General features: G+C 35.8%; 3 protein-coding genes across 7 annotated transcripts; 2 read left to right on the forward strand and 1 right to left on the reverse strand.

Moving 5' to 3' along the window:
- Nucleotides 1-23,285: 23,285 nt before the first annotated feature.
- On the forward strand, nt 23,286-70,982 carry LOC128640735 (vitellogenin-A2). Its single transcript, XM_053693162.1, has 33 exons — nt 23,286-23,484; nt 42,763-42,914; nt 43,946-44,197; nt 45,013-45,174; nt 45,263-45,411; nt 48,961-49,111; nt 49,441-49,598; nt 50,369-50,534; nt 52,533-52,658; nt 53,035-53,253; nt 53,722-53,945; nt 54,477-54,672; nt 56,332-56,433; nt 56,522-56,641; nt 56,731-56,920; nt 57,000-57,093; nt 57,181-57,366; nt 57,634-57,781; nt 58,033-58,258; nt 58,349-58,521; nt 58,613-59,260; nt 59,551-59,601; nt 60,130-60,216; nt 60,300-60,512; nt 60,622-60,764; nt 61,240-61,378; nt 62,097-62,232; nt 62,322-62,508; nt 66,353-66,447; nt 66,545-66,642; nt 67,566-67,725; nt 68,375-68,536; nt 70,680-70,982. Exons 1-33 carry the CDS (start codon nt 23,286-23,288, stop codon nt 70,790-70,792), a joined length of 5,625 nt encoding a protein of 1,874 aa, XP_053549137.1. The 3' UTR covers nt 70,793-70,982.
- A 60,984-nt stretch (nt 70,983-131,966) lies between these two features.
- LOC128640824 (vitellogenin-A2) lies at nt 131,967-199,701 on the forward strand. 5 transcript variants are annotated; one of them, XR_008399396.1, is made up of 20 exons: nt 131,967-132,008; nt 136,513-136,533; nt 136,627-136,778; nt 141,562-141,813; nt 142,628-142,789; nt 142,876-143,024; nt 144,641-144,791; nt 147,532-147,633; nt 147,715-147,834; nt 147,924-148,014; nt 170,023-170,353; nt 170,490-170,568; nt 170,957-171,068; nt 171,156-171,257; nt 171,855-171,887; nt 177,752-177,874; nt 184,432-184,497; nt 185,039-185,092; nt 186,322-186,740; nt 189,944-190,452. XR_008399396.1 is itself a non-coding variant. In XM_053693248.1 (11 exons), exons 1-10 carry the CDS (start codon nt 131,969-131,971, stop codon nt 148,002-148,004), a joined length of 1,230 nt encoding a protein of 409 aa, XP_053549223.1. In that variant the 5' UTR covers nt 131,967-131,968; the 3' UTR covers nt 148,005-148,014; nt 199,614-199,701. The 5 variants fall into 5 exon arrangements, 2 of the variants coding, with proteins under 2 accessions (XP_053549223.1, XP_053549224.1); XR_008399397.1 differs by lacking the exon at nt 170,023-170,353 and having other exon boundaries at nt 189,944-190,450; XR_008399398.1 differs by lacking the exons at nt 170,023-170,353; nt 170,490-170,568; nt 170,957-171,068; nt 171,156-171,257; nt 171,855-171,887 and having other exon boundaries at nt 189,944-190,449.
- Nucleotides 197,622-232,439, reverse strand: LOC128640823 (vitellogenin-A2). The gene is made up of 35 exons (XM_053693247.1): nt 232,396-232,439; nt 232,282-232,302; nt 231,774-231,925; nt 230,677-230,928; nt 230,403-230,564; nt 230,168-230,316; nt 229,091-229,241; nt 227,956-228,113; nt 226,062-226,227; nt 225,137-225,262; nt 224,828-225,046; nt 224,248-224,471; nt 224,064-224,161; nt 223,073-223,197; nt 222,844-222,945; nt 221,909-222,028; nt 221,016-221,205; nt 220,162-220,255; nt 219,727-219,912; nt 216,118-216,265; nt 215,049-215,277; nt 214,785-214,960; nt 213,978-214,544; nt 213,652-213,699; nt 213,316-213,420; nt 212,398-212,610; nt 209,253-209,395; nt 206,891-207,029; nt 206,612-206,747; nt 205,622-205,808; nt 202,393-202,487; nt 200,449-200,546; nt 200,056-200,215; nt 199,622-199,783; nt 197,622-197,852 (listed from the first exon to the last, which is right to left on the reverse strand). The coding sequence occupies exons 1-35, from the start codon at nt 232,433-232,435 to the stop codon at nt 197,740-197,742; spliced, it is 5,454 nt and encodes a 1,817-aa protein (XP_053549222.1). The 5' UTR covers nt 232,436-232,439; the 3' UTR covers nt 197,622-197,739.
- Nucleotides 232,440-258,577: the final 26,138 nt, after the last annotated feature.

The raw sequence follows: 258,577 nt of genomic DNA on the forward strand, positions 1-258,577 counted from the left end.
CCCAGCCCCATCATGCACATATGAGACCCAGAGCAACCCCATTAGTCCAGAAGGATGGACAGTTCATAATTAGACCATATTGGTGTTTACCAGCCATCCACTTTCTCAAATGGTAATGTTTGTGTCCAATCTTTATTTTAAAGCAATTTAAAAGGAATTTCATGCCACTTTAAATTCACACATTGGTTGTTGAGAAAAGCCAGGTCAATAAAAATGTAAAAGGGCAATATAAAGATTATCAGTGGTAGATTTTCATGCAGAAATGAGGAAGTTGTTTAAAATTGTTTTAGATTTCATGACTTTACTGTCCCTTTAATAAACATACTGAACAAATCTATAACATAATATAACTAATAACCCATTAAGGGCCAGATTACAAGTAGAGCAATAAATACTGCTAGCATATAGGCACAAAGCAAGAACAAAATGCAACGTTTCAGGTTATTTACCCTTAATCATGCTTATACAGGACACCTTTATGTTGCTACTTATATACCATATCAATTAACCCTTCCAACATCATTTATATTAAACATCTATAGTACACATATTGTGCTGCCACCTAGTGGCTAATACACAGTATAAATTATAAAAACAATTTTAAATACAATTTTAAATTATCATCTGTGATATGATAAAATCATGCTGTATATTGCCTACTCAGAGATGGTTACATAATTCATCATATATATATACATTTTTCACAGGAATACTGACATATCGATTTCCCTGTTAATACCTCTGGGTGTTACTGTTTCCAATGTATGTATCCAAAAGGACTCCTTTCTAAAAAAGCAGTAGCTCCCTATTGCCCCCTCTTCTCAATGTACCTACGCTGTCAATAATTTGCCATCTCAACTGGGATATACTGTGACCAGCTTCCAGAAAATGGCAGGCCACTGGTGCCTTCATATCACCACATCTTATGTTAGGCCTGTGTTGGCTGAGTCTGTCTCTGATTTTCCTCACTGTCTCTCCCAATTAAATTTTTGAGCACGGGCATTTTATTAAATAAACCACATATGTGGATTCACATGTATAAAAAACGTTTATTTAAAACTTTTCCCTGTATGTGGATGTACAAACTCTTTACCCTTTATCACTGAGTTACAATTTAAACACAAGTAGGTACTATTGTTTTTGGAGGTGATGTAAGTTTGTTGTTTATTGTTGGCAGTCCCTATGTCATTTTTGACTACCAAGTCTTTATATTAGGGTCACGTCTATATGTCATAAGGGGATATTGCTGGAATGCTTTTATTTCCTTATTACATTTTTTTGCTTTTGTGGTTATATTGAGGGGTGTTTGCAGTGGCCCGCTACCACCTGCACCTGGTTCAGTGCTGTTTGTCTGTATTGTACTGTATTGTATTTTACTGCAAGACATACCTGCACTTACCTTGAGGATTAAAAAGCACTATGGAAAACAGTCATAAAACGGATAGCACTCAAATGTTTGCCTATACAGAGGTGGACACTGCCCGTATCACTACCTTGGTACGAGGGTCCAGGGACTTTCTAAAAGAGGTACCTGTGGAACGTAATAGACAAGAATATGAAAAGTTGAGAAAGAGACATATGATATGGGAGCTACACAATATAACTCTTGCTTAATATTATAGGATGAAAAGAATCCCCAGCGTCTGCGCATGAGTACCCGGCCAACATTGCTCAAAGATAATGCTAAATATTGTCAAAAATTTGAAGCAATTCTCAATAAGTGTTCCTATGACATCATCGTCCTAACAGTGGAAGCTCTGCAGAAAGAAATAGAGAAGCAGCTAGCTATAATCGATAAAAGCCAGGAGGAACTTAAACAAATGCTGTCAATTGAAGATTTTGGAAACAAAATTAAAGAAGTGGATGAAAAGGTTGCAGCTATTAAAAAAGAGCTGCAGGATCGTAAGAGGCAGAAGTTCCAAGGGGACGAATTGGATTATGCCCAAGGAAACGTCTACAAGTGGCATAATGAAACCAGGACCTGGCGGCGGGGGGATACTTACTAACCAACAAAAAAGATCTGGCCAAAACAACTTGGCACACCAGAAAGCCAGACAAGATCAGTGGAGTTCCATTAGCACCGACAGCTCTAGTGGATCAAGTTTTTTAGGATCCAGCAACGAGGGGAGAATGCCACAAAACACAAAGGAAGCCGCAAACAGAATTGGAGGGGCAGGACGCCCAAATCGTCCGAAGAGGGAGATGGCCCAGAAAAAATACCAAACGAAGAAGAATCAACAGTAATCAACATTTCGGCCTGCACCCTGACGGACAGTGAGTACCAGTTGCTGGACAAAGGACTTACGTTCTGTCCAGCTATGGATATAATTTTCTTTGAGATTAAAAAGGACATGTTCAGGTGTTTTAGGTCTTTGAAACTTAAAGCATTTTTTTCTGATGAAACGCATATGTTGAATGCAAATAAAGTTATAAGTAAAAGTGAAAAATTTACTTTAAATGCAGGGGGTCTTTACAAGAAGAGCAATTTTGTACCTCCATCTAACAATAATAGTGTGGAAACATACATGAGAATGGTTTCCAGTGATTTGGAAAATCTTAAATCAAAGACAAAAAAGAAGTCTTGGAAATGTAAACACAATATATCTAAGGAACAGACTCATGCAATTACCACACTATTAGATAATGATATCATTGTGGGGCGGGGGGGTGATAAGGGTGGAGCTACCATTGTCTTAGATAAAAACTATTATATTTAGGAAATTACATGTCAGTTACGAGACACTTATCAAATCCTCCCTCACAATCCTTTATTTAAAATTCAGAAGGAAATTAAGGGTATACTTGACAAAGCACTCAATAGGGACATTATTGACAAAAAACTTGCACAATATTTGTACATAGAATACCAAAGACACCCATAATATATATTGTACCAAAAGTAGACAAAGATTCTAATAGACCCCCGGGCCGCTCCATAGTTGCAGGAGTGGAATCAGTCTTTAGTAACATAGCAGTGTATTTAGAAAACATTTTACAACCAGAGGTAATGAGAGCAACCTCTTACATCAAATACACCAATGATTTCATAGAAAAACGTAAAAATCCACTGGATAACACAAAATATATCCTATACACGTTAGACATTAGTAGTTTATAAACGTCAATAAAACATTAGAGTGTTATAGGAGCTACTATGTCAACTATGGCAAAGAAAAGCATTTATAATGGAGCCCATTTACAATTTTTTGAGGAGCTATTGAGAATGGTTTTATATTGTAATTATTTTCTATTTGATGACCACAGGTATCTACAGTTGAAAGGAACTGTTATGGGGTCCCATCATACGTCAACATTTTCATGAGTTGCTTTGAAGACAAATTTATCTATGAGAATAGTTTATTCTTAAAATATGGAGCTGCCTGGTGCCGCTTCATAGATGATGTATTTGGCGTGTGGTGGGGACATTGGATTCCTTATAGCATTTGTAGACCAGCTCAATAAGGCGGTACAGGGTTTGAAATTTACTTTAAATTTTAATGAAACAAAGATAGCTTTCCTGGACACAGAGGTGTACAAGGATGTAACTATGGGCATTCTAAATATTGACATATACAGGAAGGTTACTGATAGAAATTCAATGTTGAACTATGGGAGTTTTCATCATGAGACACTTAGGAACTCTCTACCCCGAAGCCAAATGGAGAGGGTACAAAGAATAGTAAGTGAGAGTTCTTTGGTGGGTCAAAGATTAGATGAAATGGCTAATAGATTTATCCCAAGGGGTTATCCTCCTAAGTTTGTAGAGGCTGAAAAAATAAGGTTGTTGGTAATATGAATAAAGCACAGAAGCCTAAGGGGAAATATGATAGATTAGTATGTGTTACACAATATAACCCATAGAGTAAAGAAATATCTCAGATCATGAAAAAACATTGGCACATAGTACAAAAATGTAATAAGGAAGTGAAAACATTCCAGCAATACTCCCTTATGGCATATAGACGTGTCCCTAACATAAAAGACTTTGTCGTCAAAAATGACATAGGGACTGCCAAAAATAAACAACAAACTTACATCACCTCCAAAAACAATAGTACCTACTTGTGTTTAAACTGTGCTAGCTGTAACTCAGTGATAAAGGGTAAAGCGTTTGTACATTCATATACAGGGAAAAAGTTTATAATAAACAGTTTTTATATATGTGAATCCACATATGTGGTTTATTTAATAAAATGTCCATGCTCAAAAATTTACTTGGGAGAGACAGTGAGGAAAATCAGAGACAGATTTAGCCAACACAGGTCTAACATAAGATGTGGTGATATGAAGGCACCAGTGGCCTGTCATTTTCTTGAAGCTGGTCACAGTATATCCCAGTTGAGATGGCAAATTATTGATAGCGTAGGTACATTGAGAAGAGGTGGCAATAGGTAGCTACTGCTTTTTTAGGAAGGAGTCCTTTTGGATACATAAATTGGAAACAGTAACACCCAGACGTATTAACAGGGAAGATGATATGTCAGTATTCCTGTAAAAAATGTATAAATATGATGAATTATGTAACCATCTCTGAGTAGGCAATATACAGCATGATTTTATCATATCGCAGACAATAATTTAAAATTGTATTTAAAATTGTTTTTATAATTTATACTGTGTATTAGCCACTAGGTGGCAGCACACTATGTGTACTATAGCTGTTTAATATAAGTGATGTTGGAAGGGTTAGTGAATATGGTATATAAGTAGCAACATACAGGTGTCCTGGATTAGCATGATTAAGGGTGAATAACCCGAAATGTTGCATTTTGTTCTTGCTTTGTGCCTATATGCTTTTAATAAGCTAAGTATAAAGACAATAAAATACCTCATACATCTGGTGCTGTGGATTTTTGCTTTTATGCTGTTAGACACAGTATGAGAACCTTGCGCAGCGAAGGAGGTCAGTAGCGCAGCAATGGCAGCAAATGTTAAATATTTATGTATACGATTATATACATATATATTTATGTGTTAATATGAGTATATACACATATTAACATATAAATATATATGTATATAGTCGTATAGATATATATTTACAATTTGCTGCCATCGCTTCATGACTTAACCCCTTCGCTGTGCCAGTTCTCATGTCATGAGAGCCTATTGAAGTGCACTTTCATGAGTGCAATGCTTTTCAGCAATGCGAGTGAGAGCTCTTATTCGCATTGCTGTCAACTTTTAATACCAATGCACATTAGTGTGCGCTGGTATTACTCAGTGGATCGCAAATATCGCTTTTGCAATACTAATATTTAGCACTCCACTTGTAATCTGGCCCTTAATAACTTATAATTAGTTCCACCACCAGGTGGCAATATAGCTAAATCAATTATCTTGTATGAACAATCTGCATGTAAAACACTGGAAGTATCTTGCCACTGTTAAATCCTTGTTATACAGTTCTACATCATTAAAGGAACATGGAAGTCAAAGAAAAAAAAATAGTTTCCATAGATCATACAATTTTTTATAAAGTAGCCAATTAAAATATGCATTTTTCTCATGATATGCTTTGATAAAACCTAGCTACTTTCCATGACTGCAACCTAGTAATACTAAGGAGTGTGCACTAAATGGCATCAGTGTTTGCAGCAATGTTTGTAACAGTGCTTTCCTTACAGTGTTCACGATAGGTGCTTGTGAGCCTCTATGGGTATGTTCTTGTAGAAAAAAACAACTTTCTTCCAAAGCTACGAAGAGTAAAGAGGTAATTTAATGATATAATTAAATTGAACATTTCTCAGTTTACTGTTGCCTTCCATGTCCATCATGCTAGATCTAAATTATCTAGTTATTTTTCCTACATACTGTACAGTACAAAGGCTATACTCTAATAGGCAAATTCTAAAATGTGCATATCAATTAATGTCAACACTTTCTCCTGTTAAATGTTTTTCACATTTTCATCACCTACAAAGTTTTTTACCTATTGGATCCATATGTATAATTTCTCTTTGTTGTTAACCAATTACTTCTAGGGTCTTATATTTGATTAGACTCTAATAAAGCTGTACAGTTAAGGTTTCTTAGAAGGCTTTTTTTAGAATAATTTTACAAATAGTATGACATTTTAAAAGAATACTAAGTTGTAAAAACAATATTGTGTTTCGTTTTGCTGTACAGTTTTTCTAAAGCTATTTTTGTCAGATTGATCAAGAACCTTTAGTTTCTTATCTAATATTTCTTTCTCCGCATTCTCTAAAACAATTTATGCCATTGAATTAAATAAGTCTGTATTAGATTTAAATAAAATACTCATGTTACATCTTCACCAATCTTTTTTTTTAATTTTTATTAAATTTTACATTGTACAAAACGAGTAACAAACTGCACTAATATACAAGACTAGAGAAACTTCAACTTGTATACTGCACATCGATAAATCAGATATCTTACTCCAAAGATCTTACACAATTGTCATACTTAAAAATACAGTCATAATAAACAATTGCATTTAAAGAAGAGAATTTGCATCCAATTCTTGGCCCCATATAATCTGGGGCATCCTGCCATTAACTAAGTGTAAAATAATTTGTTTTTGAGCAGGGATCTCAAATATTTTAAAGTGCCATAAAACATGTTGAGATCTGTGCATATCCTAAAAGGGCTAAGTAAAAATAGTTGGCATAAAAAAATGTTTAAAAATTGCTGGCAAGTATTTTAAAATAATTTTCAAAAATAAGCAAAATTAGTTACATAGCTATGCTGTCTGGATTAGACTGATCCACCCCTCTTATTAGTGTTTAGCATCAGAAACACAGGCATTGTATTTCAACTGAGTTCACAGCAGCTTATTTGCTTCTAGGCATGCTCCAGCAGATAATGAGTGTTAACGCCTGCATTCTACCAAAGTAAAGGTGGATATAGATACAGTCATAAAAGGAATCATGTGGGTGGGGGGGAGTTAGAGCTGTAGAATTCAGAAACTTAAAAGAAAGGGTTAATAGCGAGGCACTGCAATATAAATTTGCAGGTAAAGTAATTAAAGTACATATTATTATATTTTGTCTCTATCCTAACTTGTTTTATGTCCCTTTAATAAAAGGGCCCCATATTCTTATTTTTTATCCGACAGAACATCAAAGATCTCAATAATTAGTTGTTCAATCAGAGCCAAGTGAATTACTTTAAAACTTGGGATTTTTTTTACAAGAGCCATTCTTTCAGATACATTTACTCATCATTACAATTACCATGGCCACAAAAATAGCCTTCTCCTTCGTATCTACCTTAGCATCTAGATATATGATGAAATATATGATGAAATCCAAAAGCTATTTTTTTGCCCAAAATTGCTTAATCCTGGGGCAATCCCAAAAATAATGTTTAAGTGATGGGTTATCTTTACTACATTTAATACATGTGTTTTCACAAACAGCCCATTTGCTAGCCTTCCTTGGGGTAACATAAAATCGATAGAGAATTTTTACTTGTGATTCTCTAAAATAAGAATCAAGTGTAACCTGCTGACTAAATCTCAAGCTTCTTGCAAATTCCGCTTCTCCCAAGAGCACATCAGCTTCTTTGTGTCAGCTCTTTGCATTTGAGTCCAACAGAGCTTTATAAATCTAAGACTTCCTCTCTAAAAAAAGCCTGAAGGATCTACTTAGACAATGTGGCTCCCATATCGATGGGTAATTTTTCAGCAAGCTTGGAATGTAATGAGATACTTGCAAGTATGAAAAGTAGTGATAGTCTGGTAAAGTAAATTTTGATTGAATCTCTACAAATAATTTAACAGCTTTATTCTTGTAATCCAATAATCCCCTATTCTTTTCAACTTTCGTTTTTCCCAAACTTTAAAATTCTGAGAATTTAATCCTGGAGAGAATTTACAATTCCCTGTAATTGGCAGATAGAGAATTGATGACTGGTTTCCAAAATCCTTTGTATCCTGCTCCAGGTTTTCAAAATGCCTTTTGTACATAATATTGTTCCTAATTTGTACTGGAATGCCTATTTAATCTAGGTGAAGTAAATATGATTTAGATAAAGGGGCCCTTGATGCCCCTGTTTCTGCGTGAGCCTGAAAACAGCAGTTAAGAAGCAGTGGTCTTAAGACTCCTTAACTGGTCCACCTGCTCTGAGGCTGTGGACATCAATGAACCCGATCCTATAAGATCAGGTTAATTGACACGCCCTGCTAGCAGCTGATTGGCCGCAAATCTTCAGGGGGCGGCATGGAACAAGCAGTTCACATGTCGGCATTCAGCAATGTCTGTCGGACATGATACGCTACAGCGTATCATGTCGGACAGACATTGATCATTTGGCCCCATATTATCCAGTTCCTCACTTTCTAATGAGTGTTCATGGAAATGTTCTAATTCTAGAGTCCAATCAATAACTACTTTTGCCAATGAAGCCAGGTTATAATAAGAAATATCTGGAACACCCAGACCACCCTTATCACTTGGTTGTTGAAGCTTTTTTAGGTTCATACATACTTTTTCCTACCCCAAAGGAAAGAATTAAACAATTTATTCAATTTCTCTATAACTTATTTGGGATCAGAATAAGTAACATATTCATGGGGTAAAGTAATTTTGGCAAATTCATCATCTTGATAAGATGGGCTTTACCTGACAGAGAGATAGGCAAACTACTCCACCAGTTGAGGTTTTGTTCAATATCTTTAAAAATCTGAGTATAATTTATTTTATACCACTAATTTGGGTTAGTGGAAATATTAATACCTAAATATGTAAAGTGATTTTTCACTTCAACAAAAGGAAGTTAATTAAGCTACTATCTCCCCCCTTATTCAATCACAACATTTCTGATTTAGTACTGTTAACCTTATAACCTGATAGGGAACCAAAATCCTTAATATTCTTCATAATTATATATAAATGTTTTTCTGGATCCTGTATAAACAACAGCTTATTGTCTGCAAAAATCGATAATTTATAATATTTTTCATTCAGGCTAATACCAGGGAATATCTTCCATAGTTCTATAGCTAGAGGCTCCAGAACTAAATGGAATAAGAGGGGTGATAGGGGCAACACAGACTCGTACCTTTTCCTAATTTAAACGGTGAAGATTCAATGCCATTAATCGAAAGATAAGCAAATGGAGCAAAGTATATTTTGTCAACAAAGTTAATAAAAGGTCCCTAAATATTGTACTGTACGAAACAAACCATTAAATGCGGCCATTCAACCCTATCAAAGGCCTTTTCTGTATCAAGGGCTAAAAGCGAATCGTTTGGTATATCCTGTTCTGGCCTCTTCTTTTTTTTCAGATTCAAAATTAATTAACAATGTTTAAAACTTTATGGACATTTCTTACTGAAGATCTTGCCTGGATGAAGCCTAAAGCAACAATTGCTTATTTATTGGACATCCCTAACCTAGGGGCGGAGTGGAGTGCCACAGCACTTTTAGCATCACAACATGTGCCGTTGACACGGTGCCAGCACCATTGCAAGGCTGCATGCTGTCTGTGAGTTACAGTATTACACAGTAACAAGGACTGGCTGCTGTTATCACATGCTGTTAAACATCGGGTGTTTACGGAACTTTCAGAATTCCTGGAAGACATTGCTGGATCAACGAGGCAAGTCCTGACAGAAGAGGGTTAAGTCTTGCAATTATCTTTTTCAATTGTGGGTCATCACCCAACAGTTAGCCCTGTGAAAGCCGATACGGGTGGAACTTACATCAACAAGTGGCTACATTCTTTAGGTCTGTGACCTTACCGGTTGCAATTTTCTGGATGAAGCCAGCTTGATCCCTATTACTTAAATTACGGAGGTATGTTTTTAGTCTATTTGCCCAAATGTTCACTAGAATCTTATAATCCTGGTTTAGGAGAGAAATAGGTCTATAAGATGGAATATTTAGAGGATCTTTACCCACTTTAGGAAAAACGATAATACAAGCAGCTGAAAACGTTTGAGAAATAATAACACTACCAAATAAATATGCATTATATAGCGCTATTAATATTTTAGCAGTTTGGGTTTGTAGCATTTTATTCCATTCCATAGGCATCCCATCTGGTCCTGCTGCTTTATCCATCGCCATCAAAGACATGGTTTTAATAACCTGCCTAACTTATATCTCTGTATTTAACTTTTCTCTTAGGAATAGTCATATTAGAAATAAATGACCTAATTTTACCCAAATTATAATTTGTTTCTGCTCCATATAAAGTTAAATAGTACCTTCTAAATTCTTTAACTATTTCTTGATTTTAATGCCTGCTGAGAATTAAGAAAAAAAATTTGTTTTGCCCTCTTTTGCATTTTTACCATATGGTAATCGCTCAGGGAAATTTTTAGCCAATATCTGTACAATTTACTTTGGAATGTTCTGTCATCTCTAACTACTTGTTGAGATAGGTATTAATCAATCTCTTTTTTATCAGAAAATATTTCCTCCAATATGGATAGGCCTTTTTGTTCCAGATAGTTATTATTGGATGCTATAAGCTTGACATTTAAGTATTTATATTGCTTTTGTAAAGATTTATTATAATTTGCTACATATGCAATTATATCTCCCCTAATAACTGTCTTACCTACTTCCCATAACGTTTGTACATCACATTCTTCTACATTATTATTTCTTTCATGTAATTGGCAAGAGTCAATGAGCTAGTGACGTATGGGATATACATTCCTACCAGGAGGGGCAAAGTTTCCCAAACCTCAAAATGCCTATAAATACACCCCTAACCACACCCACAATTCAGTTTTACAAACTTTGCCTCCCATGGAGGGGGTGAAGTAAGTTTGTGCTAGATTTCTACGTTGATATGCGCTTCGCAGCAGGCTGAAGCCCGGTTTTCCTCTCAGAGTGCAGTGAATGTCAGAGGGATGTGAAGAGAGTATTGCCTATTTGAATACCATGGTCTTCCTCTAGGGGATCTATTTCATAGGTTCTCTGTTATCAGTCGTAGAGATTTCTTCTCCTACCTCCCTTTTCAGATCGACGATATACTCATATACCATTACCTCTACTGATTCTCGTTTCAGTACTGGTTTGGCTATCTACTATATGTAGATGAGTGTCTTAGGGTAAGTAAGTCTTATTTTATTCATGACTCTCTAAGCTATGGTTGGGCACTTTATATGTAAAGTTCTAAATATATGTGTTAAACATATATTTGCCATGATTCAGGATAATCAGTATTCCTTCATTCAGACTGTCAGTTTCATTTTTTTGGGAAAATGCATATGAATTATATTTTTCTTACCTTAAAAATTTTCAATTTACTTTTTTTCTAAATTGCGGGCTGTTAGGCTCGCGGGTGCAGAAAATGCTTCAATTTATTGCGTAATTTTTGGCGCAAGACTTTTTTGGCGCAAAAATGTCATCATTTCCGGTGTCATAGTTGACGCCGGAAGTTTTCACGTGGTTGCGTCATTTTTGACGTATGTGTGTTGCAGACGGTTTTGGCGCCAAAAAATATGGGCGTCATTCTTGGCGCCAAAAAATGTGGGCGTTCTACTTGGTGCCAAAAATGTGGGCATCATACTTGGCGCCAGTTTTTTTCACATTATTTCAGTCTCACTTTTTAGTTGCTTCCGGTTTCTAGAGGCTTGTTTTGTTTTGCATTTTTTCCCATTCCTGAAACTGTCATTTAAGGAATTTGATAATTTTGCTTTATATGTTGGTTTTTCTATTACATATTGCAAGATGTCTCTACCTGACCCTGGATCAGAATCTACTTCTGGAAAGACGCTGCCTGATGTCGGTTCTACCAAAGCTAAGTGCATTTGTTGTAAACTTTTGGTAACTGTTCCTCCAGCTGTAGTTTGTGTTAGTTGTCATGATAAACTATCAAACACAGATAATATTTCCATTAGTAATAATCCATTACCTGTTGTTGTTCCTTCAACATCTAATGTTCAGGATGTTCCTGTTAATGTAAGAGAATTTGTTTCTAATTCTATTCAGAAGGCTCTGTCTGCTATTCCTCCTTCTAGTAAATGTAAGAGGTCTTTTAAAACTTCTCATATTTCAGATGAATTTTTAAATGACCGCCATCATTCTGACTTATCTATTTCTGATGAGGATCTATCTGGTTCAGAAGATTCTGCCTCAGATATTGACACTGATAAATCTTCATATTTATTTAAGATGGAGGTTATTCGTTCTTTACTTAAAGAAGTGTTGATTGCATTATATATGGAGGAGTCTAGTCCTCTTGATATTAAAACTAATAAGTGTTTAAATTCAGTTTTTAAACCTCATTGAGTTATTCCAGAAGTTTTTCCAGTTCCTGATGCTATTTCAGAAGTAATTTCTAGGGAATGGAATAGTCTGGGTACTTCATTTACTCCTTCTCCAAGGTTTAAGAAATTGTACCCTTTGCCATCTGATAGATTAGAGTTTTGGGAAAAAAATCCCCAAAGTTGATGGGGCTATCTCTACTCTTGCTAAACGTACTACTATTCCTATGGCAGATGGTACTTCTTTTAAGGATCCTTTAGATAGGAAGCTTGAATCCTTTCTAAGGAAGGCTTATTTATGTTCAGGTAATCTTCTCAGACCTGCTATTTCTTTGGCTGATGTTGCTGCAGCTTCCACCTTCTGGTTGGAGGCTTTAGTGCAACAAGTGTCAGACCATAATGCTTATAGCATTGTTAAACTTCTTCAACATGCTAATAACTTTGTTTGTGATGCCATTTTTGATATCATTAGAATTGATGTCAGGTATATGTCTTTAGCTATTTTAGCTAGAAGAGCTTTATGGCTTACGTCTTGGAATGCAGATATGACTTCTAAGTCAACGTTGCTTTCTCTTTCTTTCCAAGGTAATAAATTATTTGGTTCACAGTTGGATTCAATAATTTGAACTGTTACTGGGGGAAGGGAGCCTTTTTGCCTCAGGACAAAAAATCTAAAGGTAAATATAGGGCTGCTAATTGTTTTTGTTCCTTTCGTCAGAATAAGGAACAAAAGCCTGACCCTTCCCCTAAAGGGACAGTTTCCGTTTGTAAACCTTCTCCAGTCTGGAATAAATCCAAGCCTTTTAGAAAGTCAAAACCAGCTCCCAAATCCGCATGAAGGTTCCTTGATTCCTCAGACAAGGGTAACCTTTTTGGGTTTCCAAATAGATTCAGTGTCCATGACTTTGTCTCTAACAGAAAAGAGACGTCTGAAATTGGTTTCAGCTTGTCGAAACCTTCAGTCTCAATCATTCCCTTCGGTAGCTTTGTGCATGTAAATTCTAGGTCTCATGACTGCTGCATCGGACGCGATCCCTTATGCTTGTTTTCACATGAGACCTCTCCAGATTTGTATGCTGAACCAATGGTGCAGGGATTATACAAAGATATCACAATTAATATCCTTAAATCCCAATGTTCGATCTTCTCTGACTTGGTGGTTGGATCACCATCGTTTAATTCAAGGGGCCTCTTTTGTTCGTCCAACCTGGACTGTGATCTCAACAGATGCGAGTCTTACAGGTTGGGGAGCTGTATGGGGATCTCTGACAGCGCAGCCTGTTTGGGAATCTCAGGAGGCGAGATTACCAATCAACATTTTGGAACTCCGTGCGATTTTCAAAGCTCTTCAGTTCTGGCCTCTTCTGAAGAGAGAATCATTTATTTGTTTTCAGACAGACAATGTCACAACCATGGCCTATGTCAATCATCAAGGGGGGAATCACAGTCTTCTGGCTATGAAAGAAGTATCTAGGATACTTGTATGGGCGGAATCCAGCTCCTGTCTAATTTCTGCAGTTCACATCCCAGGTATAGACAATTGGGAAGCGGATTATCTCAGTCGCCAGACGTTGCATCCGGGCGAATGGTCTCTTCACCCAGAGGTATTTCTTCAGATTGTTCAAATCTGGGGACTTCCAGAAATAGATCTGATGGCTTCTCATCTAAACAAGAAACTTCCCAGGTATCTGTCGAGATCCAGGGATCCTCAGGCGGAAGCGGTGGACACGTTGTCACTTCCTTGGAATTATCAACCTGCTTATATCTTTCCGCCTCTAGTTCTTCTTCCAAAAGTGATTTCAAAAATCCTAATGGAGCGTTCGTTTGTACTACTGGTGGCTCCAGCATGGCCACACAGGTTTTGGTATGTGGATCTTGTTCGGATGGCCAGTTGCCAACCTTGGACACTTCCGTTAAGTCCAGACCTTCTATCTCAAGGCCCATTTTTCCATCAGGATCTCAAATCATTAAATTTGAAGGTATGGAGATTGAACACTTAATACTTAGTCATAGAGGTTGCTCTGATTCAGTGATTAATACTATGTTACAGGCTCATAAATCTGTGTCTAGAAAGATCTATTACCGAGTTTGGAAGACTTACATTTCTTGGTGTTCTCATAAATTCTCTTGGCATTCTTTTAGAATTCCTAGAAATTTACAGTTTCTTCAGGATGGTTTGGAAAAAGGTTTGTCTGCAAGTTCCTTGAAAGGACAAAGCTCTTTCTGTACTTTTTCACAGAAAGATTTCTAATCATCCTGATATTCATAGTTTTGTACAGGCTTTGTTCATATTAAGCCTGTCATTAAGTCAATTTCTCCTCCTTGGAGTCTTAATTTGGTTCTGAGGGCTTTACAGGCTCCTCCGTTTGAACCTATGCATTCTCTGGATATTAAATTACTTTCTTGGAAAGTTTTATTCCTTTTGGCCATCTCTTCTGCTAGAAGAGTTTCTGAGTTATCTGCTCTTTCTTGTGAATCTCCTTTTCTGATTTTTCATCAGGTTAAGGCGGTGTTGCGGACTTCATTTAAATTTTTACCTAATGTTGTGAATTCTAACAACATTAGTAGAGAAATTGTTGTCCCTTTTTTGTGTCCTAATCCTAAGAATTCTCTGGAGAGATCTTTACATTCTTTGGATGTAGTAAGAGCTTTGAAATATTATGTTGAAGCTACTAAAGATTTCAGGAAGACTTCTAGTCTATTTGTTATCTTTTCTGGTTCTAGGAAAGGTCAGAAGGCTTCTGCCATTTCTTTGGCATCTTGGTTAAAGTCTTTGATTTATCATGCTTATGTGGAGTCGGGTAAATCCCCGCCTCAAAGGATTACGGCTCATTCTACTACGTCAGTTTCTACTTCCTGGGCTTTTAAGAATGAAGCTTCTGTTGATCAGATTTGCAAAGCAACTTGGTCTTCTTTGCATACTTTTACAAAATTCTACAATTTTTATGTTTTTTCTTCTTCTGAAGCAGTTTTTGGTAGAATAGTACTTCAGGCAGTCTTCTGCTTATAATTTCAGTTTTTTTCATTATAAGATTAAAACTTTTTGATTTGGGTTGTGGATTATTTTTTCAGCGGAATTGGCTGTCTTTATTTTATCCCTCCCTCTCTAGTGACTCTTGCATGGAAGTTCCACATCTTGGGTATCTGCTATCCCATATGTCACTAGCTCATGGACTCTTGCCAATTACATGAAAGAAAACATAATTTATGTAAGAACTTACCTGATAAATTCATTTCTTTCATATTGGCAAGAGTCCATGAGGCCCACCCTTTTTGTGGTGGTTATGATTTTTTTGTATAAAGCACAATTATTCCAATATCTTGTTTGATGCTTTCGCTCCTTTCTTATCACCCCACTTCTTGGCTATTCATTAAACTGAATTGTGGGTGTGGTGAGGGGTGTATTTATAGGCCTTTTGAGGTTTGGGAAACTTTGCCCCTCCTGGTAGGAATGTATATCCCATACGTCACTAGCTCATGGACTCTTGTCAATATGAAAGAAATGAATTTATCAGGTTCTTACATAAATTATGTTTTTTTTTAAATATAATTCCAATTTTCCAACATAAACTCTTTAAATTTATCTGACCCATACAAAAATTTAGGGAATTTTAAATTTGGCAATTTTCTCTCAGTGTCGCCTAATTAGATTAATATCCTAACTGGTGCGTGATCTGATACTAAAAAATCTCCTACAGTAGCCTCTTTTAGACAATTTATCAGATTCTTTGATATTAAAAAGAAAATAATCCCTTGATGTTGGGTTTTTGTATCTTCAAGCGTCTATCAAGCCTAAGGATTCCATCAGGCCAGTAACTATTTTTTTTATCGAATTTAATCCAATCTTCTTTACTCGTCTTTTTTACATTAAAGGAGTGACAAACTCTGTCTATGTGGAAAACTGGAGTAAGATTAAAATTTCCACCAAGGATAAGCTGTGTGTCACTAAATTTGAAAATCAAAATTGAAGGAGAACAGCACACATGTTTGTCGGGCACGGAGTAAGATTTGCCAAATCTGGTGTACATGAGTAAGAACCTATTGTAGGTTCGAAACATTGTTCCTGTAAACTTTTGGACCCAACTAATGAAAATAAAGGTCTTTTAAACAAAGTTTTCTTCTGGTGGCTGGAGTGCTTTGGATGTATCACTAAATTTGGTCAATAATTGAATAATTTTTTTCCTGCTCTGTGGGACTCATTTGGACCATACATATTACATAAAGTAATTTATTCTTTATCATAATTTGTACCAAAAAAAATTAAATGACCTTGCGGGTCACTAATCACCTTTTTATCTGTTATCAAGTCTTTTATTAAATAAAATTGTCACACCTCTACTATTTTTTTATAAGATACAAATAAAACTTCCTTAGCCCATTCTCTCTTTAATTTCCAATGCTCAGCATTTAATAAATGTGTCTCCTGTAGAAACACAATATCTGGATTGTATAATTTTCTAAGATGATTTAAAACAACTTTTCTTTTAATGAGGGAATTGATGCCCCCTTACATTCCATGAGGAGATTTTCAGCATATAAGGAAAATTTAAATTTAAGGCTTATAACTAACCATTATTGCTTTAATTCCTAGGGAGAGTGGGGTGAGGAGGGAAGAATATAGGGGCATGAGAGAGAGAAAAAAGATGTACTATATAATCTATTCTATATACGTGTGATATGTGATTACCAAGGCCCTAAAGCTAATACTGTGGTAAAAAAAATGCAAAACACCCCTCCTAATGTTCTAAATGTTTTATTGAAGGCCAAAATGCAGATTATAAAACTAGTGATACACACACAAGAGTGTAGTATCTAAATCTCTCTCATAACTGCCTGTCCAAACCCCAAGTTGCCCTCCCTCCTTTTAGACTAGGCATACTAGCTAATATTTACAGAACCAGTGCCTGGAAAATTATAAGCTTCCACCATATTGTTAAAGATCTTGGTTTCATCTTGTAACACCAACTTGACCTTGCATATCAATTAATGTCAATACTTTCTCCTGTTAAAAGGTTTTCAAATTTTCATCACCTCCAAAGTTTTATACCTATTGGATCCACAAATATAATACCCTTTGTTGTTAACCAATTACTTCTATGGTCTTTCTTATATTTAATTAGACTCTAAGAAAGGTGTACAGTTAAAGGGACATGAATACCATTTTTTCCCATCTTTTATTTACAACTAATTCATGATACAAAAAAGAAACGTACATATTACAATGCGTCATTCCAGACCATAAATAAAAATAATAAACAAGAACAGAGAAAAACAAAGTTAGGGCCCATCCACTTAATACCTAAGTGAGCCAGGTAATTTTCTGTATCTGAATTGGGGATTTTCCAACCAATTTTAGATAATTATGCCCAAAACAAAATAAATAAAAAAAAAATTAAAAAAAAAGGGAAAAGGGGGAGAGGATGGAGGGAAAGAGAGAGGGAGAGACAAAATATTATAGAGGAGAACAAGTTACCATAGACCCAACCAAATCAGTGGGTCCTAAAGGGATATATTAAATGTTCAATTTCACTAGGAGTAAGGGCTTTTATAAATAGGGACCATTTAACAAAGAACCTCCTAATGTCCTGATCATTATCTTGGTTAGTGTCAAATTGTTCAAGGAAACATTGTTTCCTTAAGCAATTCTTAATTTCTAATATACTGGGAACTGTTCTTAATTTCCATTTTTTGAAGATTAAATATCTAGCAGCTAATATGGCCATGTTAATAATTTTAATATTGACCTGCTTATTCCCTATATTACAGGAGAGGAAAACTATACTTGCTGATGACAAAATCAGGCGGGGAGTATCAAGTATTTTATTAAGCCAAAATTGCAGTTTAAGCCAAAAATTCCTGATTTTGGGCAGGCCCATATCATGTGCAGAAGATCCACCGAAGAAAAAGAGCATTTCGAGCAAACAGTGAAACTAATGTTTCCAGACTTAAATCCCTTATCTGGGGTAAAATAAGACTTTTAAAGTAATTTCAGAAGAGATTCCCTCCAAGAGGAGGAAAGAGTTACCCGAGCAGTCTCTTGAATTGAAAAATAAGGTAATTTAGAATCCAAATCTTGCTTTATCATTGTAGCCCAATTAGTCTGTATCTTTTCAAGATTAATTGTGCCCCCATTAGACACCAAAGTGAAATAGCAAGGGATAATTAACATGTTCCCATTTTTAACTAAGACACGCCAATTCTCAATATTCCCCAGAGACCAATTCCAGCCATAGTCATTTGTAAGTTTGAGCACATAATGTCTCACCTGTAAATACGCAAAAAAGTTTTTATGTGGAAGATTAAATTCCGTTCTGAGAGAATTAAATGATTTAACACACCTTCTGTCAATTTCTAACATCTGATGTATACTACAAAGACCTGCGGATTTCCATCTTGAGAAGAGTGTTGAATGTAATCCTGCTTGGAACTGAGGATTTCCCGAAAATGGGATATATATTGAAACACGATGTTCTATGGCTAACGAGTTGCAAATCCTTTTCCAGGCCAGGATTGGGGTATATATAGATCTAATTTTTTTTTATTTCAGACGGAATAATGCTGATATCACAGTGGATAAGTGCTACTGAAGAGAAAGGGTACGTTATACTTTTTTCAAGATCATTGTTCGTAACATAGTCCAGAGAGAATAACCAATCAGTTACTATGCATGCTAATAAAACTTGATTGTAAACCCTAAGATCAGGAAGGGCTAAGACACCATACTTCAAGGGGAGCGAGAGTTTGTATAGGGAGATTCTAGACCTTCTATTTTGCCATATAAATGATCTCAGCAGGGAGTTAAAACAAGTAATATCTTTCCTCTTTAGGAACAAGGGGATATTTTGGAGGATGTAGAGTATTTTGGGAAGGAGAATCATCTTATAAGCAGCTATGCGCCCAGATAAAGAAAAAAGGTAAATTGTGCCAATTTTTAAGAGTATCTTTCATTTTATTTAAGATTGGGGTAATGTTAAGAGAATACTAGGCATCAGGATCCTAGGCCTTCTTCAAGACAATTTTCATAGTCTCAAGTAATGCAGAATACGACCTCCGCGTAAAGCTCCCAAAGAGACACGATCATATGAAACGTCGACACTATACCTATGTTACTATAATAATAAAGGCTATCTTTTGTATGAAGTCCTGTGAGTGCCCTCCATCTCTACTGACTACCTATGTATACTATTTGAGGATTGCACCCGGGCACTAGAAGCATCGATGTGGATGGAGTGCTAGGCCACCGGCTACTACATATATATATATATATATATATATATATATATATATATATATATATATATATATATATATATATATATATATATAATTAAATAGCTAGGTTAGATACAGTGTTATAGTAGGATATATCACTTTATAAAATTCATTAGGGAGTGCATCCGGACCTGGTGCTTTGTTATGGGACAAATTTTGAATTGCTTTAATCACTTCTGTCTCAGTTATGGGGGAGTAAAGATCTTCGAGTAGGGCAAATGTTAATGAGGGGAAAGAGATTTTACGCCAGAAGTCCTCGCGCTCCTGGTTGTTTGAGATTCTAGAAGAGTATAAATCAGTGTAATAGTTAGAAAAAGCTTGCAAAAGTTCTTCAGGCATTTTAAGAGTTTGACCTTCAACATATAGGGAATCTATCAGCTGAGAACCTTTATCGTAGTTAATATATTTTGCTAGAAGTTTACCTGTCTTGTTTCCATACCGGTACAATTTTGCTTGAAATCTAATATCCTTCTGTGCTGAATTGTATAATAAAAAAGAATATCTCTCTCCCAGCACAGAAGTATACTTAGCCCAGTTCCGTGGTGTTTTTTCAATTAGATAATGGCTATATGCATTTGAGACTGCCCGCAGTAGTTCTTTCTCCCTCCGCTTAAGTTTTTTAGACCTCAGAATACTATATGATAGTATTTCCCCCGTTAAGACTGCTTTAGCAATTTCCCAGAGTAGTGCAGGACGGGATATATATTCATGGTTAAAAGAAGCGAACTCCCTAAATTTAGCTTCCAGACAGTTATTAAATTTAAGATCAGCAGCTAGGAATGTGGGAAAAGAAAATCGATTGTTCGTTCATGTCGAGTCAGGGGACTGAAAATCAAGGCAAATAGGGGCATGATCCGAAATGCTAATGGGTAAGATTTGGGCTAGAACTTTTGATTTAAATAGCCTTTCATCCAGCAGAAATAGATCTATCCTTGAAAGTGACTTATGTGCTTTTGAGAGGCAAGTAAAATTGCGGGTATCAGGGTTTTGTGATCTCCATACATCGCATACTTTGAGATTGCTAAAGATCCTAGAGAAGAGTTTTGATTCTAAGTTGTCTCTTTTGTTTTTTTTTTGGGGACAGGATCCTGTCTTAGTCTATCTAAAGGATATTGTGGGGCCATGTTAAAATCACCTCTCATAATTTAGAAACCCTCTACACACGTCATGAGCCTAGCCTGTAATGTCTCCCAAAAAGATAGATTAAAAACATTAGGAGCGTATATGTTACCGAGCGTGTATAAAACATTGGCAATTTAAATTTTTAACATGAGAAATCTCCCCTCATGATCTGAATCAACATGCAGGATCTCATAATTAACCTTTTTCCCTATAAGGAAAGCCACCCCACATTTTCTCCTCATGCTGGGGAAGAAAATGACTTCTTTGACCCAAGAGGATTTAAGCTTAAGAACCTCATCAGCTTTCAGGTGGGTTTCTTGTAAAAAAGCAATGGAGTTGTTGATTTTCTTAAGATAAGATATTATTGTTTTTCTCTTAATAGGAGACGTGAGAGCTCCTATATTCCAAGAGGTGAATTTAACTCTAGCTGCCGTGGCCATCATTTAAGAAGAGGAAAAGACAAGAGAAAAGGGAGGAAAATAGGGAAAAAATAGGGGAGAGAGAAAAAAAAAAGAAAAAATGGAGGAGCTATACTTCTTGAGCCCTTCATTACCCTATGCTCAAAGGACCTATCCATAAGTAGGAACTGAGAAACAGATAATCAGCTATATCATCTTTTACATAGAATTATTCTAGAGGATAGGTCTTAACATAAAAACGTTCTGCCTCTGTGGCTGTATCAAAAAAATATGTGCTGTTATCTAACAGCTGCTTAAGTCTAGCTGTGTACAATATAGTTGCTCGGAGGCCGTGGCGTATAAATTTTGTGCATAATGGGGCTAAATCCCTTCTTCTTGCGACCGTTTCTGCCGCATAATCCTGAAATAGAAGGCTTTTAGCATCTCCCCTAAAAATTGGTTGATGTTTGCGAAAAAATTGTAATATTGTAATCTTATGTTGGTAGTTCAATATTTTAGCTATAATTGGTCTAGGCCTCATGTTAGCTTTAGCCGAGGCAGATGGTCCTATCCTGTGTGCCCTTTCTGTAACTATTTTACGATAGGCCTCCGGGATCTTTAAAAGCTGTGGAAGTGTGGCAGTAAGTAATTTGTGCAAATCCTCAAACTGTTTCTCTTCGGAGATCCCTATTGTTCTGAAATGATTTCTTCTGGTGCGATTCTCTAAGTCTTCTACTTTATTCTGCAGTTTAAGAAGAGCAATACTAGTGGCTTTGAGCTTCGCGTTCTGACCCAGAGAGATATCTTCAAGATCAGATATCCTTTGCTCTGCATTAGAGAACCTTCCAGCAAATTGTTTGATTTCTGCAGATAAGTAAACAATGTCTAATTTAATCTCATTTTTAAGAGTATCAAACTTTGGTGAGAGGGATTCAGAGATATTATGGACTAGAGACTGGATATCAAGAGGCTCTGATGGAATCACGATATTGAGAATAGGTGCCTGCACCTCTACCAAGGTTTCAAAAGTATTTTTGTTGCTCTTGTCTCTCTGTCTAGCCGCCATAACTGAAGGTGAGATTTTGGGGTGAGAGTGAAGAAATTTATCCATGTGCTATCGGCGGTGCGTGGTAATGCCAGTGCAAAGGGAAACAATGTGTGAAGTGATAAGAAAAAGAAAGAGCTCCACAAAGAAAAAGATAGTGAAGCCTGTGAGGAAAGAAGAAGAGGGATTAAGTGTCCCAGTGCAATAAAAAGTAAAATTAAGGAGAGGGCAATTAGCCCTCTTCAGAGAGTGTATAAGAAAAAGGTGATAATCTGTGAAGCGTGAATCATAAAATGTGAAGTGAAGAAGAAAAAGGGAATCAGCCCAAGGGAATAGATTCCCTGAGAAGAACAGTCATGGGGGGAGGCAGAAAAAAACAGTTAATTAAAGAAATCAAAGCTCTGTGTAGGTGATGGCGCCCAAATCAAAGTTAATAAAAAAATCAGCCAGAAGGTAACAAGCCTCTAGTTCAGCCCCAGTCCAATATTGGATTGTATGTTAACAATCAGAGAAATTCAAATTAGTTTAAAGGCTCCAGATCTCTAAGAAAAAGAAAAAGAGATTCAATTGTATAAACATCAGAACTGGTGTCTGTACAGATGACTATGAGGATAAGAGTATGAAATATACAACGTATAAGGCCCGTCAACAGCAATACAGTGAGTATAAATCTAGATATAAGATACAAATATAAAATGGCTAACAGAGAGGACCTTTAATATTTAACAAAATGTTGGCATATATAGCTAAATTAGGGTTAGATAAGAGAATTACTTAAAATAGGATTTTGGAAAAATGTACAGTTCTAGAGCATAAATCTTAGCTGCCTAATTCTGTACAAATCAAGAGGATACTTTACAGATATCATAGGAGCAAAAGACAGAGAGTTGAATTGTTCCAGGCATACTCTCAACAGTCCCATTAGAAGAATATAATCAATGTCCAAGGAAGCAATAAAGCAGACCAGTGATTAGCCGGTTTATAAAGTGATGCTATGCTCCTCAATTTTCTGCTTATCCCCACATCTCTCCTCTTGCCCCAGCCTTTTTGCCCCTTCCTCCAGATACTACCCAATTATTGGGTCATCCTGCCAGACTAATGCAAACATCAATTATGCTTTTTAATTTGAAAAAAATAGCTGGCATTTATCCACCACAGAATTCAACTGCTAGGAGGTAAAAAGAAGGAGCACTATTCCATGTAGTGGGTAAAAACACAAGTGGCTAGAGCAGGGAGGGGAGAGAAAGACGAATAAATCATGACCATAAGTTTCAAGGCAATATCATACCATAGCTTGGAATGTGCTGCAGAAGAAGTAGCCGATAAAGTGCAGAGGCAGCCCCCCTCACTCAGCACTGGTGGGAGGCTGAGAACCAGTGAGCAAATAGGAGAAATCAGTGCTGAAAAGATGCCGTGGACCAGACCCAGAGTGGGCCGGGAAGACAAGCCCCAGTCAGGTTGGAAGAGAACTTTCTCATTTGGAAGAGAATGACCAGGAAGCAGAAGCCGGCCTCACACAGCACCAGTGGGAGGGGGAAGCCGAGCCAGAACAAAGTAGTTCTCTGAGCCTTCTTTACCTCTATATCTCACCCCAGGCACTCGTGGTCAACCATCAGAAAGATGGACCAATCCCCACACCTCAGCGGCACTGCAAGAGAAGGAAACAACCGGTCGTCATCCAGGGCACTTCAGGATACACGCCTACGATAGGTAGCCTATACAGGGAGGTGAATAGACCCTCTGGGAATGGCAGCACAAACGTTTCAGCCCAATTGGGCCCCAAACCTCAGACAGATAGCCTCCTCATTCCATTCCCGCAGTAAAAGGGGTAATCAGACGAAGCAAGGAAGGTAAGCCCCCCTCATGCAGCACCCGTGGGAGGGGGGGGAGAGAGGGTGTGTTTATGCTGGTTATGTGATTAGGGATGACTTTTCAGTAAGAGAACAGCAGCTTTGGTAGCCAATAAGGTATACAATAGCTATAAGGAGAAGACAAGTCCTTTTAGTTACTGCGATATGCAGCTCAGTGCAATGTCGTGGCACTTTGTGAAGTTCCAGTAGCGATGTAGATTAAGCTAGGCAAGCCACCCTGAGTCTAAGGGTTTGGGCGAGGTTCATTTCACCAACTGCTTGCAAGGAAAAACAGAGCAGGTGTATCACGTGACCTCACACCCACGCTCTCCACCTCCGGAACTCCAAGAACCCATGAATACCATTTTAAACAACTTTCTGATTTACTTCTATTATCTAATTTGTTTCATTCTCTTGGTATCATTTGTTGAAGGAGCAGCAATGCACTAATGGTTTCTAACTGAACACATGGTTGAGCCAATCACAATCAATATATATATATATTCATCCACCAATAAACAGCTAGAACCTAGTTTCTCTGCTGCTCCTGAGCTTGCCTAGATAAACCTTTCAGCAAAGGATAACAAGAGAAGGAAGCAAATTAAATAATAGAAGTAAATTGGAAAGTTGCTTGAAATTGTATTCTCTATCTGAATCATGAAAGAAAAATTTTGGGTTTCATGTCCCTTTAAGGTTTCTTAGAAGGCTTTTCAGAATAATTTTACAAATAGTATGAAATTGTAAAAAATACATTACTAAGTTGTAAAAACCATATATTCTTTTGTTTTGTTCTACAGTTTTTCTAAAGCAATATTTTGGTCTTGTTAGTTTACTGTCAAGACCCTTTATTTTCTTCTCTAATATTTCTTTCTCCACATTTATTAAATTGAATTAAATAAATCTGTATTCAATTTAAATAAAATACTCATGTTACATCTTCACCAATCAGGAATACCTGTATTCTCTCTGCCCATACCTTTTATGTCACAAAAAAATCTTGAAAACAAAAATACTAGAATTAATTTCTGGGACACTCTGACCTGGTACATTTTGCCAAACACTAGCAGTATCATTAACCCCTATTTCTTGGACAACACTATCACACTATAATAAGACTAAAAACCTAAATAACAAGTGAGCATAAAATTCATTGACATATAGTAGAGTGATAATTAATGAATAGTGATTTGCTGGGGAAACACCTTAAAACTCTACAATAAAAAATTGTTTTGTAAATGCAATGATGTTTAGGACCAGGCTCTGTTGTTCTTTCTGCTGAATCAGAGGCGTAACTAGAAACCGGGCACAGGTGCAAGAATCCATAAAGCCCCCCAACACACACACACACACACACTAATTTCACACCAAAAAAAAAAAAAGAATACACTACAGATTTCACTATTTGAGAGAACTCTTATAAAAACAAAAAAACAACAGAAAACCAAGAGATGTAGCTACAATGAAAAGAAAAGTTTGAGAATACAAGTAAAATATCTCCTCCTTGTACTTGTACTGAAGCTGGTAAATATCAGCGATTTAAACAAACTAGGAAAATGTAACCAGGCTTGCAACTGCAATGCCTTATTTTATTTTATCATCTCACTCAAAAGCACCACAATGAGATACCACCATCACTGACACAAAGTCAAACAAGCAGGTCCATCACATATTCTTCAAATGCTCACCATATATTAGAGGCCGAGGGCACTAGGCAGAAACTCCAGACTGTGACTGTCCCACAATACACAGGATAGTTGTGAGCAATAACCTGTGAACAATGAAGACTTCATGATGCAGTTCTTCTGACCATTCAACAATGTCATTCATCCATCTCACAAATGGTTTGCTAAAAACTCATTTGTGTCAAATAAACGGAACAAAGTGCTCCCGAGGCAAAGAGAAGAACAGTGTTTATTAATGGCTCAGGAAATACAGCCTCTCACTAGCTCTTACAAAAATACTCACAGGAAGGAGGCTGTACCAGAACCTGCAAATATGTTTTTTTACCTTATATTTAGCAAAAATGCAGCAGGAAAAAATAAATGATTTTTTTTTCTTTAACTACAAATGCTGGAAATGAATTAGTAAATTAATTCTACTGCATTAGTTCAACATGTCTTTATGATAATCAGTAATACTTTCTCTACAGCCCTGTGTGGGGTCAAATAATTAAACATAACCCACCAGTTAATGGGACACATGTGTAATATAAAAAGCTAAATGAAGGTAAAGCAGCGTTGCAATATTAGTTTATTCTTTATTTTGCCCCCTTTTTTCTTTCTTGTAATTTAAATTTGTTATGAAACGTGTGGACTTTCAAGTCTGAAAAAAATTATGAGCAATATGACAGGCTTTATTAGCTTAACCCTGTCACATATCTTTATCTCATTTATCTTATTTTGTTAACGACAATTTTATTAACAAAATAACAGTGGCAAATCCTGTCTTTTCCAGGTGCAGGTTAGATTGGCTTTTCCATATAAGGAAAGTAGAGAGTGTAGTTTGACTGCTAACAAAATTATTGCAGCAAACAAGGTGTTAAGTAGTTCTAATATAGTTCAGAGTCTATATGTTAGTCTATTGGAAAACTTGCAGAAAACTACAATGGGGCCTATTTATTATGGTGCGAGCGGACATGATCCGATATTGCGTATCATGTCTGCTGCACATCGATAAATATCGACAGCATACGTTGTCAGCATTTATCATTGCACCAGCAGTTTTGGTGAACTGCTGGTGCAATGTTGCCCCCTGCAGATTCCTGGCCAATCGGTCGCTAGCAGGGGGTGTCAATCAACCCGATCGTATTCAGAGCAGACGGACAGGTTATGGAGCAGCGGCCTTTAGACCATTGCTTCATGACTTATGTTTTTGGTGAGTCTTTAGACTGCTGCTTCATAACTTCTGTTTCGGCCAATCGGCCACTAGCAGGGGGTGTCAATCAACCCGATCGTATTCAGAGCAGGCGGACAGGTTATGGAGCAGCGGCCTTTAGACCATTGCTTCATGACTTATGTTTTTGGTGAGCCTTTAGGCTCGCCGGAAACATGGGGCATCAAGCTCCAAACGGAGCTTGATAAATATGCTCCAATGTGTTTTCTGTCCCTTTAAGAGGCCAGTTTTCACCCAGCTAAGATCATCAAATGGACAACTCTCTCCACGTTGTATCATACTATCAGATGATCACGAGAGGTCCTGAGATATGGACAAATGTCACAGTTACCCAACCGGTGATGAACAAAATTACTGGACAGTTCTGGCACTCATTATATGTATAGCTCCCTTTATGACACTGATAGAGACCATTTTTCTCTGTAATGTACTTTAAGAAAGTACTGCAAGAAATTCTGGGTGGAGTTGAAAAAAAAAATTGTTCTACTAAAGCTTTTAACATACTGTATGTTCATTATTTTTTATTTATTTATTTTTTTTAACACTGGGCTAAAATTTGTGTACACACGAGCACACACCTTGTTGGGGAACTTTCCTGTTACAAAGTTTCTATTATTTCTATTCAATTTCTTAAAATTTTCATTTGCCACATAACTTATGTTATTTCCCTTTACATAAATCTGGAGAAAGGTGGATTTTCATTACTTTGCTTTGTATTTTATACTTAGATGTTAACACTTAGGGATAGCTTACAAGTGGACCACTATTTAGTGCTTTCAGTGGAGCACTCTACACCGCCAGAAATAACGTTTTTGCACACCTGAATTAGCACTGGTATTACAAGTTGAAAGAAATTTTTTTGCACGCACACTAAATAAAATACTTCAGATGTTGTGACCATGTTAACTTATTCTCCCCATAGACTTTAATGGAGTGCACTTTAAAGGGTTATCTTTTGTGCCAACTAGTTATCCAGACTTCTTTACCACTGAATGTGATTTACAATTTTTTTTAGAAGTCTGAGATTAAAGAGTTTCTTTAATAAACAAGAGTTTGAGAGCACTTATGAATCCTCTTGTACCACCCCCTTTCAGTTCCATGTGCAGCATATCAAACCCAAAAGTACCTTTAATCCCCCACAATCTAATGTGATGGTGGAAGCATATATAACACTGGTGAAACAATTAAATTATGTCACTAACTATGAGGTCATTAAATTGGATCCTACCTCTACATTGTTACTTACAGTTAAGAAATTAGTCTTTGAAGCATCAATGATGAATATCATCACTAATAAACAGGCTCAATTTCTAATTAATGAGAATCTGATTATTCCTGTGTTTTACGTATTACCTAACATGCACAAGGACATAGTTAACCACCCAGGATGATCGATAGTGGCAGGCGCAGACCAACCTTTGACTATTTTTTTGGATCATCTCACTAGACCATTAGAAAAGATATGTGGATTCTTATTTACAAGATACCACTGACTTCTTGGGGAGAATCTCAGCCTTGGTGATCCCTCCTGGTTGTACCCTCATGACAATGGACATTTTGAGTCTGTATACCTCGATACCTCATGATTTGGGCATAGAGGGTGTGGTTAACTATTAATTTAAAATATCTCTACTTTCTACTAAATATAATATACTAAATCTCTATGGTGGTACCACTAAAACCAACACAGATAAATTGTGAAATAAACTCTGAGAGGAGTCCTCCATTATTTGTCAAACAGTTTATTTAGGAATCAATATATGTTAATAATAAGATAAATATTTACAGGTATATATATATAAATCTATTTTAAAGATAAACAGTCCACATTTTAAGATACAGGGCAACTTTTCTAAACTAACCCCAATTGTGCTACACAGAATATTATCCCAGAAATACTTAGCCAGATTCTCTGTGTCCAACATCATCCATCTTTTAGCAGGAGCAGGATACAATAGAAGAGGCAGAGGCTCTGGTGTTACAGTATTTTATAACCCAATTCAAAAGGGAGTGGCTTATCAAATGCCACTCAAAAAGACCAATGGGAGTGTCTATAGTTCATAGAGAAAGGTGTACCTGGGGGAAGGGATCCCAATAACAGCTAAGTGAATATTCCAGTGATAAAATGTCACCACATTCCCTCACTTTTCTTCTCCTATGTTGCCCCGTTTTCTAGTTATACCCACTAGTACAGAAGAACACAGTGGGAGCGAAAACCTTACAGGAGAAATTCTCCCACTATCCCTTCGGAATCATTCCCTCAGCGATATGAGCTCTTCTGTACTTTCCTAGGACTGTCAATTCCTAATCTAACTTTATACAATTCATTAGAAAAAATGAATTTCAAATTATACATAGAAACACAAAATCCTATGCTAAACCCCATTAGCAACATTTAAAAAATGGTCTTAAATATTGGGAAAAGTTCATGTATGAGTGTGTGAGTGTGGGTACACTAGATGGGTATGTGTGTAGTAAAATCTTTATTAAGAAAGTGTGAATTGTGCCTGTAAAACAAAAGTTATAATGGTTCACTGAAGTCCTTTGTTTTCATCTTTTGGCATCTGGTCCTTGCTTTTGGCATCCGGTCCTTGCTTTTGCTTTACCAAATCTCTCTCTTTGAACCATTTTGTTTTTTTCAAGAGCCTCAAAGGAATGAAAAAAATATTAAAAACAGGCATATATTTACTTCACACTACAACACTCCATCTGCAGTAGAAACCACATTCACAGTTATTAACTTCAAGTTGGAAAGTGCCTCTGTTATTGCATCATCCCACTCGCACCCTTACTTAACTTATGTTGCTTGATTTATATGATTATTTACCCCTTTATGCTATATATATATATATATATATATATATATATATATATATATATATATATATATATATATATATATATATATATATATATATATATATTATTTTGGCCTAATGCACCATTTTACATCTCCATTGTGATACATTATACTTATTTAATTTGTCCAACCCCACCATCATAGCTTCATGGTAAGATCAGTCCTGAAGACACCTGAAAAACAACAATCTATAATATGTGTTATTGGGGAAAAACTGGAAGGAAAGGTGAGAAGCCTTCTATCTTCATTGGTTTTCTTCCTGCAAGATAAGACTTCAGACAGTTTACATAGAAATGGTATTGCATGTGGCCTCCCAAAACTAATCACAATGGAGGTATCTGTTATTGTTTTTTTAGAAAGAGAATGCATCAATTAACTATACATTCTTAATATTGGCATTTAAAACTTAATAATGAAAAACACTTAAAATTATTAATTGAACTTAAAACTAAAGTACACATTACACGATACAAATGTACTGCAAACAAATATGCTTATAAAAAAAAATGAATGATTTAATTTGAGCCCTCCAGCTCTGTCAGTTGCTTCTTTAGAAACCCAATTTGATCTCTCATGCTCCTGTTTTTTTGTTTGAGTTCCCAATAACTTAAGTTGGCCTTATTGTTTATCTCATTTGACCTCAGCCTCCAATTTTCTCCTCTGTTAATATCGCCATTTAAATTCCTGTCTCTCCAGTTTTCTGTATTTGATGCTCTACTATTCTGATATCCACAAACATTCCTTCTATTACCCCTCTCTGATTCCTGCCTGTGAATATTCAGATTCTCCATTGATTGTTTCACTGCAGAATTTGCCTTAATGGTGTATGGGTGATAATTCCACCACTTCTCAGCTCTAGTGAGCACCATATGTAGGTTTGTGGAGTTTGGATCATACAGCTTTACAAACTCCTGACATTTTCTGTGGAGAGCTTCAAGTACCCTCTGTATGTGAGCTGGTGACCCCCAGACCATTTGGGTCTGTGGCTGGCGCCGCACACACCAAAATAAAACTCTTTTTGCTACTTCAAATGGCCCATCTAGTGGTCTCATGGTAATTTCACTAATCTCTTTCTCTAGACTAGTAAAATTGAAAAAGGTTTTAGCTATCCTGCCAGCCTGATCACATATACTTGAATTAAATCCTAATAACCTGTTGGCATAGGGCCCCATGGCATCTTGAAGCAATTCGGTCCATTCCGGCATGCTCATACCTAATTTTATGGCTTTTTCAGTTCCCTTGTGAAACCAATGTGAAAAGTTATTAAAGCTGTTTGTGGGGATTGTGCCCCACCATTTCTTAAAAATGTCTTTATCTGCTACAGTCATTGGCCTAGTCTGATTTAAAAAACCTGTAGGAACTTTCAGGTTGTTAAAATTCTCAGAAATTATGACAGGGGCAATTGGAACAGAACTTGGGTTTTTAGTGGGGCCCATTTGCATTTTATCTTGTTTTACTAATTGTTTTGGCTCTTTCCTTTGTGGCAGTAAGTTATCACTATCTGCATTGTTCCCAGAAATATCACTAATTATTTTTTCTTTTTGTTCAATTTTCATCTGTAACTCAGTAATTTTGTTTGAGTATTCGTTACTGATGTGTTCTGTTAATTTTAATTTACGTTGTAATTTACTGATCTGTATGTTGTTAGTTAAAGCAGAAAGCTTAATACAATCTCTGTCAGTCTGTGTGTTATCTAACTTTAATTTAAGGTCTTTATTTTGCTCTGTAAGTTCTCCAATAATGTCCGTTAATCTCTTTATAGTTGAAATCACTGCCTGCGCTATCATACATTTTCTTTTATTATTATTCATCTTTTTAAGAGTTAATACCTGTGTTAGTATATCTAAAACACTTTCACACTTGTTGTTTTTAGCTTCTGGGATGAGGAATGGACCATTATATTTATGAATGTAATTGTTAAAGTAATCACAGATTTCCTGTGAAATATAGTTTTTTCCAGACATTTTTAACAGATAGCCGTTAGAACTAAAATAATAAAAAAAAAATTATATATATATATATATATATATATATATATATATATATATATATATATATATATATATATATATATATATATATATATATATATACTAGAATAGTGTGTCTCTCACAGCATAGTAGTTTTTTTTTTTTTTTAAATGTTAACACAGGATGTACAAGATACCATTGAGATGCTAATTTTACACAACAAAGGACATAGCAGTTAAGCCATGTAGAAGGGTAGTAATTAGATCTGTTTATAAGCAGGTCAGCATTCCAGCAGAGGTGGTAATATAGTTAAATTTAGTTTTTCTAACCACTGCTCATTATTCTTTATTTTAAATCTGGGGAACAGACTTAGAATAGTGTGTCTCTCACAGCGTAGTTTGCCAGACTATTTTAACTGCCCCAAATGCAAGGAATTATCATCTCTATAGGGCAATGAAACACACTAAACAGAAATTAAGCAGAACAAAATTAAAAAATTAAATATTGTTCTCTTTTAAAAGGTGTGAACCATCAATAATAATACTAACCTAAATAAAATAAATGAACAAAGCAAAGCAAGGAATCCTTTTTACTGATATTTTCCCAGCCGCCACATACATTATCCCTATGAACCCCTAATCTGCTGCCCCTAACATCGCCGAAACCTATATTATATTTATTAACCCCTAATCTGCCGCCCCTAACGTCGCTGCTACTATATTAAATGTATTAACCCCTAAACCTAAGTCTAACCCTAACCCTAACACCCCCTAACAAATCTATTTTTAATAAATCTAAATAAAATTTCTATAATTAAATAAATTATTCCTATTTAAAACTAAATGCTTACCTATAAAATAAAACCTAATATAGCTACAGTTTAGGATAGGGAATTTTATTATTTCGGGGGGCTTTTATATTTTATTAAGGGGCTTAGATTAGGTGTAATTAGATTAAACTTCTTGTAATATTTTTTTATTTTTTGTAATTTAGTGTTTGTTTTTTTTGTAATATAGTTTAGTTTATTTAATTATATTTTATTTTAGATAATTGTAGTTAATTTATTAGTGTAGTGTTAGGTGTATTTGTAACTTAGGTTAGGATTTATTTTACGGGTAATGTTGTAATTATTTTAACTTGGTAGCTATTAAATAGTTATTAACTATTTAATAGCTATTGTACCTAGTTAAAATAAATACAAAGTTGCCTGTAAAATAAATATAAATCCTAAAATAGCTTCAATGTAACTATTAGTTATATTGTAGCTATATTAGGGGTTATTTTATAAGTAAGTATTTAGTTTTAAATAGGATTAATTTATTTAATTGTAGTAATTTTATTTAGATTTATTTAAATTATATTTAAGTTAGGTCGTGTTAAAGTTAGACTTAGGTTTAGGGGTTAATAACTTTATTATAGTAGCAGCGACGTTGGGGGCGGTAGATTAGGGGTTAATAATTGTAGGTAAGTGGCGGCGATGTTAGGGAGAGCAGATTAGGGGTTAATAAAATTTATTATAGTGTTTGCGAGGCGGGTGTCCGGCGGTTTAGGAGTTAATACATTTATTATAGTGGCTGCGATGTCCGGTTGGCAGATTATGGGTTAATAAGTGTAGGTAGGTGGCGGCGACATTGGGGGGGGGGCAGATTAGGGGTTAATAAATATCATGTAGGTGCCGGCAATGTTAGGGGCAGCAGATTAGGGGTTCATAGGTATAATGTAGGTGGCGGCTATGTCCGGTCGGCAGATTAGGGGTTAAATAATTTTATTATAGTTTTTGCGATGTGTGGGGGCCTCGGATTAGGAGAGTGGTAATGTTTTATTGGTGCGCAAATAAGAAACCCCTTGCACAAACACCTATCTGCTCCCAAAAACAAATATACTCAAAGAAATAGAAAAAAAAGGTACAGTCTGGTGAAAGTGCACTAACAGCAACGGGGAAGTAAAATATGACTGGATGTTTTTACTGGTCAGAATTAATCACAGATTATATAAAAAATGTAGGAAAATATGGGTTACAAATATAAACATTTATTGTAATAAACACATATTCTTAATAGTGCAAATCTATGACCGGTCATAAAAAATGAAAAAAATCTTAAAAACTGTCCTAATAAAATCCTTATGGACTATAAAATTCACAAAACCATATATAAATGTATAAAATTCAGTGGGATGGGGCAATGGTTTCTAAACCCAGTGTAAAACTTCTTGCAGCACAAGGTAAACACAAATGTTTAATGGTGCACCACTCCTGGATATATTAAATGAGACTTTTCACCATTCCATGTAATAAAAAAAGATGATGTGCGTTATATATTGCACAGATATCCCAAAAGTCAAACTGTTGGTCAGAGGTGTCGATTATGTTATAGTTCGTTATACAATGCTGTCCCGTATAATAACTTGGAGTCCTTCTGGTGTATCTCTCATATGTCTACAAAGGATAACCTGTTTACCAAACGTGATAGCGTGTATTAATGGGCCGTGTATGTCTGCCGTACTATCGGGCTGCTACACCTCTAAGTGCCTACCTATTCGTTTGTGGGTATACCTCGTCCACTCACCGGATGGCACAAGTGTCTTTGCAGCTCCACAGATAGCCGGTGACGTCACACGCACGTCCGTTCCCTTCAGAAAGTAGATCCGTCCGGATTAAGGATCTTCAACTCTGCGCAGAGTATGCTGTATGCTATAGAAAAAAGTAGTGCCGATGGAATCCTTTGTAATCCTTAGTTTTTTTAGGTAGATAAGGTATAGCAAACTTCTGTATGTATCCGTGAAACAACCATCAACGCGTTTCACCACTTATCGTGGCTTTCTCAAGATGGTTTTAATGGACTTAGTGTTAACTATATAAATGTTGATAGCTTCTGATTGGTCTAGCAATCTAGCCTCTTTTTCAATAGTTCGTTGTTAAGATGGAATTGGTGAATTTTGTTAAGGTGGAAGATCTATGTCTTTATAATGCCCATCCGTATTTTGAATGTTTTAACTCCTATTCTAAAAGTATGAAACGCGACTTAAAAAAATGATGGTTATATAATTACATAAAATTTATTAAAACAAACAATTTGTAAAAGTGTATTAAATATAATCCTGCTAAAATAAACAATTTTAAAAAACCATAAAAATATAATAAAATGTATCCATTTAGATGGTTTACCTATTGTGTAGCATAATATCTAACATGGAATCGATAAGTGTTTTATTATATGGTACACTACTTAATGGATCAGTTTCGTGCAATAACATATCCCGATAAGTAGTATGCACAAGATTTTATGCATACATATATAAAATATATACATATAGAAAATATACACAAAATATATATAAGAGCATGTATTAAAAATTAAAAACAGCCAAGGTCTGTGAATTTCTGGATAGCAATATAAAAAATGGTTACATTTGGGGTATTATCCTTCAAAATAGGGCTGAATAAATATCTGATTGGTTATTACAAATGATACAAGATCTAACTGTGTGAATATCTAGAAGGACCTTGTTATGTTAACTCCTTTGGCTGGGATACTAGCTAATCTGTTATGGACAAGAATAGGGTATATCTATAAAAAACTATAAGACAGAATTAATTCCTATAATCAGGGCAGGGACACTGTCTGGTAAATAGTGTGAAGGATCAAAAATAAGACAACTGTATATAGGTTGTTAAATCGATATTAACCCTTTAACCGGGCATTATGTCCATATCTAGTGTGTCTGATTAGGTTCCAAAATAGATAAATATATAAATATTTAAATAAAATTATAAAAATATACAAAATATATTATATATTAGGTAAAAGAGATTTAAAAGAAATGTTTAATCTAGAATGAAGGGGTTGAGGTCCAATTCAGAATTTAAACCCTTGGGGTATAGTGTTTGTAATTCATATATAAGTTCGGCTTCTTTCCATAGGAGTAGGCATTCATAATCTCCACCCCGCCAGGGTTTCTTAATCTTACAAATACCCCAGTATTTAAGATATATGTTATTATTTTGATGCTTCAACCTGAAATGTTCATACAGTCTAGTATCTTGATCTCCTTTCTTTATTAGGTTAAGATGTTCCATGATCCTAGTTTGCAGGGTCCTGGTGGTCTCTCCTATGTATTGTTTACTACAGGAGCACTGAATGAGATATATGACCCCTTTATAGCTGCATCTAATAGTGTCCTTGATGTTATATTTTTTGCCTGTATTAGTAGAAGTGTACTCTTTACATTTGGTTCTGTGTTTGCAGGCTATACAGCTATAACAAGGATAATACCCTCTTAATGTATTCCCTGTCAGGTCTATAGTTCTAGTGTTAGACTGTTGGGCTTTCTTATTGAAATCACTAGGTGCTACTATGTTTTTAATGTAAGTTGCCTTTCGAAAAATATTTTGGGGGTGTTCAGAAATTATATCTCCAATGATTGGGTCAGATTTAATGAGGTGCCAATGTTTATTAACTATTTTCTTCAGAAGATTATGATGATAGCTAAAATTCGTTACCAGAGGATTTTTCTGGGTGTCTCTCGTTTCATTCTTAATTTTTGGCGTCTTGGATTGGAGATCTTGTCTCTCTACACTTCTTATTTCCGAGATGGTTCTTTCTAATATCTCTGAATCATAGCCCTTCTCTAAATATCTGCTTTCTAATACTTTCACTTGTTGGTTGTAATCAGAGATTTTCAAGCAATTTCTTCTAACTCTGAGAAATTGACCCTTGGGGATATTATCAATTCAACGTCTTAGATGGCAGCTGTGTGTGGGAATATAATTGTTGGCATCTATGGACTTAAAATGATTTTTGGTAGCTACTCAACCATTTTCTACATTAATGTCCAAATCGAGAAAGGTGATGAGTTGTTTACTGATGGTGTGTGTGAATTTTAAATTAACATCATTTTGATTCATTTCTTCCAAAAAAGATATTTAGCTCTCCTCACTCCCCTTCCACACTATTAAGATGTTGTCAATATATCTTTTGTATAGCACGAGGCTTGCTCCCAGCCTATGTCCCTGTAGGTAGTGGTATTCCCATTTACCCATAAACAGGTTGGCATAGCTGGGAGCAAACCTCGTGCCCATTGCAGTACCTTGAACCTGGAGGTACACATTCCCATTAAATGCAAATATATTATTTTTTAGGTATAAATTCAATACATTCTAGAATAAAGTTATTGTATCTCATTTGTGTTTCGTTCTCATTTTTTAAAAACCAATCTACTGCCGCTACCCCTTTATCGTGTTGGATACTAGTATATAAGGAGCTAACGTCGCTCGTTGCTAAAATATAGTCATCATGCCAATCTAAATCTTTTAGGAGATTCAATACTTCAGTGGTATCTTTTAAATATGACGGTAGTCTCTGTACATAACTTTGGAGTTGGGTATCTACAAATAAGGAAAGGTTGGAACAGATTGAAGAAATACCGGAAATAATTGGACATCCTGGCGGGTCAACAAGAGTTTTATGAATTTTGGGCAGAAAATAAAACATGGCCATTTTGGGATATTTCTGATGGATGAAATTAAATTCCTTACTATCGATTAACCCATTATCTTTAGCTTTTGCTAGCATGTCATATAACCTGTTGTTTATCTTATTTAGTGGGTTTAATTTCATTTTCTGGTAAGTTTCTACGTCATTTAATAATCGATTGGCTTCATTTATATATTTGGACGTTTCCATAATAACAAGGCCACTGCCCTTGTCCGCCGGTTTAATGGTTATGTCCTTGTTTTTTTGTAACTGTGTCAGTATTTCCCTTTCCTTCCTAGTCATATTGAACCTAATTTTACTATTATCATCTACCTTTAGTCTCTCTAATTCAGTTAAGACTGTCCTTTCGAAAACTTCTAAGTTGCTTCCTTTGCTTTGATATGGATAAAAGGAGGATTTTGGTTTAAGTGAAGTGTGTATTATATTCCTGCTATTGGGATATCTGTGCAATATATAATGCACATCATCTTTTTTTATTACATGGAATGGTGAAAAGTCTCATTTAATATATCCAGGAGTGGTGCACCATTAAACATTTGTGTTTATCTTGTGCTGCAAGAAGTTTTACACTGGGTTTAGAAACCATTGCCCCACCCGGCTGAATTTTATACATTTATATATGGTTTTGTGAATTTTATAGTCCATAAGGATTTTATTAGGACAGTTTTTAAGATTTTTTTCATTTTTTATGACCGGTCATAGATTTGCACTATTAGATTTGCACTATTAAGAATATGTGTTTATTTCAATAAATGTTTATATTTGTAACCCATATTTTCCTACATTTTTTATATATCTGTGATTAATTCTGACCAGTTAAAACATCCAGTCACATTTTACTTCCCCATTGTCTGTTAGCACTTTCACCAGACTTGGCCTCGGTTTAGGGGTTCATAGGTAGTTTATGGGTGTTAGTGTACTTTGTAGCACTGTAGTTAAGAGCTGTATGTTCCGGCGTTAGCCCATAAAACTCTTAACTACTGACTTTTATATGCGGTAGGAGTCTTCCAAGACTTGTAATACCAGCGTTAGCCAAATCCCATTAAAAAGATATAATACGCAATTAACGTAAGGGGATTTGCGGTATGGAAAAGTTGCGGAAAAAAAGTGAGCGGAACACCTGTACCTGCCATACTTGTAATACCAGCAGGTGTTAAAAAGCAACATTAGGACCCCTTAACGCTGCTTTTTAAAGCTAACACAGAACTCGTAATCTAGGCGTTTAATTTTTGACTATATCCACACCTTTATTTAAAAAGAATATTAAACACATTTTCTTTCTTCCATGACTCAGATAGAACATACAATTTTAGAAAACATTCTAATTTACTATTATAAGCAAACTATTTTTATTCTCTTGGTATCCTTTGTTGAAGGCACAATACTGGGAACTACCTGAATGCATCAGATGAGCCAATAACAAGAGGCATGTAGGTACCCAATCACTAGTTAGCTCCCAGTAGAACATTGTTGCTCTTGAGTCTACCTATGTATGTTTTTCAACAAAGAAGACCAAAAGAACAAAGCAAATTTGATAACAGAAGTAAAATGGAACTTTGTTTTAAATATCATGACTTTACTGTCTCTTTAATAATCACACTAAACAAATCTATACAATAATATAACGAATAACCCATTAAAGATTTAGCATATTTCAAACCCTATTTTTTTTCTAAATTAAATAAAAGTTTATAATTAGTTCCACCTCAAGGTGACAATAAAGCTAAATAAATTATTTTGTATGAACTATCTGCATGTAAAACACTGAAGTGTTTTTCCACTGTTAAATCCTTGTTATACAGTTCTACATCTTTAAAGGGACATGGGAGTCAAAGTAAAAAAATGGTTTCAATAGATCATACAATTTTTTTATAAAGTAGCCAAGTAAAATATACTTCTTTCTCATTATATGCTTTGTTAAAACCTAGCTACTTTACATGACTGCAACCTAGGAATACTCAAGAGTGTGCACTAAATGGCATCAGTGTTTGCAACAAAGAATGTAACAGTGCTTTACATACAGTGTTCAAGATAGGTTCTCATGAGCCTCTCTGGGTATGCTCTTATAGAAAAAAACAACTTTCTACTAAGGAAACAAAGAGTAAAGTGGGGATTTAATGATATAATCAAATTATAACATTTCTAAGATAACTGTTGTCTTCCATATCCATTTAAGTTAGTCTAGTCTAGTCATTTTTCCTACATACTGTACAGTACGAAGACAACACTCTAATAGGCAAATTCTAAAATTTGCATATCAATTAATGTCAGCACTTTCTCCTGTTAAAAGGTTTTACATTTTTTATCACCTCTAACATTTTACACCCATTGGATCCACATGTCCAATATCCCTTTGTTGTTAACCAATTGCGTCTAGGGTCTTTCTTATATATAATTAGACTCTAAGAAAGTTGTACAGTTAAGGTTTCTTAGAAGACTTTTCAATTTTTTTTTTACAAATAGTATGAAATTCTAAAATACTAAGTGTAAAAACAATATTTTCCTTTGTTTTGTTCTACAGTTTTTCTAAAGATATTTTTTGTCTTATTAGTTTACTCAAATCCCTTTATTTTCTTCTGTAATATTTCTTTCTCTGCATCTTAAACAATTTATGACATTTAATTAAATAAATCTGTATTAGATTTAAATAAAATACTCATATTACATCTTCACCAATTAGGAATACCTTTATTTTCTCTGCCCTAAGTCACCAAAAAATTCGGAATAGAAAAATTCTAGCCCACTTTAAAAAATCTAACACTTTTCGATCACGCGCTAACCTGCCATCATATTAAACCCAGAGGGCTATACCTGACAGGATTATTAATATTTCACATTTCAATGTTCTTCGCATACAGGAAAATGTTATTTTTATTTTAAAAAGATATATATATATATATATATATAAATAATATTTCTAAAATAAAATTTAATATTGTGTTTAATTGTGAACTTACTGTAAATATTTCACATTAAATATGTTTTTAATAATATAAATAAAAAAAGTATTTGTAAAGAATCTAGGAATGTAAAATCTGCGTAACACTTTGGGTTTTGCGCTTTAGGTCTAACGTGGAGTTGGGTTAGTAAAAAAGAGTGTCATTGAAATATTAAATATTAAAAAATAATTATTAATTTAATTATTAAAATGATTATAGATTCTGTAATATATATATATATATATATATATATATATATATATATATATATATATATATATATATATATGTATTTATATATATTCTCTGGATTATTTAGAATAGATTTAAGATAACTAACTCTTCATGTGTGCAAACCAGACACCACGTTAGACCTAAAGCGCAAAACCTGAAATGCATTACACATAGTTTACATTCCCATGTTCTTAAAATAGAATTTGTTTTAATTTGTATTTTTAAATATATATTTCTATAGGAAAAGATATACAGATATATATGTAGAATTATCTATTTAAAATAAAATAAAATTCCTGTATGTTAAAAATATTGGAATGTGATATTTTAATAACTTCTGTCGGTCTAGCATGTGAGCGATAAGTGTTAGTTTTATTTTCTTCAGCATTGTCCATTAAAATCTATGGGGAGAAAAAGTGTGGTTGCGATATCTGAGGTCCTTAAATTAGTGTGTGGTGGTATTTGCTTATGATATAATAACTTCTGTCAGCCTAACGTGTAAGCAATAAGTGTTAGTTTATTTTCTTCAGCGTTGTCCATTAAAATCTATGGGGAGAAAAAGTGTGGTTGCAATATCTGAGGTCCTTAAATTAGTGCATGGTGGGATTTGCTCGTGCGCAACACTTTTACTTTCAAGTAGTAATATGCGTGCTAACCCATGTGCGCAAAAAGATTACGTTTGAGCAAGAGTGCTAAATAGCACGCCACTTGTAATCTAGTCCTATATATTTTTTTATATTTTATTTTTACACTAATTTCCTTCAAATTTTTCTAGTCTGGGTATAGTGGAATTTATTTTTCAGTCCTCCATGTAAATTTATATCTTTCTACTTTATAATTAATTCAATTCTATATAATTTAATATTGTGCCAATGATTGTAGATTGAATTCACATTTATATAAGAATTTATCTATTCCAAATTGCAATGAGCACATAGTTATTGATTAGAAAAAAAATTTGTACGATATAAAATCATACAATAGGGTGCGCTATATTGATATACTATTGTGTGCAAAAAAATATATATATGTGGAGTGGATCGTGCAAAATAGTATAAAAAATCATTCAAAAAAGTATATAGGATGTCCTTTTTACAAGAGTGTACCTAAGGAACTGTATAGTTCAGAAAAAATAGATAAGTGACTTTACATAAACAATGACGTGTATTTCACAAAAACTTCAACTTCTAAAAAATGAACGATATAAGTCAAGCGATACAATGTTATTTCTATTGAAAATAGATAAAATAAAGTTAGGTGGAATAAAATCAAAAAATATAAAAAACAATACAAACGATTTCACATATAGTGCAGAGTCATTGATAGATAGATGCAATTGATGAAATCAATAATTCTGGAAGGCTGCACCACTCCAAACCGGTGGTAAGTCGGTAGAACTGGAAAATAGAGAGCAGAGAGAGAGAGCGCCTGATAGTGTAATATCGTCAAGGTCAAAACAAGGTACAGGTATAAAAAAATCTCTGCCAAATGGATACTCACAAAGAGCTTGGCACTCGCAAGTAGTGCATGTAGGCGGGCTGACCTTTATACAGTAGTCAGTACACTGAATCTATGATGGTCGTATCAGAGATCTGTAGTGATAGAAACAGAAAACACAGAGGACCAATGGTGCAATATCGTCTGGAAACGAAATGGACACAGCATAGGATACAGCAAGGTGTATACTCACAATGGAGTTGGCACTCCCAAGTAGTGCATTAAGACAGGCTGACCTTCATACAGCAGTCAGCGCGCTGATGGTTAATAGCTGTAGTTGGTGGCTGTAGCTGTTATCGATCTGGGCTTGTCCTCTGCTCACCGGCGTGTGTATTGAATATTCAGCTATAGCTGGGCTGTTTAGCTGTAGAAAGTGGATCTTTAAGGTATGGTGTGAATACACCCAAAATATGCACCTGCGGCACGTCACAGGCCTCAGGAGACACGGTGCATATCAAATAATAAGCCACTAAAAATGAGTGACTGAAAAATAATTGTAAAGGAAAATATATTTAAAATAAGGAAGTCAGCGAACAAACTGTTGAGTAAAAGTAATAAAAGGGGTTTTTATTTAAGAGCTATAACAACGCGTTTCTCAGCCGATAAAAGCTCACTGGCCGTTTCATCAGGTAAGTGTATAGGTATAGCGGGAAAACCACATTTAAAAATACATAGGACGGTCACGATTGGTTAAACATCCACCAATAGCTGACCCAACATATCGTTACATTTAAAATACAATATTTCGCTGACTTCTAAACAAAATCATTTCGTTACATATAATAAAAAAGGGAAAATTGTGTATACATAGAAACAATGTTGAAAAATGTGATTTAAAAGCCACGAACAAAAAACATTTTGTTCTTTAGCTGAATGTTGAGCAACTCGTTATTGTTCTGTTTTAGAGATAGTAAAAAATTGTAGGGACAAATGAGGCCACATAAACCATAATATGTAATAGCTGATTGATTAATACTATAATGTTAATATATTTTAGAGCCCGTTTTTAGCCAAAGCAAAACTATTGTATATAACTATGAGGCTGTTATTCTGAATGGACTTCCTGAAAATGGCTTGGCACGGTCTGGTATTAAAGTGAACTGCAAATTTGAGATCAAATCCTTTGCTCAGAGGATGTACCTTCTCAAGGTAAAAAATAAACATTTAAATGTTGATACTAAATATTGGATATTAATTGTACTTTTAACCAGAACTGGAATGGCTATTTTATTAATGAAGATTTCTGTTGAGGACCACTGGTCCGACTGGTAGTTTTTGGCTGTCCTCACCCATTTGCCATATAAGCTGTAGCTGCAAGAAAACCAGTCTTGCACATATTAAAATATGTCACTGGATACAAGTGGGACACAATGGCATAATAGCTAAGAAAATGTCCTCACTTTTTTACATTTTTTGTTTTCTATAAAATTTAAATGTGTCTCATATTCCAGTACATCGTACATGTTGTAAAATAGGTGTGTTACACCAATGAGGAACCTATGTCAGGTCAGGTCTCCTTGCCTGCACATTTTTTGCACTGCTATACTTTTCCAGGCAGGGGCTGGACCTGCCATAAGCCCTGCTTTGGGATCTAACATGTATTTGTTGCTGGCATTAACACATTTAATGTATGGTGTAGTTGTACTTTAAATTTCTACCCTGTAGATGGTATCTCTGTACGAGTTTTGTAACTAAATGTCTACTGTTTATCCTGCCCAAGATCTTATCCAGACAGAAATATATTAGCAAATATTTCCATTGATTCCATTGGTGAGAAACAATATCTCTAAATTCAATTATGAGATATATTCAGTGACAATCAAAAGTTGACAAAGTTTCCACCCATCTGTGCCCAGGCTTGACCAGCTGCCATGGTAGGTATTTAATTTGAGCCAGGCACACTGGCTGAAGTAATAAATATATATTCATAGGACAATAGAAATTTGTTTTTAAGAACTAGTACTAAAAATATTTCTAATAAAATAAATGCAATTATAAAATTCAAGATTGACTAGAATTTTATAGATCTTTCAGGGATTTAATATTTTTTATTGGGTATAATATGTTGCCTTCATTGTCTACAGAATCATTTTAGTAATAGTGTACATTGTATTATATATATCTAGCTAAATCCATCATCTTTTTGTGCACCTTCAAAGAAAAAATCTATTTTTTTTTAGATTCAATCTCCAGAAATAAAGGAGTACAATGGTGTGTGGCCAAAGGATCCATTTACGCGGTCATCCAAGTTGACAAAAATAATTGCTGATCAGCTTACAAAACCTGTAAAGTTTGAATACCACAATGGACGGGTTGGAAACATCTATGCCTCCGATGATGTTTCAGACACTGTTGTCAACATTTACAGAGGAATCTTGAACTTGTTCCAAATGACCATCAAAAAGACACAAAATGTTTATGACTTGCAAGAGGTTAGTTTTGTGTTTTATAATATATTGCTCCGTAAAATTATAATAATTGCTACAAATTTCATTGACTAAGGTTGGGCAAATGTTATGGTACATTAATTAAAAGTAATAAAAGCTGTCTGCAAATGTTAAATTGCTTGTCAAACATTCATTATTTGTTTTGCAAGCTAAAAAGTTCATATAAAATGTAGCATTAGATTATAGAATACAAATTCAATTGTTGATTGTCTTAAACGTCATGGAGAGAGAGTACAGGACTCAACGATATATGCAATAAGTATATGTTGCAATGTTATATTCAAATGTTGAATTTGAATATGCTGCTGTTACATTCAATATTCATATGCTGATGTGACAGAAACATTCAAATTTCAAAACATATGTCAAGAGGAATTAATGCTACAATTTGAGTGACACAATTTCAGCATTTGCTTTCTATACTGTTGACTTCTTAAAGAATGAAACTTATGTTAATATGTACAGGATGATTTAATTAGTTATTTTGTAGTATTTCTTAAACTCTACTTAAGTGGGTCTGTGATTTGCTGATGGATTTTACATGATACAGGGGTGGGGGGGTTAAGTAGCTTTTTAAGTTTGCCTTTTAAAAATCCACTTTTCATCAAATAATTGCTATTGAATTGTATTTTTTTTGTTATGCACTTGTTGATTTCTACTGTGTTTTTAGTCCTTTAAATTTAACTGTACTTTCATTGCACATATCTGTATTGTAGATCCATTTATTATTTTATTATCTTTTAAAAACAAACCTAACATTTCTCTGCTTACCTTTCTAATCATATATATTTGTGTCTTAGTCAAGCATTGGTGGGGTCTGCCACACCAGATATGTGGTTCAAGAGGACAGAAGAGGAGATCAAATCATTGTAGATAAGTCTACAGACCTGAACAACTGTCAAGACAAAGTATCTAAGAATGTCGGCATTGCCTTCTTGGAGTCCTGCATAGCTTGTAAACATGTACGTTCTGTTTATGTTTAGCTTTTATAGAGGAAATGGAAAATAACACATCACTTCAACTAAATACGTCTTATATATTTTAATTTAGCTGGGAAAAAATTTACGTGGAACAGCAACATACACCTACAAGTTGAAGAAGAGGGACCAAGGCGCTTTTATAATGGAAGTTTCAGCACGGCAGATATATCATTATTCTCCATTTGCTGAACTCAATGGTGCTGCTGTTATGGAAGCCAGGTTTGTATTTGTAATATTATGGCTTATTTTGTCATCTTATGTTGAAATTATATCCAAATACACACTTCACCTGTATTTTGTATTTGGTTGAGCTAAACTCATTTTTAGTAGACTGTCTTCTGGAGAATGTGATCTGTTAGATCAGTGTTTTTCAACTCCATTCTTCAAGTAACAAGCTGGGTTTTCATGAAATCTGAACTAGATAAAAGGTAAAATAATCTCCTGATGTGCAAGAGCAGGTTAGTAACCATGGTTACCGATCAAGTGATTATTTTACCTGTGCTCTCAGATTTCATGAAAAATTCTGCCTGTTAGTGGTACTTTGAGGACTGAATTTAAGCAACACTGTATTAGACCATGTCTATGTTTCTTCTTTGTTACAATGAAGTGATGATAAAAACATTTAAATTGATATAAAACGTTATCTGCTCATTATTTGATTAGACTGTACAATATTTTGAGCAAATTTTTTAAGAATTAGCACTTACATATCCTAAACCTATTTCAATTTTCTTTATCATTTTATACTTCCACCCATGTTGGAAGGCTGTTCAGTATAACTACCTGTATTCTCTATTGCACTTACCTAGATGATTTGTATACCATACACATTTATTGCCCAAATATCAATCACGTTTTCTGTAAAATAATGCTCTTTTTCACAATGGTTAGAAAATTGTAACCAAATTCTAAGGCTGTTATGTCTATGAAGTTGGGGTTAATCACATTTTACAGTAATTATGTTGTTATGGTAAACTAAAATATGTTTGTATTTTTTGGGCTAATCATTTAAGAATATTTTTTTTGGTGTTGTCAGTAACAAGGTTAACTCCATTATTCATAGTGTGAGTATTATATTTAGAGAAATTATAAAACCATTGTATATGATGTATATGTCTATCCAGCTATAACATGGTTGACATATTCACTAGTCTAAAAAAATAATATTTAAAAAAAAACAAGAAATCTCATTCAGTAAGAAATAAATATAATTGACCTAAGACGCATCCATTGTTTTCTTTATACATGATGTTAAAGGGACAGTCTACACTTTAGTCTTTCTTACCTTAGATTAAGCCACAAATAGCCTGCTCAAACCTTTCTATATCATGCAGCAGGAACAGTATAAAGTTATTTGAAAACAATATTGTTTCTAGCTCTTTTAACCCTTTAAGGACACAGCTTTCAGTTTGCTCAATTGTTTTATGACGGAAAAATTCTGTCATATGTCCTTAAGAGGTTAAATAGCTAGAAAACAAAAAACCTCAACAAGAGAGGGACTGTATACTGTTGTGCTGAATGAATACAGCTAAATTAGCAATTTGTGACAGAATCTAAAAGCAAGAAACATTTCATCTTAAATATACATAAAATTCACAGCAAAGTTAAAATATCTACATAGATGATATCTTAATTATCTGATGAGAAACTGAAAAATCCCTTGAAGATTTTGTTGTATCTATGAATAATAATAATCGCAACCTGAACTTTACTTGTGAAAAAAGCAAATCAAATATTCACCTTTTTAGATTTAGAAATATTTGTCCTAGATAAGAAATTAAATACCAAGACCCATTTTAAACAAGTGGACGCCAATAGCTAAATTCACAAAATGAGCTGTCACCTTCAAAGATGGAAAGAGAGAAAATTCCCAAGGAGCAATTCTTGAGAATTAAAACAAATTGCATCAATAATAAAGATTTTGAGAATCAATCTGAGTTATTGAAAAATAAATTTATAGAACGAGGGTACAATAAGAATAACATTAATGAAGTAAGAGAGTTAGTACGGAAAGTAGATAGAAAAATGCTAGAAGAAAAACCCAGTCAACATATAGGGGGATATTTATCAAAGCGTCAACTGAAAATAAGCTTGAATCCCACGTCGTATTTGTTGCAAAAATGATTCATCATAGTTATCAAAGTGTCAAGATCGTCAAATGTTGAAATGTTTGACAAAATATACGCTCCCGCAATCTCAATCTAACGCAGATCGATGCTTGCGTCATTACAGATGTTTCAAATTCACATTCGACTCTATTTGACCATTTTCCCAATTTATCAAACATTTAACAGGTACGCTCGCGTCTATTCCGACACAGCGTAACCAGTTTTCAATCCAGCTCCCTTGAGGCCGCTGATGCCATAGAAATCAATGGGAGTCTGTAAACAAAGAAAGCTTATGTTTGATGCTGCAAGAGAATTAAATATAATACATGATAAAAGTAAATTAAAAACTTTATTAAAATTGTATAAATCAAACAATATTATTGCTCCACATTTGGTGCACTAGTAGAAATAGGGATAAAAATGAAAAATACATTACTACTTATGGGTTATGTTACAACTTTGTCTCTCATTACAAAGCAAGGGGACAATATTATTTCTCCCAATTTTTTGAAAAGTTTTGCCCCAAAGTTGTCGCACTAATAGATATAGAGATAAAAATGAAATAAATACACAACATAATATAGCTAACTTCCTTTTTATTTTTTTGGAAAAATCTATTTGCACCATGTTTAAGACATGTAATACAAGTCCCACTCTCCACTTCGCACCAAATTTGATGCAACACTTTTCGCACCAATATTGACGCAAACTCCTAAACAACCCACACACTAAGTGAATTTTTCAATCAATTTTTATTGGAATATGCATAATTACATGATTTATGATATCAGCCAATCGGATTTAAATATACATTTTAAGCTAACTCACTCATCAGAACTTGTAAGTGCCATTTGTTACATTGTGTATTATACTTTGAAAGTATATATATGTGAAATTAGTATTAAAGATAAACATTGATGCTGACATTAGGACACACAGTGTAATATTTTAGACAATTATTTTAAAATTCGAATTGATGTTTGATTCAATAGCTGATAGCTTAAAGGGATAGTCCACCTAACATTAAACTGTCATGAATCAGATACAGCAGAAATTAAAATCACCTCTTTACTGTCATGCTATTTTCAGTGTATTTCTTCCTTCTCTTGAATTTATTTTTCAGTAAGAAATGTCATCTTATATGCCAGTCCATTTTATAACACCTGTGTAGGGGTGTGAGTATTATATTTAGAGAAATTATAAAACCATTGTATATGATGTATATGTCTATCCAGCTATAACATGGTTGACATATTCACTAGTCTAAAAAAATAATATTTAAAAAAAAACAAGAAATCTCATTCAGTAAGAAATAAATATAATTGACCTAAACTATATTTGCCTATTTAATGCATATTTAACTATCTATATGGCTATATCTATCTTTCTATCCATGTAGTTGGTGGAACATTCATTTTGAATGATAATTAGAAAAAAATAATAATACAGGTTCAGGAACCAGCCTATAGGCTTTGTCTGTATTATTTTATTTATTTATAAAATATTTTACAAGGAAGGATACATTGAGATTTCTCTTGTTTTCAATTATGTTTTGAATAATTATACTAAATGACTAGATGAGCATAATTTATAGAAAATAATTTGAATTACAGAATATGAATTAGCATATTTAATATTTGATATTCTTTCTACACCATAGACAAGTAATAACTTGGGCAGGAACCAAAGGTGGTCAGACGTATGCACCACAGATTCAGCTGCAGAACCGCGGTGGGCTTCATTATCAGGTGGCTTCTGAGGTGTACCAAATTCCTATCCATCTTATTAGAACCAAGAGCCCTGAAGGACAGGTACATAATAATTATTAAAATCATTAAACTAAACCACAAATCATAGCATTTCAAGATCTATTTGCTAAATAAAGCAACATAGTGTGAAGGTGAGACAGATACATTGCAATATAATTATCAAAAAAGCCCCTAAAAAATGTGTGTGATTTTTCACCATTCTGATGAGTTTTTGATCATCTTGACTTTAGTCTAACCAATTTCTTGCATGATTAAGAATCTCACACCAGTGTTAATTTTCCCCAGGTAATTCAGTGCTTTTTTAATTTCTATAAAATGATAAATGATTGGAATTTTGTATTTATGATTGTTTTTTATTGTCAATAAAATAGATAGAGGAAACTCTGCAACACCTTGTACAGAATAATCAACAGCAAGTGCACAATGATGCTCCAGCCAAATTTTTGGAACTTACTCAGCTTCTACGTTTATCATCTACTGAAGGCCTCCAGGGCATTTGGAAGCAGTATTCTGCTAGACCTCAGTACAGGTATGAACCAATCTGCTCAGAGATCCCATCTAGTGTAATCTTTTGTGCTGATCCCAAATTATGTTGCAAACGTTATAAAGTAGCCCATAATAGTTTGCACTGGAATTCCCTTTAGTGTCACATTTGAAATACATAGTTATGCAAACATATTTAATTAAACATTATCACTGCTACAACAATATCTCTTAACATGTAAGCAACCTGCTATTGATACAGCCAGAGGTCATGTGCATGTGCATAGGTAAGGAGCGTGTGCCAGTCATGTCACCAAATATGTCACCTCACCTGTCTCCTACTTTTGAAAGCTTCAAGCGCTCCCTAAAGACTTAGGGATTCATACAACCTACACTAACCTTTCTTAACTCCATTGCTATCCACTTGAACCCCTTAACATGTAAGCCTTTGAGCCCAGCTGTTTGTAGGTCAAGTTCATAAGAGCCGACTACAAAAGTGCAACTCTCGGCAGGGCCCTCTACCCATTTGATCCCTTAAATGGTATCTTGTATACCGCCTATGTTATAGTGGAATCTGTTGGCGCTCTACAAATATCTGATAATGATGACCTGCTGTACTCAAACCATGTGTAGGAAGAAAATAGCACTGAACAATGAATAATTTAGATTTGGGAATATAATTTTGTAGATATGATCATTAGAAATAAATAAGATTCATCCAGGATTTTTTATATATAAAATACTTTGATAATCACTTTTGAAGTTGAAGCCTATAATAAACCTGAATGATCATACTGAGCTTTATGTTTGATCCAGACGTTGGCTCTTGAATGCTATCCCTGTTGCTGGAACAATGGAATCCCTGAAGTTTATTAAGCAGAGTCTTCACAACCAGGACCTGAGCCCTCATGAAGCAGCAGTAACAATTACACTGGCAATGCAATTTGCAAGATCCAATCAACGTGCTTTCCAAGTTTCCGCTGTAAGTTATTTCAGATATAGATATATCTTTTATCCTACTTCTGGTATGTTGGTAATACCGTTAAAGGTAAAATCAAATGTAAACTTAAATGGATTGAATAGAGCATGAAATTTAAAACAACTTTCCCATTTACTTCTATTATTCATTTTGCTTAGTTCTCTTGGTCAACTTTGTTAAAGAGTAATCCCAGTTGATCTCAGGAGCGTGAAGGTGTCTTTAGTTATCTGGTAGCAGTGTTTGCAACAATGTTTATGGAAATGTTATATAGTGTTGCAAATACTGCTGCCATAGAATGATAAGGACACGTGCATGCTTCTAAGGTCCAATTAGCCAACCTAGGTTGGGTCTTTAAAGGGACATTAAAGTCAAAATTAAACTTTCATGTTTTAGATAGAGCATGCATTTTTAAACAACAACTTTCCAATTTACTTCTGTTATCAAATTTGCTTTGTTCTCTTGGCATCTTTTATTGAAGAGTAAAACTAGGTAGGCTCATAAGAGCTCAGGAGTGTGCACGTTTCTTTAGTACTCTATGGCAGCAGTGTTTTTCAAAATATATAACAAACCTACAAATAATGTTGCAAAACACTGCTGCCATAGATTACTAAAGACACGTGCACACTCCTGAGCTCTTATGAGCCTACCTAGTTTTACTCTTCTATAAAAGAGAAAAAAGTAAATTTAATAACAGATTAAAATTGGAAAGTTGTTAAAAAATTGCATGCTCCATACAAATCATGAAAGTTTAATTTTGACTTTACTGTCTCTTTAACATAGGATACCATAAGAGAACAAACCAAATTTGATAATATAATAGAAGTAAATTAGAAATTTGTTTAAAATTTTATTATGCTCTGTTTGAATTATTGTTTAATTTAAACTTTACTGTCCCTTTAATATAGCATAACTTATGTAATTAGTATTCAATCGGCTTTAAAATTAAACACATCAAATATAGATAAACAAAAGAATATAAACAAATACAAATATAAAAACAGTATTTTAATTATAACTGATTTGAAACAAATCCTTAAAGAGATAGTAAACCCAAATTTTTTTCTTTCATGATTCAGGTAGAGCATGCAATTTTAAGCAATTTTCTATTTACTCATATTATCAAATTTTCCTTGTTCTTTTGCTATCTTTATTTGAAAAGGCAGGAATGAAAGCTTTGGAGCCGGCCTATTTTTTGTTCAGTACCCTGGATAGGGCTTGCTGATTGGTGCTTGCATTTAGCCATCCAATCAAGAAGCGCAACCCAGGTTCTCAACCTAAAATGGGCCGGCTCCAAAGTTTTTATTCCTGCTTTTTCAAATAAAGATAGCAAGAGAACAAAGAAAAAATGATAATAGAAGTAAATTAGAAAGCGGCTTAAAATTGCATGCTCTATCTGAATCATGAACAAAAAATATTTGGTTTAGTATCCCTTTAATCATAGTAACATGAAAAATAGATTTTGAAGCCACTCTAGTTTGCTCATATTTATAATTCAAAGTATTTAGACAAGTATGAGAGTTTTAAAAAAAAAATATTTTAATTCTATATTTATTTAAAAAAGTAATTAATTGCATATATAATTGTACGTATATATGCAAATATATAAGATATTCCACACATCCAAAAATGGGTTCCATGTCATTAAGCAGCAAATTCTGCCATGGAGCCCTTTTGACTGCTGCTTCTTACTATTTCTGGCACCTTTGAGATGGTGGATAGAAATCACACCAAACATTTAATTTTGAGTGATCGACAGGCCCTTCTCTCACATGATTAGTCACACGAGAGAAGGGGGTTTCATTACCCACTCAGTTGAGTGTGTAAAGGTACATATGGGCAGCAGACATACAGTGTAAGTTGCCGATTCACTGTGAAACTGGGCGGACAAATTCTGAAGTTGGGAACCTCATCCACATCTGCTTTGTACGTGGGGCCCAATTTGTGCATTTACAAACATTTTCTTTGTAGAACATCTATTAACTATTTGTTTCGGTGTTGTAGGAATTAGTAAAAGATCCAAAGATACAGAAATATCGTCAAGTGTACAAAGCTGCAATCCTTGCTTATGGCTCCATGGTGAATAAGTACTGTGAACATCTGAGTGGCTGTCCAGAAGCAGCTTTAGAGGTGAGTATTTGTTAATGTTGTGTAACAAAGGCAAGGCCAATCCTAATAGTAATCCTGCTGTGCTTTCTAGAACACACATTTGACTGTTTTAACTGATTATAATTGAAAATTCTAATTACAGTGGCTAGCTAACAGAAGGATAATAATATGAATTTGTTGTGTTAGACTTGTGATAGTTATTAATTCCAGCTTAGGTATTTTTAATTTGTATAGAAAAATCATAAATTATTGTTACTCCCATTCACATAAAATGTTTTCATTAGGTTGAACCAGGCACATCTCCTCCCATTTTCTGCCCTACTGTTTGCATATTTTGGGAATCTGTGGATCAATGTTGTCCTCATTGGTTCTTATAGTTCATTCCATTCTATTTTAGCCCCTCCATGATTTAGTGGCTGAGGCCCACAGCAAGGCACATGAAGAGGATATCTCCCTGGCACTAAAGGCTTTGGGTAATGCAGGGCAACCTCAAAGTATCAAACAGATCCAGAAGTTCTTGCCCGGCTTTTCCTCCGCTGCTTCCCAGCTCCCAGTCAGAATTCAGACTGATGCTGTCATGGCTCTGAGAAACATTGCCCAACAAGACCAACGAAAAGTAAGTGATATTTATTTGTAAAGCAGTAACATTTTGTTCAGTGATGTTGCCATTGGAAAACTAGCAAAAATCAGATACAAAATGAGGAAAGGGTAGACGATCATTTGATATGGCTCCTCCTGTGTGACGGTGGTGTACAGGACTGGCGGGCTTTTCAGCTTACATGCTAAATGGAGAAATGAGGGGTTTATAAGATACGGAGAGGGATTTAAGTTGTGAAATTAGAGAACTTGGTTAGTGTATGTGGTATGTATTCCTTAACATTAGTGTTTTAGGCAACACATGAAGCTCTGAAAGTCTGGGGCAAGTGGGTCGAGGTATAGAATTCCAGAAAATAAGTGCAGTTATAGAAACTTCCTGTAGGTGGCAATGTGAGGAGGTAGTAAGAGAGGAGGAAAGAATCAAGTTTAATTAATTAAATATCCCCTATTAATATATTGGTGCAATGTTGTTTTCTTACTATCTTAGGTGCAAGAAATCCTACTCCAGGTCTTCATGAACCGCAATGCACGTACAGAAGTCCGACAGATGGCATGTTTGGCATTGTTTGAGACTAAGCCAGGTCTGGCTTTAGTAACAACCATTGCCAATGTGGTGGTAAAGGAGAGCAAAATAAATTTACAACTTGCAAGTTTTACATTCAACCAAATAAAGGCCTTGTCCAGGAGCAGAGTGCCACATCTTGAACCCCTGTGAGTACAAGAGTAACAATGGTTGTTTTTCATTCCAATCAGATTATACATATAATAATAAGAAATACTTATTGTTATAAACTTCCATATTTATGATATCCAAATGTAAGTAGGTGCATAAAAACATTCCTAGTTATCTTTACATGGTTTAAAATCTTTCATTTGGAGCCATTATGTTTTACTTCATGAAGATAAAAAATGTACTGAGTCATTTTATCCAGCCTTGTGTAAATATAATTTGCTAATTTAGCTCTCAGATACACTCTGAAGCTTTTCTATATTTTATTGATATATTTGATTCCTTAATGCCAGTGTGCATTTTTGAAATCTTTCTATGTAATGGACTGATCTACTTATATTTTGTCCTTTTTTATCCTTTTTATTTTTGTTGTGTGTTTGCTAATAGGATGTATTTGTATGTTAGTCATTATTTTATTCCTTGGCTGAGATATCATAGATGTTTATACAAATCATTACAAATAATCATTTCTTTACTGATCTGCTTAGTGGATCACGGTTCCTCATGTATAGTGCAGCATATTTGTTTTGCATTAATCTACTATATCTACTGTTTCATAAATATTTATGGTGTCTTCTCATAGATTCTCTAATGGCTGGTGCTGCTGCCAAAGTCTACATTATGAATAGTGCAAATACCATGTTCCCTGTGTTCATTCTCGCTAAAATCAGAACAAATGTTGCGGGAGGAGCAACTGATATCATAGAGGTAAATTCTAAATTGCCTTTGGGGCAAGGCCCAGGGTAATCTTCAAAATCAAATGTAACTACAGTATTTCTGTGCTGCTTTTCAGCCCCCCCCCCCACACACACACACATTGGAATGTGCATGAATTTAAAAGGGACATAATACCCAAATGTTTAAACACTTGAAAATGATGCAGCATAGCTGTAAAAAGCTGACTAGAAAATATCACCTGAACATCTTTATGTAAAAAAGAAAGATATTTTACCTCAAAAGTTCCTCAGTAGCCACATCCGATTGTAAAGGATTTCTAAGCAGCATATTTGTATGTCTGTCCTGGGACAGCTAAGGGGATGAGCCTCGTGCACTCTCATATTATTTCCCTATTCAGGCTAAAGGAAGCTTACTATGAATTCTCATGAGAGTTAGGTAAAATCTCATGAGATCACAGTAAAAGAGTTCATGACCTCAACACTGCTGATGCTGATTGGCTGCAGTTCATTTCTTCATATTTTTATTTTTTTTACCTGCAGCTGGGAGCAGCTGAGTATAACTTTTTACACAGAACTTACTCTGCTGAGCTGAGGAGATTGTGAGGTAAAATATCTTCCTTTTTTATATAGAGATGCTCAGGTGATATTTTCCTGTCAACTTTTTACAGTTATACTGCATCAGTTTCAAGTGATTTAGCATATGAGTATTATGCCCCTTTAAATAAACTCCCACTTCCATGAATAAGGACCAATATATGATGGTGTACATTATCAAAAATCTGACTGAATACAAAAACGAAATTTCAGTTGCCAAACTATGGAGCTTCTTTTTTTTATCACCAAGAGAGATTATTGACAAACTATAGAAAACACAATAATAAATTAGCACAAATTAGTTCTGCATTTATTCATGCCATTTAAACTTTTTTCATTTTTAGAATAAATAAATAAATAGAAAAATAATAAATCAAGAGAAAACTAGGAGCTAGCGAAGATAAAGAGGAAGAGAGAGAGAGAGGAAAAAAAAGTTGAAAATGAAAGCTTCCCATTGTTATTAGTAAAATGAGAGAAAAATAAATAAAAAGTGTACATTATATTTATGTAATTTAATCAAAGTTGGCATAAAACCCAATTAGTAGAAATGTGTGAAAAATAAATAAGTTTATTTATTAAATTATTTAATCAGGGAAAACATATAGAAAATAAAAGGGATTGAAGTTGGAGGTTAAAAAAACAACCTTAAATATTGTGATAACTCATTATAATTGGTGTGTTATGCAATTACACTCTTAGGGGCCGAATTATCAAGCTCCGAATAGACTTTGATGCCCCTGTTTCCACGCGAGCCTTCAGGCTCGCCGGAAACAGTAGTTATGAAGCAGTGGTCTTAAGACTGTTGCTCCATAACTTAACCACTGCCTCTGAGACTGCGGTCTTCAATCCGCCCGATCTTATACGATCGGGCTGATTGGCAGCCCCTGCTAGTGGCCGATTGGCTGTGAATCTTCCCGGGAGCATCATTGCACAAGCACTTCACCAGAACTGCTTGTGCAATGACAAATGTCGACAGCGTATGCTTTTGTCATTTATCGATGTGCGGCGGACATGATATGCTACAACATATCATGTCCGTCCGCACTTTAGCAAATCAGCCCCAATATATAAACATCATTACAATGTTTTTCTGTAGATTGGGATCAGAGGAGAAGGACTAGAGGAAATGCTCAGAAAACAGAACGTTCCCTTTTCGGAGTACCCAATGCGCAAGAAGATCATGCAGATTGTGAAAACAGTGAGAATTATGTTTTATACTTTTTTTTTCTCCCCATAGAATGTATCTTTAATGGTGTGAATAATCTTTTTTTTTTTTTTTTTAATAGCTATTGCGATTTAAATCACTGCCTTCCCAAGATCTTCTTATGTCTGGCTATATCAAGATATATGGTCAAGAACTTTCTTTCTCTAAAGTAAACAAAGAAGTCATTCAAACCATTATACAGGTATCCAGAAATACATGTCTACTTTGTCTAATTGTTGACATCACTGCAATTTTTTTTAGCTAAAATTTTTTTTTTTCTGTATGTTTTAGGCACTCAATGAGCCAGCTGAAAGACATACAGTTGTCAAGAATGTGATGAACAAGCTTCTTGGAGGGTTTGCTGGACAATGGGCCTATGCATTGCTTGCCACAGAAGTTCGACACATTGTTCCCACATCTGTTGGTTTTCCTGCAGAGTTTAGCTTATATACTTGTGGTGTTGTCCATGCAGCCATCTCAAGTAAGTCATGATGTTTAATATTTAGTGCCAATGTTCTTGTTAATTTCTCATGATGACTTATTAATGTACTTTTGTTCAGATGATGTAAAGGTTACTCCAACTCCATCTTCGGATTTTAGCGTTTCACAGCTCTTGGAATCTCAAGTGCAACTTCGTACTGATTTAAACCCAAGGTAGCAAAAGTCATATTTTTTTCATTATAGGAATTTTAGGAATGCATAATTTATTGTAAATCTAAATTATATTAATTTCTCTTGCAGTTTATTAGTGCATGCAGTGGCAACTATGGGAGTGAATACCCACTTGATTCAGAGTGGTCTTGAATTCCATGCCAGGCTACGTACAAACCTACCTGCAAAATTGTCTGCTCGTCTTGATATGAAAGAGAAAAATTTTAAAATTGAAACATCACCATGCCAGCAAGAAGATTACCTTGTTGTAGTAAGGTAATTTAAATTTAATCGACTACTCCAAATAACTATCAAACATTTCTTTCAATGACAGCAACATTTTCTTTATTAATGTCTAAGTAATTTAATTTTTATTATGGAAAGGCTAAGTGTAAAGAAATTTGGGTTTCCTTCACAGGAACATTTGTGCATAGCTAACTGTACTCTAGCTTTGAGCAGCACAATTATAGGTTTAAGTTACAATCAGGGAAATATAGAGATTTTTGTTTCTAAGGTTGTATTATATTTCAATATCTTCCTTAGGACTCAGGCATTTGCTTTCACAAGAAATGTGGAAGAACTAGACACAGCCAAAAAGACACCAATTTTGCCAAGAGGAGCAGAGCCAGACATTCAGAAGAAACACTTTGAGACAACAGGAAAAGCTTCAGCAGAAGGAGCTAGCATGATGGTAATGAACACAAAAAGTATATTATAAAATCAGTGTTTTAATGATTATACTTCATATCTATCTATCTATCTATCTATCTATCTATCTATCTATATCTATCTATCTATCTATCTATCTATATCTATCTATCTATATATCTATCATCTATCTATCTTTCTATCTATCTTTGTATTCTTATATGGGTCATAGAAATGGTCACACTTGCTTCTAGTTTATTTGTATAACATTTCTTTACTTGTTATCCTTTGTAGGATGTGTCCTCAGAAATTGTATCCAAGAAATATGCCTATTCTGCAGAAGTAGTACAACACCAGTCTTCACAAAGACGTATTGCATCATATCATTATTGTGTTAAAGCTAAAAATTTTGGCTTCCAAATATGCTTTGATGCTAAACAACAAAATGCTGCTTTTCTCAGAAATTCTCCTCTTTATCAGGCTGTTGGAGAACATGAATTCAAAGTCACAATGAAACCAGGTACAGTGCTACTCAACAGAAATTAAGTTGCTTGTCATAAATATATGAATCAAGAAGTTATGTAAGATTTTGATTGTGTATGTTACACAGCTCGCACTGATGCACCAATTGAAAAACTGCAGCTTGAAATCACAACTGGACCAAAAGCTGCTTCTAAGATCAATGCCCTGGTAAAAGTAGAAGAAAATGAAGATGAACAGCTTGAAGACTCAGAAGTCCAAATAAGACTGAAAAAGATTTTAGGATTAGATGATGAGTTTATGGTAAGTGAATTTGTGAACAGGTTGACTTTGGACCAATTGTTAACTTTTTGGAGAAGTATGTTTTTATATACTATTATTTCTATATATACAGTCCAGAAATGGAAGCTTACGTCAGAGGAAGAGACAAGACAGAAAACAACAAAACCAACAGCAAAAACATCATAATTCTAGACAGGTAGTTGATGAAATTGTAGAGGCTAAGAGACCTGGTCCATCGAGCAGCTCCAGCTCTTCTTCATCATCTTCACCCTCATCTTCTTCATCATCTTCTTCATCATCTTCTTCTTCATCATCTTCATCCTCTATGTCAAACCGGAGAGATAAGCAGAGAGGGAAACATGGTCATCAACAAAGAAGCTCAAGCAGTGAATCAAGCAGCAACCAGGAACAAAACAAAAATAACCAAAATCCTGGGCATAATAGAAGGGCCAAGAGTCAAAGCAGTAGTAGCAGTAGTGAAAGCAGCAGCAGTAGCAGCAGCAGTGGTAGCAGCAGCAGCAGCAGCAGCAATCGACAAGGACATAGACACAGAGGCAAACAGAGTAGCAGCAGCAGCAGCAGCAGCAGTAGCAGCAGCAGCAGCAGCAGCTCTGTTAGAGGCAGCAAACAAAGACACCAACAACAACACCATCAGCAGCAACCAAACAAAGGAAACAAACAAACAGGCAGCAGCAGCAGTAGTAGTAGCAGCAGCAGCAGCAGTTCAGAAAGCAGCAGTCAACAGCTGTCTAAGGACAGGGTGAGTTACACTCTATGATTACAACAATTTAATTAACAATAACTATATTTATGCAATAATCATCTATTGATTATTAAATAATTAACTAATAATTATGCAATTAACAATTATTAAATATTATTTATTAGAATACTTTGAAAGATTTGAAAGTGGTATCACCAGTATAATATTTTAACAAATAAAATCTTGGAGCCTAGAAGTTTATTCCTCATGCGTTTTGATAATGATGTAATTAAAACTGTTTCCATTATGTGTCTTATACAAATCTGGACTTTTTTTTTTTTTTGTAGAAGCATAGACAATTTTACAATCTTCGCTTCAATCCAGCAAACAGACAAAAAGTAAGTTTTTAAAAATATAATTCTGTTCTATGTCCTGGACACCTCAATCTACTATTTAAATTCCCATTTGGCAAATTATAATGTGTTACAATCAAGTTAAAGACTTTGTTATTTTTTATTCTGCATTTTGGTGTGGATTAAAATTAATTTAATGGATGCTAATTAGACAGTAACAACAAATTATCTTTGCATATACATATAACATAGGACTACACCTTTTAAATATTTCTGATGAACACTTGGGGGCTGATTTATCAAGCTCCATATGGAGTTTTGATGACCTTTTTTTCTAAAGACCGCTGCTCCATAACTTGTTCACCTGCTCTGAGGCTGTGGACAGAAATCAACCTGATCAAATACGATTGGGTTGATTGACACCCCCTGCTAGCGGCCGTATGCTGTCTGCATTTATCAATGTGCAGCAGACATGATACGCTACATCATATCATGTCCACTCGCACTTTCATAAATATACCCCTTGGAGTTGCAGTAATATTTTCTTAAAGTTTATTTTGATACCTTTTACAGAATACTGGTAAACAAGGTTCACAGTCTTCTTCATCATCATCTTCATCGTCATCTTCCAGCAGCAGAGCTTCCGCTGTACAACAGAGAGTAAGTATTATGACCTACAGTATAACACCACAGTCAAATGGTTATTTCACCTAAAACACCAGTAATCATTTTTATTTTTTTAGAGGAAATTCATGGGTGACAATAAACCCCCAGTTCTGGTTATCACGGCACGGGCTATAAGAACTGATAACAAAGAGCAAGGTTTCCAGATAATCACTTATGCAGATTACTCAAGCTCTAAGCCTCAAGTACAAGCCTTTATTGTGGATATCCAAAGAACAAGCAGATGGAGAGCTTGCTTTGATGGCATTGTTGTTAATCCTCATCAAGCTGAGGTAAATATAAAATACATACATATACATTTAGCATTGCCTAACTTACAAAAAACAACATAATACCATTTTTTGCAATACAACATTTTTTTTCTCTACTTTGCATTCATAGGCAAGTCTCAAATGGGGCCAGAACTGTCAAGACTACAAGATTAAACTGAAAGCACAAACCGGTCATTTTGGTAATCAGCCTGCAATGAAGATGACTGTGAACTGGCCTAAAATTCCATCAAAACTGAAATCATTTAGTCGAAAGTAAGTTTATATAAGCAGCATCCATTTTAGATTGTTATGGGTAATCTTAACCTGCCTATCTGACAATGGTCCTTTAAGGAACATAATGAGGAATATTCATGTACAGGTAGGCTTCTCTGCACATTTTTTTTCATGAGACTTGAACTGTTTTTCACAGCCCAGATCATAATGAATTTGCAAGGGAGCCTATTGGCTCTCTTCCTTGTTGAATGGCACACTTTCCTTAAAAAAATCAACTGTCAAAGAAAAACTTTGGTCTTTGACATGCAAACAACGGGTCCGTAAAGGAACTTTGCAGAATAAAATCACCTGTCAAGTTTTAATTTAAAATTATAATCAAACAGTGGAAATAGGATCCAGTGTCCTATATATTATGTTAAAATGTACCAAATACATTTTTGGGATACAATTGCTTGTTTTCAAGGGCTCATATTGATGGTTCATTCATGTATTAATTCATTCATTTAATTTTTAGAGTCTCCCAGTTTGTTCCCGGAGCTGCTTATATGCTTGGATTTTCCGAGAAGCTAAAGAAAAACTCTCAGCGTCAAGCAAAACTTGTTCTGTCCTTAAGTTCTCCTAGGACTCTTGATGTTCTTGTCCAAGTGCCTTGGGTAAATACATACTTTTATTTCACAATAAATAATGTTACTTAATACATCATCGATACCCAACCTTTTCAAATGAGGGACCATTTTCCAAATTTAGTAAATTATCTTAGGGATTCTTCAAAATTATATACTTCTGTATAAACAAGCTTCAACTGAGCAACTCACTAGTAAAATATCTTCCACAAATATGTAAGTAAACATGGATCCATTCATATATACATTAGATCCACACAGACAAGGCAGGAATTAAAAAGATGCATTGTGACTCCTGAACTTTATGTTGGATAATCCTGATATGCCTGTAATCTTTTACTGACACTATCTGCCTGTCTCCTAAACACCCATCATGATTTTTATGACACCCCTCCTCCCCCTGCATTCAGACCTCTGTAACACTTTCTGTCTTTTTAGCCTGTCTTTTAAGATATAATCTGTAAATTCTATCAAATTGGTCAGTATTGCTTCAGACTTGAAAAAGGAAGACACTCTTCTGAAAGCTTGTCATCTTATAAATGTATAGTTAGTCCAATAAAAAGTATCATTGTTCTACTCTTGTTATTTTAATATATATATATATATATATATATATATATATATATATATATATATATATATATATTATACACACACACAATTGAATTTATTTTTTATGGCATTCATCATAGTTTAGTTATTATAATATTTTTTTTTCACATGTGTTTACTACTTATTACAATTGCAGTTTACAATGTATTACCGAGGTATGAAAATCCCAGTGTCCATCCCTGTTGGTCATCATATGCAGCAAGAAGTCCTGCAAGCACCAACATGGAATATGTTCTCAGAAGCACCACGTGTAATTATGGAGTCTTTGCAAGGTAGAATAAGCAATGTTATAAATTCAACTACTTTCATACATAATATAACTAGATAACTTTACATATACATTATGTTTCCTACTTCCTAGGTCAATGTAAGGTCTCTCAAAGCCAAATCCAAACATTCAATGGGGTCAACTTAGCCTATGCTTCGCCTGAAAGATGTTCCCATGTTCTGGTGCAGGACTGCAGCCCTGAATTGAAATTTTTGGTGACAATGAAAAACTCAAAAGACTCCACTTTAAACAAAGACATAAATATTAATCTTGGCACTTAGTAAGTATAACAACTTCAGGTGGCTAATGATCACACTGTTACTAGCATCTGCTTCAGTATTTCTTGATTCTAAATAGTCTTCAGCAGCACATACACTCATCTAACACATTCTCCTAAAGCTTAGTAATAGTGACACAGTATGCTATATCAATATGGTATCAATACTTTTATTAATGATCCTTAAATCTGTATAAGTAAAATAACAAATGGCATTGCTCCATAATTAGAGATGCAGGTACCAGTGGAATTGGTTATTTGCCTCAATTTTAACACAGAATAAACACAGTGCTCTTGACCATGAGCTTCATTAATATTGTAGCTAGTAGCTAAAAAAAATGTTGAATTACAAATGGCTAAATTGTATTGCCTCATTGGATAGCACAACCACTAAACTCAACTGAGAAGAACAACAACAAAAATTACAAACATAAAATAGTATTTTTTTTAAACATATGCTATTTATACTGTCTATTTCTAAGACAATAGATAACATCAACATATTTTTTGAGAAAAAAGTAAAGGTATATTACTTCACAGCTGTACCTAACAATTGCAAATCAAAAATAAGGCTTTGTTATTAATATTCGACATTATTGGGCATTAAAACTGACAATTAACTCAATTGACTCTTGGGGTAAGATGATTTAAAACTTGCTGACACAGAGGGAAATCACAAACAATCTTTGAGATTATTTCGTTTAGACCTTATATTGTAAAGTAGGGGGTTTATTCTCTATCCTCTATGAATTTATGTTTCAGTCCCTGGATGTTTTCCTTAATAAATTCTTTAGGGAGCTTTTAGGTTGACTTGTCCATATGGAATCAAAATTTAAGCTCAATGCAAAGAAGATTTCTCCAATTATTTTTTTTTGCACCAGTCCCTAGTGATGGATATATTTAACAAACATTTAACAGTTATTTCACAGTGGACTCTTGTGGAAGCAAGCACTTCTGCATATTTTGATTACTGGGGCACCCAAAAATGGAGCCATAGCAGGTAATATTTTTTACCTTTAATAAAAGGGTACAAATTGGTGGCAAATATGAGTGGTAGAAATGAGTACCCTTTGGAACATTAGTTAGTATTTTTAATGCTGTTGATATCTCTTTAATATATATATATTCTATCAGAAGTATTTTCAATTAATTTAAAATATGTATTTTTTGGTATCTGACTCTCAATGAGTCAAGTGCGTGGATGCACTTAATGTGAACTTGGTTTTGAAAATAACAAATAATGCTTGGAGAGATCATTATGATATTTTCCTGTTGTTCATAAGGATAATATGTTAATAAAAGGTAAAATCGAATGAAACCATAGCCTCATATAACAAAACATGAAATGCATAGCTTAGTTTGTAGAAGTGAACTCAACATCATCTGAAAGATATGTGTTTGTTATATATCAGGTGTATGTTATTTGGGTAATTTATGTTATGTAGGCTTTTGTGGAGTGTATTTTTGGCTTTGATGATTGGAGAATGCATATATTCAGGGTGGGCACTGTTGAAAGAATACAAAAATATTTTTATAACTGGAACCCATACAGATATGTCCACTGCAAATTGTTGTTTCATATGCAACTTTTTATAAAGCAAAGGCTGAAAAAAATGTGAGAACTGAGGAACTATTCTGAAGATAGAAGCTACCGGAAAAAATAAATAGTTCTTTTGATAAAAAAAGATATTGAAGGAATTAGATTAAAATAGATAATGGGCCTTTTCATATTGCTGAACACAAAGCATTTCCCTTGTTTCATATTTTGGTATCTAAGGAACAGAGAAAGAAGTTTGAATTTAATAATCTAAATCACATCGAGCAGCATTTTGCTCCAACAATATTAAAGACTATCTTTCTATTAGTTTATAAACTTGAAGGAAATGGGCAAAATACGCCAACATACTGTCTAAAATATTTTTTTATAAGGAAACATCTCGTTGAGTTGTACCAATTGTCTTCAAGTCAGCTTCCATGAGTAAAGCTTCTGAGACATTTGGGTTTCTTATATTTATTTAAAAAAGAAACATTTACAGACTTGTTTCTGTAATGTGATATCCAACTGCTGATGTTTTGTGTCAGTTTCAGTGGAATACAATTCGGCAGTTGGTTCCGAACAAGGTATCAGAAGGCGTGGAATGCCCAAATATGTAGTGCCCCCTGGTATGGGAAGATTAGCAGCTTTAGCAAAGACGTCCTTGGCATCAGGTACATAGAGTAGTTGCCTTAGGAACTGGCAGGATTGGAAGTCTCGGTGCTTTATTTTGTTGTTGAGATACATACTTTGGGACAAGAAAGAACCTTAACATTTTTGTATTGTTTTTGCTTTGTAGTTTTACAGGGCAGTGTAGAAAAATAGAATGGCTTAATATCTTTGGTATTAAAGGTGAAAAAATGGGCGGACTATAGAAAAATAAACAGAAAAATGAAAAGTTGGTAAAATGTTTTTTAGTATATTATCTTGTGTGCACATTTTTGTGCTGAAAATTGTTTGTAGTTCAGATTATAAAGTTATTCTTTTCAATTACATTTTGGATGGCTTTTGCTCTAAAGACTTGGTAGTTGTGAGTTTCTGATTTCCATTAAACATGGTTTGCTTTTTGAGGAATCATGTCCTGTCTGAGAATTAGAAAAATTATACTTTTCATATGTCACTCCTAAAGGTATCATATGGAATGAGGCTCTTTGGTTGTCAGTATTTGAATTGTACTATGTTAATGTTTTAGATTTATATGGAACCACTTATTTGATCATTTATTTCTAAAGATATTTATTTAAAAATCTTACAGAATTGTAACCCAGTCTTCATAGGTCCGAAGTTGTATGGAGATCAATAGCAAACATGCTCATGCATTTAAACAGTCTATTGTCAGAAAAATTCTACTGACTAAAGTTAAGATATTAAGAAAATATATGGCTTCTATTTTCCTGTACTTTTTTTATAGGTCTTTTTTAGCTGCAGGATAGTGAGATACATAGACTAGTTCTTTGACAGTGCTTGTAATGCTGTATACTTGAAGACCATCAATGTGCAAGACAGTCCTACAAAAGCCAGAAAAGGGTCAAATTTTAAGTATGATCATTCTGGTTTACCAATTACACAAGGATAAAGATGATTGCTGTTAATCTGACCACATCTTCCACATTGCAAGTAGAACTTGTTTTATAAACCATAAAATGCATGGTTTACACACTCATGAACCTTTCTCTGTTCCTGACAAATTGGTAGATGTCTTTTCTTGAAAGGGACATAATTAAAAGCTTGTTTTTATTATATGATTTTAAATTGGGTGGTTTTATGTTATCTCTCTTCAATCTATATCTGGTCATATGGATCCATCCACTCCTCATATCTACTTAATAATATAAAATGTCTACTAACTGGGCTATGGATTTTTTGTCAAATCTTCATCAGTTGAGTGAAGATACCAGAATGACCAGATGCCAGGTAAGGGGACAAGGCAGGCACATAAACAAAAAAATGTTTAAAAAGTAAATAGACCAAAATTTGCCTTTAAGATGTCCTAAATTAGTAAACATTTTTGGTTCTGCAATTTCTAACAGGTAAGAAGACTAGGAGGGTAACTGTCTAGTTTGTTGTAAACTAATATTTTCTGAATGGTTAGTTTGCTCCGAATACACAGTAACCGTAGTGCCGTAAAATATCACCACAATTAATCTAACTACACCTATATCTTACCCTTTTTGGATTTTCAATATAACGGACTAGCAACAAAACACTAATCAACATTATATATAGTTGACTTATGTAAATATATCTTTTATATATCTATATCTGGTTTTAATTCCTCAATACTGATATATATATTTGTTTATGTCTATGTAGTGACATCGACTTATATTATGTAGAGAACAATCTGAAAATGAAAATAAATGGTGTAGAGTTATCTGAAGAAAACCTTCCATATAGATCACATGCTGGTAAGAATCCAAAGAACATTAAACAGTTTAAGCATTTAAAAGAATTATCCTAAGGATATGTAATTAGAGATAAAATATGATCTTTATCTGTTTTCAGATCCATCTGTCCTGATTCTTAAGGAGGAAACTGGTGTGTCTGTATTAGCCCCAGAATATGGTATTGAAGCTCTTCATTATGATGGTGAAAATATCAAGGTAATTGTTTATAACATAAAAGTCCAAGCATCATATTTTTTATTATGTAAAATATACTTCATTAGATGAATATTTTGTACAGGAAGATTTTCTGCAATGATAAAGGATCTTTAATAAAATGAATGATGTCTGTAGATATCTATTCTGAGTATGTTACACAGCTTATAGCTTGCTTTAGTTTGAACTAGATTTTGTTTTAGAAACAAAGACACACATCCTTTAAAGTGATAATGGAACATGTATTTGCTCATTGGTGTACAACATCACAGCAGCATAAGTTTCAAGATCCAAGATCCTGATTGGGCAATAAGTCTCATTAAGGGATGAGTTATGTTAAAGTTCTAAATTATGTATGTCCTGTGGCATCCAATAAAATAAATTTTACTTAGAATTGGTATGTTTTCTAATTGTCCTAAGTCAGCTATAACATGGATTTGGACGCACATAACTTCCAGAAAACCCATCTAGTTTTCCCATACACATATCAATAGTGTAAGCATGATTAATTGGACAGACTTCATACATAGTGCAGGATTATTATTATTATTTTCAATTAATTTATTGTATTTGTTACTACTTTATCTCATGGAATGCATCAGCTAACATTTCTGTAAAAAGGTGCCATAGAGAATTAGTCCATCACACCCTACCCATCAACTTTATATCACATTATAGCTTTTACTAAATGTAATTTTTCCATTAACTTCAATATTTCCATATACAGTATATATATATACATTAAAAATGACATCATGAAAAAGTCTTACTTATTCATATCTGGAAAGAAAATATGTATTAAACACAAGAGGTCAAGATAATTATGACCTTAAATTTGTCAATTATTGTAAAACTATCCTTTTCACATCCTTAATTCTAGACTTATGACATTTAAAATTCATCAAGCAATTTTTGTAAATATATAGGTAAGAACTGCTATTTGGATGAAAGCCAAGACCTGTGGATTGTGTGGTCGCCATGATGATGAAAATGAACAGGAGTTCCAGACACCAGATGGTTATGTTGCCAAAGATGTTGTGAGCTTTGGTCATTCATGGATTCTGAATTCAGAAAGATGCTCTGAAGGTATATAACGTATATGTACTGCTGCAAAATATATCTGTAATATCTATCGATCTAATAAAATATTTAATTATATATATATAAACAAATTTAAAAAAATGAATCCACCCTCCCAGAGCCCGCAACCTGGGTGCAAAAATGAATTAAGTATGTAAACAGAATGACACACTTACAAGGATTTTAGATAAAAAGTGTCACAGTATTTATTGACGTTTCAGGGATCTTATGTCCTTAAGGAATATCTATATTGTCTTTTGAAATGCTAGAACTGTTAAATAGTATTTTCTAAACATATGCTATATATAATTTCTATTTCTAAGACAATAGATAACACCAACCTATTTTTAACAAAACAGTAATGGTATATTACTTCACAGGTGTACCTACCAATTGCAAATAAAATACAAAAATGTTATTTTAATAATAAATAACCACAACCTAGGATATAGTAGAATCTCTTGAACTTGGATAAAGCAACAATGAGAAATTCACTTGGTGAAATAAATCTGTTTAATTTAGTTTTTTATTTGTTTCATTTACTGAAAAAAATAATATATAGAAGGATAACTGCATGAAACATTCTTACATTTTAGAGTTTTAAATTAATGATAACATGTAATATTCACATACAAATTATTACATTGTTTTGTAGACTGCAAAGTTAAGCACTCTCTGGTGAAATTTGACAAACCAGTAGGACTTGATGGAGAAAATGCAAAATGTTATTCTGTTCGTCCAGTTTTACAATGTCTCAAGGGATGCTCCCCAGTTAAGACTGCAGAGGTCACTACTGGTTTCCACTGTCTTCCTTCTGGTAAGTTTAAAGCTGCATTAATTCCCTAGACAAATATATTTATGTTGTTACATAGTATTGTAGTTCAACAACTTGTTTATGCATCCTTTTTCTGCCACATTATGTCTTGCTTTATCCCTGGTAGCCAAATGGTTAAATATGGCTAAATTAGAAAGTGAGAAAGTTACATTTAGTGGGAACATGTTGCATTGCATGAAGATATAATGGTCTATATGTATTTCCTTTCAATATAATAAAAAAAAAAGAATGATTCAATGAAATCCAAGCAGTATAATATATTTACATGTTGCATGTTTAATTTAGACAATATTAATAGATTCTGTTATTAAAAAAAATAGTTTTACTCAGGTGAGGGCTAAAATTATTTTACCAAAAAAGTATAGATCTAATTCCAGGTGAAACATAATATATCTACAAAAAGTTCCATACATTTTATCTATTTTTTTTTTAGCCATAATCCACCTTTCTTAAATATTTATAAAATGCTACAAAAACAAAAGTTATACACAATAAGAATAACTCTAGGATTATGACGTTTTTCATGTGACAACCAAAACAAGTAAACAACTTTGAAATAAAAAATCTTGGTTAGATAATGTTAACAGAGCACAATGCATAGTGAAATACCCTAATAAGATAAATAAATAAAACCATTAGTCCATTTGCAGTTAATCTTGAGTTGATTCTTGTACTTAAAATGTTGTGTTCTTCATTAAAGGGACATTCCGGTCAAAATGTAAATGCACATTAATTAATTACATGTGTGAATAGAGACATATTTGCAATATACATGAATTGGCAAAATTGCTTCCATTAAAAGTGATAACTATTTTAATGACAACATTTTTTTCTTTACACGTGCATGTGAAGCATAGCTAGATATTCTCAGTGCACTAGCATTTTAAATGCTGCAGTTCCTCAGAGCGCCAGTGGGGGCTCGTATTATATCAGCAATTAACAAATGAAACTCCAAAAGAAAGGGTGCTCCAGCCTTTGCCGTTTAAAGTAAAATGGCCTTTATTGTGCCATGATCCACAAAACAAACAACATTTCAGACCTACATTAGGTCCTTAGTCATGTCTATATCTTTTGTACCTGCATTTTTGTATATATGATGGTTGCTATTCTGCTACTAGGATTATTTCTGGATTCTGTCTTATCATGATTGTTTTTGATAATGTAAATGTAGCTTCTCATTTTTTAATTATATGTATAGGGACTGTATGTATATGTTTTAATTGTGCCTTTTTGAAATTTTGTCAATACACATTATACGCAGTGCTTGCTTAAGATAAGAAATACCATCTTTGAATGTTATAAAAATTGTCAGCATTAGATGGCGCTGTTGTACAATTAATGTGCAGTTGATTTGCACCAGTGTAATTGCTTTACACCTGTTAACTTGTATAAAGGCAGTCTCTCTGCATACACAGATAGCCATGACTAAGGACCTAATGTAGGTCTGAAACGTTGTTTGTTTTGTGGACCATGGCACAATAAAGGTAATTTTACTTTAAACGGCAAAGGCTGGCGCACCCTTTGTTTTGGAGTTTGATTTGATGTGGATGAGGTGGCTGCTTCCTGGCTCCTGTGCCTATTTGTTTTGGCTGCTGTTCCCTACCTTTTCCTTGTTTAAGCAATTAACAAATGGAGTAATTATCCGATAGTACAAGCACCTTAGGCTCTCTGAGCAAGTGCAGCATTTAAAATGCTTTTGCAGGGTGCATACTTAACCCTTTCATGACAGGGTCATAATGTCTACATTGGAAAAAACTTTCCGATGTAGACAAATTGAAATACCGCGATTGTGCACGCGATCGCGATATTTCAATTATGGGATCTGGTCAAGGGGGCATCCCTATGATGCTAGGCACGCCCTCCAGACTGCGATCACATCCAGGTAGCTCCGTGGGCTTCAGGACAACCAAACAGCTATGACGTTGTATTTCGTCCTAACGGCGCTAAAGCCCAGCACTGTTTGGACGGAATACAATGTCATAACGGCGGTAAAAGGTTAAATACACTGCTAAAACTGAAATACATCCATGTGGATTACAATTTTGGCTGGACTATCCCTTTACTAAGCAAGAGATTTATGGTCATTTTGGATTATTTGTGGATTAACGTAACTTCTCTCTTGCAGAAGCAACTCTTGACCTGGCTGATGAGCAAATTCACCTGGATAAATCTGAAGATTTCTCTGATAAGATTCAAGCTCACACAGCCTGTTCATGTGAATCATCCCCATGTGCATAAAAGACAATGCATTTTATTCTTTCTCAGGAAGACTGCATAGATTATATTGTAATTTTCTAAATACAGGGAAGCTGTTAATACATAATCTGTGTACGTGCGTGATTTTTATTTGAGGAATTATCAAAAAACCCAACAATCTATATGTTGTAATATATTGCATTCCAAATAAATATTTGCATTTGAAAAAGAATTTTACAGATTCAGTATTCATTCTAAATTCATACATTTCTTGGTGCATTGTCTACATCATGTTTAACCACAAACATAAAAGAAGTTTATTTTAGTGATCACATCCAACATGCAATAATTAATACCGTATTAATAATAATATTGTCTATAGAAACTACACTTTCATAGGGACATATTGAGAATAAAAAACAATAAATACAATGTATGCATATGCACATGATTTATACACCTACCTACTATGTAAGTCCCAGGAATACCTTTATTACAGCTGAATTCCACTTCACAGACCAGACCACAGATCAGATATTTACCCCTGTTTAATTCACCACCTTATGACAGCTATATGCAATATCAATCCTTAGACCAGATGCATACAGTTCCTAATGCCAGACATATGTCAGTGTCACACCTCAGACCAGTGCATGGCCCTGCACTGCAGCGTTTAATTCTACTTAAATAGCTGCATCACACAGGATATATGTGCCCTGCAGCCCCATTATGCTAGTGTATGCCAATATCATATACATTGGAACAAATGACTGTCCCTGCAGTTCAATTATGCTCACATAAGACTCAGCAGCAGCCTCTAGGGATCAAATTATGCTCACACATGGCCCCAGATCATTCACCTGCAGCCCTACAATGCCTGTATTATTGCCTAAAAGAGTCCTGCAGCCCCAGTAAGCCCACATCTAAAAAAGAACAGCATCTACAACCCCGCTATGTACTTATCAGACCTTTAGAGCTGCCATCCGATGCCCCCAATATGTCCATAAGATCACAATCCCCTACAGTTTTGTTATGTCCATGTTAGATTCCAGAGCAGAATGCAGAAGTTCTATATGGTCTAAATAAGACCACTCAGTAGCCTCCTGTGGCCCCATTATGTTCATGCCAAGCTTCAGGATAAAAGACTGCAGCTGTAATATGTACATACCGAGCTTCATCAAAACTCCCAACAGCTGTATTAAGTAAATACCAATCTTCAACAAATCTCCTTGCAGCCATATTATGTATATACCAAGCTTCAGCAAATCCCCTTGCAGACATATTATGTATATACCAAGCTTCAGCAAATCCCCTTGCAGCCATATTATGTACATACCAGGCTTCAGCAAATCCCCTTGCAGCCATATTATGTACATACCAAGCTTCAGCAAATCCATCTGCAGCCATATTATGTACATAACTAGCTTCAGCAAATCCCCTTGCAGCCATATTATGTACATACCAAGCTTCAGCAAATCCCCTTGCAGACATATTATACATACAAAGCTTCAGCAAATCCCCTTGCAGCCATATTATGTACATACCAAGCTTCAGCAAATCCCCTTGCAGCCATATTATGTACATACCAAACTTCCGCAAATCCCCTTGCAGCCATATTATGTACATACCAAGCTTCAGCAAAGCCATCTGCAGCCATATTATGTACATACCAAGCTTCAGCAAATCCCCTTGCAGCCATATTATGTACATACCAAGCTTCAGCAAAGCCATCTGCAGCCATATTATGTACATACCAAGCTTCAACAAAGCCATCTGCAGCCATATTATGTATAGTGATGTCCCGAACTGTTCGCCCGCGAACGGTTCACAGCAAACATAGCTTGTTCGCGTTCGCGTTTGTGGGCGAACACATGGCGATGTTCGATCCGCCCCTATGTGTCATCATTGTGGAAACTTTGACCCTTTATGTCACAGCCGCCTGACACATTAGAGCCAATCAACATCAGACACTCTCTCACAGACCCTCCCAGCTACTCGGAATCCACCATTTTAGACTCATAACGACCTTGCTTTCTAAATGAGAGGACGTGTTGTGTTTTTGCTCCTGACATTAATCGTAAAAACATAGCTAGGCTAGTGTATTTACAGTCCAGAAGGACTCCACTCATCTCTGCTGCAAGCACAGCACCCCAAAAATCCCTTTTTAGGGCTATATTTTGTGCGTTTTTTTTTTTCCGTTTTTTTTTTATTAGCATTTGCTTGGCTTTCAGGCTGTGTGTTTAAGGCTCACAGCATATGCTGTGACTACTGCCACCACTGATATCTCCCTAACAACATTAGTTTAAATTTAACTAACCAAAAAATTTAATTATTTTTCTAGTGTAATTTTCAGGCCAGTGTCACACAGCATATACTCTGGTTCATTGCTCTGTGCCAGCCAGCAGCCACCAGTGTTAATATCCGTTTATAACAATAAATTTAAAAAAAAAAAAAATATTTTGCTAGTGTAATCTAATTACATTTACTATCAGGCCTGTGTCTGTCAGGCTCACTCAGCATTAATATACCTCATTTTTTTTCAGTCTTTTGGTTAATTGGTCTGTGCCAGACAGCCACCCAGCACTCATAACTATTCTTCTTCACCTTAATTTTAATATAAAAAAAAAGTTTAAATTTGTTTGCTAGTGTAATCTAATATAATTTTCTATCCGGCCTGTGTGTTTTGCTGACATACAGAGCCTACTGTGTTTACTTGCTGCCCTCCCTAGTCTATGAGCCATGACTCATATGTGTTTAACCTTTTTTTAATTCCCCCCCCCAAAAAATAATTTAAATAATTTTTCTAGTGTAATCTAATAGTATTTTCTATCAGGCGTGTGTGTATCTGACTTACAGAGCCTACTGTTTTTAATAGCTGCCCTTCCAAGGCTATCAGCCACGACTCATATGTATGTGCTTAACCTTTTTCTTTAAATTGCCAAAAAAAGTATTTAAATCATTATGCTAGTGTAATCTAATTGTATTTTCTATCAGGCCTGTGTCTAACTGTCTATCTGACTTACACAGCATACTGTTGTTAATTGCTGCCCTACGTAGCAGCCAGCCAGTGCGACCACTCATAGAGTCATATGTGCATTGCACTTCTTAACATAATTTTAATATTAAAATCTAAAATTTTAAAATATTTTGCTAGTGTAATCTAACTTAATTTTCTATCAGGCCTGTGTTTTTGTCACTTACACAGCATACTGTGTTAAATTGCTGCCCTACCTACCATCCACGACTCATATCTGCCAGCCTGTGTGCCAGGCCCAACTAGTCAATTAGTGGCACCAATCACAATTCTTGTAACAGTATATAAAAAAATAAAAATCATAATTTTTTGGACTCAAATATTCAGTCTCCTAGTGCCATTGAATTGCATTTACCTCCTGCCTGCCACTGCCAGCCTTTTGTGCCAGGCCGTCTAGCCAACTATTTACACCAATCATAATTGTTGTCACAGACAGTATAGTTACTAATTAAAATTAAAAAAATTTTGATTGTTGATCTTAATCCTCAGTTTGCTTGTGCCCTAGAATTGCACTTTTCTACTGCCTTCCAAGCCTGTGTGCCAGGCCTACTTGAAAAATATTTACACCAATCATATTTGTTGTGACAGTATTCTTAATAATTAAAAATTAAAATTGTTGGTAATAGTTGTTGTGAATCCTCAGTTTGCTGGTGCCAGTGAATAGCACTTTCCTGCTGCCTTGCAGCCTGCTGTGTGCCCGCCCCACCTAGCCAATTATTGCCAGCAATCATATTTCTTTTAACAGTATTGCAAAAATTGTCAATCATCACTGTTTTGACTGTCAGTAATCAGTCTCCTAGTGTCCTTGAATTGCATTTACCTCCTGCCTGCCAGCCTTTTGTGCCAGGCCGTCTTGCCAACTATTTACACCAATCATAATTGTTGTCACAGTATAGTTACTAATTAAAATTAAAAAATTCTTGATTGTTGATGATCTTAATCCTCAGTTTGCTCGTGCCCTAGAATTGCACTTTTTTACTTCCTTGCAAGACTGTGTGCCAGGCCTACTTGAAAAATATTTACACCAATCATATTTGTTGTGACAGTATTCTTAATAATTAAAAATTTAAATTTTTGGTAATAGTTGTTGTGAATCCTCAGTTTGCTGGTGCCATTGAATCATACTTTCCTCGTGCCTTGCAGCCTGCTGTGAGCCAGGCCCACCTAGCCATTTGTTGCCAGCAATCATATTTCTTTTAACAGTATTGCGAAAATTGTCAATAATCACTGTTTTGACTGTCAGTAATCAGTCTCCTAGTGTCCTTGAATTGCATCTACCTCCTGCCTGCCAGCCTTTTGTGCCAGGCCGTCTTGCCAACTATTTACACCAATCGTAATTTTTTGTCTCAGTATAGTTACTAATTAAAATTAAAAAATTATTGATTGTTGATGATCTTAATCCTCAGTTTGCTCGTGCCCTAGAATTGCACTTTTCTACAGCCTTCCAAGCCTGTGTGCCAGGCCTACTTTAAAAATATTTACACCAATCATAGTTGTTGTGACAGTATTCTTAATAATTAAAAATTAAAAATTTTGGTAATAGTTGTTGTGAATCCTCAGTTTGCTGGTGCCATTGAATAGCACTTTCCTCCTGCCTTGCAGCCTGCTGTGAGCCAGGCCCACCTAGCCAATTGTTGCCAGCAATCATATTTCTTGTAACAGCATTGCAAAAATTGTCAATCATCACTGTTTTGACTGTCAGTAATCAGTCTCCTAGTGTCCTTTAATTGCATCTACCTCCTGCCTGCCAGCCTTTTGTGCCAGGCCGTCTTGCCAACTATTTACACCAATCGTAATTTTTTGTCTCAGTATAGTTACTAATTAAAATTAAAAAATTATTGATTGTTGATGATCTTAATCCTCAGTTTGCTCGTGCCCTAGAATTGCACTTTTCTACAGCCTTCCAAGCCTGTGTGCCAGGCCTACTTTAAAAATATTTACACCAATCATAGTTGTTGTGACAGTATTCTTAATAATTAAAAATTAAAATTTTTGGTAATAGTTGTTGTGAATCCTCAGTTTGCTGGTGCCATTGAATAGCACTTTCCTCCTGCCTTGCAGCCTGCTGTGAGCCAGGCCCACCTAGCCAATTGTTGCCAGCAATCATATTTCTTGTAACAGCATTGCAAAAATTGTCAATCATCACTGTTTTGACTGTCAGTAATCAGTCTCCTAGTGTCCTTTAATTGCATCTACCTCCTGCCTGCCAGCCTTTTGTGCCAGGCCGTCTTGCCAACTATTTACACCAATCATAATTTTTTGTCACAGTATAGTTACTAATAAAAATTAAAAAATTCTTGATTGTTGATGATCTTAATCCTCAGTTTGATCGTGCCCTAGAATTGCACTTTTCTACAGCCTTCCAAGCCTGTGTGCCAGGCCTACTTGAAAAATATTTACACCAATTATATTTGTTGTGACAGTATTCTTAATAATTAAAAATTAAAATTTTTGGTAATAGTTGTTGTGAATCCTCAGTTTGCTGGTGCCATTGAATAGCACTTTCCTCCTGCCTTGCAGCCTGCTTTGAGCCAGGCCCACCTAGCCAATTGTTGCCAGCAATCATATTTCTTGTAATAGTATTGCAAAAATTGTCAATCATCACTGTTTTGACTGTCAGTAATCAGTCTCCTAGTGTCCTTGAATTGCATCTACCTCCTGCCTGCCAGCCTTTTGTGCCAGGCCGTCTTGCCAACTATTTACACCAATCATAATTTTTGGTCACAGTATAGTTACTAATTAAAATTAAAAAATTCTTGATTGTTGATGATCTTAATCCTCACTTTGCTCGTGCCCTAGAATTGCACTTTTCTACTGCCTTCCAAGCCTGTGTGCCAGGCCTACTTGAAAAATATTTACACCAATCATATTTGTTGTCACAGTATTCTTAGTAATTAAAAATTAAAATTTTTGTTAATAGTTTTTGTGAATCCTCAGTTTGCCATATGTCCTCTTTCATGCTGTTGTTTCAGTTGAGGCTCTGGGAGCCTCTTATAAAAAAGCCTAAGGATAAAGAAGTGTGCTGGGTGTCCAATCAATGTTTTTTTTATTTCACAGTTGCAAAAAAATTATCTATGGCTTTGTAAAATCTATGCCTTACCTGTCATCTATTGTTCAAAAGGATGCCATATGTCCTCTTTCCTGCTGTTGTTTTTGTTGGGGGTCCGGAGCACTATTCTAAAAAGGCCGAAGGAGAACGACCTGTACTGTACTTGGTGTCCAATCATGTTTTTGTTTTCAATTTAACGGTTCATAATAAATATCGCCGTGTAACTAAAATCAATGCCATACCTGTACTCTGTTGTTCAAAAGGATGGCATATGTGGTGTTTCATTCTGTTGTGGTTGTTGAGGGTCGTGGCCGTGGGACAGCGTATAAAACAGCTGAAGGAGAACAACCTGTACAGCCTTGCTCCTCTTTTTAGGCAGGCCAGCTCTTTGCATACATGCCCACAGACTCTGTAACACATGCCTCTTTTAGGGAGAGGTGCAGCCATAATGCAGGGTCAGAACCTCTGCCTGCAACTGTTATACTCGATTTTGCGAAAGGAAGTAACCTTACCATGGTTCCCTGCACGCACATATTGTTGTTATATTTTGGTGAGGGTAATCATGATGGCCATGTAGACCACCACCACTGAGAGTCCTGGAAGTAACAGGGATTAGATGAAAGAGCTAAGCATAGTAGAACTTGAAACAACAGAGTTAGCCATGGGTGTTAGTGCAAAACCGCTTGGCTTTTTTTTTGGCTTTGGGTGCGGCTATTCATGCAGGCCATATAGAGCTGCCATCATTCGGTGTCGTATCAGCTATTAAACTAATAAGAACAGTACTACCCAAATACAGTCAATGAAGGGCCTTAGGAAGACTGAGCCAAGGTTGGATTGTAGTATTTGGTTAGGCTAATCATGATGGCCATGTAGACCACCACCGAGAGTCCTGGAAGTAACAGGGATGATAAGATGAAAGTGCTAAGAATAGTACTACTTGAAACAACAGAGTTAGCCATGGGTGTTAATCCAAGACCGCTTGGATTTATTTTTGTATTGGGTGCGGCTAATCATGCAGGCCATATAGAGCTGCCACCATTCAGTGTTGTATCAGCTATAAAAATAATAAGAACTGTACTATCAAAATACAGACAATGAAGGGCCTATGAAGACTGAGCAAAGGTTGGATTGTAGTATTTTGTTCGGCTAATCATGATGGCCATGTAGACCACCCGTAACAGGGATGAAAGTGCTATGAATAGTACTAATTGAAACAACCGAGTTAGCCATGGGTGTTAGTCTAAGACCACTCTGCTTTTTTTGGGTTTGGGTGCAGCTAATCATGAAGGCCAGATAGACCTGCCACCATTTGGTGTTGTAACAGGTATTAAACTGCAAAGAACAGTACTACTTAACACAACCTACTTACCATGGGTCCCAGGGCATATGTTTGGTTATTATATTTTGCAAGGGTAATCATGCAGGCCATATAGACCTCCACCGATAGGGTGAGTATGAGTAACAGCTATTAAAATGTGAAGGACATTACTAATTAACACAACATAGTTACCATGGGTCGCAGACCAAGAGCAGATGTCTTATTATATTTTGTATGGGTAATCATCCAGGCCGTATAGACCTCACCAAATAGGGGGAGTTACAGAGATTAAAGTGCTAAGAATGGTAGTACTTAAAACACAACCTAGTTAAAATAGGTACCAGACCGCATGTCTTATTATTATATTTTTTCAGGGTAATCAGGCAGGCCATATAGAACACCCCCGATAGGGGGGGGGGAGTACAGGGATTAAAGTGCTAAGAAAAGTACTAATTAACACAAGCTAGTTGGGTCCAAGAACGCATGTTTAATTATTAGACTTTATTAGGGTAATTATATATCTAACAAATCTATCTATTTCTCTTCTATCGATTCTATCTAACTATCAATCTATGTATATCTATCTATCCTATCTATCAATCTATCTTCTGTCCGGGATGTTTTGAGACAGCCACTTTGGGAATGTTAGTTGATTTAGGCCCATTATGGCTTAAAAGCAGACTCTGCATAAACTATGTAATTTTCCATGGGAGTTTTGCCAGGGATCCCCCTCCAGCATGCGACAGTCCAGGTGTTAGTACCCTTGAAACAACTTTTCCATCACTATTGTAACCAGAAAGAGTCCTTGTAGGTTTTAAAGTTCACCTGCCTATTGAATTCAATGGCGGTTCGCGCGGTTCGCGCGTTCGCGAACAATACCGGAAAATTTTAGGTTAGCGACATCAATAATTATGTATATACTAAGCTTCGGCAAATCCCCTTGCAGCCATATTATGTATATACTAAGCTTCAGCAAATCCCCTTGCAGCCATATTATGTACATACCAAACTTCAGCAAATCCCCTTGCAGCCATATTATGTACATACCAAGCTTCAACAAAGCCATCTACAGCTATATTATGTACATACCAAGCTTCAACAAAACCATCTGCAGCTATATTATGTACATACCAAACTTTAACAAAGCCATCTGCAGCTATATTATGTACATACCAAACTTCAACAAAGCCATCTGCAGCTATATTATGTACATACCAAGCTTCAACAGTCATCTGCAGCTATATTATGTACATACCAAGCTTCAGCAAAGCCATCTGCAGCTTTATTATGTACATACCAAGCTTCAGCAAATCCCCTTGCAGCCATATTATGTACATACCAAGCTTCAACAAAGCCATCTGCAGCCATATTATGTACATACCAAGCTTCAACAAAGCCATCTGCAGCCATATTATGTACATACCAAACTTCAACAAAGCCATCTGCATCTATATTATGTACATACCAAGCTTTAACAAAGCCATCTGCAGCTATATTATGTACATTACAAGCTTCAACAAAGCCATCTGCAGCTATATTATGTACTTACCAAACTTCAACAAAGCCATCTGCAGCTATATTATGTACATACCAAGCTTTAACAAAGCCATCTGCAGCTATATTATGTACATACCAAGCTTCAACAAAGCCATCTGCAGCTATATTATGTACATACCAAGCTTCAACAAAGCCATCTGCAGCCATTTTATGTACATACCAAGCTTCAACAAAGCCATCTGCAGCCATATTATGTACATACCAAGCTTCAGCAAAGCCATCTGCAGCCATATTATGTACATACCAAGCTTCAACAAAGCCATCTCCAGCCATATTATATACATACCAAGCTTCAACAAAGCCATCTGCAGCCATATTATGTACATACCAAGCTTCAGCAAAGCCATCTGCAGCCATATTATGTACATACCAAGCTTCAGCAAATCCCCTTGCAGCCATATTATGTACATACCAAACTTCAACAAAGCCATCTGCAGCCATATTATGTACATACCAAACTTCAACAAAGCCATCTGCAGCCATTTTATGTACAAACCAAGCTTCAACAAAGCCATCTGCAGCCATATTATGTGCATACCAAGCTTCAGCAAAGCCATCTGCATCCATATTATGTACATACCAAGCTTCAACAAAGCCATCTGCAGTCATATTTTGTACATATCAAACTTCAGTAAAGCCCCCTGCAGCTATATTATGTACATATCAAACTTCAGTAAAGCTCCCTGCAGCCATATACTGTACAAACCAAGCTTCAGCAAAGCCCCCTGCAGCCATATAATGTACAAACCAAGTTTCAGCAAAGCCTGCGGCAGCTATATTGTGTACGTATCAAGATTCAGCCTACCCCTAGAGCCCTATTTTGTACATGCTAATCTTAAGCAAATCCAGGTGCAGCCACTTTATGCCCACATTTGACACCAGAGCACTCCTGTGTACTTTCCTTGTACTTCCATGAGACCCCTCCCCAGCCCCATCATGCACATATGAGACCCAGAGCAACCCCATTAGTCCAGAAGGATGGACAGTTCATAATTAGACCATATTGGTGTTTACCTGCCATCCACTTTCTCAAATGGTAATGTTTGTGTCCAATCTGTATTTTAAAGCAATTTAAAAGGAATTTCATGCCATTTTAAATGTATACATTGGTTGTTGAGAAAAGCCAGGTCAATAAAAATGAAAAAGGGCAATATAAAGATTATCAGTGGTAGATTTTCATGCAGAAATGAGGAAGTTGTTTAAAATTGTTTTAGATTTCATGACTTTACTGTCCCTTTAATAAACATACTGAACAAATCTATAACATAATATAACTAATAACCCATTAAGGGCCAGATTACAAGTAGAGCAATAAATACTGCTAGCATATAGGCACAAAGCAAGAACAAAATGCAACGTTTCGGGTTATTTACCCTTAATCATGCTTATACAGGACACCTTTATGTTGCTACTTATATACCATATCAATTAACCCTTCCAACATCATTTATATTAAACATCTATAGTACACATATTGTGCTGCCACCTAGTGGCTAATACACAGTATAAATTATAAAAACAATTTTAAATACAATTTTAAATTATCATCTGTGATATGATAAAATCATGCTGTATATTGCCTACTCAGAGATGGTTACATAATTCATCATATATATATACATTTTTCACAGGAATACTGACATATCGATTTCCCTGTTAATACCTCTGGGTGTTACTGTTTCCAATGTATGTATCCAAAAGGACTCCTTTCTAAAAAAGCAGTAGCTCCCTATTGCCCCCTCTTCTCAATGTACCTACGCTGTCAATAATTTGCCATCTCAACTGGGATATACTGTGACCAGCTTCCAGAAAATGGCAGGCCACTGGTGCCTTCATATCACCACATCTTATGTTAGGCCTGTGTTGGCTGAGTCTGTCTCTGATTTTCCTCACTGTCTCTCCCAATTAAATTTTTGAGCACGGGCATTTTATTAAATAAACCACATATGTGGATTCACATGTATAAAAAACGTTTATTTAAAACTTTTCCCTGTATGTGGATGTACAATCTCTTTACCCTTTATCACTGAGTTACAGCTAGCACAATTTAAACACAAGTAGGTACTATTGTTTTTGGAGGTGATGTAAGTTTGTTGTTTATTGTTGGCAGTCCCTATGTCATTTTTGACTACCAAGTCTTTTATATTAGGGTCACGTCTATATGTCATAAGGGGATATTGCTGGAATGCTTTTATTTCCTTATTACATTTTTTTGCTTTTGTGGTTATATTGAGGGGTGTTTGCAGTGGCCCGCTACCACCTGCACCTGGTTCAGTGCTGTTTGTCTGTATTGTACTGTATTGTATTTTACTGCAAGACATACCTGCACTTACCTTGAGGATTAAAAAGCACTATGGAAAACAGTCATAAAACGGATAGCACTCAAATGTTTGCCTATACAGAGGTGGACACTGCCCGTATCACTACCTTGGTACGAGGGTCCAGGGACTTTCTAAAAGAGGTACCTGTGGAACGTAATAGACAAGAATATTAAAAGTTGAGAAAGAGACATATGATATGGGAGCTACACAATATAACTCTTGCTTAATATTATAGGATGAAAAGAATCCCCAGCATCTGCGCATGAGTACCCGGCCAACATTGCTCAAAGATAATGCTAAATATTGTCAAAAATTTGAAGCAATTCTCAATAAGTGTTCCTATGACATCATCGTCCTAACAGTGGAAGCGCTGCAGAAAGAAATAGAGAAGCAGCTAGCTATAATCGATAAAAGCCAGGAGGAACTTAAACAAATGCTGTCAATTGAAGATTTTGGAAACAAAATTAAAGAAGTGGATGAAAAGGTTGCAGCTATTAAAAAAGAGCTGCAGGATCGTAAAAGGCAGAAGTTCCAAGGGGACGAATTGGATTATGCCCAAGGAAACGTCTACAAGTGGCGTAATGAAACTAGGACCTGGCAGCGGGGGGATACTTACTAACCAACAAAAAAGATCTGGCCGAAACAACTTGGCACACCAGTAAGCCAGACAAGATCAGTGGAGTTCCATTATCACCGACAGCTCTAGTGGATCAAGTTTTTTAGGATCCAGCAACGAGGGGAGAATGCCACAAAACACAAAGGAAGCCGCAAACAGAATTGGAGGGGCAGGACACCCAAATCGACCGAAGAGGGAGATGGCCCAGAAAAAATACCAAACGAAGAAGAATCAACAGTAATCAACATTTCGGCCTGCACCCTGACGGACAGTGAGTACCAGTTGCTGGACAAAGGACTTACGTTCTGTCCAGCTATGGATATAATTTTCTTTGAGATTAAAAAGGACATGTTCAGGTGTTTTAGGTCATTGAAACTTAAAGCATTTTTTTCTGATGAAACGCATATGTTGAATGCAAATAAAGTTATAAGTAAAAGTGAAAAATTTACTTTAAATGCAGGGGGTCTTTACAAGAAGAGCAATTTTGTACCTCCATCTAACAATAATAGTGTGGAAACATACATGAGAATGGTTTCCAGTGATTTGGAAAATCTTAAATCAAAGACAAAAAAGAAGTCTTGGAAATGTAAACACAATATATCTAAGGAACAGACTCATGCAATTACCACACAATTAGATAATGATATCATTGTGGGGCGGGGGGGGGTGATAAGGGTGGAGCTACCATTGTCTTAGATAAAAACTATAATATTTAGGAAATTACATGTCAGTTACGAGACACTTATCAAATCCTCCCTCACAATCCTTTATTTAAAATTCAGAAGGAAATTAAGGGTATACTTGACAAAGCACTCAATAGGGACATTATTGACAAAAAACTTGCACAGTATTTGTACATAGAATACCAAAGACACCCATAATATATATTGTACCAAAAGTAGACAAAGATTCTAATAGACCCCCGGGCCGCTCCATAGTTGCAGGAGTGGAATCAGTCTTTAGTAACATAGCAGTGTATTTAGAAAACATTTTACAACCAGAGGTAATGAGAGCAACCTCTTACATCAAATACACCAATGATTTCATAGAAAAACATAAAAATCCACTGGATAACACAAAATATATCCTATACACGTTAGACATTAGTAGTTTATAAACGTCAATAAAACATTAGAGTGGTATAGGAGCTACTATGTCAACTATGGCAAAGAAAAGCGTTTATAATGGAGCCCATTTACAATTTTTTGAGGAGCTATTGAGAATGGTTTTATATTGTAATTATTTTCTATTTGATGACCACAGGTATCTACAGTTGAAAGGAACTGTTATGGGGTCCCATCATACGTCAACATTTTCATGAGTTGCTTTGAAGACAAATTTATCTATGAGAATAGTTTATTCTTAAAATATGGAGCTGCCTGGTGCCGCTTCATAGATGATGTATTTGGCGTGTGGTGGGGACATTGGATTCCTTATAGCATTTGTAGACCAGCTCAATGAGGCGGTACAGGGTTTGAAATTTACTTTAAATTTTAATGAAACAAAGATAGCTTTCCTGGACACAGAGGTGTACAAGGATGTAACTATGGGCATTCTAAATATTGACATATACAGGAAGGTTACTGATAGAAATTCAATGTTGAACTATGGGAGTTTTCATCATGAGACACTTAGGAACTCTCTACCCCGAAGCCAAATGGAGAGGGTACAAAGAATAGTAAGTGAGAGTTCTTTGGTGGGTCAAAGATTAGATGAAATGGCTAATAAATTTATCCCAAGGGGTTATCCTCCTAAGTTTGTAGAGGCTGAAAAAATAAGGTTGTTGGTAATATGAATAAAGCACAGAAGCCTAAGGGGAAATATGATAGATTAGTATGTGTTACACAATATAACCCATAGAGTAAAGAAATATCTCAGATCATGAAAAAACATTGGCACATAGTACAAAAATGTAATAAGGAAGTGAAAACATTCCAGCAATACTCCCTTATGGCATATAGACGTGTCCCTAACATAAAAGACTTGGTCGTCAAAAATGACATAGGGACTGCCAAAAATAAACAACAAACTTACATCACCTCCAAAAACAATAGTACCTACTTGTGTTTAAACTGTGCTAGCTGTAACTCAGTGATAAAGGGTAAAGCGTTTGTACATTCACATACAGGGAAAAAGTTTATAATAAACAGTTTTTATACATGTGAATCCATATATGTGGTTTATTTAATAAAATGCCCATGCTCAAAAATTTACTTGGGAGAGACAGTGAGGAAAATCAGAGACAGATTTAGCCAACACAGGTCTAACATAAGATGTGGTGATATGAAGGCACCAGTGGCCTGTCATTTTCTTGAAGCTGGTCACAGTATATCCCAGTTGAGATGGCAAATTATTGATAGCGTAGGTACATTGAGAAGAGGTGGCAATAGGTAGCTACTGCTTTTTTAGGAAGGAGTCCTTTTTAATACATAAATTGGAAACAGTAACACCCAGACGTATTAACAGGGAAGATGATATGTCAGTATTCCTGTAAAAAATGTATAAATATGATGAATTATGTAACCATCTCTGAGTAGGCAATATACAGCATGATTTTATCATATCGCAGACAATAATTTAAAATTGTATTTAAAATAGTTTTTATAATTTATACTGTGTACTATAGCTGATTAATATAAGTGATGTTGGAAGGGTTAGTGAATATGGTATATATGTAGCAACATACAGGTGTCCTGTATTAGCATGATTAAGGGTGAATAACCCAAAATGTTGCATTTTGTTCTTGCTGTGTGCCTATATGCTTTTAATAAGCTAAGTATAAAGACAATAAAATACCTCATACATCTGGTGCTGTGGATTTTTGCTTTTATGCTGTTAGACACAGTATGAGAACCTTGCGCAGCGAAGGAGGTCAGTAGCACAGCAATGGCAGCAAATGTTAAATATTTATGTATACAATTATATACATATATATTTATGTGTTAATATGAGTATATACACATATTAACATATAAATATATATGTATATAGTCGTATAGATATATATTTACAATTTGCTGCCATCGCTTCATGACTTAACCCCTTCGCTGTGCTAGTTCTCATGTCATGAGAACCTATTGAAGTGCACTTTCATGAGTGCAATGCTTTTCAGCAATGCGAGTGAGAGCTCTTATTCGCATTGCTGTCAACTTTTAATACCAACGCACATTAGTGTGCGCTGGTATTACTCAGTGGATCGCAAATATCGCTTTTGCAATACTAATATTTAGCACTCCATTTGTAATCTGGCCCTTAATAACTTATAATTAGTTCCACCACCAGGTGGCAATATAGCTAAATCAATTATCTTGTATGAACAATCTGCATGTAAAACACTGGAAGTATCTTGCCACTGTTAAATCCTTGTTATACAGTTCTACATCATTAAAGGAACATGGAAGTCAAAGAAAAAAAAATAGTTTCCATAGATCATACAATTTTTTATAAAGTAGCCAATTAAAATATGCATTTTTCTCATGATATGCTTTGATAAAACCTAGCTACTTTCCATGACTGCAACCTAGTAATACTGAGGAGTGTGCACTAAATGGCATCAGTGTTTGCAACAATGTTTGTAACAGTGCTTTCCTTACAGTGTTCAAGATATGTGCTTGTGAGCCTCTATGGGTATGTTCTTGTAGAAAAAAACAACTTTCTTCCAAAGCTACGAAGAGTAAAGAGGTAATTTAATGATATAATTAAATTGAACATTTCTCAGTTTACTGTTGCCTTCCATGTCCATCATGCTAGATCTAAATTATCTAGTTATTTTTCCTACATACTGTACAGTACAAAGGCTATACTCTAATAGGCAAATTCTAAAATGTGCATATCAATTAATGTCAACACTTTCTCCTGTTAAATGGTTTTCAAATTTTCATCACCTACAAAGTTTTTTACCTATTGGATCCATATGTATAATTTCTCTTTGTTGTTAACCAATTACTTCTAGGGTCTTATATTTGATTAGACTCTAATAAAGCTGTACAGTTAAGGTTTCTTAGAAGGCTTTTTTTAGAATAATTTTACAAATAGTATGACATTTTAAAAGAATACTAAGTTGTAAAAACAATATTGTGTTTCGTTTTGCTCTACAGTTTTTCTAAAGCTATTTTTGTCAGATTGATCAAGAACCTTTAGTTTCTTATCTAATATTTCTTTCTCCGCATTCTCTAAAACAATTTATGCCATTGAATTAAATAAGTCTGTATTAGATTTAAATAAAATACTCATGTTACATCTTCACCAATCATTTTTTTTAATTTTTATTAAATTTTACATTGTACAAAACGAGTAACAAACTGCACTAATATACAAGACTACAGAAACTTCAACTTGTATACTGCACATCGATAAATCAGATATCTTACTCCAAAGATCTTACACAATTGTCATACTTAAAAATACAGTCATAATAAACAATTGCATTTAAAGAAGAGAATTTGCATCCAATTCTTGGCCCCATATGATCTGGGGCATCCTGCCATTAACTAAGTGTAAAATAATTTGTTTTTGAGCAGGGATCTCAAATATTTTAAAGTGCCATAAAACATGTTGAGATCTGTGCATATCCTAAAAGGGCTAAGTAAAAATAGTTTGCACAAAAAAATGTTTAAAAATTGCTGGCAAGTATTTTAAAATAATTTTCAAAAATAAGCAAAATTAGTTACATAGCTATGCTGTCTGGATTAGACTGATCCACCCCCCTTATCAGTGTTTAGCATCAGAAACACAGGCATTGTATTTCAACTGAGTTCACAGCAGCTTATTTGCTTCTAGGCATACTCCAGCAGATAATGAGTGTTAACGCCTGCATTCTACCAAAGTAAAGGTGGATATAGATACAGTCATAAAAGGAATCATGTGGGTGGGGGGGAGTTAGAGCTGTAGAATTCAGAAACTTAAAAGAAAGGGTTAATAGCGAGGCACTGCAATATAAATTTGCAGGTAAAGTAATTAAAGTACATATTATTATATTTTGTCTCTATCCTAACTTGTTTTATGTCCCTTTAATAAAAGGGCCCCATATTCTTCTTTTTTATCCGACAGAACATCAAAGATCTCAATAATTAGTTGTTCAATCAGAGCCAAGTGAATTACTTTAAAACTTGGGATTTTTTTACAAGAGCCATTCTTTCAGATACATTTCCTCATCATTACAATTACCATGGCCACAAAAATAGCCTTCTCCTTCGTATCTACCTTAGCATCTAGATATATGATGAAATATATGATGAAATCCAAAAGCTATTTTTTTGCCCAAAATTGCTTAATCCTGGGGCAATCCCAAAAATAATGTTTAAGTGATGGGTTATCTTTACTACATTTAATACATGTGTTTTCACAAACAGCCCATTTGCTAGCCTTCCTTGGGGTAACATAAAATCGATAGAGAATTTTTACTTGTGATTCTCTAAAATAAGAATCAAGTGTAACCTGCTGACTAAATCTCAAGCTTCTTGCAAATTCCGCTTCTCCCAAGAGCACATCAGCTTCTTTGTGTCAGCTCTTTGCATTTGAGTCCAACAGAGCTTTATAAATCTAAGACTTCCCCTCTAAAAAAAGCCTGAAGGATCTACTTAGACAATGTGGCTCCCATATCGATGGGTAATTTTTCAGCAAGCTTGGAATGTAATGAGATACTTGCAAGTATGAAAAGTAGTGATAGTCTGGTAATGTAAATTTTGATTGAATCTCTACAAATAATTTAACATCTTTATTCTTGTAATGCAATAATCCCCTATTCTTTTCAACTTTCGTTTTTCCCAAACTTTAAAATTCTGAGAATTTAATCCTGGAGAGAATTTACAATTCCCTGTAATTGGCAGATAGAGAATTGATGACTGGTTTCCAAAATCCTTTGTATCCTGCTCCAGGTTTTCAAAATGCCTTTTGTACATAATATTGTTCCTAATTTGTACTGGAATGCCTATTTAATCTAGGTGAAGTAAATATGATTTAGATATAGGGGCCCTTGATGCCCCTGTTTCTGCGTGAGCCTGAAGGCTCGCTGAAAACAGCAGTTAAGAAGCAGTGGTCTTAAGACCGCTGCTCCTTAACTGGTCCACCTGCTCTGAGGCTGTGGACATCAATGAACCCGATCCTATAAGATCAGGTTAATTGACACGCCCTGCTAGCAGCTGATTGGCCGCAAATCTTCAGGGGGCGGCATGGAACAAGCAGTTCACATGTCGGCATTCAGCAATGTCTGTCGGACATGATACGCTACAGTGTATCATGTCGGACAGACATTGATCATTTGGCCCCATATTATCCAGTTCCTCACTTTCTAATGAGTGTTCATGGAAATGTTCTAATTCTAGAGTCCAATCAATAACTACTTTTGCCAATGAAGCCAGGTTATAATAAGAAATATCTGGAACACCCAGACCACCCTTATCACTTGGTTGTTGAAGCTTTTTTAGGTTCATACATACTTTTTCCTACCCCAAAGGAAAGAATTAAACAATTTATTCAATTTCTCTATAACTTATTTGGGATCAGAATAAGTAACATATTCATTGGGTAAAGTAATTTTGTCAAATTCATCATCTTGATAAGATGGGCTTTACCTGACAGAGAGATAGGCAAACTACTCCACCAGTTGAGGTTTTGTTCAATATCTTTAAAAATCTGAGTATAATTTATTTTATACCACTAATTTGGGTTAGTGGAAATATTAATACCTAAATATGTAAAGTGATTTTTCACTTCAACAAAAGGAAGTTAATTAAGCTACTATCTCCCCCCTTATTCAATCACAACATTTCTGATTTAGTACTGTTAACCTTATAACCTGATAGGGAACCAAAATCCTTAATATTCTTCATAATTATATATAAATGTTTTTCTGGATCCTGTATAAACAACAGCTTATTGTCTGCAAAAATCGATAATTTATAATATTTTTCATTCAGGCTAATACCAGGGAATATCTTCCATAGTTCTATAGCTAGAGGCTCCAGAACTAAATGGAATAAGAGGGGTGATAGGGGCAACACAGACTCGTACCTTTTCCTAATTTAAACGGTGAATATGCAATGCCATTAATCGAAAGATAAGCAAATGGAGCAAAGTATATTTTGTCAACAAAGTTAATAAAAGGTCCCTAAATATTGTACTGTACAAAACAAACCATTAAATGCGGCCATTCAACCCTATCAAGGGCCTTTTCTGTATCAAGGGCTAAAAGCGAATAGTTTGGTATATCCTGTTCTGGCCTCTTCTTCTTTTTCAGATTCAAAATTAATTAACAATGTTTAAAACTTTATGGACATTTCTTACTGAAAATCGTGCCTGGATGAAGCCTAAAGCAACAATTGCTTATTTATTGGACATCCCTAACCTAGGGGCGGAGTGGAGTGCCACAGCACTTTTAGCATCACAACATGTGCCGTTGACACGGTGCCAGCACCATTGCAAGGCTGCATGCTGTCTGTGAGTCACAGTATTACACAGTAACAAGGACTGGCTGCTGTTATCACATGCTGTTAAACATCGGGTGTTTACGGAACTTTCAGAATTCCTGGAAGACATTGCTGGATCAGCGAGGCAAGTCCTGACAGAAGAGGGTTAAGTCTTGCAATTATCTTTTTCAATTGTGGGTCATCACCCAACAGTTAGCCCTGTGAAAGCCGATACGGGTGGAACTTACATCAACAAGTGGCTACATTCTTTAGGTCTGTGACCTTACCGGTTGCAATTTTCTGGATGAAGCCAGCTTGATCCCTATTACTTAAATTACGGAGGTATGTTTTTAGTCTATTTGCCCAAATTTTCACTAGAATCTTATAATCCTGGTTTAGGAGAGAAATAGGTCTATAAGATGGAATATTTAGAGGATCTTTACCCACTTTAGGAAAAACGATAATACAAGCAGCTGAAAACGTTTGAGAAATAATAACACTACCAAATAAATATGCATTATATAGCTCTATTAATATTTTAGCAGTTTGGGTTTGTAGCATTTTATTCCATTCCATAGGCATCCCATCTGGTCCTGCTGCTTTTTCCATCGCCATCAAAGACATGGTTTTAATAACCTGCCTAACTTATATCTCTGTATTTAACTTTTCTCTTAGGAATAGTCATATTAGAAATAAATGACCTAATTTTACCCAAATTATAATTTGTTTCTGCTCCATATAAAGTTAAATAGTACCTTCTAAATTCTTTAACTATTTCTTGATTTTAATGCCTGCTGAGAATTAAGAAAAAAAAATTGTTTTGCCCTCTTTTGCATTTTTACCATATGGTAATCGCTCAGGGAAATTTTTAGCCAATATCTGTACAATTTACCTTGGAATGTTCTGTCATCTCTAACTACTTGTTGAGATAGGTATTAATCAATCTCTTTTTTATCAGAAAATATTTCCTCCAATATAGGCCTTTTTGTTCCAGATAGTTATTATTGGATGCTATAAGCTTGACATTTAAGTATTTATATTGCTTTTGTAAAGATTTATTATAATTTGCTACATATGCAATTATATCTCCCCTAATAACTGTCTTACCTACTTCCCATAACGTTTGTACATCACATTCTTCTACATTATTATTTCTTTCATGTAATTGGCAAGAGTCAATGAGCTAGTGACATATGGGATATACATTCCTACCAGGAGGGGCAAAGTTTCCCAAACCTCAAAATGCCTATAAATACACCCCTAACCACACCCACAATTCAGTTTTACAAACTTTGCCTCCCATGGAGGTGGTGAAGTAAGTTTGTGCTAGATTTCTACGTTGATATGCGCTTCGCAGCAGGCTGAAGCCCGGTTTTCCTCTCAGAGTGCAGTGAATGTCAGAGGGATGTGAAGAGAGTATTGCCTATTTGAATACCATGGTCTTCCTCTAGGGCAGTGATTTTTAACCTTTTTTTTGCAGTGGCACACTTTTTTACATTAAAAAATCCTGTGGCACACCACCATCCCAAATTTAAAAAAAAAAATCACACATTGTAGCCTAATACAGCATATATATATACACATACACACAAACACACACATACTGTATGTATTGTGCTGTTATGCCATGTCTCCTACAAACTACCCCTGTACTGGGAGTAAAAAACAAGCAAAGTTTAAAAAATGTCACACTGTTGTCAGTCTGCCGTGGCACACCTGAGGATCTCTCACGGCACACTAGTGTGCCACGGCACACTGGTTGAAAAACACTGCTCTAGGGGATCTATTTCATAGGTTCTCTGTTATCAGTCGTAGAGATTTCTTCTCCTACCTCCCTTTTCAGATCGACGATATACTCATATACCATTACCTCTACTGATTCTCGTTTCAGTACTGGTTTGGCTATCTACTATATGTAGATGAGTGTCTTAGGGTAAGTAAGTCTTATTTTATTCATGACACTCTAAGCTATGGTTGGGCACTTTATATGTAAAGTTCTAAATATATGTGTTAAACATATATTTGCCATGATTCAGGATAATCAGTATTCCTTCATTCAGACTGTCGGTTTCATTTTTTGGGGAAAATGCATATGAATTATATTTTTCTTACCTTAAAAATTTTCAATTTACTTTTTTTCTAAATTGCGGGCTGTTAGGCTCGCGGGTGCAGAAAATGCTTCAATTTATTGCGTAATTTTTGGCGCAAGACTTTTTTTCACGTGGTTGCGTCATTTTTGACGTATGTGTGTTGCAGACGGTTTTGGCGCCAAAAAATATGGGCGTCATTCTTGGCGCCAAAAAATGTGGGCGTTCTACTTGGCGCCAAAAATGTGGGCATCATACTTGGCGCCAGTTTTTTTCACATTATTTCAGTCTCACTTTTTAGTTGCTTTCGGTTTCTAGAGGCTTGTTTTGTTTTGCATTTTTTCCCATTCCTGAAACTGTCATTTAAGGAATTTGATAATTTTGCTTTATATGTTGGTTTTTCTATTACATATTGCAAGATGTCTCTACCTGACCCTGGATCAGAATCTACTTCTGGAAAGATGCTGCCTGATGTCGGTTCTACCAAAGCTAAGTGTATTTGTTGTAAACTTTTGGTAACTGTTCCTCCAGCTGTAGTTTGTGTTAGTTGTCATGATAAACTATCAAACGCAGATAATATTTCCATTAGTAATAATCCATTACCTGTTGTTGTTCCTTCAACATCTAATGTTCAGGATGTTCCTGTTAATGTAAGAGAATTTGTTTCTAATTCTATTCAGAAGGCTCTGTCTGTTATTCCTCCTTCTAGTAAACGTAAGAGGTCTTTTAAAACTTCTCATATTTCAGATGAATTTTTAAATGACTGCCCTCATTCTGACTTATCTATTTCTGATGAGGATCTATCTGGTTCAGAAGATTCTGCCTCAGATATTGACACTGATAAATCTTCATATTTATTTAAGATGGAGGTTATTCGTTCTTTACTTAAAGAAGTGTTGATTGCATTATATATGGAGGAGTCTAGTCCTCTTGATATTAAAACTAATAAGCATTTAAATTCAGTTTTTAAACCTCATTGAGTTATTCCAGAAGTTTTTCCAGTTCCTGATGCTATTTCAGAAGTAATTTCTAGGGAATGGAATAGTCTGGGTACTTCATTTACTCCTTCTCCAAGGTTTAAGAAATTGTACCCTTTGCCATCTGATAGATTAGAGTTTTGGGAAAAAAATCCCCAAAGTTGATGGGGCTATCTCTACTCTTGCTAAACGTACTACTATTCCTACGGCAGATGGTACTTCTTTTAAGGATCCTTTAGATAGGAAGCTTGAATCCTTTCTAAGGAAGGCTTATTTATGTTCAGGTAATCTTCTCAGACCTGCTATTTCTTTGGCTGATGTTGCTGCAGCTTCCACCTTCTGGTTGGAGGCTTTAGTGCAACAAGTGTCAGACCATAATGCTTATAGCATTGTTAAACTTCTTCAACATGCTAATAACTTTGTTTGTGATGCTATTTTTGATATCATTAGAATTGATGTCATTTATATGTCTTTAGCTATTTTAGCTAAAAGAGCTTTATGGCTTACGTCTTGGAATGCAGATATGACTTCTAAGTCAACGTTGCTTTCTCTTTCTTTGCAAGGTAATAAATTATTTGGTTCACAGTTGGATTCAATAATTTCAACTGTTACTGGGGGAAGGGAGCCTTTTTGCCTCAGGACAAAAAATCTAAAGGTAAATATAGGGCTGCTAATTGTTTTTGTTCCTTTCGTCAGAATAAGGAACAAAAGCCTGACCCTTCCCCTAAAGGGACAGTTTCCGTTTGTAAACCTTCTCCAGTCTGGAATAAATCCAAGCCTTTTAGAAAGTCAAAACCAGCTCCCAAATCCGCATGAAGGTGCGGCCCTCATTCCAGCACAGCTGGTAGGGGGCAGGTTACGATTTTTCCAAGATGTTTGGATCAATTCGATTCAAAGTCTTTGGATTCAGAACATTGTTTCCCAAGGGTACAGAATAGGTTTCAAGGTAAGACCGCCTGTGAGAAGATTTTTTCTCTCACGCATTCCAGTAAACCCAGTAAAGGCTCAGGCGTTTCTGGAATGTGTTTCAGACCTAGAGTCGGCTGGGGTAATTGTGCCAGTTCCAGTTCTGGAACGGGGTCTGGGGTTTTATTCAAATCTGTTCATTGTACCAAAGAAGAAGAATTCCTTCAGACCAGTTCTGGATCTAAAAATATTGAATCGTTATGTAAGGATACAAACTTTCAAAATGGTGACTATAAGGACTATTCTGCCTTTTGTTCAGCATGGGCATTATATGTCTACAATAGACTTACAGGATGCATATCTTCATATTCCAATCCATCCAGATAAGTTTCAGTTTCTGAGATTCTCTTTTCTAGACAAGCATTACCAGTTTGTTGCTCTTCCGTTTGACCTAGCAACAGCTCCAAGGATCTTTTCAAAGGTTCTGGGTGCCCTTCTCTCTGTAATCAGAGAACAGGGTATTGCGGTATTTCCTTATTTGGACGATATCTTGGTACTTGCTCAGTCTTTACATTCTGCAGAATCTCACACGAATCAACTTGTGTTGTTTCTTCAAAGACATGGTTGGAGGATCAATTTACCAAAGAGTTCCTTGATTCCTCAGACAAGGGTAACCTTTTTGGGTTTCCAAATAGATTCAGTGTCCATGACTTTGTCTCTAACAGAAAAGAGACGTCTGAAATTGGTTTCAGCTTGTGGAAACCTTCAGTCTCAATCATTCCCTTCGGTAGCTTTGTGCATGTAAATTCTAGGTCTCATGACTGCTGCATCAGACGCGATCCCTTATGCTCGTTTTCACATGAGACCTCTCCAGATTTGTATGCTGAACCAATGGTGCAGGGATTATACAAAGATATCACAATTAATATCCTTAAATCCCAGTGTTCGATCTTCTCTTACTTGGTGGTTGGATCACCATCGTTTAATTCAAGGGGCTTCTTTTGTTCGTCCAACCTGGACTGTGATCTCAACAGATGCGAGTCTTTCAGGTTGGGGAGCTGTATGGGGATCTCTGACAGCGCAGCCTGTTTGGGAATCTCAGGAGGCGAGATTACCAATCAACATTTTGGAACTCTGTGCGATTTTCAGAGCTCTTCAGTTCTGGCCTCTTCTGAAGAGAGAATCATTTATTTGTTTTCAGACAGACAATGTCACAATCATGGCATATGTCAATCATCAAGGGGGGAATCACAGTCTTCTGGCTATGAAAGAAGTATCTAGGATACTTGTATGGGCGGAATCCAGCTCCTGTCTAATTTCTGCGGTTCACATCCCAGGTATAGACAATTGGGAAGCGGATTATCTCAGTCGCCAGACGTTACATCCGGGCGAATGGTCTCTTCACCCAGAGGTATTTCTTCAGATTGTTCAAATCTGGGGACTTCCAGAAATAGATCTGATGGCTTCTCATCTAAACAAGAAACTTCCCAGGTATCTGTCCAGATCCAGGGATCCTCAGGCGGAAGCGGTGGACACGTTGTCACTTCCTTGGAATTATCAACCTGCTTATATCTTTCCGCCTCTAGTTCTTCTTCCAAAAGTGATTTCCAAAATCCTAATGGAGCGTTCGTTTGTACTACTGGTGGCTCCAGCATGGCCACACAGGTTTTGGTATGTGGATCTCGTTCGGATGGCCAGTTGCCAACCTTGGACACTTCCATTAAGTCCAGACCTTCTATCTCAAGGCCCATTTTTCCATCAGGATCTCAAATCATTAAATTTGAAGGTATGGAGATTGAACACTTAATACTTAGTCATAGAGGTTGCTCTGATTCAGTGATTAATACTATGTTACAGGCTCATAAATCTGTGTCTAGAAAGATCTATTACCGAGTTTGGAAGACTTACATTTCTTGGTGTTCTTCTCATAAATTCTCTTGGCATTCTTTTAGAATTCCTAGAAATTTACAGTTTCTTCAGGATGGTTTGGAAAAAGGTTTGTCTGCAAGTTCCTTGAAAGGACAAAGCTCTTTCTGTACTTTTTCACAGAAAGATTTCTAATCATCCTGATATTCATTGTTTTGTACAGGCTTTGTTTGTATTAAGCCTGTCATTAAGTCAATTTCTCCTCCTTGGAGTCTTAATTTGGTTCTGAGGGCTTTACAGGCTCCTCCGTTTGAACCTATGCATTCTCTGGATATTAAATTACTTTCTTGGAAAGTTTTATTCCTTTTGGCCATCTCTTCTGCTAGAAGAGTTTCTGAGTTATCTGCTCTTTCTTGTGAATCTCCTTTTCTGATTTTTGATCAGGTTAAGGCGGTGTTGCGGACTTCATTTAAATTTTTACCTAATGTTGTGAATTCTAACAACATTAGTAGAGAAATTGTTGTCCCTTCTTTGTGTCCTAATCCTAAGAATTCTCTGGAGAGATCTTTACATTCTTTGGATGTAGTAAGAGCTTTGAAATATTATGTTGAAGCTACTAAAGATTTCAGGAAGACTTCTAGTCTATTTGTTATCTTTTCTGGTTCTAGGAAAGGTCAGAAGGCTTCTGCCATTTCTTTGGCATCTTGGTTAAAGTCTTTGATTTATCATGCTTATGTGGAGTGGGGTAAATCCCCGCCTCAAAGGATTACGGCTCATTCTACTAGGTCAGTTTCTACTTCCTGGGCTTTTAAGAATGAAGCTTCTGTTGATCAGATTTGCAAAGCAACTTGGTCTTCTTTGCATACTTTTACTAAATTCTACAATTTTTATGTTTTTTCTTCTTCTGAAGCAGTTTTTGGTAGAATAGTACTTCAGGCAGTCTTCTTTCAATTATACAACAATTTGGATCCTTTTTTCAGCCGAATTGGCTGTCTTTATTTTATCCCTCCCTCTCTAGTGACTCTTGCATGGAAGTTCCACATCTTGGGTATCTGCTATCCCATATGTCACTAGCTCATGGACTCTTGCCAATTACATGAAAGAAAACATAATTTATGTAAGAACTTACCTGATAAATTCATTTCTTTCATATTGGCAAGAGTCCATGAGGCCCACCCTTTTTGTGGTGGTTATGATTTTTTTGTATAAAGCACAATTATTCCAATATCTTGTTTGATGCTTTCGCTCCGTTCTTATCACCCCACTTCTTGGCTATTCATTAAACTGAATTGTGGGTGTGGTGAGGGGTGTATTTATAGGCCTTTTGAGGTTTGGGAAACTTTGCCCCTCCTGGTAGGAATGTATATCCCATACGTCACTAGCTCATGGACTCTTGTCAATATGAAAGAAATGAATTTATCAGGTTCTTACATAAATTATGTTTTTTTTTAAATATAATTCCAATTTTCCAACATAAACTCTTTAAATTTATCTGACCCATACAAAAATTTAGGGAATTTTAAATTTGGCAATTTTCTCTCAGTGTCGCCTAATTAGATTAATATCCTAACTGGTGCGTGATCTGATACTAAAAAATCTCCTACAGTAGCCTCTTTTAGACAATTTATCAGATTCTTTGATATTAAAAAGAAAATAATCCCTTGATGTTGGGTTTTTGTATCTTCAAGCGTCTATCAAGCCTAAGGATTCCATCATGCCAGTAACTATTTTTTTTATTGAATTTAATCCAATCTTCTTTACTCGTCTTTTTTACATTAAAGGAGTGACAAACTCTGTCTATGTGGAAAACTGGAGTAAGATTAAAATTTCCACCAAGGATAAGCTGTGTGTCACTAAATTTGAAAATCAAAATCGAAGGAGAACAGCACACCTGTTTGTCGGGCACGGAGTAAGATTTGCCAAATCTGGTGTACATGAGTAAGAACCTATTGTAGGTTCGAAACATTGTTCCTGTAAACTTTTGGACCCAACTAATGAAAATAAAGGTCTTTTAAACAAAGTTTTCTTCTGGTGGCTGGAGTGCTTTGGATGTATCACTAAATTTGGTCAATAATTGAATATTTTTTTTTCTGCTCTGTTGGACTCATTTGGACCATACATATTACATAAAGTAATTTATTCTTTATCATAATTTGTACCAAAAAAAATTAAATGACCTTGCGGGTCACTAATCACCTTTTTTATCTGTTATCAAGTCTTTTATTAAATAAAATTGTCACACCTCTACTATTTTTTTATAAGATACAAATAAAACTTCCTTAGCCCATTCTCTCTTTAATTTCCGATGCTCAGCATTTAATAAATGTGTCTCCTGTAGAAACACAATATCTGGATTGTATAATTTTCTAAGATGATTTAAAACAACTTTTCTTTTAATGAGGTCATTCCAGACCATAAATAAAAATAATAAACAAGAACAGAGAAAAACAAAGTTAGGGCCCATCCACTTAATACCAAAGTGAGCCAGGTAATTTTCTGTACCTGAATTGGGGATTTTCCAACCAATTTTAGATAATTATGCCCAAAACAAAATAAATAAAAAAAAAATAAAAAAAAGGGAAAAGGGGGAGAGGGTGGAGGGAAAGAGAGAGGGAGAGACAAAATATTATAGAGGAGAACAAGTTACCATATACCCAACCAAATCAGTGGGTCCTAAAGGGATATATTAAATGTTCAATTTCACTAGGAGTAAGGGCTTTTATAAATAGGGACCATTTAACAAAGAACCTCCTAATGTCCTGATCATTATCTTGGTTAGTGTCAAATTGTTCAAGGAAACATTGTTTCCTTAAGCAATTCTTAATTTCTAATATACTGGGAACTGTTCTTAATTTCCATTTTTTGAAGATTAAATATCTAGCAGCTAATATGGCCATGTTAATAATTTTAGTATTGACCTGCTTATTCCCTATATTACAGGAGAGGAAAACTATACTTGCTGATGACAAAATCAGGCGGGGAGTATCAAGTATTTTATTAAGCCAAAATTGCAGTTTAAGCCAAAAATTCCTGATTTTGGGCAGGCCCATATCATGTGCAGAAGATCCGCCGAAGAAAAAGAGCATTTCGAGCAAACAGTGAAACTAATGTTTCCAGACTTAAATCCCTTATCTGGGGTAAAATAAGACTTTTAAAGTAATTTCAGAAGAGATTCCCTCCAAGAGGAGGAAAGAGTTACCCGAGCAGTCTCTTGAATTGAAAAATAAGGTAATTTAGAATCCAAATCTTGCTTTATCATTGTAGCCCAATTAGTCTGGATCTTTTCAAGATTAATTGTGCCCCCATTAGACACCAAAGTGAAATAGCAAGGGATAATTAACATGTTCCCATTTTTAACTAAGACACGCCAATTCTCAATATTCCCCAGAGACCAATTCCAGCCATAGTCATTTGTAAGTTTGAGCACATAATGTCTCACCTGTAAATACACAAAAAAGTTTTTATGTGGAAGATTAAATTCCGTTCTGAGAGAATTAAATGATTTAACACACCTTCTGTCAATTTCTAACATCTGATGTATACTACAAAGACCTGCGGATTTCCATCTTGAGAAGGGTGTTGAATGTAATCCTGCTTGGAACTGAGGATTTCCCGAAAATGGGATATATATCGAAACACGATGTTCTATGGCTAACGAGTTGCAAATCCTTTTCCAGGCCAGGATTGGGTTATATATAGATCTAATTTTTTTTATTTCAGACGGAATAATGCTGATATCACAGTGGATAAGTGCTACTGAAGAGAAAGGGTACGTTATACTTTTTTCAAGATTATTGTTCGTAACATAGTCCAGAGAGAATTACCAATCAGTTACTATGCATGCTAATAAAACTTGATTGTAAACCCTAAGATCAGGAAGGGCTAAGACACCATACTTCAAGGGGAGCGAGAGTTTGTATAGGGAGATTCTAGACCTTCTATTTTGCCATATAAATGATCTCAGCAGGGAGTTAAAACAAGTAATATCTTTCCTCTTTAGGAACAAGGGGATATTTTGGAGGATGTAGAGTATTTTGGGAAGGAGAATCATCTTATAAGCAGGTATGCGCCCAGATAAGGAAAGAGGTAAATTGTGCCAATTTTTAAGAGTATCTTTCATTTTATTTAAGATTGGGGTAATGTTAAGAGAATACTAGGCATCAGGGTTAGAGGAGATGATGATACCCAGATACCTAAAAGAATCTCGAACTATAGAGAAAGGCAGATTTACCGGAGAATCTTCCGTCTGCTTAATCCAATGGAATTCAGATTTTGTGGTGTTGACCTTATACCCCGAAAAGGATCCAAATTGTTGTATAATTGAAAGAAGCTTAGGTATATTGGTTTCATCTTGTAACACCAACTTGATCTTGCATATCAATTAATGTTAGCCATATATATGAGAATATCATCCGCATAAAGCGCGATTTTTAGCTCCTTCTTACCTATTTTAATTCCCTCGCTGCCTTACTAATATGGCGAGCGGTTCAACGGAGATGTCAAAAAGAACAGGAGAGAGAGGACATCCATGCCTAGTTCCTCTCTGCAGATTATGTCATGGGACATATACCCATTCACCAGCATCTTCGTAGTAGCCTTTTGATAAAGATTCCTAATAAATTTAATAAAATTTCCTCTCAGACCAAACTGGTCCAGAGAGAATAGGAGGTGATCATAGTGAACTGAATCCAAAGCTTTTTAAGCATCTATGGATATTATTGCCAAATCAAAGGTACTGTCTCTCCCCGTCTTATCGAAGTCCTTATTTGTTTTGAAAAAATCTATAGCAAGGAAAAGCTCCCTTATTTTAGCAGCATAATTTCTATTCTTCATAAAACCAGCTTGATCTGTGTGAATGATAAAAGGAAGAAGAAGTTGAAGCCTTTGTGCTTATATAGAAGTTAATCATTTGTAATCTTTATTCAGAAGGGCAATGGGCCTATAGGACTCCTTCTTGGCCGGGTCTTTCCATTGTTTTAATATCAAGGTAGTGTAGGAAGCAGCAAAGTTAGCTGTAGGCTCATTACCCTTTGTATATATATATATATATATATATATATATATATATATATATCTATATATGTATATATATATATATATATATATATATATATATATATATATATATATGATTAAATAGCTAGGTTAGATACAGTGTTATAGTAGGATATATCACTTTATAAAATTCATTAGGGAGTGCATCCGGACCTGGTGCTTTGTTATGGGACAAATTTTGAATTGCTTTAATCACTTCTGTCTCAGTTATGGGGGAGTAAAGATCTTCGAGTAGGGCAAATGTTAATGAGGGGAAAGAGATTTTACGCCAGAAGTCCTCGCGCTCCTGGTTGTTTGAGATTCTAGAAGAGTATAAATCAGTGTAATAGTTAGAAAAAGCTTGCAAAAGTTCTTCAGGCATTTTAAGAGTTTGACCTTCAACATATAGGGAATCTATCAGCTGAGAACCTTTATCGTAGTTAATACATTTTGCTAGAAGTTTCCCTGTCTTGTTTCCATACCTGTACAATTTTGCTTGAAATCTAATATCCTTCTGTGCTGAATTGTATAATAAAAAAGAATATCTCTCTCCCAGCACAGAAGTATACTTAGCCCAGTTCCGTGGTGTTTTTTCAATTAGATAATGGCTATATGCATTTGAGACTGCCCGCAGTAGTTCTTTCTCCCTCCGCTTAAGTTTTTTAGACCTCAGAATACTATATGATAGTATTTCCCCCCTTAAGACTGCTTTAGCAATTTCCCAGAATAGTGCAGGACGGGATATATATTCATGGTTAAAAGAAGCGAACTCCCTAAATTTAGCTTCCAGCCAGTTATTAAATTTAAGATCAGCAGCTAGGAATGTGGGAAAAGAAAATCGATTGTTCGTTCATGTCGAGTCAGGGGACTGAAAATCAAGACAAATAGGGGCATGATCCGAAATGCTAATGGGTAAGATTTGGGCTAGAACTTTTGATTTAAATAGCCTTTCATCCAGCAGAAATAGATCTATCCTTGAAAGTGACTTATGTGCTTTTGAGAGGCAAGTAAAATTGCGGGTATCGGGGTTTTGTGATCTCCATACATCGCATACTTTGAGATTGCTAAAGAGCCTAGAGAAGAGATTTGATTCTAAGTTGTCTCTTTTGTTTTTTTTGGGGGACAGGATCCTGTCTTAGTCTATCTAAAGGATATTGTGGGGCCATGTTAAAATCACCTCTCATAATTTAGAAACCCTCTACACACGTCATGAGCCTAGCCTGTAATGTCTCCCAAAAAGATAGATTAAAAACATTAGGAGCGTATATGTTACCGAGCGTGTATAAAACATTGGCAATTTTAATTTTTAACATGAGAAATCTCCACTCATGATCTGAATCAACATGCAGGGTCTCATAATTAACCTTTTTCCCTATAAGGAAAGCCACCCCACCTTTTCTCCTCATGCTGGGGAAGAAAATGACTTCTTTGACCCAAGAGGATTTAAGCTTAAGAACCTCATCAGCTTTCAGGTGGGTTTCTTGTAAAAAAGCAATGGAGTTGTTGATTTTCTTAAGATAAGATATTATTGTTTTTCTCTTAATAGGAGACGTGAGAGCTCCTATATTCCAATAGGTGAATTTAACTCTAGCTGCCGTGGCCATCATTTAAGAAGAGGAAAAGACAAGAGAAAAGGGAGGAAAATAGGGAAAAAATAGGGGAGAGAGAAAAAAAAAGAAAAAATGGAGGAGCTATACTTCTTGAGCCCTTCATTACCCTATGCTCAAAGGACCTATCCATAAGTAGGAACTGAGAAACAGATAATCAGCTATATCATCTTTTACATAGAATTATTCTAGAGGATAGGTCTTAACATAAAAACGTTCTGCCTCTGTGGCTGTATCAAAAAATATGTACTGTTATCTAACAGCTGCTTAAGTCTAGCTGTGTACAATATAGTTGCTCGGAGGCCGTGGCGTATACATTTTGTGCATATTGGGGCTAAATCCCTTCTTTTTGTGGCTGTTTCTGCCGAATAATCCTGAAATAGAAGGATTTTAGTATCTCCCAAAATAATTGGTTGATGTTTGCGAAAAAATTGTAATATTGTAATCTTATCTTGGTAGTTCAATATTTTATCTATAATTGGTCTAGGCCTCATGTTAGCTTTAGCTGAGGCAGATGGTCCTATTCTGTGTGCCCTTTCTGTAACTATTTTACGATAGGCCTCCGGGATCTTTAAAAGCTGTGGAAGTGTGGTAGTAAGTAATTTTTTACATCCTCAAACTGTTTCTCTTCGGAGATCCCTATTGTTCTGAAATTATTTCTTCTGGTGCGATTCTCTAAGTCTTCTACTTTATTCTGCAGTTTAAGAAGAGTAATACTAGTGGCATTGAGCTTCGCGTTCTGACCCAGAGAGATATCTCCAAGATCAGATATACTTTGCTCTGCTTCAGAGAACCTTCCAGCAAATTGTTTGATTTCTGCAGATAAGTAAACAATGTCTAATTTAATCTCATTTTTAAGTGTATCAAACTTTGGTGAGAGGGCTTCAGAGATATTATGGACTAGAGACTGGATATCAAGAGGCTCTGATGGAATCACGATATTGAGAATAGGTGCCTGCACCTCTACCAAGGTTTCAAAAGTATTTTTGTTCCTCTTGTCTCTCTGTCTAGCCGCCATAACTGAAGGTGAGATTTTGGGGTGATAGTGAAGAAATTCATCCATGTGCTATCGGTGGTGCGTGGTAATGCCAGTGCAAAGGGAAACAATGTGTGAAGTGATAAGAAAAAGAAATAGCTCCATGAAGAAAAAGATAGTGAAGCCCGTGAGGAAAGAAGAAGAGGGATTAAGTGTCCCAGTGTACTAAAAAGTAAAATTAAGGAGAGGGCAATTAGCCCTCTTCAGAGAGTAAATAAGAAAAAGGTGATAATCTGTGAAGCGTGAATCATAAAACGTGAAGTGAAGTGAAAAAGGGAATCAGCCCAAGGGAATAGATTCCCTGAGAAGAACAGTCATGGGGGGAGACAGAAAAAGCAGTTAATTAAAGAAATGAAAGCTCCGTGTAGGTGATGGCGCCCAAATCAAAGTTAATAAAAAAATCAGCCAGAAGGTAACAAGCCTCTAGTTCAGCCCCGGTCCAATATTGGATTGTATGTTAACAATTTTAACAATCAGAGAAATTCAAATTAGTTTAAAGGCTCCAGATCTCTAAGAAAAAGAAAAAGAGATTCACTTGTATAAACATCAGAAATGGTGTCTGTACAGATGACTATGAGGATAAGAGTATGAAATATACAATGTATAAGGCCCGTCAACAGCAATACAATGAGTATAAATCTAGATATAAGATACAAATATAAAATGGCTAACAGAGAGGACCTTTAATATTTAACAAAATGTTGGCATATATAGCTAAATTAGGGTTAGATAAGAGAATTACTTAAAATACGATTTTGGAAAAATGTATAGTTCTAGAGCATAAATCTGAGCTGCCTAATTCTGTACAAATCAAGAGGATACTTTACAGATATCATAGGAGCAAAAGACAGAGAGTTTAATTGTTCCAGGCATACTCCCAACAGTCCCATTAGAAGAATATAATCAATGTCCAAGGAAACAATAAAGCAGACCATTGATTAGCCGGTTTATAAAGTGATGCTATGCTCCTCAATTTTCTGCTTATCCCCACATCTCTCCTCTTGCCCCATCCTTTTTGCCCCTTCCTCCAGATACTACCCAATTATTGGGTCATCCTGCCAGAATAATGCAAACATCAATTATGCTTTTTAATTTGAAAAAATAGCTGGCAGGTATCCACCACAGAATTCAACTGCTAGGAGGTAAAAAGAAGGAGCACTATTTCGTGTAGTGGGTAAAAACACAAGTGGCTAGAGCAGGGAGGGGAGAGAAAGACGAATAAATCATGACCATAAGTTTCAAGGCAATATCATACCATAGCCTGGAATGTGCTGCAGAAGAAGTAGCCGATCAAGTGCAGAGGCAGCCCCCCTCACGCAGAACTGGTGGGAGGCTGAGAACCAGCGAGCAAATAGGAGAAGTCAGCGCTGAAAAGATGCCGTGGACCAGACTCAGAGTGGGCCGGGAAGACAAGCCCCAGTCAGGATGGAAGAGAACTTGCTCACTTGGAAGAGAACGACCAGGAAGCAGAAGCTGGCCCCACACCCCTCACACAGCACCAGCGGGAGAAGCCGAGCCAGAACGAAGTAGTCCTCTGAGCCTTCTTTACCTCTATATCTCACCCCAGGCACGCGTGGTCAACCATCAGAAAGATGGACCAATCCCCACACCTCAGCTTCACTGCGAGAGAAGGAAACAACCGGTCATCATCCAGGGCACTTCAGGATACACGCCTACGATAGGTTGCCTATGCAGGGAGGTGAATAGACCCTCTGGGAATGGCAGCACAAACGTTTCAGCCCAATTGGGCCCCAAACCTCAGACAGATAGCCTCCTCATTCCATTCCCGCAGTAAAAGGGATAATCAGACGAAGCAAGGAAGGTAAGCCCCCCCCTCATGCAGCACCCGTGGGAGGGGGGGGAGAGAGAGGATGTGTTTATGCTGGTTATGTGATTAGGGATGGCTTTTCAGTAATAGAACTACAGATTTGGTAGCCAATAAGGTATACAATAGCTGTAAGGAGAAGACAAGTCCTTTTAGTTACTGCGATATGCAACTCAGTGCAATGTCGTGGCACTTTGTGAAGTTCCAGTAGCGATGTAGATTAAGCTAGGCAAGCCACCCTGAGTCTAAGGGTTTGGGCGAGGTTCATTTCACCAACTGCTTGCAAGGAAAAACAGAGCAGGTGTATCACGTGACCTCACACCCACGCTCTCCACCTCCGGAACTCCAAGAACCCATGAATACCATTTTAAACAACTTTCTGATTTACTTCTATTATCTAATTTGTTTCATTCTCTTGGTATCATTTGTTGAAGGAGCAGCAATGCACTAATGGTTTCTAACTGAACACATGGTTGAGCCAATCACAATCAATATATATATATATATATATATATAAATATATCCATCCACCAATAAACAGCTAGAACCTAGGTTCTCTGCTGCTCCTGAGCTTGCCTAGATAAACCTTTCAGCAAAGGATAACAAGAGAAGGAAGCAAATTAAATAATAGAAGTAAATTGGAAAGTTGTTTGAAATTGTATTCTCTATCTGAATCATGAAAGAAAAATTTTGGGTTTCATGTCCCTTTAAGGTTTCTTAGAAGGCTTTTCAGAATAATTTTACAAATAGTATGAAATTGTAAAAAATGCAGTACTAAGTTGTAAAAACCATATATTCTTTTGTTTTGTTCTACAGTTTTTCTAAAGCAATATTTTGGTCTTGTCAGTTTACTGTCAAGACCCTTTATTTTCTTCTCTAATATTTCTTTCTCCGCATTTATTAAATTGAATTAAATAAATCTGTATTCAATTTAAATAAAATAATCATGTTACATCTTCACCAATCAGGAATACCTGTATTCTCTCTGCCCATACCTTTTATGTCACAAAAAAATCTTGAAAACAAAAATATTAGAAATAATTTCTGGGACACTCTGACCTGGTACATTTTGCCAAACACTAGCAGTATCATTAACCCCTATTTCTTGGACAACACTATCACACTATAATTAGATTAAAAACCTTAATAACAAGTGAGCATACAATTCATTGACATATAGTAGAGTGATAATTATTGAATAGTGATTTGTTGGGGAAACACCATAAAACTGTCCAATAAAAAATTGTTTTGTAAATGCAATGATGTTTAGGACCAGGCTCTGTTGTTCTTTCTGCTGAATCAGAGGCGTAACTAGAAACCTCAGGGCCCAGGTGCAAGAATCAATAAAGCCCCCCACCACACACGCACACACACTCATTTCACATCAAAAAAAAAAAAAAGAATACACTACAGATTTAACTATTTGAGAGAACTCTTATAAAAACAAAAAAACCAAGAGAAAACCAAGAGATGTAGCTACAATGAAAAGAAAAGTTTGAGAATACAAGTAAAATATCTCCTCCTTGTACTTGTACTGAAGCTGGTAAATATCAGCGATTTAAACAACCTAGGAAAATGTAACCAGGCTTGCAACTGCAATGCCTTATTTTATTTTATCATCTCACTCAAAAGCACCACAATGAGATACCACCATGACTGACAGAAAGTCAAACAAGCAGGTCCATCACATATTCTTCAAATGCTCACCATATATTAGAGGCCGAGGGCACTAGGCAGAAACTCCAGACTGTGACTGTCCCACAATACACAGGATAGTTGTGAGCAATAACCTGTGAACAATGAAGACTTCATGATGCAGTTCTTCTGACCATTCAACAATGTCATTCATCCATCTCACAAATGGTTTGCTAAAAACTCATTTGTGTCAAATAAACGGAACAAAGTGCTCCCGAGGCAAAGAGAAGAACAGTGTTTATTAATGGCTCAGGAAATACAGCCTCTCACTAGCTCTTACAAAAATACTCACAGGAAGGAGGCTGTACCAGAACCAGCAAATATGTTTTTTTACCTTATATTTAGCAAAAATGCAGCAGGAAAAAATAAATGATTTTTTTTTTCTTTAACTACAAATGCTGGAAATGAATTAGTAAATTAATTCTACTGCATTAGTTCAACATGTCTTTATGATAATCAGTAATAATTTCTCTACAGCCCTGTGTGGGGTCAAATAATTAAACATAACCCACCAGTTAATGGGACACATGTGTAATATAAAAAGCTAAATGAAGGTAAAGCAGCGTTGCAATCTTAGTTTATTCTTTATTTTGCCCCCTTTTTTCTTTCTTGTAATTTAAATTTGTTATGAAACGTGTGGACTTTCAAGTCTGAAAAAAATTATGAGCAATATGACAGGCTTTATCAGCCTAACCCTGTCACATATCTTTATCTCATTTATCTTATTTTGTTAACAACAATTTTATTAACAAAATAACAGTGGCAAATCCTGTCTTTTCCAGGTGCAGGTTAGATTGGCTTTTCCATATAAGGAAAGTAGAGAGTGTAGTTTGACTGCTAAAAAATTATTGCAGCAAACAAGGTGTTAAGCAGTTCTAATATAGTTCAGAGTCTATATGTTAGTCTATTGGAAAACTTGCAGAAAACTACAATGGGGCCCATTTATTATGGTGCGAGCGGACATGATCCGATATTGCGTATCATGTCTGCTGCACATCGATAAATATCGACAGCATACGCTGTCAGCATTTATCATTGCACCAGCAGTTTTGGTGAACTGCTGGTGCAATGTCGCCCCCTGCAGATTCGTGGCCAATCGGCCGCTAGCAGGGGGTGTCAATAAACCCGATCGTATTCAGAGCAGACGGACAGGTTATGGAGCAGCGGCCTTTAGACCATTGCTTCATGACTTATGTTTTTGGTGAGCCTTTAGACTGCTGCTTCATAACTTCTGTTTCGGCCAATCGGCCACTAGCATGGGGTGTCAATCAACCCGATCGTATTCAGAGCAGGCGGACAGGTTATGGAGCAGCGGCCTTTAGACCATTGCTTCATGACTTATGTTTTTGGTGAGCCTTTAGGCTCGCAGGAAACACGGGGCATCAAGCTCCAAACGGAGCTTGATAAATATGCTCCAATGTGTTTTCTGTCCCTTTAAGAGGCCAGTTTTCACCCAGCTAAGATCATCAAATGGACAACTCTCTCCACGTTGTATCATACTATCAGATGATCACGAGAGGTCCTGAGATATGGACAAATTTCACAGTTACCCAACCGGTGATGAACAAAATTACTGGACAGTTCTGGCACTCATTATATGTATAGCTCCCTTTATGACACTGATAGAGACCATTTTTCTCTGTAATGTACTTTAAGAAAGTACTGCAAGAAATTCTGGGTGGAGTTGAAAAAAAAAATTGTTCTACTAAAGCTTTTAACATACTGTATGTTCATTATTTTTTTTTTATTTATTTTTTTAACACTGGGCTAAAATTTGTGTACACACGAGCACACACCTTGTTGGGGAACTTTCCTGTTACAAAGTTTCTATTATTTCTATTCAATTTCTTAAAATTTTCATTTGCCACATAACTTATGTTATTTCCCTTTACATAAATCTGGAGAAAGGTGGATTTTCATTACTTTGCTTTGTATTTTATACCTAGATGTTAACACTTAGGGCTAGCTTACAAGTGTACCACTATTTAGTGCTTTCAGTGGAGCACTCTACACCGCCAGAAATAACGTTTTTGCACACCTGAATTAGCACTGGTATTACAAGTTGAAAGAAATTTTTTTGCACGCACACTAAATAAAATACTTCAGATGTTGTGACCATGTTAACTTATTCTCCCCATAGACTTTAATGGAGTGCACTTTAAAGGGTTATCTTTTGTGCCAACTAGTTATCCAGACTTCTTTACCACTGAATGTGATTTACAATTTTTTTTAGAAGTCTGAGATTAAAGAGTTTCTTTAATAAACAAGAGTTTGAGAGCACTTATGAATCCTCTTGTACCACCCCCTTTCAGTTCCATGTGCAGCATATCAAACCCAAAAGTACCTTTAATCCCCCACAATCTAATGTGATGGTGGAAGCATATATAACACTGGTGAAACAATTAAATTATGTCACTAACTATGAGGTCATTAAATTGGATCCTACCTCTACATTGTTACTTACAGTTAAGAAATTAGTCTTTGAAGCATCAATGATGAATATCATCACTAATAAACAGGCTCAATTTCTAATTAATGAGAATCTGATTATTCCTGTGTTTTACGTATTACCTAACATGCACAAGGACATAGTTAACCACCCAGGATGATCGATAGTGGCAGGCGCAGACTCAATCTTCCAACCTTTGACTATTTTTTTGGATCATCTCACTAGACCATTAGAAAGGATATGTGGATTCTTATTTACAAGATACCACTGACTTCTTGGGGAGAATCTCAGCCTTGGTGATCCCTCCTGGTTGTACCCTCATGACAATGGACATTTTGAGTCTGTATACCTCGATACCTTATGATTTGGGCATAGAGGGTGTGGTTATATATTAATTTAAAATATCTCTACTTTATACTAAATATAATATACTAAATCTCTATGGTGGTACCACTAAAACCAACACAGATAAATTGTGAAATAAACTCTATGAGGGTCCTCCATTATTTGTCAAACAGTTTATTTAGGAATCAATATATGTTAATAATAAGATAAATATTTACAGGTATATATATATCAATCTATTTTACAGATAAACAGTCCACATTTTAAGATACAGGGCAACTTTTCTAAACTAACCCCAATTGTGCTACACAGAATATTATCCCAGAAATACTTAGCCAGATTCTCTGTGTCCAACATCATCCATCTTTTAGCAGGAGCAGGATACAATAGAAGAGGCAGAGGCTCTGGTGTTACAGTATTTTATAACCCAATTCAAAAGGGAGTGGCTTATCAAATGCCACTCAAAAAGACCAATGGGAGTGTCTATAGTTCAGAGAGAAAGGTGTACCTGGGGGAAGGAATCCCAATAACAGCTAAGTGAATATTCCAGTGATAAAATGTCACCACATTCCCTCACTTGTCTTCTCCTATGTTGCCCCGTTTTCTAGTTATACCCACTAGTACAGAAGAACACAGTGGGAGTGAAAACCTTACAGGAGAAATTCTCCCACCATCCCTTCGGAATCATTCCCTCAGCGATATGAGCTCTTCTGTACTTTCCTAGGACTGTCAATTCCTAATCTAACTTTATACAATTCATTAGAAAAAATTAATTTAAAATTATACATAGAAACACAAAATCCTATGCTAAACCCCATTAGCAACATTTATACAATGGTCTTAAATATTGGGAAAAGTTCATGTATGAGTGTGTGAGTGTGGGTACACTAGATGGGTATGTGTGTAGTAAAATCTTTATTAAGAAAGTGTGAATTGTGCCTGTAAAACAAAAGTTATAATGGTTCACTGAAGTCCTTTGTTGTCATCTTTTGGCATCTGGTCCTTGCTTTTGGCATCTGGTCCTTGCTTTTGCTTTACCAAATCTCTCTCTTTAAACCATTTTGTTTTTTTCAAGACCCTCAAAGGAATGAAAAAAAGATTAAAACCAGGCATATATTTACTTCACACTACAGCACTCCATCTGCAGTAGAAACCACATTCACAGTTATTAACTTCAAGTTGGAAAGTGCCTCTGTTATTGCATCATCCCACTCGCACCCTTACTTAACATATGTTGCTTGATTTATATGATTATTTACCCCTTTATGCTATATATATATATATATATATATATATATATATATATATATATATACATATATATATATATATATATATATATATATATATATATATATACATATATATATATATTATTTTGGCCTAATGCACCATTTTACATCTCCATTGTGATACATTATACTTATTTAATTTGTCCAACGCCACCATCATAGCTTCATGGTAAGATCAGTCCTGAAGACACCTGAAAAACAACAATCTATAATATTTGTTATTGGGGAAAAACTGGAAGGAAAGGTGAGAAGCCTTTTATCTTCATTGGTTTTCTTCCTGCAAGATAAGACTTCAGACAGTTTACATAGAAATGGTATTGCATGTGGCCTCCCAAAACTAATCACAATGGAGGTATCTGTTATTGTTTTTTTAGAAAGAGAATGCATCAATTAACTATACATTCTTAATATTGGCATTTAAAACTTAATAATGAAAAACACTTAAAATTATTAATTGAACTTAAAACTAAAGTACACATTACACGATACAAATGTACTGCAAACAAATATGCTTATAAAAAAAATGAATGATTTAATTTGAGCCCTCCAGCTCTGTCAGTTGCTTCTTTAGAAACCCAATTTGATCTCTCATGCTCCTGTTTTATTGTTTGAGTTCCCAATAACTTAAGTTGGCCTTATTGTTTATCTCATTTGACCTCAGCCTCCAATTTTCTCCTCTGTTAATATCGCCATTTAAATTCCTGTCTCTCCAGTTTTCTGTATTTGATGCTCTACTATTCTGATATCCACAAACATTCCTTCTATTACCCCTCTCTGATTCCTGCCTGTGAATATTCAGATTATTCTCCATTGACTGCTTCACTGCAGAATTTGCCTTAATGGTGTATGGGTGATAATTCCACCACTTCTCAGCTCTAGTGAGCACCATATGTAGGTTTGTGGAGTTTGGATCATACAGCTTTACAAACTCCTGACATTTTCTGGGGAGAGCTTCAAGTACCCTCTGTATGTGAGCTGGTGACCCCCAGACCATTTGGGTCTGTGGCTGGCGCAGCACACACCAAAATAAAACTCTGTTTGCTACTTCAAATGGCCCATCTAGTGGTCTCATGGTAATTTCACTAATCTCTTTCTCTAGACTAGTAAAATTGAAAAAGGTTTTAGCTATCCTGCCAGCCTGATCACATATACTTGAATTAAATCCTAATAACCTGTTGGCATAGGGCCCCATGGCATCTTGAAGCAATTCGGTCCATTCCGGCATGCTCATACCTAATTTTATGGCTTTTTCAGTTCCCTTGTGAAACCTATGTGAAAAGTTATTAAAGCTGTTTGTGGGGATTGTGCCCCACCATTTCTTAAAAATGTATTTATCTGCTACAGTCATTGGCCTAGTCTGATTTGAAAAACCTGTAGGAACTTTCAGGTTGTTAAAATTCTCAGAAATTATGACAGGGGCAATTGGAACAGAACTTGGGTTTTTAGTGGGGCCCATTTGCATTTTATCTTGTTTTACTAATTGTTTTGGCTCTTTCCTTTGTGGCAGTAAGTTATCACTATCTGCATTGTTCCCAGAAATATCACTAATTATTTTTTCTTTTTGTTCAATTTTCATCTGTAACTCAGTAATTTTGTTTGAGTATTCGTTACTGATGTGTTCTGTTAATTTTAATTTACGTTGTAATTTACTGATCTGTATGTTGTTAGTTAAAGCAGAAAGCTTAATACAATCTCTGTCAGTCTGTGTGTTATCTAACTTTAATTTAAGGTCTTTATTTTGCTCTGTATGTTCTCCAATAATGTCTGTTAATCTCTTTATAGTTGAAATCACTGCCTGCGCTATCATACATTTTCTTTTATTATTATTCATCTTTTTAAGAGTTAATACCTGTGTTAGTATATCTAAAACACTTTCACACTTGTTGTTTTTAGCTTCTGGGATGAGGAATGGACCATTATATTTATGAATGTAATTGTTAACGTAATCACAGATTTCCTGTGAAATATAGTTTTTTCCAGACATTTTTAACAGATAGCCGTTAGAACTAAAATAATAAAAAAAAAATTATATATATATATATATATATATATATATATATATATATATATATATATATATATATATATATATATATATATACTAGAATAGTGTGTCTCTCACAGCATAGTAGTTTTTTTTTTTTTTAAATGTTAACACAGGATGTACAAGATACCATTGAGATGCTAATTTTACACAACAAAGGACATAGCAGTTAAGCATGTAGAAGGGTAGTAATTAGATCTGTTTATAAGCAGGTCAGCATTCCAGCAGAGGTGGTAATATAGTTAAATTTAGTTTTTCTAACCACTGCTCGTTATTCTTTATTTTAAATCTGGGGAACAGACTTAGAGTAGTGTGTCTCTCACAGCGTAGTTTGCCAGACTATTTTAACTGCCCCAAATGCAAGGAATTATCATCTCTATAGGGCAATGAAACACACTAAACAGAAATTAAGCAGAACAAAATTAAAAAATTAAATATTGTTCTCTTTTAAAAGGTGTGAACCATCAATAATAATACTAACCTAAATAAAATAAATGAACAAAGCAAAGCAAGGAATCCTTTTTACTGATATTTTCCCAAATTGAGGAAAAATTATAAAAATATTTTAAGTACAGGAAGATTCTATAGAACTTCTAAATGCTAATTTCAACTGTAGTTTTGGTTCCAGGATCTGCTCCAAACACAGGAAATGCAAATTTTTAACTTTGTTACCCAAAACAAAGCTTAATTAAAAAATTATAAAAATATTTTAAGTACAGGAAGATTCTATAGAACTTCTAAATGCTAATTTCAACTGTAGTTTTGGTTCCAGGATCTGCTCCAAACACAGGAAATGCAATTTTTTTAACTTTGTTACCCAAAACAAAGCTTAATTTTCTTAACTTTAAATTCTACACAATTTCCCATACAATTCAGAATTAAATTTATGTATAGGGCAAGCTACAGCTCTGGGTGTAACACATTCACAGAAAGGAATCCTTTGTAAAAAGAAATAAATAAAAATGTGCAAGAATATTACAATCTTTATAAAAATGGACATTATATTCAATCACTTTAACCTTACTGTGTCAGATATTAAATAGTACTGTAAAGCTTTTGTTTGTAAAAACACTTAGATGGGACCAACACAACACATGTCTCTAAAATTCATTAGAAAACTGATAGAAAACTGGCTCAACAATAAAAGTATCCAGTTTCCAAAAACAAGAAAAATACAAGAGTTAAAGGGACAGTCTAGTATAATCAACTTCACAATTTACTTCCATCATCAAACTTGCTTTTTTTCTCTTGGTATTCTAAGTTGAAGCCAAACATAGGTAGGCTCATATGCTGATTTCTAAGCCTTTTAGGGTTGCCTCTTATCACATGCTTTTTTAAAAAATCTCTTTTCAACACAAAGAGACACTGTGGGGGTTATTTAAGATTTAGCAGGCTACAAAACAGGCCTTCCCCTATGCAAATGCAAATTTATACAGACCAGAAATACAAGTTTTTTTAAAGCCATGATTTTCTTGAGAAACATACAACAGGCCTTTGAAACCAACCACTATTTGCGCTTTTTTAAATAAAGTACTACATACAAAAACTTTGCTATAAAACACCAAATCTACATTTACTGCGGTTAAATTTAAAATAAATCAACATTCATTTGATTCCTGCAAAACTAAATGGCATATGGATTCGTCTACAACTTCATGGCCGCCAAAATGTGGTTATCTATTAATTTAAAATATCTCTACTTTCTACTAAATATAATATACTAAATCTTTATGGTGGTACCACTAAAACCAACACAGATAAATTGTGAAATAAACTCTATGAGGGTCCTCCATTATTTGTCAAACAGTTTATTTAGGAATCAATATATGTTAATAATAAGATAAATATTTACAGGTATATATATATCAATCTATTTTACAGATAAACAGTCCACATTTTAAGATACAGGGCAACTTTTCTAAACTAACCCCAATTGTGCTACACAGAATATTATCCCAGAAATACTTAGCCAGATTCTCTGTGTCCAACATCATCCATCTTTTAGCAGGAGCAGGATAAAATAGAAGAGACAGAGGCTCTGGTGTTACAGTATTTTATAACCCAATTCAAAAGGGAGTGGCTTATCAAATGCCATTCAAAAAGACCAATGGGAGTGTCTATAGTTCAGAGAGAAAGGTGTACCTGGGGGAAGGGATCCCAATAACAGCTAAGTGAATATTCCAGTGATAAAATGTCACCACAGAGGGTGTCTTCTATTTTTTGGACACAGATGGACTATACTTTCCTAATGAGAGGAGATTCATTAAGGTCCTATTCAAATTGGTTCTATATGAGAATTATTCTATATTTGAGGACACTTTCTATGTCCAAAGGAAAGGTACAGCAATGGGTTCAAATGTGGCCCTTACATATGCCAACCTCTTTGTGGGACGATTTGAGGAGGAGGTAGTATATGTGGATGAAGCATTTAATAGATCCGTTGTATGTTGGTTTCTTTATATTGACAATATTGTTATGATTTGGCAGGTACCTCTATCGATTTGGACCACTTTCTCCAGATTGAATGTGGCTACAGACAATTTACAATTCCCTATGGAGATGAGTGTTGAACATATCAGTTTCCTTGACACTAGGGTTTCAATTAAGGAGGGATCGCTGGACTGTGACATCTTCTCTAAGAAGACTGACAGAACAAACTTGTTACATTTTGATAGCTTTCATCCTCATGCAATGATTAAGTTTGGATTATTTAGAATAGATTTCCCCATAGGAAACAATGGGGCTGAGCTGGCTGAAAAAAAACCTAACACCTGCAAAAAAGCAGCGTTCAGCTCCTAACGCTGCCCCATTGTTTCCTATGGAGAAACACTTTCTAAGTCTACACCTAACACCCTAACATGAACCCAGAGTCTAAACACCCCTAACCTTACACTTATTAACCTCTAATCTGCCACCCTCAACATCCTCGCCACCTGCATTATACTATTAACCCCTAATCTGCCTCTCCGGACACCGCCGCCACATACATTATCCCTATGAACCCCTAATCTGCTGCCCCTAACATCGCCGAAACCTATATTATATTTATTAACCCCTAATCTGCCGCCCCTAACGTCGCCGCTACTATATTAAATATATTAACCCCTAAACCTAAGTCTAACCCTAACCCTAACACCCCCTAACAAATCTATTTTTAATAAATCTAAATAAAATTTCTATAATTAAATAAATTATTCCTATTTAAAACTAAATGCTTACCTATAAAATAAAACCTAATATAGCTACAGTTTAGGATAGGGAATTTTATTATTTCGGGGGGCTTTTATATTTTATTAAGGGGCTTAGATTAGGTGTAATTAGATTAAACTTCTTGTAATATTTTTTTATTTTTTGTAATTTAGTGTTTGTTTTTTTTGTAATATAGTTTAGTTTATTTAATTATATTTTATTTTAGATAATTGTAGTTAATTTATTAGTGTAGTGTTAGGTGTATTTGTAACTTAGGTTAGGATTTATTTTACGGGTAATGTTGTAATTATTTTAACTTGGTAGCTATTAAATAGTTATTAACTATTTAATAGCTATTGTACCTAGTTAAAATAAATACAAAGTTGCCTGTAAAATAAATATAAATCCTAAAATAGCTTCAATGTAACTATTAGTTATATTGTAGCTATATTAGGGGTTATTTTATAAGTAAGTATTTAGTTTTAAATAGGATTAATTTATTTAATTGTAGTAATTTTATTTAGATTTATTTAAATTATATTTAAGTTAGGTCGTGTTAAAGTTAGACTTAGGTTTAGGGGTTAATAACTTTATTATAGTAGCAGCGACATTGGGGGCGGTAGATTAGGGGTTAATAATTGTAGGTAAGTGGTGGCGATGTTAGGGAGAGCAGATTAGGGGTTAATAAAATTTATTATAGTGTTTGCGAGGCGGGTGTCCGGCGGTTTAGGAGTTAATACATTTATTATAGTGGCTGCGATGTACGGTTGGCAGATTATGGGTTAATAAGTGTAGGTAGGTGGCGGCGACATTGGGGGGGGCAGATTAGGGGTTAATAAATATCATGTAGGTGCCGGCAATGTTAGGGGCAGCTGATTAGGGGTTCATAGGTATAATGTAGGTAGCTCCACAGATAGCCGGTGACGTCACACGCACGTCCGTTCCCTTCGGAAAGTAGATCCGTCCGGATTAAGGATCTTCAACTCTGCGCAGAGTATGCTGTATGCTATAGAAAAAAGTAGTGCCGATGGAATCCTTTGTAATCCTTAGTTTTTTTAGGTAGATAAGGTATAGCAAACTTCTGTATGTATCCGTGAAACAACCATCAACGCGTTTCACCACTTATCGTGGCTTTCTCAAGATGGTTTTAATGGACTTAGTGTTAACTATATAAATGTTGATAGCTTCTGATTGGTCTAGCAATCTAGCCTCTTTTTCAATAGTTCGTTGTTAAGATGGAATTGGTGAATTTTGTTAAGGTGGAAGATTTATGTCTTTATAATGCCCATCCGTATTTTGAATGTTTTAACTCCTATTCTAAAAGTATGAAACGCGACTTAAAAAAATGATGGTTATATAATTACATAAAATTTATTAAAACAAACAATTTGTAAAAGTGTATTAAATATAATCCTGCTAAAATAAACAATTTTAAAAAACCATAAAAATATAATAAAATGTATCCATTTAGATGGTTTACCTATTGTGTAGCATAATATCTAACATGGAATCGATAAGTGTTTTATTATATGGTACACTACTTAATGGATCAGTTTCGTGCAATAACATATCCCGATAAGTAGTATGCACAAGATTTTATGCATACATATATAAAATATATACATATAGAAAATATACGCAAAATATATATAAGAGCATGTATTAAAAATTAAAAACAGCCAAGATCTGTGAATTTCTGGATAGCAATATAAAAAATGGTTACATTTGGGGTATTATCCTTCAAAATAGGGCTGAATAAATATCTGATTGGTTATTACAAATGATACAAGATCTAACTGTGTGAATATTATCTAGAAGGACCTTGGTATGTTAACTCCTTTGGCTGGGATACTAGCTAATCTGTTATGGACAAGAATAGGGTATATCTATAAAAAACTATAAGACAGAATTAATTCCTATAATCAGGGCAGGGACACTGTCTGGTAAATAGTGTGAAGGATCAAAAATAAGACAACTGTATATAGGTTGTTAAATCGATATTAACCCTTTAACCGGGCATTATGTCCATATCTAGTGTGTCTGATTAGGTTCCAAAATAGATAAATATATAAATATTTAAATAAAATTATAAAAATATACAAAATATATTATATATTAGGTAAAAGAGATTTAAAAGAAATGTTTAATCTAGAATGAAGGGGTTGAGGTCCAATTCAGAATTTAAACCCTTGGGGTATAGTGTTTGTAATTCATATATAAGGTCGGCTTCTTTCCATAGGAGTAGGCATTCATAATCTCCACCCGCCAGGGTTTCTTAATCTTACAAATACCCCAGTATTTAAGATCTATGTTATTATTTTGATGCTTCAACCTGAAATGTTCATACAGTCTAGTATCTTGATCTCCTTTCTTTATTAGGTTAAGATGTTCCATGATCCTAGTTTGCAGGGTCCTGGTGGTCTCTCCTACGTATTGTTTACTACAGGAGCACTGAATGAGATATATGACCCCTTTATAGCTGCATCTAATAGTGTCCTTGATGTTATATTTTTTGCCTGTATTAGTAGAAGTGTACTCTTTACATTTGGTTCTGTGTTTGCAGGCTATACAGCTATAACAAGGATAATACCCTCTTAATGTATTCCCTGTCAGGTCTATAGTTCTAGTGTTAGACTGTTGGGCTTTCTTATTGAAATCACTAGGTGCTACTATGTTTTTAATGTAAGTTGCCTTTCGAAAAATATTTTGGGGGTGTTCAGAAATTATATCTCCAATGATTGGGTCAGATTTAATGAGGTGCCAATGTTTATTAACTATTTTCTTCAGAAGATTATGATGATAGCTAAAATTCGTTACCAGAGGCTTTTTCTGGGTGTCTCTTGTTTCATTCTTAATTTTTGGCGTCTTGGATTGGAGATCTTGTCTCTCTACACTTCTTATTTCCGAGATGGTTCTTTCTAATATCTCTGAATCATAGCCCTTCTCTAAATATCTGCTTTCTAATACTTTCACTTGTTGGTTGTAATCAGAGATTTTCAAGCAATTTCTTCTAACTCTGAGAAATTGACCGTTGGGGATATTATCAATTCAACGTCTTAGATGGCAGCTGTGTGTGGGAATATAATTGTTGGCATCTATGGACTTAAAATGATTTTTGGTAGCTACTCAACCATTTTCTACATTAATGTCCAAATCGAGAAAGGTGATGAGTTGTTTACTGATGGTGTGTGTGAATTTTAAATTAACATCATTTTGATTCATTTCTTCCAAAAAAGATATTTAGCTCTCCTCACTCCCCTTCCACACTATTAAGATGTTGTCAATATATCTTTTGTATAGCACGAGGCTTGCTCCCAGCCTATGTCCCTGTAGGTAGTGGTATTCCCATTTACCCATAAACAGGTTGGCATAGCTGGGAGCAAACCTCGTGCCCATTGCAGTACCTTGAACCTGGAGGTACACATTCCCATTAAATGCAAATATATTATTTTTTAGGTATAAATTCAATACATTCTAGAATAAAGTTAATGTATCTCATTTGTGTTTCGTTCTCATTTTTTAAAAACCAATCTACTGCCGCTACCCCTTTATCGTGTTGGATACTAGTATATAAGGAGCTAACGTCGCTCGTTGCTAAAATATAGTCATCATGCCAATCTAAATCTTTTAGGAGATTCAATACTTCAGTGGTATCTTTTAAATATGACGGTAGTCTCTGTACATAACTTTGGAGTTGGGTATCTACAAATAAGGAAAGGTTGGAACAGATTGAAGAAATACCGGAAATAATTGGACATCCTGGCGGGTCAACAAGAGTTTTATGAATTTTGGGCAGAAAATAAAACATGGCCATTTTGGGATATTTCTGATGGATGAAATTAAATTCCTTACTATCGATTAACCCATTATCTTTAGCTTTTGCTAGCATGTCATATAACCTGTTGTTTATCTTATTTAGTGGGTTTAATTTCATTTTCTGGTAAGTTTCTACGTCATTTAATAATCGATTGGCTTCATTTATATATTTGGACGTTTCCATAATAACAAAGCCACCGCCCTTGTCCGCCGGTTTAATGGTTATGTCCTTGTTTTTTTGTAACTGTGTCAGTATTTCCCTTTCCTTCCTAGTCATATTGAACCTAATTTTACTATTATTATCTACCTTTAGTCTCTCTAATTCAGTTAAGACTGTCCTTTCGAAAACTTCTAAGTTGCTTCCTTTGCTTTGATATGGATAAAAGGAGGATTTTGGTTTAAGTGAAGTGTGTATTATATTCCTGCTATTGGGATATCTGTGCAATATATAATGCACATCATCTTTTTTTATTACATGGAATGGTGAAAAGTCTCATTTAATATATCCAGGAGTGGTGCACCATTAAACATTTGTGTTTATCTTGTGCTGCAAGAAGTTTTACACTGGGTTTAGAAACCATTGCCACATCCGGGTGAATTTTATACATTTATATATGGTTTTGTGAATTTTATAGTCCATAAGGATTTTATTAGGACAGTTTTTAAGATTTTTTTCATTTTTTATGACCGGTCATAGATTTGCACTATTAGATTTGCACTATTAAGAATATGTGTTTATTTCAATAAATGTTTATATTTGTAACCCATATTTTCCTACATTTTTTATATATCTGTGATTAATTCTGACCAGTTAAAACATCCAGTCATATTTTACTTCCCCGTTGCTGTTAGCACTTTCACCAGACTTGGCCTCGGTTTAGGGGTTCATAGGTAGTTTATGGGTGTTAGTGTACTTTGTAGCACTGTAGTTAAGAGCTGTATGTTCCGGCGTTAGCCCATAAAACTCTTAACTACTGACTTTTATATGCGGTAGGAGTCTTCCAAGACTTGTAATACCAGCGTTAGCCAAATCCCATTAAAAAGATATAATACGCAATTAACGTAAGGGGATTTGCGGTATGGAAAAGTTGCGGAAAAAAAGTGAGCGGAACACCTGTACCTGCCATACTTGTAATACCAGCAGGTGTTAAAAAGCAACATTAGGACCCCTTAACGCTGCTTTTTAAAGCTAACACAGAACTCGTAATCTAGGCGTTTAATTTTTGACTATATCCACTCCTTTATTTAAAAAGAATATTAAACACATTTTCTTTCTTCCATGACTCAGATAGAACATACAATTTTAGAAAACATTCTAATTTACTATTATAAGCAAACTATTTTTATTCTCTTGGTATCCTTTGTTGAAGGCACAATACTGGGAACTACCGGAATGCATCAGATGAGCCAATAACAAGAGGCATGTAGGTACCCAATCACTAGTTAGCTCCCAGTAGAACATTGTTGCTCTTGAGTCTACCTATGTATGTTTTTCAACAAAGAAGACCAAAAGAACAAAGCAAATTTGATAACAGAAGTAAAATGGAACTTTGTTTTAAATATCATGACTTTACTGTCTCTTTAATAATCACAGTAAACAAATCTATACAATAATATAACGAATAACCCATTAAAGATTTAGCATATTTCAAACCCTATTTTTTTTCTAAATTAAATAAAAGTTTATAATTAGTTCCACCTCAAGGTGACAATAAAGCTAAATAAATTATTTTGTATGAACTATCTGCATGTAAAACACTGAAGTGTTTTTCCACTGTTAAATCCTTGTTATACAGTTCTACATCTTTAAAGGGACATGGGAGTCAAAGTAAAAAAATGGTTTCAATAGATCATACAATTTTTTTATAAAGTAGCCAAGTAAAATATACTTCTTTCTCATTATATGCTTTGTTAAAACCTAGCTACTTTACATGACTGCAACCTAGGAATACTCAAGAGTGTGCACTAAATGGCATCAGTGTTTGCAACAAAGTATGTAACAGTGCTTTACATACAGTGTTCAAGATAGGTTCTCATGAGCCTCTCTGGGTATGCTCTAATAGAAAAGAACTAAGGAAACAAAGAGTAAAGTGGTGATTTAATGATATAATCAAATTATAACATTTATAAGATAACTGTTGTCTTCCATATCCATTTAAGTTAGTCTAGTCTAGTCATTTTTCCTACATACTGTACAGTACGAAGACAACACTCTAATAGGCAAATTCTAAAATTTGCATATCAATTAATGTCAGCACTTTCTCCTGTTAAAAGGTTTTAAATTTTTTATCACCTCTAACATTTTACACCCATTGGATCCACATGTCCAATATCCCTTTGTTGTTAACCAATTGCGTCTAGGGTCTTTCTTATATATAATTAGACTCTAAGAAAGTTGTACAGTTAAGGTTTCTTAGAAGACTTTTCAATTTTTTTTTTACAAATAGTATGAAATTCTAAAATACTAAGTGTAAAAACAATATTTTCCTTTGTTTTGTTCTACAGTTTTTCTAAAGATATTTTTTGTCTTTTTAGTTTACTCAAATCCCTTTATTTTCTTCTGTAATATTTCTTTCTCTGCATCTTAAACAATTTATGACATTTAATTAAATAAATCTGTATTAGATTTAAATAAAATACTCATATTACATCTTCACCAATTAGGAATACCTTTATTTTCTCTGCCCTAAATCACCAAAAAATTTGGAATAGAAAAATTCTAGCCCACTTTAAAAAATCTAACACTTTTCGATCACGCGCTAACCTGCCATCATATTAAACCCACAGGGCTATACCTGACAGGATTATTAATATTTCACATTTCAATGTTCTTCGCATACAGGAAAATGTTATTTTTATTTTAAAAAGATATATATATATATATATATATATATATAAAAATAATATTTCTAAAATAATATTTAATATTGTGTTTAATTGTGAACTTACTGTAAATATTTCACATTAAATATGTTTTTAATAATATAAATAAAAAAAGTATTTGTAAAGAATCTAGGAATGTAAAATCTGCGTAACACTTTGGGTTTTGCGCTTTAGGTCTAACGTGGAGTTGGGTTAGTAAAAAAGAGTGTCATTGAAATATTAAATATTAAAAAATAATTATTAAGGGGGGCGGAGCCGCGCCGTGCAGGGACATGGACGCACATTAGCAGTGCTCCGTTAATGCCTAGGATCTCAGCCAATAAATAACCCACTTGGAGCCCAAACTTCTGCCGCAAAATGCTCAGCCAGGGATCAGCATAACTACCTCTATACCCCTCAGTGAGCGGAGACATTTACAGACCGGAGGGACTCTTGCAGAGGGTCTGTGTTGAAGAAGCACCGCCATCTTGCCTGGAGACAGATCAGAGCCGGGTAAGCAGGGCGGATAACCTCACTGTTAGCGGGTGGAGCTGTAACCACAAATAACCACGCAGCCGAGAACACCCAAAAGAGACAGACACAGGGCGCCTTACAGAGCGGACTTGCCGTCACATTATAATTATCAGCTGCTCCCGAACTGTTATTGTCCGCTGGCCCACAGTAGCACAAACAACCCAGCCGGTGCTCACCCCGGATCTGGCCACAGTAGTTAAAGGCAGGACAGTGGGCTGCAGTTCACTTTGCTCTGGGTAGTTAACCCACGCCACCTCATTATACCTTTGCAATTGCGGTTTCCCACGTGTCCTACACGGCCTTCAATAAATAAATAAATAAAAAAATAAAAATAAAAAAGCATATGAATTTTCTTTTTCTCTCTCCCTTACTATAAGCCTGCAGATATGGCACAACTCCATACTCAAAGCTTGCAGTGGCCAAGTTAGACCTGTCTGAAAAAGGGAGGAGGTGAAGAGAAAGGGTAATATAACATAAAATACCCCCAGCTCACATTATCACATTAATAGGCCTGAAACTTAACTCTACTGGTTAAGGGCGCCCACACCAGCAGCGCAACAACCTGCGACCCGGCCTATCAGAAATGGCGGCGAGAAAGGGCCCTAAACAAGACAAGCATACTAAACCTGCTAAACTGGCGCCCTCGGTGTCCTCCTTTTTCCAAGTCCCAGACACCCTTATTACAGAACAGTCATCTACAGCTATGCTGGGGATATAGCCCCAATTAGACGGCGAGGCTAGCCAACAAGACCCGTTACATGCTATTCAATCTCAAATAGCAGGTCTGCCCTCTAAGACAGATATTGAATCCCTTAAATCCTTTATTAAAGAAGAATTGAGAGACCTAAAGAAAGACCTTAATGAGATGGGCTCTAGAATAGATTACCTGGAAGAAGGCCAAGATACTTTAAATAACCTAGTGAGCTCCAATATGCAACAAATTTCAATCCAAGACTCCATGCTACAAAATCTGCATGATAAAATTGAGGATCTAGACAACAGGGGGAGACGGAACAATCTAAGAATTAGAGGGATCCCCGAAGACATCTCACAGGAACAACTGAGACCTTACGTATCAGACCTATTTCAGTCTATCTCTCCTCGCTCTCCGCGTCTTGCTGCTGAAGATGTGGAGAGGATACATAGAGCCCTGAGACCGCTTCCAAAGCCACCTGCTCCCCCAAGAGACGTCATTATGCGTTTCCTGAAGTATACCCTCAAGGAAGAAATATGGCAAGCTGCAAGAACGAGACAAACTATTTTATTTCGTGGCCATAACATACAGATCTACCAGGACCTCAGCCCACAAACTATACAACGCCGGAAAGAAGTGAGATTCATCACCAACGCTCTACGGGAGCATAATATAAGATACCGGTGGGGCTTCCCATTTAGCCTAATAATAAACCATAATGGCTCACACTTCATATACAAGAATTTTAGTGATCTGGACAACTTGGCCAAACACTTGAACATCCCCATTGTGCCTCCACCCGACAGTGCAGTGACAATCCCACCATCTCAGCTCTCCATGGAAACCTCCAAACCTAAAGAACAACGCCCTCAATGGAGTAAGGTTCTACCAAAACGGAGAAAAACAAATCCTTTACCATCACCTGAACCACCAAGGGACTAAACTATGGACTATACATAATCCTCATACTGGGGTTAACCCCGGATTCGCCTCAATTGTGGGAACCAGAAAGAAGGTAAGAGGAGAGGGCCTTTTTCTTGCCGGATAGGGGTGTAAGATCAGTTACAGAAACACTGGAGGGACTAATGACCACTGACATTCATCCTAGCATTTGTTACATAATGACATGTTTAGCTTAGTTTTAACACTTGGTCTGTTTATTTGAAATTGTTTTGGTTTATGTTCTCCCAGTGGTCATATCTCAATTGTGTTCGTTCAAGACTTTCCTCCAAGATCGGTAGCTGAACCCCGCACAACTGGGTTGCTATCAACTTGGTTTATGGACCTGAAAAGCTCTATCCCCGATAACTCCAGACTCCCTCAGAAATAGGATCCAAATGGAGAGTGGGGTAAGTGGATTCCTTTTACTAATCAGAAACATTTGACCTGATGGGGAGAAGTCAAAGAGCTCACTGTATATAGACATTCATCCTAACACTGGATACTCAATCATAAGTTTAGCTATACTACTTTGTCTGGACTGCTTACTTAACACTACCCATAATTTCTTCTTCTCAAGATGTGCCTACCTGAGGGGTTCCCCTAGTTAAAATAATAGAGTTCTACATAATTAAAACACCCTTAACTGAGTTTAAAGTTTTAAGAAAGCTCCTATGTGTTTTTCCTAACTCCTAATTTCATTTGCATACTGAGAATACACCTTGGCATTGTTACCCCCCCCCCATTCATGGTGTATACAGAGGAAAATACACTTATTGTTTACATTGTTACAACAAAATATTTAATTGAATGTAATTTTTATGATCTTGTGAGTTATGTGCAGCTCTGCTCCGTGTCTCTGAAGTTATCTATCTATAACTTCATCTACTGTGTAATTTACAGCTCTAGTCTACATTATATAACCCTTAAAATCCAACACTATGTCCCCAGATCCAGCACTCATTAAAATTGTTTCCCATAATGTTAAAGGGCTCAATATAACTCAGAAGAGGTCCATAGCGCTTAGGGATTATTTAAAAATTAAAGGTAGCGTGATCCTACTGCAGGAAACACATTTCAAGAGGGGCCGCGAACCACGACAATCCTTCAAAAAATTTGGACAAACCTTTTTTTCCTCAAACTCCACCAAACGTAACGGAGTAGGCATCCTCATACACAAAACTTTACCATTTAAAGCAACCTCGATTAGTAAAGACAAAGAAGGGAGATATATTGTTGTCACAGGATACCTGTTTAGTAAACACATTACAATAGCTAACATCTACGCACCCAATAGTGACCCATCCCCATTTTTTAAACAATTATGCAACCACCTTCTAGAGATTACAAAGGGGTGTTTGATACTAGGGGGATATTTTAATGTCACACTGAATCCTACTTTAGACTGTTCATCTGGCACATCATCAGTCACAAACAAAACATTAAACTCAATTAAATCAAACTTAGCTAACCTAGCTATACATGACCCATGGCGAATCTTTCACCCATCTACAAAAGATTATACATTCTACTCCTATCCTCACCGACTATACACGAGAATCGATTATATCTTAACAGATGTCACTAGCCTGGCCCTGGTACAATCTACAAAAATACATCCCATTACATGGTCAGATCACGCTATAATTAGTTGCTCTCTTAAATGGCCTACATCTCAAAGATTTGACAAAGTATGGAAACTTGATGAAACTTTATTGAAAGACCCTATGATCCATGCACAAATCACAACGTCAATAGAAGAATATTTTAGACTAAATAACACACCAGATGTCAGCATTCAGAACATTTGGAATGCACATAAATGTGTCATGAGGGGGGAACTAATTGCTATGAAAGCAGCTAAAGTTAAACAACAACAAACATACCTGAAATCTTTACTAGAAGACCTTAACAAACTTCAAGAAATTCACAAACAATTTCCACATAATAGATCCCTTCAAGATAGCTTGGAACATAAAAGACAGCAATTAAACTCGCAATTAGGTATAGATGCTAAACGCAGGGCGCTATATCTTCAGAAGAGATACTATGAAGGGGCTAATAAGCAAGGGAGATTCTTGGCAAGGCAACTCAAACAAAGAACAAACAAACGCTACATACTACACATAATAGATGATTTGGGAAAACAGTGGTCCTCCTTACTGGACATAGCGAATGCTTTTAAAAACTACTACACTAAACTATACAATCTGGGCCGGGCCCAGCCAGAACCAAACATAAACGACATACAGGATTATCTAAGACATCTACATCTCCCTAAACTAACTACCGAACAACAAAGCGAATTAGAAACCCCCTTCTCCCTAGAGGAACTCAAACTGGCCATTAAGTCACTCCCCACTGGAAAGTCCCCAGGACCGGATGGCCTGGGAAATATATACTACACTAAATTTAAAGACCTTTTAGCCCCCCAATTGCTAACTTATTTCCACGAAATCGACAAAGATACACCCTTCCCCACACAGGCCCTTCAGGCCCACATAGCTATTATCCCTAAGCCCAATAAACCTTCTAATCAAATAACGAACTATCGTCCAATCTCGCTGTTAAATACAGACACAAAACTTTATGCAAAACTTATAGCAAATAGGATTAATCGAATATTATCATCCCTTATACATCAGGACCAGGTTGGCTTTGTCCCCAATAGGGAGGCAAAGGACAACACGGTCCGTAATTTACATTTACTTAGATACGCAAAGGAGAAGGGTATCCCTTCTGTCTGGCTTTCCACCGACGCGGAGAAGGCCTTTGACCGGGTCAACTGGTCATACCTCAAAGCAACACTACACACATTTGGCATAGGAGAAGTCATGCTACATAGAATTTTTGCACTCTACCAACACCCTAACGCCCAAATCTCCGTAAACGGTATTCTTTCTGATTCCTTCCCAATCACAAATGGGACTAGACAGGGATGCCCCCTATCCCCAATTTTATTCACCTGTCTCATAGAGACTTTCGCCACCAAAATTAGAAATAACGCCGATATACCGGGTGTAACCCTCAAAAATGATGAATACAAATTGTCTATGTTTGCCGACGATGTCCTCTTTTCCCTAACAACGCCAGAAAAAGCACTCCCCAACTTATTACAAGAACTAAAATTATTCCAAAACGTTTCCAACTTTCTAATAAACCAAAATAAATCAGAGATTTTAGGAGTCTGTCTTACCCCACAGGTGGAGGGACGAATTAAAACCCTTTGTCCGTTCAGCTGGTGCAAGGACTCGCTGAAATACCTGGGCATTCTCCTAGCTGACAACCAAGAGACAGTGTTTAAATCAAATTACATCCCAATCAAAAATGCATTAGTTAGAGACCTCTCTTCTTGGACCTCCAAGAACTTGACATGGCTAGGCAGAATACACACCATTAAGATGAATGCTTTCCCCAGACTCCTATATATTTTACAAACCCTCCCTATCCCTTTACCACACAGCTACATACCACAACTACAACACATTTTTAGCTCTTTCATCTGGAATAGAAAACCACCCAGAATAAACAAACAAGTCATGTCACTCCCTACACTCTCGGGTGGGCTTGGAGTACCAAATATAGAATCATATCGACAGTCTGTATTTCTCCAACGTATCCAAGACTGGAGAATACACACACATCAAAAACGTTGGGTGGCCCTGGAGGAGAACCTGAGCCCCGATATAAATCTTAGATCTATATGCTGGCACCCGAACATTAAACACTTACTTGGATTAATAACCAACCCTATTACTGCTGAAACTATACAGGCTTGGGAGGCAGCTAATAGATCAAACCAGTTCTTATCATCTAGGCCTGGCCCACTAACCTCTTTAACTTATAACAATGAATTTTCGCTTAAGGCACTACCGAATTCCCCCATGGAATTAGATACATACCAAATAATAGAGAACGAACGGGTCTCCTCACAGGAACACCTGAAGGACTTGAACATCTCCTGGGCGTCTAGTTGGTTTTCATACAGAAGGGTACACCATTACATCACAACCCATAAACACACTCTTAACCTAACCCGCCCACTAACTAACCTTGAGAGACTATTCACTGCAACCCCACCTCTAAAACACACCCTGTCTCACATTCACAGACTTTACACACAACCCCCCCCCCCGGGGCACATGCCATACTACATTGAGACATGGGAAAAGGAACTAGGTACAACCATCACCCCCCAGATGGCGACCACTATTTTCCAAAATACAAAATCCTCCTCCACATCATCAGCCAAATTGGAGATAAACTATAAACTGCTACATTGTTGGTACTTAACTCCGAAGCGCTTGCACAGATTGTTCCCTAAAACCAACAACAGATGCTGGAGGTGCGGGCATGTGGGCAGCGGCATGGGCCACATGTGGTGGTGGTGCAACCTAATCAATCAGTACTGGAGAGATATTATAACGGAAATTGAAGGCATTTTACAAACAACCCTTCCCCTAGACCCAAGGATCTGGTTGCTAAACAAATCTATTGGACTCCCTAACAAGATGTACAAGCCCCTGTTTAGAGTAATGGTGAATAGCGTAAGAGTCCTTATTGCTAAAAACTGGAAGTCTAAAGAAATCCCCTCCCTGAAAATGTGGAGATCAAAAGTTACTAACTTGCTTGAGCTAGAAGAATATAGTACATATAAACTAGAAAATAGAGACCCATTCATTGAATCACAGGCAGTGTGGGAACAGTTCCTGAGGAAAAAACAAAAACAAAATTAAACATACTGAACCAGAGGGAACCGCATAACACTTGAAGTATACATACCTAAAAACGTTATACAGACTGCACTGGACTAGGAGCTAAAACAAAGTGTACACTTTAATAATTCTATGAGATGTACAGAGACACGGAGAGATGTGATGCTACAATTATTTTTGTTTATTGTTAATTTTATTAAGAATGGAATCCACTCTGTAACGTTTGTAATGTACTCAAGAATAACTGTAATGCTTTGTTGCATGCATTTTTGGATTCTTAATAAAAAGAAGTTGGAAAAAAAAAAAAAAATTATTAAATTAATTATTAAAATGATTATAGATTCTGTAATATATATATATATATATATATATATATATATATATATATATATATATATATATATATATATATATGTATTTATATATATTCTCTGGATTATTTAGAATAGATTTAAGATAACTAACTCTTCATGTGTGCAAACCAGACACCACGTTAGACCTAAAGCGCAAAACCTGAAATGCATTACACATAGTTTACATTCCCATGTTCTTAAAATAGAATTTGTTTTAATTTGTATTTTTAAATATATTTCTATATACATATATGTGATTATGTAAATGTAAAATATATACCCATAGCTATATATCTATAGGAAAAGATATACAGATATATATGTAGAATTATCTATTTAAAATAAAATAAAATTCCTGTATGTTAAAAATATTGGAATGTGATATTTTAATAACTTCTGTCGGTCTAGCATGTGAGCGATAAGTGTTAGTTTTATTTTCTTCAGCGTTGTCCATTAAAATCTATGGGGAGAAAAAGTGTGGTTGCGATATCTGAGGTCCTTAAATTAGTGTGTGGTGGTATTTGCTTATGATATAATAACTTCTGTCAGCCTAACGTGTAAGCGATAAGTGTTAGTTTATTTTCTTCAGCGTTGTCCATTAAAATCTATGGGGAGAAAAAGTGTGGTTGCAATATCTGAGGTCCTTAAATTAGTGCGTGGTGGGATTTGCTCGTGCGCAACACTTTTACTTTCAAGTAGTAATATGCGTGCTAACCCATGTGCGCAAAAAGATTACGTTTGAGCAAGAGTGCTAAATAGCACGCCACTTGTAATCTAGTCCTATATATTTTTTTATATTTTATTTTTACACTAATTTCCTTCAAATTTTTCTAGTCTGGGTATAGTGGAATTTATTTTTCAGTCCTCCATGTAAATTTATATCTTTCTACTTTATAATTAATTCAAATCTATATAATTTAATATTGTGCCAATGATTGTAGATTGAATTCACATTTATATAAGAATTTATCTATTCCAAATTGCAATGAGCACATAGTTATTGATTAGCCTATTTTTTACACATGTACATTACCTAATTAGTAAAATATTTATTTCTTCATTTAAATCTTTATTACTATAAGGTATTTTTTATATCCTGCTTTAAAGTATTAATTTAAACAAGTCACACAAGGGACATATATATATATATATATAATTCTAAATTTGAAAAATGCTGTTAAAATATTTGTATTATTGTGAATGTAGCTTTTAATAATAAAAAGTCTGCACTATGGCTTATTTTTTTTGTGTCCTTCATGCTGATATTTGTTTGATTATTCACAATCATTTTCAAAAGATAACAGTAGTTGATCATTATTGGGTCATTTTTACCCTGGCAAAGTTAATCTAATCTGTAACTTATCTAAAACCAGAATTTATACAATGATACAAAATACAATTATTCTTTTTTTAAGAACTAAATTAAAATTGAATTTAATTAGATATGTTTTGTTACTGCTGTTAACATATATTTGTTGTAGTTTTTTTTTTTAAGAAATGTTCACAATTTTCTCTGAAGTTCTTTTTCAATGTGAATTAAGAATTGTTTGCACAAACTGATAAAGAGATGTGAATGAGCCAAAATTGTATCACGTGTTTCAGATTTACTATTATAAATAGAGCAGGTTGCTCTTAGTTCTGCATTCGCCACCATGAGGGGAATCATCCTAGCATTTCTGCTTGCTGTGGCGGGTAAGTAAAATAATTCATAAATAAGGGATTCACATATGTGTACTGGGCTCAGCTTAATTCATTCAGAAATCAACTCAACCATTTAATAATAATTATTTCAATAATACTTATGCTATCCTTTAAAATGTATTTGAGATGTGAAGTGACTTTCCAGATCTTTGTGGGCCAGCTCCATTTATAAATGTAGAAATCACAGAAAATAAAAGCAGCATTAGAGATTATGAATTGTTCGGGGTTGCCATACTATTTGTCTTTATTGGCATGGGCAATATAGTATTAAAATCAATCCTATCAGCTTTTATGCATGCTAACGAACTCTACTTGGGGTGATAATTATACAATCATATAGAAGTATATTTGGGTAAAGCAGTCTTTCATGTCCTAAATAAAACACACTTCTACCTTACTTTAAACATTCGAGAAGGTCACACAAAACATAAAAAAGACAGTAAGTTACATACAAGTAAGTCTACATACTTAAGCAAGTCAGTAGATGATATATGTACACTAATCTCTGACTAGTAAGTAGTAATTGCAGCAGTTAAGCTGATAAATTATGTCTATTCTCTATCTTTAAAAGGACACTAAACACTAAGGCCTAGATTTGGAGTTTGGCGTTAGCCATGAAAACCAGCGTTAGAGGCTCCTAACGCTGGTTTTAGGCTACCTCCGGTATTTGGAGTCACTCAAAATAGGGTCTAACGCTCACTTTTCAGCCGCAACTTTTCCATAAAGCAGATCCCCTTACGTCAATTGCGTATCCTATCTTTTCAATGGGATTTTTCTAACTCCGGTATTTAGAGTCGTGTCTGAAGTGAGCGTTAGACATCTAACGACAAAACTCCAGCCGCAGGAAAAAAGTCAGTAGTTAAGAACTTTCTGGGCTAACGCCGGTTCATAAAGCTCTTAACTACTGTACTCTAAAGTACACTAACACCCATAAACTACCTATGTACCCCTAAACCGAGGTCCCCCCACATCGCTGCCACTCGATTAAATTTTTTTTAACCCCTAATCTGCCGACCGCCACCTACGTTATACTTATGTACCCCTAATCTGCTGCCCCTAACACCGCCGACCCCTATATTATGTTTATTAACCCCTAACCTGCCCCCCACAACGTCGCAGCCAGCTACCTACAATAATTAACCCCTAATCTGCCGACCACAAAGCGCCGCCACCTACATTATACTTATGTACCCCTAATCTGCTGCCCCTAACACCGCCGACCCCTATATTATATATATTAACCCCTAATATGCCCCCCTCAACGTCGCCTCCACCTGCCTACACTTATTAACCCCTAATCTGCCGAGCGGACCACACCGCTACTATAATAAAGTTATTAACCTCTAATCACTAACCCTAATTACACCTAATTCCAATCAGCCAATCGGATTGAACTTGATTCTGATTGGCTGATTCCATCAGCCAATCAGAATATTCCTACCTTAATTCCGATTGGCTGATAGAATCCTATCAGCCAATCGGAATTCGAGGGACGCCATCTTGGATGACGTCATTTAAAGGAACCGTCATTTGTCGTTCAGTCGTCGGCCAGGATGGATGTTCCGCGTCGGAGGTCTTCAGGATCCTGCCGCTCCGCTCCGGATGGATGACCATAGAAGATCCCGCTTGGATGAAGACTTCAATCGGATGGAAGACCTCTTCTGCCCCGCTTGGATGAAGACTTCAGCCGGATCATGGACCTCTTCAGCTCCCGCTTGGATGATGACTTCAGCCGGATCATGGACCTCTTCAGCCCCCCGCTTGGGCTTGGATCAGGACATCGGAGGAGCTCTTCTGGACCGATCGGTGAACCTGGCAGGGTGAAGACAAGGTAGGAAGATCTTCAGGGGCTTAGTGTTAGGTTTATTTAATGGGGGTTTGGGTTAGATTAGGGGTATGTGGGTGGTGAGTTGTAATGTTGGGGGGGGGGTATTGTATGTTTTTTTTTACAGGCAAAAGAGCTGAACTTCTTGGGGCATGCCCCGCAAAGGGCCCTGTTCAGGGCTGGTAAGGTAAAAGAGCTTTGAACTTTAGTAATTTAGAATAGGGTAGGGCATTTTTTTATTTTGGGGGGCTTTGTTATTTTATTAGGGGGCTTAGAGTAGGTGTAATTAGTTTAAAATTGTTGTAATATTTTTCTTATGTTTGTAAATATTTTTTTATTTTTTGTAACTTAGTTCTTTTTTATTTTTTGTACTTTAGTTAGTTTATTTAAATGTATTTATTTGTAGGTATTGTATTTAATTAATGTATTGATAGTGTAGTGTTTGGTTTAATTGTAGGTAATTGTAGGTATTTTATTTAATTAATTTAATGATAGTATAGTGTTAGGTTTAATTGTAACTTAGGTTAGGATTTATTTTACAGGTAATTTTGTAATTATTTTAACTAGGTAACTATTAAATAGTTCTTAACTATTTAATAGCTATTGTACCTGGTTAAAATAATTACAAAGTTGCCTGTAAAATAAATATTAATCCTAAAATAGCTACAATGTAATTATAATTTATATTGTAGCTATATTAGGATTTATTTTACAGGTATTTAGCTTTAAATAGGAATAATTTATTTAATAAGAGTTAATTTATTTCGTTAGAATAAAATTATATTTAACTTAGGGGGGTGTTAGTGTTAGGGTTAGACTTAGCTTTAGGGGTTAATACATTTATTAGAATAGCGGTGAGCTCCGGTCGGCAGATTAGGGGTTAATGTTTGAAGTTAGGTGTCGGCGATGTTAGGGAGGGCAGATTAGGGGTTAATACTATTTATTATAGGGTTAGTGAGGCGGATTAGGGGTTAATAACTTTATAATAATAGCCGTGCGGTCCGGTCGGCAGATTAGGGGTTAATAAGTGTAGGCAGGTGGAGGCAACGTTGTGGGGGGCAGATTAGGGGTTAATAAATATAATATAGGGGTCGGCGGTGTTAGGGGCAGCAGATTAGGGGTACATAAGGATAATGTAAGTAGCGGCGGTTTACGGAGCGGCAGATTAGGGGTTTAAAAATAAAATGCAGGTGTCAGCGATAGCGGGGACGGCAGATTAGGGGTTAATAAGTGTAAGGTTAGGGGTGTTTAGACTCGGGGTACATGTTAGGGTGTTAGGTGCAGACTTAGGAGGTGTTTCCGCATAGCAAACAATGGGGCTGCGTTAAGAGCTGAACGCAGCTTTTTTTGCAGGTGTTAGGTTTTTTTTCAGCTCAAACAGCCCCATTGTTTTCTATGGGGGAATCGTGCACGAGCACGTTTTTGAGGCTGGCTGCTTGAGTAAGCAACTCTGGTATTGAGAGTTGAAGCTGCGTTAAAAATGCTCTACGCTCCTTTTTTGGAGCCTAACACAGCCTTTATGTGGACTCTCAATACCAGAGTTATTTTTATGGTGCGGCTAGAAAAAAGCCGGCGTTAGCTACGCGGTCCTTACCGACAAAACTCCAAATCTAGGCCTAAATAAACAAATGCTAGATAGAATTATGTATTCAAAGCAAAATTAGCCTGAGATTAATATATATACAGTATGTATAAATATATATACTATATATATATATATATATATATATATATAATTTTTTTTAAATTAATATTATCATTTTAAATATTAAATAAAATAAGTGTCTTCATAAAGCAATGGGCACCACCATAATGTAACCTAGGTTTCCTTCTCTGTTCAAGCCAATCAGCGACAGCTGATTCACTAGAGTGTTCAACCAATGACTTCCACTTCTAACTGGAATGGGAAATTCCACAATTTTTAGAATTAAATTGCAGGGAAAGGGGATACAATTATTTAATAAAAATAATAAAAATTAAAGTATATTACTAAGCTGTTTTTACTACATAAACAAAAACTGTATAATGTCCCTATAGCTTTGACTGGACAACTTTTTCTTCACTAACTAATAATCCTTGGAATTCAATTTCAGTTTCCAAAACTTAATATTAAAATTTCAAATTAATTATACCTAGTCTAAAGGGTTAGAAACAAATATTTGTATCTATCAATTTAACCAGAGATTTGATATAATTAGGCCTTTAAGATCAACAGTATGTTCAAATTATGATCCCTGGCTTTAAATTTGGATGGATTTGGCAATATGGTTGCAAATTGAATATTTATGGATTTATGAATATTTGACTTGCTTTCATTCTAAAAGCAAGTCATATATATATTTATTTTAAATAACCAACTTGTACTGATTTTGGCTATGCATGTTGGATGTGAAGGGTGATTTAACAACTAATTTGCATTTACAAAATAGGTTACATAATTTTTCTCCAAATCGTATATTAGTGTATACTTATAATTTTATAAATAAATATCAGTCTTTAACTTGTAAAACCTGGTGTGTTTGGGACCCTCAAGTGTAGAGCAGATTCAAACAGATCTTTGTTTTGCAATACTATATTTTATTTTAAGAAATATTTGGACCTAATTTTCCTGTAATAAAATCCATTACAATTCTGACAAATCTCATAAGTTTCTTTCTGTTTTACTTATAGGCTCTGAACGATCAGATATAGGTAGGTCTAACATATCTTATATGTATGCTGTTTTGTGTAATGCTATAAATGTAATAGCTGATTGATTAATACTATAATGTTAATATATTTTAGAGCCCGTTTTTAGCCAAAGCAAAACTATTGTATATAACTATGAGGCTGTTATTCTGAATGGATTTCCTGAAAATGGCTTGGCACGGTCTGGTATTAAAGTGAACTGCAAATTTGAGATCAAATCCTTTGCTCAGAGGATGTATCTTCTCAAGGTAAAAATTAAACATTTAAATGTTGATACTAAATATTGGATATTAATTGTACTTTTAACCAGAACTGGAATGGCTATTTTATAAATGAAGATTTCTGTTGAGGACCACTGGTCCGACTGGTAGTTTTTGGCTTTCCTCACCCATTTGTCATATAAGCTGTAGCTGCAAGAATACCAGTCTCCTAATTAAGACATTTTAAGTGTGTATGCACATATTAAAATATATCACTGGATACAAGTGAGGCAAGATGACATAATGTCCTCACTTTTTCACATTTTTTGTTTTCTATAAAATTTAAATCTGTCTCATATTCCAGTACATCGTACATGTTGTAAAATAGGTGTGTTACACCAATGAGGAGCCTATGTCAGGTCAGGTCTCCTTGCCTTCACATTTATTGCACTGCTATACTTTTCCAGGCAGGGGCTGGACCTGCCATAAGCCCTGCTTTGGGATGTAACATGTATTTGTTGCTGGCATTAACACATTTGATGTATGGTGTAGTTGTACTTTAAATTTCTACCCTGTAGATGGTATCTCTGTACCAGTTTTGTGACACACGGCTAGATTACGAGTTGTGCATTAGGGTTAAAAGCAGCGTTGAGAGGTCCCAACGCTGCTTTTTAGTGCCCGCTGGTATTATGAGTCTTGAAATGACAGGCTCACTGCTCACTTTTTTGGCCAGACTCAGAAATACCGCAAATCCACTTACGTCAATTGCGTATCCTATATTTTCAATGGGACTTGCATAGCGCCGGTATTACGAGTCTGACCAAAAGTGAGTGGTAGACCCTCTCCTGTAAAGCCTGATACCGCATTTTAAAGTCAGTAGTTAAGAGTTTTACACTATAACGCTGTAGCATAAAACTCTTAAAGGACCAGTCAACACTGTAGATTTGCATAATTAACAAATGCATGATAAGAAGACAATGCAATAGCACTTAGTCTGAACTTCAAATGAGAAGTAGATTTTTGTTAAATAAATTGCGCAGTTATGTCTATTTCCACTCCCCCTGTACCATGTGACAGCCATCAGCCAATCACAAATGCATATACGTATAGTCTGTGAATTCTTGCACATGCTCAGTAGGAGTTGGTGACTCAAAAAGTGTAATTATAAAAAGACTGTGCACATATTCTTAATGGAAGTAAATTGGAAAGTTGTTTAAAATTGCTGCTGTATCTGAATCATAACGTTTAATTTTGACTTGAGTGTCCCTTTAACTATAGTGCTAAAAAGTACACTAACACCCAGAAACTACCTATTAACCCCTAAACCGAGGCCCCCCCAGATCACAAACACTAAAATAAAAATTTTAACCCCAAATCTTCCCAACCGGACATCGCCGCCACTATAATAAATATATTAACCCCTAAACCGCCGCATTTCCGCATTGCAAACACTATTTAAATATTATTAACCCCTAATCTGCCGGCCCTAACATCGCAGAAACGTACCTACATTTATTAACCCCTATATTAAATGTATTAACCCATAAATCTAAGTCTAACCCTAACCCTAACACCCCCTAACTTAAATATAATTACAATAAATCTAAATAAAATTACTATAATTAGCTAAATTATTCCTATTTAAAATTAAATACTTACTGATAAAATAAACCCTAAGCTAGCTATAATATAACTAATAGAAACAATGTAGCTAGCTTAGGGTTTATTTTTATTTTACAGGCAACTTTGTATTTATTTTAACTAGGTAGAATAGTTATTAAATTGTTATTAACTATTTAATAACTTCCTAGTTAAAATAAAGACAAATTTACCTGTAAAATAAAACCTAAACTAAGTTACAATTACACCTAACACTACATTATAATTAAATAAATTACCTAAACTAAATACAATTAATTACAATTAAAAAAAAATATCTAAAGTACGAAAAAAAACCCCCACTAAATTACAGAAAATAATAAAATAATTAAAAGAATTTTAAACTAATTACATCTTCTCTAATCCCCCTAACAAAATAAAAAAGCCCCCCAAAATAAAAAAAAGCCCTACACTAAATTACAAATAGCCCTTAAAAGGGCCTTTTGCGGGGTATTGCCCCAAAGTAATCAGCTCTTTTACCTGTAAAAAAAATTACAAATACCCCCCAACATTAAAACCCACCACCCACACAACCAACCCTACTCTAAAACCCACCCAATCCCCCCTTAAAAAAAACTAACACTAACCCCCTGAAGATCACCCTAACGTGAGACATCTTCACCCAACCGGGCAGAAGTGGTCCTCCAGATGGGCAGAAGTCTTCATCCAAGCCGGGCAGAAGAGGTCCTCCAGATGGGCAGAAGTCTTCATCTAGACGGCATCTTCTATCTTCATCCATCCGGCGCGGAGCGGGTCCATCTTCAAGACATCCGACGTGGAGCATCCTCTTCTTTCTTCGTCCGATGACTGAATGAAGGTTCCTTTAAATGACGTCATCCAAGATGGCGTCCCTTCAATTCCGAATGGCTGATAGAATTCTAGCAGCCAATCGGAATTAAGGTAGAAAAAAATCCTATTGGCTGATGCAATCAGCCAATAGGATTGAACTTCAATCCTATTGGCTGATCCAATCAGCCAATAGGATTGAGCTGGCATTCTATTGGCTGTTCCAATCAGCCAATAGAATGCAAGCTTAATCATATTGGCTGATTGCATCAGCCAATAGGATTTTTTCTACCTTAATTTTGATTGGCTGATAGAATTCTATCAGCCAATCGGAATTGAAGGGACACCATATTGGATGACGTCATTTAAAGGAACCTTCATTTAGTCGTCAGACGAAGAAAGAAGAGGATGCTCCACGTCGGATGTCTTGAAGATGGACCCGCTCCGTGCCGGATGAAGATAGAAGATGCCGTCTAGATGAAGACTTCTGCCCGTCTGGAGGACTTCTTCTGCCCGGCTTGGATGAAGACTTCTGCACGTCTGGAGGACCACTTCTGCCCGGTTGGATGAAGACGTCTCACGGTAGGGTGATCTTAAAGGGTTTAGTGTTAAGTTTTTTTAAGGGGGAATTGGGTGGGTTTTAGCGTAGGGTTGGTTGTGTGGGTGGTGGATTTTAATGTTGGGAGGGTATTTGTAATTTTTTTTCAGGTAAAAGAACTGATTACTTTGGGGCATTGCCCCAGCAAAAGGCCCTTTTAAGGGCTATTTTTAATTTTGTGTAGGGTAGGGCTTTTTTATTTTTGGGGGGCTTTTTTATTTTGTTAGGGGGGTTAGAGTAGGTGTAATTAGTTTAAAATTCTTGTAATTATTTTATTATTTTCTGTAATTTAGTGTTGGTTTTTTTTCGTACTTTAGATATTTTTTTTAAATTGTAATTAATTGTATTTAGTTTAGGTAATTTAATTATAGTGTAGTGTTAGGTGTAATTGTAACTTAGTTTAGGTTTTATTTTACAGGTACATTTGTATTTATTTTAGCTAGGTAGTTATTAAATAGTTAATAACTATTTAATAACTATTGTACCTAGTTAAAATAAATACAAAGTTGCCTGTAAAATAGAAATAAACCCTAAGATAGCTACAATGTAACTATTAGTTATATTGTAGCTAGCTTAGGGTTTCTTTTATAGGTAAGTATTTAGTTTTAAATAGGAATAATTTAGTGAATTGTATTAATTTTATTTAGATTTATTTAAATTAAATTTAAGTTAGGGGGGGTTAGGGTTAGGGATAGACTTAGATTTAGAGGTTAATAACTTTATTATAGTGGTGGCGACATTGGGGACGGCAGATTAGGGGTTAATAAATATAATGTAGAGTTTGTCGATGTTGGGGGCAGCAGATTAGGGGGTTCATAACTATAATGTAGGCGGCGGCGGTGTCCGGAGCGGCAGATTAGGGGTTAATAATATAAAGTAGGTTGCGGCGATGTTGGGGCGGCAGATTAGGGGTTAATAAGTGTAAGATTAGGGGTGTTTAGACTTGGGGTTCATGTTAGGGTGTTAGGTGTAGACATAAAAAGTATTTCCCCATAGGAATCAATGGGGTTGCGTTAGGAGCTTTACGCTGCTTTTTTGCAGGTGTTAGTTTTTTTTCAGCCAGCTCTCCCCCATTGATTCCTATGGGGAAATCGTGCACAAGCACGTTTTACCTGCTCACCGCTACCGTAAGCAGCGCTGGTATTGAGGTGAGAGGTGGAGCTAAATTTTGCTCTTCGCTCACTTTTCTGCGGTTAACGCCGGGTTTTTAAAAACCCGTAATACCAGCGTTGTCTGCAAGTGAGCGGTGAGCATAAACTGCTCGTTAGCACCACACACCTCTAAGGCAAAACTCGTAATCTAGGTGCAAATGTCTACTGTTTATCCTGCCCAAGATCTAATCCAGACAGAAATATATTAGCAAATATTTCCATTTATTCCATTGGTGAGAAACAATATCTCTAAATTCAATTATGAGATATATTCAGTGACAATTAAAAGTTGACAAAGTTTCACCCATCTGTGCCCAGGCTTGACCAGCTGCCATGGTAGGTATTTAATTTGAGCCAGGCACACTGGCTGAAGTAATAAATATATATTCATAGGACAATAGAAATTTGTTTTTAAGAACTAGTACTAAAAATATTTCTAATAAAATAAATGCAATTATAAAATTCAAGATTGACTAGAATTTTATAGATCTTTTAGGGATTTAATATTTTTTATTGGGTATAATATGTTGCCTTCATTGTCTACAGAATCATTTTAGTAATAGTGTACATTGTATTATATATCTAGCTAAATCCATCATCTTTTTGTGCACCTTCAAAAAAAATTCTATTTTTTTAGATTCAATCTCCAGAAATAAAGGAGTACAATGGTGTGTGGCCAAAGGATCCATTTACGCTGTCAACCAAGTTGACAAAAATAATTGCTGATCAGCTTACAAAACCTGTAAAGTTTGAATACCACAATGGACGGGTTGGAAACATCTATGCCTCCGATGATGTCTCAGACACTGTTGTCAACATTTACAGAGGAATCTTGAACTTGTTCCAAATGACCATCAAAAAGACACAAAATGTTTATGACTTGCAAGAGGTTAGTTTTGTGTTTTATAACATATTGCTCAGTAAAATGATAACAATTGCTACAAATTTCATTGACTAAGGTTGGGCAAATGTTATGGTACATTAATTAAAAGTAATAAAAGCTGTCTGCAAATGTTGAATTACTTGTCAAACATTCATTACTTGTTTTGCATGCAAAAAAAATCATAAAATGTAGCATTAGATTATAGAATACAAATTCAATTGTTGATTGTATTAAGCGTCATGGAGAGAGAGTAAAGGAATCAACAATATATGCAATATGTATATGTTGCAATGTTATATTCAAATGTTGAATTTGAATATGCTGCTGTTACATTCAATATTCATATGCTGGTGTGACAGAAACATTCGAATTTTAAAACATTTGTCAAGATGAATTAATACTACAATTTGATTGACACAATTTCAGCATTTGCTTTCTATACTGTTGACTTCTTAAAGAATGAAAATTATGTTAATATGTACAGAATGATCTAATTAGTTCTTTTGTAGTATTTCTTAAACTCTACTTAAGTGGGTCTGTGATTGGCTGATGGATATTAAGTGATACATGGGGGAGGAATTTAAGTAGCTTTTTAAGTTTGCCTTTTAAAAATCCACTGCTCATCAAATAATTGCTATTGAATGGTCTTTTTTTTATTATGCACTTGTTGATTTCTACTGTGTTTTATAGTCCTTTAAATGTAACTGTTCTTTCATTGCACATATCTGTATTGTAGATCCATTTATTATTTTATCATCTTTTAAACACAAACCTAACATTTCTCTGCTTACCTTTCTAATTATATATATTTGTGTCTTAGTCAAGCATTGGTGGGGTCTGCCACACCAGATATGTTGTTCAAGAGGACAGAAGAGGAGATCAAATAATTGTTGATAAGTCTACAGACCTGAACAACTGTCAAGACAAAGTATCTAAGATTGTCGGCATTGCCTTCTTGGAGTCCTGCATAGCTTGTAAACATGTAGGTACTTTTTATGTTTCACTTTTATGGAGGAAAATGAAAATAATGCATTACTTCAACTAAATACATCATATATTTTTATTTAGCTGGGAAAAAATGTAAATGGAACAGCAACATACACCTACAAGATGAAGAAGATGGACCAAGGCGCTCTTATAATGGAAGTTTCAGCACGGCAGATATATCATTATTCTCCATTTGCTGAACTCAATGGTACTGCTGTTATGGAGGCCAGGTTTGTATTTGTAATACTATGGTGTATTTTGCCATGTCATGTCAACATTATTTCCAAATACACACTTTACCTCTATTTTGTATTTTGTTAAGCTAAACTCATCTGTCTTCTGGAGAATGTGATCTGTTAGATCAGTGTTTTCAACTCCATTCTTCAAGTAACAAGCTGGATTTTCATGAAATCTGAACTAGATAAAAGGGTGAAATAATCTCCTGATGTGCGAGAGCAGGTTAGTAACCATGGTTACCAATCAAGTAATTATTTAACCTTTGCTCTTCAGATTTCATGAAAATTTGGCCTATTAGGGGTACTTTGAGGACCGGAGTTAAGCAACACTATATTAGATCATCTCTATGTTTCTTCTTTGTTACAATAAAGAGATGAGGTTTGTATTTGTAATACTATGGTGTATTTTGCCATGTCATGTCAACATTATTTCCAAATACACACTTTACCTCTATTTTGTATTTTGTTAAGCTAAACTCATCTGTCTTCTGGAGAATGTGATCTGTTAGATCAGTGTTTTCAACTCCATTCTTCAAGTAACAAGCTGGATTTTCATGAAATCTGAACTAGATAAAAGGGTGAAATAATCTCCTGATGTGCGAGAGCAGGTTAGTAACCATGGTTACCAATCAAGTAATTATTTAACCTTTGCTCTTCAGATTTCATGAAAATTTGGCCTATTAGGGGTACTTTGAGGACCGGAGTTAAGCAACACTATATTAGATCATCTCTATGTTTCTTCTTTGTTACAATAAAGAGATGATAAAAACATTTAAATTGATATAAAATGTTTTTATCTGCCCATTATTTGATTAGACTGTAAAATATTTTGAGCAAATTTTTCAGAATTAGCACATATCCTAAACATATTTCAATTTTCTTTATTATTTTATTCTTCCACCCATGTAGGAATGCTGTTCAGTATAACTACCTGTATTCTCTATTGCACTTAGGTAGATGATTTGTATACCATACACATTTATTGCCCAAATATCAACCACATTTTCTGTAAAATAATGCTCTTTTTCACAATGGTTAGGAGATTCAAACCAAATTTTAAGGCTTTTATGTCTGTTTAATCACATTTTACAGTAATTAAATGTTGATATGGTGAGCTAAAATATTTTAGTATTTTCTTGGCTAATCCTTTTAGAATATTTTTTTAGTGTTGTCAGTAACAAGGTTAACTCCATTATTCATAGTGTGAGTGTTATATTTCGAGAAATGATAAAACCATTGGAAGATGTATATGTCTATCCAACTATAACATTGTTAAAATTCATTAGTATAAAAAATTATATTTTAAAAAAAAGAAATCTCATTCAGTAAGAAATAAATATAATTGACCTTATTGCTTATTTAATGCATGTTTAACTATCTATCTGTCTATATCTATCTTTCTATCTATCTAGTAAATCTTCCATCTAGAGTTGGTGGAACATCCATTTTGAATTCATTTTGAATGATAACTAGAAAAAAATAATAATACAGGTACAGCAACCAGCTTATAGGCTTTGTCTGTATGTTATACTAAATGACTAGATGAGCATAAATAATTTGAATTACAGAATATAAATGAGCATATTTAATATTTGATTTCTACACCATAGACAAGTAATAACTTGGGCAGGAACCAAAGGTGGTCAGACGTATGCACCACAGATTCAGCTGCAGAACCGTGGTGGGCTTCATTATCAGGTGACTTCTGAGGTCTACCAAATTCCTATCCATCTTATGAGAACCAAGAGCCCTGAAGGACAGGTACATAATAATTATTAAAATCATTCAACTAAACCACAAATCATAGCATTTCAAGATTTATTTGCTAAATAAAGCAACATATTGTGAAGGAGAGACAGATACATTGCAATATAATTATCAAAAAAGCCCCTAAAGATTGTGTGTGATTTTTCATCATTCTGATGAATTTTTGATCATCATCTTGACCTTAGTCTATCTGATTTCTTGCATGATTAAGAATCTCTGGACGCTGGATTGATCAAGGATTGCTTTCTGTTCATCAAATTTTTTCTGCAAGCCAAATTCTGACCTCAGAATCTTTTTTTCAAAAGTGTAATCTTCCTAGATTTAACTTATATGCTTATTTCCAATTGTGCCATTTCGTCTTCTCCCAGAAGTGGGATTTTGAAGCCCTGGTTGGTTGGTCCGATATCAAGAATGTTATTGAAAGATTTGCGGCCGGAAATACATGAATATCACTTATTTATGATATTATGTTGGCCAGACAGGGTGCATTATATGTAAATAAATTATGTAATTTCTGGGGGGGGTGGTTTCCCTCCTTAAAGGAGGATAGGATAAAACAAAGTTTTGTGGCTTTAGATAAACTGCAGATTTCCATGACTTGGAAAGAATCAAACTTAAAATTAATTAATAATTACTATTTATCTCCATATAAAATGTCTAGATTCTACCCATCCCAATCCTTTACTTGCCCACGTTGTTCATTTATTAAGGCTGATATATTCCATTTGTTTTGGTCATGCCCAAAAATTTGCCAATTCTGGCAGAAAATATGGGTTTGGTATAGTAAATACTAGGATTTGAGACAGTTCACAGTAGAAGAGATTTTTTTTTTTAACAAGTTATGAGCTTAGACCAAAGGTGGCGGTGAAAGTACTAAATACCATCATTCTAACGGCAAGGCATCTAATAGTTAAAAGTTGGAAAGATCATTCAGCCCCGAGTTTTTCAATTTTTCTGAAAGAAATTAAATTTCAGATTCTTTTTGAATCTTATCATACGAAATTCTCAGTGGAAACGAGGATAAAAAGCTTTCTTCTTGACTGGCTCCCTATAATTAAATCTTACTCTTTCCAGATTCAGATGCATTCTTTCCCCATTTTTAAGTTCTATCTCTTTTGTGGAGCTGGTGTTAAGCAAATTATTTCCCCCAGTATGGTTGACCGGGTTTAGGGAGGTAGGTGTTGGGTATTAGGGTAGATCAAAACTTCATGAGTAGTGGAGCCTAGAGATGGATTATAGGTTATCATTAGTAATAAGTTAATATTGGATCAAGTAAGAATATTTTTTGGTTGAAAGGGTGAGACCTGCAGGATGGGGAGAGGCGGCCAGGGTGTTTTGTTTTTGTTTTTGTTTGTTTGTGTGTTGTTTATTTTTAATTAGGTGGAGCTTGGTATTTCCTAGATAAAATGAAAAGCACCAACAAGTGTATGTATTACTAAATATTTGAAATGACTACAAAGTGAACTGTAATATGAGAGTGAATATGACTTGCACATTGTTCTGGATTAATCTAGCATGGAATTTCAGATTACTTGCTTTTCTTTTAGTTGGATGTATGTGTATTCTTTTCTTTTTTCTTTTTTTTTCTTTTTCATGCAGATATGAGAAACTTTGATGAACTGGTAATAATTGTCATATTCGAATAATTATGACATGCATGTTATTGTATTTCAATGGTGTGTTGGAACACCAGATGGTTAAAGTCTCTGTTATGTGGATTTGATGTCTTTTTTATTTTTTCTCTTTGCTTGTTTTTCTTTTTTCTCTGCAACCTGTGTGTTATAAAGACCGCTGCTCCATAACCTGTCCGCCTGCTCTGAGGCGGCGGACAAAAATCAACCCGATCGAATACAATCAGGTTGATTGACACCTCCTGCTAGCGGCCGATTGACCGCGAATGTGTAGGGGGCGGTATTGCACCAGTTCACAAGAACTGCTGGTACAATGATAAATGCCATCAGTTATCGATGTGCAATGAACATGATCCGCAATATCGGATCATGTCCACTCGCACCATAATAAATAGGCCCCATTGTCTATAACATACATCTGAGCTTAAAATTAGCACTTACTATATCATTGAAGATTTTCGGTTCATGTGAGATGGTATGCTCAGATACCAAATGGTTGTAACCTTCTTTCTCTTAATGCTCATGTACAATGTGATATTGTATCTAATATTTTTGATTGTTATCTTGACTATTACCTCAATAAAAACCTTCTTTAAAAAAAAAAATTCAGTTGCCAAACTAGAGTTGTTTTTTTTATCACCAAGAGAGATTATTGACAAACTATAGAAAACACAATAAATTAGCAAAAATTAGTTCTGCATTTATTCATGCCATTTACACTTTTTTCATTTTTTTAGAATTAATAAATAGAAAAATAATAAATCAAGAGAAAATTAGGAGCTAGCGAAGATAAAGAGAGAGAGAAAGAAAAATAGTTTATGAAAAGTTCCCACTAATTATTAGTAAAATGAGAAAAAAAAAGTGTACATTATATTTATATAATTTAATCAAAGTGGGTATAAAACCCAATTAGTAGAAATGGGTGAAAAATAAATAAATGTATTTATTAAATTATTTAATCAGGGGAAACATATAGAAAAATAAAAGGGATTGAAGTTGAATGTAAAAAAAAAAAAAACCTTAAATATTGTGATAACTTATTATAATTGGTGTGATAGCAATTACACTCTTAATATAAAAATCATTATAATGTCTTTCTGTAGATTGGTATCAGAGGAGAAGGACTAGAAAAAATGCTCAGAAAACGAAACGTTCCATTTTCAGAGTACCCAATACGTAAGACGATCACGCAGATTGTGAAAACAGTGAGAATCACATTTTATCCTTATTTTTTTCCACATCGAATGTATCTTAAATTGTGTGAATAATCTTTTTTTTTTTAATAGCTAGTGGGATGGAAAGCACTGCCTTCCCAAATTCCTCTTTTGTCTGGCTATATCAAAATATTCGGTCAAGAGCTTTCTTTCTCTGAAGTCAACAAAAAATTCAATCAAACCATTATACAGGTATCCAGAAATGCGTTTAGTTTGTGTAATTGTTGACATCATATTTTTTTTGTATCCTAAAACCTTTTTTTTTTTACTGTATGTTTTAGGCACTCAATGAGCCAGCTGAAAGACATACAATAGTGAGGAATGTGATGAACAAGCTTCTTGGAGGGTTTGCTGGACAGTAGTGAGAGTCTGGTAAAGCAAATTTTGAATCTCTACAAATGATTTTACAGCTTTATTCTTGTAATCCAATAAACCCTTATTCTTTTCAACTTTCATTTTTCCCAAACTTTAAAATTCTGAGGCCTAGATTTGGAGTTCGGCGGTAGCCGTCAAAACCAGCGTTAGAGGCTCCTAACGCTGGTTTTGGCCGCCCGCTGGTATTTGGAGTCAGTGATTAAAGGTTCTAACGCTCACTTTTCAGCCGCGACTTTTCCATACCGCAGATCCCCCTACGCCATTTGCGTAGCCTATATTTTCAATGGGATCTTTCTAACGCTGGTATTTAGAGTCGTTTCTGAAGTGAGCGTTAGAGCTCTAACGACAAGATTCCAGCCGCCTGAAAATAGCAGGAGTTAAGAGCTTTCTGGCTAACGCCGGTTTATAAAGCTCTTAACTACTGTACCCTAAAGTACACTAACACCCATAAACTACCTATGTACCCCTAAACCGAGGTCCCCCCACACCGCCGCCACTCGATTAAAATTTTTAACCCCTAATCTGCCGACCGCCACCTACGTTATACTTATGTACCCCTAATCTGCTGCCCCTAACCCCGCCGACCCCTGTATTACATTTATTAACCCCTAACTTGCCCCCCACAACGTCGCCGCCAGCTACTTAAAATAATTAACCCCTAATCTTCCGACCGCAAATCGCCGCCACCTACGTTATCCCTATGTACCCCTAATCTGCTGCCCTAACATCGCCGACCCCTATATTATATTTATTAACCCCTAATCTGCCCCCCTCAACGTCGCCGACACCTGCCTACACTTATTAAACCCTAATCTGCCGAGTGGACCTGAGCGCTACTATAATAAATGTATTAACCCCTAATCCGCCTCACTAACCCTATCATAAATAGTATTAACCCCTAATCTGCCCTCCCTAACATCGCTGACACCTAACTTCAATTATTAACCCCTAATCTGCCGACCGGAGCTCACCGCTATTCTAATAAATGTATTAACCCCTAAAGCTAAGTCTAACCCTAACACTAACACCCCCCTAAGTTAAATATAATTTTTATCTAACGAAATAAATTAACTCTTATTAAATAAATTATTCCTATTTAAAGCTAAATACTTACTTGTAAAATAAATCCTAATATAGCTACAATATAAATTATAATTATATTATAGCTATTTTAGGATTAATATTTATTTTACAGGTAACTTTGTATTTATTTTAACCAGGTACAATAGCTATTAAATAGTTAAGAACTATTTAATAGTTACCTAGTTAAAATAATAACAAATTTACCTGTAAAATAAATCCTAACCTAAGTTATAATTAAACCTAACACTACCCTATCAATAAAATAATTAAATAAACTACCTACAATTACCTACAATTAACCTAACACTACACTATCAATAAATTAATTAAACACAATTCCTACAAATAAATACAATTAAATAAACTAGCTAAAGTACAAAAAATAAAAAAGAACTAAGTTACAGAAAATAAAAAAATATTTACAAACATAAGAAAAATATTACAACAATTTTAAACTAATTACACCTACTCTAAGCCCCCTAATAAAATAACAAAGCCCCCCAAAATAAAAAATTCCCTACCCTATTCTAAATTAAAAAAGTTACAAGCTCTTTTACCTTACCAGCCCTGAACAGGGCCCTTTGCGGGGCATGCCCCAAGAATTTCAGCTCTTTTGCCTGTAAAAAAAAAACATACAATACCCCCCCCAACATTACAACCCACCACCCACATACCCCTAATCTAACCCAAACCCCCCTTAAATAAACCTAACACTAAGCCCCTGAAGATCTTCCTACCTTGTCTTCACCATCCAGGTATCACCGATCCGTCCTGGCTCCAAGATCTTCATCCAACCCAAGCGGGGGTTGGCGATCCATAATCCGGTCCAGAAGAGGCTCCAAAGTCTTCCTCCTATCCGGCAAGAAGAGGACATCCGGACCGGCAAACATCTTCTCCAAGCGGCATCTTCGATCTTCTTCCATCCGGAGCGAAGCGGCAGGATCCTGAAGACCTCCAGCGCGGAACATCCATCCGGACCGACGACTGAACGACGAATGACTGTTCCTTTAAGGGACGTCATCCAAGATGGCGTCCCTCGAATTCCGATTGGCTGATAGGATTCTATCAGCCAATCGGAATTAAGGTAGGAATTTTCTGATTGGCTGATGGAATCAGCCAATCAGAATCTAGTTCAATCCGATTGGCCGATCCAATCAGCCAATCAGATTGAGCTCGCATTCTATTGGCTGATCGGAACAGCCAATAGAATGCGAGCTCAATCTGATTGGCTGATTGGATCAGCCAATCGGATTGAACTTGATTCTGATTGGCTGATTCCATCAGCCAATCAGAAAATTCCTACCTTAATTCCGATTGGCTGATAGAATCCTATCAGCCAATCGGAATTCGAGGGACGCCATCTTGGATGACGTCCCTTAAAGGAACAGTCATTCGTCGTTCAGTCGTCGGTCCGGATGGATGTTCCGCGCTGGAGGTCTTCAGGATCCTGCCGCTTCGCTCCGGATGGAAGAAGATCGAAGATGCCGCTTGGAGAAGATGTTTGCCGGTCCGGATGTCCTCTTCTTGCCGGATAGGAGGAAGACTTTGGAGCCTCTTCTGGACCGGATTATGGATCGCCAACCCCCGCTTGGGTTGGATGAAGATCTTGGAGCCAGGACGGATCGGTGATACCTGGTATGGTGAAGACAAGGTAGGAAGATCTTCAGGGGCTTAGTGTTAGGTTTATTTAAGGGGGGTTTGGGTTAGATTAGGGGTTTGTGGGTGGTGGGTTGTAATGTTGGGGGGGGGGTATTGTATGTTTTTTTTTACAGGCAAAAGAGCTGAAATTCTTGGGGCATGCCCCGCAAAGGGCCCTGTTCAGGGCTGGTAAGGTAAAAGAGCTTGTAACTTTTTTAATTTAGAATAGGGTAGGGAATTTTTTATTTTGGGGGGCTTTGTTATTTTATTAGGGGGCTTAGAGTAGGTGTAATTAGTTTAAAATTGTTGTAATATTTTTCTTATGTTTGTAAATATTTTTTTATTTTTTGTAACTTAGTTCTTTTTTATTTTTTGTACTTTAGCTAGTTTATTTAATTGTATTTATTTGTAGGAATTGTGTTTAATTAATTTATTGATAGTGTAGTGTTAGGTTAATTGTAGGTAATTGTAGGTAGTTTATTTAATTATTTTATTGATAGGGTAGTGTTAGGTTTAATTATAACTTAGGTTAGGATTTATTTTACAGGTAAATTTGTTATTATTTTAACTAGGTAACTATTAAATAGTTCTTAACTATTTAATAGCTATTGTACCTGGTTAAAATAATTACAAAGTTGCCTGTAAAATAAATATTAATCCTAAAATAGCTATAATATAATTATAATTCATATTGTAGCTATATTAGGATTTATTTTACAGGTAAGTATTTAGCTTTAAATAGGAATAAGTTATTTAATAAGAGTTAATTTATTTCGTTAGATAAAAATTATATTTAACTTAGGGGGGTGTTAGTGTTAGGGTTAGACTTAGCTTTAGGGGTTAATACATTTATTAGAATAGCGGTGAGCTCCGGTCGGCAGATTAGGGGTTAATAATTGAAGTTAGGTGTCGGCGATGTTAGGGAGGGCAGATTAGGGGTTAATACTATTTATGATAGGGTTAGTGAGGCGGATTAGGGGTTAATACATTTATTATAGTAGCGCTCAGGTCCGCTCGGCAGATTAGGAGTTAATAAGTGTAGGCAGGTGTCGGCGACGTTGTGGGGGGCAGGTTAGGGGTTAATAAATATAATATAGGGGTCGGCGGTGTTAGGGGTAGCAGATTAGGGGTACATAGGGATAACGTAGGTGGCGGCGGTTTACGGAGCGGCAGATTAGGGGTTTAAAAAAATATGCAGGGGTCAGCGATAGCGGGGGCGGCAGATTAGGGGTTAATAAGTGTAAGGCTAGGGGTGTTTAGACTCGGGGTACATGTTAGAGTGTTAGGTGCAGACGTAGGAAGTGTTTCCCCATAGCAAACAATGGGGCTGCGTTAGGAGCTGAACGCTGCTTTTTTGCAGGTGTTAGGTTTTTTTTCAGCTCAAACAGCCCCATTGTTTCCTATGGGGGAATCGTGCACGAGCACGTTTTTGAGGCCGGCCGCGTCCGTAAGCAACTCTGGTATCGAGAGTTGTTTTTGCGGTAAAAATGCTCTACGCTCCTTTTTTGGAGCCTAACGCAGCATTTGTTTGAACTCTCGATACCAGAGTTAATTTTATGGTGCGGCCAGAAAAAAGCCCGCGGAGCGTTAACAGCCCTTTTACCGCCGAACTCCAAATCTAGGCCTGAGAATTTAATCCTGGAGAGAATTTACAATTCCCTGTAATTAGCAGATAAATAGAGAATTGATGACTGGTTCCCAAAATTCTATGTATCCTGCTTCACAGGCTTTCAAAATGCCTTTTGTACATAATATTGTTCCTAATTTGTACTGGAATGTCTCTCCAAACTAGGTGAAGTAGATATAATTTAGATATAGGGGCTGATTTATCAAGGGCCAAATGGCCTTTGATGCCCCTGTTTCTGCACGAGTATGAAGGCTCACTGGAAACAGCAAATAAAGAAGCAGTTGTCTTAAGACCGCTGCTCCTTAACTGGTCCATCTGCTCTGAGGCTATGGACATCAACCAACCCAATCCTATATGATCGGGTTGATTGATACCCCCTGCTAGCGGCCGATTGGCCCACAAATCTGCGGGGGGGGGGCAGCATGGCACAAGCAGTTCACCTGTTGGCATTCAGCGATGTCTGTCGGACATGATACGCTACAGTGTATCATGTCGGACAGACATTGATAATTTGGCCCAATATTATCCAGTTCCTCGGTTTCTAATGAGTGTTCATGGAAATGTTCTAATTCTAGCATCCAATCAATAGCTACTTTTGCCAATGAAGCCAGGTTATAATAAGAAATATCTGGAACACTCACCTTATCACTTAGTTGTTAAAGCTTTTTAAGGCTCATACATACTTTTTCCCTCCCCAAAGGAAAGAATTAAACAATTTATTCAATTTCTCTATAACTTTTTTTGGGATCAGAATAGGGGTAAAGTAATTTTAAAAAATTCATCATCTTGATAAGATGGGCTTTACCTGACTGAGAGATAAGCAAACTACTCCACCGGTTGAGGTTTTGTTTAATATATAAATATATAAATGTATTTCATGCTAAAAGCAAATATTAAAACAGATGATATTCAGTTGATATTCAATATGAATAGATAATATAAAAGATCAAATGTTATTAAATACTATCAAAAAGCTAATTAGATATATTTCTACTGCAATGTATAGATTTTATTTTAAATAACAACTATTTTAGTTTTAATGGTGAATTTTTTATTCAAACTAAAGACACTGCCATGGGCACCAAATTTGCGCCAAGTTATGCCAATATCTTTATGGGTCTATTTGAGAAAGAACATATAATAGACTCACACTGGAATAATAACTTAATTTTATTTAAAAGATTTATAGATTATATTTTTATTATATGGGAACGGGGGCAATATTTGCCTGATATTTTTATTGAAGACTTAAATAAAAAATACATGGGGTCTCACTTTTACCCATGAGTCAAGTTCAAGACATATAGACTTTTTAAATATCTCTATTGATATAGAACAGAATAATATTGTAGCTAAAACATTTTTTTTAAGAATTGGACGCCAACAACTATGTCCACTTTCAAAGCTGTCATTTAGACTTATGGAAATTAAATATCCCTAAGGGCCAATTTATATGTTTAAGAAAAAACTGCTTGAATATAGAAGATTTCAGTGATCAGGCCAGTATTCACTGCACTATGGTTTTTCTCCTCTCCTGTAACTCTATTTTGGTAAGTGAATATATTCCTTGTCAATCTGCAAAGTATTCACTGCACTCTGGTTTTTCTCCTCTACTGTAACTCTTTTTTGGTATGTGAATATATTCTTTGTCAATCTGCAAAGTATTCACTGCACTCTGGTTTTTCTCCTCTCCTGTAACTCTATTTTGGTATGTGAATATATTCCTTGTCAATCTGCAAAGTATTCACTGCACTCTGGTTTTTCTCCTCTCCTGTAACTCTATTTTGGTATGTGAATATATTCCTTGTCAATCTGCAAAGTATTCACTGCACTCTGGTTTTCCTCCTCTCATGTAACTCTATTTTGGTATGTGAATATATTCCTTGTCAATCTGCAAAGTATTCACTGCATTCTGGTTTTTTTCCTCTCCTGTAACTCTATTTTGGTATGTGAATATTTACATAGAGCAAATGATTTTAGTTTGTTAATTTAGTCCCACATTTGTTGTACTATTATCCAATGTCTTACCTCTAATGTTTTGTTAATTGCCATGTGATGCTCAATCCTTATCAATACTTGCTATTATTCTAAAATGTATAGCTGTCTTATGCCACAGTTTTAACCCCCTCCAAATTTTATTATCTGTTTACTTAACATCTCAACCTGACCAGACCAGAATCTAACTTTCCAATTGGCCTTTCCAATTGTCTTTGATTAGCAATGAACTACATTTAGTGGACTCAGCTGACTGGCCTGCCTGCATATATTTCACACTAGTTTGGGCTGTGCATTGCACTGGGCTGTGCATTGCTATAACAACATATGTTCACATTTTCAAAGTGAACATTTTATAAGTGAGGCATTAACAATAGAATTATACAAGAATTAAGTGAGCATTTTATAAGTGAGGCATTAACAATAGAATTATACAAGAATTAAGTGAACATTTTATAAGTGAGGCATTAACAATAGAATTATAAAAGAATTGAGAAAGGATTGGGCAAGGGGCAAGACACAAGGCAAGTACTTCTGTAATATTATGTTTCATATACCTTTTTATTCTCTTATGCAATTGCTACTGTAATTATGTGTCTTATGTGTTTAACTGGTTCCCACTTTTGTAAAAATGCTCAATATATTCATATTCATTTTTGCTTCCTCTTGTCTCTATAACAAACTACATTATTCAAATACTCCTTCTCCCTCTCCACCTACACTGTTCATTAGCCCATCTTTCTTAAACTCACCTTACTTTTGTACTCATGGGGGCCCATTTATCAAGCTCCGTATGGAGCTTGTGGGCCCGTGTTTCTGGCGAGTCTTCAGACTCGCCAGAAACACAAGTTATGAAGCAGCGGTCTAAAGAATGCTGCTCCATAACCCTGTCCGCCTGCTCTGAGCAGGCGGACAGGAATCGCCATAAATCAACCCGATCGAGTATGATCGGCTTGATTGACACCTCCCTGCTGGCGGCCAATTGGCCGTGAGTCAGCAGGGGGCGGCGTTGCACCAGCAGCTCTTGTGAGCTGCTGGTGCAATGTTAAATGCGAAGAGCGTATCGCTCTCCACATTCAGCGAGGTCTTGTGGACCTGATCCGCACTGTCGGATCAGGTCCACAAGACCTTTAATAAATATGCCCAATGATCTTTACCTATTCCTAAACACTCTCTCTCTCCTCTGCAGCTCATCTCAAAAGCAGTCTCACTACTGTTAATCCGTATCTCATCTCATGTCACTCTCCCTCTTGCTTTTACTTACTGCTGGTGACATCTCCCCTAATCCTGATCCCCAACCACTGCCTAGCCATGCACATCCATGTGTACCATCCCATAGAATCAGAAAACAAAACTCTGCAAACCTTACTCACATTCCTCTTGCATCAAAAGCCACTACCCCTTTCATTTGCGCACTCTGGAACTCTCACTCTGTTTGCAACAAGCTCATTTCTATACATGACCTCTTCATCTCTCGCTCCCTCAACCTTCTGGCCCTAACAGAAACCTGGCTCTCTCCCCTAGACACAGCATCCACTGCTGCTCTGTCACATGGGGGTCTCCACTTCAGTCACACTCCTAGGTCTGGTAATAGACAAGGAGGTGGTGTAGGTATATTACTTTCCTCTCATTGCACCTTTCAACAAATACATCCCATCTCTTCCCTCACATTTCCCTCATTCGAAACCCACATGATTTGCTTATTCTCCCCTCTCTCTGTATGCGTTTCAGTCATATACCGACCCCCTGGCTCCTCAACTCAATTTCTAGATCACTTGGCTGCCTGGCTACCTTATTTCCTTTCCTCAGACACCGCTGCCCTCATTCTTGGCGACTTCAACATCCCTCTTGACAATCCCACTACCTCATCTGCAAAACAACTTCTGCAACTCACTTCCTCTTTCAGTCTTTCACAATGGACTGATTCTCCCACTCACAAAGACGGTCACTCTCTTGACCTGATCTTTAGCTATCAATACACTTTCTAAAACTTCACAAACTCCCCCTTTCCTATTTCTGACCACCATCTCCTTACTTACAACATATCATCCCTCCCTACAACTCTCCCTCCTTCTACTCCTCACACCAAACTTCACAGAAGCATTATGTCTTTTGATCAGCAACAGCTTGCTAATTCCCTCAAACCTCTCCTCTCATCCTTCTCCTCCTTCCTGAACAATCTATCTGCCACTATAATTCCACCCTTATAGCCATCCTTGACAATCTCGCCCCTCTTACCATAGCTCGGAAATCACACACTCATCCTCAGCCCTGGCATACTCCTCTGACACGGTACCTATGCAGATGTTCCCGTACTGCTGAACGTCACTGGAGAAAATATCGGAGTTCAGCTGATTTTCTTCATTACAAATTCATCTTGAACTCCTACTATTCTGCCCTTAATCTCCATAAGCAACACTACTTCTCTACTATTATCTCTAATCTTTCTTCAAACCCAAAATGTCTGTTCTCTGCTTTCAATACTCTCCTCCGCCCTCCTCCACCCCCTAATACAACAGCCAATAGAATGCGAGCTCAATCTGATTGGCTGATTGGATCAGCCAATCGGATTGAACTTGATTCTGATTGGCTGATTCCATCAGCCAATCAGAATATTCCTACCTTAATTCCGATTGGCTGATAGAATCCTATCAGCCAATCGGAATTCAAGGGACGCCATCTTGGATGATGTCATTTAAAGGAACCGTCATTCGTCGTTCAGTCGTCGGCCAGGATGGATGTTCCGCGTCGGAGGTCTTCAGGATGCTGCCGCTCCGCTCCGGATGGATGACGATAGAAGATTCCGCTTTGATGAAGACTTCAATCGGATGGAAGACCTCTTCTGCCCCGCTTGGATGAAGACTTCTACCGGATGGAGGACCTCTTCTTGCTCCGCTTGGATGAAGAATTTGGCTTGGCTGGGTGAAGACGACTCAAGGTAGGGAGATCTTCAGGGGCTTAGTGTTAGGTTTATTTAAGGGGGGTTTGGGTTAGATTAGGGGTATGTGGGTGGTGGGTTGTAATGTTGGGGGAGGGGTATTGTATGTTTTTTTTTACAGGCAAAAGAGCTGAACTTCTTGGGGCATGCCCCGCAAAGGGCCCTGTTCAGGGCTGTTAAGGTAAAAGAGCTTTGAACTTTAGTAATTTAGAATAGGGTAGGGCATTTTTTTATTTTGGGGGGCTTTGTTATTTTATTAGGGGGCTTAGAGTAGGTGTAATTAGTTTAAAATTGTTGTAATATATTTCTAATGTTTATAAATATTTTTTTATTTTTTGTAACTTAGTTCTTTTTTATTTTTTGTACTTCAGTTAGTTTATTTCATTGTATTTATTTGTAGGAATTGTATTTAATTTATTTATTGATAGTGTAGTGTTAGGTTTAATTGTAACTTAGGTTAGGATTTATTTTACAGGTAAATTTGTAATTATTTTAACTATTTTAGCTATTAAATAGTTATTAACTATTTAATAGCTATTGTACCTGGTTAAAATAAATACAAAGTTGCCTGTAAAATAAATATAAATCCTAAAATAGCTACAATATAATTATAATTTATATTGTTGCTATATTAGGATTTATTTTACAGGTAAGTATTTAGCTTTAAATAGGAATAATTTATTTAAGAAGAGTTAATTAATTCTGTTAGATTAAAATTATATTTAATTTAGGGGGGTGTTAGTGTTAGGGTTAGACTTAGCTTTAGGGGTTAATACATTTATTAGAATAGCGGTGAGCTCCAGTCGGCAGATTAGGGGTTAATAATTGAAGTTAGGTGTCGGCGATGTTAGGGAGGGCAGATTAGGGGTTAATACTATTTATTATAGGATTAGTGAGGCAGATTAGGGGTTAATAACTTTATTATAGTAGCGGTGCGGTCCGCTCGGCAGATTAGGGGTTAATAAGTGTAGGCAGGTGGAGGCGACGTTGAGGGGGGCAGATTAGGGGTTAATAAATATAATATAGGGGTCGGCGGTGTTAGGGGCAGCAGATTAGGGGTACATAAGGATAAAGTAGGTTGCGGCGCTTTGAGGTCGGCAGATTAGGGGTTAATTATTGTAGGTAGCTGGCGGCGACGTTGTGGGGGGCAGGTTAGGGGTTAATAAATATAATATAGGGGTCGGCGGTGTTAGGGGCAGTAGATTAGGGGTACATAAGTATAACGTAGGTGGCGGTCGGCAGATTAGGGGTTAAAAAAATTTAATCGAGTGTCGGCGATGTGGGGGGGCCTCGGTTTAGGGGTACATAGGTAGTTTATGGGTGTTAGTGTACTTTAGAGCACAGTAGTTAAGAGCTTTATAAACCGGCGTTAGCCCAGAAAGCTCTTAACTACTGACTTTTTTCTGCGGCTGGAGTTTTGTCGTTAGAGGTCTAAAAATCACTCCAGCCACGACTCTAAATACCGGCGTTAGAAAAATCCCATTGAAAAGATAGGATACGCAATTTACGTAAGGGGATCTGCGGTATGGAAAAGTTGCGGCTGAAAAGTGAGTGTTAGACCCTTTAATGACTGGCTCTAAATACCGGCGGTAGCCTAAAACCAGCGTTAGGAGCCTCTAACGCTGGTTTTTCACGGCTACCGCCCAACTCTAAATCTAGGCCTATGATTGGTTACTGCTGCATATAAAGTTGAATAGTACCTTCTAAAGTCTTTCACTATTTCTTTTCTATTCCTTTACTATTTGATTTTAACACCTGCTGAAAATTAAGAAAAATAATTAGTTTTGCCCTCTTTTGCATTTTTACCATATGGTAATCGCTCAGGGAAATTTTTTAGCCAATATCTGTACAATTTACCTTGGAATGTTCTGTCATCTCTAACTACTTGTTGAGATAGGTATAAATCCATCTCTTTTTATCAGCTAAATATTTCCTCCAATATGGATAGGGCTGTTGTTCCAGTTAGTTATTATAGGACGCTATAAGCTTGTCATTTAAGTATTTATATTGCTTTTGTAAGGATTTATTATAATTTGCTACATATGCAATGATATCTCCCCTAATAACTGCCTTACCTGCTTCCCATAATGTTTGTACATCACATTCTTCTACACTATTATTTTTTAAATATAATTCCCATTTCCCAACATAATCTTGAAAACAAAAATGATAGAATTAATTTCTGGGACACTCTGACCTGGTACATTTTGCCAAACATTAGCAGTATCATTATCTCCTATTTCTGGGACAACACTATAACACTATAATTGGACTATGAACCTAAATAACAAGTGAGCATAAAAGTCATTGACATTTAGTAGAGTGATAATTAATGAATAGTGAATTTTTGGGGGAAACACCTTAAAGCTGTCCAATAAAAAAATGTTTTGTAAATGTAATGATGTTTAGGACTAGGCTCTGTTGTTCTTTCTTGTGAAACATCTATTTCTTTCTGGATATTCTTCCTAAAGGTTCAAACAAACTTTTTTTTACTTGGAACAGGCCACTCTTCTTATGAGTTAAAGTGTGTGTGTTGACAATAGTGTGACAACTGAGCAAAAAATAAAGATATGACAGTGCAGATTTTTTTAAAATATTAATCACTAACTGCTAGATTACGAGTTGTGCGTTATGGCTCAAATTGTAGTGTTATGGCCCATAACGCATCAATATCCCTAATGCAGCCATTACAAGTTTGAAAAAACCTCCATAGCGCAACAAAAATACTCATCTACATACAAATCCATAACGCTATCCAAGACCAGTAGTTATTGATATATCCAAATAAAAACCTTCACAAATCACTTCAAAAATATTATACAAAGTACACTTACACTAATACAAACACTGTACAATAAATTCATTTTTAATTACATTTTTTATTTTTTTTATAACGGATCAAAGAAACGAGATCTCGGGTGTTAGAAAAAAAATGTACACAAACACATTTTTTTTTTGAAAATAATTTTTTTATTGAAGTTAGGCATAAATCATCACAACAAGGACTCGCCCTAAGGCCAAAGTTACAACAAAGAGAATAATACATTGTCTATACTGAGATATTATTGCGAAAGTAGTAGACACAAAACTGAATATGAAGATAGACAATATCTTAGGCGAGAGAAAATAGAACTTAATTTTATATTATATTGTCAGCTTATGAACTCCACATTCTAATAATATTTTACCTAGGACCAAACCATCAGCCTGTGGAGATTTAACATGAGTATCAGCCACTCTTGGGCTGAGATATATAGGGGGGAGGGGGATATTCAGCGGGTAAGCACCGCTATACGCATAGGGAACAGGGGTGGGGGGGACGGAGCCATATGTAGAAGTAAGTAACATAGGATGCCTGATTTGGACATTGAAGTGCCCGATCGTATATTATTGAAGCTTATGGAACTTAGTGGGGGCATTAACAAAATCTCCTGCAGATACATATAGGCTAAGGAATAGATGGGTTGCAGAAGGGTTGATTTAAGTTGCAAAATTTATGTGACTATATGAATTAGAGCAGATGTTTTATTGTTTAGACTAGTAGCTGTTGACTTGGGTATAATTATCTAGTTATTGGCATATGCCAAGATTTATGCGGTGTCGTGCAGCAAACATTCAATCTATCTTAATACATGAGGCAACCATGAGAAAACAGATAGTATATAACATAACATAAGAATAGGATATAATACTATTGGAGGAAAAAGGAGGTAAACTGTCCCCTGCATATAAGTAGACACTAAACATTTATAAGTAGAATGTGGCAGCGTATCAGAGACCGTAGTGTACATGATAGCCTGAGCAGGAGTGTGACAACATTATAAGGTGGAGATTGCATTGATACTGAACAACTAGAGAGTATGTAAACCTGTTTAGAAGAGAAAATATCAAACTGCCTCTTATATATAGGTACCTTAGATATGGTTCAGAAGACTAGCATAATACAAATGAGCATATATGTTATCACACAGCTATGCAGATTAATAAACCCGTTCGGCAAGAATCTTAGTGTAAAGGTACCAAATTATTCATTAACATATGCCAGATACTGGTGTTAGATGCCAAGCAATTGATCAGCATAATATGCATGTGTCAGGATTATAACTCAGAGTTAGACATCATGCTGTGTTTAGTTAGAGTGAGTAACTTAGTTCCTGGAGAGGGGAAGTTTCTAACAAAGAGACAAAGTAAAGGTCCCAAACTAATCAGGGAGACGTCTGTATCTGATATAAAAATCTTCATAAATGTCTCCTAAGGCTAGCAAGTCTATAAAGTCCCTGACTGCTGTTGGCAGTCATGGCGATATGAATGAATGCTGTAGTATGGGGCAGCTGGTTCACATATACATAGAACGTACTCGGCATGCTAGGGATCGCAAGAGAGGTTGTAATATAAGCAAAAGGGTCTCATCTCACGAAGTCAGGAGGCGCTCCCAGCTGCTAAGAATCTCCACAGTGACTGTCCTCTAGCCAACTCCTGAGGCCGGTGTCAGGTCAGGCTCCGTCAGCCGCACTGAAATGGAGCAAACAGGTGACCAAACTAACCTGCGTCTCTCATAGTCTCCGAGATCCGAGGTACGAGGGTTACAGGCAATTACCCATCCGAGAGGCGGAAAGCCTGAGACAGCTTCACAGGGCAGCTTACATGAAACAGCGCTCATGGGATCCTCCTGGTAAGTGCGCTTAGAGAGTCTCGGGTCCGGCCCTGTCAGGCTGCGTGGGATTTTCTCTCTGCCCTGATCGCAAAGATTCCTTTCTGTCCCTACTGGGACCGTGACTGCTTTCTGGGGCACAGCGAGATCTAGCTTGTGTGGGGGCTGCATATCGGTAACAAGTTTGTCTCCTGGATCTTCGCCGCCATCTTCCCCGTCTTCTGTCGTGGGGAGCAAGTCCAAGAGCTGCTTGAATAGGGAACTCATTGCCGAGAAGTGATCTTTCAGGATCTCACCAAGACGATCCTCGAACCTGAGTAGCGCGGCATTTAGCTCCATTTGGCTGATGTTGAAGTAAGGCCTCTCCGGTAATGTTAGTAAAAGGATACCCTCACAGTTTCATTAGGCCATTTAGGCCTCAGATTATAGTGTCTTCGAAAGAACTCCAAGCATCCGCCTATTGTAGATGGATTCTTTGCAGATTTGACCAGCTTAAGTACTCTTAGTATCTGGGTAGTTTAAAGGTATAAGTTGGCAGAGAATTGTGCATTTGCTTATCTTCAATTAGCTAGAGCATAGGAGCTCCATGAAAACATGTCTGCTCTCTTAGGTAGTTGGCTCCGCCCCACACAAACACATTTTATATTGACTTACATAGACATACATGAACATACGCTTATTTAGCTATAGATCTGTACAAATATCATCACATACATACATAAATTGCTACATACAAACAATATACAGCTGATTACTTACACAAAATATTTTTGCAATATTAAATTATCACGATTTCATGTACTTTTTCACAGAATAACATGACGTCACTCACTTTGCGCTGAACAAGAGCGTTGGAAGTTTTTTTCTTTCAATTTCTCTCCTCTATTGACTTCTATGGGGAATACGTGCTCATGCACGCAACCGGCCTCTTTCCATAATGCACGTGATAATTTTCCCTTTTAAAACTCGTACTACGGGCGCTATACGGGGTGCGCTAATTTATTCATTCTTGCGTAGGTCCTGCAATGACAAATATATCGCGAAATATACTATTTGGCACTGTAGTTATGTGTTTTACATATGTGAACATCAGTGCAAGGTCAAAATCATTTAGGAAATTAGACTACATCAACTATAAATCACGATCAATTGTATCATCACAAATAGGAAATCAGTTTCAAGAATGAACACATATTTAAACAGACATAAAACACCATTTTTAAATTTCATTATTCAGAAAGAGTAGGCAATTTTAAAGAGTTGTCTCTTTTACGTCTATTATATCATTTGATTCATTCTCTTCATGTCCTTTGATTAACAGCATATCTAGATAGGCTCAGTAGATGATGATTGGTGGCTGCACATAGATGTCTTCTGTGATTGCCTCACCCATGTGCATTGCTATTTATTCAACAAAGGATATAGAAACAATGAAGCTATTTAGATTATAAAAGTACATTGGAATGTTATTTAAAATTGTATTCTCTGTCTGAATCATGGAAGATAAATTATGGCTTTAGTGTCCCTTTAAGATCACTATTTAAACATAATATACCATTAGGAATTTCCTATAATTCGAATATATCATTAGAAAATATTCTAGTTGTCGCTTTTTTGGAAGGAACAACAATGCTATACTGCTTTATATAAATGAACATATGTGGGAGAGAATCACAATACATGCATATATGTACATAACACACATCACACAACAACAAAACACACATTAATCTTTTTAATCATCACACAATAATAATGTTGCAAACTAGAACAACAAGAGAATGAAGATTTGCAAACTAGACAGGCATGTAGCTAATATGATGACATCATTCTAAGATTCAACCATACAGAGTATAACATTAGTGCTTTCCTGCCCCTGTCATCAGTTTCTCACTCAATATTACATATACGTAGATGAGAGGTTTGGAAGATCTTCATTATTATTGCGATTTCAATGGTACACGTAAAATATTGAAATCTCGACAATCACTTATATATATATAATATTATATATGTCAGCTGTTACTTTATCGTTTTCCAACAATATATCAGCAACATTGCTCAATCAGATTCTATGCTATGTCTATGCACACATTATACACAAGTATGCACTCTGAATTATGTTAGCGTGGACGTGTGGTTTTTAATATAACATCGCCTTTAATAAGTATTTGTTACGCATATGAACAAACATTATGAAGATGCACTGTATATGTTATATTTTACACTTTAACACTTACACATTACGATTTAATGGGGAAAAACAAAATTTAAAAAAAAAAACAAAAAAAACGCCCACTTTGAAAGCATTCGCACTGTTCAGATACAACCAAGTGTATACAATCGGCAATCATTACGAACACGCTACCATTGGACATTTTGCACTATAAATCACCCAAACACCATGGCCAATATGTCCCTTATGATAGACATTGTATCAAAACGCTTTTGTGTGTTTGCATACCTTGTTATTCCTTGTGTGTTTGCTCTGCTATTTGGCTTGTGCTACTTTGCTTTGCAAATATGGATAACCCCCAGCTAGATTGTGTAGGTGCTGTTGGACAAGTTATGTACAACAGACTCAGGCGTGCCCAGCGCCTCAAAGAGGAGGATGTGGAACGTCTAAGGATTAAGGCTCCTCCTGTTCACAGGGTGAGGCTCACCTTGGATAACATGAGCAATGCCGAGGTTTTTGACAAATATAGGCTCAATAGACAGCAGCTATTGAACCTTTATGATGTACCATATCTGGAGCCACACAGACGTATGCACACTGCAATCCCTGGCATGTCCAAGATGCTTTGCTGTATACATGTCCTGGCGTCCGGAAGCTTTCAATCCGTAGAGGGGCACATATCTGGGTTGTCTTAGGGGACCTTCTCTGTGGTTTTTTAAAGGTTCCTGAATGCCATGACAAGAATTTGTAGGCTTTTCATAGGATTCACACAAAATGAGGATGATTGGAGGCAACTCAAGAGGGAATTCTATGGAATAGCTGAAATGCTGAATGTTTTAGGAGCAATAGATTGCACCCATATTATGAATGTGTTTGCGAATTTCAGGGGGCAAGTAATGATGCCCGTATCCTCAGGCAGTCCTCACTCTGGCAACAGTTTGAGGACAGTTTCCCCACGGGTGGCTCGTTGGTGAGTACTTGTGCACAGCATGGTTCAGAATTTAGACAATTGCCACTGTAATGTTCTCAAACAGTTGTGTTTGTGTAATGTGCAAAATGTGCAGATTTAGGATGGGCTTTAACCATTTATTTGTCTCTTTCAGCAAATGTCTAGTTTTAGCTCAAAACAGATATGTAGCAGGTCATAGCTCAAATGTGCAGATATAGGATGTGCTTTAAACATTTGTTTGTCTCTTTCAGCAAATGTCTAGTTTTAGCTCCAAACAGATATGTAGCAGGTCATAGCTCAAATGTGCAGATATAGGATGCGTTTTAACCATTTCTTTCTTTCTTTCACCAACTGTCTAGTTTTAGCTCCAAACAGATATGTAGCAGGTCATAGCTCAAATGTGCAAATATAAGATGTGCTTTAACCATTTATTTGTCTCTTTCAGCAAATGTCTAGTTTTAGCTCCAAACAGATATGTAGCATGTCATAGCTAAAATGTGGAGATATAGGGGGGTAGTTATCAAGCCGTCAACCTCAAATACGCTGGAATTCTGCAGCGTATTTGTGGCGAGGCTGATTCGCCTTAGTTATCAAAGGCTAGAGACTGGCAAAAGTAGAATTTTGTGACGCAAACTTCGATCCGCCAGACTCAGTCCGACACAGATCGATTCTTACGTCACTCCAGATGTTCCGCACACAATTGGCACATGCGGCACAATCTGACTACTTTTGCTAGTTATCAAAAAACTAGCAGGTACGCTCGGCACTTTTACGGCCCAGTGTACCTGGTTTTCAAACCGCCACCCCTGGAGGCGGCGGATCCCATAGGAATCAATGGGAGTCTGACCATAGCGAAAGTACAAGTTCGCTGCTGACAGACATCCCATTGATTCCTATGGGAGCTGTCTGCACCTAACACCCTAACATGTACCCCAAGTCTAAACACCACTACTCTGTCCCCCCCTACACCGCCGCAACTAAATAAAGTGTTTAACCCCTAAACCACCGCTCCCGGAGCCCACCGCAAGCTACTCTATACATATTAACCCCTAAACCACCGCTCCCGGAGCCCACCACAACTATAATAAATGTCTTAACCCCTAAACCGCCACTCCCTGAACCCGCCGCAACCTATATTAAATTTATTAACCCCTATCCTGCCCCTCCTACACCGTCGCCACCTATATTAAATTTATTAACCCCTATCCTGCCCCCCCTACACCGTAGCCACCTATATTAAATTTATTAACCCCTATCCTGCCCCCCACTACACCGCCGCCACTGTAATAAAATTATCAACCCCTAAACCTAAGTCTAACACTAACCCTAACACCCCCCTAACTTAAATATTAATTAAATAAATCTAAATAATATTTCTCTTATTAACTAAGTTAATCCTATTTAAAACTAAATACTTACCTGTAAAATAAACCCTAATATAGCTACAATATAAATAATAATTATATTGTAGCTATCTTAGGATTTATTTTTATTTTACAGGTAACTTTCAATTTATTTTAACTAGGTACAATAGCTATTAAATAGTTATTAACTATTTAATAGCTTACCTAGCTAAAATAAAGAGAAATGTACCTGTAAACTAAAAACTAATCTAAGTTACAATTACACCTAACACTACACTATACTTTAATAAATTATTCCTATTTAAAACTAAATACTTACCTGTAAAATAAACCCTAAGATAGCTACAATATAATTAATAATTATATTGTAGCTATCTTAGGATTTATTTTTATTTTACAGGTAACTTTGTATTTATTTTAGCTAGTTAGAATAGTTATTAAATAGTTATTAACTATTTAATAACTACCTAGCTAAAAGAAATACAAAATTACCTATTCTAAATTAAAAAAGTTCAAAGCTCTTTTACCTTACCAGCCCTTAAAAGGGCCATTTGTGGGGCTTGCCCCAAAGAAAACTGCTCTTTTGCCTGTAAAAGAAAAATACAACCCCCCCCCAACATTAAAACCCACCACCCACATACCCCTAATCTAACCCAAACCCCCCTTACAAAAACCTAACACTAATCCCCTGAAGATCATCCTACCTTCAGTCGTCTTCACTCAGCCGAGCAGCGATGGAACCGAAGTGGACATCCGGAGCGGAAGAAGTTAATTCTCCAAGCGGCGCTGAAGAAATCTTCCATCCGATGAAGTGATCCTCCAAGCGGCGCTGAAGAAGTCTTCGATCCGGGCGATGTCATCTTCCAAGAGGCGCTGAAGAAGTCTTCTATCCGGGCAATGTCATCTTCCAAGCCGGGTCTTGAATCTTCATCCCGCCGACGCGGAACATCCTTCTTTACCGACGGACTACCGACGAATAAAGGCTCCTTTAAGGGACATCATCCAAGATGGCGTCCCTTCAATTCCGATTGGCTGATAGGATTCTATCAGCCAATCGGAATTAAGGTAGGAAAAATCTGATTGAATCAGCCAATCAGATTCAAGTTCAATCTGATTGGCTGATCCAATCAGCCAATCAGATTGAGCTCATATTCTATTGGCTGTTCCGACCAGCCAATAGAATGCAAGCTCAATCTGATTGGCTGATTGGATCAGCCAATTGGATTGAACTTGAATCTGATTGGCTGATTCAATCAGCCAATCAGATTTTTCCTACCTTAAGGATGTTCCGCGTCGGCGGGATGAAGATTCAAGACCCGGCTTGGAAGATGACATTGCCCGGATAGAAGACTTCTTCAGCGCCTCTTGGAAGATGACATCGCCCGGATCGAAGACTTCTTCAGCGCCGCTTGGAGGATCACTTCATCGGATGGAAGATTTCTTCAGCGCCGCTTGGAGGATTAACTTCTTCCGCTCCGGATGTCCACTTCGGTTCCATCGCTGCTCGGCTGAGTGAAGACGACTCAAGGTAGGATGATCTTCAGGGGATTAGTGTTAGGTTTTTGTAAGGGGGGTTTGGGTTAGATTAGGGGTATGTGGGTGGTAAGTTTTAATGTTGGGGGGGTTGTATTTTTCTTTTACAGGCAAAAGAGCAGTTTTCTTTGGGGCAAGCCCCACAAATGGCCCTTTTAAGGGCTGGTAAGGTAAAAGAGCTTTGAACTTTTTTTAATTTAGAATAGGGTAGGGCATTTTTTTATTTTGGGGGGGGTTTGTTATTTTATTAGGGGGCTTAGATTAGGTGTAAGTAGCTTAAAATTGTTGTAATATTTTTAAAATGTTTGTAACTTATTTTTTTTTATTTTTTGTAACAGCTTTTTTTATTTTTTGTACTTTAGTTAGTTTATGTAATTGTATTTAATTGTAGTTATTTGTAGGTAGTTTATTTAATTTATTTAATGATAGTATAGTGTTAGGTTTAATTGTAACTTAGGTTAGGATTTATTTTACAGGTAATTTTGTATTTCTTTTAGCTAGGTAGTTATTAAATAGTTAATAACTATTTAATAACTATTCTAACTAGCTAAAATAAATACAAAGTTACCTGTAAAATAAAAATAAATCCTAAGATAGCTACAATATAATTATTAATTATATTGTAGCTATCTTAGGGTTTATTTTACAGGTAAGTATTTAGTTTTAAATAGGAATAATTTATTAAAGTATAGTGTAGTGTTAGGTGTAATTGTAACATAGATTAGTTTTTAGTTTACAGCTACATTTCTCTTTATTTTAGCTAGGTAAGCTATTAAATAGTTAATAACTATTTAATAGCTATTGTACCTAGTTAAAATAAATTGAAAGTTACCTGTAAAATAAAAATAAATCCTAAGATAGCTACAATATAATTATTATTTATATTGTAGCTATATTAGGGTTTATTTTACAGGTAAGTATTTAGTTTTAAATAGGATTAACTTAGTTAATAAGAGAAATATTATTTAGATTTATTTAATTAATATTTAAGTTAGGGGGGGTTAGGATTAGTGTTAGACTTAGGTTTAGGGGTTAATAATTTTATTACAGTGGCGGCGGTGTAGTGGGGGGCAGGATAGGGGTTAATAAATTTAATATAGGTGGCGACGGTGTAGGGGGGGCAGGATAGGGGTTGATAAATTTATTATAGGTGACGACGGTGTAGGGGGGGCAGGATAGGGGTTAATAGGTTTAATATAGGTTGCGGCGGGTTCAGGGAGCGGCGGTTTAGGGGTTAAACTATTTATTTAGTTGCGGCGAGGTGCGGGATCAGCAGGATAGGGGTTAATAATTTTATTATAGAGGGCGACTGTATAGGGGGGGCAGGATAGGGGTTACTAGGTATAATGTAGGTGGCAGCGGTGTCCGGGAGCGGTGGTTTAGGGGTTAATACATTTATCAGAGTTGCGGCGGGGTCTAGGAGCGGCGGTTTAGGGGTTAGTAACTTTATTTAGTTGCGGGAGGCTCCGGGGGCGCCGGTATAGGGGGTAGAACAGTGCAGTTTAGTGTGAGTGCTTAGTGACAGGCTAGCAATAAAGCTGGGAAAAAGCTGAAGAGCAGTGAGATCGGATGAGTGATAACTCTCACAGTCCGCTGCTCATCGCCCCGCAGCTTTTTGACAGCTTTATTTGATAACTTAGGCAAAAATTTTCAGGTCCGCGGCGGCGAAGTTAGGCGAACTTAGGCAGGCGTATTGGGCCGCCGAAGGCAGGAAAGTAGACACATTGATAACTACCCCCCAGAGGATGCGCTTTAACCATTTTTTTGTCTCTTTCAGCAAATGTCATAAATGACGTAGACAACAATTTAGCAGTTTGCTGATTTTACAGAGTCTTTCAAAATCACTAGCAGAGCTATTAAAGTTTATTACATAGACATTTTAGCTAGGTTATGTAAACATTTAACCCTCATTTTAATTTCATTGAGTTTATGAGATTTTCATATAAATAAATGCATTGTATCATTTTCTTTTTCTTTCTTTAAATGTCTTTTTTCATTTTATTATTTATCAGATATTTGTAATATTGACATTTCATAATAATTATTTATAGGTGATTCGGGTTACATGAGCCGGAATTGTCTCATTACGCTTCTCCGTAACCCCACCAACGAGGCACAGAAGCGCAACAATCAGGTTCACAGGCAAACTAGGGCTGTAGTGGAAAGGATGTTTGGGCTCCTCAAAATGCACTTTAGATGCTTGGATAGGTCTGGAGGAGCCCTCCAATACAGCCCTAGTAAAGTGGCGAAGATCATTATAGCCTGCAGCGTCCTTCATAACATAGCTCAGTAGGCTGGGAAGCTACAGAACATCTAGGTGCCCCCATTCCAGGATGAGGCGGTCAATGTCAGAGACAACATCATTAACCGCCACTTCAGAATGTAAATACTATAAGTTATATAGTAGCATTGTGAAAATGTGACACATTTAGTACAATGAAAGTAGAATCGTGCAAACATGTTAGGATTGTTCAAGAAATTGCTATAACAAAATCTAATATATATCTTATAATAATAGGTAAATTATACATCATATGTCTCTGGCATTGCCTTCTGTGATGACTTCACCACCTGATTTTTTGAGACAATATCAGATGGTAAGTATACACAATGTATGGACCAAGAATGGGGGGGGGGGAATTTTAGCCACAGATCCATCATATGGCACATAATTAGTTTACATGTAGTATTCATTTTAGACATTATAAGATTTTAGATAGTCTCAAAGGGAAGAATTTGACAGATAGCAGATAAAGGGATACTCTGAAGCACATTGAATTGACAAAGTCATACATCAGAGCTTGAGTATGCACAATGTATTTGACTCAGCTTCACACTTGATTATCATAACATAACACAAAAGAGGCTACATATGCTTAGTAAGTTATTGCTAAGAAACATTTAGGAAATAGTTAGTGTTAGGGGGAGGGATGCAGAACTATGTACCACTTTTAGATATTTGGTTTACATTTTATTTTTTATTAGAGAGATTTACTTCATCTACAGACTGAAAGTGAAGAATACCAATGTGATCATGTCTGTGGCATTGTCTTTCAACTGTGCTGACCTCTACAACATATAAAAACACCTTCACATGGTAAGTGTACACAATGTCTGTAACAAGACTTTGGGATGCAGGATACATCCTATGGGAAACACTTATGTTTAATCTCATTTCTTTTAGATGGTATTTCACAATCTTCTATTTTGAAAGTGATGAATGTGACACAAAATGCAGATAAAATGATATTTGGAATCAAACCGACTTTTAAAGATCATACATCTGGTTAGTTTGCACAATGCATGCTATTGGTAAAAATCATAGGAGGAATAATGGGGCAATTATTGATTAATATATTTAATGTGTCTAACAATTAGTTTTCACCATGTCCTATATTATTAATATTTATTTCACATACATTCACCCTACTTTGTGTTAGATAGGACTTAGATTGTGACCGATCATACAGATAAATGGATACATTTAATCTGAAATCATTTCATAGCAGGTGACATTTACGTATTTTAGTTTTTGAAGGGACAGGAAATATCACATTCAATTATGTCCCTCATACAATTGAATAATTAGGAATATTTGCACAAAATTGGATATTAGACATTCATTTTCCTAAATTTAAATGTTAATATGTACAGTAAGTCAACTCTTGATTAGCCAATTTAATGTGATTAATTTCAAATTATGTATATATAGATATCTGGTCTGAACCTGGCTTTAATATCAGAACAAACACTAAAGATTAGAGCATAGACAGAAGATGACTTTAGAATTATTATAAGCACAGATAAAAAATGAATTAATGTTTTATGAAATAACATACTTGCTTTCTTATTCTAATTATTTATTTTCTTTTTTTTCTTACAGATTTTCAAGTTTGCTGAATTCCCAAAAGAATTTGTAGTTATTGTTATTTTTTTTATTTTGTTTTTAATAAATATCTTTACATAATATATATTTATTTATTTAAAGACATATTTTAAAATTATATATATATATATATATATATATATATATATATATATATATATATATATATATATATATATATATATCCATCCAAGTAAGACACTAACAAACACATCCTTCTAATATTAGAAAGACATGGAAAGAAAAGAATAGTCCCATGACTGGTTGTTAAAGGACCAGTCAACACAGTAGATTTGCATAATCAACAAATGCAAGATAACAAGACAATGCAAGATAACAAGACAATGCAATAGCACTTAGTCTGAACTTCAAAGGAGTAGTAGATTTTTTTTCTGACAATTTTAAAAGTTATGTCTTTTTCCACTCCCCCTGTACCATGTGACAGCCATCAGCCAATCACAAATGCATACACGTACCATGTGACAGCCATCAGCCATTCACAAATGCATACACACTTATTCTTGCACATGCTCAGTAGGACCTAGGGACTCAAAAAGTTTAAATATAAAAATATTGTGCACATTTTTTTAAATGGAAGTAAATTAGAAAGTTGTTTAAAATGTAATGCTCTATGTGAATTATGAAAGTTTAATTTTTATTGAGTGTCCCTTTAAATGATCTATTTTACAAGCACATGCCTGCTATTATATACAATACAGAAAACTTTTTTTTTTTTAAATTACTTTAAAATATCAACACAGCTCCAGCAGATAATGAGTGTTAAAGTCTTGTATTTTAACAAAGTGAAGGTGGAGTTAAATACAGCCATATAAGGATTTTTAGTTGTGTGATTTAGAGAAGTACAAATAAGAAAATGTTAATTAAGGGCTAATTGTGAGGTTATGCAGTATAATTTAGAATTTTAAATAATATATGTACATATTATTATATGTTTTCTACATAACTTTTGTTATGTCACTTTTAAGAAATGTGTAGGGTGAACTTTCTAGATTAAAGTGACAGTCTAGCATAATTTTCTATTCCCATTCTAATATCTATCATTCACATTTTTTTTAATTTAAATATATTCTTAAAATAAATATAGCTTGGTTATTATGTCAGCGTTAGTTGCAAGATAACATAGGTAGATTAAATTATCTTTAAATGAAATATGATAGCTAAGTTTATTTTCACATTTAGACAGAGCTAGTTATTGTATGCCATATTGATGAGTGTTAACTCTAGTGGAGTCATTTGAAGGTACAGTTAATTCATATTTTTTTCTACTTCAATTTGTTCACAATTATCCACTTTACTTGCTGGAGTGTATAAAATTGTTTACAAATATTTCCATTACCCTTATTTTGCATTTTTAAATAGTTGATTTAAACTGTGGTATCTCCACATATTCATAAGGTTTTTGGCCTTAAGGCCAAGCTGTGTAAATACAGCCATCATAATAAATTACACTCCCAGTGGGGTATACAAGAGATAAGGTAATATAATGTTAAATTTAAAGTATTGGTGATTGGTTTACAGACAAATATAAGATTAAAAAAGCATGTATATGTACACAATGTGATAAATTTATGAGATCAGATTATATCTGCAAGCTCCAAACATTTTATTTGGTTGTGGCTTCAAAACCGTAAAAAATGAATTTCATACATTTTATACTCATCAGCTGATAAAAAAAATAATTTGAAATACATTAAGGGACCAAAATATTATAGTATAGTATACTGTTTCTTTAAGAGTCTGTACTGATTAATTAAAAAGCTCCATCAAAGGACGGAGATAAGTGGCCAGTTTACATCGGCTTACATACAAGGTCCTAACACAGGTCAAATATATTCATATAACAGGGTCCAGTATTCCAAAATGTGGAATGGGTATTAAAGTAAATATCTATTTGTTGTAGACTGTCCCTTTAAATGTATATACATTTTGACGGTGTCTAGACTTATCTATTTAAAGTTATTATTATATTTAGACATGACTGCATCTAAATCTTATTATCTTAAAACATAACCATTGCATATTTACTATTAGACTAGTGTGTATTACATGCATTTATCAATGATAAGAACAATATTCTAAAAGTAAATATGTTAACTATTTGGTTGTTGTTGTTAATAGCTTGTGATGGCAATTTCATTTGTAGTAATATGAAGAACAAACAAGGTGGTCTCCTTGCAAAAAATTCCTTATTTTATTGTGTACAAAAGGAACAGGAACAAACAAAGTCACGACGTTTCGGGGCCATGCCCTTTAATCATGTGATTAAGGGGCACGGCCCCGAAACATTGTGACTTTGTTTGTTCCTGTTCCTTTTGTACACAATAAAATAAGGAATTTTTTGCAAGGAGACCACCTTGTTTGTTCTTCATATTATTGCTAGCAAGTTGGCAGTTACTTGCGCCGGTCTCCTGCTTCCTGGGTTCCTGTGCTGGATACTACTGTGTTTTGTATATTTCATTTGTAGTGAAAGGGACATGCAACCCAAAGTTAATCTTCCATGATTCCAACAGAGCAAATGTTATTTTAAAATAAAATTTTCCCTCGATAATCACATTTAGTTCATTCTCTTGGTATCCTAAGTTCAAAAAACGATCTACATCAGCTTATGAGCAGCAAAGCATTACTGGGAGCTTTCTGTCGATTTGTGGGTGGCCAACAATGCATAGTTGCAAAGGTTAGCCAGATGTCTTCAGATACTTCACAGTATTGCATATCTGCTCATTAAAATTAAATACACCATGGTAATGAAATGTTTAAATGAAGTTTATGTGAATATGTAATAGAAATACATGCTCTATTTGAGATCTGGTCAATAATTATAACATTTATTTTTAAAAATGTCCCTTTAATTTATCAAAGTAACGTCTATTTTAAATATTTCACCATTATTGAAATAGAGCGTGGTAAGCGTATCTTTCAGTACGAGATTCGCATTTATGAAAATTCAAATAGAATTTCACACACTGTTACTTAGCACACAATCAATGTGCATTATTGGGATTGTAAATTAATTAAATTGGGATTGTAAATTAATTAAAAAATAATATAATACTTGAAAATGAATCACAATATTTATTTAAGAAACAAGGAATACATACAATATTAACATTCTGGATTCAACAATATCATCATCATATTTATTTCAAAATTGAACAATGTTACATATCTATTGATCAATATTAAACTTTCAAATGTTTAATAAACATTTAATAATGTGACTGGATTATATTTATTATCATGAAATTAAATCAAATATATTTCAACTTTCAACCAAATAGCTTAATATTTTACGGATTATGTACATTATATATGCGTCACATATGCATTACATTCCCATAAATTCTAAATAAAAGTCTACATGCCAAATGTAGTGATAGCACCCCTAGAAGGTATGTGTATGGAAGTTACAAAGATATGAATACATCAACCATTAAGTAACAGCCAATCATAGTTCATCACACAAACATGACTTGACTCACAGACATGATATCAAAATTACATTATTTTATCAGATGTACAGATACCATGTCCCATGGTGTATCTCAGGTTTACTTCCCCATATAAAAGTCCATTACATGTAGCCATTTTTGTGAGTTCTCTAAAGCCTGTTGGGCAATATGTCTACTCCCAGGTTCACTAGAGAGGAAAGTGCTGCACTGGTGTATACGGTCGAGGAGTTTTATCCGCAGCTCTATGGGGCTTGGAGGAGGTCAACGACTGGGCCTGTAAAAAGAGCAATCACAGTTAATGTGGTGGCAGACATCCAGAGGACACCGGGGCAAATGTGCAAGAGATTCGGGGATATGAGGTTGCACTGCAGAATAAAATCTTCCTCATGAGGGAGTGGACTTGTGCCCGTCGGAGAGGTGAGGATCCCACCCACACGGAAACTTGTCCTCAAACCTCATTAGGAGACTTTATGCATGCTCCTCAATCTCTGTTTCCCCCACACATTTGCAGCCCCCGTGTCCTTGCCCCCCTCCCAGCCCCCAGCTGATGGCCCTCGAACTCCTGACCCGAAGGCCAGTCCACCTCCAATCGGTGACCTGGGAGAAAATGGGACAGAGGGTGAACCAGGTAAAGATCAGACCTCATATAATATTTTAATATTGAGTATATATTTAAGCAATGTGTATACAGTCATATTTTCAACATATATAGAATTCACAACAGAAGTTAATTCGGATGGTATACATTTGAATTTAGATTCATCAAACATCATATAGGAATAATGATCTTTATTGCGAAATCATGATTATGCTTCACAGAGATATAACGGAAGTGCGCCTCCGTGAACTCCCAATCCTACGCCATTTTATCCATTAAATATCGATTCATACATAACGTTGAAATATTAATTTGCATGATTAAACTTTTACAATCATTACAGGTGAAACTCGAAAAATTAGAATATTGTGCAAAAGTTAATTTATTTCACTAATGCAACTTAAAAGGTGAAACTAATATATGAGGTAGACTCATTACATGCAAAGCAAGATAGTTCAACTCATGATTTGTCATAATTGTGATGATTATGGCTTACATGTATATTCGAATATCGTAATACACAAAATGGTTAATTTTTTTTTTTAAAGTTAGAAAACATAATCCACACACTACTAGATCCCAATAAAATCATAATCACGGATGCGCAAAAACACTTTTAATTATTACGCAATGCTCATTGATAAAATAAATGCTCTGAGATGTAAACATGATTTTGCTGTTGCAGTGGCATTACTTTAGACATGTTGTTCAAATGTATACAATAATTTTGATAAATGTTACAAATACAGTATCATGAGTTCCAAGATTTAAAGAGAAAGGATCTATACTATCGAAAAATAAATCGAAAAATAATCACAGATAAATGTCTAACAATTTATATCAATGCAAGAATACATAAAATGACTCAAAGGGACAGTCACCTAACAAATATTAATATTTAATAACATACATGATCACTTTATTTCTAAATACTGTTTTATTTATAAAATCTATTTTTTTTGTAAATATTTATGAAATTTGTGATTAGATTGTATCTAAGCCATTGCAGACTGACCCCTTAATTATTTCTTTTGTACAGGCTTGCATTTAGACAATCAGTGCCCTCTCCCTTGTGAATACATGGGCATGGTCACAATGTCATCTGAATGGCACACCTTAACTTATGCCCCCTAGCTGTTAAAAAGTGCAATTGAAAGAATATATCCATTTCAAGGATATTGATAATAGCATATGATCAGCATTTGTTTTATCTGTCAACAAAATATAACAAGAGATCAAACACAAATTTATGTTACAAGTGAACTTCCAATTAATGAACGTTGGATTCTGAATAAACTGTCCCTTTAACATAAGAGGCACACTTCAAATTATAATAAAATAACATGCGAGACAACCTAGGATTAGGTTACAATTCCTGATAGCAACATAAATACACAAGTGTTTTTAAGCTTATTCCATTGGAGGTAAAATATAGAAATCAAAATAATAATTGGAATAAAAATATAGTATTCTTTGATTCACTGTCAATTGAACACATGGGGTCATTCATTCTACCTTCTAGTTAGATAGGGCCTTGATAAATGGATCAAACAGAAATTAAAATAATTTTATTAAATCGTAAATATCAATCATTCATAAACATGTATACCATTTTTATAATAGTTGTGATTAAGTTATCACTTAATGGCAAATACAAACTAGGAAATCATCTATGCTCATTTATACATATTTTTGACAAAAACTGAACTCGCATGCATAATTAAGAATGTATTTTACCTTGTCGTAATATTTAAACATGTATGATTGTTCGTGTCAAGGTTATGATTTTTACTAATGATATCCAATCTTTATTGAATATTTTACAGATATTGATGATGGTGCTGGATCCTCAACCTCGGGGTTGTCACAGCCTGGAATGTCTAATTATACTTCACTCTTACTCTTCACATTCACATTGATCTATATGAACATGGATCCTCTAATTAAATGTAAAGTGTATTTGAAATGAAAAATCATGATTCTTATATAGAATTACATTCTATTCAAAATCAGAATGTATTTGTATTCTAAGATATTCTTTATAATCATGATCTTTATAATCTTGATATCTTTATTTGAATGTAATCTTAGGGGTTTTGCCATTTTGTATTCAGCACCTCGGTAGTGCTTAACAGTTGTTGGCTACATTTAGACTACAATCACAAATAGGTACACAGGTGCTGAATATAAAAAGGCACATCTCATATGCTTACATTTTTTAGTCTTCTAATTAAGATAAAATAGAATTAAATTTTCATGATAATAGGAGGAAATTGCCTGCTCTATCCGAAACATTACATTAACATATGGAAAAGACTATTCCTTTAGAGGGACAGTCTCAAATATTGATATTGTATTTATATCAAGATACAATATATCTTTCTTACCCATTTTACTGTTTTGATAAAACAATATTGTGATTTAAATAACATCTTTCCCTCTAGGATTACATTTATATACAGTATAAGCTTATACTAAAAGCACCATGATGCCATATTTTTAAATATATACAACCTACGCTAACCTTTCCTAATACCAGTTCCTCTCCTCCACTGCAATCCCCTGAACCCTCTTAGCATGTAAGCCTAATAGTCCAGCTGTTTGTAGATCACCTTCTTAAGAGCTGACTACAACAGTGCAACTATTGGCAGGGCCCTCTACCCTATAATTGTTTTGTTGTACTCCCCCTTTGTTAATAGAGCTGCGGAATCTGTTGGCGCTCTACAAATAACCGATAATAATAATAATAATAATAAAAAATATATCTTATGTCTTGCATTGTGATCAATATGTGTTGTGTCAACAACAACATTACTGTTCATTGCACAAAGTTATCTATATGTCCCACATGTATTATCCTATAGTTTTCACCAGTTGTTATTCAAAGTGTTAATTGTCTGTCTGGATTGATTTAGAAACAGGGAGCAATCGATATTTTGAATTGTTCCATAGATGATTATGATAAGAATCTGATGTCTAACATAGTAACTTAGTATATGAGGTTGAAAAAAAACCTAAGTCCATCGAGTTCAACCTATACAAATCTAAAATACTTACAAAAAGCTCCAGTTAAACTTAAATAATCCCACTAAAAAGATGACCCAATGGATACTAGCAATCATATACATTAATTTTGTTTCTAGACAGAAATGTATCCAAACAATTTTTAAATGTATCTAGGGTATTGGCATTCACTACCTCCTTTGGTAATGAGTTCCACAATTTTATTGCTCTTACAGTAAAAAAACGTTTCCGTTGCAGGAGATAAAATATCCTTTCCTCTAGGCTTAAATTGTGACCTCTTGTCACAAACAATTTTCTTGGAATAAACAGATCTTCTGCCATCTCTGTATATGGGCCTTAAATATATTTATATAAAGTAATCATGTCACCTCTCAAGCGCATTTTTTCTAAAGAAAACAGTCCCAGTTTGGCTAGCCTCTCCTCATTGCTTAAATTCTCCATTCCCCTTATTAGCTTTGTGGCCCTTCTCTGAACTTTTTCTACTTATGCAATATCTTTTTTTGCGATCGGTCCCCAGAACTGCACTCCATACTCAAGGTGAGGCCTTACCAAGGATTTATATAGTGACAGAATTATGCTTTCCATCCTTGAATCAATGCCTCTTTTAATACATGCTAGTATCTTATTAGGCTTTGTAGCCGCTGCCCTGCATTGTGCACCCATCTTTATCTATTGCTACTCCCAAATCACTTTCCTCCTCTGTTTGGCTAAGACTTGTCCCATTTAAATAATACGTTGCCTGCTTATTTTTACTTCCAAAATGTAGAACCTTACATTTTCCAGTATTAAATCTCATTTTCCATTTACCTGCCCATACTTCTAATTTTTGCAGATCCCTTTGTAATTAAAATTCATCCTGTTCTGACCTAATGACCTTTCTTAATTTAGTATCATCTGCAAAAATAGAGATTTCACTATTTAATCCTTGCTCCAAGTCATTTATATTTTTTTTTTAAAAGAACAAAGCCCAGTACTGATCCCTGGGGGACTCCACTGATTACCTTTTTCCAATCTGAGTATGATCCATTCACTACTACTCATTGCTCCCTATCTTTTATCCAGTTATTTATCCATGAGCTAACATTCACCTAGATTACGAGGTTTTTTTGCGCTATAGAGCAAAGTGTTATATATAGTGTTATTTCACCCTCCATAGCATTGCCATTACATTTTTTTGGAAAAGCCACCTTGTGCATGCAATATGGTTGCGATGGGCTCCATATCGCACAAAATACAAGCTCTGCTTTGACATGCTCGTGCACGCTTTCCCTATAGACATCAATGGGGAGAAGGTGCTAGAAAAAAACCTAAATGAAAATCTCTGTAACGCAACCCCATTTATGTCTATGGGGAAATAAAAGTTGTTTAAACCTAACACCCTAACATAAACCCCACGTCTAAACACCCCTAATCTGCTACCCCATGACATCGCCGCACCTACATAAACATATTAACCCCTAATCTCCTGCTCCTGATATCGATACCACTATAATAAAGTTATTAACCCCTATTCTCCCTCACCTCAACATCGCCCATACTACAATAAAGATATTAACCCCTATTCCACTGCTCCCCGACATCACTAAAAGTTATTAACCCCTAAACCTCTGACCTCAAACATCACTGCTACTAAATAAACCTATCAAACCCTAAACTGTCAGCCCCCCACATCACCAAAAACTAAATTAAACTATTAACCCCTAAACCTAACAACCCCCTAACTTTAAATTAAAATTACAAGATCCCTATCTTAAAATAAATAAAAACTTACCTGTGAAATTAAAAAAACCTACGTTTAAACTATTAATTAAACCAACATTACTATTATACTAAAATTAAAATAACTATCAATTAAATAAATTAAATTAAAAACCTAACACTACTAAAAAAATGTAAATCTACAGTTACAAAAAATTAAAAATACTAAATAACAAAAAATAAAAAAAATACTAAATTACGTAAAATAACAAACGAAATTATCTAAAATAAAAACAATTACACCTAATCTAATAGCCCTATCAAAATAAAAAAGACCCCAAAATAAAAAAAAAACCTAGCCTACAATAAACTACCAATAGCCCTTAAAAGGGCCTTTTGTAGGGCATTGCCCTAAAAGAAATCAGCTATTTTTCTGAAAAAAATACAAAGACTAACTCTACAGTAAAACCCACCACCCAACTAACCCCCAAAATAAAAAACCTAACTAAAAAAAAACCTAAGCTACCCATTGCCCTGAAAAGGGCATTTGTATGGGAATAGCCCTTAAAAGGGCATTCAGCTCTTTGTCTTGCCATGAAAATGGCATTTAGCTCTTTTAAGAAAAGCCCAAACCCTAATCTAAAAAAAAAAACACCCAAAAAAAAGTTTAAAAAAACCTAACACTAACCTCTGAAGATCCACACAGTTTCTAAAGTCTGGACATCCAGGCGGCGAAGTCTTCATCCAGGCGGCGAAGACTTCATCCAGATGGCAAAGTTTTCATCCATCCTGGCGGTGAAGTCTTCATCCATCCAGGCGGCGAGGTCTTCATCCATCCAGACGGCGTCTATTGGATATTCAAATCAGCCAATAGAATAATAGTATCTCTCATCCTTTTGGCTGATTTGAACAGCCAATAGGATTTCAGTAGCTCTCATCCTATTGGCTTATTTGAATTTAAAAAATCAAATCAGCCATTAGGAATGCAAGGAATGCCATTTTGAAAAGGCTCCCTTGCATTGAAGATTCAGTATACGGCGGCGACAAAAAGGATGCTCCATGCCGGATGTCTTCAGGATGGAACCGCTCCTCTCCGCCGGGATGAAGATAGAAGACGCTGCCTGGATATAGATAGAAGACGCCGCCTGGATGGATGTAAGTGAATCTTCGGGGGATAGTGTTAGGTTTTTTTAAACTTTTTTGGGGTGGGTTTTTTCTTAAAAGAGCTAAATGCCCTTTTCAGGGAAAGAAAAAGAGCTGAATGCTCTTTTAAGGGCAATGTCCATACAAATACCCTTTTCAGGGCAATGGGTAGCTTAGGTTTTTTTAGAGTTAGGTTTTTTATTTTGAGGGGTTGTTTGGGTGGTGGGTTTTACTGTCTTTGTATTTTTTTCAGGAAAAGAGTTGATTTCTATAGGGCAATGCCCTACAAAAAGCCCTTTTAAGGGCTATTGGTAGTTTATTGTAGGCTAGGGTTCGTTTTTTTAGGGGGTCTTTTTATTTTGATAGGGCTATTAGATTAGATGTAATTGTTTTTATTTTGGATAATTTTGTTTGTTATTTTTCATAATTTAGTATTTTTTTATTTTTTGTAATTTAGTATTTTTTATTTTTTGTAACTGTAGATTTAAGATTTCCATTTTTTTAGTAGTGTTAGGTTTTTTTAATGAGTAATTTAATTTATTTAATTGATAGTTATTTTAATTTTAGTATAATAGTAATGTTAGTTTAATTTATAGTTTAAACTTAGGTTTTTTTAATTTCACAGGTAAGTTTTTATTTATTTTAAGATAGGGATCTTGTAATTTTAATTTAAAGTTAGGGGTTTGTTAGGTTTAGTGGTTAATAGTTTAAAGGTACACCGAACCCAAAAAATGTTATTTGTGATTCAGATAGAGCAACCAATTTTAAGCAACCTTCTAATTTACTCCTATTATCAAAAGTTCTTCGTTCTCTTGGTATCTTTATTTGAATGCAATAATGTAAGTTTAGATGCCGGCCCATTTTTGGTGAACAAGCTGGGTTGTTCTTGCTGATTGGTGGATAAATTCATCCACCAATAAAAAAGTGCTGTCCACAGTTCTGAACCAAAAAAAAAAGCTTAGATGCCTTCTTTTTCAAATAAAGATAGCAAGACAATGAAGAAAAATTGATAATAGGAGTAAATTAGAAAGTTGCTTAAAATTGCATGCACTATCTGAATCACAAAAGAAAAAATTTGGGTTCAGTGTCTCTTTAATTTAGTTTTTGGCGATGTGGGGGGCTGTCGGTTTAGGGGTTAATAGGTTTATTTAGTGGCAGTGATGTGGGAGGCCAGAGGTTAAGGGGTTAATAACTTTATTTAGTGGCGGCGATGGAGGGGAGCAGCAGAATAGGGGTTAATACATTTTATTAGTGGTGGCGATGTCGGGTGAGGCAGATTAAGGGGTTAATAACTTTGATATAGTGATTGCAATGCGGGAGGGCAGCGGTTTAGGGGTTAATAGGTAGTTTATGGGTGTTAGTGCACTTTGTAACATTTTAGTTATGAGTTTTCTGTAACAGTTTTGTTGCGCTAGACTCATAACTACTGGTCTCAGATGGCGGAACGGATTGTGTCAGTATAGGCTGTAATGCAAGCATTTTAGCCTCACCGCAAAACTTGTAATGGCAGCGCTGTGGAAATCTCACACAAAAACGTCATTTTTTTAGTGCGGGACTGATGTTGCATTACAGATAAGACTCATATTGGCTCCGTTACTGTTTTAACGCTGAAATGGCCATTTTTCAGCGTTAACACACAAATGCAAAACTTGTAATCTAGGTGATTTTCAGCTATTCCCAGTCCCTTCATTTTGTGCATTAATCTCTCATGTGGCGCTGTATCAAATGCCTTTGCAAAATCTAAGTATATCACGTCAACTGATTCTCCTTTATCTATATTTTTTCTTACTTCCTCATAGAATCTAATTAGATTAGTTTGACATAATCTATTTCTCATAAAACCATGCTGATTTGAACTCATAATCTTGTTTACACGAATGTGCTCATCAATAAAATCCCTTATAATCCCTTCAAATATCTTCCCCACTATAGATGTCAGACTAACTGGTCTATAGCTTACTGGATCATCCCTGCTTCCTGTCAGGGTTTTTACCCTGTTTTGTTTGCCATGTTCTGCTGGCAGCTATTTTTCTCACCTCTCTTGCTGACTATGGTGCATTGTGAGGGATGCTGCTCATTTCCTGCACTTCCTTTTATGGCCAGACTGGTGTGCATCATCCGTGTGAGACAGGATGCAGTCTCAGAATTGTGATGTCATCACTTATTATTTAAAGGGCCTCTGTTCATTTGCTTTGCTTTTGCGTTGTCTCAGACCTGTTTGAGTGAAGTTCCTGTGTATTACCTGACTGCATGACGTCCTTCCTGGTTCCTGATCCCTGGCTTGTTCCTGACTCTGCTGTTTTCCTTGTTTCTGGCTTTGGCTCCTGACTAGGCTCGTCTGACTACCAGCTCTGGTTTTGACTCCTGGCTTGTTATTTGACTCGTAGACTTTTTATTATTTTTTGCTATTAATAAAGGTAGTGGTCTAGTCTTCACATTTTGGTAGATATTATTTAGACTTGTTTACTTTGTCTTAGTGAAATGGACAGGCTACACATAAAGCATGTTAAAAACCCTTTACTGATCATACATCATGAAATTAAATCAATAATTTTCAACATGATTTTATTCATGAAAAATAGGTATTTTTAAATAATACGTACAAATTGTGTGACATAATTCATATTTATATCATTAATAGTTGAAGTTACTTTGACAAGCCCTGAGGGATCCGGCACTAGTCCAGCCCTGCATGAGCAGGATGATGGTAAGTCCATTTACTCATTCATACATCAGTAAATGTATATTACCCAAAGATTTGATGATCATGATTATGATGGAGCATTCAATTTGAATAAACCTTATAATGTACTCCTCTAATTATAAATATTTATTTTATTTGTTTAATAGTAGAATCTCAAAGCTTATTAGTCTACACTTTTGTGCTTCAGAACATGGATAGCACATGTTGATTTGAGTATAAATATAGAGAACAATCAGCAAGCGATACACACATGATAAGCATTAAATGTTCCATGTACTATGCTTTGGTTCATGATTTACAAAATACAGATAATTACATAGAAATATTAATCCTCGAAAATTATATATTTAATTAAAATTGCATGCTCCATCTAAATACTGAAATTCATTAATTTTGTTCATTATCTCTTTAATGCAACACTGATGTGTGTACTTGAGCACAAGTAACACATGTTTCATTGTAGATTTTAACACGTTTTAATGGTAGATTTTAACACGTTTCAATTTTAGATTTTAACATTTCCACAACATATTATGTTTTACAGATCTGAATGTTACATGTGTGGCGGAGGAGAAAGTGGTTCCCTTGGAGGCTGATGGTACGTCAAATATATATGCCAACCTTTATATAACGTGTATTGTTTATAAATATTAGTTTTGACTCAAAATAAAGTCTACACCTTGGTCCTGTTAAAAAATATTATCACATTCATTTTTAAAAACACTAATGCCCCCCTTTCTATATCATGCAGCATGAACATAGAAATTCAGAATACAATAATCATCTTAGAATTGTACAGACTATTCATCTGAGTGCCTAGATGCAGACCAGTTTGTTATGTCATCATTGTTCTCAGCTTATTAGCTATTTCTAAGTATACATAAATCATAATCATGTTGAAAATTATTGATTTCATTTCATGATGTATGATCAGTAAAGGGTTTTTAACATGATTTATGTGTAGACTGTCCATTTCACTAAGACAAACATTAATATTTCTATAACCTAGAAGTCTGAATGTGTCTATTAAGATTGGGATGACATACATTTAATCTGAATGTAAAAGATATATTCAAAATAAATACTATGGAAATGTAATGACAGATAGCATTCTAGTGTTAATAGTTAATAGGAAAGGTACTGTCTACTGTGTAAATGTTTTGAATAGTAATTGATTGAACCATCAAGCTTAAAATAATTATATTTAACATTACCAAGGCAATCATCTTAATCTATTTAGTCATCAGTGATTACCTTGTTTCAAAGCCTATGTGGAGTGGCCATTAATATTTGCTCATATGACACACTCCCATATTATCCAATTAGTGGACTCTCATAAATCAATCCACAGGCATGTGTCTAAAAGTACTCTATGTTGGTCGCATTTAATAATGCACTCGAGATGTGATCCAATGATGACCAGTACATCACATAAGAGATGGACCTCTATGTCTTTTCTATATCAAATGCATACATGTGTACTGATATTTTTTTATCAAAAAGAGAAATGTAATATTGTAAAATCATAAAGATTAGCACATAATGATGACTTTGCAACATTTGCTTTTTAATCTATTTTTTAAATGTTCAAGAGAAAGTTCCATTGAGCAAACATTATAGTTTCAAGGATTAATTCAATAATAGTTAAAATTAGACTTGATTCAAATCAATTGATACCTTTAAACATAGTCATTATTGTGACTTTGTCTAATTTGTGAGCAAAATAAATAATTACATATTTCAAATGATTATAAATATTAATTTGAAATGTAAATAATATATTTTCAGATAATATATGTATTGAAACAATTGTATTATATATTTCAGATAGACCGTCCACTTCTGGGCATCACCCTGTCAACCCTTCTTTACCTCCCCCCCCCCTGCCCCCCCTTGCCGCTCTTCCCGTCATTCCCGTCCTCTCCCTTCCCAAACTGCCCCGCCACTCTACCCATCTTTCCCATCCTGCTCCTGCCCCACCTGCTCAGGCCCCAACTTCACAGGCCCCACCTGTGCAGGCCTCAACTGCTCAGACCCACATTTTCCACCTGTGCAGGCCCCAACTGCACAGGCCCCACCTTCCCCACCTGTGCAGGCCCCACCTGAGCATGCCCCACCTTCCTCACCTGTGCAGGACCCACCTGAGCATGCCCCACCATTCCACACCCATCCTCCCCACCAACCCGTTTTCCCTGATCCTCACCTTCCTCTGCCTGGGTATCTTGTTCTCCTTCCCAGCCACAGATGTAAGTATCATTACAAATCAACATTAGACTATACATTCTTAAAGGGACCTTATACTGATCTAATTATCCCTAAATTTAGTTATGTTACAAACATTTATTTCTAAAACATTTATTTATGATATGAATGTAAATGTTTCATATTTACATTGTTTGAAATTATCATCAACATTTTTTATTTAAAAAATGATATCCTATATTATAAAAGTGTGTTTGTCTGAAGCCGTCATGCGCAGTAGAGACTGCGCACAAGGACAAACACACCTGGCCTTCTAACTGTCTTCCCCCAGCGTCGCGTGTGGTGGAGTGGGCGTGACCGGCGTATGTGGTGTGGGCGTGGCCAGGCGTGGCGTGGGCATGACCGGGCGGGGCCGATTGTGACATGGGCGGGCCGAGCATGACGCGGGCGGGGCTAGGCGGAGCCAGGTGCCGGGTGTGTGGCTGTGCACAGTGAGTAAGACAGAGAGCTCTAAAAAGAAGGGGATAGTGAGAGCAGAAGAGGGGGATAAAGAGAGGGGGGAGAGTGAGCAAAAGAGATTGGGGAGAGTGAGCAAAGGAGAGGGGGGAGATAGCACAAAAGAGAGGGGGGGATAGCACAAAAGAGAGGGGGGAGATAGCACAAAAGAGAGGGGGGGAGAGAGCACAAAAGAGAGGGGGGGAGAGAGCACAAAAGAGAGGGGGGAGAGTGCACAAAAGAGAGGGGGAGAGTGCACAAAAGAGAGGGGGGAAAGTGCACAAAAGAGAGGGTGGAGAGAGCACAAAAGAGAGGGTGGAGAGAGGACAAAAGAGAGGGGGGAGCGGGCGCAAAAGAGAGGGGGGAGAGAGCGTAAAAGAGAGGGGGGAGAGAGCGCAAAAGAGAGGGGGGAGAGAGAGAGCAAAATAGGGAGAGAAACAGCAAAAGAGAGGAGGGGGAGAAAAATAGCAAAAGAGAGGGGAGAAAGAGAGAGCAAAAGAGGGGGGAGAGAGAGAGAACAAAAGAGAGCAGGGAGAGCGAGCAAGAGAGAGGGAGAGAGACAGCAAAAGAGGGAGAAAGACAACAAAAGAGGGAGAGAGACAGCAAAAGAGAGGGGGGGAGAGAGAGAGCAAAAGAGAGGGGGGAGAGAGAGAGAGCAAAAGAGAGGGGGGAAAAGAGAGGGGAGAAAGAGAGAGCAAAAGAGAGGGGGGAGAGAGAGAGCAAAAGAGAGGGGAGAAAGAGAAAGCAAAAGAGAGGGGGGAGAGAGCACAAAAGAGAGGGGGAGAGAGCGCAAAAGGGAAAGGGGGAGAGAGCGCAAAAGAGAGGGGGGAGAGAGAGAGCAAAAGAGAGGGAGAGAGAGAGCAAAAGAGGGGGAGAGACAGCAAAAGAGGGAGAAAGACAACAAAAGAGGGAGAGAGACAGCAAAAGAGAGGGGGAGAGAGAGAGAGCAAAAGAGAGGGGGAAAAGAGAGGGGAGAAAGAGAGAGCAAAATAGAGGGGGGGGAGAGAGAGAGAGCAAAAGAGAGGGGAGAAAGAGAGAGCAAAAGAGAGAGGGGAGAGAGAGAGAGAGCAAAAGAGAGGGGGAGAGAGCGCAAAAGGGAAAGGGGGAGAGAGCGCAAAAGAGAGGGGGGAGAGAGAGAGCAAAAGAGAGGGAGAGACAGCAAAAGAGAGGAGGGGGAGAGAGAGAGCAAAAGAGAGGGGAGAAAGAGAGAGCAAAAGAGGGGGAGAGAGTGAGAGCAAAAGAGAGCAGGGAGAGCGAGCAAAAGAGAGGGAGAGAGACAGCAAAAGAGGGAAAAAGACAACAAAAGAGGGAGAGAGACAGCAAAAGAGAGGGGGAGAGAGAGAGAGCAAAAGAGAGGGGGAAAAGAGAGGGGAGAAAGAGAGGGGGAAAAGAGAGGGGAGAAAGAGAGAGCAAAAGAGAGGGAAGAGAGAGAGAGCAAAAGAGAGGGGAGAAAGAGAGAGCAAAAGAGAGGGGGGAGAGAGCACAAAAGAGAGGGGTAGAGAGCGCAAAAGGGAGAGGGGGAGAGAGTGCAAAAGAGAGGGGGGAGAGAGAGCAAAAGAGAGGGAGAGAGAGAGCAAAAGAGGGAGAGAGACAGCAAAAGAGGGAGAAAGACAACAAAAGAGGGTGAGAGACAGCAAAAGAGAGGGGGGGAGAGAGAGAGCAAAAGAGAGGGGGAGAGCGAGAGAGCAAAAGAGAGGGGGAAAAGAGAGGGGAGAAAGAGAGAGCAAAAGAGAGGGGGGAGAGAGAGAGCAAAAGAGAGGGGAGAAAGAGAGAGCAAAAGAGAGGGGGGAGAGAAAACAAAAGAGAGGGGGAGAGAGCGCAAAAGGGAGAGGGGGAGATAGTGCAAAAGAGAGGGGGGAGAGAGAGAGCAAAAGAGAGGGAGAGAGAGCAAAAGAGGGAGAGAGCAAAATAGGGAGAAAGACAACAAAAGAGGGAGAGAGACAGCAAAAGAGAGGGGGGAGAGAGAGCAAAAGAGAGGGGGGAAAGAGAGAGCAAAAGAGAGGGAGGAGAGAGAGAGCAAAAGAGAGGGGGAAAAGAGAGGGGAGAAAGAGAGAGCAAAAGAGAGGGGGGAGAGAGAGAGCAAAAGGGGAGAAAGAGAGCGCAAAAGGGGAGGGGGGAGAGAGCTCAAAAGAGAGGGGGGAGAGAGCGCAAAAGGGAGAGGGGGAGAGAGCGCAAAAGAGAGGGGGGAGAGAGAGAGCAAAAGAGAGGGAGAGAGAGAGCAAAAGAGGGAGAGAGACAGCAAAATAGGGAGAGAGACAGCAAAAGAGAGGAGGGGGAAAGAGAGAGCAAAAGAGAGGGGAGAAAGAGAGAGCAAAAGAGGGGGAGAGAGAGCAAAAGAGAGGGGAGAGAGAGAGAGCAAAAGAGAGGGGAGAAAGAGAGAGTAAAAGAGAGGGGATATAGAGAGAGAGAGAGCAAGGGGTGGGACCGCTGTACTGCAAAAAATGGCCCGTGTACACAGGCTTTAGGACTAGTAGTCTATAATTTGGATATCAAATATGTGCGAAAATATTTTTTTATTTTATTTAATCACAACCCCTTTCCCTGTGTATCATAAACTAAAGAAAGATTTTTTATTTTATTTTATATCTTAATGTTTTATCTTTGAAGAACATATTTAATGTGTAATTGTTCTTCAAAATAGTATATTTTATTATGCTCCTGAATTATATTTAAATTAGTACAATGTCCCTTTGATATATTTTAATTTTGTTCTGTAATTTATATTAATTTTAAAATAATTATTTTTGTTTAGGTTGTGACTCAGCATGGTTGATGCTAGAGGCTCTAGCTAGATTGGAGGGATCCATGCTGAGTTGCCATCAGCGGCTGGGAAAGATGCAGGACTACATGGTTCTGCAGCTGCAGCTTAATCGGCTTATGCTTAATTGCATGCTCCGTATGGAAGCAAGGCAGCAAGCTGCAGCTGCAGAACCTCAGGCTGAGGAACGTGAGGAGGATGCCCCAGTAAGTGGAGAGTCTGGAGATGCCCCAAGTGAGCAGGAGTAACTCCTCCATCCATATAACATGTTCTGATGGTTGGCCATTGGCTTAGTTTTTGTTTTCTTTTTATTGTTGTGCCTGTTGCACTTTGTTTGCCCTTGTCATATGGCTCCAAAGGGGCTATGTTGGCCTTTGTTTGCCCTTGTCAACTCCCTGAAAGGACTGTGATGCACTATGTCACCTTGGCAGATGGCTACAAAGGGGCTATATTATCATTCTCACTTATTGGTCCTATTATCTTATTTAATTATGTTTTATGACCTTCATAAATCATATTTATCATAATAAAAAAATCATTTAATTAAAATGTTATATTTCTTCTTTAAGTATTAATGTCATTTATAATAAAAAGTGATTTTATATTGATAATTCTTAAGTGATGCTGACAACAGTTATCAAATTATGGATATGCATTTAAAAGGTACTTTTTAATATCTAATTTTGTTTTAATCAACATACACATATAATATATTTAAAACTATAATCTGAATGTTGACAACACATATATTCCAATTCTCATGAAAACTTTTTGTAGTAGAAGAACATAAGAAATCACTGTGTGTAATGCACACATATTTTAGATTATTAATCTGTTTCTATGATGTTTTATTAGATTTAGTTATCAGTCGATATATTGCTATAGGTAACCTATAATGTATACACAATACACATTTTCGTGATGTATGTAGTAGCACTATTTCTGTTAAACCTTGATGCTTCCAAAATATTTCCTAATCTTACTATTCTAAGGAAATACATATATTTATTAACAACAATGGATTATATTTCACATATCACATTATTATGTTATCTAGCATTACATTATGTGAAGATGTGCATTACACAGAACAAACACGCTTGCTATTTAACAATATAGCACATGCTTGTTTTTTTAAATAGAAATACAATTGTTATTGACATGCTGCAAAGGTGTAAATTCCCTAATTTGATTGGATCATGTTGTTCCGCGATATGGGATGCGCCATGTTGCATAAAATGTCACATGCAAAGGTGAAAATTCAGTAATTTGATTGGATCACGATATTGGATGCGCCATGTTGGCGAATATACTTTTTAGAGATTTTATGTCCTGATATTTATTCTTAATTTAACTTTTCAACATCGTGTCATGTATTGATTCAACATTGTTGTTATCCAAATAATCTAGCACTGTGAGCATGAAATTCAAATGTAACTTTTAAAGGGACATGAAACCCTAAATGTATCTTTCATTAGTTATGTAGAACATACAATTTTAAACAACTTTCAAATTTACTTCTATTATCAAATTTGCTTCATTCTCTTGGTATCATTTGTTGAAGGAGCATCAATACACTACTGGTTTCTAAGTGAACACATGGGTGAGCCATGACAATCAGTATATATATGCATCCACCAATCAGCAGATAGAAGCTAGGTTCTTTACTGCTCCTGAGCTTTCCTAGATAAACCTTTCAGCAAAGGATAACAAGATAATGAAGCAAATTAAATAATATAAGTAAACGTGAATGTTGTTTAAAATGTTATGCTCTGTCAAAATCATGACAGAGAATTTTCTGCTTTCATGCACCTTTTGAATTAAATAGATTTCCAAAAATACACTTTATTTTATGTATTCGATGTTGTGAACACATTGAAAGAAATATGGCTGTATGAAAGTAGAAAACAGGCGCAGCCCGACTCAAATGCAGATTATTTATTGCAAAGTAAGTAATATCACAAAATACATAATCACAAGTGTTTAAAGTCACATTAAGCAAGTTCAAATAGAAAATGATCCTTTCTGGTAGGATTCTTGTGTCCTAAGCCAAAAAAACCATCTCAGTCGGAATATACCAAGTCTGGATGAAGAGCGCCGGAGACTATTGAGACACTGCCGGTAGGGTAATAAGGACTCACATGCACAGAAAGTTTATTAGTGAGGGACCCTATACCTGATATAATGGGTCTACCAGGATGTGCTATTAGTGTTTTGTGCGCCTTGGGCAAGTGATAAAAGGTGGGTATTGTTGGGTGTGATTCCATTAAAAAATTAAATTCATCACTACTAAGAATATTATCATTCTTAGCATCTTTTAAAATGATACATAATTCTTTCTTAAATTTTAGGGTGGGGTCAAAATGGAGTTTCTTGTATGTTTGAGTATTACTGAGAATATTATTAGCTTCCTGGAGGTAGTCACTCCTGTCTTGTATTACGACCCCCACGCCCTTATCCGCTGCCCTTATTATAATATTTGTATTATTTTGTAACAGTTTTAAAGTACTTCTCTCTTGTAGTGAGAGGTTATCATTGTATTTTGTTATCCAAGTTTTATCTTTGGACTCCCATAATTTTTTCAAATCCCCACTAACGAGTTTGTTGAATGCGGTAATATATTCCCCTTGGGCTGAGTAAGGGTAGAAGCTAGATTTCTTTTTAAAATTACAATGCTCAATATTATCACTCTGCTCATGAATAGATAAATCAAGTAAATTTGGGGTCTGGTTATCCTCTAATTCTATTAGTGTAGAGCCTGTGGCGCTCTGCTGTAGGTTGTTTAAAACCCCCAATGTCCGATAGTCATTTTTATTAAAATGAATTTGTGCTATATTGTATACTTTAGGGGCTGTATTGTATACTTTAGTGACACATCTACAGAGGAGAATTGTGTGAGGAAAGTGGTTGAGAATTTTCATTTTATTCTGTTGTATTCCCCTATTTGGCTCTATACAAGGCAGCTCATGATCTGAAAAAGTCTAGTAATATATGTTATTGGATTTTATTACATTTATCTAGAATGTATAAATCTGTAATTGGTGGTTGTTCCGCCCCCCCCCCCCTTGTGTAAATCTCTATAATAAGATATATATGAATTATAACCTATTTTATTTCTGCTTCTTTTGTTTAATCAATTTTTTTATTAATCAGTACATTTTATGTTACTAGTTTGCATTAGAAAAACTGCCCAAATCTCTTCGGGGCCTTAAAGGTAGCCATTCACTCCTCCGTGGGTGTAATTAATTTGGTGGAGTAGAGATGTGGAGGTTAGTAAGGGGATTGTCAGTCTGATTCCCCTTCATGACTCCTTAAAAGGAAGCCTGTAACATGTTAAAATGCAGCTTTGAGGAAATATTGAAGCACAGTTTAACAATGTTTTCATTTTAAAAAGAGACGAGGTCAGATCTACCGATTACATAGGCCCCTTATATTTATGTATGTTCTGCAAATCCATGCTTGAGTTTGCCCTCTCTTAGCTGTGTGCTTCATTGGTTGAGCATATGTCTAATACTAGACAGGCTATGGCATCTACTTATCAAGCCGTCAACTTACTTGCATTCGACGGCACCAATATGCTCGCCTAAGATCGCCTAACATTGCGGCCGCAGACCTGAATATGTTCTCCAAAGTTACCAAAAAGCTTTCAAAAAGCTGTGCACCTAGTACGGGGTGATGAGCGGCAGACTGTTGTTAACTAACAGTCATCAATCTCACTGCTCTTCGGCTTTTTCACAGCTTTATTGGTATGCTGTCACTAAACACCCACACTATACTATACTGTTTACCCCCTATACCACCACTCCCAGAGCCCACCGCAACTCTAATAAATGTATTAACCCCTAAACCGCCGCTCACAGACCCTGCCGCAACAAAATAAAGTGTTAAACCCCTAAAACGCCGCTCCCGGAGCCCACCGCCACCTACATTATACTTATTAACCCCTAATCTGCCGCCCCTACACCGCCGCCACCTACATTATACTTATTAACCCCTAATCTGCCGCCCCCTACACCACCGCCACCTACATTATACTTATTAACCCCTAATCTGCCGCCCCCTACACCGCCATCACCTACATTATATTTATTAACCCCTAATCTGCAACCCCTACACCGCCGCCACTATATTAAATTTATTAGTTTAGTTTAACCCTAACCCTAACACCCCCTAACTTAAATATAATTTAAATAAATCTAAATAAATATTCCTATCATTAAATAAATTATTCCTATTTAAAACTAAATACTTACCAATAAAATAAACCCTAAGATAGCTACAATATAACTAATAGTTACATTGTATCTAGCTTAGGGTTTATTTTTATTTTACAGGCAAGTTTGTATTTATTATAACTAGGTAGAATAGTTATTAAATAGTTATTAACTATTTAATAACTTCCTAGTTAAAATAAATACAAAAGTACCTTTAAAATTAAACCTAACCTAAGTTACACTAACACCTAACACTACACTATAATTAAATTAATTCCCTAAATTAAATACAATTAAATAAAATTATCTAAAGTACAAAAAAACAAAACAGTAAATTATAGAAAATAATAAACAAATTACAAGATTTTTAAACTAATTACACCTATTTTAATCCCCCTAACAAAATAAAAAATCCCCCCCCCCAAAAAAAAGCCCTACCCTACACTAAATTACAAATAGCCCTTAAAAGGGCCTTTTGGGGGGCATTGTCCCAAAGTAATCAGCTCTTTTACATGTAAAAAAAATTACAAATCCCCCCAACATTAAAACCCATCACCCACACAACCAACCCTACTCTAAAACCCACCCAATACCCCCTTAAAAAAACCTAACACTAACCCCTTGAAGATCACCTTACCATGAGAAGTCTTCACCTAACCGGGCCGAAGTCCTCAACGAATCCAGCAGAAGTGGTCCTCCAGATGGGCAGAAGTGGTCCTCCAGATGAGCAGAAGTCTTCATCCAGACGGCATCTTCTATCTTTATCCATCCGGCGCAGAGCGGCTCCATCTTCAAGACATCCGACGTGGAGCATCCTCTTCGGCCGACGTCTTCTTGTTGAGTGAAGGTACCTTTAAGTGACGTCATCCAAGATGGCGTCCCTTAGATTCTGATTGACTGATAGAATTCTATCAGCCAATCGGAATTAAGGTAGAAAAAATCTGATTGAATGATCCAATCAGCCAATAGGATTGAGCTCGCATTCTATTGGCTGTTCCAATCAGCCAATAGAATGTGAGCTCAATCCTATTGGCTGATTGCATCAGCCAATAGGATTGAACTTAAATCCGATTGGCTTATTGCATCAGCCAATAGGATTTTTTTCTACCTTAATTCCGATTGGCTGACAGAATTCTATCAGCCAATCGGAATCTGAGGGACGCCATCTTGGATGATGTCACTTAAAGGTACCTTCATTCAACAAGAAGACGTCGGCCAAAGAGGATGCTCCACGTCGGATGTCTTGAAGATGGAGCCGCTCAGTGCCGGATGGATGAAGATAGAAGATGCTGTCTGGATGAAGACTTCTGCCCGTCTGGAGGACCACTTCTGCCCGTCTGGAGGACCACTTCTGTCGGATTAATTGAGGACTTCGGCCAGGTTGGGTGAAGACTTCTCCCAGTAAGGTGATCTTCAAGGTGTTAGTGTTAGGTTTTTTTAAGGGGGTATTGGGTGGATTTTAGAGTAGGGTTGGTTGTGTGGGTGGTGGGTTTTAATGCTGGGGGGGATTTGTAATTTCTTTTACAGGTAAAAGAGCTGATTACTTTGGGACAATGCCCCGCAAAAGGCCCTTTTCAGGGCTATTTGTAATTTAGTGTAGGGTAGGGCTTTTTTTATTTTGGGGGGGCTTTTTTATTTTGTTAGGGGGATTAGATTAGGTGTAATTAGTTTAAAAATCTTGTAATTTGTTTATTATTTTCTGTAATTTAGTGTGTTTTTTTTTTTTGTACTTTAGATAATTTTATTTAATTGTATTTAATTGTATTTAATGTTGGGAATTAATTTAATTATAGTGTAGTGTAAGTGTTAGGTGTTAGTGTAACATAATGTTAGGTTTTATTTTACAGGTATATTGGTATTTATTTTAGCTAGGTAGTTATTAAATAGTTAATAACTATTTAATAACTATTCTACCTAGTTAAAATAAATACAAACTTGCCTGTAAAATAAAAATAAACCCTAAGCTAGCTACAATGTAACTATTAGTTATATTGTAGCTAGCTTAGGGTTTATTTTATAGGTAAGTATTTAGTTTAAAATAGGAATAAATTATTTAATGATAGGAATATTTATTTAGATTTATTTAAATTATATTTAAGTTAGGGGGTGTTAGGTTTAGGGTTAGACTTAGGCTTAGGGGTTAATAAATTTAATATAGTGACAGCGGTATAGGGGGTGGCAGATTAGGGGTTAATAACATTATGTAGGTGGCGGCAGTGTCGGGGCGGCAGATTAGGGGTTAATAAGTATAATGTAGGTGGCGGCGGTGTAGGGGGGGCAGATTAGGGGTTAATAAGTATAATGTAGGTGACGGCGATGTAGGGGGCGGCAGATTAGGGGTGTTTAGACTTGTGGTACATGTTAGGGTGTTAGGTGTAAACATTACCATAGGAATCAATGGGATATCGGGCAGCAGCGAACATGAGCTTTCGCTGCTTTCAGTCTCCCATTGATTCCTATGCTATCTGCCGCCTCCAGGGTACGCTGGGCTGGAATAGTGGCGAGCGTACCTGTTAGGAATTTTTTAACTAGCAAAAGTAGTCAGATAGTGCCGAATTTGCATTCCGAACATCTGTAATGACGTAAGCATCGATCTGTGTCGGACTTTGCCCGGCGGATCGTATGTTACATCACAAAATTCTACTTTTGCCGGTCTGTAGGGTTTGATAACTAAGGGGAATCAGGCTCGCCACTAATATGCTCCGGAATTCCAGCATATTTGCGGTTGACGGCTTGATAAGTAGATGCCAAAATCTGCATTCCTTAACTCTATTTATTCTCTTTACCTGCTAAAATAATCCTATCTTGCCTCCATTTTTCTCTTTTTCATTTTCCTCATCATAACAATTATTCCATAATGCAGCCTCTTTCTGTCATAGCTCTGCCCACCCCCAGTTTGTTTGTCTTTCCCACAATTTAACATCTAACTTTCTCTTACTCCCCTGTCACTCCCCCTAAAATGTGTTTATACTGAAGTATATTTTTGTTTCAGCTAGTCCAATATTTAGTTTGTTTCTTCAGTCATACTGGAACTAAAATATGATACATCATGGTCTTACATTTAAAACAGTTGGACACTATGGGGTATATTTAACATAGTGCGAGAGGACATGATACGATGTAGCGTATCATGTCCGCTGCACATCAATAAATGCTAACAGCATATGCTGTCGGTATTTATCTTTGCACCAGCAGCGATTGTATTCGATCGGGTTGATTTCTGTCCGCAGCCTCAGATCAGGCGGACAAGTTATGGAGCAGCAGTCTTTAGAGCTTGATATATCGGCCCCTATTCCTCTAAATCATACACATTTCTTGTTTTCCCTATTTGTCCTGCATTACATGACTACCAAGGCTAACCATTGTAATTAAGCTGATTTGCCTAGTAATATAAAAAGTCCATGCTTAAATAACCATAAATTAATCAAATGCTAATAAATAAATGACAAAAGGCAATATGGATGCAAATATTTATTGGAAATTTAAATGTTTACAATAGTATACTATAAAATATCTTTGAACTGATGAGTCAAAAATTATATGAACATTTTGTTTTCTTATGCATGTGGCAGATTATTAGTTACACTTAAGAGATTCACAGGAGCATTCTGTATGAGCGTCTACTGTCTCAAATAGATCTTCAGGCTTGTCTATCTTGGTTTGGCCTTCAAGAAAGTCTGTGGAAGCATCTGTAGATAAAATAAAAGAGTTTAAGATGGGTGGAACTGGGTTTCACGTGTGTCATACGAAACTTAAAAAATATGTTTTAAAAGGTAACGTAACTCAAAATGTAACTCTCCAAAGACTATTTAATTATAAGTAGTAAAACATTTTGTAATTTAAAATCATTACACATTTTTCCCACTGATGTTTAATTTTAATATGAAAATTGAGAGGCTAGAGTAGATTTGACCCTGCAAAATTCTGCTCAGTGATTGCTCGATCAGCATAGGAATTTATATGTATCTTACTAGAACAAAGGAGATATGATAAACAATACTAAAATTCCTAAAATACAAGAACTCTCAATTTTAAGTTACCGGTATGTTAATATATTATTTTGCATGCAGCCCTTTTTCATTTTAGTGCATAATTGCTGAAACATACAAATATACACATTCAAAAATAGTTCAATGTATCTTTAATATGATAACACATAGAAGACAATTACATTATTTACACAGCAGGATGTGTTGATTAAATATTCCTTTACAAATGGAAGCAGGGAATTTTTAGAGTATATGTTTCTCTAAGGGCTTTCTAATTTACTGGCCACAATCTGCTGTAGCCATGATTAGGAGAGGACAAGACAAACTGTAATGCTGTCTTGGATTGGGTATAATCAAGGTCCCTGCAGGAATACAGAGGAACGTATACGTTCTCATAACGCATTGCAATGTATAGGAGGACGACCTCAGTGTACTGAATTAGGGCATGGGAACCTTAATTATTAGAATGTATTAGGTATTTAAAGTCATTAATAGACAAAAAATATATAATCTATTGAAAAAAGTTTTCTTTTTCTGTTTAAGAGCTTTTCTGTTTTTTGTTGTCAATTAATCAAGAATTGGACAATTTGTAATAAATATAATCTTCTGCAAAGTCTCAAACTATATTTTTGAGAGCAAAATTGCACAAGCCTCTTTACAATCTTGTCATTTGTATAATCAGAACTAGACTGTCTTAATCTGATGATAATGTTACAAGTAATTATCACAATCTGAATAAGTCATAAGTACAAATGTACTACATCAAGTTTAAAGGGATGGTGTACTCAGCAGTGGTGTTTTTAGCTTTTTTCCTGACCTAGGCCCCAGGAAATATTCTGCCCATGAACCCCCACCCCAACTATATAGCTCTTTTTTGTGCCCAGGGATGTCCTAAGGGTCATGAAACCCCATTATACAATTGGGTATAATTGATTGATAAATAAATAAATATAATTTTTGAAAACCTTACAAGTAGGAAGCATTATGTGATTTAACTACCACATCAAATATACAGGCTTCCCCAATCTTGCGTCCCTAGAACAGGCTTTGTTGACGTAGGTCAATATATTCCCCTCATGCTCCAGCAAGCAGCATAGAAGAGTTAATTGTTTTCAAAGTTACTGCAGGAACAACTTTTCAAATTAGTTGGTTTGTCTCTCAAAAACCCCACTAGGAGGTTGTTTTCTGCTTCTGCCTTCTGTTTACATTTATATAGCCAATACTCCAGTATTATATGTTCCATTATAAGTGGTTAATTTAACAGGCAACAGCTTCTATTTCAAATTGAACAAATAAAGGTAAAGGAGCTATTTGAAAACAGTTTAATACAATTTATTGGGTAAAATGGTTCCTTGGGAACACATTCAAGTAAAGAAAATGTTACTACATTGCCCCTTTATAGATGTGTTTTTCAATGGTTCTGAGTTCACTTTACTCATTTTTCACTATTCTCTGTACTAGATCTTTACCTGCAGGCAGACAGTGGAAGCCAACTGATACCGGAGTCGTACTAACTGGTGAACATCCTTTTATACATCGCAGAACTGGTTGGACTGAATAACATTTAGATTCATATTCATCAATATCAACTGATTTCTCAAGTTTCACCATTGTACGCTGCAGTTTACAGGCTGCAAAAAACAAAACAAAAAAAACACATCAATAACATTGTTAGTTATTTACTTTATGATTCAGAATATGCAGAGCATTTTTTAGGATGGTTACATTTGGGAGCTCGCTTTTAATGTCCCCTATTTAAATGTCCTGGTTTCAAGGGATATCTAGACCCCTCCCATAAACTACCTACCCATGCCTACACACCACCTCCCAGCCATGCCCTTGACAGAAATACCAGCCCATGGGCCCCAGTGTTGCTTTCAGGTAGGTGATTTTCTGCCATTACCTCCAGAACAAGCTTCTTCGGCTGGAATCCAAGAATGCAGAAAGCTTGCTTCATCTCTGGCAACATTACCATCTGGCATCTGGAACTCCTGTAAGTTTTCACCATCAGAGTGACCACATATTCCACAGGTTCTTCCCTTCATCCATAAGGTGGTTCTAACCTGTAGACACATGAGGAATTAGTGCAATTCTCTATGCTGATGACACTAATATGTATCAAAATATACAGAAGTCTTCATTTTGGACTTATCTCCATATCTGCATATCACATTTTTGCATTACTTAACATTAGATTTTTTTTTTAAAATTCCATATACAACTAACGTGTTAAAAAACAATATCCGTTAACAATAATGGTAATTTTAGAATGCGTGATCAGTTTGTTCAGATGTACCTTGCTTAATTTTCCATCGTAATAAAGTTGATCAATTCCGAAGTCTGGAGCTGAAAGGGAAATGCCTTCACCTTCATTCCGTATGGTTATTAATGGAGCTAAAATAAAATAAAACACAGTGTTAGAATGTTTTGTATTTAGTACTTTTTATACCTCATTTAAAGGGCCATGATACCCAAATATTGAAACACTTGAAAGTGATGCAGCACAGCTGTAAAAAGCTGACTAGAAACCTAAACATCTCTATGTAAAACAGAAAGCTATTTTACCTCAAAAGTATTCAAATCCCATTGTAAAGGACTTTAAACAGCAAATCAGTATGTCTGTCCTGGGACAGGCAAGGGAGTGAGCCTTGTGCACACTCATCTTATTTCCTTATTCAGTTTAAGGAAGTTTACTATGAAATCTCATGAGAGTTAAGTCAAATCTCATGAGATCACAGTAAAAGAGTTCATGACCTCAGCACTGCTGATGCTGATTGACTGCAGTTCATTTCTTCATTTTTTTTAATTTTTTTTTACCTGCAGCTGGACAGCAGCTGAAGTATAACTTTTTACAAAGGACTTACTCTGGCGAGCTGAGGAAATTGTGAGGTAAAATATCTTCCTTGTTTACATAGAGATGCTCAGGTGATATTTTCCTGTCAGCTTTTTACAGTTATGCTGCATCAGTTTCAAGTGATTTAGCATATGAGTATTTATGTCCCTTTAACAGAGAAATAAAAAGAAAATGCTTAAAGGGGGATTAAACACTAAATAAATGCTTGACAGGATGCATCCAAAGAAAACATTAGTGTGAGAATAACATGTAGATGCATTTTTAAAGTGAAATAAGCTGTTTAAATATTGACAAAATAAGTGTAATGTTTTAGTGTCTATAAAACAATGGGAGCTGCCATGTTGTAATTTAGGTTACCTTCTCTGCTATGGCCAATTAGAGACAGTTAAAAATAGGTCCCTAGAGTGTGCAGCCAATGGCTGTGTGGGATATAACAGTTAATGGCTGTGGTGAATATAACAGTGTTCTGCACTTCCATTTCCAGGAACTGAAAAGCTCACAATTTCAGAATGATATTACAGGAAAAGAGGACAAAATAAATAATGAAAATATATTACAGAGTTTATTATATATATATATATATATATATATATATATATATATATATACACAGTATATATATATATATATATATATATATATATATATATATATATATATATGATTTATTATTTTATATTACCATCACAAAATGTTTAATGTCCCTTTAATACTGCTATTTTAACAAGTGGATATGTTTCCATTGCTAGAAGTATATATATATATATATATATATATATACAGTTACCATTTGGGGTCTAAAGTTGGTGGGATCCCTCTACATTGCGGTCTGTGGGAACTGTGTGTTCCCTGTAAATATATATGTACAGTATATACTTATATACATACATATTTATGTCTTAATATGTGTATATATCAGCATTTACATATATATTTACAAATGTTGCAACTGCTGCGCTACTTACCCCCTTCTCTGCGCTTGGATTCTGATGCTGTTTCTGATGGCATAAGAATGAGGCTCCCATTAGAGCTTTTGGAAACGCACTCTCATGAGTGCAATGCTTCCCAGCAATGCGAACGCAAGCTCATGTTCGTATTGCTGTTAACTTGTAATACCAGCGCACACTGATATTTAGTGCTCCACTTGTAATCTGGCCCTTAGTGTTTAATGTCCCTTTAAAAAACAGCTAGTCATATGGACAGGTAAATAAATGCATAAAGGGCAGTGGATTAAGGGAACAGATTTCAAGCAATTTTGGAAACGTTACCAGACTGCTTTAACAGTAAATGAAAAGTCAATCAATGTATTTGTACCTGTTGGGATAAAAAGTAAACTATACAGCTTGATTTTGCAATACTGTAAAAAAAACATTAGTTTTCACTTACAAGAGGAAGGCTGGTATGGCAAACTCTGCTTTGGCACCACAATTCCATTAACCTTAAGCTTCTGTTCTCCAGACAAGGAATACATATCCACATCACTAGAACAAGAAAACAGTACATACAAGTTACATTGTGTATTTCCAAAAATATGTTGTTGTTTTTTTACTGTAAATAGTAATGTACTGAACACTTAAAGGGACATACATTCCAAACTTTTTCTTTCATGATTCATAGAGTGAATACAATTTAAAATTAAATTTATTTTTGTTATATAATTTGCTTCTTTTTTTTGGTATCTTTTTTTGAAGAAGCAACAATGCATTACTGGAATCTAGTTGAGAGCATTGGCTGGGCCAATAACATAACATATATGTGCAGCCACCAATCAATAGCTGCTGAGCCTACCTAGGTATCCTTTGCACCAAAGGATATCAAGAGAACAAAACAAATTAAATAATATAAGTAAATTGGAAAGCTGTTTAAAGTTTCTATCTGAAAAAAAAAACCTAAAGAAAATGTTTTAGTTTCATATCCCTTTAAATGGATTGTATACAGGTTCAGGGCCTCATTTACATATATATCTTATTGACCACAGCAAAGGAGATAAGATAACCATACTCAAGGGACATAACACTGAGCATGTAACTCCCCACAAAAATATTAAATTATGTGCAGTAACTAAAAATTTGTAATGATATTTCATCATTTATTTTACAAGATTGTGTTGTTTTTTTCATAATCAGAACCAAGGTCGGCTCTAAGGGGGGGCATTGGTGGGCAATGCCCCCCCAAATGGAATGCTGTGCCCCCCAGGGCAAAAGAAGTTATTTAAAAGTTTACATTTTAAAAGTGACGGAACGTCCAGGGTCCCAAATGTCGCATCAACCATTTGCAGCCACTGGACCCTGGAGATCCGTCACTGGAGGGCCCAGCTAATCTCTTTACTCTCCTCTATTTACAACCAGATAACAAATAAAGTTGCATTTCCCTGCTGGTGCTCTCACAGTTAACCTAGGGCTTGCAATGACCCTCCTCCTGCTAGCCCACTTACTACAGAGCTGAAGTGAGATGATGACATCATCAGACCTTTGCAGGAAGTGCTGGGAGAAGCTAACAGTCAGTGAGAGGGAAGGCAGAAGTAATTTTGTGAAAACACAGCCATATAACCAATGTGTGTGTGAGAGTAGTATCCCTTCCCTATTGTGCTTTATATCCTGGCAGCCACAGATAAAGAAGCAAATTGGGAATTCCTTGGTTTCCCCACTGCAGGTCACACAAAACAAGTGTGCATTGTGCCTGCTTTATCTGCAGTGATCAGTGTAAAATGTGTGTCAGATTATAGGAGCTCACATACGCACACTTCACATGTAACTGTGGGACAATGAGTGAAATAGCCTTATGTTTATTATTTACATGTTTCAAAACATCTCCTATTTGCCACAATGTTGTTTTATTGTGTATATATATATATATATATATATATATATATATATATATATATATATATATATATATATATATACATATATATATATATACATATATATATATATATATATATATATATATATATACACATACATACATACACACAATACACACACTCTGTGTGTATATATATATATATATATATTGTTTGTGTGTATATATATATATATATATGTGTATATACATATATACCGTGTGTGTGCATATATATATATATATATATATACTGTGTGTATGTGTGTGTATATATATATATATAATTTGTGTGTATATATATACTGTATATACTGTGTGTGTGCTGGTAAATATCATTAATAATATCTGTACAAGTAATGTACTGCTTGGCACTCAAACTTATTGTCGCATAAAATCTTATTTGATCATTAGTAGGGTCATTGGTAGAGCTACACATGCAAACAGTGTCCACTGGCTGTGTCATATGTGGGAGACATTCCTGAGATATGACAAATGTAACCCCTGCACTGCCATAAATCTGGTAAATGTAACTGCTGCGGCACATCTTATAAATGTAACCCCTATACTCCTTGAGATATGACACATGTAACCGCTGCACTTCCAGAAATATAAACAAATCTAACTCCTGCACAGCCAGAGATCTGATAAATGTAACCCCTGGACTGCCACAGTAGGCCTGCTCTTATTTTGACTCTCATACATGCTTTTTAAATGCGTGCCCCCTCGTGAAAAAAAAATGCCCCCCCATTTAATTCGTTCTGGAGCCGACCCTGATCAGAACCCGGACCCAAATAATGTTTCCAGTGTTTGCTTGAGCAGTATAGGAGCTCATTAATATCCCTTTCTAATAGGTCACAGAAAATTAATAACATAAACATACACAAGAAGCATTTTATGGTATTCATCTCTAGACTGCAAACCAATGCAACACAGTTCAGTTTAAAAAAAAAATTACGTTTTTAAAATCAGTGCATTTTGACAGTTTTTCACAGGTAGACAGTGCTAGTTCATGTGTAACAAATAGATAACATTTTGGTCACTGGTCCTGTGGAGTTATTGATGAGTCAGCACTGATCGGTTAGAATGCAAGTCTGTCAAAAGAACTGAGATAAGAGGCAGTCTGCCGAGGCTTATATACAAGGTAATCACAGAGGTAAAAAGTGTATTAATATAACTGTGTTGGTTATGTAAAACTGGGGAATGGGTAATAAAGAGATTATCTATCTTTTTAAACAATAACAATTCTGGAGTAGGCTGTCCCTTTAACTGATAATTTATTTACTGCATATATAAAAAATTCTTTATTGACCCTTTTATTTGAAGTAGACATAAGTAAAACTGGAACATGCTTCAATTGAATCTATTTTCTGCACTTTTTTTTTTACAAAAAATGGAATGATATTATGGGGCATATTTATCAAAGTGCGAGTGGACATGATACGATGTAGCGTATCATGTCCACAGCACATCGATAAATGCAGACAGCATACGCTGTCAGCATTTATCATTGCACAAGCAGTTCACCAGAACTGCTTGTGCAATACTGCCCCCTGCAGATTTGTGTCTAATCGGCCGCTAGCAGGGGGTGTCAATCAACCCGATCGTATAGGATCGGGCTGATTGATGTCCGCTGCCTCAAAACAGTCGGACAAGTTATGGAACAGCGGTCTTTAGAGGGGCATCAAGCTCCATTCAGAGCTTGATAATTCAGCCCCCATATATCAACTTTTAAGAGAAGTTCAATACAAAACTATACTGTGTTACTTACAAGCTGCCAAGTTTGACATTGATATCTTTATACTCTGTAGATTGTGGAGAATTCCTAATCATCACCAAAAATTTCATATCAGAACTGGCGTCCTGAACCAATATATGGAAGCAGTTTCCAGGCATTGAGTAGTTAAAGTTAACTTCATTGAAGGTTGTTATACTGTTACTGGTTATTGCACATTCTCCTATAAAATAAAACAAGAACAGATTATATTCAAGATAACTAAATTATTAAAGGGTCATAAAAGCCAAAATATTTCTTTCATGATTAACAAAGAGCATGTAATTTTACACAAATTTCTAGTTTACTTCTATTATCCAATTATATTTGTTCTCTTGCTTTTTTAATTGAAGTGCAGAGACGTGCATGCGTCTGGAGCGCACTATATGGCAGCAGTTATGCATGAATGTTATCCATTTACAAGAGCAGTAAATGGCAACACTATTTATTGTCATGTAGCGCTCCAAACACCAACCTAGGTATCGCTTCAACAAAAAATACCATGAAACCAAATCAAATTTGATAACAGAAGTTAATTGGAAATTTGATTTAAATTATGTGCTCTGTCTGAAACCCAAAATAAAATGTTTGGGTTTCATATTGTTTTAAGATTTTTTTTATTTTTTTTATATTCATATAGTGGATGAGTTTTCAAAGACCTAAGAGTATGAGGCCCATTTATCAAGCTCCATAACCCTCTCCGCCTGCTCTGAGCAGGCAGACAGACATCACCACAATTCAACCCGATTGAGTTCGATTGGGTTTATTGACACCCCTCTGCTGGTGGCCGATTGGCTGCGAGTCTGCAGGGGGCGGCGTTGCACCAGCAGCTCACAAGAGCTGCTTGTGCAATGCTGAATACGGAGAGCGTATTGCTCTCCGCATTCAGCGAGGTCTTTCGGACCTGATCCGCACTGTCGGATCAGGTCCGACAGACCTTTAATAAATAGGCCTCATGGTGCTTGATAGGTAATATGATGTGCTGACCTTGAAGTCTATTCATCAGCATCTGTGGAGCATCAGCAAAGATATTCCATGTAGGCACCTGAATATCAGCAGGCTGTACGTGCCAACCTGCAGTTACAGCCAGTGGAAGTTGTAATGCTTGATAAACCAGGGTCATCTGGAACACAAGGATGATATGTTAGGAACATTAATACAATGTTATTTCACCACCAAAACACAAACCAGCTCAGAAGAGCTTCCGGTCTATAAATATTTGTGTAATTTGTTGTGAAGAAAAATGATTAAAATATTTACATTTACCTTTGGTACTTGAAGGACAACATTCATAGCTCTTGGGGAGCTAAGAGCAAGGACTAATTTCATCTGTTTTGAGGGATTTCTCTGGAATTTTTCATAAAATCCTAACATCATTGCTGCTCCTGGAACGTACTCAGCCATACTGAAATGCAATCATAAAATTAACCTTACAATGAAGTCAAGTAGTCAGTTAAATAAAATAAAAAAGGATAATTACTGAATCTGTAAATGACAAATTTAAAGGGACATTAAACCCCAAATTTTTATTTTATGATTCAGATAGAGAATACAATTTTAAACAACATTCCAATTTACTTCTATTATTTAATTTGTTTTATTCTTTAACTATCATTTGTTGTAGAAATAGCAATACACATGCGTGAGCCAATCACGTGAGGCGTCTATGTGCAGGCACCAATCAGCAGCTACTGAGCCTATCTAGATATGCTTTTCAGGAAAGCATATCAAGAGAATAAAGCAAATTGGATAATATAAGTAAATTGGAATGTTTAAAATCGTATTCTCTATTTGAATCCTGAAAGTAATTTTTAGGGTTTAAAGTCCCTTTAAAATTTGGAAATTATTATAATTATATTTTTCAAGTGAAATTAGATCTTGGTCAAACTAAAAACGTTCAACCCTTCACAACATTTTATTTAAAAAAATATTTAAATAGGCCGTAGTTCCCATTAATGTGGTAAACAAAAGTTGTATCTACATTCCTGGTGCTGTGGAATTTTTTGGGACTTGCATAAAAAACAGAGGTGTCTGGCAAGAATAAACCTTTTTTTATCAAAATGTAACCATTCTCAATTAATGTCCGCCCCCCCAAATCATTTTAGTACATTTTCTTCATCTTTTTTAAATATTTATCTAACAAATGAGTTTTAGATATTATTTTTTTCTAATGTACCTGATACTGACCTCATAATATATATTTTTTATTTATTCATTAAACTTTAAATAATGACCTTTGAAAACACTGTAAAATATAAATTAAAAAAACTTACATTTTCACTAACTAGAGGAAACTAGAAGCCCTTTGAAATCATCATTAAAGGGACATGAAACCCAAAATGTTTCTTTCTTGATTCTGATAGAGGATACAATTTTAAACAACTTTTCAATTTACTTCTATAACCTAATTTGCCTCATTTTCTTGGTATTCTTTGTTGAAAAAGCAGCAATGCACTTCTGGGAGCTAAGCATTGCGTAAGCCAATAACATCAGGCATAATGTGCAGCCACCAATCAGCAGCTCCTGAGCCTACCTAAGTAATCTTTTCAACAAGGGTTACCAAGACAACAGAACAAATTAAATAATAGAAGTAAATTGGAAAGTTGTTTAAAATCACATGCTATATCTGAATCATAAAAGAAAAAAATATGGGTTTCAAGTTCCTTGAGTGCTAATCACGGCTCTGAGCCGTCATTAGCACTCTCCCACCTTGAGGGAGATCTGGGGGCTCCCACCCGCTCCTAAACCGGTGATCGGACTTGAATAGTGACAGACATCGCCGGGGCTTCCCGTTTTGCATGGTGCCGTCGCACGCAATAACGTGATGACGTCACTGCACAACTTTATTTATACTTAACAATGTTAAGTATAGGAGCAGGGGGAATGCTGCTTAGAAGCCTGTATCTCAGGCATCTAAGCAGCTACAGACCCCAAGACCCACCATTGGAAAGGTAATCGCCTAACCTTTCCAACAGTGTAAGTCTTGGGGATCTGAAAAAAAAAAAGTTACAAAAATTTTGTTAAAAAAAAAAACTTAAAAAATCTTAGCACCCAGGTGGGAAAGTGCTTAGCACTCAAAGGGTTAAAGGGACACTGAACCCACATTTTTCAACTCCTTTACTCCTATTAGCAAACTTTCTTCATTCTCTTGGTATCTTTATTTGAAATGCAAGAATGTAACTTTAAATGCTGGTTGTCCTTGCTGATTGATGGTTAATTCATCCACCAATAAAAAAAGTGCTATCCAGAGTCTGAACCCAAAAAAAAAGCTTAGATGCCTTCTTTTTCAAATAAAGATAGCAAGAGAACGAAGAAAAATAGATAATAGGAGTAAAATAGAAAGTTTCTTAAAATTTCATGCTCTACCTGAATCACTAAAGAAAAAAAATGGGTTCAGTGTCCCTTTAAGGATGAGTTTTAACTGAAAAAATAGTAATTAGATACAAATATATATTAATTTATTTGAATAAATAACCACAAATTTCTTGCTAGTAGAAACTATTTGTTTTATCAATTCTTATAGCTTATCTCTCTTTTTACTACACTGAATAAAGTAAATCTCTCTGTATAAGTGAGTATATTGTTAGAATAGTACAGTGCTAGATCTATATGATTATATATCACTTACAATTCTGCTACTTTCTTCACTTTAGATGGAATACGAGGTAAATCCACTTTCAATCTGAATGCTGGCTGATTACCTAAACGTCCGGTCTGTGCCTGGATGGCTACCTTGTATTGCTGACACCGCTGGCCCCATCTAAATTCAGCCTAAAATATAATTCACATGTTGTTTTTTTGCATTAATTAACACAGCTCATATCAGTTTTTCTTTGCACCTTTTTGACAATATTAACATTTTTTTATGTACAGTAAAGCTGGTGCTGCTGCAGGAAACGTCCGTCGAGTAAGAGGGAAACAGACCCACTTTGAGTAGGGTAAAGTATGGAGCCAGCCCAAAAAAGCGGTGGACAGCCGCAAAAAGGTACAGGACAAAGCAGGCGGCTACTGAGATACTGAAAAAAGGTACTTTTATTCCAGATAAAAAGTAAACATGAGGCAAAAAAAGGTAAATATGACACAACAAACCAGGGAGGGAAACAGCAGACTTACATGTTTCGTGCTGACTAGCGCTTAATCATAGAAGCTGTTAGACAAGTGAAACCTGCTGTGGCTCTTAAAGGGACAGTGCACCAATCAAAACACCTTGTATCAAAATTAGAACAAAACAGGTGTTACATAAATGTATTGTTTCAAAATATATGTCCACTGAAAGAGCCACAGATCAGATAAGAATAAAAACATAAGATAATGGAAATACTTGTGGAGATGTGCAATCCAACGAAAAACACCTGTATACTTAGAGCTAAATAATATAACAATATATTCTGTACACATATGAGATATTTAAAACATGTATGCGAGTTCTAAAAAAGCACCATATACAGTGATGACAAATTATTGATAAAACAAAACTAGATGTAACAACAAAATATAACATATAATTTTTCATATGATTTTTCAAAAAAGGAGAACTATAGGGTTGGGGTGGATCCCTTTCCTTTGGATGATCTTGGTGTGTGTGAGTCCTATATTTTATTCCGGCATGGTAATAGTTACCCTCTGGGTGACATCTCTCTTTATTCTACCCTTGCGGTGGGTGGGGTGTCTAACTGAGGTGACACAATTCCAGCTATAGGGACCATAGATAGGTAACTTAAGGTGCTTTATGCATATGGGGTATGTGGATTTGGTCTTTGGCCCTCCATTTCGTACTACTTAAGTGAATAGCAGCTCATTGTTACATATACAAGAGTTTTTAAGATTTTTGCTTGGATATTGTCGGATATTCTTCATCCCCTGGCATTATGATGACTCTAGAAGCAGGTCAGTATTGTTATGTTTAAGTTTTTGAGTTTTTTTCTTAGGACCTATTTTATTATAATTTTATTTGTTTTGGGTTTATCACCAAGTTACTATCATACCGATGTCCTGAGGGTCGTGTTTTTGAGTTTTGTGTTTTTTTATTCTTAATTTGTGGTAATATGGACCATGGGTGGATAATATTGCACTATGATATTTAGTTGTATATGGGCTCACTTTTTCTATTATGGACGTCAGCCGTTGTTAGCTGATAGCAATTGGGAGAGTAGGTCCGTGTTCACATATATATATATTTATGATCACCTGAGAGGAGAATTTATTTTATTTTTGCCGTCTGATTTATAAATTTGGTCACTGTGTTTGATATTGGGTATTTTGGTATTTACGGATATTTCATGTTAAGTCATAATCGAAGTTGAACAGAGGCTCTGTTTGGTGACAGCTGCATCAGTTGACAGTGCTGTCAGGTACACCTTTTTCGATAACAGAGATTTGGATCTTATTGCGCACCTGAGCTAGATGAGACTTGGCCCTACTGGGCACTGTTACCGTATGGATGATTTTGGTGTCATAGATTCTATGAGGGTCTGGAACTGCGGTGCTGATCCATTTGCTGACAGCTCTGTTTCAGGGGGCTGCAGGGGTTATATACAATTTATCGGTTCATGCATTTTAAGGTTGTGATTAGCGGAAAAAGATGATTTTAAGTTTGAACATTTATGAAGGTTTGGATGATATACTCTGATCGGAGGTGGAGCTCTATACCAGTTAGCAAATGGGAGCAGTATGTGCCATGCATGAGAGCCTATCAGTGACTTTGTTTTGATAGCAACGTCGGCTGACACGGTAATATAGTTGTGGGGGCTTGCTAGCCCTGGCTGGCAGTGTCACTGGCAGTGTCACTTATCCCTCTTTTGTAATGGAGAGCTATATATAGTCATGTGCCTAAGTCGTTATCTAAGTTAGTGACACTGTTTGAGAGCGTGATGGCTCTCTGGTTTTATGGGGGCGATATAGGAGATGTGATGTTGTATCTGATTGGTGGGTGTTGTCCTCCTGATCCAATAAGGGACATTGTGTTGGTAGCCATGCTGATTTATATCGGCATTTACACACCGGCCAAGATCATTATAATGGAAGGTAGATCTACCCTTTAAAGTTTTACACCATACACATGATTAATTGTTTCACATGTTTTATTCATATATTACTTGTTTTATTCATGGATCACATATATTCTTGTATTAATAGCTTGTGCACTTGGTTGATTATTTTGCACACAGCTATCTCCGATTGGTAGCCCTGAAGGGGAGGGTCACTCAGGCCTATAAAAGTTTGCTTTTTCACTTGTGCCGGTTGTCAGAAGAAGGGACGCTTGTAGTCCCGAAATGTCACAATACAATAAAGGATTAACACTGATGCCAAAAGTCCAGTGAGTGCTTGTCTACTGTTTTGCTATATATATATATATATATATATATATATATATATATATATATATATATATATATATATATATATATATATATATATATATATATATATATATATATATATATATATATATATATAAAAATAAGTACACTTTGGATTAAATACTCATTTTGGTTAATGGAGAGTGCTCTCTTTGGACTTCTTATTTGTTTATAATGTGGGATGCACCCCGACTTAATTGAACATAGTGAGTGCTGGACTTTTGTACTACTAATATATATATATATACATACAAACATGCATTAATGGAGCAAAGCTAATGGCACTACAATATTTCGGAGGAAGTATTCTGTTATAAAAAAACAATCTAGTGTTCTAACTTAGGGTTAAGGTTTTTGTATGTATCTTGTATTCAGCTATTTTGCTGAAGAAATTTGACATATGCACATACATACCTGGGCTTCATGAGGACTTTGAATGGATGCATCAGCACACATTTTCCACCTGCTTTCTCTACTGATGTCCACCACATAGGCTTGTAACCTGGGTTTAGAGGAGTGTTCCTCTGCAAACACAATGACTTGGTATCCTTGTTTTTTGTTGTCATTTCTTAGGGCCTGAGCAGTGATAACAACCTGAGGGGGTGCTTTGTCTCCCAGGTATCTTCCCTAAAAATACAGCCAAGTGTTAATACATTTCTAATGGTAACAACACAACAGCATCTTCTGTTGTTGTTTTGTTTGTTTTTGAGATTCTATGTTAATCTAATTCACTTATTAGAAAATCCAATAATTGTGGAGGCATAATTGTATATCTTTATGTCTACATGGTTATTAGACTTTGTTATTTTTTAGTGTTTATCTCTATTTTGTCATTTAAAATAGATGGTTTTGCCATGCTGAAGCCATTACCTATAATGAAAATATGAATTCTGCAGTATTCTGTTTGGAAAAGTTAAAAAAACAAGAGGATGCAAACAGCAAACAGCAATCAAGTTCCCACTGTGGAGTGGAACAGATAGAGAGAGCAATTGTAAAGGATCATTAAAATAACTAAGTATTGGCCATTGTGTAAATACAGAGAGAAAAGCTAAGAAGGCCTGCAGGCTCAGCCCATTTTTATGGGCATGTTCTTGTAAACAATGGATTGAGGTTTCATTGAGCAAAAACAGCTATTTTGTACATAAAAATAAACCAAAGGAGCAAATCTCCCATACATTATAGTGCTACAATAACAAGCCATTGGGAGCACATTAAGAGGAAACCAATTTTATAGTACAATGTGCCTTTAAGTCTCTTTTTAACTACTTAAGCAGATGTTAAAAGAAAATTGTCCTATGTAGAATAGAAAATGCAGAATATTTTGTGACTTACGCGATGTGATTGTCTTCCGCCACTTTGTCTGCTTGATGAACTACTGCTTGATGAGCTACTGCTTGATGAGCTGGATTGTGAGGACTGTGCCTGCCCTGATGTCCTCTGGGAAATAAATATAGGAAGCATTAAATCCTGAGATTACTGTTATCACATACTTATGCTTATCTATTAATAACACATAATTATATCCTCTGGGATTAGTTGTTGTATTATCTGAGAGCCTTACTTCTACAGAAGTGAGAATTTTACAGTGTGTGAAAGATATTTAATATATAGAGAATATAATAAATAATAATATTAAATATCTTTAGGAATAATTATATATACACTTACTTGTCTGCGTACTGGGTTAAATCGTAATTTATAGAGTTCACGCTGAACCTAGATGAATAAGGAAATGTACATAGTTATTAGAAAAATATTAGTTTCCTTGTAGAAAAAAATAAATATGCATTCAAGAGTAAATTTGTTACATAAAAAAATACATCTTATGATTGACTGATATGATTTTTCTGGTTCATTTACGAAGAGTTGGTAAGTTAAATCAATCTAGTTAATGAATTAAAACTGTACTAACATTTACAGATTAAAGATTTAAGATTCTCAGATCCCAGTAAACACAGTGCGTCATATTCTAGGCCAGCTTTTTATTACAATACCTGAGAGAGGTCAGAATCACTGAAATGTTTGCTACGACGGTTCTGCTGTTCATGACTGCGCTGAGTGTGCTGTCCATGGGTTTGATGATGCTTATTTTTTGCTTTGCTGTTTTGACCGCTGGAACTGCTGCTGCTACTGCTGCTACTCTTGTTACTGCTGCTGCTGCTGCTGCCGGAACTGCTGCTTCTGCTGCTGCTGCTACTACTCTGCTGATGACGCCCTTTAGCTGTTTGTCTGTCTCTCTGTGACTGCTGACGATAATTGTCTGAAGGTACAATATCTTTTTCATTCTTTTGTCCTTGATGTTGCCTTTGGCGCCTAGATTGCTGAGATGAACTTGATGAAGATGAAGGAGAAGAGTTTGATGAAGAACTAGATGAACTAGAAGAACTAGGTGAATTAGATGAACTTGAAGAACTAGATGATTTAGATGAACTGGAAGAACTGGAAGAGGATGAGGATTGTGGCTTTTTGTTTCTGGCTTCAACAACGTCTGTCTCTGGGGTTTTAGCGTTTTTGCTCTTTTTGTTGCCTTTTTTATTTTGACGTAAACTTTCATTTCTGGCCTACAATGTGTCATGAAAAAAGAAAATTCTAAATATATTAAAATGAAAGACATATTATTTATACGTAATAAAAACAGTATTTTACAAAAAACACATATATGATATAAATGTTGTATATATATAAATTAAAAAAAATTCCAAGAACAGGAAAGCTATTATAACTTAATGTTATAAATTAATGACAATGCAATAAACTTTGTATTTACAAAATATATAAATATATTTATCATTCCAACTTACTCTATATTCAATATCTTCTATTCCAAGAATCTTTTTGAGTCTCAGATGAACCTCAGACTCTTCAAGCTGTTCACCTTGTTTATCCTCATCAGTTACCATGGCAATGATCTTGGAAGCTGCTTTAGTTCCAGCTGTGATTTCCAACTGAAGTTTTTCAATTGGTGCATCACTTTTAGCTGTGTAATATAAATGTTAAAAAAGGGTTACACTGTGTATCAATCATATTTACATATTAAGCAAAGGCATTTAAAAATAGACCTATACCTGGTTTTATTGTGACTCTGATTTCCTGTTCTCCAACTGCTCGATATAGTGGGGTCTGTCTGAGGAATCCGGCATTTTGATATTTGGTTTCAAGACAGACTTGGAATCCAAATTTAGGGGCTTTAGCACAGTACCGATAGTCATCAGTGTTCCTAGATGATGAGTATTGGTGTTCTGTTACTTCTGCGGAGTAGGCCCATTTCTTGCTCACCATTTCTGAAGACACATCCTACAACAAAAGAATTTAGCAGTAATTTTTGATTCTATGCAGAGGTTTTCTTTAGCACTAAGTGAGATTTATCTTATTCAATTTCCCTTATATCAGTCTCTGCATTGTCTGAGAAGTTATGGTTTATCTCTCTCATCCATTACCATTTGCTTTGAGGGCTATAACTATCATTTCTTTTCAGCAGCTAAACACCACAAACACTTCTGATTTGAAAAACAAAGCATATACAGGTGCATCAATTTTCATTTCCTTCAAGACTAGGATTGCCTTCAGACACCTACATGCCCAACCATCAGTTCAATAAGGTTGACTTAAAATGACTAAACACCTATAACCTTACTCTTCTTCCTACCTTAAGTATAAAAGGACTTTTCTTAAATTTGTTGCAGGTCAAATAATGTTTTTGTTGTTGTTGTAAATAAGTATGTTCCAGTGTTTTTTTTTTATGTGCTGATGCAGACTTTTCTCATTTTACCATTAGAGTGTGGTATTTATAATTATCAGCCAATAAGCAGCTGGAGGTTATACATTAGTTGGTATCAAATATGCAAGATCCAGAATTAAAATAATTATCTTCAACTTAACCTTTTCCAAACAGAAATATATTAAGATGTTTTCAACTCTTTCATATAAATAAATATATTTGTGGAGTCTAATGTTTATTAAACCTAATAAATACTGTCACTTTCTAAAGTGGAGCGCCCAGTTTATTGAAGACAATATTAACCGCTGACCTCTCAGTGTGTTTTAAGTTGCACAAGTCTATTGTGAAGTATACAATATCAGATGCACCAATTCATATATACATAAAAAGACATCATCATACAGAATCCTAATTACCATCATGCTGGCCGCTTCTTCAGAATTCCTTCCGGTAGTCTCAAAGTGTTTCTTAAGAATGTGTTGTACGGCTCCTCTGGGTAAGATTGGTATTTTCTTTGTTGCTTCCAGCTCTTCCACATTTCTTGACACAACAAACACTTGAGATCTACCAAGAAAAATTAATTATTAATCAGACGCAGTTAAAGACTATATTTTCATTTTTTTACTCACTTTCCTAATGTTGGAAAACAATAATGTCTCTATGATACATACTAAGAGGCCTATTTATCATATGTCTGTCTGACCTGATCTGACAATGAGGATCAGGTCCGACAGACATTGCTGAATGCGGAGAGCAATACGCTCTCCGTATTCAGCATTGCATCAGCAGCTCTTGTGAGCTGCTGGTGCAATGCCGCCCCCTGCAGGCTCGTGGCCAATCAACCCGATTGTACTCGATCGGGTTGAATTCCGGCGATGTCTGTCCGCCTGCTCAGAGCAGGAGGACAGGGTTATGGAGTAGGGGTCTTTACACTGCTGCTTCATAACTGCTTTTTTCTGGTGAGCGTGCAGGCTCGCCAGAAACATGGGGCGTCAAGCTCCATTTGGAGCTTGATAGATAGACCCCTAAGTGTCAAACTGTGATCTTATTTGTTAATAAAATATACACTTGGCCAGTGCTATCTCATCACGATGAAAGTAGATACTGGATCTAAAGCAATTTACCATGTTGGAAGGTTAGGAAAGCTTTTCACTAAGTATCAGATCTTCTCTAACAATAAAACAATGATCAATAGATTAAATACAGTGGAACTGCCTAATCAACACATGTTCAATAACAAAAGAATGCAATAGCACATACTCTGAATATCAAATGAGCAATCAATATTTTATTATGCCCTTACATTTCCTAACCCTGTATCATGTGACAGCCATTAGCCAATCACAAAATGCATATACATATAGAATGTGAATTCTTGTACATGCTCAGTAGCAGCTCGTGCCTCAGAAAGTGTGAATATAAAAAGACAGAACACATTTTGATAATAGAAGTAAATTAGAAAGTTATTTAAAATGTCATGCTCTGTAAGAATCAAGAAAGTCTAATTTTTACTTTAGTAATACTTCAACAAATTCAAAAAGATCTGCTGTGAGTGCACATGTACGTTGCTACAATACGTGTCCACACAGGTCAAGACATACACATATTACGATGCTCATTTGAAATAAATGTAGCCAATCAACACAACCTGTTATGGCTGTCTTTGTACTAAGGATGGGCGAATGTGTTTATATTTGAATGTCAGAACAAATGTTATTGTAGAAATTGGATTTATATAATTGAATATTGATAAGAATGAATATTCTTAAAAATTCTATCATCGAATGCTATTTACAGTTTTCGAATGTCACTTTTGAATTTGAATGTTTATAATTAGATTGAATGTCCACATTGAAAATTTCGAATGTAACATTTGATTTAACAAATACTATTCAGAAGTTCATGTGGTATGGAATTTAGTAACTTGATACATAATAGATACAAATATATCAATTTGAATGTTTCTATTTTGAATATTGCATAATTTGAATATACATTGAAGAAAGCATTAGAAATACTTTTACAAATATATCATTTTGAATTTTTCGAATTCAAATATTGCATAATTTTAATATTACATTTAAAGTTAGCATTAGAAGAGGGGGCGGAGTAAAGAGCTGAACTGGCAAAACGCATCTTAGGGAAGCTCCTGATCCACACTTAGTATATATGAGCCTTTTTTAGGTTCCTAAAGGGTAATTGTGATTCTTTGGTGATTATAACTATAAAAGACCTTTGAGGAGTACGACGGAGGCTTTCCAGGTTGTATCTTTAGCTTATGTTGTTCAGTCAAGCCAAGCGACCCTGTCTGACAGGCCGTGGGGTTTTAAGCTGCCTCACAATTCCCCCCCCAGGCAACTGGGTTACGAGTAGTCTGAATCAACTACACATACTTTTTGGAGATGGATGCCGACATACAGGGATCTGAAGATTCAATATGTGAGCTATTAAATGCACATTATGAGGACTTGAGACTACTAATAGCGCAGTGTTTTACAAAGTGTTCTTCCCCACATGGTCTCCAAGATGGCGACTGGGACTTAGAGGCCTCTACTGAATGAATGGGATCTCATTATGGGTTTCATATACCCCAGAATCACACTAGAAAAGTCAGAGTCTATAACTGTACCAGAACCGGAAGAAACTTTCTCACCTAACATTGTCGATGCTGTCATGCACAATGCTGTGAGCACACAAGTGCAGCCGCCTGACGAAGCAGTTGCAGGGGCTAGCATATTGGCAGAGATGGAAGTTGGGGATCCCACCCCTCCACTGGATAATGAGTACCCACTCAGAATTAGGTTCAGCTGGTCCGGTGGATGCCGTGACTGAGGACGACAAACCCTGTACCAAGTGGCGTGACAATCCGGGTAAGCTCACTTGGACTAGACCGCTGCTTACGTTAACCACACTGAGAGGAGCAGTGCAGAGTAAGACACACAAATCCTGCCGAAATACTATGAAACCGCTGTGGCCCGCTCTCTGTACACAGAAACAACCACCTCACTGTTTAGTGGGCGCTGCTTTCTCCTGGTTCACAAAGGTAGGAGTGGGTTAGACGTTGTAATATTTTCCCCCCAGAGATCAATTCATCCTCCACAAGTCTTCATTAACATTTATACCACAAAGGGACTCTTTCAAGGAACACTCTATGTGACGGCCTATTTTTTGTATAAATCTACAGTATTCAACTCTGCCGTTGCTGCTTTATTAGGCAGCTGACTTCCAATAGATGCTGCAAGGGTGGTTTTACTAATGATTGTCGGGGGTTTTGTATGCTTTCATTTATTTCTGTGCATAAGTATTTTTACGATTTGCATGACTGCACATATACTTATCTGAGATGAGCTGACTGTGAAGTGAATGGATCCACCCGGTAAAGTTATCTTCTTGCATTTTGATGCATATTGGACTTGGCAGACATTGTAGTATTTTGTGATGTTAAACGAATGTTTGTTGTATGTTCTTTTTTTTTTATTTTTCTATTAGCAGGTTTGTAGCGTGGATGCTCACTATTATATGCTACATTGACACTTGTGGACTATAAGTAATATACTTGCTCATATTAACACATTGTACGCTTCACCTAAAGGAGAGCCACTTACAATTGTCTATATGTATATGATAACTATCAAGTTATAACTCAACTAATGATATAGTTATTGTGACCTTATCCTCTTAATCTACATATGCTGTTGGCATTTATCGATGTCTGGCGGACATGATCGCTACAGCAAATCATGTCCGCCAGACTCATGATAAATCGGCCCCTTTGTCTTTATGTTGAAACCACATTAATATTTGCAATTTGTTATTAATGCAAAACTTTTAGGGAAACCAGTAATTTACATCTGTAAAAATAATGAAAATTGCTCCTTTTTATGCTATAGTTAGTTATATGTAATTGTTGTACCAGGTTGCTCTGGGAAGAATCACTGTCATTAAACAAATGTAGATCTAGTTTCTGTGTGCACCACTGTCTTGGGTCTATTACTGTATTTAATCAGCTGTAGAAAAAAAACTACCTTGTCAGCAGTAGTTCCTCTTCTTGTTGGCATGGAGCAGACTCAATCTTGAAATTTCTGTCCTTTGTGTCTATCTTTGCTGTAAATTTAGCTGGGGTAAATGTCCGTACTTTACCGTGAAATTCAATACCGCTCTGTATAAGGTGAGTGTTCACTCCCATCGTCGCCACAGCATGAACTGACACACTACAATTAAAATGAAATTAGGAATGTTCACACCATTATTAGAACGTTCATTAATGAGTGTTATTAATTCTTAGGATATTATTTTTTAATGTTACTTACTAAATGAGAAAAAATCATATAAAATTCTTAATGCGCATATTATAAATTGATATTATTAATAGGTAGAAAAAAAAATCTACTAACTATGTGCAGATTCTTACAGCAAATATTGTATTTTGCTTAGTACCAGTATCAGATATATTTTCTCACCTTGGAGCGATGTCAGCTTGAAGTTGTATGTTAGATTCCAGCAGCTGAGCTACACTTAAGTCTTTAGTTGGTGAAGGTGAAACTTTCATATTAACTATAAAATACAAATAGTGTATTTAGTAACATTCTAGAGAAACAAGGTAATGTTAATTTAAGAAAATATATATTTAAATAGAGTTGCTTAAAAGTACAATATATCCAGTAAAGAGCTGATAAGCATTATTTGTATTTAAATTTGCTTTAGAAACATCCTTTCAAATGGGCTGAGCTCTCTTTTTTAATTCCGCCAGGCTGCTGGAAGGTTAATAACTGTCTCTGCCTCTTTTATACATAGCTTTTCTATGGCCTGTGGTGCTGACATTTTCATTATAGATCATAGTTTCATCTTAGAAAAGCAGCATTTTTTTAAAATGACAAAATAAAGGAACTTGTAATTCACTGTAGCAGGTAAATTGATCATTGGCAGACAATTTTGCAATCTAATGTCACTTTAATTATACTTTTAAAATAGTAATGCAGATCCATTCTCTAGCTATAAAGTATATATTTCTTTAAGCATCGGTCTGTTTTTCTAGATATTTCAGTTATAATAATAAGCAATAATATATATATATATATATATATATATATATATATATATATATTATATATACAGTGTATAGTGACTTAGAAAGTCATTTGCATGATAAATTATACCTCAAACATACAAAACTAACATAAACATCTCTATTCTAATCATATCCAGTATTTTGTATATACATGCAGTCATAATTTGTATTTTATATCTGAATATTTCTTGCATGTAACTTTACAACAGATTCTCATTTAATAAGGGACATTATTACGCATCTTACCATTAGCAGCAGCATTAATCACAGCAGCTGTGTGTACACTGAATTCCATTGGGAGACCAACACAAGTGGGAATAATGTGTCGAACTTCTGCAGCCAAAAGTGGATGAGCCCATTGGCCAGCGACACCATTAAGGAGTTTATTCAACACATTTCTAATCGCGGAATGCCTGTCTGCTGGTTCATAAAGAGACTAGAGAAATACAGAAAACAGACATAAGAACAAAAAGGCCCTTTTAGATTGTCCATATTTCTATTTAAATTTTAGGCTTAGATCATCTTCCCTATAGCCTTATGCACATACCAGTTATTCTTACAATCGCTTACTGGTTGTGACCCCACCACTCCTGTAAAATAACCCTAAGCTTTCTATATTCTGACTTCAGATCATGACCCATTTTTGGTATTTCCCTCTTTATGAAAAATCATTCTACCCTAAATTTAATGAAACCCTTTAAGATAGCTGATCCTATATTTATCAAATCCCCTGATATATTTGAAGCTATCCATTATTTTTTTCCTTCTGTTCATATTGGGTCTTTCCTTATAAGCTTTGTTTTTTTAGACGATTGTACAAGCCATTCTTTAAAAATTTCTAGTCTAGTCTAGTCAAATTAAAGCTAAACCTAGGTAGGCTCATAAGCTAATTTCTAAGCACAGTGTTTTACAGATAGGGGGCACTAGTTTCTGTGTGCCATATAGATAACATTGTGCACACTCCCATGGAGTTACCTAGGAGTCATCACTGATTGGCTAAAAATGCAAGTCTGTCAAAAGAACATAAAAAAGATGGCAGTCTTCAGAGGCTTAGATAAAAAGTAATCACAGATGTAAAAAGTATATTAATATAACTGTGTTGGTTATGCAAAACTGGGGATTGGATAATAAAAAGTTACCCGCATTATTTCTTGGATGGTTTCTTTGCTGATTTGAGCGAATTGTATCTCTTGACCTAGCATCTTGAAGTTAGCTGAGATAAGGGGCTCATCAGAAGGCAATGATTTCCAGCCAGTAAGCTATGGAATAACCCAAATAAGATGGTTAAAATTAATATTTTATATGCATTTACTCTAGATTTTATTGAGTTACAATTAAACAAGATATCTTCTGAAATATAGGAGAATGATGGCTTATATATTATGGATGTGAAACATATTCACCTTACTCATGATTATATTTCATAAAATAATTCAAATAAAAATATGACTTTAAAACAATAAAAAAACACACCTTGTAATTCCAAGACTTTTCTGTAGCTTTGCAATACATTAAAGGGAGAGTAAACTCATTGATATTTTAATATAAAATGAGTAGTTATGTGTAATACAACAACTTTGCAACATATTTTAATTATTTATTTTGCTCCATTTTCATGTAATATAGCTTTGAAATTTGTGGATTTTCTAATTCTCAGAAACTGCTGACTTATCAAGGCTAACCATACTACATACCCTAAGGGGCTTTAACTGATAACATCCAAATAATAGTAACAAGCCAAAATGAGCTTGTTAGTGGTGTAGACAAGGTTAGCCACTGTCATTTTCAAAGTTAAATTATAGCAAAAGGAGGTAAAATAAAGAAGATCTCTCATTGTGTTTAACTTTGAGGTAATGCATTTAAAACATATCCCAAATATTACAACTGAGGCTCCATATGCTGTTTAATAAGCCACAAGAATAAGCTAGTTGTCTCAACCAATCAAAAGCATAATGTAACTTTTCCCCTCTGTTGATAAGACTATATATATATATACATAATGTTCTCTTATATATAATAGATGTGTGCATTGTTTTAAAGCAACAATAAGAATTAGATTTATTATAGCACTTACAGTTTTCACTACACGCATGATCTTTTTGCGCATGGGATAATCTGCAAATGGAATATTCTGTTTTCTTAAAGTTTCCTGGAGTCCTTCTGCCCGAACAGCAACCTATAAAAAAGTTACCAAGAAATTTAGTGTAAAATAAGATTATATTTAACAAAGGGGTAATAAATGCGTTATACATAGACATATAATATATACATATTGTCACTTATTTGTTGAAGAAATAAAATACCTCTACAAGGTCAGTCTCAGCACCAGCCGCAATTCCTCGGAGTTTAATGAGTATAAAGGTTGGGAACATTGTTTTTGGGCTGTTTATAATGTAAACATTTACAGCAGCTCCAGTCATCACATTGTCTACAGAAAGAAAATGCAAGAAATATTAATACCAATTAACAGATTAAAGGGCCATAATAGGTAAAAAAATGACCTGCTCTGATTCATTATTGCATGTCATTTTAAGACTATTGACCCTGCACTACCCTGAGTTTAACAACCTAAAAGGGGTTAAACGCAAAATAGAAGTACTTCTCAGGACCTGCAAAGCACTGCTGGTCTTGAGCGGAAATCCCACTGATTTATCAGCAGCACTAGTTGCACAACTCAAGTGCATGCTAATTGGATGAGTGTCTGTTTTCCACTCGGGAACAGCAGTGCTTTGCAGTACTCCTATTGATTGTTTAACCACTTTGTAGGGGTTATACACACAGTAGTCTAGGGTAAATATTCTTAAAAAATTAGAGCATATCATTATCGACTATTATGGCTCCTTAACTGCAAAACAACATCAAAGTAAGAATCAAAGCCAAACCAAGTATTTTATATATAATACATGGAGATAATTAAATGAAAGTTGAAATATGTTGAAAGTGATTAAATATTAGTGCAGAGGACCTCATGTGGCCCATGACTACCAGATGGGCATCCTAGATAATTGATGGAAATATTTTATATATGTCATTGATTCCAATTGCTCAAAAAGTTGAATAAGGGAAAACCAACAGACCAAGACATTACAATATGACATGAACATAGGTGACTAATTGTACATGACTTACAAATGAACTGCATGTGAAGTTGTGTTATGGTCTGTTGGTGGCGCTTGAAGACAAGTCTTATCTCTATTGCCATTGATGAGTTACAAATATTTGCAATCTAACAATGTCTCATGTGTAGGTTGCACATATAATTGTTTTATGACGTACCAGGTATTTGTTACTCACATTTAAAGGTATCTATATGAAGGGCTTTGCTGTAACGGAAGCCAAGCTTGTCAAGAGCTGGATTTAGCATTTTTAAAGCAATACTGCAAGCTGCAGCCCTGTAAATATAGAGAATGTTAACATAAAGTGTGACATTTCTACTTTTGTGAAAATGATTTTGTTATTGATGCTTATTATGACTTACAATGAATGAAGCTCTGGCAGTCTGCTCTTGGTCAATGCCTTCATATGAGAGTATGTGAAACTTGCAAGCTGCAAGTTAACTTTGCTTTCCTTCATTACTGTTTGAGCTACAGTTGTCACTATGGCGACTCCTGGTTTGGTCTCGAACAGAGCAATACAAGATACCATGCGCACCTCAGAATGGACGTTACGGTCCATAAAGATCTGGAGCAGAATTTCCTGAACCTAAAAACAAAACAATATTATAAATATAACACTTTCAAAACATTTTTAACAAAACAATACACATGTGAAAGATTTATAGACTGTAAATTAATATTGAGGAAAACTCTTATTATCATTAAAAAAATATTTTTTGTCATTAAAACTAGGCAAGGTCAAGAACCGTAATTGATGTCATGAACACTATGTAATGTTTTTTCATCTAATTTACTGGTATTCTAATTGTATTTGCACAAATTCTGTAGCTGCAATCCTTCAATACAGCAATCACCTTACTTTATTTTGTATATTGTATAAATGTTTTTACCAAAGTTCTAATACGTGTTGCTAATTGGAATATTATCAATATACTCATTTACTTTTCGTTGGTCTTGTTGGGCAATGTTTCTTAGAGCCATCACAGCATCAATCTGAATTCTAATAGGGAGTTGGGAAGCACCGGAGGAGAATCCTGGCAGGAATTTCTGAATACGTTTGATACTTTGAGGTTGTCCCGCATTTCCCATTGCCTTTAATGCAAGAGAGATGTCTTCTTCTCTGCCCTTGCTAGCAGCCTCAGCAGCTAAATCATGAAGAGGCTATAGAAGATAGATAGGAGCATAATATCAGTAAAGTGTGAGGTCTCTGAACTTACTGAGATACATAAGTTGTACATAATTAGCACGTACTTGGAGAGCCGCTTCTGGGCAAGATGAGGTTGTGGCACAATATTTGTAGACCATGGAACCATAGGCCAGCATTGCAGTCTTGTAGAGGAAAGGCTTGTTCTGTATCTTAGAATCCATTACCAAGTCCTATAAACCATTTAAACCAGTAAGTTAAGCCTGTGTTGATCTGAGAGGTGTAAACACCATTTATAGTTCACAGATTTAACTGTTTATAGACAATGTTAACCCATTAAAAGGATCTTTAAAGGGCTTAACACAAATAATGGTGATCATGAAGTCCTTATATAGAAATTGAATAATCTATCTTTATCCAATAAATGAGACCTACATATTGGTAAACAAGAAAAATGTAATATACTTTAATTTACAAAAATACATTTCTTTCTGGTAGTAAATAATAAAAAAAATGTTTGTTCTTCTTTTGAAGTTGACAATGATTTGTTTACATCTAAATTTACAGCTATAATGTGTTCTTGCCATATGGCAATTTGGTGGTTTACAATGTATTGGTTCCTTTCTTAGCAAAAAATGTATATGTCTTTCCCTTTTACAATTTGTTTGTTTGTTTGTTTGTTTTTTAATCTGCTCTTCTGGCATTAGGAGTGCACAGCTTTTGGAAGCAAGTCACCATTTTTAAATGGTCAAAAACATTCATTGTAAAAATGTTTATAGAAAATAACCCAGAGAATGAAATCCAGGTTAAGAAATAATAATAATAATATTAGTAATAGTGCAAGAATATTGCTAAAAGGAAACTGACTACTGACTAAATGTCAGCAGTTGTATTGCTCTTAGTAGAAGAATATTATATTGAAAGTCTTGCTATTACATCATACATTTTCTTTGGTGGATTTCTGTTTTTAGATACATATGTAATTTTTTTTAAGAAGGATTCATAATAATAGGAATTTATTATAGGTCTTACAGAAGCTTCTTGCAATGTACGTTGACTTGCACGTGAATGCAGCATAGCCATACTGATACACAAGGCAGCTTCCTGTTTGTTCAGATTTTGGTTATCTATATTCTGCTTGATGAACTTCAGAGAATCAGTAGATCCAATCAGTGGGATAGCATGTATCAACCAGTGCCTATATAAAAACACATGTATAATGGTTACAGATACAGTACACTATAGCATAAATATAAGGCAATTCTCCTGAGAAGCCAATTTGATGTTAAAATTACCTTAAAGGGGCACTGAACCCAAATTTTTTATTTTGTGATTCAGATAGAGCATGCCATTTTAAGCAACTTTCTAATTTACTCCTACTATCAAATTGTTTTTATACTCTTGGTATTTGAAAAGCAAGAATGTAAGTCTAGATGCCGGCCCATTTTTGGTGAACAACCTGGGTTGTCCATGCTGATTGGACAGCACCAATAAACAAGTGCTGTCCAAGGCTCTGAACCAACAATTGGCTGGCTCCTTAGCTTAGATGCCTTCTTTTTCAAATAAAGATAGCAAGAGAATGAAGAAAAATTGATAATAGGAGTTAATTAGAAAGTTGCTTAAAATTGCATACTCTATCTGAATCACAAAAGAAAAAATGTGGGTTCAGTGTCCCTTTAAATGGACATGGGACCCAACTGTTTTTCATTTATAATTAAAATATAGCGTACAATTTATTAAAAAAAAAGCAGCTTTCCATTTTTGTTCTGTTATCAAATTTACTGTGTGTTCTATTCAAAAGAAAAAAATAGTTTCATGTCCCTTTAATGCATGTATCTTGTATGCAAATTTGCTTTATGGTAAAAGTTATCTCTTTTTCAATAAGAAACCTCAAAGAAAAGTAAAAGCTGATTTTATTGATAATCACTAAATTCTGCTGATAAGCATCTCTTTAGTAAAACAACCTATTTCTTGCAAGAAATTCTATCTTGCAGTTATAAAATATTTTTGAGTAAAAATAAGTTAAAGGGCCATTATAGTCGAAGAGTGACATGCTTTAACCCATTAGAGCATGTCATTTAAAGACTAATGAACCTACCGCTCGTAGTAGTCTGGGGTTATCAGTCTTAAAATGAGATGCTCCTATGTGTAAGAGCATGAAAAATGTCATTTGTAATGGCTCTTTAAAGTGATATGAAACCCAAAAATGTTCTTTTGTGATTTAAACAGAGTATAGCATTTTAAACAAGTTTCCAATTTTCTTGTTTGAAAAGAAACCTAGGTAGGTGTATGGAGCACTAAATGGCAGGAAGTAGTGCTGTCATCTAAAGCAGTGTTTCTCAACCGTGGTCAAGTACCCCCCAACAGGCCAGGTTTTCATTATATTTGAACCAGAGCACAGGTGAAATAATCAGCTGATCAGTAACCATGGTTACTAAAATGCTCTCACACATCAGCTGATCATTTCACCTGTGCTCTAGTTCAGCTATAATGAAAACCTGGCCTATTAGGAGTATTTGAGGACTGCGGTTGAGAAACACTGATCTCTAAAGCTCTTGCAAATGGATAACATTCTTGCAAAACTGCTGCCATATAGTGGTCCAGACTCATTTACGCCTCGGAGCTTAAAATTTGAAAACAGAAGTAAATTAGAAAGTAGTTTAAAATCGCTGGCTGTATATGAATCACAAAAATGTAATGTTGACTTTATTGACAATTTAAGCAAACATATATTTAATAATATTCATAATTGCTGCTTTTATATGAAATGTAGTTTTTTCTATACAATAAGCCTAATATCTATAATACTGCTTTTGCGTGTTATTCATACAATAAATGTTTTATAAGGATAACTATACTGAAGAAAGGGTCATATAAAAATGATGAAACTGAAATACTTTTTAAAGCATATTTACATATCCATTACCTGTACTGAGGTCGGTCTGCATACTGCTTCCAAATAGTCTGAAGGCTTTCAGCACTTGCTGCTCGCAGAAGCTGAATCAGTTGCAGGTATTTGTCTGGAGCTTGTGATTGAACTTGTTGTTGGTTATTCTGCACCAAGTTCTGAAGTGTTTCTACAATCTAATAAAACAAAGGAAATATTAAAAGCAAAAAGTTTAATCAATGTATGTGTGTTATGTATAAAGTCTTATACCAAATCAAATAAACACATACCATGATACTACTGGTACTGTAACACCAGAGTCACATGCTTAATACTCTTGCAAAGTACTATCTTTCCAACATTACAGCATTTATCACTAATTTACTATTGTAATCTAGTACCTTAATCTATTACCTTCACCTCTCAATTCAGGTAAAAGACAGATGTGTTGTTTGCTATATCGTATGACTACTTATTTTCTAATCAAAAACATAAATACAAATTCTCTAAACAAAAACATAAATACAAACTCTCTAAACAAAAACATTTAATAAACCAATTAAATATACTTAAAAGTACAAGATTTAGAAATGTATCAGTTGGCTTACAACTTCAGACTAAGGGCCTAATATTTAAAACCTCCCCACTCAGGCTAGATATTCGAAGACGTCTCATCAGTATGGTGAGACCCTTAAAAGAAAAAAAGATTTTTATCTTGAGAATGTTTATCTTGCTATATTGTTTCTTTATGTGAAACAGAGACTCCTACATTACAATACAAGGTCTAAAAAATATCCCAAAATTGTATTTTATTTCTCTCCATGCCATCAAAGTTTTCAATATCAGGACCTAAGTCTCTACAGACATTAAAAATACATACAAATAAGCAATCAAAAATATTGCCATTTAACCTGAAGTTATATAGCTATGTTCTAGTAATTGACCTGTCCTGCATTTTATAGCAGAAACCCAAAGATGGACTAACAACTGTCTTATTTTTATTTTTTTATTTTACTAACAATGACATGACCAGTGTGCAGTTGCTGCTTTATTAAATATATTCATGAAAATGGCCTATAAATGTATATTTTTGTAATATAGAAATATTTAATGTATTTTAAAATAATGTTAATAAATAGGTGGGAAACCCTAATTTTATTGTGATAAGCCATACCTGTGATTCTGGGTTCTTGGTCTTCAATAGCTGAATTGGCATTTGATGGACTTCGGCACCAAATTGGTAGTTAAGACCACCACGATTTTCCAACTGCAGCTGTGCATCACTGCTTCGGCTAGCTTTAGTTTCCACCCATGTTAGTACTTGTCTGAAAGAGAAAATCCAATTAATTACCATAAGAGATCACCAAAAAATGACTTCTTCCAATGCTTGTCTTTTAATATGCCATTTTCAAGAAAATGGAATGACTTTATCCAGCAATAGCGTGGAATGTTTGTATCCCAATTACTGCTCAAACATGTTTATCCTAATCTATATTACTGGTTTCATTTAGTAATCATGCTGAGGAAAGCAGCCTCAACCTCAAAGATGCCTGCTCTTCTGAATACCACTGCTATACACATAAAAGAGTGACACAAATAGGGAGCAGTTAAATAAAGACAAAGTGGATTTAGAAAAAAAGGTGGTCTACCACCAGTTTTATACTGTATCTCTGATATTTAGCTTTGTAGTTAACAATGTTAGCACCCTTTAATGTTATGGTCTAGGACTATAAGTAGGTACAGTATACTTAAAGGTAAAACTGCATAAATAAAACAAAACATTTAAAGACTTCAATGATATGAATAAACAAAGTGAAATAAGATTGCTGGTATCTGGGGGCAAACTGAAGATAGAAGACTCACTATTAATGATAGGATTGGCCAGGGGCCATATTACATTCTGCTCACATTTATGCTAAAGGTAAAACCTCCAAATTAAATAAGATTATAATTAAATTTATGTTATAAATTATAGAACAATAGTTATTGTTAATAAATATAATTTATTAATTGTATTTACTACTCTAATTTGCAAGCTTTAAGACAAATATACTTGCATAATTACCTAATGAGATGAGCTTAACTGCATCTTCAATACAAATTTAGAAACGTCTGTTTTCTGTTTAGTGCCAACTAACCAATAAAAAAAGGCCCAGATGCTGCCTGCTGACTGTAGTCTGAGTTGCCCTGCTCTAGTGTATACATTATTTATTATTTGGTTATACATAAAAGTTCTTTGATAGGACTATACCTTGCTTTCATTACCGCAGCTCCATAAAGTTCATAAAATGGAGAGAACTGATAGACTTGCTGGGCTGTAGCTTCTACAATGAGGGCACCCTGTTCCTTCTCCTTTAGTTTGTATGTGTAGGTAGCTGATCCTCTTAAGTGCTTTGATTTCTGTGTAGAGAAATAGAATATAATGAATTCAGAGGATATTGAAATTATACATAGCCATTATTAAAAATGATAGTTTTCACAGTTACCTGTTGGCATGCTTTACAGGTTTCCAAGTAGACCATTCCGATGTTCTTTACTACTTTGTCTTCACAGTTGTTGAGATCTGTGGATTTAGTTACAATATATCTCTCTTGCCTTCTATCTTCCTGGATCACATATTTTGTGTGGCACACTCCGGTAACACCATTCTGAGAAACAGATTAGAAAATATTCATAGAAATGAATGTATTACATCTGTTTGAAAAATAAATAATTATATTTTGGTTTTATATCTAGGATTTAGCTAAATATAACACAAACCTCTTGCAGGTCATACACATCTTGAGATTTCTTGATTGTAACTTGAAGCATGTTTAGGATTCCCCTGTGAATATTGACCACAGTCTCTGAAACATCAGCATGAGCAAAGATCTCTCCCACACGGCCATTGGAGTACTGAAACCTCACAGGTTTTGTTAGTTGTTCAGCCAGAACCTGGGTCAGCTTAGAGGATCGAGTGAATGGATCTTTTGGCCATATTCCGTTGTACTCCTTTATTTCTGGAGATTGGATCTAAAAAATCAATGTGGAAACAGAAACATTACACAATAGTTTAATGTATAAATGTGTTCTCATTAGCAGTTCTAGTGGGTGGTTGGGAGGGCTATGTAATGCCACACTGTTGGGACACCACCAAATTTTAAAGGTATCACTAACTTTAATTTTTCAAGATAATCTACTTTTGTGCATTTCCTTTTCTCTCTCCAAGACACATAGAGAGGAACATTGGAGAATTGACGATTTATATAGGAAAGAAGGTATCATACCTTTCACCCTTGATATGGTACTTTACAGCAAATGTTGTTAGCACCCATAATCTTTAAGGTCTATAACACCCTTATGAGTTACTGCTGATGTACATTATAGGTCATGTGGCTGAACTAGAGCAGTTAGCTGTAGCAACTGCAAATGGGGGCTAATATAAGATTATTATTATAAATACCATTTTCTTTATGTCTATTTCTAATGATACTTGATAATATTGTAATAAAATCATATCACATTTGAAAAAACTAATGTTTGTTTCCTAGATTCATTAATACTAGAACTCCCATTCTAACATTAATAGTTCAATATTATTCATTGGAATCCATTCATTAAAGAATACAATTATAAGTGCATTTAAGTCGAAGACTCGATAGACAGGAATTAGTATTTTATCTACAGTCTTGGTTATTTACATTTTTTTTTATCAAAAAATATCTTTTAAAATAATATTTATTGTCAATACAAAATATATTTTCTGTGACCTGTCATGGCAATTTTTTCAAGAATATTCATTTTATACAGAAAATATTTAATTATGTTAACAAAATTAGCTGTATACCAATGTGAAATATACATTTAGCTTTTATTACCTTGAGAATGTAGGACCTCTGTGCATAGCCTCTGATTTCAGCTTTACAGTTCAGTTTAATTCCAGCCTTAGCCAAACCATTCTCTGGGAATCCAGTCAGAATAATTCCTTCATAATTGTACACATACGTCTTGCTCTCACTAAAGTACGGTTCTATAATTCATTGTAAGTAAGATATGAATTAGTTACAATATTCTGCTACCAATGTAAATTATCTTTCAAATTATTTTGTAGTCAACAAAAGAAGAAGACTGATCATACATATATGTGGTGTGTGTATTTTTCTTATACAAAATATAGATTTTATAAAATATCTCAAAAACTATTTTCATTACATATACAGTATTTTGTTTATGCATGCAAAAAATAAGTATTGAATAAAAAATAATGGTATCAAATATATTTGTTAATACTGGAATAATTAAGATAATCTAAATGTATCTTTGTCTATATATTTTTATATATTTACTTCTATTAAATTAATTATATCTAAAATAAAATATGCTTACCAATTCGAGATTTCTCGCTCACTGTAAGGAAAAATATATACATATTAGAATAATAATTAACATAAATATATATATTTCATGCTTTTAGTTTTTTTCAGACTGGTGGTCACATACCCGCTAAGGTGAGTAGAGCAGCTAGGATGATTCCCCTCATTGTGATGGTGAATGTAGACCCAAGATCAAAATGCTCTATTTATACTAGAGAAATCAGGAGCACGTGATTCTAGGAATGGTGAAGTCTGGTTAATAATCAATTATTTCCCAATTACATTTTTTTTTTTTTTTTTTTTAATTATCGATTTACAATAAGTACAAAGTACGTAATTAATTATTAAACAAAAGTAATTTGGCATTATACAATTTGTCTTAATGATAATAAATGTATTAAAACATTAATTAATGTATATTTTTTTATACTGGAAATCAATTACAAGATTAACAATTGTTGGCCAACTAAAAGGTCATGATAACTTTGTTCAGGTCAGCGTGACTGTATACCTCAGAATTTTATCTCTTTACCAGCCATTGCAAAAGATTGAGTAGAAAAAAAAGAACAGATCCAAAAGTCAGCAGTTTGTATCATCAAACAGGCAGCAGGTTAATTCAAAATGTTTTTTACAGTTTATTTTGTGGCCATTTATGATCATAATGGAATGATCCATGTTTGATTCTCAATTTTTATATATATTTAAATGGATACTTTGCATTAAGGGAATACCCCTGATGCTGCAGAGATTACTAACCATAATATATATATATATATATATATATATATATATATATATATATATATATATATATATATATATATATATATATATATATATATATATATATATTGTACATTATTAATTTTAAGTATGAAATATTGATTACCTTTTGAAAGAAAAATTACAAACATAAAATAGACCTTCATTAAATATGTGATTCAAAATAATATTGCAACAGATGAATCGTCCTATACTTTGAGGTAGATTATTTAAATCTCTCTAATAATCTAACAAGATCACACTGTCAATTGCATAATTCTAAATGAAAATTTTTACTCTGAGATTGTTGTATTTCACTTGCTTTTCTAGTGTTTAGTGATCTGGATATACAAATACTGCACAGTATTCTACTCAGTAAAATGTAATATGTATTATGCTTATATATGTATTTCATTTATTGTGTTTTATTCTATTTGTAATATTTTGTGTTATGTGAAGCTGTGAATTAACTTTTTTTTACAAACGCTATATACTACATATCTAGTAATTTCTAATATAGAATGAGTCTTAAATAATCAGGGGGTTAAATTATTTTCACTGAGCTGGTTCTAAGCATTTTACTTCTGGAAATCTAAGTCATGTAAATTTGCCTAAAAAACTCAATATTCTTATTAAATTGATAAAAAAAGCAATGTATACACAAGAAGCTGCAATATCCAGAAACTGATTTAACTGATTGAAAATTAAACAAATATGGCACTCTACTCTGAACAGACCATACTGACTATAGACATGCTTTTGTAGGATTAAAGGGACACTGAACCCAATTGTCTTCTTTTGTGATTCAGATAGAGCATGCAATTGTAAGCAACTTTCTAATTTACTCCTCATCAAATTTTCTTCATTCTCTTGGTATGTTTATTTGAAAAGCAAAAATGTAAGTTTAGATGCCAGCCCATTTTTGATGAACAACCTGGGTTGTTCTTGATGATTGGTGGATAAATCCACCCACCAATAAACAAGTGCTGTCCAGTGTCTTAACCAAAAATTGTCTGTCTCCTTAGATTAAATGCCTACTTTTTCAAATAAAGATAGTAAGAGAACGAAGAAAAATTGATAATAGGAGTAAATTAAATTAATTAAATTAATTAATTAATTTAATTAATTAAAGTTGCTTAAAATTGCACGCTCTGTCTGAATCATGAAAGAAAAAAATTGGGTTCAGTGTCCCTTTAAACAAAAACTTTTAAATAACTTTTTTTTTTCTTCAGCATCCCATCTGATAAACTACAGGATGGTCTGACATACGGCCAGATTACGAGATTAAAAGTTAGGATTGAGCGATAAGGGGTTTATCGGGGATGTTTTTTGTGCATCAGGTTTTTCGCTAATATTAAAAGTAAACGCAATCGTTTAAGTGCAATGGAAGTTAACACGCATCGGGTTAGTGCGAGAGCTCTGGTTAACTGTTTCAAGAAACAAAAAAGTATCACAAAACACGTAAAAAATATGTTACAAAGTACATTACACTCATAGTAACACCATCTAATAAAAAACATTAAGCAAAAAACATTGCACAAAAAAGTTATAAGTTCTCAAATATATGAGGTTTCAGGTGTTAGAAAAAAAGGCAGGCAAAGGGCTTTAAGATAGAGAGATACATATATATACATCTCTAAAGATATATATATATATATGTGTGTGTGTGTGTGTACATACTGTATGTCTATGTATTTATATGTGTATATATGTATTTACAGACATATATACACATAAAAATACATAGATACAATTGTACACATTTATAGACATATAAATAAGTGCATTGTAGCCCATTGCAGTTAAGTAGATTAAAACATGTAAAATCATATTTATTCAATATATTTTTAATAAAGCTTTTAACTACGTATTTACTGTAAATATTTCACGTTCCAAAATTCTTCACATAGGGGATTATGTTCTAAGTATTTATAAATAGATATTCCGATATATATCTCTATATAGCTATACCTATGCATAATCACACACATATATATATACAGTATATATATATATATATATATATATATATATATATATATATATATATATATATATATATATATATATATATATATATATATATATACATATATATTGCTCCAAAATACCCTCAGATATATGTAGAAATATGTATTTAGGAATACACAGAACATTTTCTGCACTTGATAATATGCAATCAGGTTTGCGCACAAGTAGGGTGTTAGTTTTTTCCCACTTTTTTGCCCCATTGACTTCTTTGGGGGAATAGGTTATCGCACCTGTGATATTGTAAGTTCAGGATTTTATGCATGTTTACTTTCAACTTGTAATACGAGCGCAACCCAACGTGCACAAAAAGCTTACTTCTAGCTCAGTTAACAATTGAGTGAGAGCATTAAGTAACTCTACACTTGTAATCTGCTCTGTATTGTTTAAGCTTTTTTCATTTTGCACTGGACCATATCACCACTAATAAGACAGGTACATGTAAAGTGTCTACAATTGAATGACACCTTTTCAGAGATATTTGATATAACACAAATGGTTTCTTTGTGATTGTGAAAATACAGGTTAAATTATTTTAAATTTGTCATTTTGGTACAATATATATCTATGCCTATATATATATATATATATATATATATATATATATATATATATATATATATATATATATATATATATATATATATATATATATATATATATATATTTAAAAATACATAGAACATTTTCTGCTATGTGCAGAACATTGGGATGGAAAATATTTACAGTAAATACACAGTTAAACACTTTATTAGAAATAAATATGCTTTAACATGTTTTCATCTACTTAACGACAAAGGGCTCCAATGCATATATATATATATATATATATATATATATATACATATATATATATATATATATATATATATATATATATATATATATATATATATATGTGTGTGTGTGTGTGATTACATGTGTATATATGTCTGTAATTATATATATATAATATATATACATATGTACATACCTCTCTCTCTCTCTCTCTCTCTCTGAGACCTCATATCTTTGAACCTTTATAATTTTTGTGTGCAATTTATTTTAATTTATTTTAATATTTTTTTTATCAGATGGTGTTATTATGAGTGTAACTATACTTTGTAATATATTTTTGATGTGTTTTGTGCAACTTTTATGTTTCTCAAACAGTTAACCAGAGCTCTGAAGTCGCGGGAAGGATTCTAGGGTAAACCGTGATTGCGCTCACATGATTGCATTTACTTTTCAATACGCTCGATGAACACGAACCTTCGCAATATACCCCACTATACCCGTTTGCGCTTCACTGGTAATCTAGCCCTTAATCATTTGTTTATTAAAAAAATTAATATTTCTGAAATCACACTTTTAATTCTGAAACATTTTCATACCAAGTAGGATTATCTAAATGTTAATTTATAATTAAAATGAAATGTTTGGACACTTTATGTAAATTATACAAATTATACAAAACAATGTAATATTATTAACTGTACATATATCATGAATTTCTATTATTGTTTTTCATTAATACTGAAGTATTAGCAGTCATATTTAAAGGGACAGTAAGGTCAAAAATAAACTTAAATTGATTGGATAGAACATTTTAAACAACAATCCAATTTACTTCTATTTTTAATTTTGTTTAATTCTCTTGGTATTCTTTGTTTCATGAGAGATCCTAGGTGAGCTCAGGAGCGTGCATGTGACTTTAGCCATCTGGCAGCAGTGTTTGCAACATTGTTTATAGCAATGTTATACATAGTTGCAAATACCTCTGTCATAGACTGCTATAAACTTGTGCATGCTCCTAAATTTTTATCAGGATGGCAAGAGAACAAAGCAAATTTAATAATAAAAGTAAACCAGAAAGCTGTTCAAAATTGCGTGCTCTTTTTGAATCATGAAAGTTTAATTTTGTCCCTTTAATTGATTAATTTTTGTCAGTGTACCTTGTTTCCATAAAGGGAAAATGTCCTTGACAAACTCCTATTTTTATAGTTTTGTTTGTTTTTGTGCTTTTAACTAGAATTTTCTGTTTAATTGTTTACTAATGATTAATTTTAAAGGGATTGGAATTTTTGAATTATTATTGAATTGAATTATGTAAATGTAACCTCATAAAACAGATGTAAATATGTTTAAATGACAATTGTGTACAAACCCCATCTTGCAGGATTGCTTTTTGAAGTTTTGCTGCAATTAATGATGTTCCATATTGCTAGTAGTTCTCATTTAATGTACGAGATATCATACATTGGGATTGGGAAATTAACCCCTTTGTGACCAGACCACTTTTCCATTTATTGACCGTCTGGGACCAGGGCAATTTTAGCATTTTTGCGGTGTTTGTGTTTAGCTGTACTTTTCCTCTTACTCATTTACTGTACCCACAGATATTATATAAAAAATGGAAAAAAACACACTTTTTCTAACTTTGACCCCCAAAATCGGTTACATATCTACAACCACCAAAAAACACCAATGCTAAATAGTTTCTAAATTTTGTCCTGAGTTTAGAAATACCCAATGTTTACACGTTCTTTGCTTTTTTTTTTAGAGTTATAGGGCAATAAATACAAGTAGCACTTTGCTATTTCCAATTTTTAATAGACAACTCAAAGTATTGATCTAGGCCCATTTTGGTATATTTCATGCCACCATTTTATCGCCAAATTAAAAAAAAAAAAAGTTCCCTTTTCCACAAACTTTTTCACAAACTTTAGGTTTCTCACTGAAATTATTTACAAACAGCTTGTGCAATTATGGCACAAATGGTTGTAAATGCTTCTTTGGGATCCCTTTTGTTCAGAAATAGCAGACATATATGGGTTTGGCATTGTTTTTTCATAATTAGAAGGCCGCAAAATGCCGCTGCGCACCACACTTGTATTATGCCCAGCAGTGAAGGGGTTAATTAGGTAGCTTATAGGGTTAATTTTAGCTGTAGTGTAGAGATCAGCCTCCCACCTGACACATACCACCCCCTGATCCCTCCCAAACAGCTATCTTCCATCCCCCACCCCACAATTGTCCCCGCTATCTTAAGTACTGGCAGAAAGTCTGCCAGTACTAAAATAAAAGGCTTTTTTTTTTTTAAAATATCTATTCAGCTATGATGGACCCCCCCTAAGCCCCCAACCTCCCTGATCCCCCCAAACAGCTCTCTAGCCGCCCCCCTGCTACCTATTTGCCGCCATCTTGGGTACTGGCCGCTGTCTGCCAGTACTCAATTTGCCCCCAAAAATGTGTTGTTGTTTTTTTTAAATGTAAAATTTAATATTTTCTGTAGTGTAGCTGCCCCCCACCCTTAATACCCCCTCGCCCTCCCAGATCCTTTCATGTTTATTTTTTTCCCCCTCCCTCTCCCTCCTTCCAATTCAATTACATTGGTGGCAGTGGTTGCTGCCCCACGCAGGCTCCCCCCCCACACGCTCCCGGCACCCGACGTGCACATTGCACATACAGGAACTGAATGCCGGGTAGCGATGGGCCGCCCACCCGCCTCCCTGCTAAGGCTCCCACCCACCAACGATCGGCACCATTGCTACCGGTGCAGAGAGGGCCACAGAGTGGCTCTCTTTGCATCAGTGTGTAAAAAAATGGTATTGCAGGATGCCTCAATATCGAGGCATCACTGCAATACCATAAAAGCGACTGGAAGCGATTAGGATTGCTTCCACCTCTTAAAACCCCAGAGGACGTGCCAGGAACGTCCTTGGTCACGAAGAGTATTTTTATGTAGGACGTTCCTGGCACATCCTCGGTCGTGAAGGGGGTTCAAGGGATACTGAGCCCAAATTTTTTCTTTCATGATTCAGATAGAGCATGCAATTTTAATCAACTTTCTAATTTACTCCTATTATCCTTTTTTATTTGTTCTCTTAGCATATTTAGACAAAACAAAGTTCCAGCAGAAGCCTCAGGGTTCTTTATTTGATCAACATGATAAAAGATTCACAGGAAACATGTGAGTGATCCCATGGCCACTAAAAGTCTGACCGGTTTCAGTCTTGCAGACCGTACTCATAGACTGAAAGCTGTCACCTGCAACAGCTATTTAAACATATACAGACTGTTCCTAATAGGATAAAACAAATTGGCTCAGTATTAACCCTATATTACATATAAAGAATTTAAGGTAAGCAGATTGGCATACTCTTATTCAAAGCTTTACAGTGATTTCAAATAGATATCTAGATATTAGAACAAATCAGGATAATATTCATCAATACCTACAGAGATAGTTACAAATCTATAGGTAGTGCAGTATTAATATCGTATGTACTATAACTTATAGACAGGGATAAATACATAAATTAAATTAATGGACTCTAATAAATACATGTTCATGGTAGGAATTACATGACATATACTGTATATAGGAGCAAACAAAATGCAATTAAGGAAAACAGTAATGTTCAAGCACAATCCTTTGCAAATAAAACACCCTATACTCCTAGAGTACAGGGTGTATATACTATGTATGTATATATATATATATATATATATATATATATGTAAACGTCTATCTTGGGTATCGAGAATCATAAAAAGAGCATAAGACAGCACAGAAAGGGCTACAATGTACAGCACCAAGATGTACACATTACTGCAAAATGATTAACACATACCCAGGTATACTTAAAGTTATATCTGCGCACAATCAAAACAAACATTAAGAATATAGGCATATATATACATATTATTACACCTTAGCATATAGAGATACATATATACTTATTTTGGCTCCTAAGCATAAAGGAAGGCTCATAGGTAAGAATAGTGATTACTATAAAGGAATTACCAGGAGGTAACTGGGGATATACACTATTTCTGCCAAAAGTTGATGATGTCAAACTCAGAGTTGAAGCCCTGCGGCACCAAACTCTTGAGTTTGAAAATCCAATAGGTCTGCCTACAAAGTATAGGGAATTTATTCTCCCCGTTTTGAAAATCTCAAAATTTGCTTGATTGCTTGCCACCTAAAAGTGTTAACATTTTTTTGATGTTTCTCAATGAAGTGTCTAGATAGGGCAGAACATGCTCTTTTTGTCTTGCTTGAAGCCGGGGGAGTAAAGATTAGATGCACATAGTCAATGTGGATACGTGGTCCATACGCTGATCCCTGCTTTTTAGTGCAGTAGACTGGGTAGTTTGTTGTTTTGCCTCCCCACAGTGAGCGGTGGTGATTAGCAAAGGACTAATTCCCTGAGTCTGCATGTCAGACCTCTGGTACACAAGTGAAGATTTACATCTGTATATTACCAGTTTTCTAGTGCGTCTTTTGAAGTCTCACCCGGCATATTTGGCATTACTCCACCTGACGCTAGTCTGTTATGGCTATCTAGCACCGTTAAATATTTTCTCACATTTCTCTATTTTCCTCCCCATATTTGTGGTGCTTCAAATGTGAACTTTATCTTTATTGCTTTTTCCTTAGGCTGTGTGTGTTATTGATCTATTTGTTCTCAATAGTAAATATGGAGGTCATGGACACTATACACTCTTTTAAGGAAATTGACAAAGATAATCTGGATATATTGGATTTGGAGGATGTATTTAACTGTGACTCTCCCAGAACAAAGTTGGGAGATTTATTTCAGTACTTTGAATACCTTAAATTTAAAGAACAGAAATTGAAGTGGGATAAATGGATTCTATCTAAATATTTAGCGTTAAAGATGATTCCCAGGGGCCTGAGACTAAATAAAATTTCCATCCTATGACATAAAGGAGCAGTCATTTATTGATTGTTGGAACCAGGCCCTGACGGAATGTTCTTTAACACTTATGTCCCTACTTATAGGGTATAAGGAAACCTCGTTATGTCATATAAAAGTTAAGATTGCTAACATCCAATTGGATAGGAACAGGTTTAGCCAATGTGAAGTTTACTCTAAGTTTGACCAGATTTTTGAAAAAAACTATGGAAGAGTCAAAGAGATTAGTCATTCAAATAAAATACTCTAAGTTTCTGAGGAATCAGAAAGATTACTCCCTTGGGGTAGTCTATGTTTGGTGTTGCCGCCAGAGGAATAAATCTTGGTTTAATCAGGATGATCCTGATAAGCCACATGGCAATAAGCATAAAAGCCGGAGATACCCCAACAGGAGAAACAATCAGTCTAAACAAGAAGGTACAACTGACCCAAGTAAAAAGGTGACTTTCTCTGACTCTGAAATTGAAAATATAGATGAGGAGAGATTTGCCTCTGAGTTTTGAGGGAGCCTATGGTGAGGAGGGGACCTCAGAGGGAGATAAAGTACAAAATGATGCAGGGCCTACATTACGCTCTGGTAGTGCCAATAAGGGTATCCTGAAAGGCCGTAATACACAGGGGGCAAGACCTAAGACCAACAGGCCTAATCTGTACATGGAATCAATAGTACCCACAAATTCTAAGTGCAAAACACCCCAAAACCAACAACAGAAATAAAATACTAACATGCAGGTGTTTCACAGGCCCCCCAAACAATTTCTGGGAGGGGGGGAAACTATAGGGAATATGGAGGAGGGGGGTGCCGACCAACCAAGGTACACTCTGAGAAAGAAAAATATGAAAACAAAGAAGTACCAATGAATATGGTTATAAATATTTCTATACATACTTATATACATATGACGGAAATGGAGCATAGACTTTTGAATTATGGATTAGCGTTTGTTCCATCTAGAAAGTTTGACCTATTTCAGACTATAATCGATGTAAATAAGTTGATCAGAGACTTGACACTTATATTTTTTTTTTTTCAGAAGGAGATGCTCTAGAACTAAATGAGTTGACATTGCCTGTAAAGGGAGTTGAAACCCATGGTAACTTGGCATTTGAGGATAGGTGTGCCCTGGTGGCTTTGGAGGAGCTTCATAATGAAGGTCGGGAGACAGATTACTCTCAGGTCAATAGCACTAAACCTAAGATTAGAACTAAGTCAGCCTTCTATCCACTTCAAGCGAGGGGGAAGGCCCTAGAGGTTTTTCATTCTCGGGTTGTAGAGGACCTCACTGACCTTTCTGAGACAATTGAAGGAGACCCCAATAACTTGTCTGTAAGGGAACAGGAGGCGTTGGTCAGCCTCCAAAATAATGAGCAGATGCCCGTCAATAGAGATTCCCTATTCAATTCCTGGACCTTGAAAAATGCTGTATCAACAACCCGTTTAGGGTATCCTCTTTTGATTATCTGATCTTTTAGGTTCCTGTTCTCTTCACAAAAAACTCCATCCAGTGTACATAGTCTAGTCAATACGGATTTGTGGTTCGTAGTGGATTTAGCCCAGCTTACACCATACACTGATCCCTGCTTTTTAGTGCACTGGACTGGGTAATTGGTTGTTTTGCCTCCCTACAGTGTTAGTAGCAGATCGAGCAGTGGCGATTAGCGAAGGGCTAGTTCCCTGATTCTGCATGTCAGACCACTGGTACACAAGGGAAGATTTATATCTGTATATTACCAGTTTTCTAGTGCATTTTTTGAAGTCTCACCCGGCATATTTGGCAGTACTCCTTATGGTATCCACCTGACAAAAATCTGTTATGGCTATCTAGCACCACTAAATATTTTCTCACATTTCTCTTTTAGCATCTTTACTTGAAAAAGCAGGAATGTAAGCTTGAGATAGAGCTTGCTGATTGGGGGCTACATTTAGCCCCCAATCAGCAAAAGCTATCCAGGGTTCTGAACCAAAAATGGGCCGGCTTGTAAGCTTACATTTCTTACATTCTTGCTTTTTCAAATAAAGATACCAAGAGAACAAAGAAATGGATAATAGGAGTAAATTAGAAAGTTGCTTAAAATTGCATGCTCTGTCTGAATCATGAAAGAAAAAATGTAGGTTCAGTATCCCTTTAACATAATTACATATGTTAATGGAAGGTACGTGAAGTAACAAAATGATAGAAAATATATATGAAGTGAATATCAATGGAATTAAAAAATGATTTCACCTTTACAACAAGGTTCATGAGCAGCCTCACAAGCTTCTATGATCCTAGCATATTTAGTTTTTAATTGAGTTTATTATATATTATTTAGTGATGGTGCTCACACTACATTCATTTTACAACTAGGATTGTCTGGGTTATATCATAGACACAAAATGGTTAAAATGGTGAATTTGTTAGTACAGCTAAAAATCATCATAATGTACAATGATATTTCCATTTTTGAATAGTGCAACAAAAAAAAGGTCAACTGATCAAAGAGATAAAAGACTGTAGCATAAAGTTCTTAAATTCTCAGTATTATTCAAACAATACATCATTATTAATGTCATGTTTATGCCAGAACGTGTTTAGGTCATCATTCAAAGACAGTCTGACCCAGGTCATTAGGACACTAGATAATTTGTCCTGGCTATTAAATGTAGAGACTTCAGTGCTAATTGTCAACACATGATTGCCATTGTTTGCCTATTGATAAAAAATGTGCTTTACAAATAGATTGATGTTCCAAAATATAAAAGTATTGATAAAGTACTCCTCAAATATGTATATATATATATATATATATATATATATATATATATATATATATATATATACACAGTATATACAGTATATATACAGTATATGTGTGTTTGTGTGTGTAGGAAGACTTAGGCCTAGATTTAGAGTTTGGCGGTAGCCGTGAAAACCAGCGTTAGAGGCTCCTAACGCTGGTTTTAGGCTACCGCCGGTATTTGGAGTCATTAAAAAAAGGGTCTAACGCTCACTTTTCAGCCCCGACTTTTCCATACCGCAGATCCCCTTACGTAAATTGCGTATCCTATCTTTTCAATGGGATCTTTCTAACTCCGGTATTTAGAGTCGTGGCTGAAGTGAGCGTTAGAAATCTAACGACAAAACTCCAGCCGCAGAAAAAAACCAGGAGTTAAGAGCTTTTTGGGCTAACGCCGGTTCATAAAGCTCTTAACTACTGTGCCCTAAAGTACACTAACACCCATAAACTACCTATGTACCCCTAAACTGAGGCCCCCCCACATCGCCGCCACTCGATTAAATTTTTTTAACCCCTAATCTGCCGACCGCCACCTAAGTTATACTTATGTACCCCTAATCTGCTGCCCCTAACACCGCCGACCCCTGTATTATATTTATTAACCCCTAATCTGCCCCCCCACAACGTCACCGCCAACTACCTACACTTATTAACCCCTAATCTGCCGACCGCATCTCACCGCTACTATAATAAAGTTATTAACCCCTAATCCGCCTCACTCCCGCCTCACTAACCCTATAATAAATAGTATTAACCCCTAATCTGCCCTCCCTAACATCGCAGACACCTAACTTTAATTATTAACCCCTAATCTGCCGACTGGAGCTCACCGCTATTCTAATAAATGTATTAACCCCTAAAGCTAAGTCTAAACCTAACACTAACACCCCCCTAAGTTAAATATAATTTAAATCTAACGAAATAAATTAACTCTTATTAAATAAATTATTCCTATTTAAAGCGAAATACTTACCTGTAAAATAAATCCTAATATAGCTACAATATAAATTATAATTACATTATAGCTATTTTAGGATTAATATTTATTTTACAGGCAACTTTGTAATTATTTTAACCAGGTACAATAGCTATTAAATAGTTAAGAACTATTTAATAGCTAAAATAGTTAAAATAATTACAAATTTACCTGTAAAACAAATCCTAACCTAAGTTACAATTAAACCTAACACTACACTATCATTAAATTAATTAAATAAAATATCTACAATTACCTACAATTAAACCTAACACTACACTATCAATACATTAATTAAATACAATATCTACAAATAACTACAATGAAATAAACTAACTAAAGTACAAAAAATAAAAAAGAACTAAGTTACAAAAAATATTTACAAACATAAGAAAAATCTTACAACTATTTTAAACTAATTACACCTACTCTAAGCCCCCTAATAAAATAACAAAGACCCCCAAAATAAAAAATGCCCTACCCTATTCTAAATTACTAAAGTTCAAAGCTCTTTTACCTTACCAGCCCTGAACAGGGCCCTTTGCGGGGCATGCCCCAAAGAATTCAGCTCTTTTGCCTGTAAAAAAAAACATACAATACCCCCCCCCCAACATTACAACCCACCACCCACATACCCCTAATCTAACCCAAACCCCCCTTAAATAAACCTAACACTAAGCCCCTGAAGATCATCCTACCTTGTCTTCACCTCACCAGGTATCACCGATCCGTCCTGGCTCCAAAATCTTCATCCAACCCAAGCGAGGGCTGGCGATCCATCATCCGGTGGCTGAAGAGGTCCAGAAGAGGCTCCAAAGTCTTCATCCTATCCGGGAAGAAGAGTAGATCCGGACCGGCAACCATCATCTTCCAAGCGGCATCTTCTATCTTCATCCGATGAGGACTGGCTCCATCCTGAAGACCTCCACCGCGGACCCATCTTCATCCGGCGACGTCCAACTGAAGAATGACAGTTCCTTTAAGGGACGTCATCCAAGATGGCGTCCCTCGAATTCCGATTGGCTGATAGGATTCTATCAGCCATTCGGAATTAAGGTAGGAATATTCTGATTGGCTGATGGAATCAGCCAATCAGAATCAAGTTCAATCCGATTGGCTGATCCAATCAGCCAATCAGATTGAGCTCGCATTCTATTGGCTGTTCCGATCAGCCAATAGAATGCGAGCTCAATCTGATTGGCTGATTGGATCAGCCAATCGGATTGATCTTGATTCTGATTGGCTGATTCCATCAGCCAATCAGAATATTCCTACCTTAATTCCGATTGGCTGATAGAATCCTATCAGCCAATCAGAATTCGAGGGACACCATCTTGGATGACGTCCCTTAAAGGAACCGTCATTCTTCAGTTGGACGTCACCGGATGAAGATGGGTCCGTGGTGGAGGTCTTCAGGATGGAGCCGGTCCTCATCGGATGAAGATAGAAGATGCCGCTTGGAAGATGATGGTTGCCGGTCCGGATCTACTCTTCTTCCCGGATAGGATGAAGACTTTGGAGCCTCTTCTGGACCTCTTCAGCCACCGGATGATGGATCGCCAGCCCCCGCTTGGGTTGGATGAAGATTTTGGAGCCAGGACGGATCGGTGATACCTGGTGAGGTGAAGACAAGGTAGGATGATCTTCAGGGGCTTAGTGTTAGGTTTATTTAAGGGGGGTTTGGGTTAGATTAGGGGTATGTGGGTGGTGGGTTGTAATGTTGGGGGGGGGGTATTGTATGTTTTTTTTTACAGGCAAAAGAGCTGAATTCTTTGGGGCATGCCCCGCAAAGGGCCCTGTTCAGGGCTGGTAAGGTAAAAGAGCTTTGAACTTTAGTAATTTAGAATAGGGTAGGGCATTTTTTATTTTGGGGGTCTTTGTTATTTTATTAGGGGGCTTAGAGTAGGTGTAATTAGTTTAAAATTGTTGTAAGATTTTTCTTATGTTTGTAAATATTTTTTTATTTTTTGTAACTTAGTTCTTTTTTTTTTTTGTACTTAAGTTAGTTTTTTTCATTGTAGTTATTTGTAGATATTGTATTTAATTAATGTATTGATAGTGTAGTGTTAGGTTTAATTGTAGGTAATTGTAGATATTTTATTTAATTAATTTAATGATAGTGTAGTGTTAGGTTTAATTGTAACTTAGGTTAGGATTTATTTTACAGGTAAATTTGTAATTATTTTAACTATTTTAGCTATTAAATAGTTCTTAACTATTTAATAGCTATTGTACCTGGTTAAAATAATTACAAAGTTGCCTGTAAAATAAATATTAATCCTAAAATAGCTATAATGTAATTATAATTTATATTGTAGCTATATTAGGATTTATTTTACAGGTAAGTATTTAGCTTTAAATAGGAATAATTTATTTAATAAGAGTTAATTAATTTCGTTAGATTAAAATTATATTTAATTTAGGGGGGTGTTAGTGTTAGGGTTAGACTTAGCTTTAAGGGTTAATACATTTATTAGAATAGCGGTGAGCTCCGGTCGGCAGATTAGGGGTTAATAATTGAAGTTAGGTGTCGGCGATGTTAGGGAGGGCAGATTAGGGGTTAATACTATTTATTATAGGGTTAGTGAGGCGGATTAGGGGTTAAGAACTTTATTATAGTAGCGGTGCGGTCCGCTCGGCAGATTAGGAGTTAATAAGTGTAGGCAGGTGGAGGCAACGTTGTGGGGGGCAGATTAGGGGTTAATAAATATAATATAGGGGTCGGCGGTGTTAGGGGCAGCAGATTAGGGGTACATAGGGATAATGTAAGTAGCGGCGGTTTACGGAGCGGCAGATTAGGGGTTAAAAATAATATGCAGGGGTCAGCGATAGCCTAACGCAGCCATTCTGTGGACTCTCAATACCAGAGTTATTTTAAAGGTGCGGCCAGAAAAAAGCCAGCGTTAGCTACGCGGGTCGTTACCGACAAAACTCTAAATTTAGCCATTAGAGAACATTTTTACGTAGGATAAAAGCACACTTTATTAAGAAAAGATAAAATTAACTTAACAAAAGACAAATTATACAAAACAAAAAATACTAGATGTGCATACAGACAAATGCAAAAAAATAATTTATTTTCTGTATTGTTCCCTGGGTCACTTCATCTCAAGTGGTTGTTTGACCATTTTTAATTTTAATTTTATTTTTTTGACTGGTTATCTCTATTTATTGGTATTGCAAAACCACCATTTTTTTTTTATTTTTTTTTACTTGGATTAACCACGGTGATGCAGCAAATAGACGGAAGTACAGAGCGATCCTTAAAAAGCAGTTTTCTTCTTTATTTATTCAGCAACCATAAACAGCAGGGCTTTAAAAACAATTATGCAAGTATGTCATGGCAAAGGTCCAATCCGCCCTACATGGTTCAGCTATTCCTTATTTATGGACATGATTGGCTGCCAATTACTCTGCCCTATATACACTGTGCACTTATCCTATTGGACTATACAAATTCCAATGATTAACCCCTTGAGTACTAGTAATTCAAAATAATATCTTTAACTATTGCGGCTAGCTGCCATGACTAGTTGTAAGGTTATACAGTTTAAAAATGATAAATTTGTACTATACATTAAACTTTCAGACTATTATACTTTGAATTATCTTAATTAACCTTACATTACCAACTTCAATGACTTTAAAAAACCCACAAAAGATGATAAGCCTCAAACTGAACATGTTATCTCTGTTTATCAGCTGATGTGCTCCCAACACTATGCGGACATGTCCCATCACACAACCACGGTGGACATCTTTGGGTCATGGCGCAAAACACATTTTGGTTTTACAGATGTTTATGGAAACCTCAATATCTCAGTTCAGGATGGTCCCAGTTCCTTAGAACAAAAACTGATCTCTAGAGCACCTTGCAATGTACATGTACATATATAAACATTTTTTTTTTAAGTTTCAAAAGAAGCTTTATTAATGTTCAATGAGAGTTACATTAAGAAAGAAGTCAAGTAAGGCCTCACAGCCCAAAACATAACAATATAGACGGATGTAACTGGACATTGCCGTTGTATTGGCATAGTAGATCATGTTCAAATAACAAAGTTCTTTCATCAAACAACATAGAAAACAAATTTAAACTGCTGCTAAGGACAAACTGTCCCTAATAAAATTGAAGTACAGAGTAAGAATGTAGGGAGGGGAAGGGAGATAGGGGGAGGGGAGGGGATGCAAGTCGTAAGGATTACTGAAAGGAACTAGCTTTCTTTTATGAAGGCCAGTTCAGTCTGTGGACAGGAGGTTGGGTTTCCAAACCGTGTCATGGTTGTGTTTCCAATCTGCCCAAGTTAGTTTGAATAGGCCTGAGTTACCCAGTTTATAAAAGATATCTTTCTCCATAGTGTATAAGTAGGCCATTGAACTACACATTTTGGACCAGTTCGGAGGGTGTACTTTCTATCTACCACTCACATGCTATAGTGTGTTTAATTGACATGAAAAGATATATGCAAATGTACGAGTGATGTTTTGGTAAGGAGTGTATTCCTATGTGTAGCAGGGCTACTGCAGGCAATCTATGGAGAGATATGCCTAATTTTGACAACACCAGAAAGCAAGTGTTCCATAAGGGGCGTAGCTTGGGGCATTCCCACCAAATATGCAATGTGTTACCCCTCTGGCCACAATTTCTCCAGGACTGAAAGCCAACTCCTCTCACCAGGGCGGAAGGGGCAGAATATAGAGCCTTAATTGCACTAATCAAATCACTGGGGAATCGGAAGACCTCTAGGACTTCCCACAGAAACTGCCAGTGCACTTGATCGAAAGCCTTCTCGGCATTTAGTGAGATGATAGATAATGGCGTATGAAGGCTAAAGGAAAGGCTAAGGATGTTCAATAAACGCTGAGTATTATCAGGGCCCTCTCGTTTTGGGACAAATCTCACCTGATCAGGGTTAATGAGGTGTGGTAAAAGGTTGGCTATTCGATTAGCCAATAGTTTTGAATAAAACTTTATGTCGGTATTGATAAAAGCGATATTGGTCTGTAATTGGCACAGAGGGTGGGGTATTTGTTAGGTTTTAATATCGTTATGATGGTAGCTTCAAGAAATTCTTTTTTTAAAGTGCCCTCTTCCTGAGCTAGGTTGAAAAGCCTAAGAAGTAAGGGGGAGAGTTTTTGGAAATAGATTTTATAGAAATGAACTGGAAAGCCATCCGAGCCAGGAGATTTAAAGGGCTTTGAGTCTTTAATATTTTGGAAATGGTAAAAGGGGATCCTAGGAAGTCAAGCTGTTCGGTAGAGAGTTCAGGAAGATTTAAGGACTTTAGGTACGTGCGTACGCAATCCGTGGAAGTCGATTTAGGCTTTTTGGAACTGTTTATATTATAAAGGTTTGATTAATATTTAGCAAATTCATTGCCAATTTGAGATGGGATTTTGATGAGGGAATGAGCAGTACGTATACTATGTATGCGCAAGGCGCCAGTTCTGCTTCTGAGTTTGTTAGCAAGAAGGGTATCCGCCTTATTACTTTTTTAGTAGAACAATTGTTTTAATTTGGTTAGATTAATTTGAGTTCTTTTAAGTTCAATTTAGGAGATGTGATTCTTAGTATTAACAATTTGAAGTGCTAGGGTAGATGATGGGGCGGCTCTATTTTGAGATTCAAGGTCTCTCAGCAGGATGTGGGCCTGCTATAGTGTTAACCCCACTTGCTTTCTGATTCTCGCCTGTTTACTAATTATGAACTTTTTTAAGTGATGTCCCGTTTCAAGAGGAATTACGTACAGAACTTAAACATTTTCTACTAACTAATGACAACGCACTAGTTAGAGACGACACCCTGTGGGGCGCGGCAAAAGCGACCTTTAGGGGGTTCATAATTAGTGGGTTATGGGGCATTCACCAGGAAACTCTAGTGAGCGGGGTGTTTGTCTTTTGTATGAAGAATATGTTTCAGATATTTAGGTTGGTGAGTGTTTGGGAGGTAGACAGAGGCTAGTGTGTAAAGCACGTGATTTAGTTTACAGATCAAGATAACATATCTAGATTGTGGATCCTTAACAGTCTGAATTGGCTCAAAGGCTAGGTATTTGTGGAGCAAGATAGCTGTGCCTCTAGCTTTTTTAGAGAAAGAAGCATATTCTATGTGAGTGTATGATTTGGAGGAGAATCTAAGGGGTTAATTCGCTAGCCAGTGCATTTCCTGTAGGAATACAATGTCAGGATTATGGTGCTTCAGTGATTGCAGTAGGAGGCTACGCTTATGGGGGGAGTTGAGTCCTCTTACATTATGGGTAAAAAGTCTCAGGGTGGAGCGGGTCATGTATTAAGATGCTGAGGTAACCAGAATGAGATACTAAGGTATCTTAGTGTGGGGCAGGGAGGGGAGGGGGGTTGAGAGAGACACTGAAAAGTGCCTAGAGTGCGGTGGAAATAGTCCACCTCAAAATAACCCTAGAGTGGGCTTCTAAGTGGGGGGAGAACCTAATGCTCAAGAGCAAATGGAGTAGGGCCAGAACACCAGCCCCGCTCTAATATATAGAACAACACATCAATAAATAATAAACATGAAATTCTAAGTTAAACAGTGTAAAACAGTGCAAGAAAAAAGGGAAAAAAATAACATGAACAGTGGTGCATTTCTGCATACCTAACAGGGACAACCCTGCCAGTCGACCAGACATATTCGCCTGATTAGCAGGGCCAAATAGAGAAACAAAAATAAGGACCCGGAAGGCTCAATAACTTAGTTCAGAAAATTAAGCAGTGGTCCCAAAATGACCAAGAGAGTATTGTGGTTGCTGTAACTTGGGGTGCTTCAGTCTCTGATCCTTTGCAGACTATTCCAGAGCTGAAGCTTGCAATTTAGGGTGTAAAGGAACTTGTATGGCCGGGGGTTCCTGAAGGAGACCCCAGGATGTAAGGAGTGATATATCTTGAGAGACAGAGGAGGCCACTATTGTTTGGTTTTCTTTGGTAATAAAAAGTCTAGTGGGATAACCTCATCTGTACCTGATGTTAGCTTTACGTAATGCAGAAGTGACAGGTTGGAAATGCCGTCTTTATTGGAGGGTGTGGGCAGACAGGTCAGGAGGGAGCTGGACTTCACCAAATCTAATGCTTAGGGTTGGCTTTTTAAAGGCGGCTTGCATCAGCCAATCCTTATACAGGAAGCTATGAAAGCACACTATAATGTCTCTTGGTTTGTCCGGGGCCACCATCCTAGAACAGAGGGCTCTGTGTGCTCGCTCCATCGTACCCGTTAGCCCTTCAGGAGAGCCAACTAGTTCATGGAAAAGAGCCTGTAGATATTCCTGTAGGTCAGAGGGTGAGACGGATTCTGGAATGCCTCAGAACCTTATGTTGTTGCACCTGGACCTGTCCTCCACCTCTGCAAGTTTGAACTCCAGTTGCGAAATTTGCTCAGCAAGGTTCTCAGAGTAGGCCAATAGATTGTATTGATTGACAGCGATATCCTGTTTGGGGTCCAGCGCATCTACTCTCTCTCCAATTTCTGAGATTTCCTTCTTCAACTCGGCGGAGCTTCGTTGGATCTCCTGGGTAATGGAACGGGTCTGAGTGGCCAGCAGCTTCTTGAGTGTAGACTCTGTGATGAAGTGTTGTGAAGTAGCAATAGAGTGTGAACTAGACAGGGACTCCTCATCCTGAGAATCTGGTTCACTCATCTCTCTGCTAGGTTCCAGAGACGATTCCTTGGCTGCCTGCGAAAAATAGTCAAAAACTGTTTTTTTTGGATTTAGAATTAGACTTGGGGTGCTTCCTAGCAGAATGAGGCATTGTATATGGTGCTCATACACCCGTGGAGGTGACTAATATCAGGCCGCTATGCAACCAAGAGATATACACACCACTGTATAAGGAATAAGCAGGTTAAGTGCACATATGTATTGACATTCCTAGATCTACACAAATACCTTTAGAGCAGGGCTGGGCAGCATGTCAAAATAAGAGTTACATCACAATGTTAACAGTCTATCATTGTCGTACAAATAACGCAGAAGATAAAAGAACTTGGTGAGTGAGCTGACACGGGGCTGGCAAAGATGGGCAGTTGAGGATATTATGATCCAAATCCCTATCAGCGTACAAAGCTTGTCACTCAACAAGGGTCAATAGAACCTCTCTTGACTCAGGGAACAGGGGATACGACCCGAAGGAAGGGGAAAGGGGAAGTGGAATTGACCAACCCAGACTAGCTGGGTCGGAAAGGGAGAGTCTTGAGGGGGGTCACACTTATTACAGTATCTCAAGAGGAATTACAGTTTTAAGCATGGCAAAAACAAGGTACATGAGAACCAGCTTATTGTGGAATTATATCAACTCAAGAGGCCTGTAAAAACACACAGTAGTGAATGCCTGCGATACTTAGGAATTAGTTTGAGTGACCAAACCCAAATGGAAAAGGCAAGGGCAGCCTATGGGGTGGTAATGGAGTAGACCCCTATTAAGGCAGTCAGGAAATGTGTAGGGTGTCCCTGTTATGCAATAAACAGTTCCTTTGATAGCAACTCAGGGAGCATGGATATTTGAACAAAAGGACCCCTGTATAAGTGACAATGGTGTAGGGCAGTGGATAACCTAGTTAGCTGCAACATCAAATGGCCAAAATAAGCCTGTGGGAGACAGGGATAGAAGTTGACACAGTCTCACCCAAATGTCCGATGGAGCAAGTCAGCTGTGGTCAGCTCAAAGTGTGGGGTGCTACTTTGCAATGGACAGAATATGACTGCCTGGCTTGAAACACAGCAATTCTTCCTGTCTGGCACCTGGAAACTCCCTTCCCCAAGCCCTACACCTCCTGGCACCCCTGATGATGAACACCGCTGTCACCCTCACATATGGAGTTTCCTCAGATGTCCTAAATGAAAATAAAGCAAGTCTAGGTTAGGGATATGCTTGGGTCTGCAGTCTCTCTCTCTATGGGATGGAAATATAAGTTTCTCACCTGTAGATGAAATCTCAAGGGAAGGAGAGAGCAATGTTCGCAATGGGGCGTATAAAGTGTAAGCTGAGGAACTTAAGGACTGTCTTGCTACTCCTATATAGTGTGGTATTTTTCTTCACAGAGGAGCCCAGACAGGGAACTTAAGGTATATTTCAATAGGCATTCAGTATACTTATTTATAAAAGTGGGGTATAGTGTGATCAAATATAAGCCCCAGTCAGCTTCCCTATTATATCCCCCAAGTAGTGAAAATATACAGCAGGTGTGGGCAGACTTTTGTAAGGCAAGGGCTACCTCTAATTTTATTTCAAGTGACGTGGTCACCTAACTAAAAAAAAAAAACACCAGTCAGTGGCTGAAAATTTTATTTTTGCCACAAATAGGACCTGCTGGCTGAAAATTGCATTTTTGCTTCAAATAGGACCTGCTGGCTGAAAATGTTATTTTTTCCACAAATTATACAGCTTTAAAAATCAGCCACGCTCTTTAATAATAAATACAGCCGCTCTCTTTACTTACTGCGAGAGCTGTCTCTTTACGTCATGCTGGGACAATCAAGCAACCTTATCTGTGTACCACGCCTGCGTATAAATAAGTAGTCTCACAATTAAAAATGGCTCGAGTCTAGGGCTAGCGGAGTAGTCAAGCCTGGAACACATGGGAAACCCACAGCTCAGGTACAACGATGACAATGAACTATTCTCAGCCAATCATAGACAGACTCATTCTACAAAGTAATTTTATTGGCTGGACGTCATGTCAGGTTGATTAGGGGGCAGGTCCTGTTGGCTGCTCTCTATCCATCCTCTATTAGCTGAAGACTACTGCAAATAGTTGGGATAGTGACAGCAGCAGGACCTGCAGGCTCTGTACCACCTTACACAGCAACCAGAGACTGGTATAGCAGCAACAGCACTGACCTGCATAATTTGGTGACAACAAATTCTGGGGACAGAAAGCTGCAGATACTAGCACAGTATAGCTAATATTAGTGTATCGGAGAAAGTATCAGAGAGCAGCATCAAACCCTGGTATAGAGTAATTAAAAGAACCTGAGGGGGAGTAACAGACCCTGGGGAAAAAAACATCACCAGACCATTCACCTAGCAAAGCCTGGTGACAAGTAACGGAGGACAGAACTAGAAAGTAGTGATGTCGCGAACCTAAAATTTTCGGTTCGCGAACGGTGGACTCGGACTTCCACGCGAACCGCCATTGAATTCAATAGGCAGGCGAACTTTAAAACCTACAAGGACTCTTTCTGGCCACAATAGTGATGGAAAAGTTGTTTCAAGGGTACTAACACCTGGACTGTCGCATGCTGGAGGGGGATCCCTGGCAAAACTCCCATGGAAAATTACATAGTTTATGCAGAGTCTGCTTTTAAGCCATAATGGGCCTAAATCAACTAACATTCCCAAATTGTTTGCAATAACGTGCTTTAAAACATCAGTTATGATGTCGTATCTATCAGGTAGTGTAAGGGTTACGGCCGCATCACAGTGACAGAGCAAACTCCAAGTGTTACGCACCGCAATCAACCGCAAACAGTCCACTTGCACAACCACGAGATAGATAGATTTGATAGATAGATAGATAGATACATAGATAACATAGCTCAATCGATGCAATATACATATGATCGATACACTGTACATAGCTCAATAGATGCAATATACATTCGATCGATACGAATTACATCGAGCAATAGATGCAATATACATTTGATAGATAAGAATGTTATCGAATCAAAGATGCAATATACATTTTATAGATACGAATGACATCAACCAAAATATGTAATATACATTTTATAGATAGGAATTACATCGATCAATAGATGCAATCTACATTTGATCGATACGTTTGATAGTTCGATCGATTTGATATATAAATAAATGGATTTGAAATATATATAATTTCCCTGACAGAGTATAACAATAAGACATGCGGTCTGTGACCCGTGGTGTCTTAAGTAGTACTATTCTTAACATTTTACTACAACCTGTTACTCCCCCTATCAGATGAGGTCTATATGGCCTTCATTTGTGGAACCGGGAGATGGAAGAAGATGATTGTTCTGTCCTCCTACTTCAAATTTGTCAGAAACACAAGTGGCTGTCTCAAAACATCCCGGACAGAAGATAGATTGATAGATAGGATAGATAGATATACATAGATTGATAGTTAGATAGAATTGATAGAAGAGAAATAGATAGATTTGTTAGATATATAATTACCCTGATAAAGTCTAATAATTAAACATGCGTTCTTGGACCCAACTAGGTTGTGTTAAGTAGTACTATTCTTCGCACTTTCAGCCCTGTAACTCCCCCTATTGGTGGAGGTCTATATGGCGATTATGATTACCCTGACAAAGTATAACAACAAGACACACGGTCTGGGACCCATGGTAATTTTGTTGTGTTAAGTAAAACTTTTCTTATCACTTGAATCCCTCTTACCCCCCCTTTTGTTGGAGCTCTATATGGCCTGCATGATTAGCCTGACAAAGTATAATAATAAAACATCTGGTCTTGGACCCATGGTAATTAGGTTGTGTTTAAGTAGTACTATTCTTATAACTGTAATCCCTGTTACTCCCCCTATCAAGGGAGGTCTATATGGCCTGCATGATTACCCTGACAAAGTATAACATCAAGACACACAGTGTTGGACCCATGATAACTAGCTTGTGTTAATTAGTACTTTTCTTAGCACATTAATCCCTGTCCCCCCCCCTATCGGGGGTGTTCTATATGGCCTGCCTGATTACCCTGAAAAAATATAATAATAAGACATGCGGTCTGGTACCCATTTTAACTAGGTTGTGTTTTAAGTACTACCATTCTTAGCACTTTAATCTCTGTAACTCCCCCTATTTGTTGAGGTCTATACGGCCTGGATGATTACCCATACAAAATATAATAATAAGACATCTGCTCTTGGTCTGCGACCCATGGTAACTATGTTGCGTTAATTAGTAATGTCCTTCACATTTTAATAGCTGTTATTCATACTCACCCTATCGGTGGAGGTCTATATGGCCTGCATGATTACCCTTACAAAATATAATAACCAAACATATGCTCTGGGACCCATGGTAAGTAGGTTGTGTTAAGTAGTACTGTTCTTTGCAGTTTAATACCTGTTACAACACCAAATGGTGGCAGGTCTATCTGGCCTTCATGATTAGCTGCACCCAAACCCAAAAAAAAAGCTGAGTGGTCTTAGACTAACACCCATCGGCTAACTCGGTTGTTTCAATTAATACTATTCTTAGCACTTTCATCCCTGTTATGGGTGGTCTACATGGCCATCATGATTAGACGAACAAAATACTACAATCCAACCTTTGCTCAGTCTTCATAGGCCCTTCATTGGCTGTATTTTGATAGTACAGTTCTTATTATTTTTATAGCTGATACAACACCGAATGGTGGCAGCTCTATATGGCCTGCATGATTAGCCGCACCCAATACAAAAATAAATCCAAGCGGTCTTGGATTAACACCCATGGCTAACTCTGTTGTTTCAAGTAGTACTATTCTTAGCACTTTCATCTCATCATCCCTGTTACTTCCTGGACTCTCGGTGGTGGTCTACATGGCCATCATGATTAGCCTAACCAAATATTACAATCCAACCTTGGCTCAGTGTTCATAAGGCCCTTCATTGGCTGTATTTGGTAGTATTGTTCTTATTAGTTTAATACCTGATACAACACCGAATGGTGGCAGCTCTATATGGCCTGCATGAATAGCCGCACCCAAAGCCAAAAAAAAGCCAAGCGGTCTTGCACTAACACCCATGGCTAACTCTGTTTTTTCAAGTTCTACTATTCTTAGCTCTTTCATCTCATCCCTGTTACTTCCAGGACTCTCAGTGGTGGTGGTCTACATGGCCATCATGATTACTCTCTCCAAAATATAACAACAATACGTGCGTGCAGGGAACCATGGTAAGGTTACTTCCTTTCGCAAAATCGAGTATAACAGTTGCAGGCAGAGGTTCTGACCCTGCATTATGGCTGCACCTCTCCCTAAAAGAGGCATGCGTTACAGAGTCTGTGGGCATGTATGCAAAAAGCTGGCCTGCCTAAAAAGAGGAGCAAGGCTGTACAGGTTGTTCTCCTTCAGCCGTTTTATATGCTGTCCCACGGCCACGACCCTCAACAACCCCAACAGAATGAAACACCACATATGCCATCCTTTTGAACAACAGAGTACAGGTATGGCATTGATTTTAGTTACACAGTGATATTTATTATGAAACCGTGAAATTGAAAACAAAAACATGATTGGACACCCAGTGCAGTACAGGTCGTTCTCCTTCGGCCTTTTTAGAATAGTGTTCCGGACCCCCAACAAAAACAACAGCAGGAAAGAGGACATATGGCATCCATTTGAACAATAGATGACAGGTAAGGCATAGATTTTACAAAGCCATAGATAATTTTTTTGCAACTGTGAAATAAAAAAAAACATTGATTGGACACCCAGCACACTTCTTTATCCTTAGGCCTTTTTATAAGAGGCTCCCGGAGCCTCAACAGAAACAACAGCAGGAAAGAGAACATATGGCATCCTTTTGTACAATAGAGTACTGGTACGGCATTGATTTTAGAAACCCACAGATAATTGTTTGGAAAAGTGAAATAGCCCCAAAAACCATGCTTGGACTCCCACTCCAGGTCGTTCTCCTTCAGCCTTTTTATAAGAGGGTCCAACACCCTCAACAGAAACAACTGCAGGAAACACCACCACATATGCCATCCTTTTGCACAAGCGAGTACAGGTATGGCATCCATTTTAGAAACCCAGAGATAATTGAGAGGAACCAGGAACATTTTTTCTAAAAATTTGATGGGGCACCCATTACAGGTCGTTCTCCTTCAGCCTTTTTATACCATGAGGCCACGACCCGCAACAGGCACACCACAGCATGAAACACCACATATGCCACCCTTTTGCACAATAGAGTAACGAGTATGGATAGATGGAACACAGAGATAATTTAGAGCAACCAAGAGATGGATAAAGATGCTTGGTCCGGTCCTCCTCCTTCAAATTTGTGGCATTTTGCGTTCAATTTAATGGTCCCACCAGATATGAGGTGGGTGTGCTAAGTT

This window comes from Bombina bombina, chromosome 10, assembly GCF_027579735.1.
Source record: "Bombina bombina isolate aBomBom1 chromosome 10, aBomBom1.pri, whole genome shotgun sequence".
Taxonomy (NCBI): Eukaryota; Metazoa; Chordata; class Amphibia; order Anura; family Bombinatoridae; genus Bombina; species Bombina bombina.

What these genes read in the sequence shown, in the direction of transcription:
- LOC128640735 (XM_053693162.1), top strand. Translation starts at nt 23,286, where the DNA reads ATGACCATAAGTTTCAAGGCAATATCATACCATAGCTTGGAATGTGCT. An exon ending in CGTACTGATTTAAACCCAAG is followed by an intron (nt 57,094 to 57,180) that starts GTAGCAAAAGTC and finishes TTTCTCTTGCAG; the next exon opens with TTTATTAGTGCATGCAGTGG. An exon ending in TTTCCACTGTCTTCCTTCTG is followed by an intron (nt 68,537 to 70,679) that starts GTAAGTTTAAAG and finishes TCTCTCTTGCAG; the next exon opens with AAGCAACTCTTGACCTGGCT.
- LOC128640824 (XM_053693248.1), top strand. Translation starts at nt 131,969, where the DNA reads ATGAGGGGAATCATCCTAGCATTTCTGCTTGCTGTGGCGG. An exon ending in ATTTCTGCTTGCTGTGGCGG is followed by an intron (nt 132,009 to 136,512) that starts GTAAGTAAAATA and finishes TTTTACTTATAG; the next exon opens with GCTCTGAACGATCAGATATA. An exon ending in TCAATCAAACCATTATACAG is followed by an intron (nt 147,835 to 147,923) that starts GTATCCAGAAAT and finishes TGTATGTTTTAG; the next exon opens with GCACTCAATGAGCCAGCTGA.
- LOC128640823 (XM_053693247.1), bottom strand. Translation starts at nt 232,435, where the DNA reads ATGAGGGGAATCATCCTAGCTGCTCTACTCACCTTAGCGG. An exon ending in CTGAGACTGACCTTGTAGAG is followed by an intron (nt 222,946 to 223,072) that starts GTATTTTATTTC and finishes ACTTTTTTATAG; the next exon opens with GTTGCTGTTCGGGCAGAAGG. An exon ending in GCGGAAGACAATCACATCGC is followed by an intron (nt 212,611 to 213,315) that starts GTAAGTCACAAA and finishes CTGTATTTTTAG; the next exon opens with GGAAGATACCTGGGAGACAA.